This window comes from Sinohyriopsis cumingii, chromosome 11 (genome assembly GCF_028554795.1).
Source record: "Sinohyriopsis cumingii isolate HCF-2022 chromosome 11, ASM2855479v2, whole genome shotgun sequence".
NCBI classification, from domain to species: Eukaryota; Metazoa; Mollusca; class Bivalvia; order Unionida; family Unionidae; genus Sinohyriopsis; species Sinohyriopsis cumingii.
The window spans coordinates 27554145-27807700 of NC_142971.1; the positions used below are offsets into that span (position 1 = coordinate 27554145).

General features: G+C 38.1%; 2 protein-coding genes across 6 annotated transcripts; one reads left to right on the forward strand and one right to left on the reverse strand.

The window, feature by feature from the left end:
* Positions 1-4716: 4716 nt before the first annotated feature.
* Positions 4717-119129, reverse strand: LOC149787817 (uncharacterized). Its single transcript, XM_089975673.1, has 11 exons — positions 118912-119129; positions 112661-112773; positions 88186-88238; positions 79961-80024; positions 63892-63971; positions 55864-55920; positions 45386-45467; positions 30435-30559; positions 21437-21497; positions 17208-17309; positions 4717-5845 (listed from the first exon to the last, which is right to left on the reverse strand). Exons 1-11 carry the CDS (start codon positions 118938-118940, stop codon positions 5652-5654), a joined length of 960 nt encoding a protein of 319 aa, XP_089831799.1. The 5' UTR covers positions 118941-119129; the 3' UTR covers positions 4717-5651.
* Positions 119130-166071: 46942 nt separating this feature from the next.
* On the forward strand, positions 166072-189468 carry LOC149787818 (BTB/POZ domain-containing protein KCTD6-like). 5 transcript variants are annotated; one of them, XM_089974032.1, is made up of 3 exons: positions 166072-166414; positions 179703-179731; positions 182683-189468. In XM_089974032.1, exon 3 carries the CDS (start codon positions 182794-182796, stop codon positions 183493-183495), a length of 702 nt encoding a protein of 233 aa, XP_089830158.1. In that variant the 5' UTR covers positions 166072-166414; positions 179703-179731; positions 182683-182793; the 3' UTR covers positions 183496-189468. The 5 variants fall into 5 exon arrangements, with proteins under 5 accessions (XP_089830158.1, XP_089830157.1, XP_089830156.1 ...); XM_089974031.1 differs by lacking the exon at positions 179703-179731; XM_089974030.1 differs by lacking the exon at positions 179703-179731 and having other exon boundaries at positions 166072-166363.
* The last annotated feature ends 64088 nt before the right edge of the window (positions 189469-253556 follow it).

Genomic DNA, 253556 nt, shown 5'->3' on the forward strand with positions numbered 1-253556 from the left:
TGAACTTAGATGTATCATGCTACACACTATATGAAAATTAATGTGTAAGAAGGCCTTTTAGCCTATACAAAATAAAGTACTGCTATTAATACTTACGAAGTTGATGCTATATAATATCAATTCTAATAAAAACCTACCTGCAGAAAAAACCAATAGACTACCTATACAGGTAAAATCATCAAAGCAATGCTTATAATAACTATAAAGTGGACACTAGGACTAGATTATGTATTGAAAATATACCTGTATGTATCTAACCACAGCTGAAACTGTACAACAAATTATTTAGTCTTCTACAGCAGACATATTAACTGCTCATAAAATAAAGTTATAACAACATGAGAGGGTGTGATAAGTGTCCTTAGCAAATACATACAAGTTGCAATTTTATGGGAGAGCATGATAAAGTTTAAATATACAAAAGGCAAAAACTCTGTCATGGAAATTTTTTTTAAAAATAGTTGGAAATTTATGTTTGGAATATACTTTCCTTTGAAGAGAAAACTCCTCCAACTTGCTTCAACATCAAAATAACATCCAGAATATTTTAGGTTGTTTTGTGAGGCTTCTTGAGAGAGACTGCAACTCTGCATGATCAGAAGTATTAACTTAATTACTCACATGATTGGGCACCATTTACAGTATCAAGGAAAGATTACTGCAACCTTTTTCAGCAGGTAACCTTTAACTTAATCACTAAAATGGTTTAACTGTGAGGGCATGATATGTGAGGTAGCAATAGTTTTCCAAGGGTAACATGACTGGGTAACATATTTCAAGATGAAACAGGCCATTAACCTACATAATAGCTTGTTGTGCCATTGACCTTGAGGTAGTGGGTATGACTGTGAATATGTGAAAAGCTGTCTATCTATCTATCTATCTATCTATATATATATATATATATATATATATATATATATATATATATATATATATATATATATATATATATATATATAACACGGGATTACATTTTAGCTAAATATCTTCACTGATTCAAAATAGGTGTATATGGATACAAGTCATTGATTTATATTCTTTGTTGCTATAGACACAGACCTATGACTATAGGGTTGAACAGTACATCAGCACAATCCTGCCTCTATTGTGTCCAGCATAAGTTAGGCAGCAAAAATAGTACAGATCAAAAATTATCTGGAAGGCAAACCCCTCTATTCAAAAGTAATAACCAAATTTAAATAGAAAGGTGTTGCAAAACTCCCAAAATATGTGAAGATAAAGGCCAAAAGGTGAAAATTCTTAAAATGAAAAGTCAAAAGTTTCTTTAACCCTGACCTTGAAGCAGGAGCCATGGCTATGAAATGTGACACACTATCCAGACATGATATATAACTGGTTCAAGTTTCATTAAGACCTCTTCAGATACTCAAACATTGTACTCTGAAGAAGTTAACAAGTCACTGTCACATTTTCCCTTCCTGTGACCATCACCTTGAGGCAGGAGGTGTGGCTATGGTAAATATAGTAAAAATATTGTCGAGAAATTTATTGCTTGGGTAAATACTCAAGGTAAAAGCACCATAAAAATTCAATATGATTGGAAGCATCCAATTTTGGCACCATGAAAAAAACCTGCTTATATACTGCATATGGTCCTACTATTCCTTAGTCTATAACAAGAAACTGACATTAGTTACACTATATCCATATCCATACTTCTTTTATAAGTATTCAGGTATGTAAAACTCACTAAGTGTATAAAAATCATTTCAAAACATGGCAATATAAGCTATACTGAAAATATGCAGAACCACCTTCTATTTTGTTCATATATGACTCTTGCTGACACATCTAAAGTTCTCAAAATGTCTGGAAAATTCTTAGAGACTCTTTCTTATGTCAGAAGTTCAATAAAACAACCTTTCACATGGCTGAGTCTAGGAAGTCATCATTATTAACTTTTATATTTCTATAATAGCTTAAGAGTTTATTTTTGGTGAGTAAAATTGTTTAGTACTTGCCTGACTGGGTGAGTGAAAATGTTTAGTACTTGCCTGACTGGATGAGTTAAAATGTTTAGTACTTGTCTGACTGGATGAGCAAAAATGTTTAGTACTTGTCTGACTGGATGAGTGAAAATGTTTAATACTTGCCTGACTCAATAAGCAAAAATGCTTAGTACTTGCCTGACTGGATGAGTGAAAATGTTTAGTACTTGCCTGATTGGGCAAGTGAAAATGTCTATTACTTGCCTGACTCAATGAGCAAAAATATTTATTACTTGCCTGACTCAATCAGCAAAAATATTTATTACTTGCCTGACTCAATGAGCAAAAATGCTTAGTACTTGCCTGACTGGATGAATGGATTTGTAGAGATTTTTCAACCAGTGCATTACCTGTGTGCACCCTTTAATACAAGTACTGGTACTTCAAGCTTTAAGATCTACACAATCAGATGAATGCAGCTGGTTTCAAATGCTAACTTAGCATAATAAAAAAGCTACTTTTTTTAAAACTAAAAGATATACTTTATAAATACGTACCTACAAAAAAGTCTTCCAATTTAAAGAAAGTTTTACATTAATGTCTTAAAGGTGGAGTTTAATTACACCCAGTAAAATAAACTTTGTATCAGCTTAAGATTTTTCATCACAGGTACTGTAATTGGAGGTTTTATAAATCAGAGTTTGTCACTTTCAACATTGACTGAAAAAGAGCTGTATTCATCTAATTTTAAAATTTCAGGTGCAAACTAAACCTATTCACACAAATCTACCATTTTAAAGAACATAAATTAACAATGAAGACATTTTATAACTATTTTGCCCACAGTATCAATAAATTAGAAACGTGTTAAAAAATCATTGATAAATCCCCCACCAACCGGATCTAAACACAAAAAAGGTTCAGCATATGCAATTAGAAAAATTTTCTCAGATAGTGAGTCTAATTTTAAGAAGCAAAATTGGTTTTATTCATGATTCTAGAATGAGAGAATGACATTGTTACAGAATGCAAATCAAGAAGTTATAAAGTACATTACTCACCATCAGCTTACAGATACATATTTTGTGAAAAACAGCTGCTGTTTGGAGATTACCAAAATGGAAATTTGGACTCAATACGTAGTATGTACAAGTTTCAAAATAAACATGTAGTTTTACTGTGCACAAGTTTTAAAAGTTTATATTAATAGTAAGTACTTGTTGAAAATAATAACTACTAGAGTCCTGCAAATAGTCTCATCTGCATGTCATTCCATGATCTATCTCTAACATACCTAATTTTCACTACACTGAATTATAACCTTGATACTGTCATTGCTATATCTATCTATGTTTAGACATTTGTTACCACAAGTGAGACAACAAGAATCATATATTGCACAAGGACAACTTGATATTTGTGCTATATCTATCTATGTTTAGACATTTGTTACCACAAGTGAGACAACAAGAGTCATATATTGCACAAGGACAACTTGATATTTGTGCTATATCTATCTATGTTTAGACATTTGTTACCACAAGTGAGACAACAAGAGTCATATATTGCACAAGGACAACTTGATATTTGTGCTATATCTATCTATGTTTAGACATTTGTTACCACAAGTGAGACAACAAGAGTCATATATTGCACAAGGACAACTTGATATTTGTGCTATATCTATCTATGTTTAGACATTTGTTACCACAAGTGAGACAACAAGAGTCATATATTGCACAAGGACAACTTGATATTTGTGCTATATCTATGTTTAGACATTTGTTACCACAAGTGAGACAACAAGAGTCATATATTGCACAAGGACAACTTGATATTTGTGCTATATCTATCTATGTTTAGACATTTGTTACCACAAGTGAGACAACAAGAGTCATATATTGCACAAGGACAACTTGATATTTGTGCTATATCTATGTTTAGACATTTGTTACCACAAGTGAGACAACAAGAATCATATATTGCACAAGGACAACTTGATATTTTGCTATATCTATCTATGTTTAGACATTTGTTACCACAAGTGAGACAACAAGAGTCATATATTGCACAAGGACAACTTGATATTTGTGCTATATCTATGTTTAGACATTTCTTACCACAAGTGAGACAACAAGAGTCATATATTGCACAAGGACAACTTGATATTTGTGCTATATCTATCTATGTTTAGACATTTGTTACCACAAGTGAGACAACAAGAGTCATATATTGCACAAGGACAACTTGATATTTGTGCTATATCTATGTTTAGACATTTGTTACCACAAGTGAGACAACAAGAATCATATATTGCACAAGGACAACTTGATATTTGTGCTATATCTATCTATGTTTAGACATTTGTTACCACAAGTGAGACAACAAGAGTCATATATTGCACAAGGACAACTTGATATTTGTGCTATATCTATCTATGTTTAGACATTTCTTACCACAAGTGAGACAACAAGAGTCATATATTGCACAAGGACAACTTGATATTTGTGCTATACTTTACAAATAAATTAGTTCTGCCTATTAATAAACACCTACATGCATTTCAAATCACATCCTTAACATGTAGCTCTCTAACTCACTAGTTAGGGTCCATAAATGCTGAATTTTTTTTCTACTGAACTGGGTTATAGCAAGGATGATCAAAAATTCAAATCACAGTAAAACAATTATCTAGATCCAAGGGGGGGGGGGGGAGACATATATTTTGTCCAGATACTTGATTCTTCAGGTTACTGAATTTTGGTGAAAAGCAGAATTTTAAATGGAAATATGTGGAATAAAAGGGTCATACAACAATTGTACATTTGACTCTGAGTATCATGAACTATTTAAATATTATTTATTAATAGTCTGCACACGTTTGACATGTTTAAGCGAAGATAAAGTTGAAGCAATGCAAATATTATTTTGATACTTTAATTAATTACTAAAACTGATTCTAAGATTTTACATTTGTGCTTCACATATAAGAGCTAATCTGACAATACATGATGGAATGATAACACTGGTGTGACAGACAGCCACCTTATGTCTGACCTTCTGAACACAAGTATCAAAGGGCTCTGATAAAGGAAAACTCAGCTGGCATGGATTCTATTTATGCCTATGCTGGTAGATGATTATCTATTATCACCTGTTAAATTGCCACAACTACAGAATGCCTCATTCGACTGTCCAGGTTCTTTAATCTCCTTTGATTAGCCTGGGATCTCAGTACAAATTAAAAGTACAGCTGCACTCATTCAGAAACAAATGGATTAAGAATAAACTTTCTCTCTTTAAATTTCCCTCTCTTCCTCCCTCTCTCCTAATTACATTTATTTTGACTTTAAAAAGATTTAGGTGTACATATTACCACTATAATTATAATTGTATGAGACTATATTCAATTGTGTTTTTTCTGATTTATATTACTCTGTTCTCTGTAGGTGCAGTGAATGGCAAATTAGTTTCATTTATAGATACATGTGTATACTGTAATGTGAAGGACACAACAACAGTCCATATGAGTGAATAATCTGGATAATTGACATTTTACTTTATGTTCCCTTGACATATTTAACATACATACTGTGCATAGTACTAAATTCTTCAAAATAAATATTATTCCTTATAACATCTATCATCCCACTGACAGGCTTAACATTGTCAAGTACACTGTCTTTTGACCATGAACCTTCATCTTATACTGGCTCCTCCCACTGCACCAACCAGATCATCATCACTGTCTTCAGTTGGTCTCTGTTGCTGTTGTGATGGCGTCTGTTGCTGTGGTGATGAATTATGTCCCTCCTGGGAACTGTGAAAAATATGGCTGCTATCACTGGTTCTCATACCTGGGGAATAAGGGGGTGGAAGCTCACTAAAGCTCTCTGAAAGAAAAATGAAACCTCCTTTTTATAAAACCTGTCCTTTATTTACCTAGAAAAGACATATATAAAAAACTTTAACAATAAGGTTAACCTAGGGTATCGATGGACATAGCTCATGGATGCCAAAATGATCACTATGTCAAGCTTCCAACAAGGTTGGCTCCATAAAGAAGGCAGGCTTGACAAAAGGTCGCTTGTGAAGATCTACACTTAATAATAATAATAATGATAATAATAATCATAATAATCCAAACCTTTTCTCACCTGTGACAATGTTGCTGCAACCCTAAAATTATATGCCTGAATATCAAGTGTGAGTTTGACCTCTGATATTTTAACCAATCTATTCCTCTCCTAATCTGTGATAAATCTGATAACGATACATGTATGGAGAGATGAAGATATAGCTACTTCTTGCAGATTGTGTTACAACTCTATGGTCATGAACTAAGAAACAGAAAGAAATAAAACCAGCAAGTTTTGAAAAACTGAAAGAAGAGTTTAATTATCAACATTATAAATTAGAATGTGATATGAACATTCAGTATTATGAAGTGAATCCAGAACAATCAAGAGAAATTTCTATGAAAGATCTACTGAAGGAAAAAGTTCTGTATAAATTTCAAAACTGGAAATGTACTGGTTTGCTAAGAATCATGATGTTGTCAAGATGGAGGCTTCCAAAATGCCTTTAAATAATTCACAACAGTTCCAGAATAATATTATAGTCCAAATAATGAGCACTTTCTACTTCCACTGAACTGTCCAAACAAATGTTTTTCCTCTCAAATAATATTTAAGTACAACATAAAACACACCTGCAAACTTAAAACAGGAACACAAGAAATGAGGATGACTCCAAAATCGGAATGAATTTGATTGCTCAGTTCTCGCCTTATACACACCTATTACGACTATATTTCACAACATACCTTGACGTTACATATCATTACACTCCATTCATTCTGAAATATGCCTATTCATGTGATCTAGCCCAATCAATGGGAAGTTACTGAATTCTTCTAGCATCATCTAAGCACCATCAGCCAATGAGAAATTAAGCCAAAGTTGTCATTATGACTATTAATACATGTAGTTCTTGTCAACAAATACAAAAGCATCGTTTTTATAGAGCTTATGCAATTTTATGTTCTTGAAAGATTCACGTCACGTAGGCAAAATCGAACTAAAGATATTTCTGTATAATTTACAGCCATGAACAATTTATTTTTAAAAATTAGATAAATTTCAAAATCGTGTACTATTAGCCCTGTGACCTTGACCTCTAATGCCAGGAATCAAGATCCCCAATGAAACACTATGGACACTGGCGAGTCTGATTAAATTGCTAATTCCCATTACTAGACACATGATACAAATCATTTTCCCAAAAATATAAGAAACCAATTTTTTCATAGTAAAATATGTTTCCTAGATAACAAATGACTGCTCATAAAATATTAAAAATCATCAACTATTTTCAAATTCAAACCTCCCACGTACTTTGGCTTGTTTTAGCTTTATATCCAGTGTGAAATATGGGCTATGTTCAATACATATCAGGAAAGGGACAGAGTCTTAAAGAACCAGATGCAGTCTTAAAGAAGGTGCTGAGTAAGCAGACCTAGCAGGCAAAGATTGGACTGAAGACTGAGGGGTGAATGGACCATTCTCAGTCAATCAGTTTATTGCATCTGGATGAGTCTGCTAAAACACTGTGATTGCACTGGATGTAGCAGATTCTAATGCTGATTTGTTAATGACTACAAAACCAGAGAAACCAATTTTTTTCCAAGTAAAATATGTTTCTTCAATAATACTTACTCAATCATAATACTACTAACTTGGAAATCCAGCCCTCCCAGGCTAAAACATTTTAGCTAAGAAGCTAAAAGTTATTTGCCCACATACGTGACAGTTTGATAGAATGATCTAACATTGATTCAGGAATTGGCACATAATCCCATAAATACTTCAGTTACTAGGAGTAGGAGGCATGCTCTCCATATGGATGTAACTGCAGAGAGGAAGGGAGGGTGCATAAGAAACCAAACTGGAGCAGAATGATCCCCTTTTCTGTGCTTTAATCGAAATTGATTCTCAAGAACTGTGGATTTTAAGTTCTAATGGATCATCAGAACTGTTTCCCCAGAAGAAGCACCCATATTAAGTGGATACTGTGGCACAACAGGAGCAAGCAGTGTGCAATGTGGCACGATGGGTAGACTGAGCCGTAAGAGTGCCAGTGCACTGATGTCAGTACAGCTTACAGTATTCTGATCAACATAAGCAGGCTCAGCTTCATTATTGACCTCATGCAGTCAGATTTAGATGGCAAAGTCCGATAATGATGCAACAGAGCTTACAGTATCCTCCAGAACTTTGTCAAATTCTTTATGTTAGTAGCAGGTTATAGGCTATGTAATTTACAAAACTATTCCGTTTTGCACAGTGCAAGATGGAATCCGACTTGCTCACTGATGACAGCTTACTATAACCATGGCTGCTATGTGCCTGTAATGCTCTCCAAGTCAGCCAATCAACTTGACAGTGATAAAAGATGAATGTCAGTTTGTCTTTGTTGATTAGCATGTTAACAAATGCTGAAACTTTGGACCAAGATATTGATGGAGAATGAGGAGGAGAGTGGTAACAAGTGAAATACTTCCTTGACTGATGCTCAGAAGGAAGTCTTCTCTTGTCTGTGAGATCTGGTAAAGACAATGGAGCTTGTGAACATACTTTGTTGCATCTAGGTGAACATGGCAACACTGATGCTGCTCATGTAATCTGAGAGGACAGTCGGAGCATCCACCATACATGCAGAATGTCCTGATTTAAGAGTTGATCTCTGAGTATTCCCTTTGAGTGATAAAGGCATGAGAATGCAGTGATTCTATTTCCTGTGTGTACTGGGGCACAAAACTGGGTACAGGATGCATTGAGTGACCCGTGGCTTATCCATGAATGTGGAGTAGGTAAACTGCACAAAAACTTTCCATCTTTTGACTTAAAACTGTGGTAGTGATCTGTTGCGATCTGAGAAGCATGGCAAAGTTTGGTTTTGATGGAAGAGTGCCATTTAATCTTGCATGACATAGCACATTTTTTGTGCTGAGATGGGTTAGGGGATATTTGATCCACAAAACCAGTTCATGCCGTCGTGCAGGATATCTGCATATGCTTGCTTCAGTTTACTTGAAAAAGGTTTACAATGTATGATGACTGTGTTGGTGAGATAATTTAACTTCCAAACAGTTGCTAAGTAAAGGCTCCTTTTCAGTGTCAATGGCTTGAGAACTAAGTGAAGTGACACTCCCTGGATACTGAGGCATTAAGCTGGGCATTATCTGCAATGAATTCAGAGCTGCCAACCCTCCAGACTGGCAATTAATGAAAAGAGGGTTAAAAAATGAGTGAATTTTGGACACATTTAGCAAAAAAATATACCATGACACTTGCTCTATCCACTTTGATGGTCAGTATACATTATATGAAAATCACAAAATAAAAATAAACACACTATTACACTGATTACATGTACAAATTTATTTGCAGCGAAATATACTGATATACATAAACTTCATGCTATATGGTCATGATATGATGCTGTTGCAGACTTGAACGTCCTCAAATGGTCTATGGTAAATTTGTTCTTGAAACAGATCTGGCTTCTTGCCTGCTGATTAATCTGGGTGATTAAAATTGTTGCAAAATTTCAGCACTTAAGTTTGTCTTATTTTTCCTCACAGTAGGAAATACTCTTTCACTGTCACTGTTGCTTATGTCCTACTGAGAAAGGCAAGTCATGTTGAACAAGAAAACTCGCAAACAATGCTTCAGCAATGGTAGATTGGAGGACTTGAGTAGGTGGCTTCAAGTATTCCAGAGCTGAAATCAGCTGGGGGTGTTCTCAATTTTCCCAATATCAATATGTCTTTTGCTTGCACTGTGCTTTTTCACATCATTCTGCCACATACCCAATAATAATATTATTATATAGTACATGTATGACATGCAAACTGTAAGAAACGATACTAATATTATTATATCATATATATGTATAACAGGTAAATTGTAAGCAATAATACGAGCACCTGTGCACATTCCCAATTCTAAAATTCATAACTCACTACTGTGTGAAAAGCATAATGTACATCGAAGTTTGATGGTCAATGATTGGTGTACTCCAATCTATATTTCACTTTTTGTAGAACACATATCTTTGTCCTCAGAGGTGAAAACATTTTACCTGTAGTGAAGCTTAATTAAGTAATGATATTAATACATAAGATGAAACAGTGAACAGTTAATGGTTAGTGGTGTCAGCACATGCACAGAAAAATATGAACTCAAGCAAATTACAATATATGCTAATCTTTCAATTTCTAAAAAAGTCCTACACTCAAAAAATCTGTCTTCATTAAGTGTTTATTAAAAAAAATTGCAGTTGCTATATGCATGCACATATGCCATTAAAAAAAAATCAGTTGTACCCCAGTTTTCTACACAAGTATTTGTAAAACTTCTGTTTTATATATAGATTATATACTTTACAATGCTTGCCACATGGTAAGCTGTGACAATTATATATTGTTCTACTAACATCATGACTAGCAATACAGGGCCATTATTGGCTTCACTGACCTCTGCTGCTATTCTGACTAGCACTTAACAGGATAAAAGTTATTTTATTCCTAACGAAAGCATATGAGAATTGGAGAATTTTTGGGCATGCGGCATGAATAAGTGAATCGCTATTATGAAATTCATGCCAAAATTGTGAGTGTTGGCAGGTTTGTGAGTGTTTTGTGATACTATGTGGGTAAGACTGAGCCACAAGAATGCCTGTATTACACAGTTTTGGCAAACTGGACAAAGATTGTTTGTCTTTTGGCTGACAGTGAATGAGTCCAGTTATGGCAGAATATGGCCATCATAGTTGAGACTGGATACAGGATATTTGATCTACACAGCTGGTCCGTACCTCTTGTTCAATGGCTGGTGATAAAGCAATCAGGTGTTGAGCCCATGTGGTAAATGGCCTCCAAAAAGGTTTATCATGATCTGACAGCAACAGATGAGTAAAAGCTGTCTCTGATAGCTTAGACCACTCTGTAGTTCATAAACCATGTAGAGTGAGATGCTGATAAGAAACATAGTCATTCCACACTGTGATGTCAGTTTGCAAACTGATAATGTCTTCATCACTGAAGGTGTGATTCTGTGCCTTCCCCTTAAAAAGCCCCAGTACAAAAGCATATTGGCTTTCTGTCCACATTTTACAAGTCTGATATGTGTTCATTGATTGGCAACCAGAGCAAGCTACAAAAGTAGAGTGCTTGTCAGTCCCATGTTTCCAGTGCTTACACTTGGTCTTGCCTATGGTCTAAAACTGTAAGGCAAAATAGAGCAGACAATTTATTCTGGTGTAGCATGACACATAACCTGCTTTATGAATTCAGAGTGCATGTGCATAGCTACACACTCTGACAATTACCTGTAAAAGGGAGCATGTGGCTGCCAAGACAGGTACATTATTAGAGCATTACTATTAATACTTAAGAAATGGATGCTATACTAATAATTCTAATAAAAGTCACATATAGGAAAAGGCCAAATGATCGCCTATGCAAGTAAAATCACCAAAAAGTCCCTTATAGTAACTATGAAATGGACGCTTGCTATAATTAAATTATGAAAAGAAAACTGATCTGTATTTTTCACACTGTGCTGAAACTATACATCAATATAACTGAGCTTTGCATTTTACACACAAAACATCCACATAAAAATGAACCGAAGCGCTACTATTGCTACTTATGAAGTGAATGCTATATCAACTTTAAGGACAATGTTACCTGTAGGAAAGGCAAAATGACAGCCTATACAAGTAAAACCAGTAAAGTGTCACATATATAACTATGAAGTGAACACCAAGACTACATTATTATAGAAAAAGTATTTATATGTATCCAACAATAGTGGAAAGTATACATCAATATTATATGAGTATTTTACATTGAACACTAGACCTGCACATATTTAAATACAGCTATATCAAAATGAGGAGACACAATAACAAACCAAGCAGATATGTACCAAAGGCATCTAAGTGTGTGAGGACAGCAAACTGATGACAATGAAAAGGCTGAAACTTCATTAAAAAAGAAAGAAAAGAAAAGATGTACATGTATAGATGGAGTATACTTCCCTTCAAAGAGAATGCTCCTCCAACTTGCTCTAAGGTCAAAAACTTCCAAATTTTATGTGAATTGTAAGGTCTCTCTGCCTGAAGAGAGACTGCTACCAGGCATATGGGGGCGCTCACCAATTATGTACTTTTATCCTTAAAGTAGCTCACTTTTTATCATGGGGGGGGGGGGAGGCTGGACTTGTTAGAGACTCTGGCACTCATAAATACTGTTCTGTGGGGGGAAATACAAGAGAATTATTCAAAAAGACTGTTTTGATGCTTGCGACTTAAATGTTTCAGCCATACAATCAAAATTAAATCATACAATAATAATACCTATGTTCTCTTTATGGGAGCACTCGCCAGTTATTATGTACTTTTTAGAGAGTGACATATAAGGTGAAGTTGCTTGCATTTGAAACATGCACAGTGGAGAAAATGTTTGCATATCTCTATGCTACTTTCATGTAATGTGGCTGACATTTCTTCGGATATTGTACTTATGGAAACTGTACATTATCTAAGCACTGTGATAACTAAAATGACTGCTCCCTTGTGCTAAAAAAATCACCCTAAATTAGTCTAAAGTAAACTATCTTTAGCACCTGGGAAAATGAACTTTGTGTAACTAGACAATACCGGCTTCTGAAAGAGCAATGGATGAATTACCAAACAATATAAAATGTAAAAAAAAGTTATCGGCTCTTTTTTTCCACAATTTATCTCTGAAGTCCAGGAAGTAAAAACGCCCAAGTGGAGCTAGCAGTTTTTTGAAAGGTGCACATCTGATGCAAGGACAAACTGTATACACTATAACCCATATTACACCCATCAATCATACACCAAAATAAAGGGAACTAAAGGTTCTTGGAACAATACCTAAGATATACAAGGTCTTTTTTAAATAGCCAGTATAACCAGTGAAGAAACACGGGGAAAGTCTTTTTCTTTAAAATTCTAACCGTATGCAAAATACAAAACTGTAGAGTGCCACCTAAGTGAAAAATAGTAATTGAAGCATTCGTGGGGTGTGATGCCAATCCCTATATGAAGGGAAGGTGATACCACTCTACGGAACTGCCACCTAAGCTGGCAGATAACTTCAAGCTTTTTGGCTAAATACTTTTAGCCTGGTAGGGCTAGATTTGCAAGGTAGTAGTAGTTTTCTCCTAAGGTATTATGATCAGGTAACATATTTTAAGAAGAAAATACCAAACAATATTGCTGAGGTTCTGACACTTTGTTTACCTTTGCTTTTGGAGATAACTAATGAAAGTCAAGTACTTGTAAAGAATAAAAATATTCATTGCAGTTAGTGTCTCCTGCCATAATCAAACAACATTCACTTGGCTATCATCTGCAGGAGGCTGATGTGCATGCAGCACTCTTGATGAGACCCAACTCCACTCACATCTTTAAAGGAGGGTAGAAACTGGGCATCCATGCCAGTCATGTGGACATCAATATAAACTGTGACTTCCACTGGCTGATCAGAAGTGGGGATGCCTGGTATAAATCAAGACCAGTTATCCCATTTGCTTAGATTAGGATCTCATGTAATCATGAATCACTGTGTCCAGTGGGCAAAACTTTGAGAGAGATCCCATTGTTGCATTGTGAAGATCCAAAAATTACTGGAATGAAATCTGACTTTCAGCACCAATGTAAAAGGTTTTTCCCATTTGCTTAGATTAGGATCTCATGTAATCACGAATCACTTTGTCCAGTGAGCAAAATATTGACGGAAGGATCATCTTCAGAGATCCCATGAACAAATGGCTCAAAATGAAAATCTCCACTGTTGCACTGTGAAGATCAAAAAAATTCCTGTAATGAAATCTGACTTCCAGCACCAATATAAAAGGTTTCAGATGTATAGAATCTGTGTTGGGGTTTGGACCGAGACAAGGAAATCCCAGTCAAGGGGTTATATTATTTGTCTCCCCACAAGGCTTGCCCGAGTGGAGAGACATATAATGTAACCCCGGGACTGGGATTTCCTTTTCTTGGTCCTAACCCCAACGTAGATAATTTTTCTCACCAAATATTTTCCTTTAATGTAAAAAGAATTCTTCACTTGTGTTCTTGTCCAATGTTTACATGAGGCGCATGAATATAAATATGTTAATGAGGGCTGTGGTGTGACCGTTATGTCCAAAGTCACAGTTTATATATGTGAGCAAAGAAAAATAACAAAGTAAAATGTCACATAGTAATGAGGTATTATCACATTTAATATATGGATGTTATATGAAATTGACAATAAATAATTAATATTTATTGCAAGAAACTGTTTTATTTTCATTAGTTCCAATTTTGAAAAGTTATACTGTAAATAATAAAACGATATTGGCTACTCAGCTCTACTGTAGTTATACTTAGTACAAGCTATAACGAAGAGTAACAACTTGCTTTACTATTCATGGGTAATTAGAGATCTGTGTCACTATCATATATAAGTATTCTTTTCTTTGGAGGAGGTGAAACTGTTTGTGACATACTTGTGTTGTCCTTAATATTGATTGTAAAATTACCCCTGTGTATAATAGACCCTCCAAAAATGGACTCTAGCGGATAACCATGTCCTAAACTTCCAAGTTCACAGATTCTTTGAACATTTATTTTTGTCCTGGAAATATGGCAAGTGCTACAGTGAAATTTGCTTATGGATCAATGTGGTGATGGATAAATGATTCCTTCTGGCTGGTAAGAACATTTTTTGTCATTAAATATTGTAGGTATTTTTTTATTCAGCTGGGGCACAATGGAGATGCTTAAAAATTTAGAATAAAGCATGTTTTATATAACACTTTTCTGGCTAAGTTTTCCATAGTTGTTAAGAGAGTTGGGAGGCTATGAAGTGTATAGGTCTATTGTCTATGTGCATGGATCAGTACTGAAAATTTTATCCTATCTGTAGCAGTCATTTTTCAGGTCAGCGTCATTAAATGTAGCTAAACGTATATAATTTGTTTAGCATAAAGTATTTAAAACTAGTTAGGTAGCTTCAGCTACATTAATGATGCTGACCTGAAAATGTACTGAGCTAAGCCTGTATATATGATAAAATTGACCACGCTGCGTGGAACAAACTAGCATAATACCAAAAAGCTTGACATCGTATGTGTTTGTCTTTGTCTCTCTTGAAATGTTTTTGTATGGTGTGTTCTCAAAGATGGATTTAACTTAAGTTACTATGTTTTTGTTATATATTTGATGCTCTTGCTGTTTGATTTTAGTACAACTATGTCAGGCACAGCAGAAGACAAGGGTTTCTTTTTTTAAAAGTAGTTCTGAGAGCGTGGACACCTTGACTGAGACGACTGGTCTGAGATGACTAAACAGATAAGAAAAGTAAGGTTAGCAAAACAGCTAGATTTCTCTGTCGCATGGGTGGGAAATGATCTTCAAGGCGTGTTCATGTGGGAGACAAACTTGTTGTTTTTTGGTATTTAATGCCAATTTTCAACACAAGATGGGCTATACATGGCAGCCAGTGTAACTGGTGGAGGAAAAATCCAGGAAAACACCAGTAAGAACTACCGACTCATGGGAAGCCACGGCAGTGATCAGTAAATGCAAGCGCTTTAGACCATTTAGCCACCCAGGGAGCCAAATGCAAATTATAATAAAAGTCATTGTAAAGGCACCAAATATTGCTTTCTACCAGCTGTACTTTCTCTTCCATGAGTAAATCTAGTACTTTTCTCTGCTCATCTTTTTCTTTGCTTTTGAGGGAATTGGACTGAGACATTAGTTCTCTTCTGTTTCATCTTCCAGTTTGTCTGCTGCCTGGAAAGACAGCTGACATCCATGTTTCAACCTTCAGCATATCACTGCTTTGTATGAAACCTGTCACCGAAACTGTGCCCCCATTGTCTTTGTACAACTCTGAGAAAATGAAACGGGCATTTATGATGCAGATGACAGCAATGACAACAAATTAAAAGACATTGTTTGTGCTGACCCTATTAATGCTGACATCAAAATATCAGGCTCATATGTTGTCATTAGTTCCAACTTTTGGCAGCAATGCTCATTTCTGCAATACTGACATCTTTTTTGCACACTATGCAATGCACTTTGTATTTCAAGGTCACATCTTTTCTCAGCCACTTAATGAAGTCTTTGTCTTGCAGTCAACCATTGCTGAATGTGCAATTTCAAGGCATTTTGAGACAATTGCTTGTTTACAAGACTCTGTTGCTAATGAACCATCCTTGCTTAGCAGAAACATGTGGTGAAGTAAGAGTCCACAACATTAATTACATCACAAAAAAGGGTTGCTATGCACAATGTCTGAATACTTCTCGTGAATTCTGACAATGGCAGAATAAACTAGCAGATGATGAAAATTTCAAACTGCACTTCCAATCCTTGCACAATATTAAATAAATGACTCTAAAGCAAAGTTTTCCATCATAATTTATTTTAAACAAAATCTCTGAAATTGAAGGATTTTGATCTACCTATGTGAAAAATCAATGACTTTCACGACCTTGAAATGAGGTGATCATTTCTCAGTGACATTAAGTGATTTTTAATGACCATGTGAACTATGTATTCAAGGCAGGAAAGACTAAATTTTTCATCTTTTCAGGATTGCTGGATTTGAGGGAAGTGGAACTTCTTTCTCAGTGTTAATGTGATCAGGAAATTTATTCAAAGAAGATTTAAGTCACAGTTTTTTGCTTGGAGGATAACTTATGTGAAATCCACATGAGGGAATTAAAAATGTGTGTGATTTGCAACAAACAATCTCTAAACAATGGTTATAAATCTGACTTGAATACTGGGAAGAGTAATTGCCAACTTTGGAAAGACCCTCTGTGTCACACATTTTATCTACAGCAACTCCTGTCTATTTCATGTCCTCTCTCTCCTAAATAATGAAGAGACAAACTAAACACACATAACAACATAATATTATTTATAATAACATACATGTTAGGTTAATATGTTTTGGAACAGCCCACTAGCCACAAAACAAATCCAACAGCAAGTCAGTCCTTCCCTCCAATAAATTTCAGTGTGCCATTAACAATTGGAGTGCAACTATGACCTATGGGCAAAGTCTATAGTGATCCCTGTCTCAGTTAATGATCACATGATAAATAATGAAACTATTGCACTGTAGATTTAACTTGAAAAGGACATTTATCTTACCTCCATCTGAATACTTATAGGCTGTATTTGTGTCTGCAGATCTCCTGCACTTTCTCAGTTTTACTCTGACCTGTTGCACAATGTTTCTACATGCTGTTGCACCTAAAAGAAACAGCACACAAGTAAAACAATGACACATGTTTAGAAACAGCTTCTTTGATGGTCACCATTTCTATACTTTGATAGTTATATTTATTGTGACAAGGTTGTCACTTTGACTTATCCATGGAAGTTTTATTTTTCATAAAAAGGTGGACAGCTGTATAAAAAATATATAATCCAAATGTTAATTATTGTAAATGAGGGTGAACTCTCTTAAGTAAGACGTTCTGTATTGACTTTGGTGATGACAGAAATCAAAGATGTAATATTCCAGAAATACTAACAAAGCAACTGAAATTTTTTAAGTTGCAGTGCAAACCTTACCTGTTGCATAAAAACTGCATAACTAAGGCTTCACTTAATTTTACATTCTTGCTGGATCACATAAAGCTACCATGAGAAATTTAACTTTATTAAAACTAAAAACCAATACTCTGTCTTACATGAAGAAATTGTACTCTATTTTCAATAACTTGGTTCTGACTCTTATTTATCATTGCAACACTACAGAGTTGATATCTTTGCACCACCAGTTCATGAAACTCACTCTCACCTTTAGATTTGTTTTGATGGTGACATGGGAGCAACTTTTGTTTTTCAATGAGATAACACTTGTTTACAATTACTTCATTTCCAGAACTGAAAGGTTTCAAAAAAGCAAAATTAACTTTCTGATGATCATTTAGTATTTAAGAATCCTCAACAATCAGTTGCTCTAGGCATCAATTAGTCAACATGTTTAATGTTAAAAGCTGTGCATTTGTTCCTTTCAGTGTGAAATACATCTGATGATCCTCAATGAAGCAATTCAAACCAAAGAAGAACTACTCCATAACTGTTTCCTTCTGTTCACTGTTTAAATGCATAAAATTCAATTTCTGTCAGCAATTTTTGTTAATTGCACAAAGTTCTTCACTGAATGTTTGGGTGCATCAATTCAAAGTTGGGTGCGGGGGCCTCAAGTGGCCAAGTGGTCTAAATCGCTCTCCATTACGGATCACTGCCATCTCACCTCTGTCTGTGTGGGTTCGAGTCTCGGATTCAGCCAATGTGGGTATGTGAGAAATCTTGCCAGTAGCTTCTTGTGGGTCGGTGGTTCTTTCCGGGGTTTTCCAGGGTTCTTCCTCCACCATTAATACTGGTGCCATGTATAGGGGTTTTCACGGTTAGTATCTCCCCTTGAAAACACCAGAGGGCATATCGGTGCAACTCACTTCTGGAAAGTTCAATCAATTAAGATGGCAGATGTAGATCAATAAAATGTGACAGACCGCTCACATTATGCAAGCAGGATCGTTATCTCACTATCTTAAAAAGAAATTTAATCTTTTATTTTTTTTCTCACTAACTTGCGCTGCTCCCAGCTTTCAAATAAATATTATCTGCCCATTTCAGAACTTCATTATCTATCCATTACTACCTTATGCTCTAGTTTGTATTATTTGATTGTGCGAAAGTGTATCGTTGCATAAAAAGTTCTTGCAATTTATCTTGCTTGAAGAATAATGAAAATATGGTTTTTTTTGTACAGATTCAATCACTGCAGTTAATGAAGGTTGAACGACAACGAGAAAAAAATTCTAACTTCTTGAGGTATTTTTATTATTGATTTAGACTGTTGCTTTTCTATTAATGTTCATTATATTTTTCATGAAATGCACAAATGTCAACCACGCCTGAACAGACAGATGCAAGTACGAGTCTCCTTTTTGATTATTTTAAATTTATTTCCTTGGCTTTTCTATTAATGTTCATTATATTTGTCATGAAATAACTTGAGATTTTTCAAAATGCACAAATGTCAACCACGCTTGAACAGACAGGCGCATGTACAAGTCTCCTTGATGATTATTTTAATTTTATTTTCTTGAACGACTAGAAATTTTTAGAGTTATACAATTTGGAGAAATATCGATGTTAGACACACTATGCATGTATAGGACATCTGTGGCTCTCACCCATCTGTCTGTATGTCTGTCTTCTTTCATCTGGTGCATGGGTATGTATATCCTCGAATGAATGTGTGTTCACATACGTATATTATATAAACATACTTCTGGTTAAAAACAAGTATAACATGATACTAATTTAGAAAGAGTGACTGATAGATAAAGACAACAAATATGAATATTTGTGAGCATCCATTTATTATTGACTTGTAAACTATGTTCTTACAAGCAGTCTCTTTTTTAAATCATACTGTTTGCAATTTTACATCCGGTCACGTGGATTAATATCACTTTAAAAGGCGAACTAAAGTAATATGATGGAATCTGTGAAATAATTGGATCTTTAAAACTTACATATTTGATGAATTTTAAGAAGGCTGTTCTATATCAATTTGCTGGTGGCAATCAGAAATGTTGTCTAAAAACCCCAGCAAATTTGAGAGTTATTACGTGTCAGCACAAGCAAAGAAAAATCATGCTGAAAGTTACTGCATGCACCGTCCAATATTTGATGTTTCAAAAGTCAAAAAGAAAATGAAACAACAAAAAAATCGTCACTGGGCATGTTATTTAATCTGAATTTTGTACAATATTTACACCTAAATATGAATAAATATTCCATCTGAATTAATTATACTCATTTATTGTTATGATAGCAAATATAATTATTGCTTTGTGAAGTTCCTCTGAATACATTAAAATTCTGTGTTCCATTTTTAAAAAAAACTTTCTGCTATAAAATATTTAGCATTACAAATCAGCTGACGTATCGAATTCAAGTTATAATTTTCTTATCGAACTTGTGTTATAACTTTCTTAACATGTGTTATAAACGAACTATTAGCCTTGTGAAAATAACTGAGAAAGAAGGATATATCAACATATTAAAAATGCAAATTGTTGAGATTGTTTTCGTTAAAGTTATATAACCACAAATGTGCAATAAATGTTTGAAATCGGACAGCAGAGTGAAATATTCCTACAAATGTATCTGAAATTATGGATAATGAATTTATATTATCAGGTATGGACAGTGTATTTATTTTAATTATTTGATATCATTTAAGTATGGAAAGTAAATATTATTTAATTATCTGATATAATGTAAGTATGGACACTGAATCTAATTATCTGATTTAATGTCGATAATTATTCTCCTTGTATGAACAAAGGATGTTTGGCATATATAATTGATTCATTGGTTTAACCATAATGATCTGTAGTACAGCTAAGACCTTCCTTTGTTGACTATGTTTCGCTTAACAAGTGTAGAACAGTGAACTATCCAGAACTGAAAATTTTTTGTGGGCATGCGCATTGGAGCTAAGGAAGGTAATTTTAGGTGCTACGATCAGCAACTTTGTTGCAACCGTGAAACCCCCTATAGTCTATTGTGTGCTGAAAAATGGTACTAAACCCCATAATAACAACAACAACAATCAAAGTTGGGTGCACTGTGTAGACCAAGTGCACTTTTTGTTGCAAAGATTTTAGTTGTTGTTGTTGTTATTATAGGGTGCAACAAAAATTTTCAGCACAAGATAGGCTATACATGGTGGCCAGTATAAATGGTCAAGGAAGAACCCTATAAAATCCCCAGAAAGAACCACCAACATACGAGAAGTTACAGGCAAGCTTTCTCACATACCCACATTGGTCAACCCCGAGACTCGAACCCACAGACAGGGGTGAGATGGCTGTGATCCGTAATGGTGAGCGCTTTAAACCAATCAGCCACTCAGGGTCCCCCAAAGATCTTAGAATAAATAATACAAATATTGTGACCACATAACTTTAGCAAATTTTTAACAAATATTTATCACACAAAAGCTAATATGGATTATGTTTTCAAATATCAAAAACTCTGTTCCAATATGACACATTTACTAAATTCATTAAAATTTTGCCCTCAATTTACCACACTTACTAAATTCATTAAAATTTTGTCATGAATTGGCTACATTTACATTACAGTTTTGTACTAAATTTGTTAAAGTTCTGCTCTGAATTTGTGACATTTACTAAATCCATTAACATTAACTCGTACTAAGATACTAATATTTATAGTGAATTGATCTGCAATTTATATACAGATGCTGGCATAAGTCTCTAAAACTGAAATTTCTTAACAAATGCAATTCAAAAGAGTTTGTCCTCAAGACAGATGCACTTCATTACCTGAATACTTGACCTCTTCTAGTTCTTTACCGTGAACATCTGGTAACCGAAGAGCAATATCCTACAACAAAAAGAAAACAAGGGAAATAAAATTAAATCAAACATTGCTGCAAGCAAGTGTAACATATATTTTTTTAATTAATTTTTATTAAGTCATCTCATTTTAATAAATGCATTGTTTTCAGATATCTAAGTTGTATTATTAACTGTTCAAAAGCTTAAGAGACATACTAATGACTAATACTTTGGAATAATATACAGTAGTCACCCTCTTGAAAGGCCCCCTTGACCAGCGCCCATCCGCTTCTTACAGCCAGAATCCTTTGGCAGCGATGAGTTTGTATTCAAAAGTACCTCTCAAGAATGGCCACCCCTCTAATGCAACCAGCGGCCAGTATATTAATACAAAAATAGAAAATGTTCCCCTCATGAGCAGTTACTTTTGTTTTCCAATGTATCCAGAACCAATAATTAATTCATATCATGGCGTAAGGTAAATAATCAGATTATTTGTATCGTCAAACATGTCCCCCAACATCAAGTTTCCGTTACTGAAAGAAGTCTTGACTAAAGTACATGTAACACTAAGATTAATATTATATCACTGTCTATAAAAGACGACGTTTACAGGAAATGGGCTCAACAATGTTACGATAGAATTTTGGGCATCAAACATCTGTCGAGTTCTCTTTGATGTTTACAACTGGACGTAATTGTCAAAATCATAACAGGGTCAGCATAGGCTAAAAATAGATTTTGTGCATTAACACATACACACACATACACACACAGAAATTAACCTTGAACAAATCAGGGTACCAGACAAAGACAGAAAAATCATGTGACAACACATGTATTGCTTCCTTTATGAAGAAGGCATTTTGTCCAACAACAAAAGTTTCGTCTGCATAATTAAATCGCATACAGTTAGCAACATCCAAATAAATCATTACCAAACATTAAGATGTCATCACATAAACGGAGACAAATTATTTTAGAAGAAAGTCAGTTATTCTACTCAACAACATTGGGTGAGGTGGGGAGGGGGGGACTTGCCAAACAATTTTGTATTAAAAAGACTCTAATAAATGTTGTAACTGATAAGGAGATTATTCAGCAGCAGTGGGAAAATGGAGACTGGAAAGAGAATTAAGTATGTACTAAGATTTAAATGACGTTTTTGAATGGTTTTGCAATGTGCGTGACAACAATACCCGCTCACATATCACACTTATGCTAAGAATAAGAACTATTAATGTATATTCAGTTGAAATAAGTCTATTATTATAGCAAGAAGAACCTTTTAATAATTAATGTCACTTTTAAACAAAGATATTAAATGAAGATATTAAATGCTTTGAAGTATGCAGCTTTCTTACTACATACATTACCTATACTTCTCACAAAATACTTCTCACAAAAAATTTAGTCCCCCTCTGGAAAGGCCAACCGTCTTTTAAGTCCACTTTCTTGGTGCAGAAGGGGTGGCCATATAAGAAGGGGACCACTGTATAAAGGATAAATTTCAACATGCCAATAAAATGGAACAGAATAGAAACTTGGCAAATTTTGTCACCTCATCTATGATAAAACTGGAGTATAATAAACTTTTATACAGCTCACCTCTACTTGTGCTATTGAGCTGTAGTCACTGTAGACTTGATCATGCAGACAATACATTCAGACTAAAGTGATATCAGTTACTTTTCCAATTAAAATCTTTTATCCTTACATCAGAACTTTCAGTGAATAGTTTTTCCAGCAACACTTTGTAAAAATCAGAGATGAAGTTGGGTTACTTTTTTAAGTAGGCAAACAGCAGGACAAAAAAAGATATATTTTTATACAGAAAAATAGAAAGAAATTTATAGAAATTATTGAAAAAATAAAACATTTACTTGACCTACCTTCCTTAACTTGAACAAAAGCAAGGTCTTACTTACACATGTTCTCTTTTTAGTTCAGGCTACCTATCTCTTCTTAACACCCAACACCATATCACTGAGACCATATCTGAATTCACTTTGATATGGCCATTCTTAGCATGCAATCAATTTCAACATAAAAATTATCTGACAAAAACCAGTAGGGATAGTAAAGACTTTTTGGGGGGAAAACTGACAGAAGTCCCTCTCTTATAAGGCAACCTCTTCATCAGCAGGAAAGTGTCCTTATAAGAGGGATGGCCTTCCTAGAGGAGGATCACACAGATGTGAGAAATAACTACATATAAAGTATGAACTGCATAACTAATTTTTGAATAGTGAATATCTTCATATAAAAATAACAGGCATAATATGGAATCAGTATGGTAAAGCATATACCAATTTTATTTAAAATAAAAATGACCGTGTCAATAAAATCAGGGCACAGACATCTGGCTGTATCTATCATTGACCATTCCATATTTCCACAGCTGTATAAATTATAACTGACAACATTTTAATGACATCAAATTCTCAACAGTGATCAAAGATCATCCTACAGACAGTAGCTTTGCATGCCACGTTTCTTGTAAGCAGTGACCACAATGGAGTGGACATGTCTCAATATAATGCACATGGTTTACTGTTTATGTCCTCTGCACACATGCTCTAAACAGGTTCAACCAGAGATACAGACAGACAGGGCCTCAGAGGCACTGATTTATCTACATCATTATCTCTTTCAGGAGCAATTTGCTTACATTTTGACAGAAACACATGATCATCAGTTAATTATAAATAATTTTCAATTTTAAATAAATATAAAGCATGATACATAATGCCCAAATCAAAATTTTGACCATATTAACATAATGAAATTGCCTTGCAAAATGTGTTAATACTACATCATGCACAATAAGTCTATTTTTTGTCTTTGATACTACAATAATTGAACTTACAGATAAATTCATGTCTTTATTTATGTTGCTTTTTTTGCAATATACTGTTCTTCAAGATCATTTGCAAAAGTCAGTGTTATGAACTCCTTGCAGATGAGATAAACTTCGAACAAATTAATAACGAAATTACACGCACACACAAACACGTAAACTTGAGCATCAGATGAAACTGATGTGTTAAGTGTTTCTTTTTATGTTCATTTTCCTATCACATATTACTGACATAACAGAGAAAAATGAGATGAACCTGTTCTTTGTCCTATCGCATATTATATACATTATACAGATAAATGAGATGAACCTGTTCATTTTTCTATCACATATTATAGACATAATGCAGAAAAATGAGATGAACCTGTTCATTTTTATATCACATATTATAGACATAATGCAGAAAAATGAGATGAACCTGTTCATTTTTCTATCACATATTATAGACATAATGCAGAAAAATGAGATGAACCTGTTCATTTTTCTATCACATATTATAGACATAATGCAGAAAAATGAGATGAACCTGTTCATTTTCCTATCACATATTATATACATAATGCAGAAAATGAGATGAACATGTTCATTTTCCGATCACATTTAAATGACATAAGACAGAAAAATAAGATGAACCTGTTCATTTTCCTATCACATATTATAGACATAATGCAGAAAAATGAAACAAACCTGTTCATTTTCTTATCACATTTTAATGACATAAGACAGAAAAATAAGATGAACCTGTTAATTTTCCTATCACATATTATAGACATAATGCAGAAAAATGAGATGAACCTGTTCATTTTCCTATCACATATTATAGACATAATGCAGAAAATGAGATGAACCTGTTCATTTTCCTATCACATTTTAATGACATAAGACAGAAAAATAAGATGAACCTGTTAATTTTCCTATCACATATTATAGACATAATGCAGAAAATGAAATGAACCTGTTCATTTTCCTATCACATTTTAATGATATAAGACAGAAAAATGAGATGAACTCATTCATTGCCCTATCACATATTATATACATAATACAGATAAATGAGATGAACCTGTTCATTTTCCGATCATATATTACAGACATACAGTAAAACCTGACATTTTCATGTCCTGGGAAAGCAACTTTCAAATTTATGACCTTTTCCTGAACTCTTGACCCATGTAGGAACCCTGCAATGAACCACCCCCTCCATGGTGGAGTTGTTACTGGTGTGCCTGCTGAGGAGTGGTGGTGATTTGCTCAACTGCAGAGCATTATCACAGAGCAAAAGTGAAGGGTATTAAGTCACCCACTGTGAAGTGCAAATTTAAAAAAAAAAAACATGAGTTATACTGTACCTTCTTTGGTTTGACAGGTATAGTAGTAACATATATGCAGTCAAATATCAAATTTCACAATTGGAATATATACAGAACAAACAAATGAACTATAAACACAAACTTTCAACAATGTCTCTGAAGCATGAAATAAAGGTCACAGACTTTTTTTCTTCAAAGGGAATGTAAAACTTATCATGGCATCCAGTTGCCATGTTGCATGATTCTAGGCAGTACAGTATGCCTATATCATGCCAAGCTAAATGTAAAAATGAAGCCATGTGAGTGTGTATGTTCTCTTATTTAAATTTTAAGTATGTCCTCTATTTCTCAGTATGCATTTGACATTAGTTTTAAAGAATACTTTATTTTTAAGTTCAAAAATCGGTTTTATATGTTTATTATCAACACATTTTGTACATATTTCTGACCTACATGATTAAATATTTTAGCTAAATCTTCCATTACATAATATTTAAACTTTGTTTTCATTGAATTGTATATTTTCTTTAATCTATTTACCCATTTATTTATGACAACAGACAATTTAATCAAATGGTATTTCATAAGCACAGATATATCCACCATTACAGGTTCACTTATGGTTTCAAACTAGTTTTATAAAGAAAATAATGCAAACATGGCAGTTAAAATCTTCATTTAAAAAAAAAATTAAAATTTTTTCCTAGTAAAATATGTTTCTTCGAGAATATTTATCCAATCATAGTACCTTAGGAGATCTACTACATCACAAATCCAGCCCTCCCAGATAATACTTTTTAGTGAAAGGGATCTAAAAGTTGTCTGCTGACCTATGTGGCAGTCAAGCAGAATGATCTTCCCTTAGGTTTTTCCCTTTTGTAGTGCAACTTGAACTTCCAGATTATTTGGTATCATTGTAGAGCTACATCTGTCTACCTTTCTACCACCCACTTTAATGTATCATACATGACCTTGACACTACAGAGCTCGGCAGCAGGCTACTACCTCCTGCCACATAAACTCGTTGCCAGGGGTTAATGTGTTAAGAAGTAGAAAGAGGTGTAATATCCCTCGATGCAACGGCTCTATTCTATTAAGATACCACTTCAAAGTCTGTACTGGGCCTTGTATTACAAGTGGCCTTCAGCTGATTTGTCCAGATGAGAAAGAGCTTTCATGACAAAAATGGTTACCTGTGGAAGGTGGCTGGTTCTTGGCAATGAAAGAGGATGCTGTTATGAGTAAGACTGACCCAGCTTGTCGGAACTTCACGTAATTTAAGTCTGTTGATAGGGCATGTATTTCATTAATTTTGCCTGCAGTCACAAACACCACGAGGAAAAAGGTCTTGAATGAACGGTGCACCAGATATGCCCTTGAAATTGGTTCAAAAGGTGTCTTGTTCAGCCAGGTTAATACCCAAGATAGATTCCACTTAGGCATAAGGTTAATGTTTCGGCCTTGTATATTCAAAGTTGGCGAGTATGTTGGTTAAGTCTTTGTTATGCTTGATATCCCCTCTTCAATGATGATGAAAGGTGTCAGCAATTGTTGAGCATAACCTTTTATCATACTCTGTGCTAACTTTCTCTCTTTAAAGAGCCAGAGGAGGAAATGAACTATCTGTGGTATATATGTCTGGAGAGACAAGATATGTTAGTTTGCGTATGACCAAGGGAAAATTTGCCATTTGCCTTGTATGCTTCATAGCGATTCTCTCCACGAATGGTTGCAAGAATAGTTTAATTCTGAGGGCCTGTTCAATATGATACAAAACTTGCAGGATCAGTAGCTTTGAGCAGGAAGGTCCTGATGCAAGATTGATCAGGTAATGGATTCATGATTCTCCCATCTGAATAGTGCAATGAGGATGAGGCAACAGGTTGATTCTCTTGCTTTCTGTATGCCTTTGGAACCATGAAAAGTCTGGGATAAAACTCTGGAGAAATGTTGGAACGAACAATAGGACCCTATTGGTGCTTTATCCACTTTGGCTTGCAAGAACTGTGGGAATCACTAGGTGGAGCTTTGAAAGGACAGTTTTCAGAGGTTTGCATCCTATGTGTGCCCCTTGGATCCTTTTATTGATTTCCCATACTATCCCTGTACTGACACTGTGCTTGTGGGGGGAGGAAAACTGGTCTGCTTGGTGGATTGTTTGCAGTCTTGTTCAATCTGGTCATTTACAGGATGGTTAGGATAAAGGTTGTGCTTTTAGCTTGGCCTCATGGTGGTCCTTCAGGAATTGCAGGCAGAGAGCACCAAGACGTGTTCTTCCAATTGTAATCTGTAGCTGTGTATACAGTGCTGTTCAAAATGTATTCAGCAGCTCGGTTCATCTGTCTTTTAGAACATAATGTCAGTGAAGAGATAATCTTAAAATGTTCACTCAGAAAATAATAACATATAGTCTAATAAAGCAATGAAGCATACAGGTAAAATATAAACTTATGCACATAAACACCACTCAAGTGTAGCCTATAGAAACATACATGAGCAAGATGCGACTGAGAAACTGTGAATAAAAAGCTTGCCTTTACTTGTCCGACCAGAGCGGAAGAAATACAGAAATGTATAAAAGTGTCTACATTATACATAAAAACCATTACATAATTGTGAGCTGCAGCACTAGTATAGATACGTCAAAAGTAGGTGAGAAAATATCCATTATCAGGCAATTACCTGTTAGTAAAAAGGCCCTCAGACCACCTGTACAAGTAAAAACATTTAAGCTGGCACCCAAATGCTACAAATGCCTTGGAATAGAAACTCACCTGTATGTACCCATTTGTAATGGAGTTACACATATACCAAGAGTTTTTATATAAGCTAGAGGCTTGCACGTACAAAATAATTATAGCCTGAACTGAATGTGAAGTCACTTAGGCTCCCCATGCAAGTACCTAAATGTGTGATGACAACAAAGAGTTAGCAAATTGAAAAGGCAGAACTTTGATGGCACAGGAAGAGAAAAAGTTAGAAATATAGATGGAGTATACTTTCCTTAGTAGTAAAAATCTCCCCTCCAACTTGTAATGGTATATCTTCCCCACATAATCTGGCTTCTGCAAGGCCTCTCATGACAAGAGCATGCTTCTTGGCATGAGCAGAAGTAGTAACTTTGAGATTCTTAGAATTTGCTGCCAACTCTTATACCAAAGAGATCATTCTACTGACTGCCAAATAGGTCAGCAGACAACTTTTAGTTCCCTATAGCTAAAAGTAGTATCTGGGAGGACTGGATTTGCAAGGTAGTAGTAGTTCTCCTAAGGTATTATGATTGGGTAACATATTTAACAAAGAAAAAGCTCTTCACTGATTATACTTTAAACAAAATAAATTCCTATTTACATACTGATGTTTAAATTTTGAAACAGAAGTTGGCATATTTTCTCCATCAAATAGTACAGTTGGCCTAACATCAGGAAATCAAGCTTGAGAAAGGGTTAATAGTCAGTTAACTATTAAAACACACAGTTGTGAATGTGCAAGAGCTTGTTTCTCTGCGTAATTAATATCAACACGGCATAAATACAGTTTGCCTTGGGCAACAACACAACTGTTAGAACTTCCTGGATAGAGCAAGGGAGCATCTCAAGTAGGTAGAACACAAAACACGGGCCATAAGGACATTATACTGAAATGAAGTAGCACTCATCTAGCTGCACTCTCAACTTTCATGATCCAATATAGGATAATATGTCATGAGCTAAATACAAAATCTTGGCCTAAATCAGATAAATGTGAAATATAAGTCACAGTGAAGTTTTACAATATGGCTGTAGAACTAAGATAGAATATATATTTGTCTAAATTTAATGATTCTAGCATGAATAGTAAAACATCACAATGAACCAAAGTCAGTGAAATGTGAAATGTAGGTCAAACAAGCCTACTTTTTGAACTGTGGGTGTAGTACTCATTAAGATGCATCCTAGCAAGAACTTTTATAATTCCATGTCTGACAGTATATAGAATTTTAAAAATAATTTTGTCAAAAAAGCTAAATGAAAAAATTGCAAATAATCAAGTAAAATTTGAAATGTAGGAAACAATTACCTTCTTTTGTTGTAAGCGTGTGGTACTAAGAGAGAGGCATATAATCACCAAGTTTAATGATTCTGGCATGAACACCTAGTTTTATGAACTTTTGTTCAACAATATGTATACGGGTACCAAAAACCTATATGGGTTATGAGCTAACTGTAAAAAAACTGAACTTAAGCCAGTAAATGTGAATTGACCATGTCTTTTGTCCTGAGTGTTTGACTCTAATAAAGATGTATACCATCATCTTATTTGATGCTTTGCTATGAACTCAAAACAAAATTTAACCAAAATCACTGATGCATGAACAACCACTTTCCTCTATAGGTGAGCAAATACTGTCAAACCCATCTCAATGGTCACGTGTATTAAGCAATCACCTGTCTTAAACAGCCATTTTTCAGCATACTCTAAACCACTTAACTGTAGAATTAAACCACCTCTATTAACCAGACACCTGTCTTTTGAGACCATCGTTCTCACTTAACTGCTATACACAGGTTCAGTGTATGTCAACATATCAAATCAAATGTAAATTGGTAGAAATGTCAAATTTTCATGTTCTGAGGAAGAATATTGGTAAATCCTGTCATCACAGAGATTAAGGTCTATGTTGTTTGTAGGTGTTCTTGACTTATAAGCGAGTGTACACAGTATGTCTCACTATCTCCTAAAACAAATTCAAACAGAAATATGAGCAGTAATTTCTCTACGACTCTGACACCCCTCTAGCTGTTTGTATCGTGTTCATGACAAGGGTACCTACCCTTTGTGACTCAAACACAATACAGCTCTTCTTGCCCATGTCCATGTAAGCATCTGACAGCTTCAATAATCCTTCCTTCAACCGTATCAACTTCACTGCCTCATTCTCTCGTATCTTGTCAGCAACTGTAGAGATGTGAATTGGAAAAGAATTTTTAAATACTGGAAAAGAATTTTTAAATGTACTAGTTTCCTTGAACCGCAAAACTATGCAGTGGTAAAAACCTTTAAGAACAGACATAGAATGCATTTACCAAATGTTTCCATTTGGCTCCAAAATAAAAAAAAAAATAACCCCCAAAACAATCTTTAATACCATGACAGGTTCATTATGGAACTGTCATCAGAAGAAAAACCCATGGCAAATGGACATCATTGTTGAGTTTACATGCTACATTAAATTGTGTTTGCACTATATCAGGACTCAAAAAATTTGTCTGACTTGTATTCCATTCCACCACTTTTCTATCTCATATAGACAAAGGGCAATAACCCTTGTCCATTACCTCATCTTGCCACTGCCAGATGTTGCTAGTTTTTAGCCAAGTGATAACTAATGAGGATACTTGCATGGCAGGATGGTCGGGAGGGTTTTTAAGTAATGTGATTGGGTAAGTATTATCGAAAACATAATTTACTTAAAAATTTGCTTTCTCCTTCAAATATCTTCCCCAGTCACATTACGTTAGAATAGGTAATAGGAGGACAGAATGCTGAGCATTTGACTTCTACCTTGGGTATCTTCTACAGAATGATGGCTGGAATCATCACGCAAACAATAAACCATTCTCCTGAGTACATAAGCAATACAGCCTAGTCATCTGATATATGAACCCAACATATGGTTGAGTAGATAATTATTGAAAGCTTCTTTACCTACAAAATTTCACTCATGAATCCAAGTGACAAGTGAAGCTGTGTTGATTGTTCTAACTGGATCTTGCAGTCATCTGGGCAGCAGCCACCAGCCCTTCCAGATTCAAGGTTTTGCTTCTGCATGCCAACAGCTTCTATTATATATCGGACTGAACTTTACATTCAAACACAAGGCTCACAGTGAGGTCTTGAATCTCATGACTGTTACTCTTCATGAGGCACCTCTGATTTTGTGAGACCTCAGAGTACACCAAGCGTATAACTCATTTCATCCATGAGGCAAGTGTTTGAAGGGTGATATCCTGTTTACTGGCTTTCACAAGGAGAAGAGGCATTTGCATGTGCCATGACTTGTCCCTTTGCATTTCACGTTGTGCTTGAGTGTGCAAACAGGATCTTGCTTGGCTGCTGCTCTCGACCTGTCAATGGAAGAGAGCGAGTGAATGACTACTCTTTGGTTACCAAATGATGGCAACCTATTTTTAGCTACAAAGCCTGATTCTGTCAAGAGGACCACCAAACCATTCGATCAGAACTGAGGATGGTTCAGGTTGAAGGAAATGGCATGTTGTTGTTGTTGTTGTTGTAGGGTGTAACACCATTTTTCAGCACAAAATAAGCTATACATGGTGGCCAGTATAAATGGTGGAGGAAGAACCAGCGAAAACCCCAGAAAGAACCACTGACCCACAAGAAGCTACTGGCAAGCTTTCTTACATACCCACATTGGCCTGATCTGAGACTCAAACCATAACAGTGAGCACTTTAGACTAATCGTCCACTCAGGGCCTCCAAAAGGGCATGTAGCCTGCTTACTCTGCACACAGAAGCTTAAGCTATCAGGAAACATGTCATGTATGATAGCAGATTTAGTGAAGTATGGGCTAGAGGCTAAAATTTATTTGAATTCAGCCATGTTAAAACCGAGGACAAATTCCATTCTGTTAACAGTGAGAGATTTTGGTTAATTGAGATGAAAACTGGATAAAAGATCCAACAGATCTTTATCATGCCCACTATCACATCTACCATGATGATAGAATGTGTCCGATTATCATGGTGCTTGATTTTTGATAGTAATCTGGGCCAACTGTTTCTCCTTGAAGAACCAGAGAAAAAAGTCGGCCAGTTGAGGGATTGAGGCAATCAGAGGGACAATTTATTGGTATGGCACCAATTCCTGAAAACACAAATCTTTCCTTGTAAGCCTTCAGAGTGGAGGGCCTACTTGCTCTCAAATTTCTCCCCACAACTGAAGGTTTAAATTGTTTGTCTCTCAAGGCTGCCCTGGTAAAAGTCAAGTGTGTAGAAGAAGAATGGTCCGGGTAGAGATGGGACGCCCATGACTATGGCTGCTTGAGAAGATTCAGGTTAGCTGGAATCTTCCTGGGCATATTTATCACTAGATCAAGTAGATCCATGAAATGTGGCTATCAGAATCATCTTGCATTTCAGACCCCATAACTTCTGGATTAATTTTGGTATCAGGAAAGTGAGAAGGCAGACAAATGCCCACCAACTCTTCCCTACTGACTGATAGAGCCTCTATGGCCCACGCTTCTGGGTCTATGACTGGATAGATGAAAGTGGGTAACTTGTGATTCCACCTTGTCTCAAATAGGTTGATCATCTGATGCCCCCCAAAGTATGAGATCTCTGCAAAGAATGACTGCGGGAGAAACCATTCCATATGAATCACTTGATCTTCTCTGGATAAAGTTTCAGCCAAGACATTGAGTCTGCCATGAATTGTACCTGATTTTTATATTAATATGGAGATTGTCTCACGAAAGTAGAAACAACCAGATTAGAACACACAGGTCAGGTGATATGGTGCCCCCCCCCCCTTTGAGATAGATCACCACCATAGAGTTGCAGGACATAATGAGGACTGTTTTGCCTGAGAATAAATCTTTCCAGAAGTGAAAGGCATTGATGAAAGCCTTCATTTCCAGACGGTTGATGTCTAGAGGCCACTCCCCTGGCTCCCACATGCCACTGATGATAATGAAATCCAGCAACAGCTGGGCACTCCAACCATATGTACTGGCATGGATACATACTGATATTTCTGCTTGGGGCTTCTCCAGCAGGATCCCCATGGTCAGCTAACCTGGGTTGCACCACTGACACAGGGTGTGATCATGACTGCTTGTTTGAGGTGAGATGAAAAGGGGTGCCACTCCGCTACCAAGGTCATTTGTAAGGGGCATATAAAAATATGGCCAAGTGGGATCAAGTCTGCTGCCAAAATGAATAATCCAATGAGTTGCAAAAAAACTCTCTCACTGAGATCTAAGTCTTGTTGGAAACTGACTCAACGAGTTCAACAATTCTGATTATGCAAATGTGAGGAAGCTGCACTAGATTCAGGTTGGTGAAAAACTCCATACCCTGATGGACAGAGGTTGGACTTTGCCCATTTCACTAGAAAGTCTAGATGATCTAAGAGAGATCATTCCTGCCTTGAAGTAGGATAGAACGTGTTTTTGGAGGATGTCATCCAGGTATGATGCAATCATTGTAGATGACTTCAATCAGAACAGGGTGACGATGCAATCCATATCCTTGGTAAAAGCCAAAGGGATGATGTTGAGTCCATAGGGAAGGATTATGAACTGATAAACCATCTTGCAGCAAGCAAAACGGAGTAATTTCCAGACATGAGATGGATAGGGACATGAAAATATGCGTCTGTCAGATCAAGACTGATGACATACTCATCCCATCAGATGGAAAGATGGATTGATCTCACCATCTCCTTCTTGAAATTTGGCAATGCAATGAACTGGTTGAGGTGACTGAAGTTGGTGATAGGCCTCAACTTGCTGTTCACACTCTGAATAAGAAACAGCTTTGAATAAAACCCCAGAGCTTGTGGTATTTGCACAATCCCCAATGCTTGTTTCTCGATGAGGGAAAGGGAAGCGGGTAGAATAAATGAAACTTGAAGTCCCTCCAAAATAACCTGATGTGTTTCTAATAGATAATGGAATTTAGTATTTTAATACTAAACATGTTAAAAAAAACACTAATTATTGCTATCTTCATATAATGTGCATTGTTATACTCTCCTTAAGAGGGCCTCAAGGGAGAATAGTCCTTGACTAATAAGTCACCCTCTTCCTTGGCATCCATCCGTCTACGGGCGACGATGGCGTAGCTCCAAAGTAAGCTTTTGTCTATCCTTCTTTCTAGCTCTCCTTTCAGCTTGTTTTATTCTTCTCTCTTCCTCTGCATTTTGAACTCCCTGCCTGACAGCTAGGCGCCAGCTGGAACAGTTGTTTGCACAGCTCTCCCAGTCGTTGACATTGATGTTTGCCGTCTTCATATCCTTCTTGCAAACATCTTTGTAGCGCAGATGTGGTCGTCCAGTTGGTCGTGTACCTTCTGCTAACTCCGCATATAACAGGTCCTTGGGAATGCGACCTGGGTCCATTCTTTTGACATGGCCAAGCCAGCAAAGGCGCCTCTCGCTGAGAATGGAGAACATGCTGTTCATGTTGGCGCATTCTAGAACCTCTGTGTTGGTTACTTTGTCCTGCCACTGGATGTGCAGAATGTGCCGCAGACATCTCAGGTGGAAGCTGTTGAGTTTCCTCTCGTGTCTTGCATAGGTGGTCCATGTTTCGCTGCTGTAGAGAAGTGAGCTGAGTACGCAGGCTTGGTAGACACGCAGTTTGGTCTTCTCTGTGAGGTTGGGGTTGTTCCAGACTCTCTGGTTAAGTCTGGCCATCACTGCTGCTGCCTTGGCAATCCTGCCGTTCACCTCAGAATCAATGGAGAGTGAGCTGGAGATGTTAGACCCAAGGTATGTGAAGTTCTCGACAACTTCCAAGTTGTACCCATCAATGGTGACAGAGGGAAGGGAATCTGCATCCTGCGCCATGACATTCATTTTCTTCAAACTGATGGTCAGTCCAAATTCCTTACAAGCATGGGAGAGGCGGCATACCAGCTGCTGAAGTCCATCTTCCGTGTGTGATGTCAAGGCTGCATCATCGGCGAAGAGCAATTCACGGATGAGTACCTCTGTGACTTTAGTCTTAGCACGGAGACAGGCGATGTTGAACAGCTTGCTGTCAGCCCTGGCATGGATGTACACCCCCTCGCTGCAGTCCTTGAATGTGTACTGGAGAAGCATGGAGAAGATGGCAAAGAGCATTGGCGCAAGGACACAGCTTTGTTTGACTCCGCTGATGACTGGGAATGCTTCAGATGTTGCGCCACTGAAGCACACTGTGCTGTGCATGTTCTCGTGGAACGACATGATGACAGCAAGCAGACGTGAGGGGCAGCTGATCTTCTGCAGGAGTCTGAAGAGTCCACTGCGACTAACCAGGTCAAACACCTTCGTCAGGTCTATGAAGGCAATGTAGAGGGGCATCTGCTGCTCGCGACACTTCTCCTGCAGCTGACGTAGTGAGAAGATCATGTCTACAGTTGACCTGCCGGCTCGAAATCCACACTGGGACTCTGGGTAGACGCGGGAGGATAGGATTTGCAAGCGCGCCAAGGCAACACAGGCGAAAGCCTTTCCAATGATGCTGAGGAGGGAGATGCCCCGATAGTTGTTGCAGTTGCTACAGTCTCCTTTGTTTTTGTACAAAGTGACAATACTGGCGTCACGCATGTCCTGTGGGATGTATCCCTGTTCCCAGCAAAGGCAGAGGAGTGTGTGTAGGGGCTGGAACAGTGCTGGTTTTCCGCTTTTGAGGACTTCAGGCGGAATGCCGTCACTTCCAGGAGCCTTCCCACAGGCAAGGCAATCGATGGCTTTTCCGAGCTCTTCCAGGGTGGGCTGTGTGTCTAGCTCCTCCATGACAGGCAGGTCTGGAATGGCGTCCAGGGCAGTTCCAGTGACATTGTTTTGGGTTGCATATAGCTCGAGATAGTGCTCAACCCATCGCTGCAGTTGTTTCCCCTGGTCTGTGATGACTTCGCCAATCTTGGACTTGAGGGGGGCAGTCTTGTAGCTGGGGGGGGGGGCCTGTCACCGTTTTGATACCCTCATACATTCCTCTTGTATCCCCGGTGTCAGCAGCTGTCTGTATACTGTTGCAAAGGTTCAGCCAGTAGGTGTTGGCACAGCGGCGGGCAGTCTTCTGGGCGTTGTTCCTTGCAATCCTGAGGGCTTGTAGTGTTCTGGGGCTAGGTGCAGCCTTGTATGCCAGGAGGGCTTTCCTCTTTGCCTCAGTCACGGGCTCCATCTCCTCCCAGTTTGCCTCATACCAGTTGACATTCTTTCACTCCCTCTTCCCGTAAGTTGTGATGGCTGAATTGTACACAGAGTCATGGATATGGGACCATCAGGTGTCACTTTGGTGAGGGCTTCCTTCAGTTTGCTGATGAACTGCTGTGTTTTCTCTGGGTTGCTTGCACAGCAGGTGTTGATGCGTGGGTGACCCTTCATGGCGTGGTGCAGCTTCTTGGGTAATATTCGCACCTTGCTGGCCACGAGGGAATGGTCCGTGTCACAATCGGCACTGTGGTAGCTGTGGGTGAGGAGGACACTGGCCAGTTCTGCACGCCTGGTGATGACGAGGTCTAGCTGGTGCCAGTGGCGTGAACGTGGGTGTCTCCACGACACCTGGTGGATCTCCTTGCATTTGAAGAAAGTGTTGGTCACACACAGGCTGTGGGAGCAGCACATCTCCAGCAGTCGCTGACCATTCTCACTGATCTTGCCCCTTCCATAAAAGCCGAGACAGGTGGACCAGGCCTCATGGTCAGCTCCCACTCTAGCATTGAAGTCTCCTAGTAAGTAAAGGCTTTCATTGTTGGGGATACTGGATATTGCCTGATCCAGAGCCTCATAAAACTTGTCTTTCTCCTCGTAGGTGGAGCAGAGGGTTGGGGCGTACACGCTTAAGATATTGACCGGGCCTAAAGATGTTGACAGCCGGAGGGCAAGGATTCTCTCAGTACCTGATGATGGAGGTTCAGTGAAGGCGATTAGAGTGTTCTTCACGGCAAAGCCTACACCATGCTGCCTAGGTTCATCCGAGGGCTTCCCCTGCCAAAAGAACGTGTAATTGGCTTCCCTGATGGTGCCGCTGTCAACCAGTCGGGTCTCCTGGAGGCAGGCAATGTCAATGTTCAGTCAGGAGAGTTCTCTGTCAATGACAGCAGTCTTCCATGCATCGTCGATCTGCTGTAGGTCAGCGGTCAATCCAGGACACATGGTCCTGATGTTCCAGGTTGCAAAACGAAGAGTTGAAGTCTTATTTCTTCTTTTAGTCTTTCCTGGTGTGGAGTTTTGTGGCCCACTTGTCGAGATGGTTCTCTAAGCTCCACGCACCCAGTGAAGCAGGCAGGCCATGGCGGGCAGCACCTTACTGACTGGGGGCTGCCCAGCTTGTGGCGGGCGGTAGCTGTCCAGTGAGACCTGGTGATCTCTCCCACCATCAGAAGTAACCCCTGGCACCAAGCTCTATGCCAATCGAGGTTTGACTTAGAACCGGTAAACTGCTACTTCTCGTGTTGTGCCGACGCTGTTCAACGCTGGAGTGTCCTCTCCAGTGGAGCTATGAAGCCTTGGCAGGGTGGTATGAAGAATCAGCTGTTGTCCATGCAGCAGATCCCCCCTCTCCATGCAGCTGGTGTGCCCAAGGGAACAACGAATGCCGATACAGCTTGGCACCAACGGCGTCGCAGGAGTTGCCGGAATGACATTGAAGTCAATGTCAGACCGCCTTAGGGACTCCATCTCCGGATTTTCTGTCGGGGTTTACTCCCTTAGCCTTTCCCATGAGTGGGTATAGCCACAAGGCAGCAGAGTTTTGGAATCGGAGTTTTCCTTCTCCTAGATGAGCTACCATCCAAGGTTTACGAGTCCCATCTACCTGAAGCAACTGGTTTTAAGGCGCCAGTGGGCCGCCTTCACCGCTTCTCATGTTAGTAGAAAACATGGTCTGCCAGGCTTCAAATCTAAGCCACTCGCGAAGGCCAGGAGCTGGATTTTAGTTGACAGAGGTAGTCAGAGACGCAAGCCGTATGGGGCATTTTTTGGAAGATTGGGGCGCTTGTCTCCCACTCCCACCCCGGGCAATTTCAACTTTAGACCACAGTCACCCTCTATAAATAAAGCATTATTATTATTATTATTATTATTATTACTATATTATTATCACCCAAGGGAATAGGGAGATCCAGTGAGCCCAAAATTGCAGAAGTGGGCTGCCCAACAGTAAGCTGACTGCAGGTGATGGGAAGGGTGGGTCAATGTTTACAGTTAGGAGGCTTGAAGGTGAAGAAATTTGGTTCCTTACCCCCTCTATACAATTACTTCCTAGGTTGGATAGACTGTTGTCTCCTGGCATTGGGTTGGGATCAATATTGGTGCACAAATGAAAATATCTATTGTCCCAAGGCCACTTAACGTCCCTTTGCAATGGTGGGGGCTGAGTGTTTCCGAATGAGGACATAGTTACAATGTTCTGAACCAGCTTGGATGTGGCATGGAACATATTTTTGTCACTTTATAATACAATGGAGTGGACATGTGAACAGCTGCTAAATTCTTATCGAGGGCCAGAAAATCGGTACTGACTGTGGTACCACAAAGTCCATAAAGGTGACAAACTCACTCAAATTTGGCTGAAATTGTACATTTATTGTAGACAACCTGCAGCAAAATGATTATTCCATGCAATAAATCCTAAAGAAACATCGGATGGTCCAATATGAAGACAAGAATGGCTTGGATTGTTGGAGGTAAACTGTATGATGTTATCAGTACAGCAGCAAAGCTAAAATCTAGCGATACATGGTGGCAGCAAGGGAAGGTACTGGTCAAGAGTTATAGCCATTTGTCTATATGAGATAGAAAAAAATGTTTTTTTGCCTTTTAGTAGGGCTGGATTCGAGAGGTAGCAGACTAATATTCCTAACATAATATGATTGGGGAATGTATTAATGTATTTGATGAATAAAGCAAATTTTTAAGTATATTGTGTTTCTCCAAGAACACTTACCCTGTTACATTATGTAAGGAATATTATCCTGCTACCTCGCAAATCCAGCCCTAACATAAGACAAAAATGGTCTTTCCTGTCTATTTCCAAAATACAAAGGTCAATAACTCTTGCCCGATACCTCCCCTTGATATAGGCCGGTAGCGCTAGTTTTTAGCTGAGCAAGATACTAACAAGGATGCTTGCATAGCGGGGTTGTTGGGAGGGTTTTTAAGTAATGTGATTGGGTAAGTATTTTCGAAGAAACATAACTGACTTAAAAATTTGCTTTATCCTTTCATTACATTAGGAGAATAATAGGAGAAGGCGATGCTAAGCATCTGGCCTATACCTCGGGTAAGCTTCTAGGGAAGAATAGCTAGATTCCCCATGTGAATGATAACCCATTCTCCTAATTACATAAGCAACACAGCCTGCCAGGGTCACTTGACCTGTGACCCTTATCTGCGGTTAAGAAGAAGAATGAAATCTTCTTACCTATAAAATTTCAGAGCTACAGGCTGTGTTGATTTAGATTGGTCTGCTGTCTGTGATACTGCCACAAGACCTACCAGAACCAAGGTTTGTCTCTGTGACACTAAATCTCTAAGATGAAGGCTCAAAAAGGTTGACTCTGCATGCCAGCCAACAGCTTCTACTATATCTCAGATCAAAGCGTTGTGTTTGAACATGAAACTCACAGAGAGGGCTCAAAGCTTCTGAGCAGTAATCTTCATGAGGCGACTGACCTGGTGAGATGTTAGAGTATGCCAAACTTACAACCCACTTCAGCCACAAAGCAAGGAATTGAGGGGTGATATGTTGCATTCCGGCTCACACTGGAACCAGCATTTTAGCATGCCACAATTTGCTCTATGCATTTCAAGACTCCAGCTCACACTGGAACCAGCATTTGAGCATGCCACAATTTGCTCTATGCATTTCAAGACTCCAACTGTTCACACTGACATCAGTAATACCATTATTTCAGCTTGGGACTTCTCAAGCAGGATTCCCACGGTCAGCCAACCTGACCTAATCTTGGGTGTGATCATAACATTTTGATTGAGGGGACTTGTAAAGTGGTACCACTGAGCTCGCAATGTCTGTATAAAAACAATGGCCAAGCAGGAACAAGTCTGCTGCCACATTTAATAAACTGAGGAACTGCAAAAAATCTTTCTCACTGAAATCAAAAACTTGCTGAAAACGGACTAATCACATTTGATGATTCAGACTGCATGAACACAAGGTAGTCACACCAGATTCCATTTGATTAATAATTCCATATCCAGACACAAATTCTGGGATGGAAGGAAGTCTGACTTTTCCCAGTCCATAATAAAGACTAAATGATCTAAAAGAAAGAGATCGTTCCTAGCATTGAGGCACAATAGAACTTACCATATGTTTCTGGAGAATGTCGCCTAGGTATGCTGCCATCATTGTAGGTGACGTCGATCAAAACTGGGAGATGACATCATCTGTAATCTCAGTAAAGGCCCAAGGGCTCATGTTCAGGCGAAAAAGAGAACTTTGAACTGATAAACTGTGTTGCAGTAAGCAAAACTGAGAAAATTCTTTGCGACATGGGGCAGATAGGGATGTGAAATAAGCAACAGTCAGACTGAGACTGAAGCATTACTCGTCTGATCAAACGAAGAGGTGGACTGAACTTGCCACCTCTATCTTGAATTTTGGAGGCACAATGAATTGGTTGAGGCAACTAAAGTCAATGATGGGTCTCAACTTGCTGTTTGCCTTCGGAAAAAGAAATGATCTTGAATAAAACCCCAGGAACTGTGGTCTTTGCACAAGCTCCATTGCCTGGTTTCTTTATTTTTTTAACGAGTGACCATATCTCCTGTTGTATCATCTTTCTCCCGATCTGACAGTGCATCCATGAAGAGGGGGAGGAGAGGAAATGGGGTTGTTGATGAACGAAAAATAAAACCCCTTCGAATGAGCTGGATCACCTCCTTCCCCATTATGAGGGATAAGGGAGATCCTGTGAGCTAAAATATTGGTTCCTTAATGGCCTCTGTGTGATGGTTTCTTAGGGATCAATATTGTTGCACATGTGACTGAGAAGATCCCCTGTCCTGCAGCCACTCAATGTTCCTTCACACTGGCTGGGGCTGAATGGTTTCAAATGCTTGTGTGGGTTAATGGCAAGGAGGAGGGACAGTTCCTAAGCTGCCTACCTCTGGGCTTCCACTATTCCTCCTCCAAAGCAATGGTGACCTTAATAGGGTCATCCAGAACAGGAGGGTATGACATGGTTTGAGTGATGTGGATCGCAGACATGCAACATGTCGTATCAGGAGTAAATTGTCCGACCTGTCAGAGTATTGGCAATGGTATGGTAAGCAGCCCTGGTCAATGACCCTAGCAATCATGGCCATCGCTATTGCTGATGTCTCCATCAAATCTGAAAGGTGCCAAAGAGGCTAAATCCATGTTGGATGGACCAAAATAGAGGGCATCATGGTCGATCTCCCTTGCAGTGGTATCACAAAATTAAATGTAGAAAGGGCAGAATATTGAGCCTAATTAAAATACAGGCAATTGAAAAAAGTAGAATGCAATTTTCATTTTTTATCAATCAATTTAGCCTTGTGAATCATGGTAAAAAACCAAATATCCAGTCAGGGTTAAGATAAACTGACTAAAAAAGGATGAAAAAAATGAAATTAAGAAGCAAAGATATTTATTTTGAATACATCTGTCTGCATCAGCAGACTATGGCATTGATGGACTATAAACCCTAATACAGCATATTAAACCAGTAAGAAATCTGGCATAATAGTCAGTAAACTACTGATTCAAGAAAGAAGTTTATGGCTGTAAAAAATCCTATTTTGGAACAGATGTATCCAGAAGATCATATCTGTGAGCTCTGGAAAATTCTAAATAACAGCCACAAAGATCAGTTTCCCAACATCTTCAAGCTGACAAAAACTAGCTATGCATATACCCTTTCAGAAGGAAGCACAGAAAAATACCCATACACAGATAAGGAACAGAGTATGCTCAGAAATAATTAACAGATTAATACTTACACAACCAGAGGTGACATCTTTTAATGATTTTGATTTAAGTAGAGCTCTACAAAAGTGGAAAATCGAAGTGTTAGGTAAATATTGAAACTTTACTCTTTCCTCCTCCCCTCCATCTTTTCTACTCTCCCCTTTTTTCGGTGACAAAAGGTGAAGTCCCACTTAAGATAAAATCCTGGCAGCAGCTCTCCTCAACTGTACCCAGGTAAAATTTGGAATCTCTGTTTATGCAGAGATATTTAACCAGTGAATGAAAGTGCTGATGAAATAAATAAAATTAACATAGAATCAGCAAGGCGACAGATTTCAAACAGCTGAAGTTCATCACCTTCCGTAAAATATTTTTTAACAAAATATACAATAGGACTGGGTGTTGTCAATAGTTTTCCTTCTTCACTAATAAATACAAGTATCTGTGGCCACAACAGTCTTTTGCATATGAAGGAAGTACAATGTGATAGATTTTGTTGGTGTTCTTCCTAATTCCCATGCCTGGATTTGTTCTAGATGAGATTTTCTTCACAAGAGGAACTTGCTTTATTTCTTATGTTTTGAAGATTACATTGTAATGTCTCCCAAGTTTAAGTGAGACATGAAACTGATTATGAGATATGTTCAGCAGTTGGATATTTTGTGAGATTTAGATTCGGACATAGAAGTTTATGAGATTGAATTGTCCAAAGATGAGGATGCTGACAGCGATGATGACAGAGTTCTTGTGGATAAACACGGCACATAATTTTGTAAATACTGTATAATTAGGTTCTGAAAGACTTGAACAAATAGGGAAAAAAATACATCACTGTGTAGACAAATTCATTTAGAATAAATGGTGAAAATTTTCGTGGATTTTAATTGGATATAAGAAGAGAAATTAAGGTAAGAGTGAATGCATGTGCACGATGTTTTCAAAATTTTCCAAACAGGTAAAAGCTCTGGGGCACAAGCAGCTAGACAGAGCTTTGTGCTTCTGAGGCATAGCAGCAGAGATACATGTACTGATAACAGTGCTGGGGCTAAATGAGTTAATGATAACTCCATAATACAATAATGAAGTTTCAGAAATAATGTTTTGAAAATTATGGTAATACCATAAGAACTGAGTTGTAGTTTGATCTAAGTGACCTCATACCCAGTTTACAAAACTATGGTAATCGTGCTAATATTATGGAGTAAAAGGCATCAAAGTACTGGTATAATTACTGCTCAAATTCCCTCTTAAGCCAAGCCAGTTTCTGGGTTTTAATATTTAAGCAGCCTGTTTTGCTGTTGGAAAACAAAAGACAAATCTGCCAATTACAAACAAAGGAGACGCCTAAACATATAGCTTTCCACTGCATGAAAAATTATGATTTTGTTCAGCCAAAACACAAAAGTAAAATAGATTGATGATGATCTTAGTTGACCTATTCAGAATTTTAGCCTTTATTAATGCCATTCTTTCATGAACATGTAATAGCTATGCTGGTTATGTGCCTTGCACATTTGAACACGTGTAATTTTTTATAAAGATTACCTCAATTTGTAGCATTGTTTATAACGTTGAAAAAGAGTAACTCACGAGCATGTAGATTAACATAAATGAAACAGCTATTACCAACTAGCTCAAGTGTTATCTGGAAGAATGCGATTTGGTCAAAACAATGAATAAAGCAAAATCTGCATCTAAAATGTTTGAGGGGAAATAAACAAGGATTAAAGTGATGCAAAGCATGATTTGCACTGTATAAGTACTGTACATTATAGTACAGCCTGGTCTCCCAGGTAAACTCAAACTGACCAATGAATTATGACATCATTGTTTACCTTTATTTAATTTTGTTGGAAAAATCAGAAAATAAACACATGGAAAATAATAACAAAAGCAATCATAGTTGTTTATAACAGTTTAGTAAGTGTTGGGACACCGAGAATGTATTTTCTTTTTACATTCATATACATGTTAGGAGAAGGAAAAATTATATTTTGATGTCCAAAGATTCACAGCCATTATGGAAGTCAACAAAAAAAAATCTTAAAACCTGTCAATTTTTTTAGACCCTGGCCCATGGATATGCTGACTCCACCCCACCCACTTCTTCCAGACCTTTATTTTCCCTAAATTATTCAGCTTATACACAAATATATGCAGTAGCTAATATGGTAGCCCAGACTCCTCTGACCACATGGCTGGTTAAATTTGAACACAAAACTGGCTTGGATTATCAAAGGATAAACTGTATGAAGTGATCAGTACAGTAGTGAAGCTAAAGAGCGCTGACACCTGGTGTCAAGGGGAGGTAATGGACAAGAGTTATTGCCCTTTGTCTATGAAAATAGACAGCAAAAGACCATTTTTATCTTTTAATAGGGCTGGATTTGTGAGGTAGCAGGTTAATATTCCTAAATATAATGTGATCTGAGAAAATATTTGAAGGATAAACAAACTTTCTTAGCTGACATTCGCAACGTCCAAGTTGGCAATTTTAGAGCTGGTCCAAAAACTAATTTCTGGTGAATATGTCTGGTATATAAGAGCAATGGAAAAGGGGGCAGGGGCAACTGATATATAATTTACTAATCAATCCTCAACACACAAAAACCCTTGCTAGATCAACTTCACCTGAATGAACTGTCCAGTTTATTATTTGTATTCTTAAGATTTAGCAACAGAATGGTAGTATTTTGGACTCAATTGGACAGCATACATACGTTTCCAGCAGTTTAAACCTATTACATACCAATCTCCAATACACTTTTACCTGAGATGTTATCTCTGAAAACTTTTACACATTGTAACAGTTAATGTCATATATCCAATACTGAAATGGTGATCTAAATTAGTTCATTATCAGACTTTGTAATGGAAGCAAAAACATCTCCCCTCTGTCTTCGAATTCTACACTTCTGCCTACTTAACATGATCATTGCTGATTGACATTTGTATTTGGAGCATTTTCCAGAATTTTTCTTTATATCTACAGCATTTTCAAAACTAACAACAAAGGGTATCCCCATTTCTACTAAATAACCTGTGTCTGCATATACAGACTGTATCACTATATAAAATGCAATGTACCTACCTTCTAACTGTGCGATTTCTTTTGTTCTCTCAGCTTGGGAGAGTTTTGCTTCAAGAACTCTGATATCAGCTGGGTTTGATTTCTGTAAATACATATACACATGACATTTGATATGTGTAGACACTATGTTCAGCCATACCAACTATGCCATTCCCATCCCAGGGGATGGATCAAAATTTGCAAACCACTGTGCACATGTACAGACCACTGCTAATCATATCTCAAAGTTTAAATGATGAAAAGGAGGCATTACATAAAATAACTCATATTGGCAGATATATAATTTCCCTCTGCTTTAAACAATACAAAACAATGGAGATAATTAAAACATGTCATCATTTTCCTTTTGTATCTATGCATTAGGGTATAATGATACATCAGCACAACACTAACTATACGTTACCAACTAAAAGTAAAGTTCTAAATATATAAAGAACTGCACATACAAATGGAGTAACAACAGTAACTAAGAATTCACCTGGCCACACTGTCATAACATGTATTCAGTATTTCACATACTGAATAAATCTTACTCAAAATAAATCAATGCAGACTTCTGACCTGGCAGAAGATTCTGAAGTAAGACTTTTGGCCTATTCAAATGGCTAGTAGGTCTGATAGGTATTTATCTATCCCTGTTCCCTCATAAGCATTCAGGGTAGAGGGCCTTCTTGTTGTCAATATTCTTTCCACAATCAAAGGCCTAAATTATTTCCTTTGCAAGGCTGTCCTGACAAGAGCCATAAAAGAGACAACAGCTTAGACAGGGGTGCAACACTTGCAAGTGTGGTTGTTTTAAGAGGTTCAATTTTGCTGTAATATTCCAGGGTAGATCTACTGCTAGATCAAGTATATCATTTACCCAGTATATATTCCAAGCTAGATTTACTACTAGATCAAGCATATAATTTACCCAGTAGATATATCCAGGGTAGATTTACTGCTAGATCAAGTATATCATTTATCCAGTATATATCCACAGTAATTCTTCTGCTAGCATATCATTTACCCAGTATATAGCCAGGGTAGATTTACTACTAGATCAAGTATATCATTTACCCAGTATATATTCCAGGGTAAATTTACTACTAGATCAAGTATTTCATTTACCCAGTATATATTCCAGGGTAAATTTACTACTAGTTTGAGTATATCATTTACCCAGTATATATTCCAGGGTAAATTTACTACTAGATCAAGTATTTCATTTACCCAGTATATATTCCAGGGTAGATCTACTGCTAGATCAAGTATATCATTTACCCAGTATATATCCAGGGTAGATTTACTACTAGATCAAGTATATCATTTACCCAGTATATATCCACAGTAAATCTTCTGCTAGTATATCATTTACCCAGTATATATCCAGGGTAGATTTACTGCTAGATTAACTATATCATTTACCCAGTATATATCCAGGGTAGATTTACTACTAGATCAAGTATATCATTTACCCAGTATATATCCACGGTAGATCTTCTGCTAGTATATCATTTACCCAGTATATATCCACAGTAAATCTTCTGCTAGTATATCATTTACCCAGTATATATCCAGGGTAGATTTACTGCTAGATTAACTACTAGATCAAGTATATCATTTACCCCGTATATATCCATGGTAGATCTTCTGCTAATATATCATTTACCCAGTAGATATCCAGGGTAGATTTACTACTAGATCAAGTATACCATTTACCCAGTACATATATATTCCAGGGTAAATTTACTACTAGATCGAGTATATCATTTACCCAATATATATTCCAGGGTAGATCTACTGCTAGATCAAGTATATCATTTACTCAGTATATATCCAGGGTAGAGTTACTACTAGATCAAGTATATCATTTACCCAGTATATATCCATGGTAGATCTTCTGCTAGTATATCATTTACCCAGTATATATCTGGGTAGATTTACTATTAGATCAAGTATATCATTTACCCAGTATATATTCCAGGGTAGATCTACTACTAGATCAAGTATATCATTCAGCCAGTATATATCCAGGTTAGTTCTACTGCTAGTATATCATTTACCCAGGACTTGTCCTATTGGAAACGGGCTATCTGAATGACCTTGCAATTTTGACCACCCATTTCTGCATAATTTTCAGTACTAAGATATGGAGGTGGAAGGCAAGTACTCATGACACAGTCAGTGATCATACCCTATTCATATTATTGACATTTTGATTGAGTGGAATGGAAAAAAGATGCCAATAAGCATTTGTAATGGGTGCATATAAAGGCAGCCCTGTGGGATCAAATCCACTGCTTCACTAAATAACACAAGGAGTTGAATAAACTCTCACTGAAATTCACATCTTTTTAGAAACTACTGTACAAGTTCAACAATCATAGAAACATAGAAATGAGGAAGACCATTCTGTCTTTGAGGAGAATAGAACAGATATCAGATACACCTCTGCTGCTGTAGAGGAAGTGTACCAGAACAGGGTGACAAAGCATCCCATAATTTGGTAAAGACCTGGAAGCTGATATTTACACTGAAGAGAAGGACTCATAATTGGTAAACTTGCCAATACAAGCAAACCAAAGAAATGTTCATGAAGCTGAGTGAATAGGGACATGAAAGTAGGCATCCTTGAGACCCAGATGGTATATCTGTTTCTATCATGAACCTTCACAGAAAAATGAACTCACTGAGGCGACTCAAGTCTATCATCAACCTCAACTTACCATTAGCTGTTTTGGTATGGAAAAGCAGTGAATAGAACCCGGAGAGTTTGGTTTTCATAGTTTCCACTACCAGTTTGTCCCTGAGCACAGTATTTCCTGCTGAAGAATGTCATCTTTCTCTTGGTCTTAAAGCACATCTATTAGAAGGGGAGAGGAAGAAAGAGAAGGGAGTGAGATAAAAGTAATCTGAAGCCCCTCTGAAATGACTTGGATCACCAATTTATTTTGCAGCAATAGATTATCCAATGTGACTGGAATCACAGGAGTCTGTTCAGGATAGAGAAACTTCTTTCCTACCTCCCATTTGTAAGAGTGCCACCTAGACTGGTGTGGCTATCATCTGGTGACAGTAGTTTGAGACCTTAATGATACTTGGCACATTTAAGATCCCACTGCTTGGTTTGCATGTCTTCCATCCAATGTGACAGGGATGACTGACTGAAACAAGGATATGGTTGGAGTGGCAAGCTGGAGTGATAGTTCTTGAGCTGCCTACCTCCAAACTTCTTTAAATCTGCTCAAAAGGTAGCAATGGCAAGCCAAATGGGGTCCTCCTTATAGTCAGATCATGATGTTTTTTTTTTCAATTTCATTGAGTGCAAACATGCATAACAATATATCAAGTTAAGACTGGCAGAGGCAATCAACACATGCTATATCAATGACCTGAGCAATTTGGTCCCATGACTCCCTGATGTTTTAGTTGGGCGATTCCCCCACACCCCACATAGCCAAAAAATCACCAAAGAGGTCTGATCTAGCACTAAAGATGTGGCAACAACATTCTGAACCCACTTTTGATGTGGTGAGATTTTTTTATATTGTTTATGTAATACTGGGAGTGAAGTGTGATGGGTAGTGGAACATGTCTTGTACAAGTCTGTTAATGGACTGCTTCCATTTTGGGATAAACTATTCCCTGTGGCAATGACGATACAATGCCATTGTCTCTATATAATTCATTGCTAATACTCTGCAGGAAAGCAGTGAATAGAGGAAAGCTGTCTCCATTGGATTTCGTTGTACTGGTCTAGGCAGCTGGTTCACAGGGAGTATGGCTGGTATAGTTACTGGCCATGCAGAAGGCAGTCCAGTTGGTGCCGGTAACAGCCATACTGTAGGCAAGTTTAGATGGACAGATCTATCACTAAAACCCTGTCATAATTTGCTTGGGTAGTCTTATACCAGGCGAGACAGTCACTAAGATCTCCACAATTAGAATTGTATGTAGTCATAGGCATGTTAGGAGACAAATCTATCATTAGGATTTCTATAATTGTAGAGAGATGAAACCATGACTTGGCGAGACAGATGGATATATCACTAAGATTCCCAATATTGTAATTGTATATAGCAGCAGCATGTAAGGATGGAAAATCTATCACTAAGATCTCCTTAACTTTATACAGATATGAAGCCATAAACCTGGACAAATAAACAGATATATCACTAACATACCAATCTTTTCTAGTAAAATATTTCTTCAATAATACTTACGCAAACATATTATCTTAAATAACTACTACTACCTCACAAACCCAGCCCTCCCAGACTAAAACTTTTTAGCTAAAAATCTGAAAGTTATCTGCCCACTTAGGTGGCAGTTAAAGTGTTCTCCCCTTGATATCAGAACTGTTACCAAATCCAATGAAATTGTTAGTTACTACTACTGTAGCAGAAGTCATGCTCTCTTTATGGCTGTAACTGCACCGAGGCTGAAAGGTACTTGTGTATTATGACTGGGTACGTATTATCAAGGAAACCTTCTGCACCATGGATAAATATTCTACCAGATCCAGCTGAGCCTTTTAGGGCTGTTCCAGTAAAACATAAAACCCCGGGGGGAAGGCACTTTCAAATTCAACTAACCCACAACAGAAGCAATTTTAACAAATTATGATCCACCGTCAGATATGTTTTAATAAAAAAACACTGCCCCCTACAGAAGCATATTTTTCAAACATAATTTCTGGCTGTGGGTTGTTGTTGTTGCTGCAGGGTTTAATGCCATTTTTCAGCACACGATAGGCTATACATGGCGGCCAGTATTAATGGTGGAGGAAGAACCCGGGAAAACCACAGTAAGAACCACCGACCCTCAAGAAGCTACTGGCAAGCTTTCTCACATACCCACATTGGCCGAATCGGAGACTCGAACCCACTCAGACAGAGATGAGATGGCAGTGATCCGTAATGGAGAGCGCTTTAGACCACTCGGGGCTCCCTGGTTGTGGGTTAGTGGGCAGTAGAAGCAATTTTAATATTGGTTTGGGGACAGAAGCCATTTAAATGACATCTGGCTGGAGGTAATCTACTGAATTCTTATAGATCATATAATCTACTGCATATTTTTATTTGTATTCATTCATTATAATCAATCTTTTGTCCTTCTGTTTGTTTGTCTGTCAGCCCTGTATGTCTCTGATACTGTGAAATCACACATTTTCATAGTGGCTTATTATTTGTAGATGTCATTATTCAGTCCCTTAATACCTACTAATTTAACCTCCATGAATACAGATTTTATAATAGGGATTTCTATTCTAACATAGACATCATGAATTTGTATCCTTAATAAATTGTGTGTTTACTAAAGTGATCACTATGTTTTGCTATTTTTCTTTGTTCTCAGGAATGCTGCTTTTGATTAGAATAATAGTTAAATCTTGTATTGCTTTAAATGTGTAGTCAGATGCTATAATTCCTTGTTTTATTTTTTTCAGTAAATGTTCTGGTAAACTTATAATACATTATTTGTGAGAAGAAAAAAGAACATTAATGCCTGTGGAAGTGATGTTGCATTATTTCTGCCTACTTTTACACTGTATCATGTCTTGTAAGAACACATATTTCAGTTACCGATGTCTTATTTTTATGCTTGTTGCAAGACCAATATAAAGTTAAAAAAAAAAAAGATATATAGCAAGTCAAACATTTTTATATCATTATATAGATTTTTAAAAATGGATGAAAGTCAAGGAATCATTTTTCCCAGAGTACTCGTAAAATCAATGTCATTGCAGTCATTGCAGAAAGAACCACCGACCCTCGAGAAGCTACTGGCAAGCTTTCTCACATAACCACATTGGCCGAATCTGAGACTTGAACCCACGCAGACAGAGGTGAGATGGCAGTGATCCGTAACAGAGAGCACTTCAGACCACTCGGCCACTCAGGGCCCCTCTGTACTAGATAATAGTAAACCAATTTGTAATACAAATACCAAATGATGGCTTGGAACTAAGTGTCAAAAGGTCTGCAGAAAATATCACCATGATCAAAATATAAACAGGAAGAACCGAACACAAACAGGACAAATTTTATCCATCTTGCTTTCAGTTTACACAGATCAGTCAGTCTCTTATGTTTAATGTCATTTAATATTTTCACACAGAAAGCATGTAATTCATTTGGTAATATATCTGCATGATATGAAAGTTTGTCTCGTTGTTCTTTTGTTGCCATTGTGGTTCTGCCAACTAGAGATCTACTCACATAATTATATTGAATGGGGATTCTCTGACGTTCTCTATGAGCATTAACCTGTTAATTGTTTCTGAATTTAATATGATCCTCCTCATCTGTGTACGAATATTATTCTGTGCTGAGAACTCCTTTCATTGACTGCTGTCTGAAACACATATGCATAACTAGCTTGAACAAGTTACTATTCTTTATGGTTTTGCAATTTTCAACATCTCACAGGTATGGCCCCCTGGGTATTATCTCTTGGATATCTCTGTTCCAAAAAGATAAGTTTTCCAAAGGTCTCGCTAGGATTTTAAAACTAGGAGTCCAGGACTCCCATTTTGGTAAAAATAGGAGTCCCACCAGCAAAAGTTGCAGTCCCCTCCAAGAAAACTATGCAAATTATAGGAACTACTGGTTGCCATTGAGTTTCTACATTCTTTATAACACTGACATAGCTCTTGTTTGTCCATCACAATTAGTCTGAATTTTGTCAATCCAAGGAAGGTCTTATTCAAAGCACTAAGCTAGGCATCTCACACTTTCTTACATTTGGCTACTGTCCCTTCCAAACTATCAGTTCTAGCAACTTTAGCACTCTCCTGAATCTCGTTACAAACTTTGTCAGTTTGCCGTTGAACCCCAAAATACTAATTCAAGTCGAAGTCTCAACATGTCTTGATTCTGAGGTCATGTGCACTGCTTATTCCGCTACACTCGCAAATGAACACAATTATGAAAGTTCAAGTTGATGTACTGTTATAAATGACCACATGTACATCTCTGGGTCTTTCTGCCTCTGAATTCAAGCACAGTAAATATCAGTAGATTTTCCCACCCAGCTGCCAGTCAAAGCCATTGATCTTGCTGCTCAGCTATCCGTTGTTTTCACATGACATCATAAAACAAGTGTACTTCCATGTCCGCCATTCTGAGTCCTTAACCCCGCAAACGGGGCACCGAATAACATTGTTTCTCCTCCATAATTACAAAGGCACGTCTCATTTTGTGCGTAAGAATATAATAATACATCACATTCTGTTGTGCATGTCACCCACACGAGACCAAATGCGTGACTTTTCTACTTGTTTTCTTCAAATAAAACATTTACATTTCAACCATCTTTGTTATTCTTTCATAAACAAATAGCTCGATCAATAAACAAATGGATACACAAACAAGTAGAAACATGTAACGATTTTCAATTTTCATGGGCTGAAATCAATCATTTGGTTATTGTTCAAGTTAAAAGACTAATTGTTAATATATAATTTCATATTTCTAAAAGCATTTCAGGAATATTTCGTCTTGACATTCAACACAAAGTCATGTTCCGTTTTGCACGTGTTTCGTCTGAATACACTGATTATTGAACGGTTATCATTTTCATTCAATATCATCCTAAATCAATCATCTCCACCACAAATACAATATCTGACAATACTAATTAAATTGGTTTGTCAAATGTCTTTGGCAACAAACACCTGTCACCTGTCGTTACGAAAAGTATTTGTACACAAAAGTTCTGGCGCAGAACACGTTATGAAATTTTAATTCATAACTGATATTTTAACACAAAAATCATTGTCCGGAAATACTCTTTCAAGATGACAAGCTTAGGGATATGATACGAAACACTTTAAAAATGTCAATATTATCTGTTTGTAAAAAAAATAACTGCATTTCTATCTGATAGAAATATGCACAAATACGGTTCAACTTCACTATTCTGTCTTTCAATATAAGCAAAGTAACTTCCAGCTTTATTTTTATTTTCGCTCTATAGGGCACTTAATTTCAAGTATAATCTAGGTATCATTTTGATGAAGTAAATGTCCTTATTGACAATTAAATCAGATTATTATCTTGAATATACATGATGACTCATGTTGACAAAGGTTTGTTAGGGACTCAAAATGACAGAGCAAGGTGAGAGTGCGCTGGATTGTGGATATTTGCGTACTCAATCATGACTTCTGTGAAAACAACCCATTGCAGCATGTTCTTTTGATGTACTCTTATAATGATGACATGTACATGGGGGGCTTTCAGCCACTAAATTCTGTCATTGTAAATATCAGCACAACTAACTGATCAACACATTTTCCCACTAAGCTCGTGGCTGAAGCAGGACTGGTAAGTCTTTGAATTTTGCTGCCCACTGAATACATGCGTACGGAGGACTCTCGCCAAAGTGATTTTCTGCATCCCCAATAAAAACCTGACATCCAAATAAGCATGATTAAGCATTTCTGAGACCTCTGAGTTTTCACTAACATGAACTCTGCCAAAGATTCACTTCCCTGAATCAGTGCTTTGCTGCCTCTTATGCCAGATTTTTTGTTGTTCCATAATGCTATATTAGGGTTTTAAGTCCAACATTCCCATAGTCTGCTTGTTCAGACATGGGTATCTTGAATAAATATAACCATCCAACATGTACATCGGACTTGCACGCAACAACAATTTTGGGCTCAAAATCACACACTGGTATTTCCAGTGACATTTTCCCAATGCCCAACAGTTCAATATATATGAAATTCATTGTCATCATAGCTATCACCAGCAAGTATTTGCTGACTGAAATCGTCGCCTGAAGACAAGCCCTGTTGTGATTCAGCCATGTTGGTTTGCTGTGTGGCCCTTACTTGAACCATGCATTTGTAAAACTTCCATGATGAAAATAAGTTTAAAACTACCATAAAATGCTTGTTCCAGGGCCAATGAAGCAATCAAATTTAGTTTAACTGCCATTCATGTCGACCCCCCCACCGTGAAATACCAAACTGTGATCTTGACCCTGAAGATATCATCATCAATTTAACATGTGACACACCTTTTAGAGATGATGTATAAGTGTTCAAATCTTAAATGCTTTAAAGTTATCAGCTGAAGGGAAAGTGTGATAAAAAAAGTACAATAACTAAGCTATAACCTTGATCATGACTGGTATGAAACACATCTCGAGTGATGATGTAAAATTATACTTCTTGTTGTTGTTCTAGAATTTAACACCATTCTTCAGCACAAGATAGGCTCTAAATGGCAGCCAGTATAACTGATAGAGGAAGAAACCTGGAAAACCCCCAGAAGAATCACTGACCCACAAAAAGCTACTGGCAGGCTTTCTCACATACCCACTTTAGCCGAGCCTGAGTCTCGAACACACACAGGTGAAATGGCATTGATCCAGAACAGTGATCACTGCAGACCACTCGGTCACTTGGGGACCCTAAAATTATACTAAGTTTTATCCCATAATTTCAGATGGTTTACAAATTATAGAGTGGAAGGAAAAGTGTAAAGGAAATGTTAAGTATCGACCCTTGACTTTGATGATGGCAATATGTCAGTAATTGACACACCATCTAGTTATAATGTGTAAATAAGCTGTGATTCATTCCTTAATCTTAAATGGCTTTCAAGATATAAAGTGTAATTGAAAACAATAATTCTGATCCATGGCCTTGACTTGGAGCAGAGCATTTCCAATGTGGCATGCAGCCTTCTAACGATGACATATATCAAGTTTCATTACTTATAACAAATTACACTAAACTTAGAGGGGAAATGTGTGTGTGCATGTGTGTGATTTAGATTTTTAACATAGCTCTGACATTTTTGTGTCATATTGCTACAATGTCTGCAGTGTGGTGATTTATTATGACAGCTAGCACTAGGACATCATGATGCAGACATATAGCATCATGTCCCACCTAGTCACATTATCCTGACACCAGGCCCACCAGTTGTATTTGGTATGACTTGGCCAGGGTTCAAAAGCCTGTGACCTCCTGCATCCGAGGCGGACACTCTAACCACTTAGGCAACCAGAGTGGTAGAGGGGAAATGATGGATTGTCAGATGGAAATGCGGATACTGAGTTCCCAATAAACACTGGCCAGAGGGAGAGCACTCTGCTGTAGTCAGTTTGGTTGCACAAGGAGAAAAAGATTATATATATATATATATATATATATATATATATATATATATATATATATATATATATATATATATATATATATATATATATATATATATATATATATATATGTTTACCATCACACAGCATTGCCATGAGCCATTGGTAAAACATTTTTAACAACTACATCATCAACGAAAGCATTTTATTGCTCTGTGTAAGTGCTTGATTTTGGTGGCTCAATTCGAAATCAGGCACTTACATGATTAGATTCAGCTAAAGGTTTCATTAGGTTCCCAGCCAATTGTATGTGCTCAATTTTCATGTTATCACTCATCCCAGAGAAACACTGTTGACTTGTCATAACTATAAATTACCCTTGTAGATTTCCTTAGCTCTTTCCTTATTTTTACTTCTTTTTGTTCACAAACAGTCTGAAAAAAAAATCAGAAAACACTGTATAAGTGAATAGGGTCTTCAAATTAGGGGTTTTTTTTTCCACTGGATCACCATACTGTATTTACCGCATATGTTGGGACACGATAAAATAATTATTTTTTTTCCTGTCCCAGAACTTATGGTGAAACATTTTTTCACTTTGGTCATATGTCCCAAGACTTAAGAAACGAAATAAATTTGTATTGCATTTGTGCTCTCCCCCCACCCCTCCACTGCACGTTGCAATAAAATTGATAAATAAAACGCTTAATTGATAATAAAAAGAAAGAAACTAACCTTGTGTTGTTATCATTTATTCCTTTTTTCAACATCAGCATTAAAGAATAAAATATTTCCATGAAATCCATATAAGTAGCATAGGCTTCCATACTGTAGCGTGTATCAATTATGTCCGATACCACACACCATGTTGTTCATTGACATGAACACTGAGAAACAACTGTGTGTGGTTGTGCTCAAAGGTTTGAACATGTTATCCGACTGAAAACTGGAGCCAACAAAATCGCATACAAGAGGGAAATAGTCAACTGATATCTTGAAGATGCCATTCACACATGACACGGTGTTGGGTGCAAAATAATCCAGACTGAATTATATCCAGGTCTACTGTATGACAATATCTCGTCAAATAAAAATCATCATTTGAAAACACATTCACTTGAGTGCAAGTGACAATCTTTTCACCAGCTAGAGTTACATAATTATCCTTACTATACCAAGCACATAGAAGCCCAGGTGGTGAATAAACACGATTGGCAGCAAGCAGTTAACTCCTTCTTTGAACCTACCGACAGGACATCAAAGACAGAAGGTTATTTTTATTACAAAGCAGGCGATCTCAGAAGCCGACCTCGGTTACTTTATTTTGTAAAGGATATCAATACAAAGGTTATTTTATTGCAAAGCAAGCCGACATCGGAAGTTGACTATGGATTCTGTGAAGTGAGCCGATTTCTTTTAATTTTTTTTTTGAATATACAAAGACGGCCGAGATATGGAAACATACTTGGGTTCCTTTTCAACTGTATTCACGGAAATTTTGAAAATAAATTGAAACAATGGAACAAATTTTAAAGTGACACAATATAGTGCTTTGTACACAGATGTCGATGACCCAGCGTCACCCAGAATATTTGGAGAAAATAAAATCATGTGATGAATTCATTAAGGCCAGAAGAGAACTATACTGTATGCCAATATCTCGCAAATAAAAATCATTATTTGAAAACACATTCACTTGAGTGCAAGTGACAATCTTTTCACCAGCGCGGGTTACATAAGTATCATTAATATTTACCCGCAGACATCTGTGCACCTTTGTATTAATTATTACTAAAGATGCCAAGCACATATAAGCCCTGGTGGTAAATAAACACAACTGGCAGCCAGCAGTAAACTTCTTTGAACTTACCGACAGGACATCAAAGACAAAGGTTATTTTTATTACAAAGCAAGCCAATGTTGGAAGCTGACTTTGGACTCAGAAGCCAAATTTTTTTAAAGGATATCAATACAAAGGTTATTTTATTGCAAAGCAAGCTGACCTCAGATGCCGACTACTGGATTCTTTTAAGTGTGCCGATTTATTTTTTTAGCTTTGAATATACAAGGACGGCCGAGATATGGAAGCTAACTTATTAGCAAGACTGGTGCAGATTTGAAAAAAATCTTCCTTTTGTTCTTGCAGTTTCCACTTCAGGTGGTGTGTTGCCTCTAACAATTTTTCACGGAATGAGAAAGTTAAAAAAGTATTCATGTACCAAAATAATAGACCGTACGTGTGCAGGAGAAGGGTTGTGTTGATGAGATGCTGCTGCAGTGGATTAAAGAGTTTTATCTCAAGTACAGTTTTATATTTAAAAAATAAAATTTCAGTTGGAGTGAATCTTCCGACATGTAATTTTCGAATGATTTAAAAGGTGTCCCACAACTTACGACTAAAAAAAAACGATGTGTCCCAGAACATACAGTGCACAAAAAAATTACTTTTAAAATTAATTTATGGTGTTCCAATAAATACAGTGTCTCAACATATACGGTAAATACGGTAATATTTCAAATTTATTATTTATTATTCATTAACATTAACTAAAAACAATTACAACTAAGTTTTACAAAAATAGCTCAAAACTGAAAATACATATTGATTTTCTGTATCTGATTCATCATCAGATCTTGGTTCAAAAGGCCTTGCAGGATTGATAATTTTTACTGGACTGTAAATCTGACACATGGCACTATTGAAAGATACAATTCTATTGGGATTAAAGCTGAAAGCAAATTTTTAAGTAAAGTGTGTTTCTCCGAGAATACTTATCCAATCAAATTAGCGTTAGGGATATAAGCCTGCTACCTCCAGAATCCAGCCCTACTAAAAGACAAAAAAATTCCTTTTCCTGTCTAGCTTAAATAGACAAAGGGCAATAACTCTTGCCCATTACTTCCCCATGCTACCACTATACTAACAAGGATGCTTCATGGAGGGGTGGTTGAGAGGATATTTAAGTAATGTGATTGGGAAGGTATTCCTGGATAAACACAATTACTTAAAAATTTGCTTTCTCCTTCAAATACATTTCCCAATCACAATAACATTAGGTGCATAGGCAGAAGAAGGTAAATGAATGATGGCTGGATTCCCCATGCTAACAATAATTCAGTCTCCTAATTACATAAGCAACAAAGTCTAGGGTCACTTGATCTGTGACCAGTACATATAGTTAAGAAGATAATTATTGAAATCTTCTTGCCTACAAAATTTCACTGGCAAATCCAGTGAAGCTGATAGGTTCTGTTGTTTTAATTGGGTCTGGTGATCATCTGGGCTGCAGCCACCAGGCCTACCAGATTCAAGGTTTGCCTCTGTGAGATAAAAACTTGAAAAGATTCACTCTGCACGCCAGCCAACAGGTTCCATTATATCTCGGATTGCAATGTTGTGTACAAATGTGAGGCTAGAAGAGATTGCTCTAATCTCATGAGTGGTATCTTCATGAGGAAACTCTGAGCTTGTGAGACCTCTGAGTACACCAAGTGTATAACAAATTCAGCCATGAAGCAAGGGCTTGAGGGATGATATCATGTTTCCTGGCTTTCACCAGAAGAAAGAGGTGCTTGCAAGTGCCATAATTTGTCTCTGCACATTTCAAGTAGGATCTTGCATGGCTGATGCTCTCAATATGTCTGTGGAAGAGAACTTGTGAATGACAATTCTTTCATTGCTGACAGACAGTTATTATTGGCTACAAAGCCTGGTTGTGTCAAGAGAACCAACAAACCATCCAATCTGAAGACAGAATGGGCATGTAATTTGCTCACCATGAATGCTGAAGCTAAAGCTATCAGGAAACATATTTTGTATGATAGTACTTTTATTAGTGTATGGGATGAAGGCTCTAATTTATTTGAATTGAGCCATGTTAAAACCCTTGACAAATTCCATTTTGGAAACTGAGTGAAGGATTGTGGTAGATTGAGATCATAACTGGCTAAAAGATCCGATAGATCTTTACCATGCCTGATATCATGTCTACCATGATGCTGGAGTGTGTCTGATATCATGGAATGGTAGGATTTGATATTAATTGGGGACAACTGTTTCTCCTCAACAAAGCCAGAGAAAAAGGTTGGCGAGTTGGGGGACTGACACACTAAGAGGGATGATGTTATTGATATGGCATCAGTCCCTGAAAAGACAACACTTTCCCACTTTAAATTATTTATCTTGCAAGGGTGTCAAAAGAAGAGCCAAGTGGGAAGAAGATGGTCTGGGTATGGACGAAACACCTGTGACCATAGTTGCTTGAGAAGATTCAGGTTAGCCGGAATCTTCCTTGGCAGATATATCAATAGAATGAGTAGATTGGTTAGATTGGTTACCCAGGACTTGCCCCATCTAAGAGGGGCTATCAGATTCATCTTGCATTTCTGACCCTGTAACTTCTGGATTTTTTTGGTACCAAGACCATACAAGGTTAGGCAAATGACCACAACCCCTCCCAACTGACTGACAGAGCATCCACAACAAAAACTTCTGGGTCTGGAACTGGAAAGACAGTTTTATCAATGCAGTTTTGCATGGATTGTTGGGACATGTCAATAACTAAAAAGTAACAAAGAAAAGAGGACTTGTTACCTTTATTAACATTTATCAATATCTGAATCCTATCTGAATACTTTAATGTATATTCAATATGAAAATTTGTTCTTTATTTTAGCTCCAGCTGGATTCATTAAACTGCAATAACATGACAGCAAAATGTTTTACGATAATTCATGACATAGTTTACTAAACATCCCAAGCTACAGAAATATAAAATGTAGTATGTATATACTTTTTATATGAATAGAAACCTTTCTTCATAATTATCTTTTAAGTTTAACGTTTAAAATTAAAATTTAAAAAAAAAATCTTTTGTTAGAAACCTTTAATGAAATATGATTCATTATGCTTGCTAGAGAATGAACTTCAGAAAACAGTCTGACATCTGAAAGAGTAAAGAAAACTTAAAAGACAAAAATGCCGTAAGCTTTTAAAAATCAGCTTAAGCTTAACTATTACACAAAATCAATGAAATTTCCCTATACCATTCTTTGTGTAACCCATGCTTCCTCTGCATGACTGGTTACTTATTTTGTTTCTAATACAGCTTTTCTAATTATAATCTAACTTAATACTGGTCACCTGTCCAAAATGATCAAATTTCTGGGTCCAAAAAAGTTTTTGGTTTAGGAATGTATGACTAGAAATTTTACACTTTTCATAGAGTAATATTTCTTTAAAATTTTTGCTTCTAATAGGTCCATTCTCACAACTCCCTTGTCTAAGGATGCCATGATAATTTGTAAACCTGCTTATACCACAAGTGTAGAAGTGGATCCTAAGTTTTCTTTTAGAAAACATACAAATAAGCCTCTATCTGCTGAATACGAATAAAACTGCAATAAAAACTGGTAAATGAAACATTTATATTTCATTCATTTTTATTGTCAAAGTTTGTTAAATAAATATCATAAAATTCATAACTTTTAATAACAGTCACATATTTTGATTAATTCTTAATCCACCACGAATAACAATAAATGATAAAATATCAATGAAAGTATTGGTAATGCCTACTGGTGGCAATACCTTAAGAAATAAATGCAAATTAAGTCTTGTAGAGTGAAATTTGTGCTTGAATTGTATATTATTTTTTGGTTTTATTTTGATGATCATAAATGCGATGTGTTGTCTTCTATTCAAACGTGAAAGTGTCAATCTACAATCAAGCAATGTTCGCAAGTGTTTCTGTGAGAACCTAATGAAGTGCTGTGTTTTGATCTGTAACTTGCAGAAGTGTTTCCTGAGTTATATCAATCAATTATAAGTATATCTGCTTTTGTATTTTCAGGCTAATTATGTCTTTTGTATCAATCAAGGTAAAGGAGGTAAAGTAAATAAAAGTTAAAAGACATGCAAATTCTACTTGCACAGGAGCTAACAGTTCAATTATGTTTCAAGTCAACTCATTTACACTGACCAATCTAATCCTGTTTCAAATACTATTATGCTACTATATTCAAAGGACTATTGTAAATTTCCTGAGAAATTGGTAAATACTAATTTTCTCTTTTTAACCTATGTACTTTGAGTGAATCCAAGCTTGTCAGTCCTATTGTGCTCTTGCTTTGCATGTGTGACATGGAGGGAACAGTTACATTGTATTTCCATGATGTGCATCTGTGACATGAAGGGAACAGTTACTTTGTTCTTACATGATGTGCATGTGTGACATGGAGGGAACAGTTACATTGGTTTTCCATGATATGCATGTGTGACATGAAGGGAACAGTTACATTGTTTTTACATGATGTGCATGTGTGACATGGAGGGAACAGTTACTTTGTTCTTACAAGATGTGCATTTGTGACATGGAGGGAACAGTTACACTGTTTTTACATGATGTGCATGTGTGACATGGAGGGAACAGTTACTTTGTTCTTACATGATGTGCATGTGTGACATGGAGGGAACAGTTACTTTGTTCTTACATGATGTGCATTTGTGAACTGGAGGGAACAGTTACATTGTTCTTACATGATGATTTCCTTTAATTCATATTTGACGCCTTACTGCATTTTTGTTATTGATGTATACATATATCGGTCCTTCACTCAAGCTTTGCATTCATCCACCTACTCATTTATGCATTTGTGTTTGTCCATTTCTCTGGACATTCATCCAGCTTTTGCATTCATCCACCCGCTCATTCATGCATTTGTGTTTGTCCATTTATTCATCTGTCTGTGATACATCTGAAACACTTGATACATTGAAATTTATTAACTTTTAACCATTAGACTCAAGTGTCCTATATATTTTGATTTTGTCAATTACCACTGGTGTGCTGAACATAGATCAGAGTATGGTTATTTTAAACATTTTGTTGTGAAGGCTACATAATTTTCAGTGCATGTTTTAAGTAAAAGTTCAGACAGTAAAAAACAATTTGTCTACTACTATCAGATGAACTTGTGTGACCCCTGTCTTATATTTGTACCATGGAGACACTATAGTTTGGGTTACAACTTATTTAACAATGCACATTGATTAAACCATCTTTGAAAAATATTCTCAAATCAGAGAAGTACATACCTATATGTTCTAAAGTACACTCTGTCCATTTTGATCTTTTTCTAAATAATTGCTAAATGTATACATTTGTTTATTTTTTGTCCACCATATCATAGTTCTGTCTAAGTTATTTAGTCATTTTGTCATGTGTGTTAAGTACTTTTTATAGTATACAGATTGTCTGTGTTATACAGCAATGGTGAAATATTATTAAAAAAATGAAATACTCCTGCATATTAACCATGTATTACATACAAAAACATTACCATCATAGATAGATATTGTCAAATTTTTTGGGAACTGTTTTGCAATACTGTATATTGTTTACAGCAAATAAAAGATGCTGATAGAAAAAAAAATACTATTATGCCAGTAACAACATTACAGTATGTAACATCAATCAGTGGTTTGTCCTAAAATTTCTGACCTCTTTCTTAATTTTTTAGTGGTACCTCAGTAACTCATGCCCTCATTTATGCAGTAGTCTGTGTTTGGACTCTGTTGTGCATATGCTGTACCTATATTCTTTCCTTTCTTTTTTTCTACCTTTATTTACCACTATTTCTAATATTAAGATCATCTTTACAATAAGATATCATTTAAAATTAAATGTACACAACTTAGTTAAAACTATTTTTAAAAATAAAGTACTATATTCTATACATTTCTATGAAAAAAATCTTGCACTAGAAACTTTATTATTTTGTGAATTAGGAGACTGAATACAATGATAACAACTGCATGTGATACTTGACATGTATGATATGTATGTACACTCCAGCATGTAGAATAGGCTTGACACACTTTGTGGAAAGAGGTGCTTAATTGAGACAGGGGGCACCCGAGCGGCTGAGTGGTCCAAAGCGCTCATTGTTATGGATATCACTGCCATCTCACCTCTGTCTGCATGGGTTTGAGTCCAGGATTCTGCCAATGTGGGTATGTCAGAAAGCTTGCCAGTAGCTTCTCGTGGGTCGGTGGTTCTTCCCAGGTTCTTCCTCCATCATTAATACTGGCCGCCATGCATAGCCTATCATGTGCTGAAAAATAGCATTAAACCCCACAACAACAACAACAATTAAGACAGAAATTGCAATGGTATAGAGATCAGTATGCCAAACTTGCAACCAAAAGAGTGTGGTTTGAATCCTCCCATCATACCAGATTGGTGCATCCTTGGGCATAACATTTTACTCCTAACCTATCCATGTTGCTGTGTTATAAAACACCTAACCAAAACCAAATGTATGTAAACACTGAAGCCAAGCCCCCATAAAACCCAACTTTGGCACCATCATGAATCTGTGGACAACTTCAAAAAAATGTTTACCAGATTTTGCTTGGCTCGGTCAATATCTTTTTCTCCTTCGAGTATCATTTCATATGTGTGTTTGTATTCTTTCAGATGGCCTGAAAGAGAAGACAGAATTGAATTTAAAATTTATTTTGTTTTACTGTGGATCCAAATACTATCACATGGGCAAAACCACAAGGAATCAAATTATTAGTTATTAGTATTATTTTTTCCAGAGTAGAACAGCAATGGGGAATATATATGTCACCACGTGACTGCTGTCTTTCATCATATGACTTTTTAATGTGATCAGAGTGCATGAAGACTGGTAAAAAAAAAAAAGCCAAATTTTCATTACCACAAAACAATAATCAAGACTATTTCACTCAAAACATATATCCTAAAATATGCAGCAGTCTAAAACTGTCCCACAAACAGTATGTTTGCGCTAACTCAGTCGTTCTTAACATTTTTGAGTGGCAACTCAGATTAGGTTTGTTGTATTAGCCTTGCCAACCATCAAATGCTAAAAACTGCTTAGGTAGGAAATTTCAACTTATTATTAAGGTTGATCTTAATAACCCACTCAAAACAGCACTGGATTACCTGATCTAGCTACAGGTACGGATTCTGCAGTAGGGGGTAATGTTTAAAAAAATCATCATTATCAGCTTTTGTTTTTAAAATTCATTATTATTAATTATGAAAGAAGATCAATTCTAGATCAATGGTGAATAGAGGACTGTCTCTCCCATTGAATGTTAGGGATAAGAAAGTCTACTTTATTGTTACACAACGCAGGTGCAGTGTACTACCATTACATTGATGATCTTGACTACTGTTATCTGAATCCTGATATCTGTTTAAACATTATATAAAATTTACACAAAATTTTTCAATCAGAAGCATGGAATGTAGGTCATAGTGAATTATGTGTCACAATGAGTGTAGTACTCAACAAGACACATCTACATACCAAGTTACAGTACTCTATTTCAAATAATGCAGAATTGTTTTGGTGGCCTAGTGGTTAGAGCATCCACCTTGGAAACGGGAGGTCACGGGTTCGAACCCCAGGAAAGTCATATCAAAGACATAAAAATGGCACTAACAGCTGCATCACTAGGCGCTCGGCATTAAGAGGTTAATGTTAGGACTGGTCGGCCTGGTTTCAGGATGATGTGACTGGGTAGGACATCATGCTGTCTGCGGTATGATGCCCAAGTGCTAAACATCGTTATAAACTGCGACACTGCCAACATTATAGTGATATGACTGAATTCTTTTTAAAGCTACATTAAAAATCCCAATCACACACACAAACACTAATAATGCATGAGAAACTGACAAGTGCAAAAGTTAATTGAAGTCAATGAAGCATGAAAAGTAGGGGAGTGACCCAATTTAGAAGGGTGTTACTATACTCAACATGTTAGATCCACACACAAATCTGCATGTCTTTGTGGCCACTTATGGCAGAGATAATAACCAACCATATTTACTGTATATGTTGGGACACAGTGTTTGTTGAATACCATAAATTATTCTGAAAGGAATTTTTTTTTGCACTGTATATTCTGGGACACATCATTTTCTCAAGTCATAACTTGTGGGACACCCTTTGAATCATTCAAAAATTCAGAAAAATGCACTGAAATTTTATTTTTAACACATTAACCCCTGGAGCTTTTTGTCATTTTCACCTGAAAATCGAGTAGGAAATACATTTTGAAAGCTATTTCTGAACAGACTCGAAAACACCAAATCCCCGGTCATCTTTCAATAAATACTGCCCAGTTGTGTTAGAAACATCATTTTTCATGGCTATTTGACTCGCGCATAAGCAGAAGGGTAAAAGTTGGAGTTCATTTTTTGGGGGGGCTAAACGGAGCCATTATTTTTTTATGCAGACCAGTCTTTATTCCAAATGCCCATCTTATCCTATTTTTTGCACAGGCTCATCTGTCTGTTTGCAGTTTATACTAGTTTGCCTTAGATCTGAGACCAAAAAGCCTAAATTCAGGACACAAAATCAGATTCCAACCACGAGTGAATTTTGGGTAAAAAAAAGTCGGGTCCAAAAAATGAGTTTTTTTTAAAAAGCTGTATTTTGTAGTGCAACTAGATATTCCTGATTATTTGGTATCATTGTAGAGCTACATCTGTCTACCTTTCTATAATACCACTCACTTTAGTGTATCATGCATGACCATGACACTACAGAGCTCAGCAGTAGGCTACTACCTCCTGCCCCGTTAAGCCGTTGTTAGGGGTTATTGTGTTAAAAATATAAAACTGTATACTTGAGATAAAACTCTTTAATCCACAGCAGCAGCATCTCATCAACACAACCCTTCTCATGCACACATATGGTCCATTTTTCTTTTGGTGCATGAATATTTATTTTAGCTTTCTCATACTATGAAAAATTATCGTTAGAGGCAATGTATCACATAAAACAGAAACTGCAGGGACTAAAGCCAGTTTTTCTAATCTGCACCAGTCGTGCTGATTCTCACACTTTTCACCCCCATCTTATTGTCAGTCCATCCAGGAATGATATCAAAACTCATCCGATTATCTTTTGGCATCCACAAATTCATCAAATGATTTTATTTTCTCCAAATCTTCTGGGCAATGCTGGGTCATCGATGTCTGTGTATGAAGCACTATACTGATCACATTAAAATTTATTCCATTGTTTCAATTTGTTTTCAAAATTCCTGCAAATACTGGTGAAAAGGAACCAAAGTTAGCTGCCATATGTTGGCCGTCATTGTATATTCACAAAAATAAAATCAACAAAACAAAAATCAGCACACTTAAAAGAATCTGAGGTCGGCTTGCTTTGCAATGAAATAGCCTTTATATTGATATCCTTTAAAAAAAATAAAAACCGGCTTCAAAGTATCCAAAGTCAGATTCTGAGGTCAGCTTAATTTGTAATAAAAATAACCTTTGTCTTTGATGTCCTGTTGGTAAGTTCAAATAATGAGTTTACTGCTCGCTGCCAGTTGTGTTTATTCACCTCCGGGCTTCTATGTGCTTAGCATCTGTAGTTATAATTAATACAAACAGGCAATGATGTCTGCGGGTAAACAGTATCCACTGCAAAAACTTGCTTTAATGATAATTTTGTAACCCGTGCTAGTGAAAAGAGTGTCACTTGCACTCAAGTAAACGTATTTTCAAATAAAGATTTATATTTGCGAGATACTCTCATATAGCTCACCTTGATATAATTCAGTTTTGGTTATACTGCACATAACACTATCATGTGTGAATGGCGATTGTCTTCAAGATATCAATTGATTATCTCCATCATGTATGCAAAATCATCTGCTTCTCTTCTGGCCTTCATGAATTCATCAAATGATTTTATTTTCTCCAAATCTTCTGGGTAATGCGGGCTCATTGATGTCCGTGCACAAAGCACTATATTGCATTGCTATAAAATTTGTTCCATTGTTTCAATTTAGTTCCAAAATTCCCATGAATACCAGTGAAAAGAAACCAAAGTTAGCTTCCATATCTCGGTCATCTTTGTATATTTAAAAAACAAATTATTTTTAAATAAAACATCCACCCAAAAATAAGCACACTTCAAAGAATCCCAAGTGGGCTTCCAAGGTCAGCTTGCTCTACAATAAAATCATCGTTGTATTGATATCCTTTAAAAAAAAAAACTCACTTCAAAGCATCCAAAGCAGGCTTCCTTTGTAATAAAAATAACCTTTGTCTTTGATGTCCTGTCGGTAGGTTCAAATAATCAGTTTACTGCTTGCTGCCAGTTGTGTTTATTCACATAACACTGTATCATGTGTGAATGGCGATTGTCTTCAAGATATCAATTGATTATCTCCATCATGTATGCAAAATCATCTGCTTCTCTTCTGGCCTTCATGAATTCATCAAATGATTTTATTTTCTCCAAATCTTCTGGGTAATGCGGGCTCATTGATGTCCGTGCACAAAGCACTATATTGCATTGCTATAAAATTTGTTCCATTGTTTCAATTTAGTTCCAAATTTCCCATGAATACCAGTGAAAAGAAACCAAAGTTAGCTTCCATATCTCGGTCATCTTTGTATATTTAAAAAACAAATTATTTTTAAATAAAACATCCACCCAAAAATAAGCACACTTCAAAGAATCCCAAGTGGGCTTCCAAGGTCAGCTTGCTCTACAATAAAATCATCGTTGTATTGATATCCTTTAAAAAAAAAAACTCACTTCAAAGCATCCAAAGCAGGCTTCCTTTGTAATAAAAATAACCTTTGTCTTTGATGTCCTGTCGGTAGGTTCAAATAATCAGTTTACTGCTTGCTGCCAGTTGTGTTTATTCACTACCCGGGCTTCAATGTGCTTGGCATCTGTAGTTATAATTAATACAAACAGGCAATGATGTGTGTGGGTAAATAGTATACACAGCAACAACTTGCTTTATTGATACTTTTGTAACCCGTGCTAGTGAAAAAATTATCACTTGCAGTCAAGTAAATGTATCTTCAAATAATGATTTTATTTGTGAGATACTGTCATGTAGCTGATCTGGATATATTTAAATTTTGGTTATTTTGCACCTAACACCATGTCATGCATGAATGGTGGTTGTCTTCAAGATAGTGGTTGATTATTTCCCTCTTGTTTGCAAAATCATCTGCTTCTCTTCTGGCCTTCACAAATTCATCAAACTACTCGCTGCCAGTTGTGTTTATTCACCATCCAGGCTTGTACGTGCTTGGCATCTGTAGTTGTAATTAATACAAACAGGCAATGATGTCTGCAGGTAAACAGTATACACAGCAACAACTTGCTTTAATGATACTTTTGTAACCTGTGCTAACGAACAGATTGTCACTTGCACTCAAGTGAATGTATTTTCAAATAATGATTTTTATTTGAGATACTGTCCAATAGTTTATTCGGATATAATTCAATTCTGGTTATTTTGCACATAACAGTGTCATGTGTGAATGACGGTTGCCTTCAAGATATCTGCTGATTATTTCCCTCTCATCTACGATTTTGTTAGATTAAGTTTTCAGTCAGATAAAATATTCAAACCTTCCAGCACAACCAGACATGATTTGTTTCTCAACGGTCATTTTAATGAACAATGTCTTGTGTGTTATCGGACATAAGCGATACATGCTACAATATGGAAGCTTACATTATATACCGGTATATGGAGTTCGTGGATTTATTTTATTCTTTAATGCTCATGATGAATAAAAACGAATAAATGATGACAATACAAGGTTAGTTTCTTTCTTTTTATTATCAGATAAGCATTTTGTTTATCTATTTTTACTGGAACAGGGTGGGGGCACAAATATATTTCATTTCTTAAATCTTGGGACATATGACCTAGGTGAAAAAAATGTTTCACTATAAGTTATGGGACAAGGAAAAAATTGTTATTTTATCATGTCCCAATATATATGGTAAATAAGGTAAATGCAAAACTTAACCAGTCAGGGAAGCAAAACTTAACTATTCATGAATCATGAAATATAGGCCAGTGATCTACCTTTTTGTATGGCTACTACACATCTACATACAAACTGCATCATTCTGTGACCAAACAGCCTAAGAAACTATCTAACATAAACTCAAAGCTTTAACCAAATTCACTCAAGTACAAAACAAACACAAAGTAACCTAGTTTAGTGTGCTCCCCAAGATGTATCCTCATATCTAGCTTCATGTCACTACGGTAAACAATGCCTGAGAAACTGATCTAAATGAAAAACTGAAGGAAAGCAACTTTGTAAGTAAATTATGTTTCTCCGAGAATACTTACCCAATCACATTAAGTTAGGAATTATTAGCCTGCCACCTCGTGAATCCAGCCGTACTAAAAGACAAAAAAATTATTTTTCTATTTCAGTAGACAAAGGACAATAATAACTTTTGCCCATTACATCCCCTTGGCACCGCCAGGTGTCGCTAGTTTTTAACTGAGCAAGATACTAATGAGGACGCTTGCATGGTGGTTGGTTGGAAGGATTTTAAGTAATGTGTTTGGATAAGTATTCTCGGGAAAAAATAATTTACTTAAAAGTTTGCTTTCTCCTTCAAATACTTTCCCCAATCACATTACGTTAGAAGAATAATTAGTAGGAGGAGATGTTGAGCATCTGACCTCTATCTCAGGTATCCTTCTAGGGAAGAACAGCTGGATTTCCAACGAGAACTATAACTCGTTCTCCCAATTAAATAAACAACACAGCCTGGGGTCGTTTGACCTGTGACCCTATCATACAGTTAAGAAGATAAATATTAAAATCTTCTTACATACAAATATTTCACCAGCAAATCCAGAGAATCTAACAGGCTATGTTGATCAATCTAGCTGGATCTGGTGGCTGTCTGTGCTGCCCACCAGATTCAAGGTTTGCCTCTGTGACTGTAAATCTCTGTAATGATGGTTGAATCTGCATGCCAGTCAACATCTACTATTATATCTCAGATCAAAACATTGCATTCAAATATGAGACTCAAAGCTTCTGAGCAGTAATCTTCATGAGAGGACTCTGATCTGGTGAGATGCCAGAGTACAACAACCATACAACCCACTTCAGCCACGAAGCAAGGGTTTGAGAGGTGATATTCTGTATTCCAGCTCACAGTGGATGGAAGAGGCATTTGCATGTGCCATGACTAGTCTCTGTGTACTTCAAGTAGTGCTTGTGAGTGCAAACAGGATCATGTATAGCTGCTGTTCTTGTATTGTCTATGAAGACAGCAGGTGAGTGACGACTCTTTGGTTATAGACAGACCTATTGTGGGCTACAAAGTCTGGTTGTGTCAAGAGAACCACATAAACCTGATTTGAACTGATCAACATAAAGGGCATGTAACTCACTTACCCTGCATGTAGAAGCTAAAGCTATCAGGAAACATGTTGTTTTTGTTGTTGTTTTGGGGCTTAACGCCATTTTTCAGCACACGATAGGCTATACATGGCGGCCAGTATTAATGGTGGAGGAAGAACCCGGGAAAACCCCGGAAAGAACCACCGACCCACGAGAAGCTACTGGCAAGCTTTCTCACATACCCACATTGGCTGAATCCTAGACTCGAACCGCCGCAGACAGAGGTGAGATGGCAGTGATCCGTAACGGAGAGCGCTTTAGCATCAGGAAACATGACTTGTATGATAGTGACTTTAGCAAAGTGTGGGTTAGAGGCTCGAATTGAGCAATGTTAAAACCCAGGATTGGTTCTATTTAAAGACAATGAGAGATTTTGGTCAACTGAGACCAAAAAGGTCTAAAAGTCCAATAGATCTATAGCATGACCAAATTCATGTCTGCCACCGGAATGTGTCCAATATCATGGGACAGAAGCCTTTCATAGAGCTTAGGGCCAATTGTTTTTCCTCAATGAGCCAGAGAAAAAAGTTGGCCAGTTGAGAGATTGAGACACACAGAAGGACGATGTTGTTGGTATGGCACCAGTCCCTGTAAATATACCACTTCCCTCATAAGTCTTCGAAGTGGGGTCCTTCCTGCTCTTGAGATTCTCTCCACAATTGAAGGTTTGAATTGGTTTCACTTGAAGGCTGTCCTGATAAGAGCTGAGTGTGTGGAAGAAGAGGACAATCCGGGCAGGGAAGGACAACCCAAGACTGGTTGCTAGAGAAGATTCAGGTTGGCTGGAATCTTCCTGGACAGATTAATGTAGAATCGAATGAGTAGATCGGTGACCCAGGACTTGTCCCATCTAGAAGGAGCGATCAGAATTAATTGAATGAGTAGATCAGTGACTCAGGACTTGTCCCATCTGAAAGGAGCTATCAGAATCATCTTCCCATTCTGACCCTGTAATTTCAGTCTGATTACTGGTATCAGCACCATGGGAGGGGAGGCAGATGCCCACAAAACCTCCAAAATGATTGAAAGTGAATCCACAACCCAAGCTTTTGGGTCTGGAACTGGAGAGACATAGGTGGATAGCTTGTGACTCCACCTCATCACAAAGAGGTCAATCATCAGATGCCCCCAAAAGTGTGCAAATCTGAATGAAGACTGATTGATGGAGAGACCATTCTGTATGAAGAACTTGACCTCTTTTGGGTAGTGTCAGCCAAGATATCAGAACTTGAAAAGGGGCGTGATTGTGCTTGCAATGTCTGCATTAAAAAAAGATGGCCAAGCAGGATCAAGTCTACTGCCATACTGAATAAACTGGGGGACTTGAACAATGAAGGTAGTGCACAGAATCTGGTTGGTTAAAAAGTTCCATGTCCAGATGGTCAAAATTCTGGGATGTATGACTTTTCCCAGTTCACTATAAAGCATGGATGATCTAAAAGAGATGCGATTATTCCTGCCTTGGAGTAGGATAGAAGAAAGTGTTTCCGAAGGATGTCATCCAGACACACTGCCATCACTGTAGATGACATCAATCGGAACAAGGTGATGATGCCCTCCATAATCTCCATAAAAGCCCAAGGGCTGATGGTGAAGACAAAGGGAGAACCTTTGACCTGATAAAGTGTATTGTGAGAAGCAAAAAGGAGAAAATGTTCATGATACTGGGATGTGAAAATATGAATTGGTTAGATCAAGACTGAAGGTATACTTGTAATATCGAATGGAGAGGCAGATTGAACTTGCCATCTCTCTCCTGAATTGGTTGAGGCAATTCCAGTTGATGATAGGTCTCAACTTGCTCTTTGCTTTCCAAAAAAGAAACAGTTTTGAATAAAGCCCCAGGGACTATGGTTTTTGCATAAGCACCCCTGCTCTATTTTTTTTATGAGCTACTCTATGTCCTGTTGTAGAAAGGCAGCCTTCTTCCAAACTGATGGTACATCCATGAAGAGGGATGAAGAGGAGAGGGGAGGGAAATGTTTATGGAAGAAACCAGAAGCCCGTCCAAATGACCTGGATCACCTCACCCCACCCCATTCCAAGGGAACAGGGAGATCTGGTGAGCTCAAAATTCATTTCCATACTGCCTCTGTATGACTGCATCCCAGGGAGTGACATTGGTGCACATGTGACTGAAAAGATCACCTATCCTAAATCTGCATCACTTCAAAGCAGCTGGGGTAAAGTGGTTCCAAACACCCGTATGTGTTCAGCAAGGTAGAGGGGCAGTTCTTGAGCTGCCTGCCTCTGAACTTCTCTATTCTTCCTCCAAAGCAATGGTGACCTGAACAGAGTCATCCAAAAAGATATCCTGTGATGGGAATCTGGTAATGGCTTGATGGTTGGTAACAGTGCAGTGGTACAAAGTGGCAGATCTAACTGATCTGGTATGAACCCTATTGTATGAGTAAACTGGTAGAACCCATCAAAGTACTCACCACTGTATGGTCAGCAGCTCTGGTCAATGACCCTAGCAATCCTGGCCATTACCTCCCAAGAATGGCTATTGATGTGTGCCTCTGAGGTGTCTGAAAGGTGTCAATGAGGCAAATTCCAACAATGAAGAAGGTGCAACAACATCTCGAACCAGCTCTGATGGGCATGGAGCATATTCGTCTGCTTTATGAAACAGATGAGTGGACATATGTAGAGCTTCTATATTCTTGTGAAGTGCCAGGAGATCAGTACTGAAGGCATGGGTCACCTTAAGTCTGTCCAATTGGGGAAGAAACGAGAAGAATGGCACCTCTTCCTCCTCGTTAAGATCTACTGATTCTTTGAAGTAGCGGTAAGGGTGGAGGGCATTCTGAAGTAGCCAACACCCTATAAATGTCCTCAATGGCAGCTTGAAAGCTAAACTTCAGTCTGTTCCATAGTTGGATCTGAGTATTATGTGAAGTTTGGTGGACTGAAGGAGTTTTGACGCACTCAATGTGCAATACCGACGGTAAGGTTAGATAAATGGATCTGTCAGTAATATTCCCTGTAAATCATAATTGGCTGGAGTGATTCAAAAAGGATCCCATGTTGGAACAGCCGGATGGTGAGCAACCGTGCAATTTATTATGCATTGGATCTAATGGATCTGGTACAAACCGCATGTGTCCAAACTAGGCCTGGAGACCATGCTGAGACATGCAGTAAGATTTACTGCCACTGGTCTGCCTAAAATTGAAAAACACGCCCCCCCCCCCCAATGTGTCAGACATGCAAACAATGAACTTGCTGGTTGGGCTGTCTTAAGAACTCCCATATTGGACATTGGTAATGGCTGGACAGCTGGTAACAGTGCAGTGGTATAAGGAGGCAGATCCAACTGATCCAGTATGAACCCCATGGTCCAAGGTTCATACTTGGACATGTCGGGGACTTATGCCTAAAATTCAGGAATACTCACCAATGAGTTGGTATTGCCAACAACAAATGGTTGGATGTCTTCCTTGACTTATTCCATCTATCCTTCCCTTCAGTCCTAAATGGACAACTGCTCTGAATTTGCATTTCATGCATTTAGTAAACATTTCTCCAGAAAAGACACAAGAAGAGAAAACAGCATAGATTAGCAAATCAGCATGTGACTAAATAGCCAATAGGTAGCCCAGTCTCCTCTGACCACATATTACAGATGCTGCATATCACATTGTACACACCTCTCCCTCGATAACTTGCGCATAACAGGGGTCCAAAAACACTGACTGCACTACAAGTGAGGGTGAGAATTATTAAGGGACCTCCATAAAATGATGCTATCCTCGCTGGACATAGAGAAAACCACGAAAAGGGAGGGGAAAGCGAACTGATCTATTTAATCGCTGAATAATAATTTTAAAGTCGCGTTGGGAATATTTGTCAATAAAGCACTTTTTCTAACCAAGTAATTTGTTTTTATGTAAAAATTGCCATTATTTTCAAGACGCCCAACCAATGAGAGATCATTAACAATATTCCAACTGGTTTCAACAACCATCATGTGTATGCGAAAACATTGTGAATGACATCACTGCTTTATGTTGTTGAGTAGTCTAGTTCCCTGCTTTGCTCTCTATGATAGTGGAATGCAACACAAACAAACAGCTTGCTAATCAGGGAACCAGACTACTTATTGATTAAAATTCACAATCAAACAAGATTCTTTTTATTTTAAAAAAAAATTAAAAAAAAATGAACACTTAGTTTGTGAAACAGCCATCATCGTCGAAAGTCATATTTTTTTATTATTGCATTGATTTGATGCAATGATTTAGTTGCAAGTATCAGTGAAACTTCCCATCTGTGAGGAAATCTCTGAGTGCCAATTGAATAATTACAAATTAACAACAAACTCTGAAACTACCTTCTCATTAATAAAATGTATCTGTGAAACACAATTTTATGTCGTGAAGTATTCATTTCTCTTGGTTGTCTTGCTATCTTTGATCACAGTTGTGAATGTATATGCTAATTTAAGGTAGTTTAATTATATTAGGTTAACAAAAGAAATTTGTAACAATGTTCCATGGCCTGTCACTCAACTGGGGCTGCTAGTTCTTATGCAGGTTAGATTTGCATGCCTTTTAACTTTTCATTTATTCCACCCCCTTTATTTGATACAAGAGACTAATTAATGTGGTAATAAGTGGTCAGCGTTTAATTCGATGCAACAATACAACAAATACCAATTTATGCAAATTAGGTATCAAAACATTGTTGGCACTTAGGTTCCCACAGAAACACTCGCGATCATAGCTGTTATGGTAGATTGACATATTTCACGTTTGAATACGACAATGCATATTGTATTTATGATCATTACACTTAAACTGAGCTAAAAGATATAACTAAAACAAGCATTTCACTTGATAAAAAACTTATTTAATTGGTATTTATTTATTATAGTGCTGCCTCAAGCAGGTTTTAGTGCCATTTTCATGGACTGAAATTTCATTTCATACTGTTATTTATGGTATACCAAGAATGTAGTTTGGACAGAAGTTTCAACAAAATCCATGACTTCTTATTAAAAGTTGATAATATCATAATGTTGATTCAAGTTTCCAGGTCATATCAATCATATCAACTGTGTTCGATGATAAAACAGGTAATATATCAAGGTTTCATTTACCAATTTTGATCATGATTTTCTTTATGTTCAACAAACAGAGGTCAAATTATTGGTACTTTCAAGTAAAAAAAAAGGATCCATGACTGACCCCGCATTATTAGTGAGTTTACAAGTTATCGAGGGAGTGGTGTACTTGGTATAAACAAAACAAGTGTCATGGTAGACCTCCATGCTCTGAAGTTGCATATATAGCATTTAAATGACATTCTGCTGAAACAACACTAGAAGAGAAAGCAAAGCATAAATTAGTAATTCATCAAGTTACTAACTCATTTATATAAATATATTTCCCATTAATAATAAAAGAAATCGACAAAGTCTGTGTTGCTTCGAAACTAATAGACTATGCTTGAACTTATGCATTTCAAGTATTTAGTTGAATGTTCCACTGAAACTAAAAAAGAAGGGAAAAACAAAGCACAAATTAGCAATGCAGCATGTTAAAAACTCTCTAAAAGCAACTATATTACAAACCAGGCAAGCAAAAACAGTCAAAGTTGCACTAACATGTATCGACCTTGCAGAGGTCAAGAATAGTAAAGTGTGAGGTGGTCTTAAAAGGACAAGTTCTCTAAAGGAGACAAACTAACTCAAATTTGACAGAAATTGCACAAAACAAATGTATACAACCTGCAGCAGAATGATTAATCCACACAACAAATCCAAAAGGAACATTGGATGAGTCAATCAGAACACAAAATGATTTGGATTGTCAGAGGTAAACTGTACGATGTTATCCAGTACAGCAGCAAAGCTAATAACTTGCAACACCTGGCAGTGCCAAGGGAAGGTAATGGACAAGAGTTATTGCTATTTGTCAACTGAAATAGAAAAAGACAATTTTCGTCTTTTAATAGGGCTAGATTTGCGAGATAGCAGGCTAATATTCCTAACATAATGTGACTGAGAAACATATTCGAAGGAGAAATAAATGGGAGGAAGGGGGGGGGGGGGGTCAAATGGCTATTGAGATGTCACATGTGCTGTAAAGAATGTATATTTATTATCAAGATCTTTTAATTTTAAAAATCCAATTAAGTGATTTTTGGACACTAATAAATTTATAATACTGTAAAAAGAAAATGGAAGTGTTGTTTTATGTATTGTATAATCCACTGTCAACCAAAATGTGTGAACAAACAATTAACTCCATTACACATTGTCCAGCAACACGTGACTATTCAGTTGTTACAGCATTCACATGCTACTAGTATTTTTAACTGGCCTAGATTTTGGCTGCCTCAATGCCTGAGACAAAAATGTAAACTTCTTAACGAGGCTACCAAGGAAACGAGGCTACTCATTGGGAAATGAAAACATAGCACCAAGTTTTTTAAAAATTAATTAAGCATAAGTAAAATAGAGTAATCCATATAATGATGATTAACCTGCACAAAACGAAATTTGCACCACACAATAAATCTGTTCCAATCACTGATAACTATGGAAAATGCAACAATCAATCAGATTTCATTGCCTCAATCAGAAATATGTCTTGAATCAATGGCTGATGAGATTGCGGACTCCACAGGCATTGCTCAGGAAGAATTTTATAATTATGTAGATGTGGATGATGAAGCTACAGTGAAATGGCATAATGTATTTAAAAAAGTAAATTGTGGTAACTGTCACCAGTGCTGAGCATATGTATGAAAACTTAAATGCTTTTGAATTATTTTGTCTAATTTTGTGGGGCCACAGGTTACAGATCTTATGCCCAACATAACAGGGTTATAACTTTATAGGAGTCGAGGTAAGTGGGGAAAAATTAACAAACAAAGAAGGATTTTTTGGGACCAGATCAAAACACTTGAAATATATGGGTTCTTGAGATAAACAAAGTTGAGATAAGTAGGTTTGACTTATACAGTCAAACCCACTTATCTTGACCTCAGTTATCTCAAGAACCCATTTATGTTAAGCATTTTGGTCCAGTCCAGAAAAAAATCCTTCTTTGTTATGCTCATTTTGCCGCACTTATCCTGACCCCTGTTAAATCGATAACCTCGTTTTGTCGGGCATAAGTTTCGGTCTGAGTAACATGTGGACCCACTTAATTTGATGAAATGCAACCTGTAATGTCCATCTCAGAAAATTTTACAAGAAATGATCTGGCATTTCCAGTAGCCTATTACCAGTACCTCATACAGGCAAGGATGGAAAACGTCGCTTCAAGACCAAATTTTACCAGTACAAATACTAATCAACCAATCCCATCAATCCATGGTTTATCACTTGCATAGAGTGGAGAAATTTATCTTGTAAACAATACTTTAGAGTAAAGATTTTGAATTAATGCATTTCTGACTTTTACAGAAACTGCATTCAAAACAGACATTATCACATGTCAACAAAGTTCGTTCATGCAGCAGAGCAAATTTGATCTTATCTGTAACTCAGAAAATTATCAAATTAACATCATTAAATGTAGCTAAAAATACATCATTTGTATTACACAGTATATTTAAAACGAATTCAGTAATGAATTTGGTGACTCACAATATTCTATAAATAGAAACCTGCAAAAATCCAAACCACCCCCTTCAACCCCCATCTTCCCAGCACTTGGTTATTAATTTGTTTCGAACAAGAGTAAATAAAAGCACCAATGGTTTTGTAAAACAAAAATTCCTATGTGCACAGTATTTTTAAAAAATTAAGTTGTTGATCACTGTGCCATGCTTACATATCCTTCAACACAAACGGAATGAAGGGGAAAGTGACTGATTGGATTAACATCCATATAACATAAACAGGAGTGCTTTCACTTGTAATGTTTTTATCTTGAATATCAAAGTCTTGCAATCCATCAAAGAGATTAGCTGACTCTCCTTCTGGTGCTTTGTTTTGCTGATGGTCACTTATCAGAGTCGGGAGGGATAGGGGACTACAGCTGTATGAATGGAATCAGGTTGGCTTCTTACAGAATTTGATGTTGAGACAGTTAACTTTAAAGAGTTGAAAAACATTTTACAGTTTTTTTTGGTACATGAATACCAATATCCTCATCTTTTTCCGGTACAGATGCAAATTTTATCGGCATATACCAGTGTTACAAGAACCTCTGACGATCAACAAAAACTATTGATTTTCATGCACAATACTGGTCGGTAACATTTTGCTGATAGTCACAAGTCAACTCTAACACAAAAAAACTCTTTTTAAAACATATAGTCGTACATGTACATGTACTTACATTGACCTAGATTTTGGACTGCCTGAGAAAATCATTGTGTTGCTGAAGCTACCAAAATTATGAGGCTATTCACAGGGAAATAATAACAACATTAAACCACTGACATTGTTGCAGTAACTAAAGTGTTGTAAAAATGTGTGACTTGTTACTTAATCTCATTTAAAAGACCTCATCTTTTTTTTCTGCAACCAGGCATGATTGAATTATTATTTTTATTGTGCATTAGAAATGCCATTTGTTTTTAAAAACAAAACTCATTTCTTGGTGCTTCAGATGCATAATTATTGTTATGCAGCAGATTTATCAACTAAATCCTGATATCTCAGGACCTGGTTATGTTGAGGACTTTTTTACACCCCTGACGTAATCGAGATAACTAAGTTTGACTGTACATGTAGTATGAAATCAAAACACTATGAGAATGCTGAAAGAATGAAATCAAAACACTATGAGAATGCTGAAAGATCACAATCACACAATTTTGGCGTTCCAAACATAGCCATCAACATATACAGAGAATTCAATGTTTTTGTGGGGTGCAAATTTTCAAGGACTTTTTTGTTTCAAATCATTACTTGAAAAAAAAACATTTAACAATAATCCTTCTGTGGAAACAAAAGGACTACCTTAATGACCCAATTAACAATAATCCTTCTGTAGAAACAATAGGACTACTCACACAATTCACACACATAATTACAGACAAAAATCTAATTCTTCACACAAAAATTAAGAATAATGAATTCACAGATTTCATATTTCAATAATAGAAATCTGTGACATTCAACATTCATAAAAATTTCAACCATAACTTCACAAGGGCTTGAACCATGCAGACATTTTGAATTCACCAATAAATTATTCATAGAAATTTCAACTACAACTTCACAAGAGTTTGGCTCATGCAGACACTTTGAACTCACCAATAAATTCCTTCTGGACCTCTGTCCACAACAAATGTAGCTCCGAAATCTGACCCACCACATCCTGAAAAGAGAGCGATTTGAATGGTATACATCATATGCCAGCCCCATGTTCAATAGTACTGTATGTCCACATCAGTAAGACATAGTTGGCGCTGGAGATTATGGACCTCAATGACCTTCATTTTTTGGGTCAAGACATGATAAAAATAATAATAATAATAAGAAGAAGAAAGACTTTATTTACATAAGGTAACCCAATTACAGAACTAATCTACCTTCTAGCTGTTATGTACAATATCCAGACGATGTTATAAATTTTTCTTCACACTAAAGAATTAAGTGATTCTAAAATTTATACAATGAACACGTGTTCAGCATACTGTATTACATTACTCTCAAAATCTTCTAAAGTTTGTAAACTGAACTTGATTTGTCTTTTTTTCTGATCTGACATATGTTGAAGTTTGAAAAGATCCATCTGCTCTAACATTTTCTGTCATATAATATCCACAACTAATAATAATAATATTTTTTATAAAAACTTTATTTAGAGAAGGCAACTCAGTTACAGAACTAATCTACCTTGAGGCCTTCCAGGTGTTATATACAGTATATACAACATGATGTAAAAAAAAATCAGGCTGGACTCTAGATAATTAAGTGATTCTCAAAATCAAGTATCAAACCTGTGAACAAATAAACATATATAAAATATACAATATCATCCTGTACTGAAACATTAAACTGTGAAAATGATGCAAAAGTACAGAAAAGCAGGAGGTATTTATATTACTAGAACTGTTCAATTATCTTAAGATTTTATCCATTTGAGACATCAATTATGAAAAGATGAAATGCTAGGAGCCTGCCTTATATCACTGAAAATGTTGTTCCATACCAGTGGACCAGTATACTGAAAAGTTTGTTTTAAACAATTCCTTCTTTCGCCTTAGAATAATGTAATTCTTACTTGTAATAGACTTTAAATTTGGAGTACCATCAGCATCTCTTTGGTGAAAGATATTGCTTAAGAACACAGGAATGGTTTTTATGGACAGTTTATGCATAAATTTTGTATTTCTATGAAACATTTTTTTATGATTTGTTATTTTTATTATTATTCAGATGCACTCTACAGATATTATGAACTTCTGAGAGAGTGATAGGTATAAGGTGAAGATGTTTATATGTGAAACATGCACAATACAATTTTTGCCAGACTAGATAATGCCAGATACTGAAAGTGCAATAAATGAATTACCAAATATATAAAATATTTAAAAAAATGCAATTGGCTCTGGGTTTTTTTTTTTACAGTTTAGTCCAGGAATTGAACCTGATCAAGCAGATATAGCAATTTATTGAAAAGTGCACATCTGAAGTAAGGCCAAGTTGTATACTCTATTACCCATATTACACCTATCAATCATAAACCAAAATAAAGGGAATTAAAGCATCTTGGATCAATACCTAAGATATACAAGGTCTTTTTAAAATGCCAGTATAACCAGTGAAGAAAACCAGGGAAATTCTTTCTCTTTAAATATCTAACCCTATGCAAAATATGAAATTGTAGAGTGCCACCTCCATGCATCCTGGAAATTGTCTACATGAATCAAAGAATTAAATGGCAAACCCTCTTCTGGAGTCTTAAAAGTTTTGTTATGTTTGAATTATAGGTATTACCACAAATTACATTACAATAATCCAGACATGGCTGAATATAGCTTTTTTTAAAGATGACCCTATCTTGAAATGGAATATGTTTTGATTTTCCTCAGTAGCCAAAGATAAGAATTAAACTTTTTCAGAAACATGTTCCATTTTTTTCTCCAAGTCATCATGCCAATACCCTTTGACCTCAAAATCAACCTCTTGCTAAGTTAAGTGCAGGCCCTGTCAAGGCCTATGATTTGCCCTTTGACCCACAAATCAATATGCTTCTACCTTATTTTAACTGTAAGCCACCAATATTGTGCAGAAACCAATTTTTCCAAGTAAACTATGTTTCTTCAAAAATACTTCAAGCTAAAGGGAGCTACAAGTTGTCTGCTGACCTATTTGGCGGTTGGGCATAGTGATCTCCCTTTACAAATAAGTTTTGGTGGCACAGTGTAAGAATATCCCAGTTATTACTGAAGCCAAGGTACACTCCCTATGGGTGTAGCTGCAGGGATGCTGTATGTGTATTATAATTGGGTAATTATTTTCGAAGAAAAGTTTAACTAGGAAAAATTGGTTTCTTCTTCAAGTATGTTACCAAATCACAATACCTTAGGAGAATAGGTAAGAGGTGGAGGGAGTACATCTACTTACCCCAGAGATACTATCTGTGGTCACATAAGGTGAGAGACTCCATCGGGGGGGGGGGGGGGGGGGGGGCAGCTTCAAAAGGGAAAAAGCCCCCACCACCACCACAAATCCAGTCATGAAGCAGCAACTTATGCTGTCAACCAGTCTAGAAGGGAGAACTATTGAGCTGCTGATATAGGTCCCACCAGATCCAACTGTCCTCTCTGGGATGACAGATCTCAGATAAAAGCTAGACAATATTCATATTCATATGAAGATGTCGTTCTTGGGGGCAGCATGCACTGCTGGCATCCCGAAATGATGCTAGTGAGCGGACTCACAAGCCTTTCATACTTGCATTTGTAAAGACTGTAAACTTGAGCGGGTGGACGTGCAGATGCATACCCAACATGAGCCAAGTTAGGTTGCTCGCAATTCTGCCAATGGTGCCTCAATTGGTTGCAGATGTTGAGAAGATCGTCCAGTGGGCAGACAGGAGGACTCCACTTGTGAAGAAAAAAACAGTAGCAATGCAGTAGGTGACCTAGGACATGATGTCTGCTGCCATGTTGAGCAATCCCGTGCAGATGGAATTCCTCAAAAGTAAGGTGCTACCATGAGTCGTTTTAATGCCTGATCCTGAGGGAGACAAAATATGGTGCCTGTGTATTTAAGTCCATACCCTGGTGAACGAATCATTCAGATACTACTAGGTCATATTTTTCCTTGTTGATAAGAAGTCCAGCAAGGGCTATCATGAGTGGTTACAGCTAACTTGTTGATGTTGCTGCAGGATGTAGTATAGGTAACTTCATGTTGCCATCATAAAAATGGTCTGGACATGCACCATTACTCGATTCGTCAGACCAACGTTGAGCCTCAAATGGGATGCCCTGAAATGATATACAATATTTTAGACAAATCTCAGAAACATCCTGGGAGCCTTATGAATAGAGACATGAAGGTATGCACTGTCTGGTTTAGTGATGGCAAAGTCTCCTTCATTGATATCACTCAAAATATACTGTGGTGTTTCCAGTGGGAACCAAGGTACATGAATAAGAGGATTGAGGGTGCTTAGGCCAATGACCAGACATAGAGATTTGCAGTTGGGACAAAGAAAAAGATGTGGAACGAATGATAGAACTCTCTGTGCTATATCTGTATGGTATGAAATCATTGAAGCATTGATAGGACGGCTTTCAGAGATTCATGTCCTATGAATGGCCCTTGGGTCCATTTGTTGATTACCTGTACTATCCCTGTATCAACATGGTGGTTGTGGAAGGGAGGGAAACGTGTCTCTTTGATGGCGATTTGTGTACTTCATCCATCAGATGTTAAACAGAAGGTTGAGGATAAAGGCCATGATCATAGCTTGAGACTGACTCTAATGTATGTCCTGAGGTATTTGGAGTGGGAGAACATAAGCTATGTTCCATCAGATGGAAGATAACCCAAGAGAACAAAAGTTAAAACAACAAAGTCACGGTAACAATATTGCTCAGTAACTGCGCAATGTCATCAAAGGTCATCTGTTCCATATGGATGGAGTGTGGCTATGTCATCCCCAATGGAATGAGATCACTGTCAATGCTGGGGTTCCGAATGAAAAGCTGGTGGGAGTGCAAATGTTAGAACTGTTCACAAACTGATGACGAAGACAGGCCAGAAAGTATGTAACTCTCCTAGACTATGAAAATAACAAACGTCACAACCTTCCATTCATCATAAAATCAATAGATACTAGAGCACTGGTGCATGTTGTTGATGGAGTCAGAGGAGGAGGACAAAGCTCCGGGGGCGGAAATATGTCCAAAAATGGAGGTTCAGAAGGCAGGATCTTCCCATGTCCTCATGTAGGTTAGAACAGATGATGGTACTGGTAAAACAAGCAACTTCATCTTGGTTTTGTGGAGTGAGGCTACGGTCCCCAGTAAGTCATCAGACTTTCCTGGCAAAGAGGGACGAGGTCTGTTGCTCACTAAACTTGTAAAATGCCCTGAATTAGAAATTGTGACAGTCGCTGACTAAAGAGGCTCTTCTCTGGGCAGAGTCATAGCTGCCAACCCCCGAGTACAAAAAAACTGACTGCTTATGACAAAAATATTGATTTTCATTGTGACTTGGGTGTTGAAGCAGGTCAATGTCTGGCTCTTTGTGGCTAAATGGTAAGCTGAATTATCTTTCTTGTTCCTATAAAGATTCACACTGAGGAAAATGCATGTTGACGTCTTCAGTCTGAGCTGTATGTTGTTTGCACTTTGCCTATAGTTCTAATCTGTAAAACAAAATAGAGCAAAAGATAAAGCTATAGCCCTGCACCTGTCTTAGAATACAGTGCCTCTGCAGAGCTAAATCATTAAAAGGGTGACCCAGAAATTCATATGTCTAATACAGCAAGCAAGCATACAGGTAAAATCTAACGAAAATACCACCTGTTTATAAACCTGTATGCCTACATGTGATGTTTGAATACCTTGTGGGCACATATCTACCAGTATACCAAATGAAGCTTACCTGGAAAAAGTGACTGCAGATGATTTCAATTACAATGCCTACCTGTAGGTAAGGTCAAGGATGGCCTGTACGGGTAAAATCATTGAAGCATAGTGTTCCAAGGCTAAAAATACCATGGTAAAAGAACACACCTTTATATACATGAAAGGATGAAATTATATATATATATATATATATATATATATATATATATATATATATATATATAAGGAGTTCTTCAGAGCATAAAGACATGCACACATGTAAATAATGTAACCTGAACCTAACTTATGAAGTCGCATAGGCTACACATGTGAGTGACTAAGTGCTCAAAAATATGATTTAAAGTTTATGCATATAAACATGACTCAAGGGTCACTACAGAAACATGCATGCCCATGAGGTGACTGAATAAACCAGGTATAGAGCAATGACCTGTACTTGTCCAACCAGAACAGAAGAAATACAAATGTACCAGAGTGTCTACATTACATACAAAAAACCTTCATGTAAAAGGGAACTGAGGCACCATTAAAGAGATGAACACAGTAGGTGTGACAAAATCCATTATGAGGCAATACTTGTATGGAAGAAGTCCCAGAGACCACCTGTACAAGTAAATACATTAAAGTTGGCACCTGGACACTAAGAAAGCCATTGATAGAAACTTGCCAATATGCACCCCTTTGTAAAGGCATTATAAAATAAGTATAGCATGAACTGACTGTGAAGTTGCTTAGGCTGAAGTGCAAGAACCTAAATGTGTGATGACGACAAAGTGTCGTAACTTGTAAAGGCAAAACTTTGTTGTGATAGAAAGAGAAAAAGTTGGAAATGTAGATGGAGTAAACTGAAAAACTCCTCCAACTTGTCATGGTATATCATCCAAGTAGCTTCTGGCTTTTGCAAGATCTCTTGTGATAAGAGCATGCTTCTAGGCATGAGCAAAAGTAACAATTTGGATATTCTTACACTGCCACTGAATCTTATATGTAAGGAAAGATCACTCTGCCCGGCTGCCAAATAGGTCAGCAGACAACTTTTAGCTTCCTTTAGCTAAAAGTATTATCTGTGAGGGCTGGATTTGCAAGGTAGTAGTAGTTCTCCTATGTTATTATGATTCAGTAATGTATTCGAAGAAGAAACCCATTTTTCTTTGCTGACAGTGACATTTATACTAAATCAATGTTCTTCTCCAGGGGTAAATGGAATAAAACAAAAGTTATTTTTCTAAAATGAAAAAGGTAAGAGACAGACGGAAGTACTGACATTCAGATATGCTGACAGTATTATAACACTACATGCTCTGCTTTCTGGCTAATATTTAAAATGGAAATAAAATAATTAAAAAAGAACAAAATAAAAGAATTTTGAATGATTTTACTCACATTCCTTGAAGGACCTGCTAAAGTATTCATTTTACCTACAGACAGCAAGCTGCTAATAATGTGTATGTGATTCACATACATGCCAACCCCTGGTGAGGAAAAGTGTAATCCAAGTGGACAAAAAGAGTAATCTGAACAAAAAAGAGTAATCCACATGTAACATGATACAAATTCAATGAGCATATACAAAATGAATTATTTATCCCTCTGGAATTTTAACATCAATTACTGCTTCATGTTTTCGTATTAAACACTCTGAGCTTGAAAAAGCAACCGACTCTCATATTACATTTCAAAAAAGTTTGTACGAGCTGAGATTATGTTTTCCACACCAGTAAAGCACTAAGCACTGGGTTAGAGAGCCTGCATCTGAATTCAGTTTTATTTTTGTGAACAATACTGAACAATCTCTCACAGTCAGCATTAGAATGGTAAAGAACCAACATTCCTTTCATAACCTGACAAAGAAGAGGAAATTTATATCTTACAGTTACTGGGTCTTTAAGCTGGGAAATAAGATGAAAAAGTCAACTCTATCCATATGAAGTACATTGTCAGGTAGAAAGTGCTAACCTGATACTTCAGGAGTTCTTCTAATTTATCAGCAGCTTTTCCTGCAACATGGTGCATCAAATGACAGAGACAAGCTGATATGTACAATGATGGAGACATTTTTCAAAATATAGAATACAACTCCTTTACGAATTACAGTCATCACTGATGCAGTATCAGCTTAAAACCCCATACAATTATGCCAACTTAAGTTTATTCAAAGTATTATTAAGCAAATAAATAAAATGTTTTCTCCAGTGGAAGCTACTGTTAATTCTGGTAATGAAAGAAGAGCACTCTGACTTTGCCCTTTTTGTTGTCAAAGTCTCTTACCAGACTGGGTACAACTTTTTGTCATATCACTACTCTTGTCTGTTGCAATACTAAATGGCCCAATTTTCATGGCTTCTGCAATTTTAAGTGAAGTATCTTCTGCTGAACACCTAACAATATTAGACGATTTTGTTCTTGCACATGCATATTTTCTGCAATTTTGGAATCAGAAAACATCCGTCTGAACAAAGGACCAATGTAGCCTTCTACAGCTAGAGGCTGTCGTGTTTTACTAAGAACTTGGTAGATAACGCATCTGCATTTATAAAATTCGTGTCCACAATTTAGTTCTGCTGTATAAAAAGAAGTTACTTCAGTACTTTAGTTAATAAACGAGCTAATTCAAGGTTTCTGATTTTACCACCATGAACAATCCTAACACCTTTCCATGCAGCCTGCAAGGGGCATGAAAATCCCCAGAATGGAACGCTGAATCATGCAATTCATGTATTCATCTCTGAATCATTTTTGTTCTCTTTTCCTAATCCATCTGTGAAATTATTTGATAAATATTTTTGCTCTAACATGCATCGACTAAAATAAATCTGTCTTGACTTTTAGCGCCAAATACCTACAGACTGGTTCTGTTCTGAATTAGAACAAATAATCTGTGAGCAAAGATTAAAAGTTAGAAAACCGGTCTGTACTCTCCTAACTAAGCCATACAGCTGCTATAAATAGAAACCAAGGTCAAAAGTTGAAACCAGCATGTTTCTTGAAGTAGGGCAACTGCTATAAATAGAATATAATACTGTTAGGAAAGTTCACGCAAGTCATCAGACAAATGTACCCTTATGTCGTAGTTATACAGAAGCAGTCTTTTCTAGAATACAGTCTGCAGGACTAATGGGATGTTAATAAAAATGAGAAAACAAATTACTAATTTTTTGGGAGGGGGATATATTGAAAACGCGTAATCTAAGTACAGTTACGCGTAATGCGTAATTTGGTGAAAAAAGCATAATGATTACGCCAAAAGCTTAATGGTTGGCAATTATGGATTCAGCCCAAAGATTACATATGCGATTATTTCCTGGTCTAAGCCCTTTTTCTTCTTATCCTAATTTTTTTTTAATAACAAGAAATAAACATATAATGTCAATAATTGGCAAAATATTTCCTCCCATTACTAAAAGAATAAAAGTTCTGCTAACAAACCTGGATAGCTATATTTTCTTGTCCTGCTGCCCAGTTCAGTAAGTCCTCAGATGCTGCAATAAAATTTACTTGATGTATTATTTACAGCATGACTTCATTTACATAATGCTGATGCTGTAAAAAGCACTTTTCAGGATGGTTACTCCCCCTAGCCATCACAGTACTTATTTGATGCAGTGCTAAAATCTTTACCTGCTATTGAAATCAGCATTTTTAACTGATGTCAGGTATCAAATGAAGCTTATCTTCCCCTGAGTGCCATTCTGTCAAGAAATGATACTTGAATAACACGTTGTGACAGTTCAGGTTAGTGAATTTCAAATACAGGCCTACCACTTGTCAAAACTAATGATCACTACAACAGAAAAAGGTGATCAGAATTTCAATATCATTTTTAATTAAACAAACACTTTCTAAATGTATAAACTATTGCAGCACTTCTGCTGAGGAAGTCGCCGCTAACTGCTAATTTAATGTATTTTGTGGTCATATTGATAAATATAGCTGTTTCCAAAGAAAACTGCAGACAAATATGCAGAATCAAGCATAAACTCATAAGACTAAAAACATGTAGTATGAAAAGAAAAGAATAGTAGGAACAATACAAAGAGAACAGAAGTTCAATGGTCTAAAATTAAATGAGCATAAAATTAGTTTTCTGGTACATCTCTCCCTTGATAACTCACGCACATCAGGGTCCAAAAACACTGACCGCACCATAAGTGAGGCACGAGTTATCGAGTGAAGCAGCAGGGGGGGCGAATTGGACATTTTGTCCAATCGTTATTTTGCTTAATTATTACTTCTGCACTCAGCGGATCCGGTGTAGTCAGCGCTGGTAAAAAAAAAACAACGACGACGTCGTGGGGGTCGTCCAATCGTCATTTGGTTTAATTAATACTTTCTGCACTCAGCGATCCCAGTGTTGTCAGCGTCGGGTAAAAAGCGCGACGACCGCGTCGATGTCATTGCCCCCCCTGCTGCTAAGGGGCTATTTACAATGATCTTATAAACAGAGTGATTACTAACTCCTCCTCTTGTAGATCAATTAGGTTATTTGACTGATCAGTAAGTCTGAAATTAATTCTCGTTAAAAACCGATTATGGCATCGCATATAGACCGGATTAATCGGGCTCTCAACGATTAAGAATCCGGGAGGGGCTGTTGGTGAAAATGAATAAAGGATATACCCCTGTTGAGCTTGATTTGATTGCTTGGTATCTACCTGGTAACTCCCTTCGATAACATCACACACTAGATTGATTGCTATCACCGATGCGATATTTACGTTGTATGGAGCAATATGCCTACCACCATCTCCGTTATCGTGTTTGAGGATAATTAATGGACCGAGAAAATCATTAAGAGACTTTCTTAGTTCTGGCGCGTTGTATCCTGGAAACTTGAAATCGGGTAAATCGGCTTCTGTGATATTATACTCGGTTAGGAATTTTTGTTTATTATCATCGTTGTTAGCAGATGTTGTCTTAACGATTCGTTCATTGATATATTCCATGTCTGATATAAGTTGATTTAACACCTCAACGTGTTTTCGTGCTTTTGTTTTCCGTAGCTGTTCTAGTTGCAATTGGTAATTATGATTAATCTCGGCAAACGCACCAGTGATATCATTTAAACGAACTGTGACCTTGGCGGACGATTCAGGAGTTTGCTTATACGGAAAATACCATTGCATGGTATTCCTGTCTTGAAATATAAACCCGCTGGGTAATAACGTGTTTCTTATAATAGACAATTCATCTTGATAACTGGGATTAATTTCATGATACGATTGCGCATTCGTGTGCAAATTCGCGGGGATTCCATTAGGTGGATTCTCGGGCCAACCTAGTATGGTTCTTATTGAACTGTTATAAATATCAACCATATACCCCGGTGTGCTTATTTCAATCATCGACGATAACGTCGGTTCATGAACCGTAATATCAATTTTTGATTCTTTTCCTGTGATCGATTTTATCCTGCGTTGAAATTCTTTATTGATTTGTTCTACTTGGTATGACCCAGTTGGTATTGTAACCTCATTCCAGTCTGGGGTCCCATCGGGTTTATTTGTCCATGCAAAAACCAGCGAGTTATTAGGTTGTTGTCCGTTAAATGCTTCCGCTCGGATATTAGGCCAACTGTGATATACTCGCAATTTTGCCAGCGCTATTTCCTTCACTGGAACCGGAGAGGGGAAGTTTACACTGAATTCTGGCTTCGTTGATGTTATCGATATCATATTTGTTTGTACCGGAGTGGTGTTCTCCGCGATCCGTTGAAGCAATTGCAACCCTTCGGGGTTCAGCGACATTATTATTATTTGTCGTTTCTAGTGTTTAATATTAACAACCTGCTTGTTTTCTGGAGGATGTTTTAAGCCCATTGAAGTTGTTTCAGTCACGTGGTTTCCAGCTTCCAGTTGAAAATCCTCGATTTTTGACATCGCGGAGTCATACAACTGGACCATCGGTGAGAATTCAGCATCGGATATAAACGAATTATCTATCGCCAACGAGATCAACCCGGATAATTTCGAGTACGCGTCAGATACTATTTGATGTTTTACTGTATACTCGTTGAGTTTTTTCTGATAACACGATGATATCTTTCTAGTGATTGCGTTGCCGACTCCAGCAATTGTTGTCGCCGCGGAGATAGCGATTGGAACAGCGATCGGGGCTATCATGGTCACCGTGGATAAAATAACACCGGTACCGGATACTATACCTGACACCGAGTACACGACCGCGTCGATGGTGGTTATTTTTCGGCGGTATTTTTTTTATTTTTATACGGTATTGTTCGGAAAGCGTTTTCAAATTCGCGGAGAATTCTTTTACGGTATTGAATCGATATTGATGTGACGTCGGTGATACCTCTGATTCAATTACCTTGGTGGTCATTTTTATTTTAAAAGAGCTAGTGTTTTTAATTACTTAGATCCGTTACAAATTCCACATACCATGTAATGTTTGCCTCGGTTAAATGTCTATCGGCGGCATAAATTGTAAACTGTTCAGTTGCGCCCTTGTCTATAATTGTTGATATTATATTGTTAAACCCGGATGAACTCGACGATAATATATTAAAATGCATAATTGAAACCAGTGTCAATCGATAAATGCCCTTAACAGTTGCGATGATATTTATTATATTCTGTGTAGGAGTCCAAACGAATGATCCATGATGAATCGTGTATACTGTGTTGATGGTGTTTTCATGAGGGATTTTTATTTTTGTCACCTCCGGTTGTCTGTCTTTAATCGCTTCAATATCAGTTTTGATTGTTCCTATTTCCTGTGTATGCGCGTCTACACTCCTTTTGTTCGCTGCAACATTAACGCTGAATGCTTTTATGAGAACTTCATGCGCATTTACACTCTTTTTGATCGTTTCAACATCAGTTTTGATTGTTTCTATTTCCTATGTATGCGCGTTTATATTATTTTTGTTCGCTGCAACATTAGTTTTGACTGTTCCTATTTCCTGTATATGAACGTATAACCCCGCTTTGTTCGTTGCAACATCAGTTTTGATTGTTTCTATTTCCTGTCCATACGCAGTGATATCATTTATAGTTATTGTAATTTCTTCCGGTCTGGTATTTTTTTTACCAAAGAATTTATCAATGGTGTTATCAGCCCTGTTAAAAATTTTTCGTAACGTGTAAAATTGGCCCGACAGCGTTGTAAACTCCGAAATAGTATTTTTTATCCCTACAAGATTCGGTTCGGTTACCGTCGGGGTTCCAAAAAAACTAGCAGTAGTGAGTTGTATACCGGTGACAGACTTTTGTATCCCCTCGAACTGATTTGCTTGCGCGTTAAATTTATCATACAAATTTTTTAACGAATCCGACATGGTTATATAATTGTCGCCAAGTGTACTTATTTTTCCATTTATCGTCAAGATGGATTCACCTGATTTAAGTCGTCCGTCATCGGTATACAACGCGATGGTGTTCTCGGCGGCATCATTATTTCGTATTAAAACGTCATTCAGCGACACATTACTGGATTTCAGTTTACCCTGACGATCTTGAAATACAACTATTTCGCCCGGGTCAACACTGGTTAAATTTAACGTATCAGCGATTTCATCCTCGATTAGTTTTTTTATGTCATCGGTGGCGAGCGTTTCCGTGGGTTTTTTCAGCGCCGAAACCGGTCGTCCCCAGATATCAATCATTATTATTGTAAAAAAAAACAGTGTTTTTAATTAACCCGCCGGGCCTCTACGACCCCACTAGTGTATTCGTTTACAACCACATGAGGTGGTTTCCGCGATGACGAAATCGCCGCGAGTACGTTCAATACCTCACGGCCGCATATCGGTGGGTCACTTAATTGTTGTGTTGGCAGCGTGGAATAAAAAACCGGGGCTGAACACGCCCGGATATACCGCATGAACTCGTTTGGCGGGGCTAACCCGTATGAATCAAAATAGACGATCGCACGCGGATCAATTGCGTATGCAACCCAATGAGTTCCCGCTCCGGAGGATTTATCGAGGTTAATTATACCGGTTTCAATATTCCTTGGTTTTGTCGGTAATTGATCCCTCATAAAAACACCTCTGAAGTTTTTTATCGCTAACGCGTTTGCGGCATCTATTAAATCAAAATTAGACATTGGAGTCATTAAACGGTTCCAGGTAGTCTTAGACCCTTCCCCGAGTACCATGAATACGGGGTTCCCGGTAGTCTTAGACCCTTTCCGGCTACGGGTCGTTTTTTTTATAGCCTTTCCCGGTTGCCTTCTTCAATGCCATTCCCGCCGCGGTACCAACGGCTCCTAACGCCGCCGCCTTCGCCACTGCTGGGGCCGCCGCGGCAATCAACGCTGGAATCGCAGCTAACAACGGAAATATCCCACCGGTCTTTTCCATGTTTTTAATCGCTGCGGCCGAAAAATCTATTTGAACACCCTTTTTATTCTTCATCGCATCATTGAAATGTTTTATTTGACGCGCCGTCAACAATATCTTATGATTACCACCTGCCATCTGTGACGGCTTTAACGTTATTGTGGTTCCACATTGTTTAGCCGCCTTTGATCGTAATTTCTTGACTTGACCATCGGTCAACTCTACATCGACAACATTATACGACATTTTTATTGTAAACGCGTTTATGTTTTCAATTACATGTTTTCCACTGGTGCATCAACGATTCTCATTCGTCCACCAACGCCTTCCAACAGCATTGATTTATCGCCGAGAATGACAGCAACCGCTCTATAATCGGCAATAACGCCGCAAGTTACATTAGCTCGGAAGTGTATATCAACGACGGATTGTCTTGTTAAATCAAGATGTTCCAGCGAAAAGTAATAGATCGGATATAGTTCTTTGAAATCATGTTGTGATATTTGCAAACCAGTGTCAACGTTTTGATCACGACTCATATACGACAGCAACCGATGGTACACGCGTGCAATATGGTTTTGACCGTAATTAAGTTGTATATCCTCAGATGGTTCCTGCTGGCCGTTTATTCTCAGCGAGATGTCAGTAACGCCTAATCGATCAAATATCATATGGCTGGATAGTTGATTATCAACTCTCGTCATATCCTGCAACGCAACAAATATATGACGCGGAGCCGAAATGCCTTGTTGTGATGCCAGGTTCCATGTGAATATACCATTGATATTTGATTGCTTACTATCTGTTGTTGTTGTTAGCCAACTTAGTAATGATTTTCCTCCCTGCTCCATAAAGGATAGCAATCGTGCCTCTGTGGTAATGGATGGAGTCATTACTGGCATCCACAATAATATTTTAGTTAAAACGACTTTACCAGAGTCATTATTTGGATTCGCAAGATCCGCTGGAATTCTCCAAATTGCATTTCTATCATCACCTTTTCGCACAAGCACCACGGTATGCTTTGCTCCGTAGATAACTTTTCGCACGTTCCTACAAAATCCAAATATATGATGCAGTGGAATCGCGCATGAGAAAGATCTACGCGGCCCTGTTAACATTGATATGCGTGTTGCAGCTCCGATGTTAAAATTAGGATCGCTGTTTATAATCATATTCTCAACATCAGCGTTAGTGCTATCAGCATTATTTCTTGGTCGTCTTACCACAAATTGCGAGTTTCCAGCAGTGTTTCTAGTATCCTTTGCAAACATCATAGATGGACCCGCTGATCTTGTATAATCGTCGGAATATCTTGCCAGCCCGATTATTGTTGTAGCAACATCAACATCGCGTTCTATTGATTCAATTTCTCGCCCGTCAATGAGATATTTTGCGCTCTCAACTAGCGCCATTACGCCGTTATTGACTAAGCCAACTTTGGTATTATCTGGATACGGTGCTGGTACAGCAGGAGTATCGGCCTCTGTTACAAGTTCTCCTTCGATTTCAATAAACGCTTCACACGGTAAAAAATATTTACTGGTATCATGGACTTGAAGTTCAATTCGCGATCGTATGTCGGGTTGTACTGCATGATAGGAATAAAACTGATAATTACGGACAGAATCATCCTTCTGCACTGGTGCGTCCATATCAAACGCCGGGTCAGCTGTTCGTTTAAACATTTTATTTAATAATACGCTGATGCATCTAAATCATCGTCGTCGTTTTAAACCACTTCCCGCTATTATGTTTGCGATGTCATCTTGATTATTGTTTACCAACGACGCTAGTTTTTCTTCCACGGCGTTATTTATTACTTTACTGACATTTGCAGGCATCACTGTCGTTGATGGCATCACCGGTGGTTTTCGTGAAAATCCCTTGGATTTTACCAACGACATTAGTTTGTCCTTTGCTGCAGAAAACGCCCTTCCGGCAACATCTCCAATAGCACTAATACCCTTATCACGAATAACATCAATGGCCTTCATTCCTAATTGTTTGGCTAACGGCGCCACTTTTGGAGCCATTCTTGTAAATAACCCCGCAATGGTGCTACCGAGACCGTCTCCGTACCACGCGCGGTATACGGGCAATCATGAGTTTACCACGTAGACGCTGACTGGTTTATCATGGTTGTAGTGTATAATCATCTTTATTATAAAAAACACCAGTGTTTTCCAATTAATGGTTGGTCAATCGCTGTAATGACCGTGGTCCACTAACTCGTCTATGAGCGTTCGATATACATTAATGTCCATAATACCACCGGCAAATAACCACCTGCAAATATCAGCGGCCTCATTGATTATTTCCGGAGAGTTATTTCCGGCTCGTTTTCCTCCGATTAGTATTTCTAGCCGTGATATATCACTGAGAACACTACCAGGACAAGTAACGTCTTTACCAACAGAGTATCCTTTTCCGTGTTTTGGTCTTTCACTTTTTACTTTATTGTGGAATATTATATAATTATTATCACGCGGTGGTAATTCATTTTTATGTTTACTTGCCAAATACACTATTCTTGTCCAGTCCTTTAACGACCTTATATTTTTCTCGTAGCCGCTATTGATATGCTCATCTTGTGTGTCCTTAGCAAAATTTGTAACAGTAAAATCAACTAATTCTTCGTAGCCGAGATTTCTAATTTTATCTATTGTGCTCTTTTTAAGAACATTACGGGGTATATTCTCCCCTCTTTCTTTTTCTTCCGGTATTTCTTCCGGTATTTCTTCTTCTGGTTCTCTTGCGGTGGCGCCTAGTTCTTCTTCATCGGTCATTGTAACATAAGGTTCTTGTGGGTCCGTTATAGCGAGTGGTGGCGGCCTCCGTGTTGTAGCGAATGCTATTTTCGCAGGGAGTGTTTCCAGAGACTCTTTTGTTTGCTCGGTCTGAGCCGCTATCTTTTCAAGCGCACCGAGGACAGGCACAGTTGCCGCCGTAACATCTTTGGTCGCTTTAGTTACCGGAGCAAAGAGCTGTTCGCTTCCAAGAGCAAAATCAGTTTGTAGTTGTTGCCGCGTTTGAAGTTGTTTTCGAACCCTGTCTCGTAACGGTATGAACTTTTTAAGCGCTACTAGCCGCTCTCTGGCTAGCCGAGTAGTAAGTGATTCGCCTACCATTATTGCAATTGCTCCGTAATTTCTAATTTCCCGCCGAGTGTGGCGGGGATATATCCCAGGGGTTCCAGGGAGTTTTCGTCTATAATCCTTCTAATGTTTTTAATTTTATTAGAGATTTCTCGACGTCGTTCAAAAGCCTGTCCGAGTTTTTTTCGTACTGTCTCAACGGCAGTGAATAGTCCAATAAATGCATTTACGTCATTGCCATACAAGTTTTCATTGATCGTATATTGTAATCGCTTTATAAAAGAATACTCGCGTGGCAAGGTATATCGACCTTTCTTTGATTGCTCGTTAATAATTTCATAATCGGACAATATTTTTTGGTTATCAAGCTTATCAGATAATTCAATTCCTTGATTTTTTAATTTTAAAATCTCGGTTAATATATTATTGATGTCTTCGATATTCATATTCTTATAAAACATCTTATTTTTAAATTTAAAAAAAATGTTTTACAAAATGAACCCCGCGTATCAATCCCGAGGTGTGTTAACATTCGATGAAACCGTAGGATAATTCGTTTTCTTCCGGAAGAGACAATTTATTGTAGCGTTCGCACTGTCATGGTGACTTCGTCACGATGACCTTGTCACTCGCTGATTTCTGTTATATATGAAAATCGAATTCTGTGACCCGTCTTTTTTGAGATCGCTGTTTGATATACTCGCTCTGCAACAAATCGTATTGAGGCGATACAAATGTCAAAATATCTACTGGCTTCATTCATCGACTGAAATATTTTTTCTTCGTGCGTTGTTGTATCAAATGACTTTACGGGTTTTGCTTTCTTTGAGTATTTACTGGTTCCGCCTTTTTTGATATTCTGACTTTGCGAGATAGCTTGCAAGTTTATAAGAGAATTATCAGTCTTATTATTATTAATATGATCAATCACAAGCCCATTTTCGATTAATCCGTTGAATGCTTCAAATACAATCCTGTGAACATAATACTTCGTCTTTCCGGCACCAAACACCAAATACCCGTGATTATTTACGGTGCCAACTGGTTTCTTCAGTCTACAATTTCTAACAACGCCGTCGCGAGATGCCTCGTAATTAACGAGCACGGGATGCGGCTGAAATTCTTGGTTCATTTGTATAATAATACTACTTGTCTAATTCATTATTTGGTTTAATTATAAACCTTGCAATGTAGTCCTGAGGAGTTTTGATGACGAAGTCTGCGGTGGGGTCAATGACGGCATTTTTTATTCGCTTGTCGAAATAGCGTTTTAACTCTCTGTATCGCTTTCCGCCACAATTGATACACAACTGTGATTTTCCTCTTACACCAACGTGGCAAACCAAGCACGGGAGGGGGCCAAGAGAACCATTACGAACGCTTTGTAAATGATACCCGCAGAATTCACCTCTACATGATTTATTGCACGGGGTTGTCGACCCAATCATCAACCATTTGCAGTGATTCATTATACTATATTCTTTCATTTAAATACTTGTTTTAATTATATGGAAGAGTTTGAGAGATTAGCAGCAATTAAGCCCTGGAAAAATATTAAGTTCAATCTCGATAGAGTCCTCAAGGACGCACCAAAAGCATTAATAAACGATAGAACCCTGTTGAATAAAATACGCGATTGTATCAATGAATTCAAGCGTGATGGTGCATCTCATAGTTGGTCAACATTTCGAATTGATGGCGTTGTTGATGCTACCATGAACGACAACCGCGCAGCAACGATAATATCACAACTTGACGATAAAAGGTATTTCTTCAGAGTAAAATTCATTGTCCGGGTGGAATCGGGCAATTGGATCATACGTGATAAATTTGAACCGGTTCTCAGCGACAAGAAAACAGTCATTGTTAGCTGCGACTCCAAGCCAGGGCTGTTAACCGGAATTGACAGACCATACTATGAACGAGCGTATCCTGAAACAGCAGTTGTCTATGGAATATACCCGTTAAATAAGAAACCTGATATCGGAAAACTAGCGCCGATGAAACAGTCAACGGGGATAAATTGTGTAGCAGAACGAGTAATAGAGCATTTTACAAATGCGTGTCGAGGAAACAAATTGACTGATTTACGACGTAACAAAATAAACCAATGGGAGGAGACAGTGCGCGAGCGAGGAGCAACCATCAGCGACATAGCGAAATTAGAAACGTCGCTGAGATTTCCAATAACCATTACAACGATAACCGGTGAAGTATTATATGAATCAAAGTATAAATCAAAGGGAGCCCCAATCAAAATTATTGATCATAACGAACACACGTGGACGCCCGCGGTCACAATATTTCCACGGGATAGAACAGTAAAGTATATCCCGGGGGAATTCCTGGGAGAGGATAGTTTTCTCGCGGAGAGGAAACTATTTGATGCTATTGCTTGCTTGTGTAAAAATGACCCTGTATCAGTGTGGTTACTTCGCAGCGCTGAAAACGACATGGATACCTTTGATCAGTTTGTAAGACCAAACGGTGAATTATATCGCACTGAAGCGTTTCACAACAAGATGAAAAAAACCGCCATGGAATTTGAAGAGCATGATGAACAACTGCTAACAAATTGTTTTACGATTCCATCGGTTGCGGCTCATGTTGCAGCAAGGAAAAATGAGTGGAGACCAACGCGCAATTAATTTCTACCGGATGTACAATCCAGTTGTTTGGAATACTATCACGGTGGACTATGGAACACTGAATACAACCGCGACGCTATGATTTCCGTTGATATGGTTGCCTGTTATCCAGCGAGTTTTCTCGGGTATGGATCCGCCGCTGAGTATTTCAAACGATTTGGACACCCCAGACATGAAATGACTCGTGTTGCTATTAATGGACCACTGCCTGATTTTGATTTAACCGGATTCGCTCGCATAGTATCATTTGAATTCGCGGCAGGACTTCATCGCTGTTGTTATATTTGGATCGGTAGACACATGGCTGAAAAGAAGTGGCTGCCAATAGCGCTGCTACGGTATATGATTGATTGTAGCATGCTTGTATCGTTGACTGTCAGTGACGCGATTATATCATATCGGGCGCAGACTGAAGTCTGGTTACCAGAACCAGAGCGTCTAGATAGCATAATTGACGAGTCCAGAAAACACATTGATGCCGACGAGGAATATATCATCGAATGGTCCAAAAAGATATTCAACCAACGAAACCGCGAGGCAAAAGATCTCGGTAGAAGAATAATCGGTAAGTTCACACAAGGTGGAAAAAACTATGACTACAAACGATATTGCTCACGGCTGATTATAGATGACGCAGAATATGATTTCGTAATCAAGGACGCAGTGGCAAAAAATAGATACGTGAACTGCAAAACAGCTCTGCTGTCCAATGGAACAAAGTTGGGTACAGTTGTTACCTACAGCGATGGAGACAGCCCCGCGTATCCGCATTTGAGGGCGTCTATGCTGGGTTACGCCGCTATCAATTTATTCTCGATGATAAATAGATTTCCCGACACCGTGGTTAGAGTTGCGATTGATTCATTTTACATAGACGTAAAGTACAAGGGAAACTTAGCCGAGTTTACTAGTCCGGACGAGAGTTGGGGTATATGGAGAATTAAAAACGAAATACGACGCGATTATTCCCCGTCAGCAGATGTCACCGTTGAAAATAATTACTTACGCGGTGATAATTTATCAGAATGGTCTAATGCACCACCGTGTTCTGATCCAATTTGTAGATATAAAACAGTTTATTTAAGCGGCTGTGGCGGGTCAGGAAAGACGACTCGGGCAATTGAATTATTTCGAACGCGGGCAAGTATAATCGTGCTTACACCGACCCATAGACTAGCGCGAGAGATAAAACAACAAAATGTTGACGCCGTTACTTATCATAGCTTTTTTCGATACAGCGGCGGTGAGTGGACTCCTGATCGAATGGGTGAAAAATTTATTCCTGAGGTTATCATCTGGGATGAGATATGTACTGTTTCGTTAGATACTTTACAAATGTTTCTTGAGTGGTTGCTGCGCGCAAATACAGCGGTAATCATGTGTGGCGACCATGGCCAACCACCACCATTTGTCGGCGAGGGTCCACATGATTGGTTAAAGGGTTTTGTGGACTATTATGAAGAAACCGATACTGATTACCGAGCACTTGATGAACAACTGCGCGAGGTTAAAAAATTAATCAGATTACAGCCGGATAGAGTTCAATGTGAAATAATCCACGAGGTGATTCCGGAAACGCCGTTAAATGAATTCTGGGAAACATGGAGACCAAACGATTTGATTGTAGCGAGTAGAAAGATAGTCAGAGACACACTTCAGCGGAAGTTGTTTGCGTTGCATAAGGAAAAGTTTCCAACGCGTCCAGTGCCGTTGTGTTATAGACCCGCTGACACACGGCGGCAAAACACTGAAGTTGAAATCCCGGGCCCAACAGCGTCAGGGACAAAAAAACAAATTCTTGTGCTGAATGATATTGTGCTCGTTGATATCAGCGTCGTCGAGGACGCGCTACGTGCTGATAAATCCCTGTGGACGCTAGGATACGCAACAACAATACATTCCTCGCAGGGATTGACTATCACGGATACAATTGTTTGGATGGTTGATAATCGCATCGAATGGTCGAATCTAGTCTATCTCGCAGTGTCCCGAGTACGGAGGATAAATCAGCTTCGAAGAATTGTTATTGACGAAGCCGGCGACAACGATGACATTATTGATGCAAGCGTCATTGATAGAAAACTCTCGGGTTACCGCCAACAGGATAAAAAAAAACAGCGGCGTTTTGATATTGATGCCGAATTAATAATTGCGTTACGACAACAACAGAATAATCACTGCGCGAGTTGCAATTGTGTAATGCGCTGGCGTTATTCGGATAAAGACGCTCGCCAATTTACCGTGGATAGGATCGATAACAGTTTCGGTCATATCCGTGGTAATGTGAGGTTAACTTGTCTTGAGTGTAATAGACGCAACGGCGCTAGTTAAGACCACGCGGGGGCAATTGAGTATCGTCAGGTATCACTTGTAGTTGCTCGCAAGTAAATCCACGCTGAGGAGCAGTTGAATCCAGTCTATAGATCGGTGGTCTACCAGTTGATCGTGTTATCGTTGATATGTTATGTGTGGTAACACTCCAAATAGGATCAGTAGCTCTTTTTTTACCGCCTTCAAGCTCTCCTGGTTCATACAGATATCTGACAGTGACATCGCCGAGAATCGGCTTGGAAACGCTATCTATTTTTGATCTTCCGGGTATGTACTCGTATTTAATCGCGTCGCTGGGCTTCATGTTGATTGCTCGGGTAATCTCGTTATTTAACGCTGCAATTACGCCTGGTAACCTTTTAACCCATTCACGAGATCGTTTTTCTTGGATGAATTCCTTCGCGTATTGATACCCAAATAACCGTTCAGCAAGAGTCCGATTGAATCGTTCAACAATTGCCTGATCACGATGTAGCGCAGTATGACCTCGTCGTATCGCGACGCTATGATGTTTCAGCGTTGATAAAACAGCGCCGCGAAATTCATTGCCAGGAACAACTTGTAATAGATTTGGCCAGCGCAGAGGACCCCTTCGGTAAATCCGCTCAAACGCATCGGCTACTTCAGTTGCTGACTTTGTTTTTAACGGCTCCGCTTGTTTGTATCGACTCGCAACATCAACTACGGTTAGCGCGTATTTGTAACCGTTGTCATGCGGCAGAAATAATATATCAGCCTGATGAACTTCATTAGGTACGCTGACATCAAAGTGTGAGAAGTTTATTTGTTTAGGCGGTGGTAGATAAATTTGCCATATAGCCTGTTTGGATAACCAATTAGCCGCAACGGCCTTTGTTACCTTTGCAGCGCTTGCGAGTTTACCAATTGCGGCCTTTCCTTTCCAGTATCCTCTCGGAGAATAATAGATGGATTCCATGTTGTTATTATAAACGCTAGCGTTTTCAATTACCAGCGCGAGAAGCTCCGCTTCCAATCATTAATTTACCTTTCATAGCCGATTTTACCAACCATGAAGCCAATTTTTCTTTGAATGATTTATCAGGAATAGCATTTAACGCGTGAATTAATTTTACATCCGCGATATGACGCTGTTGCAAATCACCGCTACGATAAGCTATATCATGTATCCGACATGCTTCGTCGATAGCGTTTATTGGATACTCACTGGGTCGCGGCTGATTTTGATCATCGAGTCTGATATCTAATCGTGTTCCGGGGCCACAGTAGCTATATCCTGGGAGGTGCTTTTCTCCTGGATACTTTGCCCACGGTGTTCCGGGGAGTTTTGATAACTTGGCTGCAATATCACCTCCTCGCTTTTTTTTAAAGCATCCCCGGGTCTAGCAGAAATAAATCTAAATTTTTTTGTACCGCATTGTACACACTTACCAGTAAGCGCCGATCTGTTATTTCTCGTTGTAACGGTTGTCATATCATTTGTGCCAGTACGCACTCTACACTTCACACAATATAGATCCATAATTTATGTATAGAGATATGAATATAATTGATTTTTCGGCGACTAAAACGAGAGAACCAGTTAAGCATGTTGCAGCGTTACCAAACTCGATCCGGATGATTATCATCGGACCATCTGGATCCGGCAAGACGCAATTGTTACTTAATTTAATAATGAGATGGATGAAGTGGGATAAGTTGTATTTAATCGCCCCTAGCGTGGATGATCAACGATGCTACGAGGTGTTGAAAGATTTTAACGAGAATGCATCAGCGATCGCTGAAAAAAATGTTATTGAGTTTATTACAGATATCAATGATGCACCAGGTATTGATGATATTGATGGCGACGTTAACAATCTAGTCGTGTACGATGATGTTATGTTAGACAATCAAAAAAACCCAGCTAGGATATTTTCCAGAGGCAGGCATAAAAACACCGACGTGATATATGTCACTCAACGATACACTCAGATTCCAAAAGTAATCAGAGACAACTGTAATATTCTTGCTGTATTCAACGGCGTTGATACACACACGCTACGAAATATTTGGCAGACATGGTGCGGCGGTGACATGGACTTTAATGGTTTTCGAAACTTTTTTAGTCATGCTCAGTCGACCCCACATGGATTTGTAACGATAAATTTACATGATCCTCGGACACGATATCGTATCGGACTTGACCAAATATTCGGTTAAATTGTAAATAACTTCTTAGCAGCAGGAGGGGCGATGACATCGACGCGGTCGTCGCGCTTTTTTACCGGACGCTGACGACGCTGGGATCGCTGAGTGCAGAAAGTATTAATTAAACCAAATGACAATTGGACGACCCCCACGACGTCGTCGTCGTTTTTTTTTTACCAGCGCTGACTACACCGGATCCGCTGAGTGCAGAAGTAATAATTAAGCAAAATAACGATTGGACAAAATGTCCGATTCGCCCCCCCTGCTGCTAGTGACCTATAAAGAAAGCCAAAACCAATAAAGGTATCGACGTAAAGGCAAAAGGGGGATGGGTGGGTTGGCAGGTTATAGTGTTGAATACTCAATTTATAATCGTGCTGAGATTAATTGTGAATAAATATCTCTTTATAACAGTGTATTTTGTTTATTTTTTCCTCATAGAGCAATATTAATTTCAGGATAAATTACAGTATATTGATATATGTAAAAACATTATTCCACATGGTTTCCGTTTGCTTAATATGTGTACCACTTCACGTCACTAATTTGTGTGTTGAATTGGATACATTCTAGTTTTATTGTTTGATCCAAATTAGTTGGGTTTTTTAAATACAAAAGACTGACAATCTTTTTGAGAAACATTGTTGATCGAATGAACGATAGATTTGATTGTGGTAGAAGAATTGAATTTTTTTTTTAAAAATCACAAGGGTTAATCATTACCATGAGTTTAATGGGTCTACAAATTTAAAACAATGTAAATTTTAACATGATAATACTTGCCGTTTGTGACACACATGACAAATATAACTTCGCATTTTGAAAAAGTCAGTTAATTTTTTTGGTGTTACTCCTTGATTTCTCTGCCGCCAAGCAAAATCCCGCAGATTTCTCAACTGCATGATCTTTACATAGTCAACATTTTGTGTCTCCAGCCACCGTATAAAAATGTGAAATCATTTTCAATTGGTCAAATAAAATGAATTTTGATAACAGTAGTGACCACAAGAACTTATGCTCAGATTTGCAGGCCGTTGAATTTTTTCTTTGTACCTCCCTTGCTTGATCTGATACAAAAGACATATTCAAAGTGATAAATAACACAGGTGTCTTTAAATTGATTTTTTAATGCAACAAACACTTCCCCAAGTTGTTGATCAGAACAAAGCCGGCATGTAATTAGGTTCTTACAGAAATACTCTCAGGTTTCGATGTGACCATCAATTGACTCTTTTCAAGTTTTCATAGAACAGAATATGTTGCAATTATAATGTTTACACTGAAACAGAATTAAAAGATTAGAACATGACTTTCACATAGCAAGACATTTAACTGGTGTTTATTTCATTCTCTGTTGTCACCTGTTAGCATTTACCAGAAGTTTTCATTGATCACTATTTCAACTGACTGTTTATTTACAGTGTATTAACAACTATTTATCATTAAAAAAATTACATAATATATAATATCTTCTTTAGAACTTTGCAAATTTCACAATATGGATTCTATCTTTACGGGCATTAATCACCATTATCGATGATAGAATGAACGATGTATCAAGGTATAATTTACCAATTCTTATCGTAATTTTTCACGTTCATCATATTTTAAAGATATTTAAAATATATTTTCTTTGGAAACAATCGAGAGCCACGCTAGACACAGCATTATAAGCAGGATCGCAAGTTATCTGGGCACGAGTTATCGATGAAGTGGTGTATATCAAGTTAACAAACATAAAAGCCAAAATTATTAATGTCTCTTTTCTGCAATCTAATTAAACGGATCAAGATTAAGCTAAAGATGCTGAATAGTCATTCTACAGTAAAGCACATACAATGACTGGTTAGGATAGGGGTGGTTGTTTGTTTTTTTAAAGCACAGCAACACTCTGAAGGTTATGTCATGCTAAGGCAGAGTAAATTGCCTTGCCCAAGAACACACTACAGTATTCATTTGGGCTGATGTGATCAGATAATGGGCAATAAACCAGCACCAGAACTACTTTGACACGAATTATTGAACTGTTATAGAAAAAGATTAATAAAAACTATAGAAAATACATACATATTTAATTTCCATGCATATTTTTAATCTTTTTGCTCCTATCTTTTTTGGGATCATGTATGTTCATGCATAGTCCAATTTGTGCATGCTAACAATTCCTCCTTCATAGTCTAAAAAAAATCAAACTGTTGCATATGATTGGGTCAAGTTGTCCAATGGTCTTAATATTTGTGTCCAACCTTAGAAGCTGACAAGAGGGTGCCACCAGTGGACAGTGGGGCAAATGAACAATTGAGAAAGCAAGGGCACATGGCTGCTTTGCTGTTGAGTTCTAAGTCATGCTGCTTTTTCTGTGGCAAAGTTTTCAGATTAAAGTAATAAAAATGGGAAATCAATATTTAGGTACATTTTTCATTAAAATAGGGGCCTTAAAAACCAGATTGTTATGTATTATCTAACTCCTGGTACATGATTTTATCTAAAAAAATTAATCTGTATTCATGGCTGTAAATTGTAGTGATTATCTTTTGTTAGATTTTGCCTAAGTGGCTGTTTTAGGAATATTAAGATCATAAAATTAGGATCTATAGACAGATGCTTAATTATATCGTGACAATTACTAAAATTAATCTTAATAATGACTTGTTGATGACTTTCTCTTCATCTGGTAGGGTTTGGATGGTTTAGAAGAATTAAATAATTTCCCACTGGATAGGCTAAGTCACATGAATAGGTATTTTGAAATATTTATTGAGATCTGTCTAATTTTGTGAAATATAGTTATAAACGAAGGTGTACATAAGGAGAGAACCGAGTAATGAGATGCATTCCTACTTTGGAGTCATTTTTATCTCTTGTTTCCTGTTGTAACATCAAGTCTGTACACGTGTTTTATGTTGTAATTAGTTACAGTGTGACCCCACCATAACACGGTAGTTGGGAGCCATGGAACCCAACCACGTTATAAGCAACCAGGTCAGTTAGCTGAAGAAAATTATGCATGTACCCCAAAAAAATATGGGGAGGGGGTGTAGGTAATAAATGCAGGCAGTAAAATACGTGCTTCATAGGCACAGTTATGATCTTAAATCGATGCATATTAAATGGGAAATACACCTGTAGTAAAAACAGAAAAGACATATATAATACTAGTTTTACTTTATTTTAGAGAACCACAAATTGGTACATATACATGAATACTGTTTATATATAATAATAATAATGAGGACTTTGTATAGCACCTAATCTTTAGAAGCTCTAAGCGCTTTACATTAGACAACACCTATAAGATTAAAAAACATATAGTATTATTATTACAAAAACACCATGAAATTAGAAAAACATTAAAAAATAAAAAACATGCTGAGAATATTTAAGGTAGGAAACATTATTAGGTCTTTAAGTTTGTTCTTGCAGTCAAAATAAGTGGTTTTTGAGAGCCCTCTTGAATGTGATCACTGTGTCTTTGTGTCTAAGTTCAGTAAGCAATTCATTCCACGTTGCTGAGCCCTGGTATGCAAAAGAACGCTGTCCATATGACTTTGTTTTCATAGTGGGAATAATGAGTATACGATTGTCAGAAGAGGAGTGTAAGTATCTTGCTGGTGTGTACACATGGGTGAGATTGGATAGGTATATTGGACTACTGTCTGACAGTGAAACGTAGCACAGAGAACAAATTTTGTGTTTGATTCTGGATCGAATGGATAGCCAGTGTAGGGTACAGAGCAGCGGGGAGGTGTGCTCTGATCATGGTACTCTAAGTATGATCCGAGCAGCTGTGTCTTGAACTTTTTGAAGTTTCTGGAGCAGATATTGAGATGAACCAGACAGAATTGAGTTACAATAGTCCAGTCTTGAAAGTACTAATGAACACACAAGCATTTTAGCGGCATCAGCTGAAAGATATTTGCGAACTGAGCTGATACGTCTCAGCTCAAGATATGCAGCCTTGCATATGTTCATGACATGTTGGTGTAATGTGACAGTACTGTCCAGAGTAACACCTAGGTTTCATACTGATTGTGTGAATTTAATGTTGGTGCTGCTGATATTTGTTGTTTGAGGTAAAGGATGTGAATGAGAAAGTCTTTGTGTTCTGATCAGAATGGCTTCAGTTTTATCATCATTCAGCTGCAGCTTGTTACATGTCATCCATGATTTCACATCAGAAATGCACCTCTCTACACCTTGAATGGTAGCATCAACTTCAGTTGGGTGGCTAGATTTGTATATTTGGGTGTCATCAGCGTACAACTGGTGAGACACTGGATGATGATCTATGACACTTGAGAGCAACTGAATGTACAGAATGTCTAATGTATAGCATGAATAGTATCAACGCCGTGTACTCACCCGCGAACCTCATCATATACACTGAATCCATAATACAAGTGTTTCCATCGAAAATGTGCACACACAGAGCTTTAAAATATTCAATAATTTTGTCACAGGTCATATTGGTCTGAATAAAGTGGGAAAATTAAACACAATCACATAACGAATGACGAAGCACATTGACTCTTCAGTATGTCCCAAGTCGGCAAAAGCTAGTTTGATTTTTAAGCCGCCTTGGTAGCATTCGTAAGCATAAATGTTTCCCCTACAAAAAGAAAACTTTCACTACACAGTTAACATGTTCCAGTCACATTGGAAAATGTACAAATCCATCAGATTACATCATTTTCATTTAAGTCTGGTACTGACTTCCTTTGATGAAGGGTGCATGCATTATTGAAGTTGCCGCTAAAGGACAGCCTTCGATAACCAAACAAATGCCCATTTCTTATTGCGGTGGCAACATCAAAAAATTGTATTGCATGATTGAGACCGATTTTTTTCTCCATTTGCTGCGTACGTTTTCATAACAATCGGTGCTTCAAAGGTAACCTGTTTCCTTTGAAATTTCAGCAAACTATTTTATCTGGGTACATTTTTAAAAAGGAATTTGCCGTAGTTTGGACTAGTTACTGTCCCTCCATGCCTACTGAATAAACCAATAAAATGTAGTTTTATTTTTTATTATTATTTTTTTACATTTGTGGTAGCAGCATGATGCTCCCTTTCACGCATGCGCCTGAAAATTAACAAAGGGTCAACAGACGATAGAGGCGCAGGTGTTCTGGTTTGATGACAGGGATTATTACAGAAAATGTGAGTGTTCCGAAGGATTTAATTCTGAGTGAAAAGAAGTGGAACTTTACTTACCATCCACATACAAATTGTCAGTCTTTGTAAATATATTAATTACTAGCAAGCGGCCAAACATCCGATGAAAGATAAATTATGAGATAATACCTCGTCCGTTTGATCTCCGTTACCAGTAATGTCAACAACAAAAAAGCGGATATTCACAACATACAGTACGCATGCTAGATGTCATGATAAGCAGATTATAATATAGCAATGCACTGTTTAGATGGTTGGTCAATATGGACAAAGAAATTGTTTATGTAACAGTAGATAAATTTCAGTGCATTTTATATCCAGTGTGTGGCTTCCTTTCATGGGGCCTCTGAATTTCTGCACTCCAAACCAATGGTTGTATATAAAATTTTAAACAGCCAACAATGTCATCAATAAAAAAATTGCCACATGGTATATTTTGCTGCCAATAAGGAAAAAAAAAATCCAAATTTGCGACATTGGCAAAGACCTACGCGATCCCAGAATAAACATTTTTATGCGTTATTTTTCGTACTTTTAAGAAGAAAAAAACTACTTTTTCGTGTACGAGGAAATATATATAAAAAATTCCAGAAGCCATGCCACGATTGTCTTGTATTATTCATACGCGATCTTGTCTCCAAAATGATAAAGTTTTTACGGTTTTTTTTCGTACTTTTAAGAAAGAATTTTTGTGTACAAGAAAAATACATGTACAGTGGGACCCCGCTATAACGCGCTCCGTTATAACGCGAATTCGGATATGACGTAGTCGTGGCATGGTTCCCAAAATTTCAAGTACTTTTTTACAGGTATTTTTCTCAAAAACCAAAAAATTCTTATAAGTATGAAAAATAAAATACGTAAAGAGTTTTATTATCATTTTCGAGAAGAGACTGCATATAAATTCGAATATAAGACGACTGTGGCTGAAATATTATATACATGTATTATTTTCATACTCTTCTTAAAAGTGCGAAAAAGAACGTGTAGAAAATTTATTATCATTTTGGAGAGGAAATCAAACACAAATTCGAATATAAAATAATCGCTGTGTGGCTCCTAAAATTTTAAAATGTAACCAATTTCTTATAGTTTTGTGCCAAAATAAACATCAGAAATACGAACCAGTGGCTGGGCCTTTTGAGAACTTTGATCTTTGTTTACTGTTGAAAAATGACAGCTTGTAAGTGTTAATATTATTATTATTGATCCTTGAGCAATGAAGCCATCATGTCTACTTTGTGTTTGTCTTGAATGCATTCCATATACAATCGTTGCTCTAATAAGATCCGACATATGTTCTCTAAATTGCATACACAACTAAGCAACAGCTAATGCAGTGATTGATAAAAGATTCTTGCCAGAATTTATTAATCAATTAATTTAAGTACATTGCTCATCATCGAAGTCAACTGCCGGGCTAAACTTGTTCAAATTAGGGGGCAACAATTTATATAACATAAAAGAAACAAAAGCCGCCAACATGTGCGCATGTCTTGGCGGTATTGTTTTATGTAATCTTTTGACTAGTAAATAATGTCGTCCATTTCCTACAAATATACCCCATTGTTTAATGACAATTATTCTTGCTGTAGTCTTTCAAACCAATAGGAGTAAAAGTGTTAATTAGTAGACATTTAATGGGAAACAAAGCTTTTACTGTTAAAGAAAAGACTGAAGCATTGGACAGGATTAAGTCCGGTGTTAAATAATCATATGTAGCTAAAGATTTAAGTGTGAATGAATCAACAGTTTAAGGATGGAAGAAGGAAGAAGCAAAATTAAGAGAGATGGTTGTGGATATGCATGAAAGTGAGGTTATGATGAGGAAAAAAGCAAGACTAGCAGGAGACACCCAACTTGATGTGGCCCTGTATCAGTGGTTTGTCCAGACTAGAGCTGAAGGAGTGCCTTTATCAGGACCAATTGTTAAGGCACAAGCCAAAAAATTACACACCGAATTACATGGGCAAGATTCCAGTTTCAAAGCAAGCAATGGATGGCTAAATCGTTTTAAGAAGCGACATGGGATTAGTCACATGACAGTTTCTGGAGAAATTCGCTCTTCAGATTCTGAAGCTTCTATGAACTATTCAGATGAATTGAGGGAAATAATAGAGGAAGGTGGATATACCCCAGAGCAGATTTATAATTGTGATGAAACTGGATTGTGCTACAAAATGATGCCTGACACCACCCTAGCTGTGAAAAAAGATGAACATAAACATGAAGGGTTTAAGAAAATAAAAGAGCGATTAACGTTGTTTTGTGTCAATAAAACGGGACGACACAAACTTAAACCACTATGTATTGGAAAATTCAAATCTCCTAGATGCTTCCATCATTTGAATGTGAACACCCTACGATTTTCTTATGATGCCACAAAAAACGCATGGATGACAGTTGCTTTGTTTGGAAAATGGTTTCAAACTGAATTCGTACCAGCAGTTTGATCCCACCTCAGAAATCTGAAGATGGAACCGAAGGCACTGTTATTATTGGACATTTGCCCCACACACCCACCTGCAGAATGCCTGGTTAGTAAGGATGGGAAAATAAAAGCTAACTTCCTCCCAAAGAATACAACTTCCAGAATTCAGCCTCTGGACCAGGGCATGTTTTTAAAATGAATTATCGCAAAGAACTTGTGAAAAAGATTGTTTGCGATGAAACCTCAATCCAGGCAACACTAAAAAGTTTAAATTTGAAAGAAGTAATGTACCTCAGCGGCAAATCTTTGGATGCGATTACATCATGCTGCATTGAGAACTGCTGGGAGAAAGGACTTGGGGCAGCATTTACTATTACACAGGAAAACAGAGGCAACATCAGTGATGATGACAATAGTTTATTTGATAGATTTTCTGAGAATGATGTGTTCCAGGCTGTGAGGGCATTTGGGGAGCTGATGCAGTCACATGAAAGTGTTGATGAATGGCTCAATTTTGATAACAACTGCCCAGTTGCAGACCACGTTTCGGATGCGGAAATTATTAAAAATATTAAGTTCAATAACACCAGTTGTGATGCTGACGATGGTGATGCTTCTGATGATGACAGTGAGGACACCACACCTGAGGATAGTCCACCATCAGCAACAGAAACAGTCAAAGGTTTAGACTATGCTTTGAGATGGATAGAGACGCAAGATATCGACTACGTTCGAATTCTTCAGCTGAGAACTATAATTGACTTTGCCAAGAGCAAATGTGACATTAGCAGAAAGCAGCTGAAAATCACAGAGTTTTTCAAACAATAATAATGTAATATAATTGACAGATGTGAAATGTTGTGGTAAAAAATTTATACAGACACTGTTAATTAACCTTCGGACGTACCATTTCATCAGGCGTTACGTACACATGTTACATAATTTTATTAATTTGTTTCCACTGAATTCAGTCACATAATGATCTGTGACAAAATTATTGAACATTTTACATCTGTGTGTGGATATTTTCGATGGAAATACTTGTATTGTGGATTCAATGTACGTTATGAGATTTGCTGGTAAGTACACTGTGTTGATACTCTTTTCATGCTATAGATTAGACATGTATATAAAAACTAGACACGTGTATGTACCAATGCATGGTTCTCTGAATAAAGTAATATATTATATATGCAATTTCTGTTATCACAGCAAATGTTTTTCCCATTTAATATACACTGATCTAAAATGGTAATTGTGCCAATGAAGCATGCATTTTTGCACCCACTTTTATTACCCCCCCTTCTGCCCTCCTCCTTAAATTCACAATGTGTTGGTACTGAACATGGTTGCTAATAACACGGTTTGGTTCATAACACGGTCAGATTCTATGGCTCCCAACTACCGTGTTATAGCGGGGTCCCACTGTATATGAAATTTCAGGAGCCACACCATGACAGCGTTATACCCGAATTCGCATTATAATGGAGCGCGCTATAGCGGGGTCACACTGTATCATTTGGACCAATCAGTGGGAATTGAAAGTGCTCGTTTTTTTAATAAAATATTATTCTGGAATTATTGTCAATTCTTCAAATGAGTTATGGACAACACCGTTTTGATGTTTCGATTCTTGGCAGAACAGTTTATTTCCAGTCCTGAAAGTTATATGGAACTTTTCATTTTCTGGACTTTAATATAACTCTTTCAGCAGTATTTTGGATACATTTCATAATACTGTAAGTCTTACCAATTTTCTGTGCACTGCTTTGGGCTTTTGCTGCATTTTTCACTTCCTTAATATCGGATATCAAAATATTCAGGTTACCATGACCACCAGGTGACATTAGTCTTATGCTGCTCCTGAAACAGACAGTTCTTATTTTAGAATTTACTGATATTCTTCATATCCTGCTGTATCAAAACAAAACATTTTTTGAGTCTGTTTGCAATCAAAAAATTTGCCATACAGTACCTTGAAGTAACATGACAAGAAACACACCAAATTTCAGCTCCTCTGTAATGCATTTGTTACAGCCATATGCAATGTGGCCACTTTAAAGGGATTAAACTAGAGTGTCTGTAATATGACAATGACATCCCAGCCAAAGCAGTATACTGCATCTGGATTATTCAAACAAATGTTCATGACAGATTCCCAGACTATTCTAATTTGAATGCATTCACCATATTTGAGTGTGAATCTTTTCCTGCAAATAGTGACATGCCCTGTTTGGTTAAGATCATGTCAACACTGCTCAACGAACCAAAACTGCACAGTAACACCAACAGAGCCATGAAGTAATGAGTGGGGGATTCTTAAGTCATGGTGTGTAGCAATCATCAATGATAGTCATGAGCTGAGTTACTGGAACAGTTAGCTTCAATGAATGGCCTGTAAGTGAATATGGTTCACTTGATAAAAATTTCTCATGTATTGCCAGTGCTGTCGGGAATGTGTGCACACATTTTCACACCAGAATTTATAAAAACAGATTTTTCCTAGTAAAATATGTTTCTTTGATAACACTTACCCAATCATAGTGCCTTAGGAGAAACAAAACTAGTACCGTACAAATCCAACCTTCTCTGTATTGAACTTTTAAGCTAAGTTAAAAGTTGTCTCTCCATATAGGACAATAGGTGGCAGGTAGACTGATATCCCTCTGATACAGGGATTGGCACTAAATCCCATGATTAATTCAGTTAATACTGGAGCAGACTGCATGCTATCTATATGGACGTAACTACAGGAGGCTGTGAGGATGTATCTGTGTTGTGATTGGGCAAGTATTACTTAAGAACTACATACTTTAACAGGAAAAAATTGGTTTCTTCCTCAAATATGTTACCTGATCATAATACCTTACGAGAATACGTAATTGGTGGAGGGAATTACACCCTGTTCCCTCAAACAGGTCACCTCTGGTCCCATAAGGTATATGAAATAGTTTCTAGTTAATATCCCAGCTGGAGAATAGTCTCCATCTGTTGAGGAGTGGCTTCTGATATGGAAAACTTTTCCCTCCTGCAAATCCAGCAGAAGTTGCAAAGTTAGAAAGCTGCCAAATGACCTGGGAGGGTAACCGATTATGCCACACAGATAGGCCCAAACAGGTCAAGCCATTCCAATTTATGGAAAGAGCACTGACTGCTCAGGCCAGGGCTTTGATCTGGGCTTAGTGAGACAAATATTCTGCATTTGACATTGTCACAAATAGATTCAAACATTAGTCAGTTCCAGCAGGCAATAGGCAAGTGAAAACTGAACAATGAAGAGACCATTCTCTTTGTATTAGTTGATTCATCCTGGAAGGCGAGTCTACTAACACATTTAGTCAGCTTCAAATATGATGAACATGTAGGTGCATTTGCTGTTGAAGAAACCACCTCTGACACCCCAAAATACAAATGCAAAGATATGTGGATTTGGTTCCCCCTTGAGTTCTAATATAATTCACTCAATTGAGATCTCAGACAGAATCAGAATGACCATTACATTTATTTCCTCCCCCTGCAATGAGATGCTTTCTAAACAGTTTGTCAAATGCAGGAATATACTGCAGATGAGCCTTAGTATCCTCTGATTGGGGTTTTCTACCATTTGACAGACATGACAAGATCTACAGTATTTACAAACAACACTTTTAACTTTCGATAAATTAATAAAAAATTAAAGATCTTGCAATAAGTGTTACTGACCCCTAAAAGATCATCCAAGGGAGTTTTGTAGGCTAGACAAAGAATTTCCTGCCAATAACCTCAGAACTACAGTTTGATAGCTCAAAGACCACGCATCACCAGCAGGTACTTTATGCAGTCTCTATTTTCTCATAAGGACTCCATTTATCAAAAAATAACTGATTGGATCTTGTGTGGCTTCAGTTTCACCAATAACCCTCTGAAAACAAACAGGAAATCTAAGGAAAGTGTTCATATTTAAAAAAATGAGTGATTGTCTCTTGTCACCATGATGAGAACTGAGAGAATGAGTAGTAAAAAGAGGATCACTGTGATCAATACCTCTTGACTAATCAACACCAGGAACAAAAGCAACCTCATCAAACAATGACCAATAAATGTGCCAGCTAAAGGAATAGTTTCCTGATCAACATCATTCTCACGAGTTCTTTTGCCATAACCTTGGTAACTGCACATGCAGGATATAAATCTGGGAATTCAATCTCAACATTCTGATCCAAACCAGGCTTGTCAGTTACAAGTGTAATAACCACAACCTTACCTCCAGCTAGGTCTCTGCCTAGTAATAATGAATACCCTCAATGGATAAAGACGTCATTGTTCTTACTGTCATGGGTCCTGAGACTAAGTCTGATACAACAATGGAGTGGAGCATTAACAAAACTGCACTCTACTCCCTGAATAATACTTTCACTAGAATAAGACTTCCTAGACAAAACCAAAATATCTGATAACAATGACTCTGAAAAGATCCTGTGTACCTTAACATTTTAATAGGGACAGGCTTGGCAGAATCACCAATGAGTGATATAAAACCTTTTATACATGAATAGTTCAATATTCTCCAGACCAGACTCTGGTTCATTTGACCAAATCAATGTATTGCTTTCAATACAAAACCAGTTTGCAATAAAGCCCACTGCTCTCTAGGCCATTTCAAGCTATCAGCAATTTTCTCAAAATGAGGAAAGTATTTATCTGCTTCCTTTTCCAGACAGACCACTCCATTGGTTTAGAATGTCCACCTTGGATACTGGAATTCACAGATTCAAACCTCCAAGTCATACCAAAGACGATATAAAACAGTTGTCTCATTTGGCACTCAGCATTAAGAGATGAGTGTTAGGAATGGTTGGGCTGGTGCCAGGATAATCTGGCTGGGTGGGACATAATGCTACATGTCAGCAGCATGATGCCCCACTGTTGGACATCACAATAAACTGCCATACTGCAGACATTGTAGCAATATGACTAAAACTGTTAAAATATATTAAAAATCCAAAACAACACACAAACACACCCTTTCCAGAAAAGAGGGTCAGAGATCTTGGAAACCCTTAATTACGGGTATTTGGACGCCACTTTTTGATCTGGGATGCAGAAAATCACTGAGGCGGGAGTCCTCCGTACGCATGTAATAGGTGTGCGACAAAAATCAAAGACTTGCCAGTCACCTGCTTTGTGGGAAAATGTGTTGATCAATTAATTAGCTGTACTGATATTTACAATGACAGAATTCAGTGAAAGACCCCCTGATGTACATGTTGCCATTTTATAAGAGTACATAAAAAAAGAACATGATGCAATAGCTGGGTGCAAGTTCAAAGGCTTTGACTGGCGGTGGGTGGGAAAATGTACTGATATTTACAGTAATTGAATTCAGAGGCAGAAAGACCCAGAGATGTACATGTGGTCATTTATAAAAGTACATCAAATAAACAACTTTAGCTTTCATTGTTCTGTTCATCTCCGAATGTAGCGGAATAAGCAGTGCACGTGACCTCAGAATCAAGACATGTTGAGACTTAGAAAAAATGCCATTCGTAAGTGGGTGACAAGTCGCCTAACAATGTAAACTTCGCCTTCATCTGTCAGGAAAGCAAAAATGACTTCGCCCTATGATTATTTAAGAGGTACATTGACTGACCATACCATATTTTTTTTAAGTGCCCCTCGCCTTAGAATGGTTTTTGTAGTGAAATGTATTCATCAAGGCATCAGTAGATAGGCCTAGTTTTTATATCAACTGCTTTGACAAACTCTTGCCCATTCACAAGCATTGTGTTTTGATAGATGATTGACCATTAACCCTTTTCTGAGTAAGGTAGCAAATATCAATTTCTTGCATGATATCCTTTGATGATAAAACATACAAACTTGTGTTTTAAGATCAGAATCGGTGATCTGGATATATATTAACTGCCTCTCATACACTATTTCATCATAAAATTAGTTTGAAACTATAAGTGAACCAGTAGGCCTAACGGGAAATAATGGCGGACTTCGCTAAGTCTGGGATGTACCAGTTTATTACACTGTCTGTTTTCCTAAATCATTGGGCAAATATATTCAGAAAAATATAAACAAATCATTGAAACCAAAGCCTAGGTATTATTTTATTAAAGATTTAACTTTAAAATGCAAATTATGTAGGTCAGAAACGTATGGGACAGTGCTTGTTGTGGAATTCGCGAGATGTGCTTTAAGGTCTAACCTGTTTTCTGACTTGACATGTATTTGAAAAAATACAGGAAAAAACAGCAAATCAGATACTATTTATTTCCCTAAAATTACTACAAATGCGTATACAAATAAATAAACCAAAAATGTGTGATCCTGTCAATGGACTATTTGTAATGAAGCTATATTATAGCGAATTATTACATTATGGAAACCTCTCCATCTATAAACAGATGCACTCATGTTTGTGTTGATTCTGTAGGAAAGAAGGGACTGCAACTTTTGATGGTGGGACTCTCATTTTTACCAAAATGGGAGTCCTGGACTCTAGTTTTCAAATCCTAGCGAGATCTCTGAGGGTACTAACTTAATACTGCCAGTAGAATCAAAACATTAACATGACTCTCCCTTTCCTCTCTCTGCATTTGTATTTCTCTCCCTTCTTTCTTCTTCTGCCAACTGTATTTCTTTTTTTCTATGTCTTTATAGGCTCATGTTTTCCTCTATTTGATTTGCAATTCCACCATTACTTTCTGAAGCTGAAGCCTTGCTAATCAGAATCCATCTGGGGATTATTTTGTCTAATTCCTTTAATTTCCTACCAACACCAAAGACAGACTTAAATATCCAACCCAAAGCATTTATCATCCAAAATTTCCTTCCAAACCATATATTGAACCAAACAATTTTATTTCTTGCTTTGTTAAAGATGTTTTTACTTCCGAAATATCATTATGTATGTCTCGCAAGCTCAAGCAACTTATCCTTTTTCAGACTATAACCCATTATAAGTAGGATCTCAAAGCAAATTTCACTACATTAGATGATGTTGTGACTGCTTGTTGGTTTCCCTAAAGATTTCAAAACTGTCACATGTATTAAAGGGGTCATTATACCAGCAAGTTGTTCTCCACCTGATTGTTATTTCTTTTTTCTTACATTACTGGTGGCAGAGAGCAAGTTTGTATGGTATGATTTGTGCTGCAATTTCAGCATTGTTGATCATGCGGACTTATAATCAGACCACTCTTAACCTCTTAACCTTATAGCAAAGCCTTTAGCACTGGGAAATGACTAATGCATGGGATGGTTATAACATGTTGCTCATGCCTCGGGGTGATAATGCCGTCCACACATGCAGATGCAAATCTCAGATCAACTGCCACCGAATATGCAGATTTCTGTTCTGACAGAGAATAATACCACAAAAAGTGATCATTCTGAAGGATTTAATGCCGTGGCTCAAAAGAAGAGGGATTATATTTGCCATCATCATACATAAGTCAGTTTAACTAAACGTATTAATTACTAGTGAGCAGCCTGCTGATAATCCTCATGCTGAACAACACTCCAGCACAAATTGTGAATTACAAAGTTATTCTCCACCATTAGTAACGTCGGAACAAAAAAACAAAAAAGGTGGAGAAAAACTAGATAAATAAGTATATCTCCGCTTTTTTCTGACATACTGGTAGCGTAATATCAGAACAAGAAAAAAAACAGAGATCTAGAGAAAAAGTAGTTCGTCCAAGGGTGATTTATTTAGTGTTTTAAACCTACTTTCTTCACTCTGAATATAATATTTTCATGATTTCGACCCATGTCAATATCCAGCTTGCCTTGATTGTCTGTAGAATGAATAAATACCCCACTGGCTGCAATAAGACTAATTTTACTTAAATTGAAATTGCAATAATGTTTTAGTTTCTTATAAACGTAATATTTTGAATTAAAACTTTACAAGATCTACGTGAACTGCACTGATTCAATACTATTGACATTCTTTTTGTTACTCTTGGTTTTCTGTCGGTATTGACAGTTTAAATGCATGCATCTTACCGACGTATAGCTCTTGATGCCTTTTTCATGATGTATATAAGTTCCAATTATTACAAAGTTCTATTGCATCACACAAATAGAATATACTAAACGATTCAATTTCAAATATACTGAACTGCCGTACGAAAGTAGAGATTCCTTTCAAGTAAATACTATGTCGATTAATGTATATGCAAAGATTATTCACGGTAGATCAAACAGAGTATTCACACGCACTCTCTGAAACTGAACATAAAGGGCGGCAATTCCCCGCGACTGTCATAAAGACTAAATAATTAATAGTATTTATCACACCGTATTGCGGTGAGATACCGGAATATGAATCCGGTGTCATGACTGTTGATACGGTCATTTCGGACATACTATTAAATAATCCATGTACTATGTACTTTCATATTTTGGTGCTTCAAATGAAAAGGTATTAAAAAGTTTTAAAGCTAGAGCGTCTGCACCTATTTATTTATTTATTTGATTATTTATTTATTTGCAACCAGCTTCATAATGCATATCCTAATTCCATACGTGAACATGGTGATGATCAAATTAGTAATGCGTAATTCCCCATTGACAGTACATATAAAAGTATCGCTCATCAGTATCAACACAAATCTTGGGGGTTGATTTATCGGACTAGATTTGGACAATAGCTTATACGAATCAAGATAATTCTGCCCAAAGTGCGGGCTGATTCGGCCCGCATCATATAATAATAATAATAATAATAATAATGAGGACTTTGTATAGCGCCTAATCTTTAGAAGCTCTAAGCGCTTTACAATATTAGACAACACCTATAAGATACAAAAACATATAATAATATTACTACGAAAACAAACACCATGAAATTAGAAAAACATTTTAAAAAATTAAAAAAAAACATGCTGAGAATATTTAAGGTAGGAAACATTATTAGGTCTTTAAGTTTGTTCTTGCAGTCGAAATAAGTGGGTTTTGAGAGCCCTCTTGAATGTGATCACTGTGTCTTTGTGTCTAAGTTCAGTAAGCAATTCATTCCACGTCGCTGGGCCCTGGTATGCAAAAGAACGCTGTCCATATGACTTTGTTTTCATAGTGGGAATAATGAGTATAGGATTGTCAGTAGAGGAGCGTAAGTATCTTGCTGGTGTGTACACATGGGTGAGATCGGATAGGTATGTTGGACTAGAGTCCGTCAGTGAAACGTAGCACAGAGAACAAATTTTGTGTTTGATTTTGGATCGAATGGATAGCCAGTGTAGGGTACAGAGCAGTGGGGAGGTGTGCTCTGCTCATGGTACTCTAAGTATGATCCAAGCAGCTGTCTTTTGAACTTTTTGAAGTTTCTGGGGCAGATATTGAGACGAACCAGACAGAATTGAGTTACAGTAGTCCAGTCTTGAAAGTACTAATGAACACACAAGTGTTTTAGTGGCATCAACTGAAAGATATTTGAGGATTGAGCTTATGCGTCTCAACTCAAGATATGCAGCCTTGCATATGTTCATGACATGGTGCAATGTGAGAGTACTGTCCAGAGTAACACCTAGGTTTCGTGCTGATTGTGTGAATTTAATGTTGGTGCTGCTGATATTTGTTGTTTGAGGTAAAGGATGTGAATGAGAAAGTCTTTGTGTTGTGATCAGAATGGCTTCAGTTTTATCATCATTCAGCTGCAGCTTGTTACATATCATCCATGATTTCACATCAGAAATGCACCTCTCTACACCTTGGATGGTAGCATCAGCTTCAGTTGGGTGGCTAGATTTGTATATTTGGGTGTCATCAGTGTACAATTGGTGAGACACTAGTTTTCAACAAGTATTCATCCGGTTATACCAGTCTGGTTCGGTCTTCATTTTAATACACCAGATAAGTAGTTAAGGGGGATATTAGAGCGACAATGGGAATTAGCATTACAGACCCCCCCTGGGAACATATAGCGACAAGGGAAATTTAACATGGAGAAAAATCGTGGGAACATATAGCGACAAGGGAAATTAACATGGAGAAAAATCGTGGGACTGTTGAGCGTCAAGGGGATTTGAACATGGGAATAGGGGACTGTATAGCGTCAAAGGAATTTAAACAGGGTGGGACTGTATAGCGTCAAGGGAAATTGAACATGGGATTTTTTTCATATTTTTTTTTTTTTAAAATTTTTAAAAAAAGGGGTAGGCAATTGAAAAGTCATTCTCTTTTCGAGAAATATGGCTGGCCCTGAAAAGGGCCTTTGGGTTTATGTTAATGTATTCATTAACATAAAGGGCACCGCATTGGTCTTCTTCTTGTCCTTAGGCTGCGTCTTACTGTTGGTCCGTAAATCAGCACTCTTTTCAGGCATCCTTGTCTTTCAACGTAGATCCTACGTATCCACAGGCTGGTGTTTGTCCTGTGGACAACGGTCCACTTGGATCGGACATACATGAGCATGTCCGTCCTAAACATCATGGAAGACACAAGGGTGGATGACTTAACTGTGGTCCACATCTTGAAGCGACGAGAACAGGTGAATCAATGCAGTGAACTGCGCTTATTTATAGGTAGAGGAAGGATTGAAACGGATTGAGTTCATTCACCAATCCGAACACGCGTTACAAAATTCAGTCAGCTCGCATCCAATCCGAAGAGAGCAGTCTGTTACGTCACGTGGTCTATATAGATTCGCTAGCGCTTGTGTGCAGTCAATCTATGCGACAGTGATTCAACATGACGGAAACTCAGAAAACGATCCATTGGGGTGCACCAACAGGGGAGACCGCCCAAGGGAACCCGGACTTACTTTCAGAAGATGTGAATTGGGATTTTGTGGATTTTCTCTCCTCGCAAGAATTTGTTCCGGAACCTTCGTTACCTTCTTCACTACCGCAAGTGGAGAATTTTAGACAGAGACAGAAGGAGAATTGGAGAAATTTATACAACGACAAAAGGAAGCGGAACAAGCTTTTCTCCTACAGCAACAGCAGCAAGAAGAAGAGGTAAGAAAAAAACAACATCAAGAAGAAGTAGCAGCAAAGAAACAAGAGGGTGAAAATCAAACGGTCACGGTACTGTTGGACATTTTAGCGGAGTTAAGAAGTCTGAAACAAATGTATCAGACTTCTTTATCACGACCAAAGAGAATACGACCTTCCCGAGCTAAACACGTCGACCCTGTGACTAAGCCTACCGTACCACCCTTAGTGATTTCAACCCAATCATCATCATCAACATTACGCAGTCCAGAAGTAGGCCTTGGCCGTGGCAAAAGCTTAAGGCAGTTAAAGTTGATTGCTTAAACTCACCCCTACACCGAAATAAAAAGGCCCTTTTCAGGGCCACCCACATTTCTCGAGAAGAGATAGCCATTCAATTTTGCCAATAACTCAAAAAAATAACCCACCCATTTTACCCTTATAGTACGTGTCTTTTTGTATGAGTGCGTGAGTGTACGTTCTTATTTTAAAATCAAAACTCAAAGACACTTACCTTGTATCATTAATTTATTCTTTTATCATTGTTAAAATCCAATTCACAATTCACAACAGAACACTTTAATTAAAAGTTCATTGACTTCTTCTGTCTCCTTGTTTAGTCTCTCTGTTTTTTGAATTTTTTCACCGTCACCTTCTTTTCCTCTTCTTCCTTCTCACTTTCTTCCCTTCTTCTTTTCTTCTCCTGTTTCTTTGCCTCTTGTAAATAGAATTGTCTTCTTTCTTCCTCTTCTTCCTCTGAAGAATCCCTCTCTTCCTCTGAAGAATCTCTCTCTTCTTCTGAAGAATTCCTCTTTTCTTCTGATTCCTCTTGTTTCTTTTTTGGGCAATCTGGAGACCAATGTCCTTTTTCTTTACAATAATAACAGGTATCTTGACTTTTGTCTTTTTTAGCCCCTGTTTTTTTTCTTTTTTGACGGTCTGGACACTCTGAAGACCAATGCCCTTTCTTCTGACAGATATAGCAAGTATCTTGACTTTTATCTCGAAAGGAAGGAGAGTAGTCCGTCGGCTGGTCTGAAGAGAATTTTCTAATGACCCCTCGCAAAGCTCTGACGAAACGTTCGATTTGGTTAGTCTCTTCCATCGTTGTGCTCTGCTTGAGAGTGAAATGAATAGTGAAAGGACAAGACACACACCCTTTTTATATACGCTGGTCTGCCATGACTATAAATTAGTCTATGGTGTTTAAACTTGAGTCATTTGACGTTTTTCACTCAAGATGAAACGATCCTATTCATTTGAGAAGAAAGAAGAAGAAGAAGAAAGTAAGAGGCAGAAACGTGATCTATCGCCTCGTACCAGGGCTGAAATCTTGGCACAAATTCATGCCAGTGATTTTGAAGAGGACATGAGTGAACCAGAATTTGAAACCTCTAAACCAAGTTCACCACCCTTAGTCAACCCTGAAAAATACTATTCCATTCGAGAGACGGAAAAGCGCTCCTCTAGAAAATTTAGAACCACGGCTTACAAATACACGGTGAAGTTTAAAGATTTCAAGGCTGAAGTTCCGTTAGAGAAAGCAGAAGTGTTTATCACTGGGGTGTGGGATTCTCAGCTCACTGCACTCAAGCGACAATGTCAACCCAAAGAAGACGATCGCTTGAGACTTTCCATACAACACGACGGTTTGAAATCCCCTGTTTGGATCGAGTTTAGCACCCCTGCAGAATTGACCGCTTCCAAAGTCATGGACAAGATTCAACACGTGCAACAATCTAATGACCAGTTTGACATCACCGATGGAAAAGCCACACTGGACATGACCCATGTCTCTCCTCCTCAAGGGACCGGACGCAAAAAGATGTTATTGGTGAACGAGCTTCGCAGCATTAAGCGTAGCCTTGTCCAAATTCACAATCCTCATGACCAGATGTGTTTAGCCCGTGCCATCGTGGTGGGACGAACCTATGCCAACAAGAACGACACGGTACAATGGAAAAAGAACCTGGAAAACTATTCAACGATCCGATCGAGCCAAACAACGAAACGAAGCAGAGCTCCTGTTGCAGCAAGCTGGCCTGTCCAAAGACACACCCTGTGGCATTCCTGAGATGCAAAAATTGCATGATGCCCTAGCTCCACGATACACCTTGAAAGTGCACCCTCAAGAAGTGCGCGGGCCTCTGTTGTTTCGAGGGCAAGAGTTTAAGGACGGAAAATACATTCATGTTTATTATCACGATGACCATTTCGATACCATTACCAGTATCACCGGATTCCTGGGATACGGTTATTACTGTGAGAAATGTGACCATGGTTATAATAATCGAGAGCAACACAAGCATTGTGGATGGAAATGCTCAGGATGTTTGGCCTCTTCACCCTGTCTGAGCGAAGAACCAGTGCCTTGTTCAACTTGTCTGCGCACGTTTGTCATCCCTACCTGTTACCAACAACATCTGAAAACGCAAGGTTCACAGAAGAAATGCGCTTGTCAACTGCTGAGATTGTGCCCCACGTGTGAACAAGTCATACGTACCAATAATACCAAGGCACACGTATGTTCAGGAAAGAAAAAATGTCACATTTGTCACCACATTGTGGACTTGGAACACCAATGCTACGTCCAAAAATACCAACCCACACCAGAGAAAGAGGATGGTCACAAGAAGAAAGGCAATTTCATCTTTTTCGATTTCGAATGCATGCAAGAGACCGGCATTCACATCCCTAATTTCTGCGTGGCTCATCGAACGTGCGAGAAGTGCATTCAAGAACCTATCTTCAGTCATTGCCCTCACTGCAGCAAGATTCCTGGAGGGCGTGAAAAAATCTTTCGGGGACCGAACACGTTAGCCGATTTTGCCCAATGGGTTTTAGACCCCATCGACAAGACGTGGAGCCAAGAGGACATCGAACGTTACGGAGATTGTCATCGTCATGCCACGGTGATGGCTCACAATTTCTCCGGATACGATGGACAGTTTCTTTTGAGGTACTATACGGAACAAGGCACCGAACGTCCTAAAGTCACTTTGAACGGAGCCAAAATCATTTTCATGCAAGTGGGACAAGTGCAGTTTGAAGATTCGATGAGCTATTTGGCCATGCCTTTGAGTCGAATATCTAAAACGTTTGGAATGACAGAAATGGCTAAAGGGTACTTTCCACACTTTTTCAATACGGAAGCCAATCAACACGCCGTTCTACCCCATTTACCTGAGGCTCACTATTACGACCCCGACAACATGCGTACCGAACAACGAGAAGCTTTCTACGCTTGGTACCAGGCTCACGCCTCGGACCCTTTCGACTTTCAGGAAGAAATGCTAAAGTATTGTCGTTCCGACGTGGACATTTTAAGGCGTTGCTGTGGAAAATTTCGAGAACTGTTCATGGAACACGGAGGGGTCGATCCTTTGAAAGAAGCTTGCACCATTGCCAAAGCGTGTTCCTTAGTGTATCGACAACGATTCATGCCTGAAACCATCGTGGCTGTCATCAGCCCTCAAACGACCCACTTTGTCAAACGTCAATACTCGGTCAAAGCCCTACGCTGGTTACATTACTTGTGCGACAAGGAAGACAAGTGGATTCAGCATGCCCGCAACGGAGGGGGCGAAAAGACCATCGGAACGTATTCGGTCGATGGCTGGGACTTAGAAAACCCCAAGATCGTGTACGAGTTTAACGGTTGCTTATTTCACGGATGTCCCGTCTGTTACCCTGACGGTGTCACTAAAAATCAGTTTTTACAACGAACCATGGAAGACTTGTACGAGGACACTTGTCAGCGACGCCTAAAGTTAGAACAGCAAGGATGCCAAGTGGTGGAAATGTCGGAACACGAGTACAATCACCGTTTGAAAACCGATCCCGAGTTTAAACGCCTCGTGGAAAGTTACCAGTTCATGGACCCGCTGAACCCGAGGGATAGTTTGTACGGAGGAAGGACCAATGCCACCTGTTTGCTGTACCAAGCCGACGAAAAGAAAGGAGAAGAAATCAAATACTTGGACGTGTGTTCGCTGTATCCCTACGTGTGCAAATATTGTCGCTTTCCTGTAGGGCACCCGCAATTGTTCACGGAACACATCGACCTGAAAAACATTCGACAATACGAAGGCTTGATCAAGTGCAAAGTTTTGCCTCCCACGAACCTATACCATCCCGTCTTACCTCACCATTGTCAAGGCAAACTGATGTTTCCATTGTGCCGTACTTGTGCCGAAACGTGCAACCAAGACCAGCCTTGCCATCACACCCAGGAAGAACGTGCCTTGACGAGAACCTGGGTCAGCGTAGAATTGTTCAAAGCTCTAGACATGGGATACGAAATGTTAGAAGTGTACGAAATTTGTCACTTTCCCAAGACACAACAATACCACAAGGGTGACCCCACGCAGAAAGGCATTTTCGCTGACTACGTGGATGCCTTTTTGAAACTGAAACAAGAAGCCAGCGGCTATCCGTCCTGGTGTCACACTCCCGAAGACCAAATACAATTCAAAGAGAAATACTATGAACAAGAAGGCATCTCTTTAGACCACATCGAGAAAAACGAAGGCAGGTGATCGTTTGCCAAAGTGATGTTAAATTGCTTGTAGGGTAAAATGGCACAACGACCGTGTTTACCCAAGACGGAATATTTGACAGAACCTTCCCGCTACTTCCAGATGATTCACGACAAAACCAAATACATGAAACACGTGGACGTCGTTCGAGAGGATTTGATCTTGGTCAATTACGAAGAAGATCTGGACTTTGTACAAGACGACCCTTTTGGAAATGTCATCATTGCGGCTTACGTGACAGCCCATGCTCGCTTAAAATTGTACGAAGCTTTAGAACTGTTAGGGGAACGCGTCCTGTACTTTGACACGGACAGTTGCATCTACATCGATCGACCGGGTCAGCAACACCCTGACATCGAAGGAGACCGTTTAGGAGCCTGGACAGACGTGCATCCCGACGACAAGATTCTAAGTTTCGTCAGTGGCGGTCCCAAAAATTACGGCTACGAATACCGTGACAAACAAGGAGAAGTGCACACGACGTGCAAAGTGAAAGGACTGACTCTGAATCACCGTACCAGTCGAGTGGTCAACTTTGGGGTATTGAAAGAAGCCTTGCAATCGGGAGAGGATGGAAACTTTAAAGTGACCACTTACCAACCGAACAAGATTGTACGTTTACCCACTCACCACATCGTCAGTCGGCCCTTGGAAAAAGTCTATCAAATCGTGTACCAGAAGCGAGTGAGACTTCCCAATCACTTTACGTTGCCGTACGGTCACGTCGGTATTGGTCTGTATATAAAAAGGAACCCTAGGCAAGATCGATAGTTCATTGGGACTACCAAGACCGAGCGAACAAGATGAATACTTTGAAAGAGACATCGTTCCAGTTTGGGGATTGTAAAAAAGTTGTATCTTCCTCTAGTGTGACTAATACTGGATGGATAAGACCCAGGCATTGCGACGGAAAATGTCCGGAAGGAAACTGCGATTGTCCATGTGGTTACCATTGGAATTGCGTAACGGAGTTTGCAGACGAGTGCGATTGCGAGCCTTGCGATGGATACGATGCTGTACCTTGTGACCTGAGCGATGGCGTAAAGCATCATGGGAACTTTAGTGTCCCTGCCCCTATCATGGAAAGGGATGCTGTGCGTGTCAAACCTGTGGGATGCGAAAGTGATGCCGCTCGTCCTCTTGGACACTTTACTGGGCTTCGTTTTAAAGGGGAATGTTCACCTTCACGTCTACCCCCCTACGGATGTCATCCAGCCCTGAGCAAACTCCTACCCATGTCACTCAACCCTCATCGAAACGAACCTGTGAAAGACGAATATTCGTTCCCTGTGCGTTTGTCGGAATACTGCGACTTTGAAAATCGTCTTCAATCGTTCAAAGGAAAATGGCCTAAGTATCTGGGAGGACCGACCCCCGAAGAATTAGCCAGAGCCGGATTTTTCTACTTGGGCGAAGGAGATAAAGTCAAGTGCTTCAGTTGCGGTGTGTCACTTCACCACTGGGAACCGCAAGATTCGGCCTACGTTGAACATGCTCGATGGTCACCGAATTGTCATTACTTACCCTTAGTGGGACCGAGACATTGAAGTAACTTCTTACCATAATCTGTTCATGGATACTTTACAAGAGAACATTTGTGCTTTGCCTGTGGAGTTGAGAGAACGCATTTAACGAAAGCTGGTCAAAATACAAGTGAAACGTAAAGAACAATTGCATCCGTTACGTCACCGGTGTTTGAACCACTGGTACCTGAAGGCTATACAAGGACTGATTCAATTGAAAGTGTTCCATCGGACAGACATTGATGAACGATCCTCTAGTTTTAAAAAGGATTGGTTTGGTATGGACGATTCTACCTACATCATTGTAAACGTACTGCATCGAATTCCAGAGGAAGAGTTAACGAATTACCAACATCTTGAACACAATGTCAACTTGGTGAAAGAGGAAACTTCTGAACGAATTGTAATGTGTAGATTAGTGACTGAACGATTTAAATTCGACACTGAAGTAAAACCATGTTTGTGCAAACAGTACATTTCTTGTGTCAGACCAAAGAGGATTTAGTATGACCTATTCATGGATACTTTGCTAGAGAACATTCGTGCTTTGCCTGTGGAGTTGAGAGAACGCATTTACCGAGAACTGATCAAAATACAAGTGAAACGCAAACTCAAAGTGATTCATCCGTTTTTAAATTATGCTATGTTCCAAAGTACAAGAAGACTGATTATGAGTGGATATTACATTAGGCACAAAGTTAAACGAGGCTATTGGCCACCACCCAACGATTCCAAAAACAGTGTATAAACTTATGGATACTTTACAAGAGAACATTTTGGGCTTGCCTGAGGAGTTGGGAGAAAGGATTTACCGAGAGCTGTATTGCTTCCGAAACAAAGAGACTATAAAATTAGGCTGCCATGCCACGGCTTATGTCACAAGTGATTTGAACAGATTCCGTGGAAGGAACTCAATGACCATATTCAAACCGTGGATCATTTCCATCGATTATTACAAGAACTGTATCCATTCAATTTGGGACGACAAGTGGTGTGTGTCTTAGTGACTTGTTTTCTGGGATTTCGTTTACCAGCCGATTCTTTGTGGACTCTTTACGATCAGTACTTACCACCTCAATGGCCTTAAATGGTCACGAAAAACTCCTTTTGCTCAAAGCCTTGCGGTTTCATCTGGATACTTCTCGACCTCAACAGGAAAAAAAGATTCGTCAACTTTTAGCTACCCAAGACGTGTATGACGATGTGTGTGTAGCTTGTGACTTACACCCTCATTGGTCAGATGTTCGTGACTGGAAAAAGGTGGGTTTTGAGGCTTGGACCCAAGAAGTGGCCCAGTATGCACAAGAGTTGTTCAAGGAAAAAAGTTACTTTTCAACCTGTGTTAGTGACGGTGCCAGAAGAACTCGTCACCGAGAACAACCACTCGCTTCAGGACAGGACTGTCATGGACATGCCTGAAAGGTCATTCCGGGAGGACACTTGTGTGACAATACCTCATGTAGAGACTGTAAGAACATTACACACTGTCCCTAGGACATCTTGGCTACCCAAAACATGTTGTACAGACACTTGTTTATATTCCACTTTGATCGTTTTGATGTGTTTTTTATTCCTGTACATCACTATTTGGGTTTTATGTATTTTTGTCTTTCGTGTTCATATTTGAAAAAAAAAAACATTCAATAAACGTGTTCTGAAAAAAGTATATAAACTCTTGTCTTTTTTGTTTTCGTATCACAAGTGACATTTCTCACACAATGGCTACCTCTACTGTCTCTGCTCCCTCTTCCTCTACTGTCAAAGTCATCGACGAACACTTAGATCGTGCCAGTTGGGAGGCTTTGTATCTTCGTCATCCCTTTAACATGCTCATTGCTGGACCTAGCGGTTCAGGCAAAACCGAATTCGTCAAACGTTTGATCGAACATAAACATCATTTGATCGATCGGCCACCTCAACGGATCGTGTGGTGTTACAAAGAGTGGCAATCGGCGTACAACCTCTTGCGAGAAAGTCAAGGCGATTCCATCGTGTTTGTGGAAGGCATTCCTAAAGAAGACGACGGCATCGTCTCTGACTCCCGTCAAACCCATTTGGTCATTTTCGACGACATGTTAGGAGAAGACGAAGAAGAAATTAAACTGTGGTTCACACGCAAAGGGCATCACCGTAATGCCAGTGTCGTTTACATCACCCAAAATTTATTTCAACAAAGTAAAGCCCATCGCACCATCAGTCTCAATGCGCATTACGTGGTCTTGTTTAAAAGCCCTCGAGATAAATCGCAAGTGCAAGTCTTAGCCAAACAGTTAGGAACGCCTTGGCTGACTCAGGCGTACGACGATGCCACTCAAACGCCACACGCCTATTTACTCGTCGATTTGAAACCTACGACCCCCGAGGATTTGCGATTTCGTACCCACTTGTTTCACCACTGGGACCAAGACGGAGGGCCTGTCCTGTACACGTCTCCGTCCTCGACTTCATTTCACTCCCCATAAAAAAATCTATAAAAACCTCAGACCCTTTTTCGTCTGCCTCACACAGTGTGAACATGACGTCCCTTCAGTCGCATCTTCCCGTCAAATTGATTCGTGCCTTGTATGGCATCAGTCGAGAAAAAAATCCACAAACACGAGCCCGTGTCTTAGAAGCTAGTCTCAAAGAAGTCTTACGATGGTTCACGGTGACGGCACGTCAACTACTCCAAGGAATCATTCAGATTCCTCATCAAACCAAACGCTTTTTCGATCGAAACAAAGTCGCTTTGGTCCAACTGGCCGATCCCCGCATCGACACTCAAACCAAAAAACAAATCATTTTGAAACCTGGAGGGAGCGGTACTCTAGGAGGGGTCATCATTCGCTCACTCTTAAGATGGGATCCTAATGCCCCCAAAGTTATCCCCAAGACAAAAGTCCAACGAAGCCCCAAGAAGAAAAAGAAAAAGACCAGGTCTCCAAGGAGAACTTCTCCAGTGGCAGGACCCTCCTCTGACCAGACACCACCACCCCGGAAAAAGAAAAGAAGCCCCCAGAAAAAGAAACAGAAAAAAGTCCCCAGAAAAAGAAAAGTCCACAGAAGAAAACTAGTCGCAAGAGAGGCACTTCGGCCAGGACGCAACCTTACACTCGCAAACCACGACCTGCCACAGCGGTGACTGCGTCTCCGGCATCCTCACGTTTATCCACTTCTCCGTTGATGACACCCAGAACTGAAGAGTACTTGGAGACGTTGATCACACCAAGAACTTCTCCGTTGATGACCCCCAAAAGAACTTCCCCAGTGGCAGGACCCTCCAATTTAGTGGCAGTGGCTGCTGCTCACAAAGTACCTTCTCCCAAAATCAAAGTCCAAGAAAGATCGGGCATGTTACAAAGTTTACTGGATTTGTCCAAGCAAGAACTGGCTCGATTTAGTCCGTTACGTACCCCTGCACGACGTGTCATGCCTGTCCTCAAACTGATAAAACGTAAAGACAATCAGTGGCGACGCGTTCCAGTATAAAAAAGGCCTGTGACCAAGACGGGTATCAGTGTTTTTTCTGGTGCTCCTGAAGACTCAAAGATGTCACCCTCCAGAAAACCCCAAGGAAAGAAAAGGAAAGGAGTGCCACCACGTTTAGTCAAACATGGGGACATGTTATCTGTCCTGTCCAAAGCTTCTCCACCCCTACGAAAAAAACTCATTCAAACGGCTTCCAAAGAGGTCATCGATACCGTGTGCGAATGTTGTTTGAACGTTTTGAAAGGCACGATTCCTTTGTCCAAACACCAGAAACAATGCTTAGGCAAACATCGTCACGTTCTTCGCCAAATGGTTCAAAAGAAAATTCCCATTCGTCAAAAGAAGAAGATGTTAGTGCAGCGTGGAGGTATTTTACCTCTCTTGTTAGGCCCCATACTGAAAGGAGTCTTGGGAACCATGTTGGGAGGACTGGTGGGAGCAAGATAAAAAGGCCCTCGGAAGTCCCAATCTCAGAATCGACCCCTGACAACCCATGGAAGGACGAAAACTATCTTTAGTGCCTTACAAACGATGGATGGAATACCATCGGTGGCAAGAACAACGCACCCCGCATTTACCTCCCAATCCCAATTTGAGCGAGATGTCCCAGTTACAACACGAATTGCAGTCCTTGATGGATCGCCAAGATTTGTCCGAAACAGAAAAATCGCAAAAGTACGGTCAACTCTTGCAACGACTGCAACTCTTTCACCAGAAAGCTTTAGACGAAACAGCTCTACCCACTCTGAAAGATTTTAAGACCTTGATGAAAAGTCCAGCACCATCACCAGTACCAGTACCACCAGTACCAGTGATCAAGACAGAAAAAGGAAAAGAAGAAGAAGAAGAAGGGTTTCAAACTCCACCAGAAAAAGTACGCAAGTTAACAACACCACCTACCTCCAGAATTGGATGGATTAAAAAGATGATGGCCACCCCTTCTTCATCACAAGAGAAAAAGAAAGTGAAGACAGAAGTGAAACAAGAACCGATATCCCCCACTCAGACATCCTCCTCCTCTTCAACACCTATTGCCGGTCGCACACGCAAAGCATTGCAATCCAAGAAAATACCCCAAGAGATAAAGAGTAGCCTCCTCCAAGAGTGGGTGTCTTATTAACACACAAACACAAAAAATATAAAATGGAAAAAGTCTTAGCCAGTATTTACTACGATCCCTCCCATCATGCAGGTTACGCAGGAGTTCAAAAATTGTATCGTGCTGCCAAAACGCGACTGAAAAGTCTCCGTTTACCTCAAGTGCAACGATGGTTACAAGAACAAGCTACCTACACTTTACACAAACCCATTCGACGCAAGTTTGCCAGAAGTCGCACCCGAGTGGAAGGCATCGATCATCAATGGCAAGCCGATTTAGCCGATGTCTCTCATTTGGCCAGCTACAATCGTGGCTACAAATATTTGTTTTGTGTCATCGACGTCTTTTCCAAATTTGCCTGGGTCGTGCCCTTGACTTCCAAATCGAGAAGCGAGTTAGTGCGAGCCCTGCAACGAGTGTTGAAACAAAGCGGTCGTCACCCTCTTCGATGGCAAACGGACAAAAGCACCGAATTTCTGAACCAAGCTTTCCAAAAAGAATTAAAGAAACGTGACATTCATTTTTTTACCACCGAGAATCCCGAAACCAAAGCCAGCATCGTGGAACGTTTTCAACGCACTTTGAAAGAGCGCATGTGGAAATATTTTACGCATCACCACACTCTGAAGTACATCGACATCTTACCGCACCTGGTGCAAGCGTACAACCAATCTTACCATCGAAGCATCGGACGTGCCCCGCAAGACGTGACTCCCGAGAACGAAGTGTTGGTGTTTGAGCGCCTGTTTGGTACGTCCCCGACGAGGGCTGTCCCCAAGAAAAGTGGAGAGTTGGCCGTAGGAGATTGGGTGCGCATTGGCAAAACCAAACGCACTTTTGACAAGGTTACTTACCTAACTGGACGACCGAACTGTTTCGTGTCACTGGACGAGTGCATGGCCGTCATACTACCGTCTATAAATTGGAAGACATGAACGGAGAAGTGCTCAAAGGAACGTTTTATTTGCCCGAGTTACAACGTGTCACCAAAAAAGAAGACGACGTGTACGACATCGAAAGCATTCTCGAACGCAGAACCCGTAAAGTGGGCAAACGACGTGTCAAAGAAGTCAAAGTACGTTGGAAAGGATATCCACCCAGTTTTGATTCTTGGATCGACGCTTCGCAAGTCATCGACTATAAAAAGAAGCGACCATCATGCCCTTTCACGCAGCAGACGCAGCTACGTCGACCACTCCTCCTTCACCCAGTTCTTCTGTGCAAGATTTACAAAAACAACCCTTGTGGGTGTGGTGTGGAGAACGTGTGCCTAAAACGCAAATCGTCTTTTTCTGCCAAATCTTCGTGGTGTATTGTGTCATCGGGGCAGCCATTGCCAATCTGAGTTTGCAACAAGGAGACAAACAATTGTGGACCATTTTATTGAGCAGTTGCATCGGTTACCTGCTTCCCAATCCCTCCCTGAAATTCTCTTCCAACGGGAACCACGGGAACCTTGTGTCCAGTGCCAGTGTCAGTCACCACTCCAATAACAATCAGAACCCCATTTTGGGCGGAGACACGCCTCTGACGTCCACTAACCCCTAGGACAGCCACAGAACTCTGGAATTATGAGTCACCAAAACCAATTTTACTTAACTTTACCCAGTGACAGTTCCATGGAGGTGTTTCCCAACAACACGTTGTGCTGTTACACGGCCAAATTACCTCAGGCCATCCCCTTAGATCACGAAGCCCATTGGGAAGTGGCTTTAGTAGAAATGATTCACCGGACCCAAGTCCTCAATGTCCTTCCCAATCAAAATTTTTTTGATGTGGAAGTTCATGACGAGCAATTGCAACGCTACTTGGATGAGAACGTCAAATATGACAAGAAAACCCGTACACAAAAGTACACCACCTATCACTTGTCCATTCTCCCAGGCTATTATTTTAGTGGTCATCATTTGGTCAGCACCATAGCCTCCAGGTTTAATGGCGTGTTTGGGAAAGCTTTGGAGCATGTCAACAAAAGTGTCACCATGGAGTACTACAAAGTAGCTCGTCGCTTCTTGATGAAATTTGAGCGGAGCAAAATCATGTCCATTTTATTTTGTCCTGAATTGTTTGACATGTTGGGCGGAGACATGAACATGAGAATGACCATGATGAAGAAAAACGAATTACCCATCGTTTACGACAACGAGTCTTTTAGCAAGTTATTTCGTGCCCCGGTAGAACTGAATCAAGGACTGAATTTGATGTTTGTGTACTCCGATGTGCTGGAGTACAACGTGGTGGGACACACCTCCGTACCGTTACTGGGTGTCATTCCTTTCAAAGTAGATTCTGCCACGAACGCTGACGAGGAAGGTGGAAACACTTACCACGTCCACCGCCAATTTGTCCATCCTCACTATTTGCCTGTCAGCAAGTCGTATTTGGACACGGTCAACATTGCTATAAAAGGAGATTTGGGACAAAATATTCCATTCACCAAAGGAAAAGTCACGGTGAAACTCCATTTTCGAAAACGGTTCTCTCACGACTCGTAAGTAAGTCATGTATCCAGTGTACCGAGGGGTTGCTCGACAGCGAGGACACAGTTTAGGAGATATGTTAAAATCGGCCTTTCGTTCGGTGGCCCCGGTGTTGAAACCGATGGTGACACGCGGATTGCACGCCTTGAAAGATGCGGCACTGACGCAAGGCAAAGAATTTCTCCAAAATGTCATCATCGACAAACAAAACCCTAAAGAAGCCTTCATGATGGAAGGCAAAAATGTCTTGCTGCAAACGGGCAAAGACATTTTAAGCCGACGAGACACACCTATAAATGCCCTGCACGCTACCGAGTCAGGCATTCAGCAAGGACAAGGCAGAAAGAGACGACGAAGAAAACACCCTTTCACCAGACTTCAAGCGAGAAAGGCCAAGAAAAGAAGAACCGTTCGAGACTTAGACGTTTTCGATTATTGAGAAAAGAGACAAAAAAATGATGCACCGAGAATCTTGCGCTTGTTCCAAGACGGAACTGGACCTGTTTGCCATGCCCCCCACGATGATGACGATGCAAGAATCCCAGTGGGTGGAATTTCACCCCGTCTCCTCACTGACCGATTCCGCTCCCATCGAGTTTGAAATCAAAGGACAGCCCGAAGATTACATCGATCTGAATAGCAGTTACTTGTACCTGAAAGTCAAAGTTCTAGATAAGACTGGAGGTCCTATAGACGATGAAGCAGTAGCTCCCGTCAACAATTTCATGCATTCCTTGTTCAGTGGAGTGGACTTGTACTTGAATAACAAACTGGTCAGTAGCAGCATGGATACTTACCCTTATCGTGCCTACCTGGAAAATCTCTTGACGTACGGAATAGATGCCAAGAACACTCATCTCAATGCCTGTGTGGTATGGGAAGCTGACGAACCTACCAAGTTTGAAATATTGGAAACTGATGAAAAGAAAGACAACAATGATGGATTTGTAGAACGAAGAAAGAGAATCACGGGAGTCGACACAAGTTTAGAACTGATGGATCGTTTGCATTTGGACATGTGGTTGCAAGAAAAGTATTTGCTGAACGGGGTGGATGTCCGCCTGAGACTGAATCGTAGCAGTACCGCTTTCCATTTATTGGCTGATAGTGACGGTTACAAAACCAAAATCCAAGAAGCCAGACTCTACGTACGCCGTGTGGAAGTGTTACCTAAAGTGGGAAACGACATCAGTCAGACGTTGAGCAGAACGACCGCCAAGTATCCCATACGACGCATGGAAGTGAAAACCTTCACCATTCCCAAGGGACAGCGATCCATGATCGAAGATCATCTGTTCCAAGGACAGTTACCCAAACGTTTGATCGTTGGTATCGTCGAGAATACAGCCTTCAACGGAGCTGCCGAAAAAAATCCTTTCTACTTTCAACACTTTGGCGTGTCCAAAATCGAAGTCAGTCGCGATGGCAAAACCTTGTGTACCCGACCTTTTGAACCTGACTTTACCAAGAAGAATTACTTGAGATCGTACTTGTCCTTGTACGAAGCCACCGGACAGTTAGGAACCAATACCAGTCACGGTATTACGTACGAGGATTATGCAGGAGGCTACGCTTTGTGGGCTTTTGATTTGACTCCAGACCAAGGCAGCGACGAGGGACATTTCCACCCTATAAAATCCGGCCAGATTCGTGTGGAAATTCAGTTTAAAGACCGAGACCCTGATGAAACGGTGAACGTCATCCTGTATGCAGAATTCGATAATACCATAGAAATCAACAGTTTGAGAGAAGTCATCCTAGATTACTAGAAACCATGGAAGACTGTTGTCCCTCTTTACCTAGTGGAGAAACTTTGGACATGAAATGTGAGGAGACTGTGGAAGAAGAAGTGATCATGATGAAGTCGAGATGGCCAGAACAAGAAGCCCATTTAGTCTCCTGTTTTGCCAAACAATTGGTCGAAAAAATGACGGAATTGATCAAGAAAAATTGTTATGGATGTCAAAACGATCATCCCAGTCAAATTCAACACGATAAATGCCTAATGTTAAGTCAAGAAGAAAAATTGGACGAGTATCTGGACGAAGCTTGCAGTCTCATCTCGAACAAAGACGTGTTGCACCAGTGGTATAAAGACTTGCGTGAACATTCTTGTCCACCATTAACCACTCAAGAGATCCATCGTATCGAAGCTCTCCTGAATCAGAGTGAGGAAACAGAACGAATAACCGTTTATTCGTCAGACATTTTCAAGCAAAAAGTCAGGATCGAATTGACGATTTATTATTACCTGTGAAGAAGAAGAAGAAAAAAGCACACACAAAACATGGATACCTGGGAGCTTTATTACCTTTTGAACCACATTTTGTATACGGCTTCTTGGAATCCTGTCGTCTGTGCTAAAGATGAACTCCCTCATCGCAAACCTAAAGACCATCAAGCTTACGTGATCAACACGGACGAGAGTCATCTCCCAGGAACCCACTGGGTAGCCGTCTACTTTCCTCAAGAAGGATGTGTGGAATATTTCGATTCGTACGGATTGCCCCCTTTGGAAGACCATATCATCGACTTTATGAGAAGAAATGCTCAGACTACCCGATTCAATAATGTGAAATTACAAGGCACAGATTCCTTGGTGTGTGGACAGTACTGTGTGTATTTTCTGCATTATCGCAGCCTAGGCTATTCCTTAGAACATTTAGTGACTCATTTTGATCCTCGTTCTTCTGCTAGAAAAAATTGTGAAAGTAGATCGATGGTTTTGTGACCGTTATGCTTATCTTTTGTCTCAAGCTAGGAAACGTAGTGTCCATCAATGGCCTAATGATTTCCAACAGTGGAAATCACAATTTTATTCACAACGTTGTCAGCCCTGTTTAAAGTAGATTGTCAATTGAGAAAAAAAAATGTTTGTGATTTGAAAAGATTGTTTGATGTTATAGTGTTGGATTATTGTTAAAAATGTTAGAGTTGTTGTTTAGTGTTAAGTGATTTTTAAATAAAAAATGTTGTGTTTTGAAAAAAAAATGCCTTTGTCTTTTGTTTAGCTATAAGAATGTTGGATTGATGCTCTTTGATTCCTTACTATCCCTCTCATGACACTCACTGAACGTTGCGGCTCGAAAACCGTGTGGGGGATGTTTTCCTTCACGTCCGCGCTTTGACTTTAAGAACCGGGGTTGTTTCCAGTCTAACCATCCATTGTCGACTCATCCTCCTACGAAGATGTGCTCCAAACTAGCTAAGCTCAACGAAGCCTACGTGAATTTGCATAGGGTCAGACACAGTCTGATAACGAAGCCAGAAGAAATAGAGAATGTGAGAATGTTAAAAGTCACTGAAGACCTGATAGAAGAGCTCTTCAGAGAAGAAATGAACAGGGAAAAAGAAGAATGGACAGAGAAGTACAGACTTCAGAGACAGCAGCAACAGCAGCAACAGCAGCAACAACAACAACAGCAGCAGCAACCTGAAGCTGACAGAGGCTTTGTCGATTGTCGTATCGACACCAAAGAGTTCTTCTTCTCTTTCCGAAGAAGCAGACCCATCGCCAGAAAGTCTATCCTCAGAGGACATCGCATTCTTAGAAACTAAAAAAGAATGCCATAGCAAACAAAAAAAAAAACAGCCCTTTTCAGGGCTACCCAATACTCTAGAAAAGAAATAACGATCGATTTGCCAATGTGTGTAGGTAGAGTAGTGTGAAAATAAACACTAACTCTTTTTTAAAAAATGTGAGGGTATGTGTTTGTGTGTTTGTGTTTTTAAGTGGTTAAGTAAGTTGGTGTGGATAGTAGATTAAAATAATGTTTTTTGGTGTTTGAGGTGTATATTAGGGGTTAGATTGGATTGCTTTGAGTATGTGGATAGTCTATTGAAGTGGTTAATAAAAAATTTTAAAATAGTGATGGGTAGCATAAAAAAGTGAGTGAGTGTTTCTTTTAGGTCCGCGCGTTGTTGTTTTTGGTCATGATCTAGGTAAGATCAATTTTATGTTTTTAGGGGGATGTTTTCCATCACGTCCGCGCTTTCAGTATAAATTGAAACTCGCTCGGCAGTCTAGCTACCCTTGTTGATTGATCAACAGCACCAGAAGAATGAACACCAGAATTGTGAAACTGTTAGAACTCCAGATGCACCTGAAATATGCCAGGCGCATACTAAATGAACTGGCCGCGGAGGCCATTGTCGAAGAAGCAAGAATGAAAGAGGAGGAGGAGGAAAGAAGAAGAAAAGAAGAGGAGGAGAGAAGAAACAAAGAAGAAGAGGAGGAAAAGGAGAGAAGAAGAAATTTCAGAATCCCAGAAACCGAAAATTGGGATTCTGAAGCCACATATCCTACCTCTGCACTCCCAAGAAGAAAGGTGAAAGAAGACTGGGGAAGAAGATGCGTGTGTGGCGCCAGGCCAGGAAGGTGCAACCATTAGATAGGTGCATCTGGAGTTCAAAAAAACCAACAGCCCTTTTCAGGGCTACCCAATACTCTAGAAAAGAAATAACTATCAATTTGCCAATGTGTGTAGGTAGAGTAGTGTGAATATAAACACTAACTCTTTATTCATAGTGAGAGTGTATGTGTTTGTGTTTGTGTTTGTAAATGCTGAAGTAAGTTTGTGTGAATAGTAGATTATGGGTTTCTTTATTGTTTCTTAGCGTATGTGGAGAGTATAGTTTGGGTTATATTATATGAAATGAGAAAAAGTGGGGATGTTTTCCTTCACGTCCGCGCGTTGCTTGGTCATGATCTAGGTAAGATCAATTATAAACACAATCTGTACAGAAGAAATCAACTCAAAATATTGCAACTACATTAAGATTTACACTGATGGATCCAAAATTACAGAACCACCCAGAACAGCAGCAGCTTACGTAATCCCCGAACTTAACATTAAAGTAGGAAGAAGACTACCTAACCTCTGCTCTATATACACAGCTGAATTCTGGGCCATACTTGAAGCACTCAAATGGATCAAAGAGAACAAAATACCCCAAGCGGTAATAATAAGTGACTCGCTAAGCGTCATAAACTCAATACTTAATAACAACACCAAATCAAGAGAAAACTATCTTAGGCAAACCAATTTATTGTTAAAAATACTGAACAATAATAACTTACAAGTAGAATTTATGTGGATACCATCCCATATTAACATACCAGGTAACGATATGGCAGATATAACAGCTAAACAAAAACTAAACGAAACCACTCACATCAACCTAGATTATAGCATATGCGAACTCAATAGCATATCTAAAACCCTCATTGATAATAAATGGCAGGAATTATGGAACACAAGCACTCAAGGCAGGAAACTAAAAACCATCATTAAAGAAGTATGTAGAAATAGGAAACCACCCAAAACAAAAGGCAGTGAACAAAAATTCATAAATAGAATACTCACGGGCAAAACCAAGCTGGCTAACAGCTTCGGACAGTACATAGGACCACAACCACATAACCCTAACTGCTACCACTGCAGGGTCCCAGAAGACATAGAGCATATTTTTAACAACTGCCATGCACTTGAAAAAGAAAGGGCTAAGTTTAAAGTTAAACAGCATAAAATTGGATCCCCTACAACATACCCAGAATTCTTGATGAACACAAACCCCAATATTAATCTAACATTCAAAAATATCATAAGTTTTATACACGAATCCAATCTACTCAAAAAAATCTAAGAAAGTAAATCAAAGACCAGTTAAAAATATAACAAATCACTGTTTGGGAATTATGACGGCCGGCTCGGTCTCGTGGGTTCACAGACTGACACAGCCGTTCATAGCCCGAATAATAAAAACCAGTTAAGGACGAATATTACAAAATCACTGTTTGGGAATTATGACGGCCTGCTAGGTCTCGTAGGTTCACAAACTGACACAGCCGTTCATACCCCGAATAATAAAAACCAATTAAGGCCACAAAAAATTAAAATAGGAAAATAGGAATTAATTAAAACAGGACTCCATAATAACATACAAACAACCATAAAAACAAGTTTTCATTCCAAACCAATAAGATAGAGAATCAAAATAAATAAGGAATTGATGAATAAAAATAAAAAAAGAAAACAAAAAAAAAAAAAAAAAAAAAAAAAAAAAAAAAAAAAATACTCCTAACCGTCTCCTTGTCTCTTAAACAACATCTGGCTGAACTTTTAAATCAAGCTTCCACAGCTATTTCTACTAACATACTCAGCCAAATCCAGGCAATGTTGGCAGACGACACTGAAGAATTTGAAACTTCCACGCTGGCAGCGGCCCTGGAAGTATCATCATCCAGCGGCGATGAAGCTGATGAACCTGCACCACCTAAACAGAGTGGAAAAAAGGAAGGCTCTGTCTACCGGAATATGGGACTGGGAAAGGCAATTGATGATATCAAAAAAGCGGGCCACTTCGTCAATGCCACAAGACCGGGTGTCCTAATGTGACCTCATCGCTGCCGACCAATCGTGGCGGGAGTCACATACTGCTTGGTTTGACACCTGGGGCATTTCAATCCAACTAAGAAACACGAGTGTGTGGTGTGACTATTCCCACTCATGTCTATTAACCTTTCAGTCAGGTTGTTAAGGACTAGTTAGTCCTACACCTGAGTGGCTAAATTAAAAAGTACTCTTTGAGTACATAAAAGCCTGGGGAATGAGGCTCCTTTTCCTTCCCCCAGGAGTAATTAAAAATCACGCAGTGCGTGAATAAAAAAGTGGTACATGTTCAAAAGAACGAAAACCACTATAATCCAACTAACTAACTAACTAATTTTATGTTTTTAGGGGATGTTTTCCATCACGTCCGCGCTTTCAGTATAAAACTAACAGTGTTGGCCATTGGAGCCCATTCTACGGAATAAGCAAACAAGAAGATTCCAGCAGCTTCAGCTTTATACAATGATCTTATGGGAAGTTGGTATTGGATGGTGGATGGATTGAGTGTAGTAGAAAGGGTTGAACAGGAATGGAGGTATGCAGTGACAAAAGGCTTTGTCTCAAGACAAGTAACCAGCCTCCACTTATCCGTAAATATTGTAAAAGAAATGATAGAGGATGAGGAGAAGAGAATCAGAGGTTTAATTAACCCACCGTATGTGAAAGTGGGTAAGTTAAAAGAAGCGATAGTTCATGTGACGAGTGCAAGGTGCTTTCTAGAAGACATTGTAGAATGGACAGATTGGTGTTTCGCGAAGTGGGGGTTAGAAAAACTTAAGAAAGCGGAAGAAATAATGAGGAATGTGCTGACCGAAGAGGTCAAGAAGATCAAAGAAAAGTGGTCAAAGGAAAGAAAAGAAGAAGAAAATAGAAAAAAGGAAGAACTAGAAAAACTAAACACAAACTGGATGAAAATCCAAGAGAAGTTCAGGGCCATGGGTCACCCGGACTGGATGCCGGAAACAGAAAAGAAGAAGAAGGGGTTGATGGACAAAATAAGAGGATGGTGGAAGAAGTTAAGAAGTTAAAAGAAGAAAAACCCAAAGGCCCTTTTCAGGGCCAGCCATATTTCTCGAAAAGAGATAGCCTTTCAATTGCCTACCCCTTTTTTAAAATTTTTTTTTTTAAAAAAAAATATAAAAAAATCCCATGTTCAATTTCCCTTGACGCTATACAGTCCCACCCTGTTTAAATTCCTTTGACGCTATACAGTCCCCTATTCCCATGTTCAAATCCCCTTGACGCTCAACAGTCCCACGATTTTTCTCCATGTTAATTTCCCTTGTCGCTATATGTTCCCACGATTTTTCTCCATGTTAAATTTCCCTTGTCGCTATATGTTCCCGGGGGGGGGGGGGTCTGTAATGCTAATTCCCATTGTCGCTCTAATATCCCCCTTAACTACTCAGATACCAATGTCAATCTCAACGACTTCATCGCAAAAATTCTGCGTGGTTGGGCTCCAATAGTGTTCTCACGATATATATTAGGCACTAAGATATTAAGATCGTTAACGGTAACCTCTGCGATAATTTTGTACCAACAACAAAAATAAGTTTGGTTACCACAAGACAATAAAGATATTTGCAGAAAAATTATTGGCAAATTAACTCAATGTTTGTCACGTTGTTGTACAGGATTATTCATGGATCCAGCAGAAATAGATTTTGTTATCAAGGATACAGTGGCAAAAGGTGTATTGGTATCACGCAGAAATGCAACAACACGAGACGGAACAATTAGTGACACGATCATTAGCTACTGCGACGGCAATTCTACTCCGTTTACTCATTTGAGATGATCTATGCTGGCATACTCGTCAATAAACCTATTATCGATGATCAATATATTAACCAATGACGTTGTTAGAGTCGCCACTGATTTTTTTTATATTAGTCGTTGTAAAATAAAATGAATCTCGTTGAGCGATTTATTTATAAGGACACTGCGGATACTCATTTGGGTTCATGGCGAATAAAACGCGAACAAATACGCAATTATCCCGAGTCAGCCGAAGTTAAAATACCAGATATCTACCGCAGCAATGATGATTTATTACAGATTTCATCATCACCGTCAGTGTATGATCGAATCACGAGACATTGCATGGTCAATCTGAATGGTCCTGGTGTTTCTGGTAAAACAACGCGTGCGATAGAACTATTTAGAAATTCATGTACGATTGTATTGGCGCAAACTAATGGACTTGCCAGAGATGCAACATCTACGTGGCAGAGCATACACACATCATAGTTTCATTAGATGGCGTGGTGATTCATAAACATCAGAACGAATGAGTGAGAAATATATCCCGAGAATAATTATTTGGGGACGAAATATGCAAGGTGTCTAAGGATATTTTAAAAATATTTCTTGTTACATAACGATGAAAAACACGGCAATTATTATGTGTTGCGATCCAGGGCAACCTCCGCTATTTACTAGAGAATCTCCAAATGACTGGCTGCAAAATTACGTTGGCCACTACAAAGAAATGTTGTATGATCATCAATCACATGATGAAACATTACGACAGTTAAAATGGCTAATCAGACTACAACCAAATACAATTCAATGTGAAATCATGCGTATAGTACTTCCAGAGATACCGATGTCTGATTTTTGGGACTCATGGCGCCCTAATGATCTAATAGTTGTATCCAGGAAAATTGTACGAGATCACGTGCATCGTAAACTATTTGATCTTCACAAGCAAAAATTTGCAACTAAGCGAGTCCCGTTATGTTACCGCTCTGCAGATACACGCCGGCAAAATATACTCGTTGACATTCATGGAAGCGGCATGAAATAAAAACCCGTTCTTAATGATATCGTCAAGGTTCCAGTAAGCGTTGTCATTAAACCCATCGTGCTGGACTCTGGGATATGCGATAACAATTAATTTGTCTCAGGGATTAACAATATCAAATACCAATATCTAGATTGTCGATGATCGGATCAAAAGGTCAAATTAAGTTTATCTGTATGTGTCTAGAGTAACAAAAATATATAAGTTAAACATGGTTGTCTACGTGTTATAGTTGCTAACAGCAGTTACTTTGCAACCGTCACAAACAACAGCGTCACGAGAAGTTATCAACGCAGTGAAGAAAAATTACCTGGTTATGCGCGAGATGACATCAAAAAGAGCGCCATTTTGACCGGATGTAGAATTTGTCATCACACTGTAACAACAACAAAATAATCATTACGCTTGCTGTAACACAATAGTGTTGTAGCAATATTTTCCTAATGACGTACGACAATTTACCGATGACAGAATCGATAGTACACAAAGCCACACACGCGAAAATGTCTCTCTGACATGTCTTGAATGTAAGAGACGTAGAGGAGCTTCGTTCCTCAGAGCGTGTTACTCGTGTTAGCGTTTTTTGGTCGACGCGTATCCAATCTGGTGGTAACTGGGTGTTTTCAGGATTGTCATGTAATTGTTTACAGCAAATCAACGTTGATGAGGTGTTGAATCTAGTCTGTAGATTGGTGTCTGCACAGTGGGTCCTACCACGCTAAAAATTTTATGTGTTGTTATACTCCACACGGGATCATCTGCTCTTGCTGCACCTCTCTCAAGTTCACCAGGTTCATATAAAAAACTCACTGTTACTTTATTACCCAACACTGTTTGTGGTTGATCCATTTATCCACCAGTGATTTTCTTCGTGGTAAATGTCTTTTCGCAATTTCAACGACATGTTTTATGTTAATTTCACGAGTGACCTCGTTGTATCACGCGGCCACCACATGAAGTAGTCTCGCAACCCATTCACGAGATCTGTCCTAAACGCTCAGTGTTCCACTCAATACCTTTTGGGTACATTGATATCCAAACAGTTGATGTGCAAGTGTTTGATTAAATCGTTCAAGGATTGCCTCATCGCGATGTATTGCGGTGTGTCAACTCTGATTTTAACGTTATGTTGTTGCATCGGCGTCGTTACTGAACTGAGTAATTCTTTACCAGGATCAACGTGTAGCAACTGTGCCAATCGTAATGGTCATCGCGAATAAATTCATTCAAACGCTGCTACGACTTCAGTTGCTGTTTTAAAAGATAACGGTTCAGCCTCTTTGTATCTACTCGCAACATCTACGACAGTTTGTATGTACGCCGTTTATATACGTCATGTGGTAAAAACAACATATCTGCCTGATCAACATCGTTGGGCATGCTGACATCAAACCGTCCATGTTGAATCATTTTGGGAAGTGGAAGATAAATTTGCCATATGGCCTGTCATGACAACAAATCTGCGGCTACAGCTCGTGTGACACCTGCTGCATCGGTGATTTTTTAGTACTGATGTACCTCTCCAATATCATCTTGGACTATAATAAATCGACTCCATTATGTAATTGTTGGTATTTGATTGCCAGCTCGGGGAGCTAAGCTACCAACACTATTTTACCTTTCTTAGCAAAGCTTATCAACTAATGAGCGAGTGATTCTCGTATGTTTTTATTCATTATTGAATTCAGCGTGTGAATCAACTTGACATCCGCGATATGTCGTTGTTATAGATCTGGATTTTTGTACGCGACATTATGAACATGGCACGCTTGACCAAGCGAATTTACCGGAAATTCGGCCGGTTTTGGTTGATTGTTTTGGTCAAGTCCAATATCAAGGCGAGTTCCAGGACTACGATAATTATGTCCAGGAAGACGTTTTTCCCCAGGATACTTAGCCATGGTGTTCCTTGTGTTTTCAGAGTGCCTTCGCAATATCGCCGGCCTCTGTTGCAACAGGAATACTCACAAACTTATATTTTTGTGTTTCGCATTTTACACATTTACCTGTAAGTGCCGGCGTGTTATTTCTCAATGTGGTTCCTCTCGGAAATTGGGTTTGACTATTGGTTTCAGCAGATGAAATAGATTATCGATGAAAAAATTTCTAGCGCTGGTTGATAATCAAATCTCCAACTGTTGTCAAACCCAACAAAAGCAGTTTCAATTTTAACCGGGGGAATGATCGTAATCAATTTTTATTTCATGATATCACGCAATGTTAACATATTATTTTATTAGGTTTTACAAAATTACATCATCAAAATAAGTACAATTAGAGATTTGAAATGCTATTGTATAATATGACAGAAATTACGAGTGTGAACGAACAAGGGTATTATTACGTACATCCTAAATACAACGGGTATGGAGGAAACATGACAAAGTCAACGACAAATTTGATTTCAGTTTATTAACACACAACGATATTGATTCAATCATCGACGACGACGTCAACAACGTTTTCGATAAAAAGTCATACGGAAGATCGTCGACAGGCAGATATGACGTAAAGTACCATCTAGCTAAAACAAATTAGCGAAGTTTGATTTTACTTTTGCTGAACATTAGGTGTTGTGGCAAATGCTTAAGCCTTTCATGAACTTGAAGGTTCTCGGACGACAAAAAGTATAAAATTCGATTTGATTTTATATTTGTTAAGATCCTGAATCTGATTTATATTGCATCTGAAAGAAAATCATATTTGATATCGTTGTGCAACCCAATAAAATGTAAGTCTGTTCTTCAACGATATGAACAAATTTAAAGCGATGTTGCTTGTTAAAATCTTATAATCTGATACCTGATGTTGGACTCCAACTATTAAAATCATCGCTGTATCCGCGCCACTTAACTAGACTTCGTGTTCTTCTCTTGCTGATTACTCGTCCGATAATGAAAACATCTTGATCTGTCCTCACTAGCTCTTGTTCGTAAAAGCTACCAATTACTGGTTCTCCTAATAAATCTTTTAGTTTGCACGTAACTGGAATTGTTATTAGAATTTTATCAACAACAAATATTTCTTCTGTCCAGTTTCTGGTAAATCCTTTTTCGAATATTTTTTAACCAAAGAAATTCGAACTATCGCGTACATTAAACTTGTGTCGGCGGTACATATTTTCAGTAGCTAGTATTGAATTTTTAATTTGTCAAACTTCTTGTTAAAAAATTCTGGACCGTTTTATCAAAAAATGGAGTACTAAACACCTATTTGCTAAAAACATCAATCACGTTAAACAAATAGGTCTTGTTATCATTGTGCTGTCCTAGATTAGAAATATCTACTAGATCTATCGCCTAATGTCATCAACGGAATTTGCGATAACCTTACATCGTGGAAACATTTTTTTGGTTTGGTTTGTGAAGTTCATGAGCGAGCGTTAGAGTGCTAAACACTCCATAGTCATAAAGTCCACGAATTCCAGTCTTTCCAAGAACGAGCTTCTATTTAGTTCCAGTTAAACCTTGTACTAGTTTTCTATCAACGCGCTCTAGCACACCGGTAGGCTGTATGTTATGTAATTCATCTAACATGACCTTGTCAAATCCTGGCTCGTCATTCTCATTGTCGCGATAACATATATCATGTCGCATCGCTATTGCGTCAACTTGATTATAAGGTTCTTGTCCAGGTAATGGATTATAGTGCTCATCAAGTTGTTGATCTAGCGGATTATAAGGTCAAGTATATTTATGACCTGGCAAAGTCCAGCCGCCTTTCGGTTTCGGTAACTTGACAATATGTTTGTGTTTATCAATACCAACACCAATTACTTCACGTCGATTTCATTTTCTGCAATAAGTTATAATTGTATCTTGTTCTAAAGAAAGATCTATATCGCATTCACATTTACATGTCGCTATAATTCCTATACTTAATTGTTTACTATAACCAGTTTATCGGCGTCTGACAAATGCAGCGGAATTATATCTATATCCGCACCTTTCTGCTTTAAAAACATACTTTTTTCCTACACATATTGCACAAATACTTTTTAAAATAAGTCTGTTGTTCTTTTGTTGTTTCTTTTATTTCGTTTGTGCTTCCGTTTGACTTCTACACTTTAGGCAATACGTTGTCATTTTATATTTGATTGCTAGATAAAATGGCTTTATCGTTATTATTTAAATTGTAGGTGCGTTATCTAATTCATATTGAGAATATACTCCATGAAATCCTTTTACAGCTTTTAGTTTATGAAGCATTCAAAATTACTTAAACGTATGTAATTCAGCGCCTGGTTCCTGGTAACATCAATCCGCGACCGTTTGCTCCACGGCCAATACCTAGTAAATTCTGCAATAGACTTCATTCTATTCCTGCCAACAGTGGACCTATAAATCCGCCTTGCATTGCCCTCGTTTGTTTGGTTGTTGTTGTCTTAATTTGTTGTTGTCTTTTTCGCGCTTTCGTGTCTGGTTTCCGAGTAAGTATTTTTCATCTAGTATTGTCACACAAAATGTATATACCAGATGATTTGTTTGATACCGTCTCCGGATACCGCCTTCTTTTTTGCACCAGATTTTGCACCAGATGTTGCTGCTAGTCCTAGCGTACCAAGGATACCAAGGATCGGCAATACTTTTGGTAATATAGTTTTTGCCAAAGTGCTGGACCTAGAAAATCTGCCATGTTGTGCCATTACCGTTGTTTGAGTTGTGCTTATATTAAATACAAAAGGTTTTCCTTTTTCTATCTTATTGATTTATTGCTGCGTTAACATCAATTTCATTTGTGTACCAGCGATATCTTTGATGCTGAAATTTAGTTTAAGAGAAATTGCTCTATGTTTAGAATCCGCGATCGACAATTTCTTTAATTTGACCTTGAGTTAGATATATTTCTTTTGCATTGTACTTCAATATTTGTTTTGTTAAATAAAACTAAACCTTATCCATCATTCGTCTTTTGGTCGCATAAATTGTTAAGAATATATCGCTTGAATTAACTGCAAATACGTTAACACCGACGCATGGATTTGCTCTTAACGTCCATGTAACTTCAATATTAGCAGTGTTTTGATACATCAAATGAAACGATAGGGTAGAGTGTTCTAAACTCTTCAACTGATATTTGAGATCCGCTGTCTGCGTCTTGATATTTTTGCATAGCCTCCATCAGATTCGTGTAAGCTCGTGATACGTTTCTTTCTGATATGAGTAAACTGGGGCGAATCGCCGTCGTAGTAGCTGATGATAGTACCAATTGCAACTCCATTTGGTAGATTTGTCCTATCTCTGGACGCTTATACGCCTTTCGCAAGTTCTGCTTGGTCCGTAATTAACCTTGTGCAACGGCGCTTATTATCAGATGAGGCTCGATGAGAAAATTCGCCAATAATTTTTCGGCTCATATCTTTTGCAAATGATATATGGTCATTGTAGCCTATATGAAATTAGCGCCGTCAGCGATGTCAATATCTCCGCATCAAGCATAAATCTCGATAGCACTATTGGAGCCCAACCACGTTTATTTTTTGCACAGCAGTCTAGGAGACCTATCTCCGTATCTAATTTATTAAATGACGACCAAACCAAGCAACAATAACCGAATGAATGTTTACTGCAAACTCAAATGATTCAGTTTTTGGCAAATCCAGTTAGATCCAAACCAACCAAATCTCGAGAAATACGGCTCACATTCATCCGCTCCAAGAAAACTAGCGGGGTAACAAGCCACCATACCAACTGAAATTATATCAACGGAATTATATTTTGTGTTGCAAAGGCCACCGTGTCCCCAGTACAATGCATGAATCCGAAATATCTTCGAGAAGGTCTTTCATGGTTAGAGGCCATAAGTGAAAATACTGTCACGATCTATCTGGAACGTTGACCAAACATGAGCTGCAGCGTCCTGCTTTAATTTCTCCTTGGCCTTTTTGATATGCTTGTATAATTGTAAATCAAACAGTGGGCGTTTTTTCCTATCGTTTACTCTATCAAAATCAAACCAAGCCGCGACTGGTTTCTTCATATATAATTTTGCAAACTCTTATTTAAGGTCCCGGATTCGAACCCCGACAGAGACATGACTTATACAAATGGTACCTCGCTAGGCGCTCAGAATTAAGCAGTTAGTGTTAGGACTGGTTGGCCTGGTGTCAGGATAATGTCACGGGGTGGGAGATTATGCTACATGTCTGTGGCATGATACCCCAGTGCAAGACATCACTATCAACTGTCACACTGCAGACATCGTAGCGATATAACTGAAAAATTGTTAAAGCTACATTAAAAATCCAAATCACACACATACTCAGCAATTACAGCTGGCCGCGCTACATTAGCTCGAAAATGTATATCAGCGACCGATTGTCCAATTGTCTAAACAAATCCAAGTGTTCCAGTGAAAAATAATAGATCGGATACAATGATGTAAAATCTCGCTATCTGCAAACCAGAATCAACATTCTGATCACGAACCATAAATGTCATCAAACGATGATACGCACGTGCAACATAGTTTTTATTGAAATTCAGTAGCACATCTTCGGATGATTCTTGATGTCCGTTTATTCGTAGAGAAACTTCGCTCACTCCATGCGTGTCAAATACCATTGATTTTCGCGTCTGCGAACATACTAGAGCTTTACTCTGAAGCGCTATGAATATATGGCGTGGCTCTGAAAGTCCCGGCAGTGAAAATATATGCCATGTGAATAAACCACAAACAGTATTTTGAATGCTGTCTGCGGTTTTTGTCAACCACGAAAACGTTGATTTGCCGACGTGATCCATAAAAGAGAACAGACGTTGTTCTTCAAGGAGTGATGGCATCCTTGTTTGCATCCACAAGAGTGTTTTGTCAGTCTCACTTTACCAGCATCAACTGTATCTGGACGCCAAATTGCATGCATATTTGTCGTTGTCCTTTCGAACAAGTACAACTATATGTTTACCACCAAACACAACTTTTCTAATATTTCTGCACAATCCAATGATGCGTGATTGTGGAATTTCGTACATGAAAATTCTTCATCATCACTTAATAGTGATCGACTTACTGAGAATCTTAAGTTGAAAGCTTCAGTTCAGTTTCAGCGGCGTTCATTGTTACGTTGAGATTCTCGGGTTCATTAGGGGTATCCTTCGAGAACATCACTGATGGGCCAGCTGACCTTGAATAATCATCGGAATATCTTGTGAAGCAACGTCAACATTTTCGAGACATGATACAATATTCTTTTCATCAATGCTGTCTGTGGCACTGTTAAACAACGCCCTAACACCATTGTTAACAAAACCAGTTCGAGCTCTTGTTCCATATGCTGTATTATCTGCTTTTAGAAGTTGACCTTCGATCTCAATAAATTCCTCGGCGTACAAGAACTATATGATTGTATCCTAAACTTGTAGTTCGATTCTTCAACGTGCGTCGGACACACATGCATCATAAAAATAATACTGATAATTGCGAACAAATTCATCTTTGAGGACTGACGCGTCAATGTCAGATGCGGGATCAGGTACACCCTAAAATATTTTATTATATTATTTGTTGCTTAAAACGACATCGAGCAAGGCCACTTCACGCATTGGCTTGCGGTTATAATTTTTTTCTCTCGGCGGCTTGATGGTATATCAATGACGGAGCAGCAGAGAGGGTAAACAGACCACTTGCTATAAAGTACATTTATGCAAAATAAAACCTCATACGAAAAAAATGAAAAAGATATGGTCAATAACGTGAAACCGAAGCCTCTAACCTAAACCGAGAGTTTTTCTAATTGGTTTAGTTTATTTTGTTACTCCATCTTTGTCGTTCGTATTTTTTAACATTTGTATGCGACTTTGTTTACCTACTGTGACAGTCATTTGTGGTCGAACCCTCTCTGCTGCTGTATTGTGTGAATAATTAAATCCTTATTATATCAATCCCTCAACCAAAGATTGTATCAAGACCTATACGATATCGCGATTGAGAATCATGTAAATTTGTTGTTATAAACCCGTGTGGAGTAGATTGTGCTTTTGAAAAGAAGTTTTTGAACTTAATCATGTCCATATCCCTTGAACACCATGTCTGATGAATATTTCGCAGAGTATGTGTATCAACTCCATTTAACACAATCTCTGATCACTTTAGGTATTTGTGTAAATCGCTGAGTAACATAAATCACGTCTATGTTTTATGCCTGCAACAAGAAAATGTCCGAGCTAGATTTGATTGTTTGTCCAGCATTACATCATCGTATACTACGAGATTATTAATACATCCATCGAGGCCATCTACAGATGGGGCTTCATCAATATCGGTGACAAATCAATAATATCATTAGCATCTTCGTCCAACAATTTTGCATTTTCATTAAATTCCTTAAGCACCGCGTAGCATATCAGATCAGCAACTGACGGAACTACTAAATACAACTTATCCAATTTGAGCCATGTCCTTATCAGATTAAGTAATAATTGCGTTTTACATTACCCAGACGGACCTTGATACTTGCTCTGATTGAACTTGGTAGCGCTGGATGATGTTTTACTGGCTCTTGCTTTCGTGTTGCTGAGAAATCAATGACATCCATGTTGTACAAATATAATAAATAATATGGATTTATATTGTGTTCAATACAGAGCATCCACCCCCACAACTGGATTAAGAACAATAATAACAAAAATTAAAAATTGTGCACTTAAAGGTAAATGTGTGAAATGTGGTACAAATAAAACTTAATTTACTTTCGTCTCGTATGAAGACAGGTGGTGATATCGCTGCTTCATTAGAAAACTTATCTGGAGATCCATGGGCTAAATAACCAGGAGAAAAACACTTCCAGGATATACTTATTGTGGTCCTGGAGCCAGACTTGATATCCGACTTGACGAGCGAGATCAACCAAGACCTGGAGAGTATCCAATAAACTCGATTGATTAAGCATGTCCCGTTCATGATGTAGCTTACAAAAGTAAAGATTTACAACAAAGACATAGTGCAGATGTGAAGTTGATTCACTCGTTAAATTCCATTTTTAAAAAATCTTTCAGAGAATCATTAGCTAATTGGTTGGTAAGATCTGCGATGAAAAGTAAACTACTATTAGGAACCGGTAATTAATCACCCGATTATTGAAAAAATGGAATCTATTTATTATAGCCCAAGAGGATATTGGAGGGGTAGAGCAGCGGTTAGTAAACTTGCTGATGCATAAAACGTTACACGTTCTTTTGCTGACAATTGGTTAGCACGACAGGCAATATGGCAAATATTATCTACCACCGCCTTAACAAATTAAGTACGCACATTTTAATCACGTACAAACAACTACGCGTTGACTGTCGTTGACGTTGCAAATAGGTATAAAGAAGCAGAACCATTATAACTAAAACAGCAGCGAAGGATGTATCTGCTTTTGAACGAATTTTTCAACGACGACCCTTGCGATGGCAACAGTTACTACAAGTTGATCCTGGCAAGGAATTTCTTGATGCAGTATCTTCGCTCACGAAAAAAAATAATATCAAAATTAAACTAGGACATACGGCAATTCATCGCGATCATGCAACTGTTGAACGATTTAATAGAACACTTGCTGAGCGGTTATTCGGATATCAATATGCGAAGGAAATAACTCAGAAAGATATGAGTTCTCGCGAATGGGTTGCAAGATTGCCAAGTGTGACAAATGCGTTAAATAATGAAATTACTAGTGCAATTTCTATGAAACTAGTACCACAAAAAAAAAACAACACATACCAATACAATAACATGACTTTCCAAAACAACCAGTACGAGGTAATTTGACTGTAAGATATTTATATGAACCTGGTGAACTTGAAAGTGGTATAAAAAAGAGCTACTGATCCTATTTGGATTATTACGACACATAAACTTTCCAGCGTGGTAAGATCGCGGGTAGACCTGCAATCTACAGACTATATTCAACTGCTCCTCAAAGTGGAGTTGTACGAGAACAGTTACAAGCAATTCCTAAAGACACACAATTACCACCGCATTCACTTTTGTAAACTAGCACCTCGATGAATTTCGATTCAAGACAGGCCAGCATCACATTTTCGCATGTATGACCAAAATTACTATTAATTCCATCTACAGTAGATTGTCTTCGATTATTTTTTTAATACTGCTACAACGTTACTGTGTTACAGCTCGCACAATGATTATTTTGCTGTTGTTTCAGCGTCATGATAAATTCAACATTCAATCAAACTGCTGCTGACAATAGCGATGATATAGTAGCAAAACAAATTAATTATCAAGAGTGTGACAAAAAGAAAATAAACGTGGCTTTATCACATTTATTTTCTTTTTATCACACTGTTTATAACTAATTTTTTTTCCAACTATATCATCGCTATTGTCAGGAGCAGTTTAATTATTATTTTCTGTGAAGTCTATGATAACACGCCACAGCTGATATATTCTTCTGACTCGAGACACTGCCAGATAAACTAAATTTGACCATTCGATACGATTATCGACGATTCAAACATTTGTATCAGAGATGGTTAATCCTTGTTATGAATGAATCGTCATTGCGTATCCTAGCGTCCATGGAGTTTTGTCCATAGTTAACGCGCTCTCAACAACTCTTACAGGAACTAAATATCATTTAACACAAGATTTTGTTTCTCTGACGATCCTATTGTATCAACTTCAATATTTTATCGTCGCGTATCTGCTGGTCGATAACACAATGGTATGGATAGATTTGAAAACATTTCTTTCTGTAACAAAAATAATTGTTGTTGAAGTGTATCACGAACTATCTTTCTACATGCAACTATCAAATCATTTGGTCTCCATAAATTCCAAAACGTTTTTATAAGCAGTTTCTGAAAGTATTTCACGCATTATTTCACATTAAATGTTATTCGGTTGTAGTCTGATTAATTTCTTAAACTCTCTTAATTCTGCATCAAGTGCTCTATGATCATCAATTATTTCTTCATAATAATACGCAAGATTTTTCATCCATTTACGTGGAGACAATCCAACAAAACGTGGTGGTTGACCATGATAGCCACACATTATCACAGCAGTATTTTGTCAATAACCAGTCAAGAAATATTTTTAACGTTTCTAATGAAACGTTGTATATTTCATCCCAAACAATAATCATTGGAACACATTTCTCGCCCATTTGTTCATAAGTCCATTTATCTCCCTTCCATCGAAAGAATTTGTGATAAGTGCATGATTTAATATATCTTTCTTTCATTTCTCTTGCGATGCTGTGTGTAAGTGTTAATACAACTATATCGAAATTCCGAAATAATTCAATCACACGAGTTGTTTTACCAGAACTGCCACGCCCATTGAGATAAACAGTCTTACTTCTGGTCACAGGATCATATACGGATTGTGCAGATGACAATTATATATTTAAATCAAATTTGTTAATAAATATCCTTAATTTCAACGTCGGCGGATTCAGAATTGTTAAATATGTATTCTTGTTTTATTTTCCATTCACCCCATGATGCATAAGTGCCGATATTAGTTGTTCTAGCAATCCTGTATTTTTGTATTGATATAATATGAATCCGTAGCGACTCTGACAACAAACTCAGAAACGCTATTTATCATTGATAATAGATTTATTGAAACGTACGCGAGTATCGAAGATCTTAAATGAGTCAGCTGTGGTGACTCACCATCAATAATACTAACAATTGGACCTAGTTCAGTTCCGTCTGATAAATTAACATTTCTTCGACTTATAAATGTGAGTCTATTCGTTGTATCATCATCTATAAAAATCGGATTCAGCACCATCTATAATCAATCTTGTACAGTGTCGTTTATGATCATATGATCCTCCTTGGGTAAATTTACCGATTATTTTCTACCAAGATCTTTTGCGACTTTATTCTCAAAATCAGTCAAATGAGAATTTTCATCATCAGAATATTTCTTTTGTTGTGGTAACCAAACTTGTTTCTGCGAACAATATGATCTAATTGTTTCACTTACAATCAACGATATCAGTATTTTTACATCGAGCACATACCGTAATAATGCTATTGGTACCAACATTTTTTCTGAAAAATGTTTGCCAAGCCAGACATAACAAATCGGATGAAGATCTTCGGCAAACTTAAATTATTCCAGTCAGGTCAAAATCTGGTAATGATACATTTATCGATGCCCTAGTCATCTCGTGTGTTAGATGTCCAAATCACTCAACATACTTAGAACACTCTCCCATTCCAAGAAAACTTCCGGGATAACATGCAACCAGATCAACCGAGATAACATCCTTATAATCCCATCTTTCATTCCATAATCCACCGTGTCCGTATTCGACACAACTCGATATTATATCATTGAGAAAATCAAACCTCGTAGGCTTCCACAAATATTTATCTCGCAAAATGAGCTGCATCTGATGGAATCGTAAAACAATTACTGAGCAACTTTCCATGCATGCCATCGTCATGGGTGTATTTTGACGCATAATCTTTCATTTCTTCGTGGACAGATTCTGTCCGATAAATATCTCCATTAGGTCGTACAAACTGATTATAGCTTCCATCATCGGAAGTCCTGATATAGGATCGTTCTTATTTATTTCGTTAATAAAATCAAATGTATCTCCTTGGTAAAATTTAATAATTCCATATCGTGGAAATATTGTTACTGCATTAATCCACGCATGCGCATTATGATCAATAATTTCAATCGAAGTTCCTGTCGATTTATACTTCGATTCGTACAAAATTATCGTTATCGTTTTTACCATTATTGGAAATTTTAATTTCTTTCATAGTTCAGCTACGTCTCAGATAGACGCTCCGGTATCTTTAACTATTTCTGCCCTATCATTCATTATTTTACGTAAACCATTTCCACTAGTCGAAATTGTAAAATGTTCCGTTATTCGTTCGGCTACACAATATAGCCTTGATAATTTCATCGGTTTTAATCATGAACGCTGGGTTTAACATTTGTCAGATATAATGCACAAATAACCGTGGTTACAGGATATGCTGTTTTATAATACAATTTGTTAATACCAGTCAACATTCTTGGTTTGGAAGTTTTACTCAATACGGCGATTTTTTCATTATGAAGGACAGGGTCACGTTTGTCACTGATAATCCAAGTATCGTCTACTTCCTTAATAAACTTTACTCTGAAAAAATATATTTGATTGTCGAGATAGTTAATAATCGTTGGTCATTCAAGCAAAGACTAAATGCAAATGGCTTATGATAGGTTCTATAGCTCCCTATATTAAAGCTTGAGTAACCGAATTCTGAAATATACATATATATAATGTTGGAACGTAGCGCAGTGTTACGTACTGCATTCTCATACTCGAGGTCCGGCGTTTTAATGAACTTTGAAAATATTAGTGTTATTATTTCTGCAATTAAAGAATTAATATATGACGGTATAAAAATTCAACTTAATCCTGAAGAAATTCTTTGTGATTTTGAATTATTACAAACACGAAAATTCGAGGATAGATATACAGTACCAACAAAATATAGATTCATTACCTTCATCCAGCAGTCTATGTTCCAATCCTTGGCTACCGTTAACAAATTCGAATCTCTCTCACGCGCGATTGAAAACATTAGATCAGAATTAGCTCGCTAAAGCGAAACAAAAAAGATTCTTAACACGCGCGTGAGGCAGTTGAGATTGATTATATCAGATCGTGAAAAATAAAAAGCGCTGTCATTAGTGATCGTGAAAGTGAAAGTACTGTCAGTGACTGTAGTAACAACGGCACTAAGGGGGACTGTGAAAGTGAAAGTAGTGACACTGATGGAAATCAAAATTATGTCAAGTGGGGTCCCTGTCGTGGCTAGTGATTGTGAAAGTGACGGTTAATATTTATCTTTGTCAAGGGTTTCATATTTATTTTTTGTTCTGCCTGGTTATTATTGTTGTTGTTGTTGTTATTATTATTATTATTATGTAATTTTTTCTTATGTTTTTGATGAGATTTTCATTATTTTTAGTACTATTACCGGAAATCTGGAGGAGAATCAGTATTAAAAAAGTCTGTTATAATATATTGTATTTCCCTTGATTGAAAATCAATAACGAACGTCAAGATTTATGATCGTACATATAAATTTATATTCAGAATTTCTTATCTCAAATCTGGAAGGTGACCATTCTGATCAGTGAGTTCTTGTAAGATCAAATATTCAGGAGGTACTTGAGGTGTAAATGTATATAAAATATATCCTTGCTGGGCCTGACTGGATTCTTCAAGATTTACCTGATAGTTGCCATCAGTTTCATCACATACAAGATTAACTGCAATAATTGATGTGACATTTACAATTCCCGGTGAAATATGTCTGCCTCCAAAATACGGATCATTGTTATGTTTGAGAATATTTGCTGGCGGGTTTAGTTTTTTCCATGATTCAACAACTTTTGGAAAGTTTTCATTGATAATATCATTAACCCGTATTTTTGTTCTTCAGTTTCAAATTCTGACATTATAAATGATGCTAGATCTGCTTCAGCTATTTTATAATGATTCAGAAATATTTATTTATAAATAATTTTCTATTATCTTGTGGTATAATTATTGTATGATTTTTTAAATAATATAAGTATTTATTTGACTAATATATTCAAGGTCTGATGTAATTTGATTTAAATGTTGTATTGTTTCAATGGTTTTCTTTTTTAAATTACCATTAGAATACTCCAGTATAAAATTTTTTAACTAACTGTTCTAATGCTGCAGATATAACTGCATGTTTATCAGCCAGGGATTTTAGTACTTTTGTGAGCAACATACGTATTATTATCCCTTATGACTATAGAAGAAGGATAGAGATGCTGAAGAACAGGGTGTAATGGAGATTCTTATTCTCGATGTTGTGTTTCATTTATAAAACTTTGTTCATTTATAGAGAAATCATCTTGTTGAGGTTCTAGCGGTCCTTTATACTCTGGTGCTATTTCAGGCCATCCTAATACAGATTTGATTGATAACTGATGATTGATAAATATCTACAACATAATCTGGTGAATTTATTTCTATCGCAGCTGATAAAGTTGGTTCGCGAGCTGTTATAGCTATTTTAGTTTCTCTATAGCTTTAATTCTGCTCTTGAATTCGTCATTGATTTGTTCCATTTGAAAATTACCTGTAGGAATACTGACAACTTGCCAATCAGGAGTCCCATCTGGTTTATTCTTATTTGCAAGTACCAGTGAATTATTTGCTGGCAATCAGCCAAACGATTTTGATTTGATATTTGGCCAGGTGTAATAAATTCGTAATTGTGGTAGCGCCATTTCTTACGCTGTAATTGCAGTTGGAAAATTAACGCTAAATTCAGGATTAGTTGAGCTCTCTGATATCGTAATTTTTGACGGATTTGTATTAACGAAAATTAGCTGAAGTAACTCGTTCGGAGTTAACATCATCATTATTATTATTTTACAAATCCTGATTTTCTAAATCAGGCGTGGATGTTTTCACAGTCATTACTTTCTTGTTAATTTTAATAATCTCCATGAACTCAAAATCTGATATTTTTCCATCACTAAGGCTTGATGATATTAACGAAGATAATTTGGAGAATGCTAGCGTCGCTGTGTGTAATTTTTTATATACTCATGTAATTTAGCATTTGTGCATGTGCATATTTTTGGCAATAGTATTAAAAAGGCCAGCAATTGTTGTTGCAGCTGAAACACAAATATTTACAACTGCTGCTATTGTCATTGTTATTGATCATACTAATATGCCCGTTCCAGCAATAAGAGCAGACGCCGACTACACAATTATGTCAGGAACAACTACACGTCTGCATTTTTTAAAAAAATTTACTGTATATTCGTCAACGATATTTTTTTGGTTTTTTTGCCATTCACGTGCTTGATTGTACCTTAAACATTAAACGTTGATTGGAATGCTCATTATATTTTAAGTAGGTGGCAATTTAGTCCGATTAATCCCCCAAACTGTATTGAAACTGATGGATGATAGGTGGGTATGATGTGACCTGTTCATTAAAATGTGCCATTTTGCTGCATGAAAATCTTCCCGGAACAAGCCTACTTTAGTCATATTCCGGTAATTGATAACGGCCACATCAAGCGCTAAATTCAAAATGGCCACAGGGCAAATGGTAGTGCCATTCCAGGTGGCTTTACAAGTCGGCAAACAGATTACATGCACTGGAAATATAATGTACATGTCACCAAAAGAATTCTACTGCCGACGGTAGCCATGTAAATAACCCAACAACATTATTTTCAATGCTATCTGTTGTCATTGTCAACCTTGATAACAATGATTTTCCACCTGAATTCATTAAAGTAGTTAACATTTATTCTACAGCAACTGATGGAGACATTACTGGCATACACAAAGCAAGTTTTTTTAATATTACTTTACAATCATCATCAGCAGTAGCTTCTAGTCGCCAGATTGCATCATTATCTTAGCACTTTCTCACAAGTACAACTGTATGTTTCTCCCCAAAGATAACTTTTCTGACATTTCTACAAAATCTAAAGATATGTGATAGTATAAATGCGCATGAAAATCTTATATTTCCATCTTTTAACATTGATCGACGTGTAGCAAATCCTAAGTTACATTCTGGATTGGCTCTCTGTAATATCATTCGGTCTGGTTGTACAACAACCGACGTATCTCGTGTCACTTGTGCCTTAAGATGTGGTCTATCACCAGGACTGTTAAAATGATCTTTAACAAACATAATTGACGGACCAGCTGATTATGTATAATCATCGGAATAACTTGCTAGATTTAATATCGTTATGGCAACATTAACGTCTTTTTGAATTGTTTCAATATTTCTTCCGTCAATCATGTACTTAGCGCTGTCAAACAAGGCCATAATACCATTATTAACAAAACTAACTATGGCCCGAACTACATATGGTGTATTAGGGACGACATCTTTTACAATTTCTCCTTCTACTTCAATAAACGATTCATTGGGTAAAAAATATCTGCTTGTATATTGAACTTGTAGTTCTATTCGACCACGCTGATTTGGTACACGTGCGTCATAAGAATAATATTGATAATCGCGTATATATTCACCTATAAGAACTTGTGAGTCCATAGTGAATGCTGGATCGGATATACGTCTAAACATTTTTATTATAATTGTTATCGTCTAACACGAAGACCACTTCCTGAAATAAAACTTGTATTTACCGGCATAATCTAATTAGTCAACTTTGCAGGAAAGACTTCATTAACAGCCAACTGTATAAGTTTTGGATTTGCAACTTGATTTAATGTTTTACTGATATTTGCAGGCATAGTTTCAGTGCTGGGTAATTTTACTGGTTGTGGTTTTCTTCCTACTAATCGAGCTAATCTTTCTTTGATTGCTGAAAATGCTTTACCGGCAACATTGCCAACAGCACTGATACCTTTCTCGCGAATAGGGTCAATAGCTTTCATTCCAAATTGTTTTGCAATCGGTATTACTTTTGGAGCTATTCTCTTAAAAAAACCTTGAACAATACCACCGAGTCCATCTCGTTAGATCGCTTTTTACGTCGATAATCGTACATTTATTAATCTGACCATTACAGGTCTACGTTGAGCATTATGTACAATCATTTCATTAAATTCAAAGTTGATTAATTACAAGTTTCAATCGCTGTAATAATCATCAGCAATTCCATTAATGAGAGATCGATAAACATTAATATCCATAACATCGCCTGTAAATAATCTTCGGCAAATATCAGGTATTTCATTTATAATTTCTGGAGAATTATTTCCTTCACGTTTTCCTCCGATCAGAATTTTTAATCGCTCAACATCGGAAAGAATACTGTCAGGACAAGTTCCTTGAGTAATAAAGTCACTTCCAGTAGCACCAGAAGGTGTGCCAGATACTCTTTGTCTTAGATCCTTTTTAAATTCATTAAAATTCGTGTCGTCATCTTCAGCAAACTTATTAGTATATATGGAATATACACCTTTAACCCAATTATCTTTTTTCCCCAAGATCCAACATATTTAGGTTTTGCATATTTTTATGTTTGTTGTATCCTTGTGCGGCAATATCTACTGCGTCTATGTATTCTGATTTTGTGATATTGTCTAAACCACTAGCTGTAAATGTATTCCTAATATCAGTTAGTAGAAATTGTGATTTAGGAGATTGAAGTTTAAAAGATTGTGATTTAAAAGGTTGTAATTGAGGTTGTTTTCCTAAAAACTTTTTGTGTTTTTCAAATTTGTGGCTCAGGAATTTTTTGTTTTTGTGGCTCAGGTGGAGAAATTTGTGGACCAGGTTGAGATTGTTGTTCACGTGACTCCTCATAAAATTATTTGCAATATATTCTCTTTATTTTTGATCATCATTTCTAGCCTGTTTTTTTGTTGTTGTAATATATACGATATACCCATTAAAAAGATCATCAACATTTACGCCACAGCATACTCAGGTTTTAAAATTTAAGACTTTCGAAGAAAATTCTCCGCTACAAAACTAGGTACATCTTCCTCTTTAACATTTTCTTTAAGAGCTGTAATAAAACCTTCTCTAAATTTATTAATCAATTTAATATCTTCGTTTTTTACTTTGGTTTTGGTGCAAGATCTTTTTTTATTTCACAAATATCTTCAAATATTTCTTCTTCTTTGCCAGGAGGTTGAGTAGCAGCTATTTCACTTGAAGATATCTTAAAAGCTTTTTTGTTTGTTTAGTTCTTTTTGCTATCTTTTCCGTTTGCTCAGCAGTTTGTTTTAACGCGTGAAGAAGCCCTTCAGTAGCTTCTGCAACTCTTTCAGTAACCTTTGTAACAGGTTTAAAAGATTGTTCTTTATCTTCTGCATATTCAACTTGTGCTTCTTGTTGTTCTTGCAGTTTTAGTTTGAGAGTATCACGAACAGAAATATATCTTCTAATTGCTTCTAATCTTTTTCGAGCTAATCTACTAGTGTAAGATTCCATTACTGATATAATAATTATTTAATTACTCACACAATACAGCAGCAGAGAGGGTACAACCACAAATGACTGTCACAGTGGGTAAACAAAAACTCGCATATTTTGAAAGACACGAACGACAAAGATAGAGTAACAAAACAAACTAACCCAGTTAGAGAAACTCTCGGTTTTGGTTAGAGACTTCGGTTTGACGTTATTGACCATATATTTTTCATTTTTTTTGTATGAGGTTTTATTTTTCGTAAATGGACTTTAAAGAAAGTGGTCTGTTCACCCTCTATGCTGCTGACGGCTTGTAAGCTGATTATTTTAGTCGTTCATTTACGGCTTGATTTATTATTTTATTGACACTTTCTGGCATCGCTTCGGTGCTGGGCAATTTTACTGGTTGCGGCTGCGGTTATCGTCGTATTAATAGCTCGAGTCTGTCTCAGATAGCGGAGAGTGCTTTAATTACCAGTGTCATCACCAACAGCGTCAATAGTGCTATCACGGACAATATCGACGGCTTTCATTCCTAATTGTTTTGCAGTCGGGATCGCTTTAGGGGCTATATGAATAAACCTTGAACATCACCAATCAATCGTGAATTTATCACCCTGATCACCACAGGTCCACGTTCAGCAGTGTATAATCATGTTATTTTGTTATCGTCGATATAATTGATCAATTACTTTAGTAAACATCGGTAATTTCATCGATTAGTGCCCGATAAACACTGCTGTCCATGACGCCACTGGTAAATAATCGCTTGCAGATAGCAGCTGCTTCATTGATGATTTCGTGGGTGTAATTTATATGTACATGTGTGCGAAGCGTATAACTCTAAACTCTCAGCATCATGGTACTTCACGGAATTATTCGGCAGTCACAGAATAGGATGAACCACGTCACAATCATGTCTGAGGAAATCATCTTGCCCATAGTGTACGCAACATGGCGCTGCGTTCGTATGGAAAATCTATTAAGCATGAAAGGCGCAGAGAATGTAATTTTTAGGGCCACTCTGGTCACATTCAGGTTTTAAATTATAAACTAACGAATGAATTGACTAAGTTATGTGCACTTTTTTATCACATTAAAGATTTCCGTTATTGAAATCGGTGGGGGGTGGGTACAAACAAACGGGAGGTATAGTCAGACTATAGTCGTTGTCGGGCTAGTTTAGTTGTGCGAGATTCCATCGTTAGTGCAGAATCTCTTAATTATTATTATTATTCCGACAACGATTTATTTACACATTCCTGGTCAGCGGACATACTAAAATACACATCAAACTCAGTAAACGCAGCGACATACCAAAGCCTGCAATGTTTGTTTTTTGTTTTTTTTTTCTTCTCCCACCCCGAGACCGCATCTGGGCGTTACTGTTGTCGTGCTTCATTGAAATGGTTGGCCCTTGTGGATTTCATCTTGCCAACCAGGCTTATCTACAAGGCATGGATTGGCTTTTGGTTACAAAGAAATCAACATTTTTCAGAAGCCTTGACGATGAATCTGGGGGGGCCTCACAAGGGGGGTGGGTGTCAACCCCGAGAAGGTCTGGTCACCTTACAAGGCTCGGATTGGATTTTGGCAATTAAGAAATCAAAATTTTCGTTTTCCAAGGCCCAGACTGTAGGAGGCGGGGTAGGGACTTTTGGCGGGTTGGGTGAGGGTGGGCTGTCGTCACCCTAAAAAGATCGACTGACCCCGCCCCCCCCCCCCCCCCCGCCGCTATGCGTGTCAGAAGTCAATCACTGCATTGTGATCTTTTTAAGGCTGATAACTGCAAATTTGTATATAAATTATTACAGGAGCTTCATATATTTAACTTAATTTCACATTCTTTTCTTTCAACCTATATTGTTTTGCATTGGTATAATTGGGTCATGGGCCACTGCATTATATGTGGAATCATGTTACAATAAAATGTGTTATAACAATGGAGAACTATATCCATTATGTATGTACGTACACAAAGCTGGTAGATATACTGCAGCAGTTATGAACAGTTAATACATGTACATGCTAGTTCATGCAAATAAAGGCTGTTTTTTTTTTTTTTTTTTTTTTTTTTTTTTCACACAGATTTCCAACATTGAGAAGATAGCTGCAGTAATGCCACGTAGATTCAAGGTAGAATTCCTTAACTTTCTTGAGAATATATCTTAACTAAAGTTTATTGCTCAAATACTGTAGTACAGCTGTATATAATAGTCAAATGGTTTATTTTGAATATATACCTAACAAATGTGAAATACTTTTGTTGTTAATTGATGCTATAAATATGGATAGGTGCAATTGTAGTGGGTGGGTGGTAGATAGCCAAAGTCTGTAAATTATATTTAAACTTGCTATTGCCGTCCTATGACGTGAGTGATAAATATTCAAGATAAATTTTTTGAAAGAATTTTTTAAAAATCATATGGAATGAGCGAGTTTAAGAGAAGGTTTGCACATAAAAATACCCCCCCACCCATTAAAAAATATTTAAGAAAATTAATTTACCACAGTATCCTACATGCGATTATGTTGAGTATAGTGGAAATGGTTTATCCTATAGCTATGCTTAGGTGCCTAAATTATGGAGCAGTTGTTTGTCTTGCTTGGATACCTGGCTTATTGTCTTGTATGTGTAAAGGTTTGCTTATACTTCAAAATACTCACCGTGTTATGGACAAGCATGTGTATTTTCATGATTATAGAACAGTACTTTAAATATTGCTATTTCCGGGCCATTTTAGACGGTATAAAAGTATAGGCAATACTTTACGCTTGACAACAAGCCAGCAATCCATCACTCTTTAACGGAACTTTTTTTTAAAATCCTTTCAAAACGTAAGATTAATATCAAGTTCTGTCATGGACTAGCATCCCCATATTTTTTTTAATATTTTTTTCTAATACAGATTTTAATACAAAATTGTGTCAATTAAGCAATACGCAAAGTGTGGTTTGCACGCATTTTCTGTTGCGTACAAGAGCGTGTAATTTACATAAGTACTGATCGGGTTCACACTCTCGGTCGCGAACCTTACACTTCTGCTAGGCCTATATCATCGCTGGCTCAGGTATTCCGGCCAAGATGTAGTAATGTGTGAGGGTTAGTGGAAGATTTACCGGTTAACAGGTGTCTAATTTCCACTAATTTAACATTATCTTGGCGATGGCCCTATCGGATAAAGTGTTTGAGCTTTTGACGCTGTTATCAGAACATTGAGTTTGTAATTTGGATGGGTTCAGGTTGATTCGGACCAAATTACGGCTGATTGGGACCTAGCTACGATGTCGTAGCCTTAACTTGATTTGTTGTGGTTGTCCACGAGGTACGAGTAAGGGTACTAATATTAGTACTAATTGGGACCTAGTTCAACAATGTAAGACATCGATCCTGATATTTTATATTTTTGGGTCGACCCATTGTTAGACTACTGCGGACCACATTGCAGGCCGATTTTTACCATTTGATATGTAATTAAGTTTCGTTTTTTTATTTAAATGTGGCATTTATTTTTGCTTCAACACAGGAGTCGGACGTTTTATCTATAAAGTAAGATGAAATCTCTGACAACACGAAATCACCCTATCGGTACTATAAATTAACACAAGGAGTGCAAGCGTAACCCCAGCTTCCGCTCGATTAGAATCTTGTCACGCGTCTTTAAACGTTTTAGGATCGCCAAAAAGACTGAAAAGCTACACATATCCATTCAAAAAACAGTAACATACCAATGCATAACTCTCGGACGGCCATCGCATGAATCTAATCCGGCGAATTTACCTTTATTTTCACTGTAACGGTCACATAGTCTCTCTACATGAAGCCTAGTGCGATAAATCAACCCCACAAATCTATGTTGATACTGATGGATGATCCGAAAATCAATATCATCACGGGTGAAGGGTAGTCCTAAAATGTAAGACATAGCGCATGTTGTTTTTGTTTTAGTGCTACAAAACATAAATATCAGCATCAAGGTCTTACATGTAGGACTAAGGTGAAGGGCTGTTTTGTTGGCCTACAACAGTGCTGTCCAACCCACGCCGCATGCGGCCCATGGGCTGATTTTCAATGGCCCGCAAGAGCTCGTGCAGCTATATAGTCGTTGCTTTTCAGTTTTCTGCTGTGGCGCTCGGCTTCAAGATAAACGTTTTTCAGTGGCCCATGATGTCAAAAAGGTTGGACAGCACTGGCCTACAGGAATCCATCAGGCAGAAGTATCCAATTCTACCATGTGGTGAATAACACTGAAAGTAATTTCACAAAATAAAATATTTAAATTACCTTTTATTTCAGATTGTATCATATGATAATTTTATTAAAATTTCCTGAACAGAAATATCTAGTTAAAGTTAGAATAGTAGAAATGATAGTTGATGATGTCATCACACTTACAGTAGAACCTGTCTTGAACAACCACCCCTTCTGCCAAAAAACAATGGATCTCATAACAGGTCATTACACTATATAATCAATAAATCTGTGCATGGAAATCCTGGGTTCTCAGAACAGGTGGTCTCTCATAGCAGTGTTCTTTCATGACAGGTTTTACTGTATTAGGTCTTACTGGACAGTTTATGTGGTGAATTTTCATCCGACAATGACCTATTGCAGAAAAATGAGAGTAATTTTACACTGAAGATACAAATAAAAAGAAGCTAATGATTTTTGTAGAAAGCATACATGTGAGATTTTGACTGGTAATCAGGTTAATTCCTTATACAACTGGTGGCTTTTAAAATGAACCAACACTGCCACCAACCCCTCGTTTTTATATTCATTTTGACAACAAAGAGCTATTTTGAATAGTTTCCTGTGGCTTGGCAGCTAAAAGAATCAGTATGTGCCTTATGCATGAATAAAGTTCACTAGTACTATAACAAATTAGCATACTTTTCATCACCCCTCAACCATCTCGATTTTTAGATATTTACCTCTGTAGCAGACATACATAAATATGTATGCCAAGTTGGCTGTTCATTTGCAGCCCAAGTTACGCATTTGATCTCCAGTGCTAGTCTAACTGTGACTGGCAGTCACCAAACAAGCCAACCCATTTTCTAGCCTAACTCAAAGTAATTCTAAACCACATTACAGATTTAGCTTCTCTGTGAATTTATAAATGCTAGGCTTGTGATAATTAGGTTCATGCCTTCTACCTTAAAAATTAGGGCGGTGTCAAAATATGAAACTATCCACTGAGACCTTAAAGCCAAGATGGATGCTGGATTCGGTAGTATTAAAAGATAACACAGGCTCTGCTCTGTGATCAGTACAGGTATCTGAAATGATAAAAGACGTGTGATAAAAGTCAAATAGAGCAGAGTCTGGGGTTACATTTGCACTCCTTGTGTTAATTTATAGTACCGATAAGGTGATTTTGTGTTGTCAGAGATTTCATTGTATTTTATTGATAAAACATCAGACTCCTGTGGTTTCAGATATGATAATATTGGCTATCACATTATTTTCAAATATGCTCAGCTATTCAAAACTGCTATCAAGGAAACACCACCTGGAATTTACATCAGATTATGGCCCTGTTCTGTGATGTTAGACCAGGGGTGGGCAAACTATCGCCCGCAGGACGCATGCGGCCCGCCAAGGGCTTTCGTGCGGCCTGCCAAGGGTTTTCATGCGGCCTAGGAACAAGTCATCATTTGCACTGACTGTTTATGTTACTCTGTTTATCAAATAAATGTGCTTCTTTTGAAGTTTAAGTTTTCAAATATTGACAACATATTAGCAACTGAAAATTAATTTAGATGTTATTTAGAAAAACCTTTTATTTTTGCTATTTCAAATATTAATTATTTTACTTAATGAACTATGCGGCCTGCGACAAGGTGTAAATTTGTGAATGCTGCACTTGCACTGGAAAGCTTGCCCACCTCTGTGTTAGACTGTATCTTGAATTTTATAAAATGGTGGTGATGTCTCTTTAGAAAGATGAAATATAAATTTACCAAACTTCATTTAAAGCACCACATGCTTTTTATTTTGTTTAATTCATAATGTACAATTTAATTTTTTATGCAAATTACTCGCACTGAACAAAAAATACTTTAGTCCTTTTTTAATCATTAATATTTAATTGCAAACAGTAATAGTGAGAACATCTAACCATCATTTTACGAAGCCTGTTTGTTTAATTTAAATGCTTTTTGCTGTCATTTTCCAGTTTAATGGATTTAAAACAATTATAGGACATGAAATGTAATGCAGACTTTAAATAACTTTGTGATTTTTGTTACAAGCATTTGTTATTATATGTGCTAATATAATGTATAGAAAAAATTCTACTCATAATAAGCCTAAATGGATTTGACATGTACTTTAAATGAAACATTTACTTTCAGATAACATTTGCAACATTTTCAAGGGTTAGGATGAAAATAAAATGGTTTGATGGTTTTTGTGTTTACTCTTGAGATCCAACTTAAGTGATAACACTAAAGTACATTTTAATATTGTGTTACTGAGCCAACACTGATTTATTTATATTTGATAAATATAACATGAAACAAACATGAGTTGCATATGTATATATGATTGTTGTTGGCATCCGTTAGTCTTGAGAGACGATGGAAGTGCGCCTATGAGATATGTCCAAGTTGGTGGTTATGCAGCGTCTGCTGTGGCTATGTAGCCCAACACGAAAGTGGCAATCCTTGCTGCACTTGAAGGTTGCATCTGGTGTGGAATGGAGCTGCTTCTTCCTCTGTGATTGCTTTTCATCAGCTAGCAAGCATAGCTTGTCCTCACCAGCTTTCAGACCAGTGATCAGAGCATGTCACCAGCTGGACCTGTCTAGAGCGAGCTCTTCCCAGGTGTTGATATTGATGTCAAGGGCTTTCATGTCGCACTTGCAGACATCCTTGAAGTGGAGATGTGGCCATCCGATCAACCTTTTGTCAGATGCAAGTTTCGAATAAAGAATGTCTTTGGGGATCCATCCATCATCCATCCAATGTACATGACCCAGCCATTTGACGAGATGTTGGCGGAGGAATGTGACTTTGCTGGGTATCTTAGCACATTCACTCACCTCGTTGTTTGTTACTCGATCATTCCAGGTGATCCTGAGTATGCGTTGGAGGCATCACATGTGAAAGGCGCTCAGTCTTTTCTCTTGTGAGGTGTACAGAGTCCAGGTTTTACTGGTGTACAGGAGGGTGCTTAGCACGCAGGCATGGTACACGGAGGTCTTAGTGTTTAGGGTCAGTATGCAGTTGTTCCACACTCTCTGCGACAGCATGGAGAGAGTTGTTGATGCCTTTCCAATCCACTTGTTGAGCTCAGCATCGAGCAAGAGGTTGTTGGTGATGGTAGAGCCGAGGTATGTAAACTGACTGACCACCTCAAGTTTGTAGTTGTTGATGATGATGCTTGGGGGGACCGCATCCTGAACCATCACATTTATTTTCTTTAGGCTAATGGTCAGCCCATACTCTTCGCATGCTTTAGCAAAGCAATCCATCAGGCGCTGTAGCTCGGCTTCTGTGTGAGTGGATAGAGCAGCATCGTCTGCGAAGAGCATATCCCTGATGGTTGCTTCACGCACTTTGCTCTTTGCCTTCAGTTGTGCCAGGTTGAACAGTATGCCATTTGATCGTCTCTGCAGGTAGATCCCTTCTGTGGATGTCCCAAAGGCGTGCTTGAGCAGGACTGCTAAGAAGATGCCAAAGAGCATGGGGGCAAGGATGCAGCCCTATTTCACTCCACTGCTGATGTCAAAGGGGTTGGATGTTGAGCCATCATATTGCACTGTGCCATTCATGTCATCATGGAAGGATCGGATCATCCAATTTTCGCCAGGATTGTGAGTCCATCTCTGCTGACCAGATTGAATGCCTTGGTGAGGTCTATAAAGGCCAGGAAGAGGGTTCTTTGTTGTTCTTTGCATTTCTTCTGCAGTAGCTTGACTGAGAAGATCATGTTGATTGTGGACCTTTCTGCACGGAACCTGCACTGTGATTCTGGATACACTCTGTCAGCAAGCGTCTGCAGTCTGTTCAGGATGACACTTGCAAAACTTTACCCACTATGCTGAGAAGGGATATGCCCCTGCAGTTGTTGCAGTTGCTTCTGTTGCTCTTGTTCTTGTACAGGGTTATGATGTTGGCATCACTCATGTCCTGATGCACTGCACCCTCATCCCAGTACTGGCAGAGGCGGTCATGCAGGTGTGTGAGCAGCACGCTACAGCCACACTTGATGACTTCTGCTGGGATGCCATCCTTCCTTGAGGCTTTACCCAAGGACAGTTTCTCTAAGGCTCTCTGATGTGATCACATCTTTCTTTGGCACTGCCATTGGAAGGTTCTGAATCAAATGTCTTGGAAAGAGCATAGGTGAATTCCTCAGCCTTGTCTGGATATGATGTTTTGCTCACATCATTGTGTGGTTTACCCTCTTGCCTAGAGTGGTGGATCTTCTTCAGCTGAAGCTTCATTTTCCAGCACACCAGTGAGTAGTCGGTGTCGCAGTCAGCATTGTGGAATGTATGGGTAAGAAGCACACCCTTTATGCAGACCATCTAGTAATGATCAAGTCCAGCTGGTGCCAGTTTTTAGACCGGGGATGCCTCCAAGACACTTTATGCTGTGGCTTTGTCTGAAAGAATGAATTGGTGATGTTGAGGTCATGGTACGAGCACATCTCTAGATGGCGCTGCCCATTCTGATTCATCTTCCCAACGCCAAACTTGTCAAGACAGGAAGGCCAAGAGTCATAGTCAGCATCCACCCTAGTGTCGAAGTCGCCCAGCAAAATAAAGTTCTCTTCCTTGGGAATTTTGTAGATGAGCGAGTCTAACTCATTGTTGGTATCTATTTGTGGTGCTTAGTGTGAGAGCATAAACACTGATAGGTTGAGAGGCCTGGTTGTTGTGTGGAGGCAGAGGGATAGCAGTCTTCCATTTCCATGTTGGCAGGGTTGTGTCATCCCAGCAGAGTGTTCCTGACAGTGAATCCAACACCAAACTCTCTGGCTTCATCTGCGCTCTTTCCTTGCCAGAAGAACATATAGTTCTTTTCCCTGAGGGACCCGGAATCTGGTAGTCATGTCTCCTGTAGCAAGGTGATGTCGACCTGGAGTCTTGCAAGTTTGTCGTTGATGACTGAAGTCTTTCAAACATCACTGATTATCTGGAGATCATCTGAAAGCCCAGTCAGGATGGTCCGGACATACCAGGTACCTAGCTTGAGGATTGGAGGTTTCATTGTTGGTTTTCTTTTGTTATTTCTTGGTGCAATAGTTGCAGTCCGCTTGTCAGGTACTCACGTACCTTAAGCCTTACACACCCAGCAAGGCAAGCGAATTGTGGCGGGACAGCACCTTATTGGCTGGCGGTTGCCCAGTTTAAAGCGGATGGTAGCTGTCCAGTGAAACCTGTTGGTGTCTCCAACCGTCAGAAGCAACCCCTTATGTCTGGCTCTACGTCAGTCAAGCCAAGACTTATAACTGGTAAACTGCTGCTTCCCGTGTTGTGTCGATGCTGTAGAGTGAAGCTGGAGTGTCCTTTCCAAGGTGCAGGCTGGGCAGGGTGATATGGAGAATCAACTGTAGCCCATGCAGCTGATCCCCACCTCTTCACGCAGCTGATGGATCCAAGGGAAAGGACAAGCTGATATGTCATGGCACCAGCTGCATCGCAGGAGTTGCTGAGATGACACTGAAAGCAATGCCAAGTCGCCTTAAGGACTCTGTCTCTGGATTATTTGTTCGGGTTTACTTCCTTAGGCTATGCTGTGAGAGGGTATAGTCGCAGGGCAGTCAACCCTTGTGTGTGTGTTTGTGTGTATATATATATATATATATATATATATATATATATATATATATATATATATATATATGAAATAAACTAGTTGAAACATAATAAATTGAAAGGTTTAATTCCTGTAGAAACAACCATGTAAAGTTTTGTAAACACAATGGTTTTTGTCTTTTATTTGTTTGTCTTGTCTATGTTTTGTATTTTCCTTTGAAAAAACTCTACATCATCATTGGCAGCTCAGTCTCGAGAGACCATTGAATTATGCCCTTGGTGTGTCTTCTGTCTCGGGTGTTGGCAGTGTCTGCTGTGGCTGTGCAGGCCTATGCTCGAGTGACAGTCCCTATTGTTGTTGATGCAGACATACTGGGAAGTCTGAGTTACTGGGGTTGCTGCCACACTCTTCTTATTCTCACGTTTCTCTGCCGCCAACTGACCTCTCCTGGCATCAGCGATTGCTATGCCCTTGCTTAACATCAGTCTCCAGGTGCCTCGATCCTCGGTCAGCACTTCCCAGCTGTCAGGTGAAATGTTGCATGCCTTCATGTCCCTCTTGCACACATCCTTGAAACAGAGTGAGGGGCAGCCGACTCTTCTGGTGCCAGTGGCCAACTGTCCATATGATGTCCTTTGGCAGCCTCCAATCCTCCATGCTTCGGGCGTGTCCCAGCCATCAAAGGCGGCATTTGGTCAGCAGGGAGTACATGCTGGGGGTACTTGCACACTGCAGGATCTCGCTGTGTGGGACACTGTCTTGCCAGCTGATTTTTAGGGTGCGTTTCAGGCACCGTATATGGAAGGAGTTGAGCTGGCGCTTTTGCCTCGTGTAGGTGCTCCAGGTCTCACTTCCATATAGAAGGGTGCTGAGAACGCAGGCCTGCTATACTTGGATCTTGATGTGCTCTGTCAGCACATTGTTTTCCAACACCCTCTTCATTAGATGTGACATGATGGTGTTTGCCTTTCCAAGCTTTTTGTTCAGCTCCACATCAAGCGAGAGTGTGTTGCTGATGGTTGACCCCAGGTAAGTAAAGTTGTTGACTGCTTCCAGAGTGACAACTTCAATTTTGTTGGAAGAGGCAATGGTAGTATCTTGCACACTGATGTTTGTCTTTTCCAGGCTGATGGTGACCCCAGACTGCTTGCAGGCATCAGTGAAATGCTCTCCCAGTCTCTGGAGGGTATCTTTGGTGTGGGTCACAAGAGCCGCATCATCTGCAAAAAGCATGTCTCAGATGAGCACCGACCTCACTTTGGTCTTTGAGCGCATCTGTGCCTGGTTGAACAGCCTCCCATAGGACCTGGTGTGTAGTTATACAACATCATTGGACGAGTCGAAGGTGTAGGACAGGAGCAGAGAGAAGAAGATCCTGAAAAGGGTTGGCACCAGCGCACAGCCCTGCTTCATGCCGCTGTTGATTGGGAAGGAGGCTGAGGAGAATCCATCATACAGGACTGTTCCCTTCATATCGGCATGGAAAGAGATTATCATGCTGCAGAGTTTTGGGGGGCAACCGATCTTACTGAGAAGTTCAAAAAGGACCTTGCTCTCTGCTCTTTTCTTTGAGTTGTCATAGGGAGATCATGTCTGTAGTCAGCCTGCCTGTCTGAAGCCGCACTGGGAGTCCAGGTACACATGGTCCACCAGCAGTTGCAGCCTGTTGAGTACGATGCAGGCATACACTTTGCCAACGACGCTCAGGAGCAAGATCCCTCTAATTATTACAGTCACTGCGGTCACCCTTGTTTTTGTAAAGGGTCACAATTGTGGCATCGTGCATGTCTTGGGGGATGGCTCCTTCCTCCCAGCAGAGGCAAAGTAGCTCATGCAGCAGCTGAAGCAATGTTGGATTCCCACGTTTGATAGCTTCGGGCAGGATGCTGTCACTTGCTGGTGTTTTTATTGTTTGGGAGGGAGTTGAGGGAGTTTATGCTGCTAAGGGCTGCATCAGTGACTGACATGTATAGCTTTGAGTAGTGCTCCACCCATCTGGCCATCTTTTGCTCATGGTCAGTGATCTTCTCTCTAGTCAGAGATTTAAGTGGGGCAACCCCTATCACTGTAGGGCCTAGAGCCTTCTTAATGCCACTGTACATACCTTGGATGTGTGTGTGTGTGTGTGTATATATATATATATATATATATATATATATATATATATATATATATATATACTATTTTATATTGCTGAAAGAGTTCCTAACTGGCCTGATTTATGAAAAGTTTCATAATGTTTTTCGAAAATGTTTTAATTTAAAGAATAACTTTGTTTTTCTTAGTCCAAACGTTCAAAACTTCATTTGAATAAAAAAATATATAGGTGCATTATCTCATATCTGTGTCATTGTGATTTTGGTTAGAAATTTACTTGGAACTAAATTTAAGAGCTGAAAATCAACGTTACATTTCTTACTATGTTTGCAAAAACAGCAATAAGTACTAAAATAAATCGGGGCCCCGAGTGGCCGAGTGGTCCAAAGTGCTCTCCGTTACGGATCATTGCCATCTCACCGCTGTCTGCGGGGGGTCGAGTCTCGGATTCTGCTACTGTGGGTATGTGAGAAAGCTTGCCAGTAGCTTCTCGTGGGTCGGTGGTTCTTTCTTGGGTTTTCCCGTGTTCTTCCTCCACCATTAATACTGGCCGCCATGTATTGCCTATCGTGTGCTGAAAAATGGCGTTAAAACCTTACAACAACAACAACAACTAAAATAAATCGGGTGAGCTCATTGTTTTTCTTAAAATATTTCACATGGTCTGAATCAGCCTGGCATTTTGTTCAGAGCAGGCCATAATTTGTTCCAAATCATTGCATAATTTGGTAACAATCAGCCATGGAGTGAAGTAGTCAGCATTCACTTGATGAATCTGGGATGTAGAATTTGAAAATCTGCTCTACATAACGGAAAATTTAGGAGGAAAATTCTCTACAATTAAAAAAGGGGTAATTCCCATCTACAATTAAAAATGGAATGAATTCCCGTCTACAATTAAAAATAGGGTGAATTCTCCCCTACAATTAAAAAATGGGTTAATTCTCTGAATTACAAAGGAAATTAAGGAAGAAATAAAGGTACGGCTTGTTGTGCATTTTATTAAATTTTGGTATTGATTTTGAGAAATCTTTGATTTCCGCAGTTGCCACAATCAACTTCTACCAGAATCAACCATGAATTTACTGTACCACAGGCTGTCACAGTTAACGTTGTAAATACCACACTCTTCCACAGTCAACTGTAAAATATCACATATACAGTATATATACTGTTTTTTTTATTATAGGTATAATATTAAGAATGGACACATAAGTATATTCATAATACACCGTGATATTATTTCAATAAATTTAGTAATAAAAAAGACTGAGCAAGTCTCATAAGATATACTGAAGCTGAAGGTATCCAATCAGCTTACCACATTTTAAGCATTTTGTCTGGCATTGACAGTATGGGTACTTTAGAGTGGAATTTTAACTATTCACTAATGAAATTGATGGGTGAAAAATATCATGCACAAATTTTAGATAAAAGTCTTTATGAAAGTGTACAAATAAACCAAATTGCAAGTACCCCCATCACAAGTGCCACTAGAACACATTTACATCCTAATGTCAGCATCATGTATAATTTTTGTGCAGCTGAATACTTAAATTTACAAGAACAAGAGGTAAAACAACATAAACTCTGCCGCTTTGTAATTTGGGGCCTGGATGTAACACCTACAAAGTATACTGTTTATTAATGACATTTTATGTTTTGCTGAAGGCTTCTAAGGTTATGCATGTTTATATAATGGGTTCAAAATCAATCCAGATAATTATAGATAAATATCTATTCTGCTAACCATATCTAAACTGTTCAAAATACATGTTTCCAAATGTCTCCGTGGTTACCTGTTAAAGTACTATTTATTTCACCCATCCTAATCCGGATTGAGATGAAACCTGATGGGTTGCACTTACAACACTCATTAATGAATGGTTTCTTGCAATGGACAGTGGAAAATTATTTGCAACTGTATACCTTGACATTAAGAAGGCCTTTCACTTAGCTGACAGTAATATGCTTAATTTATACAACTTGAAATATACATTTATCACTCGTGGTTCAAATCACACCCATCTGACAGAAGCCAACAAGTTGGTAACATTAAATCAGAGATGATGTCCCTCAACAAAGGAGTTCCACAGGGATTTATTGTATTAGTCTTATTGTTTATAAATGACCTGCTTTTGTATGTACACCATTCAAAAACTGATGTATTTTTGCTTGGAACGAGGCAAAGATTATCAGTGAACAGAAGTCCAGATCGTAAGCTCCATATCTTCAGCAATTAAATTGAAAATGTTGACACTGATAAACTATTGGGAGTTCATATTGATAAGTATCTAGACTAGTATAAGCATTGCTTATGTTAAGTAAACTCAAGAGTGTATCTTTTACAGAGGACAAAATTTTACCTTCCACACATCTACTGGAAATTATTTTGTAGTGGATTTATCCTTCCTCTTTTGGACCACTGTTGCACAATTTGAGGGAATACAACTGATAGTAATATTGACACAATCAACAAACTTCAAAAAAGGCAGCAAGAATTATCTTAAATTTGTTGTTTTATACCCCATCTGGAATTCTATTCTCGAAATTGAAATGGCTGAAACTTTAACACAGATTAGCCTGACATCAATAACAAATGATTATTGTAATACACCATTTTCAGAAACAAATATTTTGAAAAATCATTTGCTCACAATGATGCTATTCTTTGGAATCAACTCCTCAAAACAATTAGATCCAAAACAAATCTAAATGTGTTCCAAACAAAGTCATATGACTATTATCAGTTTTCGTTGCAAATATTGACAAATATGCACTCTAATTTATTATGGTTTTTTTTTTTTTTTTTTTTGCATTTCATGTACATGTATATAATCTGATGATGACCTTGTGAAAAGGTCAAAAGTTTAGGAGTCATAAAACTTATTTTACTAAAGAAAGGTATCTTTTGTTAGTTTCATTTCATGTACACTTTGTGCTTTATACTTAATTACTTACTAATTTTTTTTTTAAATTTCATGTATTTGCATTAGTTTTGTTCATCATGAGGGCATAAGGGGAGAATAGTACATTATAAGTGACTGAGTTACCCATATTAAATAAAGTATTATTATTATTACCATATTATTATTATTATAAACAGTCCTGCTGCTCTGGCACTAGCCAGTCATGAACCACTAGGTGATTGCAGAGTGTGGATATCTTGTACTTAAGGTGATAAAGAGGCTTGTTGATTTGGGGGTCAAAAGGTCAAGGGTAATGGTCATTGTGACTTGGAAAAAATTGGGTTTTGCACATATACATTCTAGAAATAAGTTCCTCAACTAAACCTTTGGTGGTTCGCGCTTAGGACAGGAAAGAAACCTAGAGGTGTTGGGACTTAAAGGTCAAAGTTAGCAGCAGGTTGGGGAGAACTGACCCCAAAAAAAGTGGCGATGACTTTGGTGGGGAACCAACTCATTAAGGCCACAATTTGCAAAATTGGAGCTAACAAAATTATAAGTAGTGTTGACTCATTGAACTATCCAAAGGCCAATATGAGGCTTGTATGCAAGTCTGGTCATACAAGGCCCTGTTTTTATAATTGGCCCTTTGTTAAAAAAACTTTGATTGCTTGGGTTCACAGCCCCCAACTATAATACTGTTATGGTAATCCACAGACAGTATGCCTGATGATGGGTTTAAACTCGCGAAGATTCACAATTTTGGCATGAGAATCCAATGACATTAACACTAGACTACGGCGAGTTCTGTTATATCAGTTAAAACTTATTATATAAAGAAATACCTGCTGATAATAAATATTTTTAATGCTGATTGCAGATAATTTATAATTATTTGCATATCTGAGTGTTTTGCTGAAATGATATATAAGCTGTGTCGTTGACACAAAATAATATCTGAGCCACAGGTGGTCCATCATGTATAATTTATTAAGCACCAGCTGTGATGTGGGCTGTATGTTATAGAGAATGATGAACAGACATACAGATAAAAAATTAATTACAGATCAAAAACAGGATTTATTTGGTGTCTGAGTATTTTAAATCATTCCTGTTATGTATAATCGTAGCTAGTATTTGATATTTGATTGAGCTGGTGGGGAACACATTATTTTTAGAGCAGTTATTTTGGCATGGCTATGTCTAAAATGAGTTGGATTGAAATCTAGTGGTAATGTCATTGGAATCTTATGCCGAAATTGTGACTCTTCGTGAGTTCAAAACCCAGCATCTGGCATATTGTCAGTAGATTACCATAAGGGTATTATAGTTGGGGACAGTGCCCCAAGTGCTCAGAAATCAGCAGAAAATCATACCGATCACTGATAATTCATGCATACCTTCCATAACATTAACGTGGTGGTGTGATTTTGCACCCAGCTGGTTTGGCCTGGGGGTGGGTGTGCACAAAATTATCAGTGATGTATCTACCATAGAGCCATATATTTTTTGTGTGGCTAGGATTGGGCCATTGTCATGAAATGAAAAAATAACAAAACATCATAGAGGCCTCAGAATCAAGTAACTGGGCTAATAAGTTTTTTAACAAGGGCCTGGTTATGAAAACTGGGACTTGTATGACCAGACTTACATACAAGCCTCAGATTGGCCTTTGGATAGTTTAATGAGGTGGCACTCAACAGTTTCGTATTTTGCATAGGTTAGAATTTTAAAGAAAAAGAATTTCCCCGGCTTTCCTCACTAGTTATACTGGCTATTTAAAAAAAATATCTTAGGTATAATTTATGTTATATGATATTGATGATGACTGTTTTTCCACATACATTTCCATGGTGGTCTGTCTGAATCTTCCCCAACATGCTGAAAGTGTTCAGGATGTGCAGTCTCAGGATTCAGGTAAGCAAGAGTCTTCAGGGTCTGGTTATGAAATATAAACTTAGCTATCATCTTTACTGTAACTTCCCCATAGAAATTCATCACACTCTTGAATAAGCAGCTCAGCAGTGTTGGAGGAATGTCATCTGGGTCGCTGTCATTTGTGTCACGTTAGGCACATCATATCTCGTTTGTTGTGTGCTGCATACTTTTCAGGATCATTTTTTTCCACTAGAAATGTTCAAATGTGTGTGACAAATTGTGCAGTACACGAAGCTTTCTCCTTTTCATTATGTTTCATACATTTACATTCGTCTAACCAAGTACTGTTGAACTTGCAAACATTTATATTTTTCCAATGGCATATTTTACTTTGAATCTGTTTGCATACATTTCAATATGGTACCAACATTATTATATTTCCAAATAGTTCAAGAACTGTTATATACATGTAAGTTTTTTTATTTCCAGGAGTTTTTTTTGCAAATCAGTAGATCAAAAGATGGGGTCTAAAATCAAACTGTTGAGCAATCCGAGAGACTTGTTATGTATGCACAATGAAAATGGAGATAATCTTACATGAAATATGGCCACATGTTGTCCATGTTGTTAATGTTATTGCTACTTCTCCTGAATGGATGGTTGTATCCACTTAAAGATTTCTTATGATGTCTGTTTGGTCTTAAATGAAAATGATGCCAATCAGACATCCAATATGGCTATCATGGTAGCCATCTTGAAAATCTTATCACTTCTCATCCTGAATTGATGGTCATATTGACATGTAACTTTCAGTAAAAGACTGTTTTATGAAGTCTAGTTGGTCTTGAATGAAAATGGTGCCAGTCTGACATCCAGTATGGCGGCTACATCCTATATGGAAATGTAGCTGTTTGTACATTCTACGTGTAAATCTGATCACACTTCCTTATGAATGTATGGTCATCAACATTTATTTTCATGAAATGATTTCTTATGGTGTCTAGTTGTTCCAGTGTGAGGATGGTGCAGGTTTTTAATTCAATATGACTGCCAGATGATTTAAACACAGCAGATACTAAGAAGTAATGTTTTTATTTTGGATTCCTTGAAATTATTTTTGGGTGGAGCATTAGTCTCTTGAAGGTACACCTCTCCCTCGATAACTCGCGCACAATGGGGTCCACAAACATAGACCACACTATAAGCAAGGCACAAGTTACCGAGGGACCTCCAAAAATTGAAAAAAATTGCTTTGACATCGAGAAAACCATGGAGGGGGGGCAGCATTAGGGAACTGGGCTGTTTAATGACTGAATCCTCATTTTACAATCACATCGATAATAATATTTAATAATGCACTTTTTCTAATGAAGTTGTTCGTTAATCTGTTTAAATAACATTTTTTCTCTCAGAATAGCCAACATATGAAAGGTCGTTCCAACTGGGTTGAACAACCATCGCGTGTACGCGAAAAATCTGTGTATTACGTCACTGCCTTTTGTTTTCTTGATGAGTCTGGTTCCCGTAGTGGTATATAATAGTATCTTGCCAAATTGGTAGTCCACAATTTGGGAACTAGACTAACTGTTGATACACCACCAAACAAGATTCCTTTTTTCAAAAGCACACGACATTTATTTCGTGACACGTCTACTTTGAAACTCAAATTTTTATTTTTCAGTTAGTACAATGTTAATGTCATGATTTCATTGGAAAAGTAATAATGAAATTTCTTATCATCCATGAGGATATCTCTAAATGCCAGTTCAAGAATTCTCTGAAACTCGCTTTCTAACAATGGTCTGTATCTGTGAAATCAAGCTCTTTATTTTACGAAGTATTCTTTTCGCTTTGCTGCCTTGTTAGCTTTGATCACAGTTGTGCAAGAGTCGGTTAATTTAAGGTAGTTTCTGTTACATACACAATATCATTTATTACAGTGTTTGATTGATCAAATGAAGTGAGTTCACCCGACATACGACTGAAGCTGCTAGATTTTAAGTTAGTCCGATTTTTGAGCCTTTCAACTTTTCTTTTATTCCACCTCTTTTTTTAAATTCAAAAGACATAATTAACGTGATAATATAAAGGAGGCCAACTTTTAATTCAGTGCAACAATACAACAAATACTTCCGCAAGTCATTTATCAAAACATGGTCAGAGAAACGCTCGCGGACATAGCTGTTACGGTAGATTGACCCATTTTATCTTTAATTACAAAAGGACACATTGCACTTATGATGATTACACTTAAAAGGAACTAAAAGATGAAAATAGAACACAAATTTCAATTGATAAAAACATTATTTAATTTGTATTTATTTATTAATGTACTGCCTCCACTCGGCGTAAGTGACATTTTCATTGATCGAAATTTCCTTACATATCGTTAATTGCGGTGTACTAGAAATGTCGTTTGGAAAGAAAATGTAAAAAAGTGTATAAATAATTTTTAAATTTGATATTTCATAGTGTTTATTAAAATTTCCAGGTCCTATCTAACGTTTTCAATGATAAAATGAGTGATACATGAAAGTTTCCAGTACCAATTTTGATCACAATTTTCTTCAAGTTCAACAAATAGGGATACATTTTTGGGGTATTTTCGGGTTTAAAAAATGGGATCCACGTCTGACACCGCGTTATAAGCGGGTTTGCGAGTTAACAGTGCGCGAGTTATCGAGGGAGTGGTGTACTGTCATTTTCAGAAGTAGCGGGGGTGAATTCTCTTTCAAAATTTTCAGTTATAGATAGACATTAGTCCTTCATCAAATAATCTTGGATTGTCACATGTCTACTGCTCTGTCTATTTTACTGAATATGTCATCCAACTGAGTTATCATATAGATACATATTGAGTTTTGGTTTTTACATGAAAAGTTGAAATTCTCTTCTTAATTCTTTTTACCCCAAAAAGAGATAATGGAATTAGCTGCTGTGTATGTTAAAAATCAGTCAATATTAATGTGTTATTTTCTTTCTGTTTTCAGTTGATGTATAGAGCAAAAAAGAATTCCAGCAATTTCCAATGAAACAACACAAATTTTCTGTATTAAATCACTTACAGCATTTCCTAATGACAGTATAAAGACTGTTCTGACATGGGAACAACACCAAATGGGGAAATAATACACCTTTGTGTAGGAGGAGTGGAGTACAAAACTACCAGAGCAACACTTTGTAAATATCCAAACTCCATGTTGGGGGCCATGTTCAGCAGCACTTTGTCAACACATGTGGATCAAACTGGCTGCTATTTTATAGACAGAGATGGTGAAATATTTAAATATATTTTGAATTATTTACGCTCCTCAAGACTTTCTCTCCCAACAGGGTTTGCAAATCTGGATCAGTTATCCTTGGAAGCTGACTTTTACCAAATTTTGCCTTTAATCAAAGAACTTAAGGAACTGAAAGAGATGGAACAACATCTTAGGGTCAGTCCTAAACATTTCTTGGAAATAATAGAGATCAGGTTTGGTGATATTGCTGTGATGCCAACTGTAAACTCACAAATTAGGACAATCATTTCTGGGCGGAAGGATGTGATTCTGTTGTCTCTACCATCCCAACATATTCACCCGTCTGAGTCAGAGAGACTAAATCTAAATTCAGGAAATGACTTTTGTGAAATCTTGTTGTCTGGGAGTAATGTTCGGTTAAGAGCAGGAGAGCACTTGAAGAGTCATGGATGGGACCTTGTGGAATCACACATGTCAACTTGTCCAGTTGGAACAGATGCTAATGACATTGTCCACAGCTATAAGGATAGGTGGATGATCTCAGCTTGCCAAGTGCATTAGAACAAGTCTTTAACATAGTTTTTATACCCTCCCCTCTCCTACCCACACCAGCACCACCTCCACAAACTGCATGTTAAGTGGAGGCATTTTCATTTGCTTCCATAAGTCTGTTAATTTTCATAAGACTTAAGCTTGGTCAGTAAGGTATATACATTGAAACTTCTCTACACAGACAAATGAAATTTGTTTGGCATACGTAGATGGTCATATTAAATGTCTTTGCCATTCAAGCAGTTTTGGTGTTTTTTTGGGGGTGGGTCTCAAGGGTTATAAGGGTTATTTTCTCTATGTACTTTGAATTTTGTATGAAAACCTGACCTGAGCAAATAAAACTATGATCTTTATATGGAGATTTAGATGAGATCATAAGAATTGTGTGCCCTTTACATCAACTTTGAAAGTTTTAGTATTTTAAAATAAAAATTATAGCTTTGTTTATTGTCACTTGTTGGATCTGAACTTGTGCACATACTGTATGTGCTTTACCAGAATGAAAACAGATTTGTTTCTGTACATGATTTTCTACAGGATGTGTGATTACCTGAATCTGTGCTAATTTTAATTCATCTTTATAAATGAGCAACTGGGTGAAAATTATGTTAAAAAATGATGTTACATATCAAAACTTTTAATCTTCATTAGTAGTATTAAAGCTCAGTTAGACTTCTAGATCAACTGCCATAATCAAGTGCTTACAAAATGACTTCTAGATCAACTGGTATAATCAAGTGCTTACAAAATGACTTCTAGATCAACTGGTATAATCAAGTGCTTACAAAATGACTTCTAGATCAGCTGGTATAATCAAGTGCTTACAAAATGACTTCTAGATCAGCTGGTATAATCAAGTGCTTACAAAATGACTTCTAGATCAGCTGGTATAATCAAGTACTTACAAAATGACTTATAGATTGGCTGCCATAATCAAGTGCTTACAAAGAGACTTCTAGATCAACTGCCATAATAATGACTGCTCTGGTGGCCTAGTGGTTAGATCTTCTACCTGGGATGCAGTAGGTTGTGGATTCAAACCCCAGTCAAGTCATACCAAAGACTTATAAAAATGGTACTAACAGATGTCTCGTTAGGTGCTCAGCATTAAGAGATTAGTGTTAGGACTGGTCGGCCTGGTGTCAGGATAATGTGAATGGGTGGGACATCATGCTACATGTCTGCAATATGATGCCCAAGTGCTAGACATCACTATAAACTGCCACATTGCAGATATCATAGTGATATAACTGAATTTTTTAAAAAGCTGCGTTAAAAATCCAGATCACACACACACATGCACACAAACTGCCATAATCAAGTGCTTACAAAGTGACTTCTAGATGAACTGCCATATTCAAGTGCTTACAGAATGACACTGTTCGAGTCTCAGATTCAGCTTATATGGGTATGTGAGAAAGCTTGCCAGTAGCTTCTCATGGGTCGGTGGTTCTTTCCGGGGTTTTCCTGGGTTCTTCCTCCACCATTAATACTGGCCGCCATGTATAGCCTATCGCGTGCTGAAAAATGGCGTTAAACCCTACATCAACAACAACAACAGAATGACACCTAGATCAACTGCCATAATCAAGTGCCTGCTTAGTGACTTCTTTATAAACTGTCATAAAGTACTTATTAAGAGACTTCTTGCAATTGAGCAATCAGACTTTCTCATTGATCGTCTAGTTATTGAAAGCACTTTATAAATTGATGAACACCAATGTATACCTGGATAGACAGTGTTTGTAAGTGGCATATTTCAACATTAGTTGTTGTTGTTGTAGGGCTTAATGCCATTTTTCAGCACTAGATAGGCTATACATGGCGGCCAGTATTAATGGTGGAGGAAGAACCCGGAAAAACCCCGGAAAGAACCACCGACCCACGAGAAGCTACTGGCAAGCTTTCTCACATAACCACATTAGCCGAATCCGAGACTCGAACCGACGCAGACAGAGGTGAGATGGCAGTGATCCGTAACGGTCAGCGCTTTAGACCACTCGGCCACTCGGATTTCAACATTAGTAGCTTTTGTCTAATTAATGAGTAGTAAGATCAATCTTTGGATTTTTGTGTGGAAGCCCAATATACTGATCATTTGGTCTGTGCACTCTAAACTTCCCCATTGTTAGAGTGCTTTACTTTCCTTTTATTTAAATGCTGTTTTTTCCCATTCCATGTCCAATTTGAAATTTAGCTTGAATATTCCCATATCATAAGCTAAATACAAACTTTCATTGTCTAAGCTTTAGGGTGGACTTGGCATGTAGGCCATGGCAGCCAGCTTAATGTTTTTAAATGAAATACAGCAGTTGGTTTTTTAATCTTGTAATTTAATTGGAACCTTTTTCACTGTTGAAAAAGATTTGTATCATTTGCATTTTTATATCTCCTTAATTTGGAATGAAGTATCCACACTTCATTTCCTATATATCACTATAGGTCATATGTTTCCACACAACACTTATTTATATTGTAAAAAAGCATTGCTGTGAGGCATATCCTGTCTCTGCTTTCATCTGTTCATTAGAAAATAGAGGATATAAAGTTCTGCTTATGGATTTGACATTTTGGATGTGACTAAAATTTATTTGTTTGGTGCTGTATTTAAGTCCTTATAGAAATGCATCATTAGGTACCTTGGGTTATATGAATGTTGAAATAATTTTCACTTCTCCATAATTTTCTGATATTTATAAGTCATTCTGTAGTCCTGTAAATTATTTATTCATTATTTTGTTTTTTTATGTGATATTATTCTGAACAGAATATTAAACTGGAAATGGTGATTTATACTGCTTAATATAGGCATTTTAAAACTCGGATAATATGGAGTGTCAGGGTATTCTGGTAATATTTAATGAAATGTTTAATCTTTTTCCATGTATCAAAGGATTTATGAAATCTCTTGTGAAAGGGTAGAAGAAATTGCCATTAATTGTGCAGTTTAAAAAAATAATTCTTAACCAGGAATATTGTGCAATGTACAGAATAACTCAGACCAGTTATTTTTGTCTGATTCCGTATATACTTGCTTATAAGTTGAGTCAAACTGCAAACAGCTAAGATCCTGATCTTCCATAGCATAATGTGATGGCAGATCAGGGTCTGTGTTGTTTATTGTACTAATTACATCATACAAACTGCACATACCCAGATCTGCCAGCATATTATGTGATGGCAGATCAGGGTCTATGTTATTTGTTGTTCTGATTACTCATAACAAACTACACTTACCCAGATCTGCCAGCATATTATGAGATGGCAGATCTGGGTCTGTGCAGTTTGCAGTTGGTCTCATCTTAAAAGCAAGTATATATGGTACTGTTCAATGTATGAAATAAGTCAAAGGAATTATTTTTTCTTGTATATATACTGGTTTTGATGGAAGAGCTTATAGGATGCTTAGTTGTCTATCACCTGTTCATCATCGGTCAGACAGTAACACAGGTTGTGTTTTTTTATGGTCTTCATCTTAAACTACTTGGAAGACTGCAGTGAAACTTTATACATTCTAAATTTAAATGGTACACCTGAAACATCAAAATATGGCTGCCAAAGTGGCAATGATATTACTACCTCATGTAATATACTGCTCCAGTGGCCTAGTGGTTAGAGCATCCACCTCAGAAGCGGGAGGTCGTGGGTTCAAACCCCGGCTGAGTCATACCAAAATATTACAAAAATGGTACTAATATCTACCTCGCTTAGCGCTCAGCATTAAGATGTTAGTGTTAGGTCTGGTCGGCCTGGTGTCATGATAATGTGACTGGGTGGGGACATCATGCTACATGTCTGTGGCATGATGTCCCAGTGCTAGACATCACTATAAACTGCCACATTGCAGACATCATATCAATATGACTTAATTTTTTTTTAAAGCTATGTTAAAAATCCTAATCACACACACACACACACACACACCCCTCATGTAATGAATAGTTGTCTTAGCTGAAAATTCTGTTAATCTGACATTCAGTATGGCTCTCATGGCAGCTATCATGAAAATCATTTTATTGCTGCTGCTCCTGAATGGAATGTCATGTTGACATGCAGTTTTCACCAATATCATTTTTATGGTGTTGTCCTAAATGGACATGATGTTGACCTTGCATTAAATATCGCCATATTGACAGTCTTGTTATTGCTACATATACTTCTTCTGAATGGATGGTCAAATTAATATTTTTTTGGTTTGGTCTTTTATGGCACAGCAGCATGAGTAGGTTATTTAGTGCTGAGGCAGTTGGAAGTAAAGTGCCTTGCCCAATGACACACCATGATAGCTGACCAAGGCTGGTCCATTGGTAGGATTCACACCCCCACCCTTTTGACATCGAGTCCATCATGCTAACCACTAAGCTATTGCAGCTCCGTATCAACATGGAGTTGACACCAAAAGACATCCTAAGATATCTAGTTGGACCTTAAATTGTACAAGTCTTCAGTCCAATATGGAGCCATGACATTCATCTTGAAAATCTTGTTATTGCTCAAGAATATTTGAGACAGTTTTAACACCCAGCACTTCAAAGGAATATATAGTCTTATCTTAGATTTCTGGAAATTCTTTTCAGCCAGTGGAACATAAGTCTTTCACTATATTCTTGTTAAGGAGTTGAAGTTCTTATATTTTTCTTTTGAAATGGAAAAGCACTTTTTACTCCAGAGTATATTATGAAGCACAACAGAAAGTTGATAAATATTCTAAATTAATCTTAGAGAAAACAACGTAGTTATGCTTTGTATAATTCTCAAATACGACTATCTTTTCTACTAGAGTGACCTTTATATGCAATACCATTCCCAGTATCTAACTTGTCAGAGAAACCAGGTATGTATACATATGGTGTTGACTCAGTCAGGACTGTCTTAAGGGGTGGATGATACAGGGGCCAAGCCCAGTAGATGACATTTTGCAGATTTTGCAGTAATTTTTTTCAGGTGGAGCTGGCAAGGGCAACACTTACCCAACATGCCATTTCATCCATTACAAATTGTGATGGCCCTAGACCCAGTATAACATGTCTTAATAAAAATGATGATTAAATGAACACCACATTGTTATTATTTCAGTTGGCTAGACTGTTAATCCCTTAAAAAGTAACATTAAAACCCCCAATTTTATTTCTATGGCACAAATGAAAGTCCCAATCAGATCCAAACATTTTTTGGAGTCAGCACTGTCCCTATGGGGTCAAAGAAAAAACCTTGTTTAAACCACAGTTCATACCAAACATTCACACAGTACCTGGGTTTTACATACAAGACAAAATGCTAATTTTGTTCATTGCTATTGGCCCATAGTTTTGCTGGTACTGGGTATATGTATGTGTATTGTCCCATTGGTCCCCGGATTGGTGTGAGGATATTGTCCTAATGGTTGTATGGCTATTGTCCTAATACTATAGTCCCAAAATAGGTTTATGGCTATTGTTCTAATGGTCCCTGGATATATGTATGGCTATTGTCATAATGATCCCAATATTAATTAGTATAATACTATCTGAATTTATACATAGTGTGTTGTAGTTTCTTTCTTAAATTTTGTGTTTATTTCTTAGCTTATGAATTTCTATAAGGTGCTTGTAAATTTTCAACCTGAACTAACCATTGTAAAACCTGCATTTGTACCTTGTGAGAATATCCATCATTTCTATGTATAGAAGACATATAATGTTATTCATTTTTCTATGGAAATTTTCACAGAGCATTTTGTAGGCAGATGGTTTGAGTGGGCATTTTATGTCTTTCATTTCACTGTGTGGAGATTATAGCAGAACACTCCTTAATATTTTAAGCCCTTTTATAAATATGTAATTAAGCTAAATGCAAAGATGTTATTTTTTGCATCAGTTTGAATTATTTTAGAGAAGATTTCATGTACATGTATTAAAGTTGTTTTTTGTCATCTAGGTTTGCCCAAGGAATTTTGCTTTTGTTCTAATATTGGTATAATAAATCATGATACACAGAATTTCAGATTGAGTTTGGTTTTATTTTGTTAATTGCAGATACCATTGTTTTGATTGGATATTAATTTATTATGATACTGTAGCTCCAGTCTTTTTTTAAAAAGTAAAGTATGATGGTAAAAAATAGCAAATTTAAACATTAGCAATTCAGTTCACACTGAAGATAACACGGAATATTGGAAATTATACTTAGCAGTCCTATTTATTTGCACACTAGCCTCAATATATTTAACCTTATATTACATGTATGCACACCCTAACTGAATGAACATTTGCTTTCAATTGATAAAATAAGTTGGACTAAAATAATATTTTTTTAACAATTTATAATTTGGTTTTTTTTGTCTCTATATACAAACAGAGCAATGTTAGACTTATGAATGCTATGCAGTTAAGCACCTAAAATATTCCTTTTCTACTTGAAAGTATTTTTAAAAGCACAAGTACTTGTGATCTGACATAATCAGGGATGGTTCTACCATATTAATTAATGCTACATGCCCAGTCGTATTGCACACAAAGCCTAAGATTCATATTACACACATTGCCTATGATTCATATTACACACATTGCCTATGATTCATATTACACACATGGCCTAAGATTTATATTACACACATGGCCTGAAATTCATATTACACACATGGTCTAAGATTCATATTATACACATGGCCTGAGATTCATATTACATACAAGACCTAAGACTCCTACATAAGGCCTAAGATTTATATTACACATATGGCCTAAGGCTCATATTGAACACATGGCCTATCATTCATGTACTTTTGTTTTTCATCTGCATTCTTTTTATTTTCCTTTTTAATGGGATAGTTCAAAATTGCCTGCCCCATTTATTCTTTGTTCAGCATAAAGATGTTTGATCTATGAATAAATGCAAGAGATCCTGATAAAAATAACCTTAAATAGTATATAGTATTGGTATTCTCCATTTTTTCATTAAATAAGTTACCCACTCATAATACCTTAGGAGAAGTACTACTACTTCGCAAATCCAGCCCTACCAGATTAAAACTTTGAGCTAAAAAGAGCTACAAGTTATCTGCTTCCTAGGTAGCAGTCAGGCAGGGTAATCTCCCTTGATATAGGGATAGAAGGCAAATTCCATGAATATATTGGTTACTGCTTCTGTTTGTGCCGAGAAGCATGCTCTCATCATGAGAGACCAGAATCAACTCAAATAAAGGTCAGTGGAGTTCTCTCTTCACAGGGAAACTATAATCCATCTATATATTTCCAACTTGTCTCTCTATATCGACCATGTTCTACCTTTACAATTTCGGCTGCATTTTGTCATCTTTACACATTTTATTGTACTTAGGTACTTGCATGGGTAGCCTATGAGACTTCACAAATAACTTTGGGCAGTATTTTTGTTATGTTAATGTGCAAGTCCCTGAGACTTACAGAAGACTCTTTAATATATGTATACTTCCACAACAACTGGCTACCCACAGGTGAGTTTTCTTTGCTAATAAATATAGTGTTTGGATGCCATGCTTCATTGCCTTTACCGGTACTGGTCATCCTTGAAGCCCCTCACAGGTAGTATGGTGAATTGTTTTGGTTCAATTCGTCAGCTGTTGTTCAGGTAACGATATAAGGCATAGCTCTGCACAACTTATTCATTAAAAAGAGACAGTTGCAGAGCTTAATCAGGTTTATACGTTCTGCTCTATTTACAAATTAAACCATGGGCAAAGCACAGAAATGCGAAACTAAGGACGAAGACGCTGTAAACCTACATGTTGTCCTCAGTGGGGAATTATTTTGGCAGATATGGGAGATAAATCAACAAAGACTCTACATGTACAAAACACTGGACATGTACACAGAGACAGCCCTTGCACCCATGTCACCACAGGATTTGTTATTGCTGGCAATCCCTTTAGGCCTTGCCTTCTCAGGATTCCGTTAGCTTATGGTCATAAACAACAGGTGAACATACAAAACAAAATTTCCTTTTACTCCACCTGTATACAGACCAGTCACATGGATCAAACATCCCATGACCTGTCCCAATTTATGACTTGGACGATGTCCTCCCTACCAACGTAGCCTATTTCTATTTCAACCGGCCTAGGTGGCCTACTACAGGGGATCTTCAGAGACAAAGACCTGAACTCAACAAGTTCCTCAAATCAATCTGTCTTCCAATCTGTCGAACCTAGTACATACATTATATTATGAAGACCAGTGTAACCCACATAAGGCCTCACTGCACTCTCCATTTACTATGCTAAGCTTAATACCGTAGGCTTCGACAGAAGCCACGCCTGATTTTGTAAAGAGAAGGGAATAATTCATCAGTTTCTGCTCCAGGGCACTCCACGCGTTTTATCATCAGCAGACCTTAACACTCTTCGTCAGCTTAGTCTCGGCAACTCAGGAGACGTCAGCCTCACCTACTGCTTGTTCTCAGGATCCTTCACATCCTGATCTCACTATGTTGCGGGAAGATTCATCCTCCAGAGCCTCCATTGAATAAGTTTTCTGCCTTTTACCTCCGGAGTTCATTCCTCCTCCTCCTCCTCCAACATAATCAGCCACCTCTCTTAGTGCTTCAGGATTTGTTGATCTTATGACGAAATAGGAAGAATCCGTCTTCAAATTTTTTCCACAGAATCACAGACATTTTGATTGGTTTACATCAGCATCAACCGTTTCTTTTTCTCACAAAACACCTATCAACTTTTCGTCAGCGACTCTACTATTTTCATACAACAGCTTTTGATTCGGAAACCCAACAGTTGACTGGGCCGTCGCAGCTTTAGGGATTACTAAACTATACTCTATTCATATGGATCAAGCATCTTTCAAACAATCAACAATTGGTCCGCAATGTGGTAGCCGGGGATCTAAGTTGGACTTGGTGTCGATGGCTATCTTCCAACAGAGCTCATCGCTTGCTCTGGATTCCACAGTACATGTATGGGAGTCGGTCTCCAGAATGACCCGGGTCTTCAATAGAGCTGCTCAACATACTGTAGCCAATGCCATTACAGCAGCTGAAACGTTACAGTTGATGGAACGAGATGCAGTGCTCTCCGTCTCCAACTTCTTTAAGGATCAGCATAAGGCCAAGCTATGATCAAGACTGTTATCCTCGAATCTACCTTTTAACGGCCAGATCGACGAAATACACAAACAAGCCACAGAGGAGACGGATTTTCCCGCCCCTCAACCGCAACACCGATACAGGTACGTTTCGGGAAACCAACGAAAGGATCAAAGCGGACAGAAGACAAAGAAGTAGCGATCGCTTACGCCAAAGTTACTCTTCACTACCGCCTCCATCTCTCAAAAAATTACATGATCTCCACACCGTCCTTCACACAGATCCTGATTGAAAGAAGGCTTCATTTCTTGCTGCCGAATAGGACAAGATTTGCTTTAATGATCATTGGACTCGACAAGTAGTTTCAGAGGGACTATGCATCACTTTTAAAACACCTTCTTTTCTGTTCAGAGTCCCTTCAGTTTCAACATTTCATCTGACCCATTCAAAGCTACTACATTGCAGCAAGAAATAAACGACCTTCTGCAGAAAGGGCGGTAGGAATCTTTCGAAATATAAATTCCCTGAGATTTTATTCCAGACTTTTCTTGGTCCCAAAGGCAGACGGCACTCTGCGTCCTGTCATCGACCTGAGCGCCCTCAATCAATTCATTCACGCTTTTTTCTTCTCTCGACATAAACACCACTGCCTTTTTGAATGCCGCTCAAGAGGGAGACTTCGCAATCAGCATGGACTTGAAGACGCTTATCTTAACTTCTGTGTTCTCAAGGCTTCTAGGAAATTGAAATTTCTGCGTTTCGCCAACACCGCCATCGTTTCTCAATTCCGAGCGTTTCCATCTTGACCCGGCATTAGCCCCTTGGGCTTCACTTGTCTGATGAATCGTGTTGTGGCTCTTCGACGAGAAGACGTTAGTATCAGACACAATCAAATGTTACCGCTCCACGATAGCTTTCGTCATCATTGAAGAGAGGATATCATACAAACCAAAGAATTATCCTACCGTTTCAAAATTTTGATTATACACGGCCAGAAAACGTTGTCTCTATGCCCAAAGTGGAACCTATTATGGGTAACAACATTGTTAACCAAACATATTTGAAGCGAATCTTTGCCTCACCTTTAATACAAGACATGCTTCCTTATCACGTTAACGGCGGCAGGCAGAATGAGCGAAATGGATGTCCTATCAGGGGAACCGAATTACATGCAGTTCCGACAAGACGGGCCAGTTTCATAGTTTCATATATGACGGTTCTCTCTTTCATCGCCAAGAATAGGTTTCCTTCCATGGGTAACCAGACATTTGCACTGAAATCGTGGTCTACTCTGGACACTTCCACGCAAGGCCTCCTACAGGATCAAGTATGTGCCTTGAGGTGGTATTTAAAACGACCGAGCCGTGGCGTTGAGGGAGATCACGCCTATTTTTACCTCTCTAACAGGGATATGACAATAAAACCTCACAGACCAGTTCATCCTGTGCTAAGGGGGTTAATATCGAAGAAATATATTTTACTAGGAAAATTTAGTTTCTATATTTAATTTTGAAATACCTTTGGTGTATGACTATCATGTCACCTGGTGTTGTCCAGTCATGATGTACATTAATCATCTTTATGGGCTCAACACCATGCAGTGATATTTTCAGTAACCTCATTGACCTCGAAACCTTTAAAATCATTTTTATCATCACTTGCATCAGCAAGAATTTCCGGAATGCAATGATCATTTGAAGATGAATTGTGTTGGGAGTAAGTCAATTCGAGTTTTCAGGGTAGAACGTTTTAGCCTCGTAATTATCAAACTTTGCTAAATGCATGATAAAATATTTTTTTTTAATGCTGGTTCCAAGGCACAGAGTACCAGTCAAATGTAGTTGCACGACCATTCAAGTTAAGCTGAAGCGCCTCGATGTGTAAACAGTTGCATATCTAAAATTGGCAAGCAGTGTGACACCTCTGTGATCAATGCAACTTGTGTTACCTTGAGCTTTTTGGGGTTAAAAACAGTGTAAAATGTAATATCACAGCTGAGCCCCCATAAACTGACACATGTTCAGTGAAAATGCTCTTAAATGCCATATTTAATTTAGCGCTTTTTTCCTTCTCAGTACAATTGTATTTTAAGTTCGTCAGCATGACAATACTTTGATTACATTGTTCAGAATTTTAAACAATCATATAAGAAATTTTCCCTTTTGCATCATTATCATTAAGATATAAAGAACATCAGCTGTGACTAATTTATTCAATGGACTTCATATTTCATGGGCTATGAGTTATATCACTTTTTTGTACTCATCGGTGTTCCAACTGAAGCCCATCGAATCCAGCCTTGTCATTAAAGTTTTTGGAATTATAATTCATGCTTACAAATTCATCAGTGATACAATTTTATGTCTGTATTAATTGATATTTTGTCTCACAGTACAAGGTTCCTTATAATTAAATTTCCAACTCGTATGATACATTTTTGTTGGGGTGTTTTTTGGTGGGGGTCCTTCACTTTCATGCTGTGAGTGAATCACAACATAGTAATTAGAGAGAGAGAGAGAGGGAGAGAGAGAGAGCTTACTTTGATGGTTAGGCTGGAAGGTCATTCATATTTTTCTTTGTTCAAGAGAATCTAAAGAGGTGAACTGACGTGTATTCCCGAGTCTCAAAATATTGCCAGTTAGTGCTTATCCTTGTTGCCGTATTATTATTACGTGTATTTTATGTATTTAAGTCATGCAATTTTACTGCAATCCCATAACAAATTACATCACTAAAAATTACCTGTATATAGTTTATTTAAATAAAATCGACATGTTCATTTTTTCTTCTTTCGATTGTGTTGAAGATATGGCTATGTCGAGTTCTTCAATTTTTCTTACATTTTGTAGATACTGGAAGTCATATACATTCTTATACAGCTTACTTAATTCAGAGAAATATCAAAGTCAACTTATCATCCATTCTAATAGATGCATTGTCCATCTTGAAATTGTGTAAATTTGTTGCTGCTTATGTTTCTTTATTACTAGCTTGTTCTTGTAGAGACTTAAATGTCGGACACATTTCTTTGCCATCTCAAGTTACGGCAGCGTGTTTTCTAAATAGATTGTTAAAGGGCTAGTGAAATATTTCATTCCTTAACACTTTACTGGTATCCTGTTCTGATAACATGAAAACATGATCATTGGCTAATTGATAACGTAAGTACACCATGCGGTAACTTTGATAACTCCCAGATTCGCTTGACAATGAATACAATTTGGAAGTCGGGGGCCCCGAGTGGCCGAGCTGTCTAAAGCGCTCTCCGTTACGGATCACTGCCATCTCACCTGTCTGCGTGGGTTCGAGTCTCGGATTCGGCTAATGTGGGTATGTGAGAAAGCTTGCCAGTAGCTTCTCGTGGGTAGGTGGTTCTTTCCGGGGTTTTCCCGGGTTCTTCCTCCACCATTAATACTGGCCGCCATGTATATCCTATCGTGTGCTGAAAAATGGCGTTAAACCCTACAGCAGCAGCAACAACAACAACAACAATTTGGAAGTGACTCTAATCCATTATGGTGTTGCCGTTTTGGCGAATTCATTATGCGATACACTACCTCTAATCTCAACTGAGTTCGGCATATTGGGGACTTCTTACATGGATGTACGATTTGGGCTCTCGTATGGTGTTATATTTGTCCCACGAAGTCATTTTAAGGCCAAAATTACCAGGCTGAAAGAAATAAGAAACGCAAACAAATAACTTCAACAAAATTGTAAAGTAGAATAACTGCCTTAACACCAGCCCAGAAAATAAATAAATGAAAAAAAAAATAGCTTAAATAACGTGTGCAAAAGACAACTAAATTCAAGCGGAGATGCTAATAAATTAAAATTAAATGCAAGAACTAGGAAGAAAAGATTAACTGCAGCTTTATTGTAAGATCTTTTCCGTTCTCTGGCAACCCACTGCTAAGACATGGGTACCAGTAACTGGTAATCCACAGAAAGGTAGTGTCACCTTGAATTGTTAAAACTCTAAAGCTTTAAACTAAGTAATAGAAAAGAGCACGCGCCAGAAAGTTTTGTAAAATTAAACAAATAATATATTTCTCTAGAATATCAAGTGAAAATTTAGAAAGAACTTTATTCCCAAATAGTCCTAAATGTTTTATCACAATCTAAAGGTATAGAAGTATTCAGAATAAATTCCAGTCTTGTCCGAACTTTTGCTCATCATGGTTGGTTTTTATAGCACTTTGGACGCAATTCTCTTCTTGAGTTGCTCGAGGTTATCATAATGATGATCAACCTTCTTACCGATCAATAGCTTTTCTTTTTTCCTTTCAATTTCCACATGTGTCTGTCCAGTTTATGTTCTACAGTTCCTAAACCTTTGTCGATATACCTCATAGTTAGCACTTTCTTGTACCGACAATGAAACAGCAACAGAAGGGGTGAACCCACCTCAATAAATCCAAGCAAAGAAGTCTATACGGTTTACCTTAAAGGAGGAAGGTTCCATTTTGAAAAATGAAGCTTTCAAAAAGGAAGGCTCCATCAGAATAAATAAGAACAGAAACAAAAAGAACAAGAACAGCGAAAACAAGAACGAAAACAGCAGAAACAGAAAAAGAAAGAACCGAAAAAACAAGAACGACAACAGCAAGGACTTCCTATCAACTTCCTCCACCTCTGCAACAAACGGAAGAAGAATATTATCTAGAAGAAGAAGAACCCCTATTATTCAGATGATCGTTCTGGTGCTACTGGAAGTGGTTTTCTTACTCGAGAAAGTGGTCTTGTTACTCCATGCCCTAACAATATTCTTTCTGATGTAGAACGACTAGAAATTCTCATAGGAGGGAAACGAGCCAGTAATAATTCTCCAGAAATAATCAATGAGGCACCTGATATTTATAGACGATTATTTCAAGGCGGTATCATGGATAATAATGTGTATCGATCTTTCATTGAAGAAATCGCGAATGGTGTTACCGTCAGTGGCTACTACAGTGATTAGATAAATGAATAATAATAAATAAGATAATCATACACAGCACTCAACGTAGACCTGTGCTGGTCAGAGTAGTAAACTCACGATTACCTGGTTACAAAGCGTTTTACGGAGATGGACTCGGTAATGTTATCCAGGGATTATTTGCAACGATGGCTCTCAAAGCAGCACCAATCGCAAAACAATTATCAATGAAAGCTATTGATATTATTCGAGGAAACGGTCCTGGTGCAATCGGTAACGTTCTGTTAAAGCGTTCTCGGCAATCAAAGACAGCACGATTAATACGACGAAAACCACTACCAGTGAAATTATCTAGCACCGAAGTTATGACCGCGGATGTCAATAAAATAATAAATCAGGCCGCAAATAAAAAAAAAAACTAGCAGCCTTGGTAAATCAAGGAGAAATTTAAGTCATTATTGTCATGGTCAACAATGTCCACAGATAGCATTCTGAGTAATGTTACCGGGTTATTTACATGGCAAATAACGACTCAGCAGGGTGTTTCTGCACCAAGACATATATTCATTACACTGCAAAATGTTAATCGATTAAATAATCAGGAAAATAGTCACGTGATATTTGACAACCTTGGAGTCAGTGAAGTTTCTTTACGAATAAATGGACACCAAAAATCATCTGAGGATATATTCTTAAATTTTGAACAAGATCGTGTTGCGCGCGCGTATCATCGATTGTTGTCATACATGGGACGTGATCAAAATGTAGACACTAGGTTGCAGTTATCTCAGCTGGATTTTACAACACTGTATCCAATCTATTACTTTTCAATGGAATATTTACATTTATTTAGGCAAGCTGTCGTTGATATACACTTCAGAACTAATATGAATCTATGTGGTGTTAATTACAGAGCAATCGCGGTCACACTCAGCGACAAAGCAGTGTTGCTTGAAGGAGCTGGAGGTCGAATGAGAATCGTTGACGCACCAGTAGAAAAATATGTAATCGCGCGGTGATTTAAAAATACGAGTATTATCATAAATGTCGTCATATCATCATGTTAGTGTCAGTCTGACTCCTGGTCAGATTAAAAGAACTACAATCCGCATCAGTAAAAAAAAATCTGGAACCACAATAACGATTAAAAAGACAGTCAGAAGACAGGTGATCAAAATAAGTTTTCGTTGAAAGAACGTCGGCTTAAACATCGTAATAAAGACAAACAATCCAAAACTGGAATACGATTTGAACTTTCCGCTGGAGCCATCAAAGATATTACTAAGACCGGCGGTATATTTCCACTTCTCGCGTCGATACCAGCATTGATAGCTGCTGCAGCTCCAGCCGTTACAAAAGCAGCTGCGTTAGGTGCTGTTGGAACAGATGCCGCAATGACATTTAAAAAAGCAACAAGGCCTGAGACTTCCAGGAACTCCCTATCGATACGGAAAGGGTCAGAGACTTCCAGGAACACTTCGTTGAAAAACGATAGTTTTTCACATGTCATATTTTGATTTACTTAATGCTGCTAAGCAACTAAATATCAAAACTTTTAGAGGTGTTTTTATGCGCGATCAGTTACCGCAACGACCAAACAGCACCGAGACGGGTATTATTAATCTTGATAATAGTACCGGTACAGGAACTCAGTGGGTAGCATATGCGACTGATCCACGTGGAATTGTTTATTTCGATTCGTATGGGTTAGCCCCCTATCAACTATGTCACACCTCGCAAAATGCCAACTTGTTATTCAACATTACGAACACAAACACTAGCCGATTCAACAATATGCGGCCGTGAAGCAATTGCTGTACTAAATGCTGTATCAAAATCAGCGTTGCCAGCTCACAAAGTCGTGCACAATTATAAAAGTGGACGTTATAACGAATAATGGTAGATATTTACGGAAGATCCCGCGGTTTTACTACTAAGAGTACAAAAAATTTCGGCGAAATAGATTTGTCAAATTACGCAACAAAATATGAACTGACTGATATTATGAACGTCTCTGGAGTTGACCGAGACGAAGTTGTTGTTTTTCAGGATAAATAAGGCGTTTTAAAATCGAGTAATGTCAAGTGGAATGACATAGCTCGTAGAGTTCTTGGTGCTACCAAGATAATATTCCAGTGTTTACCAGCAACGGTAAGATCAGAGACTCAAGTATATCAATCGCGGTTATCAGAAATGAAATTGCAAGAAGCGTTGCTAATCGTTTGAAGAATACCGGCGACACAATGACAGGTGAACTCAGCATGAACTAAAATAGTCGTGTTAAGAGATCCAACATCCGACGAAGATGCCGTAATAAAAAAAATACGTGGACAACGTAGATGGTATATTATCCACGTTGCGGGTCGAGTATGACGTTCACGTAAGTGCGTTTACAAATCTCCGTAGAAACTTTCGAAAAGTTAATGAAATCGCAGATGATTTCTTTGTCACCCCGTTGACTGCCGACGTGAAACTCTGATATCAAGACGAATATTGAAACGATTACAAAAACACTAGGTGTCATAAGTGGAATTCCTGATATCGTTAAAAAAAATTGATCTGATTAAAATTCCCAACAAACAGATCATCAACATAGTACACACGATATCATCAGGATTCTCAACATGGTCACAGTAAAATAATACTATCAAACATAACGCGGAAGTCACTGGCTTGTATAGACTATATGTGTTCATCGCTGCAAAATTTAGTACATACACTACGTATCCCTGGCGTCATTCAACCGATAAGTTTTCCGGGGTTGTGTTTATTGTGTTAAATAGCGGGGACGAAGAAACATTTATACTAGAATCAGCTGATAAGAAATTAACGGCATCTTGCTGGTGTTGTCTGGAATTTGTTGCTGAAACGCCTCAATTGGTTACGTTACAAAGTATAATGATGACTTTGACAGAGTCAAGTGTTCAAAAATTTAGATATGATCAAATACGTGAATGGCAAACAGCGCTAAAAACCATCGTGGACGCGTATGCAACGAAAGTAAACAAATATCGAAGACGTGCGGTTCTCATTGATGTTGTTGTATAATCGGCATCCGCGCTCACTGCTGGTACCGGCGTAGTATTATCAGCGTTAACACCAGTAACAGCAGCAGTAGCAGTGACAATATGTGTTTCATCATCGGCAACAATCGCTGGGTTTTTTAATATTATCGCGAAAAAGATATCCACGTGTACGAGCACAAAATTGCACGATTACTCTGTAACATTACACACGGCAACACACGCGTATTCCAAATTATCGTTGTTGATATCATCAAGCCGTAACGATGAAACGATATCAGATTCTAAATTTGACACAATGCTTAAGAGATACAAAGGAAGTCGATGATTTAGAAAATGGAAATTTGAATAATGAGAGAACTACTGCAGCAGATAGTCGCAAATACAAGTCCGCTGAAAACCACCATGATATCATTAAGCTCAACACGTCGTGAATTGAACATTGTTTTTCCAACCGCGATTCCGTTAAAAGAAATAGCTCTTGTGCAGTTGCGAGTATATCACAGTTGGCCCAATATCCGGTCAAGATCAATTGGCGGTCTACAATCGAATATTTCGTTAGTGTTTGCAAAAAAAAATAAACCTGACGGAACATCCGTTTGGCAGTTATTGGAATACCCACGGGGAGTTATTAAATCTAATAAATCAATGATGAATTCCAGCATAGAATAAAATCGGTAAAAGGACGAGAATCCAAATTAGCCATAACGGTTCATGAACCAACACTACCAGCCGCGATAGAGATAAATTCACCGGATTACACCGTTGATATATATCAGTCATCGATTAGATCTGTGCTAGGATGGCCTGATGTTGCTCCACCGGTGACTGCTACACTAATACCTGAACCAACACGGGGTGATTTTGCTTACTAAAGAAAAGAAATATATGAAGGAACCAAAATCTCGAAGAGAATATCCGTGGAGAGGAACAACCTATTATCACTCTACTTCCAGTGGTGAATTAACCTTTGAACCTTTTCATCGAATAATAGGTGATTTATTCACCCATGGTGATAAATTAAATCCGTTTGTCCGTGAGCAATTTATCTAATCATTTTCCGAACCTGATAACTCCGAGTTTAGACTATCATTAAATCAGTTACAAAATGTATTATCCAGCGCTACACAACACTACAACGAAGACATAAAACAAGAAATCATTGCAGCAATACAACATATAAACCAGGTTATATCAAATTTTGAACATATGAATAATACTGTTATTTGGAATATAAATCGCCTCGGCAGTGAATTTGTTGATTACCATGGAAAACCCCGCACAACAACCCTTAAACAATTGTTTCTAAAACACTATGCGATCAAAGAAGAACAATTACAAGATCTTATATTTTCAGGATTTGAAACTATCCAACTAAGAAAATCCGTCAACGATATCATTGATTTGTTTTTTCCTAAACTACTTTAAGCATGGAGAAAAATAACGCCACCACCAAGTATTCTTCGTTAAAAACAATAATCAACACAGTGAAGGCCGTCATATTTCGCCGGGAATTGTAAATATAACCTCTAAGATCGTGGTAAATTTTGTATGTGACGTAATTGATGGAAGTTATCAGACAAACACTAATATATCAAGTCGAGTTAACATTACGGTAATAGTTGTTGCACCGAATCCTTCGCTTTTTCCAACCATTAGATTATGTGACTTTAGGAATACCTAACCCCGAGAGAGTATCTCGGAAGAGGAACTCTTGAGAGTTACACTATGGAGAGAAACTACGGAAGGGAGAATTAACCACAAAAAATATTTATTTACAAGCCAATACTATTGCGAAATCTATCTCCTTGACTCTGTCAAGGACAACGATAACTCTATCAACCGCGTTACATATCCGCTGCAGAGTTATCTCCATTGATAGAGTCAAGGACGTTGTCTGTGTCTAACACTATTGGAACATAATAGAATAAAATTCACTGTTCATACTTCTGCGAGAACGCTGATTTTTTATTTATCTGCAACATTGTGCACCGAACACGGGAAATACCGAAATACTTGCCAGCCGCGTTCATTGACTGAAATATTATTTCTTTACCAGTTTCTGTATTTACAGATTTAACTACCTTGGAATTTGTTTATACCTTCCAGTACCACCGAACTTGCAATTCTCGCTCTGTGTGATAGATCGAAGGTTATACAAAGAGTTATTTTTGCCATCTGAGTCAGTATGGTCAATCACAAGACCATCCTCAATTTCCCCCAAAAAACATTCGTATATAAATTTATGAGAGAGATCATTTTTCTTCCCTTTGGCTGATGAACATTAGATAACCATGATTATTAACAAAACCAACTGGTTTTCTTAGTCGACATTGTCTGATTACACCATCACGAAATTCGTCATAATTCTTGATGATAGGATATCTGCCAAATTTTTTTTCCTCCATTTTATATATAATATTATTTGTCTAAATTATAATTTGTCTTTACAAATCTAGCTATATAATCTTAAGGGTTTCTTATAACCTTATCGGTAGATTTTTATCAAGGGAAGAGTCCTTATCAACGTCAGGGTTGTTTTTTTTAAATCATAATATCGTTTTAGTTCTCTATATTTTTGTACCACCACATTGGACACACAACTGCGTTTTCTCTCTAACTCCAACACCGTAAGCACGGTTTTGGACCAAGACTCCCTCTTCTTACGCTTTGCAAATGTTGTCCGCAGAATTCTTTTACACAAGATTTATTACAAGGAGTTGAAGACCTTATAATCTACCACTTGCATTGGTTCTTTATGCAAGTCATTGTATATATAATATCTTAATTTAAATCCTTATTTAAAATATAATATGGAAGAGTTTGAGAGATTATCTACAATCGAGCCCTCGAAAACGAAGTTTCATGAGACCAGATTCGATCTTGACAGAAGAACTCCTGACCTGTAGAGGCGAGCTGTGGCTGATTCGACAAATAATCTGATTAATAATATTCGAGATTCTAAAAAAGAATTTTGCGACGATGGTGCATCTCACGTATGGTCAACATTCAAAATTATACGCGATGAGAATGGTGTCGACGAAGTCGTCGATGCTACAATGAACGATGAGCGGGCGAAAACGATTATTAATTATCTCAACGATCAAAAATATTTTTTCAGAATAAAATTTGTTGTATTATCAGAAACAGAGAAGCCCAGTGCTGGGTGGATTATCCGTGACAAACGTGATCCCGTCCTTGCTAATGGGAAAACCGCTGTGCTAAGTAAAAATTCCAAGCCAGGAATATTGACTGGTATTACGAACGAGCGTATCCTATAGCAACGGTTATTCATGGAATTTATTCGCTAAATGATAAACCCAACGTCGATGATCTTGCGCCAATGAGATTGTCAAGACTAAATTGTGTAGCCAAACGAGTTATCGAACATTTTACAAACACGATAGGTGGAAATGGGTTAACGGATCAGCGTCGTAAAAAAAACCAAAACGAGTGGGCTGAATTAGTCAAGGATAACGGAGCTACAATAAATGATATCGCTAAGTTCGAAAAAAAACCCCACTAAAATTCCCAATAAAAGTAGCAACGATAATAGGAGAGATTTTACACGATTCGAAACATTATAAAAAGGGGGGACCTCCAATAAACATCGTTGATCATAATGCGCACGCGTGGACTAGGGCAGTGACAATATTTCCACGAGATCGAACCGTAAGATTTTACTATCAACACTCTGGAGGAAGCATGTTTGATTTTATTCACGAAATAAGCAAAAACGATCCTGTATCAGTATGACTGTTTCAGAGTTCCAATGATGAAAAATATGATCAATTTGTACGACCTAACGGCGAAATATATCGTAAAGAATCTCTCCACGAAGAAATGAAAAATCGTACGCAGAAATGTTCAACAGAGAATACTGAACAATTGTTGAATAATTATTTTACAGTTCCATCTGTTGCAGCTCACTTTGGAAGAGAAAACAATTCGTGCAAGTCAACGCGATTTGAATTTCTTGACAATGTGAAATTAAGTTGTTGCGAGTATGGTCATGGCGGATTGTGGAAGAAATGAAAAATCTTGCGCAGAAATTTTCAACAGAGAATACTGAACAATTGATGAATAATTATTTTACAGTTCCATCTGTTGCAGCTCACTTTGCAAGAGAGAAAAATTCTTGGAAGCCAACACGATTTGAATTTCTTGACGATGTCAAATTAAGTTGCTGCGAGTATGGTCATGGCGGATTGTGGAATACCGAGTATGACCGCAACGATGTTATCTTGGTTGATATGGTCGCGTATTATCTGGGAAGTTTTCTTGGTATGGGAGAGTGTTCTGGATATTTTAAAAGATTTGGACACCTCACACACGAGATGACTAGAGTATCAATAAAATGACCCCTACCTGATTTTGATCTAACTGGATTCGCCCGTATCGAGTCATTATAATTTGCTAAAGGTCTTCATCCAATCTCTAATGTTTGGTTTGGTAGGCACTTTTCAGAAACATTTGGGCACCAATAGAGCTGTTACGATATATGTTTGATTGTAAAATACTAATAACGTTGATTGTAAACGAGGCAATTATAACCTATCTTCCTCAGAAAGAAGTTTGGTTACCACCACAAAATTATTCTGATTACGAAAATAAAATCGCAAGAGATCTTGGTAGAAGAATAATTGGTAAATTTACTCAAGGCGGAGCATATGATCATAAATGACATTATGCACGATCGATCATAGACGATGTTGAATATGATTTTATAATTGCTGATGCAACGAAGAGAAATATATTTGTAACTCGAGAAACCGCTTGCTTGTATAACGGAACACGATTAAATACAATTGTTGGTTATATTGATGGCGAGTCACCTCAGTTTACTGATTTAAGATCTTTTATGCTTGCTTATGTTTCTATAAATTTATTACGATGATAGACAGATTCCGTACCAATGCAGAGTTGCAACGGATACGTTTTATATTGAAATAAAATATTCAGAATTTCTGACTCAATTTACCGCTTATGACGCATCGTGTGGTGAATGGAGAATAAAACAATAAATATTATACAATTATTCTGAATCATCAGATGTTGCGGTTAAACGTATTTATTATAAAAATAATCAGATATCAGAAATATCATTTGCAGCGTCTGTACATGAGCCAGTATCCCGACACAAGACTACTGATCTAAACGGTAGTTCTGGTAAAACAACTCGAGTGATCGAATTATTTCGACAGAATTCAGATGATATCGTTGTTTTAACACCTACACACAGACTCGCAAGAGAAACGAAACAACGAGAAGTGCGATCATATACTTATCATAGTTTGTTCCGATGGAAGGGGCATGGTCTCCTGACCGAATGGGTGTGAAATATATTCCAAGGATCATCATTTGGGAAGAAGTATGCACAGTATCTAAAGATACATTAAAAATGTTTCTCGATTGACTGTTATTGAAAAATACAGCTGTGATAATGTGCGGCGATCATGGTCAACCACCGCTGTTTGTTGGGTTATCTCCGCAGGAATGGCTAAAGAATTTTGTAGATTATTATGAAAAAGTAACTGATGATCCTAGATCTCTTGATCCAGAATTAAGGGAATTTAAGAAATTAATCAGACTACAGCCGAATAAAATTCAGTGTGAAATATTGCGTAAAATAATTTCAGAAACTTCTGTGAACGATTTTCTGCAAGTGTGGAGACCAAATGATTTGATAGTGGCAAGTAGAAATAGAGTTCATGATACACTTCAACAGAGGTTATTTCAGCTGTATAAAGAAAAAAAGTCAGATCTACGTGTACATTTGTGTTATAGACCAGTTGATACACGACGACAGAATATCGAAGTTGAAATTTCCGGTTCTACAGAAAAACAGAATCTCGTATTAAATGACGTTGTTTTGGTTCTGTCAATGTTGCTGAGGATGCGTTGAGCACGGATAAGACTCCATGGACACTGGGATACGCAATGACAATTCATTCTACTCAAAGGTTAACCATCTTTGATACAGTTGTTTGGATCGTCGATGATCGTATCGAATAGTCAAACTTAGTTTATCTAGCAGTCTCGAGTCAGAAAAATATCTCAGCTGCGGATAATTGCCATAGACGCTACATAAACCATTGATGATGTTACTGACAGCGATATAGTAAGAAAACAATTAGCTGTTTATAAACAGTGTGACAAAAAATAAACGCGACTTTGATCTACATGTTGAATTTATCATGAATTTGAGACAATAGCAGAATACTCATTGTGCGAGCTGTAATACAGTAATGTTGTGGCAGTACTCGAGTAATAATTCAAGACAATTTGCCGTAGATAGATAAGATAGTAGTCTTGGTCATACACGCGAAATTTGATGCTGACCTGTTTTGAGTGTAATCGGCGTAGAGGTGCTAGTTTACAAAAGTGATCGCGGTGGTAACTGTGTGTCTTCAGGAATTACTTGTAATTGTTCACCTGTAATTCCACGTTGAGGAGCAGTTTTATCTAATCTGTACATTGCGGATCTACCCGTGGATCTTACCACGCTGGAAATTGTATGCGTTGTAATACTACAGATAGGATCAGTCGCTCTTTTTTTACCACCTTCAAGCTCACCGGGTTCATATAAATATCTTACAGTCACATTACCTAATACTGGTTGTTTTGAAAAATCATGTCGTTCTACGGGTATATTTTTTTTTGTGTAATTGCATTAATAGGTTTCATAGAAGTTGCACGAATAATTTCATCATTTAATGCAGCTATGACAGTAATCTTGCAACCCATTCGTTCGCGAGATCTCGTATCTTGACTTATTTCATTCACATACTGATACCCAAATAACCGCTCAGCAAGCGTTCGATTAAATCGTTCAACAATTGCCTGTTCACGATGAATTGCAGTATGTTCTCGTCGTATTTTGACGTTATGTTGCTTCATCAACAATGATACTGCGCCCAGAAATTCTTTGCCAGGATCAACTTGTAATAGTTGTGGTCATCGTAGGGGTTCTCGTTGATAAATTCGCTCAAAAGCAACTACAACTTCAGTTGCTGTTTAAGTTGATAGTGGTTTTTCTTCTTTATATCTGCTTGCAACATCAGCGACAGTTAACGCGTATTTGCATGTTAATTGACGTCTACCACTTTTGATAGTTTCATGTGGTAAAAATATAATATCAGTAAGATGAACCTCATTTGGCACGCTAACATCAAAATGTACATGTTGAATTTTTTTAGGTGGTGGTTGATAAATTTGCCATATTGCCAGTCGTGCTAACCATTTTTCAGCAGCAACACGTGTAACATTTGCTGCTTCAGCGAGTTTACCAATGTCCTCTTGGCCTAAAATAATTCGACTCCATTATAATAATGAACGGGTGATTAATTACCAGTTCGTAATGCTAGTTTACCCTTCATCGAATATCTCACCAACCAATTAGCTAATGATTCTTTGAAAGTTTTATTTTATATGGAATTTAACGCATGAATTAATTTTATATCTGCAATATGTCGCTGCTGAAGATCCTTACTTATATAAGCTACATCATGAGCGTGACATGCTTTATCAATAGCGTTTACTGGATACTCACCAGATTTTGGTTGATCTTGGTTATCAAGTCGGATATCAAGTCGGGTACCAGGACCACAGTATTTATATCCTGGAAGGTGTTTTTCTCCTGGGTACTTAGCCCACAGTTGTCCTGGTAACTTTGTTAACTGCGCGGCAATGTCGTTTATTTTTGGTCGTTGTAGTTGCTAGTCCACTTGTTGGGGTACGCGCCCTGCATTTCACACAATAAAAATACATCCTTTATTTATCTTTTGCATAACATGTATGTAATTGATTTTTCGGCAACAAAATCGCGGGAACCGGTTAAACATCATCCAGAGCTACCAAATTCTGTTCGAATGATTATAATTGGACGGTCCGGGTCTAGTAAAACACAACTGTTACTTAATTTGATAATAAGGTTGATCAAATGTGATAAATTGTATTTAGTTGCCCCGTCACTTTATGACCAGCGGTGTTATGAGGTACTTAAAGACTTTAATGAAAGTGCAGCGACGACAAGCGACGAAGTTTTTTAAGTTTATTACTGATTTTAATGAAGCACCGTCCGTAGATGATCTTGATGTGTTTATTAATAATTTAGTTGTATACGACGATGTAATGCTAGACAAACAATTAAATCCAGTTGGGATATTCTCGCACGGAAGACATAAAAACACAGATGTGATCTATGTTATTTAACGATATACACAAATACCACAAGTGATCAGAGATAACTGTAATATTTTAGTTTTATTTAATGGTGTTGATACACACAAGTTACGAAAATATTCATCATACTTGGTGTAGAGGTGATATGACATAATCAAGTTTAGAAATTTATTGAGTCAGGCTCAGTTAACCCCGCATGGATTTATAACAATAAATTTACATGACCCTAGAACAAGATATCGTGTAGGCCTTGATATAATTTTTGGATATCAGCAGAGAGGGTGCGACCTCTCCTCCATTAAGGTAGGCCGTATAGACATTTTGTCCAACACTGAGGTGGCCCTTCCAACGGAGCCTTCCTTCTTGAAAGTTTTATTTTTCAAAATGGATCCTTCCTCCTTTAAGGTAAGCCGTATAGACTTCTTTGCTTGGACTTACTGAGGTGGGTTCACCCCTTCTGCTGCTGAAGGGTAGACTTAACGAGCTTTAATATGTACACATTGTAATAACAGCCCACTGCTGTCTTGGTCATTTCAAATTTTCAGAAATTTTGTCACAATGAGGAAAATATTGATCAATTTTATTTTCTTTGAAAGCGCGTACGAATCTTATTACTGGTACCATAAAAAAAACTGAACTTCCGTTTAAAGGGCACGGGTTCTTTCCGCTAGCCAGTTCTAATTTTTCTTGTCTAAACTGCATATCCATCTCTTTTCTTCTTTGCATTTGCATCTCTCTCTCTCTCTCTCTCTCTCTCTCTCACACACACACACACACACACACACACTGCAACTGCAGTTGCATTTTTCTGTTTCCTCCTTCTGCAATTGCATTTGTCTTTCTTATTTTCTCTTTTTGATACTGAAGCTTTCTTAAATATGTTTCCATCTGGTGTTCTAAATTCAGTTATGTTACTTTCATTTAAGAGGCAGATAGAGACTTACTAATCAAACCCAAAGCACCTGTATCCAAAATGTTCTTTTTCACCAAATATTGGACCAAAATATTTTTTATTTCGTGCTTTGTTAGAGAAGTCTTCCCTTCAGAAAAGTCATATTTTTTAACAAACTGTAGAATTTCGTCCTTTTTTTAAGGACTCTAAGCCTTCCCGGTTAGGATTTAAAATAGAGTTCTCCACTTTACATGACATTACGAAAGTTTGTTAGTTTCACTATAGATTTCTCAAATATATGAAAATTCCTGGGACTAAGGGAATCCGAAACAAAGTGAATTTAAATTTAAAATCCAAATTTTTTTTAAAATATTGTAAAGAAATTCGTATCAAGGACAAGCCCCCAGTTTTATGTTACCACTCTATGGCCTTAAACTAAGTGAAAGAATAGAGTGAAAACAAATAAGTTTTGTAACATTCAACAAATAATTTATTTCCCTAGAATACAATGTGAAAATTTCAAAAGAACATACAGTATTGCGAATTAAATTCCGAATAATCCCCACTACTGTCATCTTAATGGAAATGTCAGTCAAACTGTAAATATAATTTGTTTTTCTAGAAAATTCTAAGATCATAATCAAGGCTGTTTCCAGAACTCAAATATAGTATTAAAATAATATATTTATGCTTCGTGACATTAGGCATATAGGCCCAGCTCCTACCCTCATTTATAGATAAAGGTCAATCACAATGAGAAAACATTTTCAACATCATAATTTAGTAGCATGGAAGGTGGACGTTAACAAATGCTTGTATTTATTGTAAAGTCCTGTGTGTGAATAAAGACAGAAAAATGAATCAAGATGAGGAAAAGCAATATTACAATATATAGCTTTTCAAAATTGATTACACCGATTTAAATAAAATTATGGACATCGAACATTGATTGAATTTAATGAAATGCAAAAAGGTAAAAAAATAAATCAATCTTAGGGAAAAAAGAAAAAGAAACCCCACCAACTTCTTAACCGTCACTTTACAAATTAAATCCAGAAATACCTCATAGTATTGAATTTAACACGTCTTCATAAATGTTTTTTTTTCTTCAGGTAATCATTTCACAAAATTCAGATACAATATATGTTCAAGAAAAATTAAAAAAATATTATATCCACGTAAAGTTAGGTTTCGTCTATCAGTGGAAAGTTTTCAGAAAGTAGGCAGATTTACATTTTAAGCTGTGCACAAATGTTCCTTGAATACTGCAAAGAGTTCCAGATGAGAAGATCATTATATATAGATAATTGTCTTTACGATTTGCCTAGCCTTCAAATGGTTGAAAACGTGTGATAAACATGATGTATTCTGTAGAAAATATAACTTTTCTCAACGTCAGAGAACTGTCCAATTTACATTTTCAAATGATTAATGTTGGCAATTTTAAAGTGGTGTGTATGATCAGGTGGGCAGAAGATATGATGCTGGGAAAGAGGCGCATGACGGAAACGTTACATGCATGAAAACAGAGTTGATAGATACAAATAAATAATAAGAAGGTTACGGTTATTAACCCCCCCCCCCACAACACCAAAAAAAAAACACAACGAAAATACAAAAAAACTCCCCACCAAAACCACCAAAAAAAAGAAAATGCAAAAAACCCACAAAAACAAACCAAAACCAAAATCAGCATGATAATATTCTCTGTTGTGACAACTAATGATATCGTATGGTGTGGGTCTTAAAAGGTATTAGCAGAGAAAACTCTAAAACACCATCGATTCTCTACCATTACTCCTTTTGTTGCTCCACTCTTTTATATTAGTATTCCACTCTTGAATATAATCTTTGTATATAAACCCATCCTGTTAACGTATAATTCCTAGGATAGTAAGGTTTATTATGGTGATTTTAAACTTGTATATGCCACTCTTCACACCGTACTTGTTCAAAGTACTATCCTCACTTAGACCATTAGATATACTCGCTTGTTCAAACCCCGACCGAGTCATACCAAAGACTAATAAAAATGGTACAAGCAGCTGCCTCGCTTTGCGCTCGGCATTAAGAGCTTAGTGCTATGGCTGGTCGGCTTGGTATCAAACAGCAGAAGGGGGTATACCGACCTCAAAAATGGCGTCAACTTTTTTGAGGTTGCCACCCCCACACCCAAAATAAACCCCGTTTTCGTAATCTGACATTTAAAAAATATTATTTTCAGCCAAGCAACGTTAACTCATTAAATATCTAAATGCCAGTCACAGGCCTGTAATATTGCTGATTCTACCTGTGGTAATGCTGATTTGTTAACCTGAGCAAAAGGAAATGAATGCGACCAGGTTGATAGATGTTGAATATCTGTTGAATAACGTTCTTGGGTAATTGTTTTTATAGTTTTTTTTAGGTTTCTGTTTTCTTCAGTTATGTGGGAACACCACCCACCACCCCCGACGAAGTGCGAAATTCATTAATTTAATCAAGCAAGTGAACCCCGGGTGCTATAAAATGAATACGCATTTTGGGGCTTGGAAGAGGCCTATACAAGTGCACTGGGGTTAAGTTTTATAATTTTAAAATTACCCATTCAACGACATTTAATCTCTTTTCAATGCATCGCAGGTATCCTTACCCAAACGCACACACACACGCACACCCACACACTTTAATTTTGTTTTTGTAAACGTTGAAAGTATGTCAGTCACGTACTCCTGGGATCGAACGTGAGGTAAGTTCTCACAGGTCGATCGAAAGATTTTCCGTACTTCTCTTAACCACTCAGCCACTGTCTCTATTAAGAACATACGGCTAAAATAATTTACATGAACTATACCAGCGGTGCTGTAATATCAGTACATTCGCACAGACAGATCAAAAATTAGTTTACACGCATTTGACAGAATTTGTTAATCATCTGAGCATTTTAAATAATTTGAGTTCTATTATCATAACAGGTACTAATTTTCCCGAGCGTGGGAATCCCAGTGTGCTTTTATTAGCGATCAGTTTGTCGCAGGTATTATTAGCCGGCTTGACACATGATACGGTGATGTCAAATTTGTGATTCGAATTGGAATTCTGGCAATTCGCTGTAGCTGAAAATACGTTACTGCATGTAGTAAAATATTATATGTTCGCTGACTTAGTGGTCTGTAATTAAATCGTTGTGGTAATAATAATAATGAGTGATTCTGCGCTAACTATGGAATCTCGTACAGCTTAATTAGGTAGGAAGAAACTTAATGTATTTAAGAAATATATTCCAGTGCATGATTCTGTCAGACATCAGCTGCAACAACGACAGGAAGCTCATGTGGAATTTAGGAAGGATACAGAGCAGTTATTAAAACCAATTGTCGAACCAACCCAAAAAACTATAACAGCACCTGCCTGAAAAACATTTTAAAATTTTTTTGCGACATTACCTGCAGATATTTGTGGCCGACTTCAAACCCCCACCACCACCACTAGTTCATTCGCCACCGAAGTTCAACTACCACCACCACCACCAAGAGTTAGAAACCAGCATAACAGATTAGTTTATTGCCGAATGTATTGTCGTTATCAGGGATCCATACCAATTATTTTTAATTACTGCATTTGATATGGTGGTAGAGATGAATATGTAAAATGCAGTTTAAAATCCGCCGATTGGGTCAACGATGTGTATCACGCCGCTACTAATATTTCGCAAGTCAGAAATCTTTAAGGAAGCAGTAGATGAATATGCTGAAAGAGCAGAATTGGAAAGGAATGAAAACAAGAAATGAAGCGTCAACTTGAAAAAGCGAAAGAAGACGTCGATCGACGTCGTAAAAAACAACCTTCGCCGGTCATTCAAGATAAACTTTCTCCCACAAAAATATCCTCATTAGTGATAAATTCAATAACATCAAGTTAATCAACAATCAGCCGGAATGATAGCTCCACCCGCAGCTGATTTTGCGACACTGTGGAATGCCAATTCAGAATTCAACCTGGGATTTCAGCACGACGATCTCAGGTTAACGCTGATGGTGGATATTCATGTGCTACCTCTGTCACATATCTTCAGATTCTGAATGCATGTTAGAAAAGTTATCTTTGGAGCAAAACATACCGATGCACTGGTACGAAGGGCTAGAGACAACGATGAAATCTGGCATGGTGGAATTGGTGGGGGTGGAGCAGTTAAAATAACATTTACAAACTAGTATTATGGATGCAAACGATGACTCTATCAGTGACAAAAGAAACGCGGTTGTTATCGTTCATGGATAGTTGTGGTAAATCAATGCCACCTTGGCTGACAATGACCATACATATCCAGGCACGGCAGGAACATTTTCATGGCAGATCGCATCACAGCAAGGAATTTCAGCATCACGATATATATTCGTTGCATGTCAGCGTGTCACCAGGCATAAGGATCAGACAGTGAACCAAAGATGGTGCTCGATTTTGACCAAACCAACATTCCACAGGCGTATGATAGTTTGATGAGATTTTGGGTCGTGATCAGAATATGGAGTCTGGTTTGCAGATATCGCAGCGGGATTTTTCAATTTTGTAATCGATCTATTATTTCTCGTTGGGACATCTCGATTTGTTCAGACAATCTGTCGTTGACGTACACGTGAGAGCTAATGTTGGCCCTGCGCCGGTTGATGATTACAGAGCAGTCACTGTCATACTGTAAGACAAAACAATGCTGCTTGAAGGTGTTGGCGGACGAATGAGAGTCATTGATGCGCCCATTGAAGACATATAAATGTTTTCCAAACATGTGTTTTCGAAACATAAAATTAGATCATTCATGATGTTATAATGTCATATCATCACGTCAACGCTACTCTGACCTCCGGTCAGATTAAAAACCTGCAATCGGCATCAACGAAGAACTCTGGGAAAAATATATCTGAAATCACCGGTGTTGCAAGGCCCAAATAAATTATCGCTGACTGAAAGTCAACTCAAACACTACAATGATGATAAGAAATAAAAAATTGGCATGCCAATGCGATCATCGACACAGCAATGACTGGTGGCATATTTCCGCTTCTAGGCGGAGATACCAGCGCTGATTTCGGCTGAAGTTCCATCGGTTGAAAATGAAACTGAACTTGGTGCCGTAGGAACAGCTGCAAGCATGGCACTGCAAAAGGCAACGCGACATGGATTAAAGACCTTAAAAACAAGGGAAGGGGTCTACGATTACCAGGAATGTGGTACGGTAAATGGTCTGAGACTGCCGGGAACGCTTCGTTAAAGCTCCCGATGTCCAAGTTTGATCTGCTTTATGCTGATTGGCAATTAAACATAAAAAACTTCAGAGCTGTTTTCATGCGTGATCAGTTACGGGAAAAACCAAACAGTGTTGAAACTGGTATCACTAATCTCGATTGCTGTTCTGATCCTGGTGCTCATTAGGTTGCATTTGCCGTTGATCCACGTGATGTTGTTTGTTTCGATTCGTACGGATTGGCGCCACGAGAGAGAATTTTTAAAATATGTCAGCGGAATACAAAGCACTCCAGTCTGGTATTCAACATTACCAACACAGAAATTAAGTGCTCCACCAATATGTAGTCCAGAGGTACTCGCTCTACTTAACGCCGTGTCAAGGTCATCAGCGTCACCTCATTAAGTCGCTTATGAATATTCCGCCCGTCGTTTTAAACAGGTTAATGGTTCATAATGCAGATATTTACGGAAGATCTGCTAAACGCAAGGACAAGAGTGACGTTTATCTGTCAGCGTTTGCAACACGAGATGAACTTGTTGACCTTATGCGTCTCGCCAGGGTTGATCGGGATGAGTTTGTTGTTTTTCAGGATCAGCTTGGGCGGCAAAATTATATTGGTTTTCCAACTCCGATAAAAGCGCCTCTTGGTCGGTCACTTGAGATCGCACTAGCACAATTACGACTTTATTATAGTTGGCCAACTATCAGAGAAAAATCATATGGTGGATTAGACGCTAACAATTCATTTGTATTCTCACATGAAACTTAGTTGGAATGGGGCCAGCCAGTCTCAGTCAGGGAAGTCGTTGTTATTTCATCAGGATCATATCAGCTCGAACAGATCAATGATGAACTTCAGCGCAGAATCCAGTTTATAACAGGAAAAGAATCAGAGATCGCTGTCAATGTACATGAGCCAACACTGAGCGCCGGCATTGAAATATCGACACTAGAGTACGCCATTGAGATAATATACAAGTCGTCGATCAGAACTGTGTTGGGATGGCTGCTAGAAGTGCCAGCTTATGCCGGACTACCATAACCAACACGATATTATTATTTATCAGATCAACGAATATTTATTATAACACCGTGGTATTTAATACCCTGGATAAATCTTGGTGATAGAGACGATAAGTTAGATTTTAGTCTTTTCTGGCTGATCCAGATGATTTAAGGAGATATATGATAAATTAGCACAGGAACATGAAAATGCACAGCTCAGTCTGAGAAAGCTCTTTTTAGCAGTATGTTTTTGAATATCCGCATGATAATCTTAAACAAATAATCATTGAAACAATACATCTGAACCAGGTGAAATCTAACGCGGAATAATTTAAAAAATATGTCGTTTACTCTGATGATAGAACCTATATTGCAAATTGAGGTTTCTTGATCATTCTAGGATCACCGATGACCAATTGCGTACGTTCAAACCACCGGGATTGGATATCAATAAAATGTAGCGGGATGTCGATGACATAAGTGACGCATATTTTCCAAACGTTTGTGCGGTATTGGGCAAAATAAGAGGCATTCTAGATAAAACAACGATCCAACAAGTGTTTGTCATCATGTATCGCCGGCATTGTCAATATCACACCGACGATTTTTGTAAATCTGGCCTGTGATGCAGTCGACGGTAGCTACACCAATTCTGGGCAAGCATCCCAAGGGCAGGCGCAGCAGGAATGTGTTCTTTACAGCTTTTCTCTAGATGTCCCGCCGGGATTTTATTTGATTGTGTCTGTACCCGTTAATCCTGTTGATTTAAGGTATCATAATCCGTTGCTGTCACGAATACGATTCCGCCACACCGAAAAAGACGGTAATTTATTGGACACTCGTGGTGAAGAATTGTTTGTTAATTTGTATGTGCGTGATAGATCCTGAACATCCCACTATGACAACAACAATAAATGTCACATTCAACCACTATAACAAAAAAGCGGATTTCAACACAAGTTTGTTTTAGCTGTCTAGCACGCACACTTGCAGCCGCTTAAATTTCATGTTGTAGAGACAGCTCTGATCGTGTTTTCTCAATGGTGCTTGCCCGTGAAACAAATTTAGCCATCTTCAGTTGTTCGTGTAAATCCGCCAATTCTATTTCGCGTTGGATTAATTTGATAAATCTATACTCTACCGCTAGTGTATATCTACCATCTTCTGGTCGCTGCTGTATCATCTCAAAATCATCTTTGATTTTTGTCAACATCAAGTTGAACAGCGAGACCATCTTGCTGTAACTGCTCATTCTCTGAGATAATCTCACTAATATTGTCCTCGTTCATTATAAAACAATTCGTTTTTTAATATAAGACCACTTCGACAGTGTGTTGCTGGATCGTGTAAACTAATCGTGATGAGTCCGTGTGGTTTTTTTAAGCATGTGCAAAGAAGTTTTTCAATTTATTTATGTCCATGTCACTGGGATACCAAGTCGGATGAATATTTCGCAGCGTACGTGTGTCAACTTTGGGTATCTGAGTGTACCGCTGTGTCACGTAAATAACATCTGTTTTTATGTATGTCTCTTGTAAATATTCTGGCCGGAGTTGCTTGTTTTTCAATTATGACATCATCGTAAACCACTAGAATATTGATATCCCCATTAAAATCATCGACGGATGCAGCATCATCGATGTCGGTGATACATTCAATAACATCATGTTCAGCCGCTGCCTCTTCACTAAATTCCTTAAGAATATTATAGCATCGTTGGTCATCTACGGATTGCGCTACTAAGTAAGGTTGGTCCCTTTTGAGGAACCTCATTATCAGGTTGAGCAACAAATTCGGCTTTACCCGACCCAGACGGACCGATTATGATAGCTCGAATGGAATTTGGGTATACTGGATGATTCTTGACCGGTGCATGCTAGCGTGTCGCTGGAAAGTCGATCACGTTCATATTGTATAAATATAATATTATTTATAGCCATGAGTTTATATTGTGTTCAATGCAAAACGGTCACAAATACAACCAGGTTAAGCACAACCACGTTGAAAAATAACGTGCGTGCACTCACAGGTAAGCGTGTGAGATGCGGCGTAAAAGAAAAATATAGGTTTGTGACGTCGGATCGCTCTGCGATCAGCAATGCGAACATTGCCGGCGGTGATATGGCTGAGACACTCCTTAAATTGCCATGAACACCATGGGCTAAGTACCCAGGAGAAGAAAAAAAACATCTTGGATATAATTATTGTCGTCCTGGAACCCGACTTGATATTAGACTTTATGGAAAAATTAATCAAAACTAGGCGAATTTCCGGTAAATGTACTCGATCAAGCGTGCCATACTCATGACGTCGCCTACAAAAATAGAGATCTGCAACAGCGACATATCGCAAATTTCAAGTTGATTCACACGTCGAACTCGATAAAGAATCAAAGCTATGAGAATCACTCGCCAACTGGTTGATAAGATGAGCGATCAGTAGTAAACTAGCGGTGGGCGCAGGGCAATTAATTGTCCGACAATTACATAATGAAGTCTATTTATTATAGTCCAAGAGGATATTGGAGAGGCACAGCAGCGATTAGCAAATTCGCCGATACAGCAGGTGTCACATGTGCTGCTGTTGCAGATTTGTTGTCACAACATGCCATATGGTAAATTTATCTACCACGTCCCAAAACGATTCAGCATGGACGGGTTGATGGCAGTACGCCCAACGAAGTTCATCAGACAGATATCGTAGACGTTGCAATTAGATAGAAGCAAGCTGAACCGCTATCGACTTAAACTGCATTGAACGAATTTATCAACATGGTGGCCTGTGATGGCCACAGTTGCTGCAGGTTGATCCTGGCAAAGTATTTCTCGGTGCAGTAACGACGCTGATGCAACAACATAACGTTAAAATCAGACGTGGACACACCGCGTAACATCGTGATCAGGCACTCGTTAAAAGATTTAATCAAACACTTGCACAGCGACTGTTTGGGCATCAATACGCGCAGAAACAACTGAGCAAGGACAGATCTCATGAATGGGTTGCGAGACTACTTCACGTGGTGGTCACGTTAAATAACGAAGTCACTCGTGAAATGAACATGAACCCCATCGAGGTAATTACGATAAAACACATAACACGGTTAAAGTTACTGAATTTCTAAAATAATGTATTGCCAGAAGTTTACTATGGAAGCTGAATTAGTACTGAGAAACATGTAAGTTGAAATTCTTTCTGATCAATACTGATAATATTCATGGTAAGGCTTGAAAATAATTCTGGTACGATTAGTAAGTAGGATTACTGTATATTGTATTATATATTGTAGCACAGGAGAGTGTATGGAAACTTCTACACATATCAAAGAGGTAAAATGCATGCATGATCTGAAAGCATCATAGGATCTTATATGGTTCAATGTGTCATGAGATCGGTTTGTGTTCACAGAAGTGCTACATTATAACTTCGTATGTTGGTTGCGTAAAATATGTTCTTACTATAAAAAGGAGACTACGCTGAACCTTGACTTGTGTTTGGTTTTTATTCAGATGTGCTTTATTCATATCAAGGACTTACGTTTGTGGCTGTTTCCAACGCAACTGAAGGTAAAATAAAATAGGATGACACTGAGATCGCTGGAACTATATTGCTAGAAAACATATAAATCGTCCTTTCTTTAGACTAAAATTGAACACACTGATTCCTATTTTAGGTTAAGTATCAGTAATGTCTGAGAAGTTAGTAAATAGTGTTAATGTTGTGTACAGCAGAGTGTGTGTGTGTGTGTGTGTGATTAGGATTATTAACGTATCTTTTAACAATTGTTCAGTCATGTTAGCAGTGGGGCATCATGCCGCAGACACGTAGCATTATGACCCACCTAGTCACATCATCCTGACACCAGGCCGACCAGTCCTAACACTGACCTCTTAACGCTGAGCACCAAGCGAGGTAGCTGTTAGTACCATTTTTGTAAGTCTTTGGTATGACTGAGCCGTGGTTCGAACACACGACCTCCCGCTTCTGAGGCGGACGTTCTAACCACTAGGCCAACGTGTACAGCACTGAAAGACCATTTTTTATGCGTTGTGCATGTTGCCATTGCAAACACAAACCGACTTTGAGATGTCACTGGCAGTCGTTAAAGGCGGCACACATTCATTTTAAAATACAATACTTTTCGAGCGATTTATTTCCATAAAAATTTTAACTATCTTCATTTTTTGGTATGGCGGTTTATATAAAAGTAGTCTCATGCTAACGATATGCAATAAATTAAATGCAAAAAGAACTTTCTGTTTAAGAACAGATTCAAGGAAGCAAATTAAGAAACGTTTAGTGTCATCATCATCATCATCATCTTGTTATTTTTATCTTATAATATTGTAAGGTGTCTGGTTTAGATTAAATCCATATAACCTGTTTACAGGTTTATTTCTAGTTTACACCAGCATATACACAGCTCTACCCTAGCGTTGCATTACAGAGTGTATTTCCGTATTTGTCGGTTGAAGTAATATCCTACTAAGTGTTAGAACTGAGAATGATTCTCATTAAAAGTAAACTTTCGCAGTCCATAATTCAGCTTAGGGAAAATATGCCTGATACATGGCTGCAGATAAGTGTTTGCTTACTCCCTAGAGTTTCTAACTTCATCTAAGCATGGCCTGTTATAAAAGGTGGCTAATTTGTCAAAGCACTGGTCTAGTGAAACACAACTTACCTATATCACAAAAACATCACACTCCTAACTATATAGTTTCATCACAATATTTTATAGTACAGTCTTCTTCTTCTTCTTATTATTATCATTATTATTATTATTATTATTATTATTATTATTATTATTATTATTATTTTATTATTATTATCATTATCATTATTATTATTATTATTATTATTATTGCACAAGCAAGGTGCCTTCTACTATTGATTGCAATTATATCAAAGAAAAAGTATCAAAATCAAAACATTTTGCGCAATTAAAATTCACCAAAGTGAAAGAGTAATATTAGAGTCTGACGCTCTACGTGGCAAAAATAATTTCCACAAATGACAGATAAGACCACTCCTTCCTTTAAACGTTTGATTCAAATTAGCTGCTGTTGTGCACGTGTTGGAAATGAGATTGGTACTATTTTCATTTAGGATAAAGTACACATCATTAGAAGTGTTTTGGTGAAAACCACATGTCATAATGATTATCCATTTACAGGGAGTAGTGACAACAAGATTTGTTTAAGATAGTCGTCATGGCAGTCATATTAAATGTAGGAGTGGACGATTTCCATTTAGGTCCCACTAGGTATTATAAAAAGTATACTTGTAAAAAACCCTTGCATATATAACCATCCATTTTGAAGAAGTAGAGATAACAATATTTGTAAGATATGACTTTACATGATGGAATAGTAATAAAAAGATTCTCAATATGGTTGCCTTGGCGGTCATATGGGACGCAAGATCAGAACCATTTTAATTTAGGACCAGCTAGGTATCGTATGAAATCATTTAGTGAAAACACCATGTTGATTTTAACGATCTATGTAGGACTGATAGGAGTAACAAAATGTGTGACTGCGGCAGCCATATTGGTGGTACTAATTGTCGTTTAAGACCAGCTAGACCTCATAAGAAGCCTTTTAGTGAAAACGCAATGTTGATATGACCATCCCTTCCGGACAAGTAGCAGTGAAAATTTCATTTTTATGTTACCATCAACGAATGAGAAGTAAGAAATAAGAAGACTTTCAACATGGATGTCAGATTGGAATCATTTTCATTTTGGAGCAAGTGAACATTATAAGAAGTTTTCTTTTAGTGAAAACCACGTGTCACAAACCATCCATTCAGGAGGAGTAGAGATAACAATGTTTTCAAGATGGCTAGATAGGGCTGTATGCAGCAACATTTTCATTTCGGGAGCAGCAGAGGGGCTGTACAGACCGAAACTTTTTGCACAATAAACCCCTCCAGGAAACTATTCCTCGATAGAGGGCTTATTTCGACGAAATAAACCCTTCTATTCAGAATACAGGACAAAAAAAAATGTCCCCCGAAAACTCGAAGAGTTTCCAGGGACAAACTCGTTGAGTTTGCACTGACAACTTGGGTTACTTCAATAAATCTGAAACAGTTTCCGTGGCGGGGTCGTTATTGAAAAATCCATGGGTCGGGTCCATCCCCTCTGCTGCTCTGGGAAATGAGTTTCCAAGGAAAAAACATTTTTATGTTAGCGGAATTAAATCATTGACAAATAAATAATGGCAAATATTGGAGAAGCACATACGACTAGATTAGCTCGAGAACGTCTCGAAGCAATTCAGAAATTTCTTCCTGTCCGTGATAGTGTCAGACAAAAATTACAACTAAGACAGCAAGCACGGGAAGGCTTTGCAGAGACTACGGAGGAATTATTTAAACCCGTGACCAAAGCTACTGAAAAATCCGCAGCTGTTACCAAAGAGGCTTTAATAGAGCAAAGGAAAATTTTACAGGATATTTCAGCTGGACTTAAACCCCCGCCTCCACCCGATGAAGTTGTTGTGTCAGTACCTGCTGGTAAGCGAGTAACAGGGAGAATTACTGACCCCGCCAAAAGATTTACGCCGGATTATATTGAACTTCTTAAAAATGTACCAGAAGAGAAATTACCTGAGACAATACTGTTAGGATTGATTAGAAGAGATGTGTCTTTAAACCCAGAACACGGTTCTATGACAGATGATAATTTTATCAAATATTCGTATCGTATACGTGAAAATAAAAAACAAATCAGCAGGGACGATACAAAATACGATAGACTTGTAGATGCTATACGTAAACTTGAAATTCCACCATCGCAACCTCAAGAAGAAAAATCACCGTTGCAACACACAGAACGACAACAATATCCTTCACGGCGAAGAGCAATAGATCCTGACCTAACTCCGTTAAGTGAATACGAGGCTGCATCTGAAGGAAGTCCGCGGGGCCAAAAATTCAAACAAACTAGGTCGCCGATAATTAGCTTAACAACATCTTCTGAAAGTTTGCCTCAAGACATTTTATCCCCAAGAATTGTACCATCAACAGGGGAGGGTTTAGGATCCGGTTTTATTGCCTGCCCTAATAATATCATCGATGATGTATCACGGTTGGAAGTTCTCATCGGAGGAAGACGTGCCGGAAACAATTCTCCGGAAATTATAAATGAAGCCGCAGATATCTGTCAGAGACTATTTCAGCGTGGCATCATGGATATCAGCATCTACCGGGGGCTCATTGATGAACTCGCAGACGGTTACCACAGCGACTAATAATTAAATTTGCTAGCAAATTCAGTTAGATAAACAATAATTAAATAAAATGATACTACACGATTCTTTTCGCAGACCAAGAAGTGTCAGAGTAGTAAACTCACGATTACCAGTATACGAGGTTGTTTACGGAGATGGAGTCGGTGATGTTGTTAGGGATTTAGTCACAAGAATCGCTCCGAAAGCTGGACCGTTAGCAAAACAATTCGCGATGAAAGCCGCTGATGTTGTCAAGGATAAAGCCATTGGCACTGTTGGTAGTCTTGCCGGGAAAGCATTTCAATCAATCAAGGATCGACTAGCACAGCTGATACGAAAAAAAAACCCAGTCGAGAGGTTGGTGCCAGTAAAACTACCATCCACTGAAGCTATGCCGGCAAATGTTAGTAGCGTAGTAAATAAGGCCGTAAATCAGAAATTAGCTGAGATCGCAACAGCAGGAATTACCTCCAAAGCGTTGCAAGATAGTGTAACTGCTAATTTGATAGCTGGTAGTGGTTTCCGGTGACGATAACATTTTAATTAGATCATCACAAATAATAATAATGTTTGCACGAAAATCCAATGACGCGTTTGATATGTCCAAACCAGTACTTAAAGATGATTCTGTACGTGATTTTCAATATTATTCTTATGAAGCAGGTGATCCTAACCAACGCGGAAGAATTGAACTACAGGTCCAGGATACAAGTAGATACTTCTTGCCCGCTGAGGCCTTCATCGAAGTTGAAGGTAGGCTTTTAAAGAATGATAACACTAACTACGGAATCGGCGACCGAGTTGGATTTGTTAACAACGGCATCATGGCGTTATTTAAATCCGCTATTTACATGATAGATGGAAAAGAAATTGAAACAATTCATGATAACGTCGACGTTGCCACAACAATTCTCGGGTTGGCGAGATACTCGGATGATTACACCAGATCAGCCGGACCATCAATGATGTTTGCAAAGGATATAACCGACAGCCCCGAGAACAGGAATGTAACAATGAATAATGCCGGTGACGCAGTTGCATCGATGAACGAAAATTTTAATTTGGGTTTTGCAACACGTAGATCGATGTTAAGTGGAGATGAAGAGTTCTCAGGTGTGATTCCATTGTCTCACATCTTTGGATTCTGCAGAGATGTCCACAAGGTCATATTCGGTGCCAAACACACAGTTGTACTTGTGCGAAAACCTGATGATAATGACGCTATCTGGCGAGATGCTGCTGTTGCCCCTGGTCAGGTAATACTAACTAAACTGTGGTTGTGGATGCCAGTGTTGTCTCCGTCAATCACCGAAGAACAACGACTGTTGTCTTTCATGGACACGGGCGGTAAATCACTGCTATCCTGGAAAACAACAACCACAGACGTTATTCAGGGTGATAATGGTGGGTTGTTTACATGGCATATATCATCGCAACAAGGAGTATCAGCACCACGACATATTTTCATTGCATTTCAATACCGTGCTAGAACAGATAGCCAGGAAAGAAATCCAATGGTATTTGATACACTTGGAGTTTCTGAAGTTTCGTTGAGAATAAATGGGCATCAGGAGCCATCTGAGGATATATTAATAGATTTTGAACATCATCGTGTCGCACGCGCGTATCATCGTCTGATGTCATTTATGGGGCGCGACCTTAATGTAGACACTGGCCTGCAAATATCACAGCGAGACTTTATGAGTTTATATCCGATTTATTACTTTTCGCTGGAACATCTTGATCTGGTTAAACAATCTGTTGTCGACCTACATTTCCGAGCTCGTGTAGGTGTTCCTGCTGGTGGTTACAGAGCGATTGCTGTCATACTCTCCGATAAAGCAATGCTGCTTGAAGGTGTTGGCGGACGAATGAGGGTCATCGACGCTCCAATCGAGAATATGTAACGCAATTAAAATCAAACTTAGGATATAATGTCATACAGTCATGTTAATGTCACCTTGACTTCCGGTCAAACGAAGAAATTGCAATCAAAGAACGCAAGCACGTGCGGGACATCAATAACACTAAAACGAGATCAGATTACTGGTGGTCCAAACAAATTGTCGTTGACTAATACTCAGCTTAAACATTTTAATAAGGCACTAACAGCAAAAACCGGTGTCCGACTTGATTTCTCTGCTGCAGCTATCAAGGACATGACTAAAACCGGTGGAATATTTCCTCTTCTCGCAGCAATACCGGCGTTGATTGCCGCGGCAGCACCAGCCGTAGCAAAAGCCGCAGCACTCGGTGCAGTTGGAACTGCAGCTGGAATGGCACTAAAAAAGGCAACGGGAAAAGGATACAAGAAAAAAAAGGGACGCGGTCTAAGACTACCAGGAACTCCACCATCATGGTATCCAAAAAAATTCTAACGCCGTTGAGCAATTTTGATTTACTCGATGCTGTTAAAAAATTGCGTGTAAAACATTTCAGAGGCGTATTTATGCGAGATCAATTACCGCAACGACCGAATAATCCAGAAACTGGCATTATCAATCTCGACAACAAAGATGGTCCGGGAACTCACTGGGTTGCTTACGCGATCGATCCACGTGGAATTATCTATTTTGATTCGTACGGTTTAGCACCGCCAGTTGAGTTTCTCAAGTATGTCAGCAGATTTTCTAATGTTCCAGTGTGGCAGTCGACGTTACCAACACAAACATTAATTGATCCGCCCATTTGTGGGAGGGAGGTTTTAAATGTTCTTGATGCAATCTCAAGAAATCCAGCAACTCCTCCTCATAAAGTAGTGTATGAATATACCGCATCGAGAAATGCTAGCATTTGAAAAACAGCAATAAGAATAATGGTGGATATTTACGGAAGACCTTTCACACGAGGAGGTAAACCAAGCACAGATGCTGATCTCTCAAAATATGCGACCAAAGATGAAGTCGATAATCTTTTGAATATAGCTGGAGTTGACCCAGATGAAGTTGCTATTTTCCAAGACAGGCAAGGAAAACTAAGAACGAGCAACATTAAGTGGAATGATATAATTCGCAGAGTTCTTGGAGCTACCAAGGATAACTTCGTTGCATTTAGTGATGGCGGCCGGATCAAGGACTCGAATATATCAATCGCAAGCATCAAAGACAGTATTGATAAAGGTGTTGATAAATGTGTGAAAAAAGCCGGTGACACGATGACAGGCGAACTCAGCATGAGCGGCAACAAAATAACCGCGTTAGCGAATCCCGAATCCGACCAGGATGCGTCAAACAAACAATACGTGGACATCGTCAACGGTAAACTAAATACGCTGCGTGCAGAGCATGATGTTCACGTGGGCGCGTTTACAAGATTTCGAAGAAACTTCGTAAAAACTGATGAGGTCGTGGATAAGTTCTTTGGGACTCCTCCAGTCGTCGATGTAAAACTCGCTGATGTAAAGACCGACATTAACACGATCAAACAAACACAGCAGGATATCGTATCGGGTATTCCTGATATCGTTAACAAAACCAGTTTGATTAAAGTTCCCACTGGAGTTACTCCGGGGCATATCACCAACATCGTATTCACGGTATCATCGGGATTCGCAACATGGTCACGACAAAATAACACTATCAAATATACAGCAACAGCCACCGGTGTTTACAGGTTGTCTGTGTTTTCAGCCGCTAAATTTGAAATCTTCACAACATATCCTTGGAGACATTCCACCGATAAGTATTCCGGGGTTTGCACTGTAATACTAAACAGCGGAACCGAGGAAACATTTATGCTTGAAGCCGAGGACGATAGTTTAACAGCAACATCTTACTGGTTTTGTTTGGAATTCGTCGCTGCAACGCCTCAATTGGTTACCGCGTAATTGAATAATGTCAACGACGCCAGATGCTCAACAATATCGATACAATCAAGTCCGTGAGTGGCAATCTGAGTTAAAAACTGTCATCGAAGTAACTAGTCAAAAAGTAAAAAAATACAAGCGCCGCATAACAGTGCTGGATATTATGGTTTATTCAGTATCTGCCGTTGTTGCATCTGCCGGAGCAATACTATCAGCGGTCACTCCGGTAACTGCAGCAGTCGCCGCCACGATCTGTGTTTCCGCGGCCACAACAACAGCTGGAGTTTTCGGCATCATAGCAAAAAAAATATCATCATGTGCTAACACAAAATTACACGATTACACGACAAAATTAAATACAGCCACGACCGCATATCAGAAATTATCATCGCTGATATCATCATCGTTAGACGTGCAAAGTAGCGACGCTACGATATCAGATTCTGAATTCAAACTAATGTCAGATGCGTACAATGACTATTTGAAAACTAAACAAATAAATAATGTCAATAGAACTGCTTCAACAAATAGTCACAAACACAACACCGGTAAGGACCACAATGATCTCAGTGTCCTCGACGACACCAGAATTCGGTATTAATTTTCGAACTCCAATTCCAGTGAGTGAAATCGCGTTAGCAAAGCTCAGTGTGTATCACAGCTGGCCCAATGTTAGGTCGGCATCATTTGGTGGTCTGCAGCCAAATAATTCATTCGTGTTCGGGAAAAGCAAAGCCGACTCCGGCGAACAGGGTGAACTTGACTGGAATACAATTACACTTCCCACTGGGAGTTATCAGATCGAAGAAATCAATAATGAGATACAACGCCAAATAAAACGAATCACCGGCAAGGAAGCCAAAATATCTATAACAGCTCATGAACCAACGCTGTCTGCGGTCATTGAAATCTCAACGCCAGGATACGCCGTGGATATTTATAACAGCTCAATCCGAACATTATTAGGATGGCCAAAGGCCCCCGAGGTTAAACCTCGTCCACCAAAACCTGAAAAATCGGATTTTATGACCTATAAAGAAGCACTACACGACCTCGAGTACAATTATTATTTACTCCTTGCAGATCAATTACTAGCAAGAAAAAGTACTTTAATGCCCGATACTTGGAGTATAGAAGCTCCACGTGTTAAGGGGGGGCAGGAGCTCCGTGTTTACCGTCTAGATGATATAGAATCTGAATTATTTATTCCGATCAATCTAGTACATAAACAACAGCTACAACTCCTGCGAGTATATTTCCAAGATTATATTTCTGATTTAACAAGTCCGCGTGATAATATTATCACAACCATAGAAAAACTAAACAAACTCGCATCGGCCATGGAAACTATAAATCTAAGAATAATTCAGGCTTTACTGGATCTTAAAGACTATATCGATGATAATTATAGACAGATAGCCAGAGCAGATTTTGCAATTAAATATGGTATTCAAGTGAATGATATTTCAGATTTTAAATTTCCTGGATATAACGTGCCCGAGCTGAGAAAATCAGTCTCTGATCTCATCGATCAATCTTTCGAAGATATTCTTGCCGCGTACGAACGAATAAAACCACAACCTGTTATTCTCAAGCACGACAACAGTACAGCATCCGATGGCAGACACATCTCACCCGGGATCGTAAATATCACAGATGTTATTGCGGTCAATCTTGTATGTGACGTCATCGATGGCAGTTACAGCGCATCAGATACTACGACGGCACAACAGGGGTTTATCCTGTATACGTTCACACCAAGAGACCCCCCTGGTTTTCTGATTGTGCAAGAACCAATCAATCCGGTCTATCTACGGTGTCATAACCCGTGGTTGTCAACGATAAATTTCAAACTCACCGACCAGAGGGGGAATTTGTTGGACCTGCGTGACGAGACTGTTAGTATAAACTTACTGGTGAAGTCCTAAGTCAAGGGATCCATAATATTTATAATAGTTTTTTTTTCTGCACTGATCCATTTTCGTCATTTTATCGTGCAAATACCCTATCAAAACCAGCATAAGTTATCGTTGAAAGTGCTAGCACGCATTTAAAAAAAAACGGTTGTGTATAATGTATCAACCCGAGTACATTCATGCACGAGTTCATATTCATGATAAGCAAATTCTTTACGAGGCAATAAAAACCGCATTTCAAATACAGACATTCCCAGAACAGTATTTCCCCGTTAAAATAGTTATTGACGTGTATGGTGACGAAGACTTCTTGTTAACTCCGTCACAATTAACAGAGCTACAGCAAAATCATATGATCATAGTTTGGTGTCAACGAGAACAGATTATGAACTATTCTCATTCCTGTATTGATGTTGAAACGCTTAAGCAAATCCTGAAAATCTGAAAGCGCCCTTCACTTGAGAAACTCTTTGAGTTTCCAAGGGCAAAAAAAATAATACACTTTTTTTTTTACCCGTGGAAATGTGCTTTACACTCCAAGCGGGGGGGGGGGGGGCGCTAGCGTTCTCAGGTTCTACTTTCACTTTGTGCTGTGAGTCACACGCTATGCGGTTTATACTTCCTTGTCGGCCTCGTAGTCAGAAACACTAGTATTTTTGTCAGAAATGCAAGGCATTTCCGTGTCTAGATTCTTTATATAACCTTTTAACCGTCTCAGCCTGGTGCTAATTAATTTTCGAGTCTCATACTCTTGTGACAATCCAAGACGAATCTTCTCAACTGCACGGCACAGTGGAATAAATTCAGATACCTGATTTTCAGTTATCCCGGCAAGTGATCTGTAAATGCGATCTTGCAAACCCTTAATGAACCTATATCTGGCAGGGAGATTGTTCTTCCCCAAGCGTGATAGCTCATTCAAGGATTCAAAATCTGACATAATTGTTTCAGTGTCTAGTAAAATATTAAAACCTCGCTGTTGTAATTCTTTAATTTCAACAAGTATGGTATTTATATTTTCGTGATTCATATTATTATATATTTTTATATTTTTAATAGAAAAACTTTGCATGAGAAACGCTAGCTTTCCAAAACAAAACGAGACAGTCGGAAACATTTATCCCCTGCAAGGGCCTAGATCGTCAAATAACGTTCTAGAACCCCACGAGGACTGCTTCCGACATGACAATACAACATGTAACACGAAACACTTTATCCCCTGCAAGAGCCTCTAGATCGTCAAATAACGTTCTATAGGCTCAAGAAGACGTGTTTAGTGAATTGACAAGGACAAACATATAACACGTAACTTATCCTAAGGACGGACCCCTCTGACTGCCAAGTGACTCAGAGGCACATTTATTTACAAGACGAGACAGCCCTGGCTTCTAGGATCGAGTTCTCTAGCAGGCCCGGCAAACATTTATTTGACAACACAAACAACCTTTACCTCTGATTCGAGTATCACAGCAAGCAAAGGTACAATGAACATGTAATCTTATCCTAAGAGACGGTACAGAACAGACAACCTTTACCTCTGATTCGAGTATCACAGCAAGCAAAGGTACAATGAACATGTAATCTTATCCTAAGAGACGGTACAGAACAGACAACCTTTAACCTCTGATTCGAGTATGACAGCAAGTAAAGGCACAATGAACATGTAATCTTATCCTAACTTATCCTAAGACCTTATCCTATGACGACACAAACATACACAGGTGGGTCATTTTCTACGGTCAGCAGCAGAGCAAAACCATCCATTGAATCGACCATTGGATGGTGCACAAAAGACACCCGCCATTGGCGGATTAAATTTATGGTTTTGCTTGCGCGTGCTGACTTTCGATCGACCCAAAGGTCTTAGGGAGCGATTTCGTATATAACCCAACTGTTACTTGCGAGTTGGAAATTCGCTCTAGCAGTGGGCGGGACTTGTTTAAAATATTTTAATTGTATGTTTTCTTAAGCGCGGTCATATAACAAGCACAGAAGAGCAAAACAGTCGGATATATTCAGTAAAACGAGGATATTGTTTGTAAAAAAATATATATTCTACGGTAAATAAATGATTACATGTTATGAACTCGATAAAATATTTTATCAAGGTGGCTTTCTTAGGGGGGGCAAATCCTCTGACCCAACGACAACTCTGCAAAGCGTTACACACTCTCGGAGGAGTTATCGTCGTTTGTGTCAACGATAAGAGTTATATAACAGAATGAAATCTTCTGTTTGAGCTTCTTTGAAAATGCTGTTTTGTAGATCCCATCTGCGACATGCTGTACAGAAGGTGGACAAATACCGAAATACCTACCGGCGGCGTTTATTGACTGGAATACAATTTCTTCACCTGTAATTGCGTTTATAGATTTAATAGCTCTTCTTGCAACTGTTTTACAACGCCCTGTGTTACCCAGTAGGCAGTTCTTGCTCTGAGTGACCACGCGAAGATTGTTTATAGAGTTATCAAGTATGTTACCGTTAATGTGATCAATGACAAAACCCTTAGGGATCACTCCAAAGAAACATTCGTAAATAAAACGATGACATAAATACCTCTTTCCGCACGTGGCAGTAAATCTTGAATAACCACCATTATCAACTCCACCAACGGGTCGTCTTCGCGTGCAGTGTCGTACTATGCCATCTCGGTTTGCCTCATAATTTGGAATAGTTGGATGTCGGACGAATTCTTGATTCATTATACTATAAGCAAATCATTTGTCTAATTCATAATTTGTCTGAAAACTTATTTATGTAATCACGCTCCGAGAGAGCGTTATCACAGTCTGGATTTTTTTTATCATAATACCGTTTTAGTTCTCGATAGCGTTTTCCCCCACACGCTGAACATAATTGCGTTTTTCCTCGTACTCCAATGCCGCATCTGATACACGGTATCGGTCCTAGACTCCCACCGCGGACCTGTTGAGCATGTTGTCCACAGTATTCGCCTCTGCAGGGTTTGCTACACGGCGCTGATGAATTTAGTTTGATCCACTTGCATGAGAAACTCTTTGAGTTTCTGTTCATTATATATAATATTTTTGTCTATTTAAATACTTGTCTTAATTATAATATGGAGGAATTTGAAAGACTATCCAGAATAAAACCCGTATCAGGTTCTCGATTCGATCTTGACCGGTTAACCGCTGATCCACGACGAAGAGAGTTAGCAACGGTAATTGGTGTTATCAAGAACGCCAAAGAAGAGTTTCGTCGTGATGGTGCCGGACATGTGTTCTCTACGTATAAAATTATCCCCGACGCGAGCATTATCATTGATGCTACCATGAACGATACAATCGCGCGTAACATAATTGGGTATCTCGACGATAGAAGATATTTCATACAGATAAAATTTATTGTTAGAGTCGACGACGGAAAGTGGATTATCAGAGACAAACTAGACCCTGTTCTTGATGCCAAGGGGGTTCGTGGAAAAACCGTTCTGTTAAGTAAAGACTCAAAACCGGGAGTACTTGTTGGGATTGATATACCATATTATGCCAGAACGTATCCTGTGACCGCAGTCATTTATGGAATTTATCCGATGAAGAAACCAAGCGTTGATAAACTCAAACCGATGAAGGTGTCGCCGTTGACAGAGTCAAGGATGAATTGTGTAGCTGAGCGAGTAATGGAACATTTTAAAAATGCAATGCGAGGAAACGGCCTAACACCGCTAAGACAAACTAAAATAACAGCGTGGGCGACACGAGTAGCGGATAAAGGAGCGTCAATAAATGATGTTGCTGAGCTAGAGCGATTACTAAAATTTCCTATAACGGTTTCATCGTTAACCGGTGAGGTATTGTATGAGTGTAAATACAATTCCCGTGGAACACCAATAACTATTATCGATCATAACAGTCACGCCTGGACTGACTCGGTTAGGATATTCCCGCGAGACCGTGTTGTGAAGTATTATCCGGAATTGCCGAGCAAGGGAACCGCTAACGGTTCCACGGGTATGTTTGATTTTATTTATCAGATAAGTAAAACCGATCCGGTGTCTGTGTGGTTATTCAGAAGTAGTGAAGATGGAGAATATGATCAGTTTGTGAGACCCGACGGGGAAATATATAGAACAACGGCGTTACAGCAGGAAATGAAAAAACTCGCAGAAAAATATCATGCGGGCAACACTGATACATTACTGACACACTGTTTTACTGTCCCGGGTGTTGCCGCACATGTAGCCCGGGAACGAAATTCATGGAGACCAACTCCGAAAAGTTTTCTTGCGGATATCCAACAGAGCTGTGTTGAATACAGACACGGCGGTTTGTGGAATACTCGATATGATCACCGCGGTATGATATCCGTCGACATGACGGCGTGTTATCCAGGAAGTTTCCTTGGGCGTGGAGAATGCAGCGAATATTTTAAACGGTTTGGCCACGTTACAAACTCGATGACAAGAGTTGCTGTAAACGGACCATTGCCTGATTTTGACTTGACCGGATTTGCTTGTGTGTCGTCGTTTAAATTCGCTAAGGATTTACATCCTGTGTGTTATGTTTGGTTTGGCAGACATTTCGTTGAGAAGCGATGGGCACCGATAGTGTTATTGCGATACATGCTTGACAGTCGAATACTGTTGTCGCTGACGGTCAGCGAAGCGATTATATGTTATTGTCGTCAAACCGAAGTTTGGTTGCCAACTCCAACGCCGGTTACGTTAGAAGAAGTCATCGAAGATTGGTCACGAGAACATCCAGAAACTTCTATCGACGCTATCATCAAGAAAGCTCCTGAAGTACTTAAAAACAAACTCAGAAATGACGAAAGCACAGCAAAAGATCTAGGACGAAGAATAATAGGGAAATTCACTCAAGGTGGAGCGTATGATCATAAACAACATCACAGTCGATTAATCATGGACAAGACTGAATTGGATCTTATTGTCGCTGATGCAGCCACGAACAACATGTTCTGTAACCGCGAAGATGTGTTTCTGTCAAACGGGGAAAAACTAGGGACTGTTTTTAGTTATATCGACGGAGAATCATCTCAGTACACACATTTGAGATCTTCGATGCTAGCTTATGTATCCATAAATTTGTTGTCGATGATTAATAGATTCCCTGTTGTCGCAGTGAGAGTTGCAACGGATTCATTTTATATTAATAAAAAATACTCAGCGCTGTTGGATAATGTTATATCGGATGATCCATCGTGGGGCTCGTGGAGAATAAAGAATGAAATGTTACAAGGATATTGTGAATCAGCTGACGTTGAAATCGTGGATGAGTATCGCAGCGCAGAAATGTCTTCGACGGTTTCGTCGTCTCCGCCGGTGCACGATCCTGTTACAAGACACAAAACAGTTTATCTAAACGGCCCTGGTGGTTCTGGTAAGACAACTCGGGCGATTGAATTATTTCGCGGTTCTGACTTGGTCGTGCTGACTCCCACACACAGACTTGCCAGGGAGATGAGACAACGGGATGTTAACGCTTGCACGTATCACAGTTTTTTCAAATACAGCGGCGGCACGTGGACACCTGAACGAATGGGTAAGAAATATATTCCCGAGAAAATAATCTGGGATGAGATAGACACTGTGCCGTTAGATATATTAAAACAGTTTCTGGATTGGTTGCTAAAGAAAAATACCGCAGTGGTGATGTGCGGCGATCATGGTCAACCACCGCCATTTACAGGTGAATCTCCACACGAGTGGCTGAAAACTTTTGTAGATTATTATGAGGAAATAACTAACGATCACAGAGCACTCGATGAAACGCTGAAAGAGTTTAAGACACTGATCAGGCTACAAACCAATAAAGTCCAGTGTGAGATAATGCGTGAAATAATTCCAGAGACTTCGCTGAGCGACTTTTGGGAAACGTGGAAACCAGGTGATTTAATTGTGGCAAGTAGAAAGATAGTCAGGGACACACTTCAGCAGCGGTTATTTCAGTTACATCAGAAGAAATTTCCCATGTTGCCAGTGCCGTTGTGTTATAGACCAGCTGATACGCGATTGCAGAATATTGATGTTGATATTCCAGGACGCCTGACTGCGTCAGGGACGGAAAAACAAAATTTAGTATTAAATGATATTGTTATCGTTGATGTTGATGCTGTCGAACAGGCACTGAAAATGAGCAAATCCCCGTGGACGCTAGGATACGCTATGACCATCCACAGTTCGCAAGGACTAACTATTTCAGATACAACAGTTTGGATTGTTGATGATCGCATCGAGTGGTCAAATTTAGTTTATTTAGCCGTGTCAAGAGTAAGAAGGATAGGTCAGTTACAAAGAATTGTATTAGATGATGTTATCAACGACAGCATCAACAGATCAATCGCTGATGATACAATAAGAAAGAAATTAGCCGGTTACAAACAGAGCGACAAAAAAAATGGTAGAGAGTTTGATCCCAAACAAAGTTTGGATGTTGAATTTGTAATACAATTACAACAACAGCAGAATAATCACTGTGCGAGTTGTAATTGTTTATTGCTGTGGCAGTATTCGAAAAACGACCCAAGGCAATTCACCGTAGATAGAATAGATAGCAGTCGCGGTCATACACGTGAAAATGTGATGTTGACCTGTCTTGAGTGTAACCGACGCAGAGGTGTTGCTGCAGTTATTTAAATGATTGAATCACTTCAGTGCGGATCACTTTAGTGATCGGGGTGGTAATTGTGTATCCTCGGGAATCACCTGAAGTTGCTCGCGTTTAAATCCGCGTTGAGGAGCAGTCGAATCTAATCTGTAGATTGCGTTTCTCCCAGTTGATCTGGTTATGCTGGATATCTTATGTGTAGTAACACTCCATGTGGGATCGGTTGCTCTTTTTTTTCCTCCTTCTAGTTCGCCTGGTTCGTATAAATACCTAACGGTGACATTACCCAGCAGTGGGGACGCTAGCGTCCCTGGCTGCGTTGAAACATTTTGTTGCTGTTGTCCGCGTTCACTGACGCGGGGTATATATTTTTTTGTGATTGCATTTACAGGTCTCATGTTTGTTGTTCTGGTAATTTCATTATTCAGTGCGGCTATCACGTTTGGCAGTCTTGCAACCCATTCACGAGATCTCGTATCGTAAATGAATTCCCTCGCGTACTGGTATCCGAATAATCTCTCAGCGAGTGTTCTATTAAATCGCTCAACAATTGCCTGATCCCGATGAATTTCAGTATGTCCTCGTCGTATGGTAACGTTATGCTGCTTTGTCAGTGATGACACCGCGCCCTGAAATTCCTTGCCAGGATCAACTTGTAATAATCGTGGCCAGTTTAGAGGTCCTCGTTGATAAATTCGTTTAAACGCAGAGGCGACTTCGGACGCTGTTTTAGTCGCTAACGGTTCTGCTTCTTTGTATCTACTGGCAACATCAACTACTGTTAGCGCGTATTTGTATATTTTTCTACGGACAGTATCATGAGGCAGGAATAGTATGTCAGCCTGATGAACTTCATTGGGCACACTAACATCAAAATGTGCAAAGTTGATTTGTCGAGGTGGTGGTAAGTAGATTTGCCATATTGCTTGTTTTGATAGCCAATTTTTGGCAACCTCGCGTGTTACTGATGCCGCGTTGGCGAGTTTATTAATTGCTGAGTTACCTCTCCAGTATCCGATTGGGGAATAATAAATCGCTTGCATTTTTATTTAATTATCCAGCGCCTAATACTAATTTAGATTTCATCGCTGATCTTACTAACCAATTAGCGAGTGACTCCTTAAATGATTTATTTTTTATGGCGCTTAGTGCATGAATTAATTTCACATCCGCGATATGCCTGTCTTGTAGATCTTTACTTCGATAAGCAACATCATGTATGTGACACGCTGCGTCGATAGCGTTTATCGGATACTCTCCCGGTTTTGGTTTAGATTGTTCATCAAGTCTGATATCTAGTCGGGTCCCTGGACCGCAGTAATTGTATCCTGGGAGATGTTTTTCTCCGGGATACTTTGCCCAGGGAGTTCCGGGGAGCTTTCCAAGTTTGGCTGCAATGTCACCTCCGCTAAATTCTCGCTTTTTTTTTGAAATCTAAATTTTTTTGTGCCACATCGCGTACACTTACCAGAAAGTGCTTGTCTGTTATTTTTTGTTGTAATGGTTGTTAGATCATTCGTAGGGGTTCGTGCCTTACACTTCACACAATATAGATCCATAATTATTATTCTTTATATACAAATGGAAATTACAGATTTTTCTGCGACAAAAAAGAAAGAGCCAGTTAAGCATAATTCAGTGCTACCAAACTCTATCCGCGCGATTATAATTGGGCCATCCGGTTCAGGTAAAACACAGCTGTTGCTGAACTTGATAATGAAGTGGATGAAATGGGATAAACTGTATTTGATAGCTCCATCTGTAGATGATCAACGATGCTATAACGTTATAAAAGATTTTAATGAGAGTGCAAGCGCGCTGAGTAAAGACGGTGAGGATGTTGTTGAATTTATCACTGATATCGAAGAAGCCCCCAGCGTCGAGGATCTTGATGAATCAATTAACAACCTAGTAGTGTATGATGATGTTATGTTGGACAAGCAAAAAAATCCCGCAAGAATATTTTCCCGGGGACGTCACAAAAACACTGATGTGATTTATGTTACTCAGCGTTATACACAAATTCCTAAAGTAATCAGGGATAATTGTAATCTTCTTGCGATATTCAATGGAGTTGATACACATACACTGAGAAATATTCATCAAACCTGGTGTGGTGGCGATATGGATTTAAATAAATTTAAAAATTTCTTCAGTCATGCTCAAAGAAAACCTCACGGATTTGTGACAATAAATTTACACGATCCCAGAACAAGATACCGTATTGGACTTGATACACTATTTGCAACATAAAAATGTTTTTCCTTGGAAACTCATTTCGTAGAGCAGCAGAGGGGGGGGGGGGGACCGACCGACCGTGTCAATGACGACCCGCGGGGGAATAGTTTCAGATTTATTGAAGTAAACCAAGAACGTCAGCGCGCGGATGTTATTGCATTTCCCGGGTCGTCGAAGAGTCTCTCCGAGAGAAATTATTCGACGTTCAGGGATATTTTTTTTTTATTCTATGGTCTACATGGAAAGGTTTATCGTCGAAATAAGTAAACCGAAACTGTTTTTGTCTATTCAGTACTATTTTAGTTTCGGTCTGTTCACCCCCTCTGCTGCTTCGGGAGAAGTAGACCATGAGATAAATGTGTATGTAACGTTCCATGCAAATACTCCAATTAGTTTAGGAGCACATGTTAAAACCTTGTGCGACCATTTATTCAGGAGGAGTAGCGGTATACAGATTTTCAAGATGGATGCCGTGTCGGTCATACTGGACGTCAGATTTACACTATTTTATTATGCGACCAACATAAGAAGTCATTTTTTGTGAAAACCCTGTGATGATATCATCAACCATGTAGAAGAAATAACAAAAACAAGATTTTTAAGAGAGCCGCGACTACAGCCATATTGGACATAAGATTGACCATATTTTCATTTTGAAAACAGCAGCAGCAAAAACAGCCACAACAACCGCAGCTGCAGGTGCTTGCAGAGTGCAACCATGAGAATTATTTGGCGCAAGAATGCGAACTAGAAGAAGGTGAAGTTGTTGAAACAAAATTTGACAAAGACACAATTGACAAAAAGAACTTTAGCAAATCATCAAAAGGCCGTTATCGTGTTGAATACCACCTAGCAAAAATTAAAAAGTTTAATTTTACTGCTGACGAACATCAGCAATGTTTATTACCAGCTAAAGTATTTTGTGAACATTGCAATCCCAGGGCGACAAAAGATATACAATTTGATTTTATCTTCGCGACGATGATTTGGGCTAATAAAAGTGCTATAAGGTTAAAAGTCCTTAATCTCTCTGTGTAGGTCTGTCAAATGTAAGTCAGCTTTAATAAAATACGAGGAAATCTACAGTGATTTGATAAAACATTTGTAATTGAATTTGTTGGGACTTAACTGATAAATGAAACACTGTACCCTCATCATTTTACTAAACGTTTCTTACCCTCTGTTTTTATTATTTTTTTCAGTAACAAACACATTTTTTTATCTTTCCCAAAGTTCCTGTTCGTAGAAACATCCGGTGACATCTTCTCCATATAAATTAGTTAGTTTGTAAGTAACTAGTATCGTTCTTAACACTTTACCAACAAAAAAACATTTCCTCTGATGAATTGGGTGTAAAACATTTTTCAAATATTTGTTTTGTCAGTGAAATCCAAACTTTATCATTGTCTAAACTTGTGTCTACGGTACATATTCTCATTTGCTAAATCGGATTATTAATAGCCTCAGTAGGTGTCATCCTTATTGTTCTATGCTTTGTATTATTGTACTCTGAAACTATCTTTGGCAGAATATCAGCATAAATGTTAGTATTGTTTGTTGTAAGATGTTTGTAGATCTTTTACTTGAATGTGCGAATCGCTCGACAACAACACTTCATTTCCTGTTGTGCTATTATTTTGTTCTATAAACGTTTCAAATTGTTTATTGAAAAACTCAGTTCCATGATCGGTCCATATTTTATTAGTTTTTTTCTTCTTCTGATGCGGCATTACTATCATTTGACCTATTTCAACATCAGCATCAAAGGCGGCATCAACATTAGCAAGTGTCATCAACTTGCCACAGACCTCAAGAAAAGCTTTTTGAGACAGCAAATAAATGTCTTCATTCCTGGTCCTAATAGTTCTTTGTCATGAGGTATTTTGATTTTTCAAATTATTGTCCAATTTTTTAAAGTACTCATATTCTTTTGCTAAATCATCAGTATGAGTTGTTTTGCTAAGGTCAAGATAAATTTCAGTTGACATTGTTGTTTTTTGTTACACAATGTTGTTGTTGCTACCATTACACGTTCTGTCTCTGGTGATGGTTCAATATTACTGATCGCCTGTTTTATTTCAGCATTGGAAGGTGCTATTTTTGGCAAGCTACTGTTCCTGCTGCTGCTCCAGTGGCGAATGCTTTTGAAGCGTTTGCTGCTATTGGGGCTATTTTTGTGATATGCCTGGTTCATGTTCAATTCTTTTTGAAAAAAAATATACATTAAAACCTATTTTTCATCGATAAATGTGTCTTTGTTTCATTATTAATCGTTGTCAGACTAATTTTGGCACCCCTCAGTGACCTCAGGTGCAAGTAATATGTTACTTGCTCTTTGTTCAGGTCTATTTTGTCGTCAAGATTGATCGGTGAATGACATAATGTTGCTTGATATTTGATTTTCAACATTAATTGGGTAATAAATCATTTGTCATGATTGACTCTGAAATAAAGATGCTGGTGGAACATTAGGACTTAAACTACGGAGTGCAGAGTACAATGCCACTACAACTGCACAGTTTATCAGAATCGTGCTCACATCAATGGTATTAACAGCGGCCTCAGCTTCGTTTGATATTAGTTCAGCAACAGATCTGTACATTTTTTTATTAATCCTAATAGAGATCCTATGCCAGTGTCCTTTCTAAAATCAATAAGAAAATAATGTTTAGTGTTATATTTGATCGAAATGTGTTATAGTTTGGCTCTCGAGACAGAAATTATCAGTGCTGAAACCGTTTGCTGCTATTAATTATTTTATCTTTTTGTTTAGATCGGTGACATTTTTATTGATATCCAAACTCAGGAAGAACACGTAATATCATCATTGACGCCTTGTATCATATTTGAAATAGAGTTCCATGCTGTCGCTCATATCAAAGCTACTTTGTACTGTAGTTCTGGATCAATTACGATTGGTGGTGTGTACATCCCAGAATATCAGCACTCGAGGAACTAGTGCCTTGTGATGTAGATTGTGATAAATTCAGTAGTGGTGTTATGGTTTGCATTATTAACATTAGTTACACTAAGTCATTTTGGAGTTCTGTGTATTCTGCTGCTGTTAAACTCCTGCTTCATCTCAGCAAATCAAGTATCTGAATTATTTCATTGTCAAACTCGTCTCAAGTGTTTCCTGCTTCCTTTTATGAAATAAGAAACATTAGTCTATCAACAGTTTCGGCTTGCATTGGTATTTCCTGTCGTATTGTATCCATTTCCTCATCAAATAATTGTTTTATTGTTTTATGTTTGTTTCCCCCACCGTTCATTATGGCAGCAAAGCGAGTATTAGGTTTAGAAACAAATTATCCACAACAAACAGTGTAACAACACGGACACTAAGTTTATCGCAGCTTGAGACGGTAGCTAATCAGAAAGTAAGCAACTCAGGAGACACAATTACAGGCGATATCAGTATGGCAGAAAAACGAACAATAAACTTGGAAACAACACACTCACTTCAAACAAGTAATCTTTCACGGTTCGCAAGTTTATTTCAAGTTGATGCTGTAAATAATTTGAAATTAAACAAAAGCGGTGGAACAGTGACAGGAACGATAGTGTTAACAAACGGTGGCAAGATAACAGACCTTCCAGCAAGTTTTCCTCTAACAGCAGATAGTGATGAGGTGATTTACTCACTGTTGATATGAAGTTAACAGAGTACGTTCCACGTGCTGATACTACTATGTTGGGATCAATAACATGGGTGCTAAAATTATCACGGCGCTTGTGGATTTCTTATCACAGGACTAAACAAAAGAAATATTACAGCAAATGATATTACGTATACTGTTTCTGTTAAATTTTGTTAATGATTATTCTGTCACGAAATCCGGTGACACAATGGCGTGTGCATTCAATATGAATAATAATCGTGTTACTGACTTGCCAGCACTTGTTGATATTGGTGATAAAGTATCATGTTCTGGTTTAACTAATGCACTGACATATCTTGTATAAAAGCAGCCTGGTGATACAATGTCAGGAACAATGGACGTGAACATTAATAAAATGACATAATTTGCTGCTCTAAAAACGGGTAATCATTTAAGAAACAAAGTGTTACTGATGAACAGTAATAAACCTAGTACAAACAACGTTGGTTTTATACCAACGCTTCCTGATAATACAAATAATAGAACAGGTTTTCAAGCTAGCGCATCTTCGTCATACCCTGGATATGATCAAAGGCTGGTTTTTGTATTGCATGCTGCTGCAATAAGTTTTGGAAACGAGTGGACAACTAATGGTGTTTCATCAGATATTTGGTTAAAAATAAAAGGTCCAGCTGCTGTGGCAATTTTGGAATTTCAGTTACGAGGTGGAATTAGTCGAGCAGAAAGATTATACAATTATTGATTAGATACATGGGATGAAACTATTATTTTACAACGATGTACAATACTGTTGGTGTTTATCTAGAATATAATATATACGGTCTTACGCTTGGTCCGGTTGTAACAACACAAAATACATATGGTACGCAATGTTTTATTCTAATGCAGAACCATCTAATCCTCATCTATCATATTTTTAAATTCTCACTCTCGACAACCTAGTTTAAGTTGCTGTGATTTAATATAATAATGATTAATAATAAAAAATGTTGTTGATGTTTGCAGAGATTTCTAATATGCTGTTTTTAATGAAGATTTTTCGATTAACTGGCACACACATCACCAAAGCACAAATAGGAGCATCAGTTAAAATTACTCGTTTAAAATATTAAAATAAATGAAAATCTAAACGAAAATGAGAGAAATTATATTGCAGTAAAAGGAATGCGTTCAGAGCAGTTGCGTGAAATGCTGGAACGATATGATGTACTTGATAAGTTTTGTTTGGAACGTGCTAAAACAGACTATTTCGCTGGTTCTTACACGGAAGAAGAGATTTCAGTAACATTAGACGCCTAAAAAAAGGCACTAAGAACAACACAGATGCAGCAACAACAGAAGGAAAAGATAATTCTTACAAAGCTTAATAAACAAAAAATAAGTCTTGGAAAGTTGATCCGTACTTTAAAGATGAAGTGCTGAAAAGAGCTTTAAGAAGCACCGTAAGTAAAAACAGCAGGAAACTAGACATCGACAATATAAAAAATATCACAAAATAATCGCAAAAGAATTAAATTTACCTGTTAATGACATATTAACGGAAACGAACAATTTGAACGATTTTGTTGCAGCGTACACAATATTGCGGCATTATATTGTTTCCTGATTATCATTACGACACGAGCATGGGTGTATATGGTAGTTTAAAGGACTTTAAGTGGTCACATATGGTAATGTTAGAAACAATTTCTACATAGTTCACACATCTGATACTGATTAACATTCTGACCTATAGGAGATGGGGTCTGTATTTGTCATCATTATAAAAGCAAAAGTTCATACTGTTAATGAACCCTGATTTTGTCTCTGTTCTTAAGTTTTGATAGATTATCGCCCTGGTGTAAAACTACTAATCTGTTTTGTTTAAGGGGTAGTCGGCTTGAACCATAGTTTTGTGAACATTATAATAACTCTGGAGTCTACTTTTTTGTTGGATGTTATTGTTTGCAACTTTTGTACCGGTAATAATTTTTGGTGGCAGCGGTGGGATTGCAAAGTTGCTGGAATAGTTGACAGTAGTAGTACACGTACCAAAGTTATGTCTAAGTAGCGTAGCAGAAAATTGCTATCGGATATACTCTGTAGCTTTGGGTTTGGGGTTCATGTTAAGTCAAGAATTAGCATATTAAGGATTAAAATGGCGACTCAAGGTAGCGCTATTGATGAGGAGGTAGGAGCGATTGTTGAAGAGCACATCATTACAAGGGATAGAACAAGAAGGACAATAAAGACAAGTTGTTGAAGAGCACATCATTACAAGGGATAGAACAAGAAGGACAATAAAGACAAGTTTGATACAAATTACAGATATTGAACGAGACTTTAGTGGCGGAGATAGAGGAAGAATATTCAGTAGAAAACTAAAGAAAACACAGAGCAAATTAAAATCGTTCAAGGACACCAACAAACAAATTGAACGCGACCGGTTGCAATTAGAAAGAGAATGTGATATTGAAAGACATTACTTAGACCTTGAAAGGGAAAAGTTGCGAATGCAGATCTTAATCTTAAAGAGTTGGAGTTAGACGTAAAAAGAGTGAGATATCAGAAAGACGTAGATCAAAAGAATTCAAAGTTAAAGCTTCAAACTTAAAATCATCAAGAGAAAGAAGACATACTAGCATTTCTTGTTGAGTTTGAGCCGTGGCTGATCATGCAAAATGGGGTGAATAAATGAAAACCCTGCAACTAAGAACTCCACCAACAGGAGAGGCAAGGGAGGTAGCACAACAAACAAGCAAGAGCTATCCCAGTTAACAATTTAATTCAAAGTTACCCTAAGGTTGTGGCAACGTTGTCAAAAAACGTTGTGGCAACGTGATTCGGTGAACTTGCTGGAATGTTGCTACAATGTTGTTGCTTAACGTCAAAAAGTAACATTCCTTCAACATTCTGACAACAATCGAAACCTTTAATGAACAGTGAAGAAAGAAAACTTCTTGTGCTTCTGAAGCCCATAAACCCCAATGATATCAAGAAAGTAAAAAAGAGGCTGCTATTGTTATAATATCAGATAACAGGTCTGCACCATTTTCATATGGGACGAACTAAACATCACCAGTTATTTGACTATAGAATTAGATTTACTAGATTTAATATGACAGGGCGAATAAGTACACAACTCACGCAGACATTGTACAAGTTTGCGCACTTGAAAGGCAGTTATGCGTGATTTAATTTAAAGTAACGTATATAAATATGCACTCTGCACAGCGTATAATTTTTTAACTATTAAGATAAACTGAATAAGAATCTGAAAAGATTAAGTAGTAAGGATACTTAATTAAAAGGAGATAAGTGGGTATGAACAAAGGAAACAGCTCTACATAATTAATTTTGTGTGATTTTCCAGATTTTGATAAGAATAAAAATCAGAATTTGTATCCACCTCGGGGAAGTCAGTCTGTTTCTTATTTTGCTCAGGCTCCTGCTAAAGGAAAAAGAAACATTAACGCTTGAAAAAACATGTCATCTCAGCACTGCTGACATACGTAGAAATCAAGTGTAATGAAACTTCTTCGTTGTACATATGTTTCCCTTAATATTAAGCAAGGTTAAATGTTAACCTTTATACACACTTGTCCACTCATGCAAGTGGATAGTGAAATCAGTTTTAACAAAGGTAGATTTTATTTGTCTAGATAGTTCAATTCAATAAAATTTCAAGTAGAAGCAAATGACGATGGATGTAAATCATAGTTGTCTGTACTAAAATATCGGTAGTCCCTGGCACAAGGATACGGATCAGTTTGGTTTGCAATTTAGAAATGCTTCCACTTTTGCAAATACAATACTCCAAAAGACAAAAATCGAATCCAATATTTATGAAATAAGAGCATAAATCCTGAAAATCTGAAGGTACAAATTAAATAACATTACTTGCAAATTTGGCAATTTGTAAACGTGACGCGTATGGAGCACTATTTAGCACGATTCCTTAACAGTCGCTATCCAGATATGTGTTAGCTGATGAGTACTTCTTGAAGGCTCTCCCGCCAGTGAAGAGCCCATGGATAAGACGAAGTAAGGGCAGTGGATCTGTTGTCGACGCTGCTGAGGACTACGTTTAACCCATCAATGACAGTAAGTTCGACCTTAAGCACAGCCGTCAACAACCAAATAACAAGGATCGAGTCGACCTGAACCTAATTCAACTGGTTTGACAGAAAGATCCTATGGAGACAAAAAGTGCTGTAAGAAGTGTCATGTTTTTCGTGATTGTTCCAGCAGAAATAAACCAAAATCAAGCAACCTACTGTGTCCAGAATACCATCGGTGAACGGCTAATACATTTACCGGGAACAGTGAACAACAAGGAAGTATTATTCGTTAAAGATACAGGTTCAGACATGACCTTGATAATGGTCGATAAGTCATTTAACCTTGAAGGGCAGTGCATGACACTCTACACCGCCATTGGATAGCCTCTTGAGGCTAAATTAGCTATAGTAGGATTCAGCGCGCCATACTACAAGGCTCATATCCAGGTTGGACTGGTACCAGACTTGGCTGAATCCGAGATTCGAACCTACGCATACAGAGGTGAGATGGAAATGATCCGTAACGGAGAGCGCTTTAGACCACTCGGCCACTCGGGGCCCCACGATTTCTGTAAATCTAGTCTGTCACGCAGTCGACTTTACTTGTACCGCATCTAGGCTAGCATCCCACGTGCAGGCCGAGCAGGGATATGTTATATACAGCTTTTCTGCAGAGGTCCCATCGGGTCATTTGATTGTATTATACCCACTAATCCTGTTTATTAACGGTGTTATAATCTGTCGTCTAACCGACCAAGATGGTAATTTATTGGACACTCGTGGGGTAAAATTAACCATTAGTTTGTATGTGGTAATAGGCGGTGACGGCCCACCGTGAAATAGTCTGCCATGAAACGCCCCACCAAGACATCCCCACCCCAGAAATAGCGCATTTCACCACCAATAACGTTGCTATTCCAATGATTCCTTGGTGGATTCTGGAATCCTAGTGGATACCAACACGTTTTTTTTTTTAGCGCTTGGAGCCTCAGTAGTTTGATACTGCCGAGACAGCTCTGATCGTATTTTCTCAATGGCGCTTGCCAGTGGAACAAATATAGCTATCTTGTGTTCATAATATAAAACAATGACAATTCCATTTCGTGTTTGACTAATTTGATAACGCGATATTCTACCGCAGGTGTAGATCTGCCCTTTTACCGTCGCTGTTGTATCATTTCCAAGTCATCGTTGATTTTTTTCAACATCAAGTTGAACAGAAATACCATACTGTTGTAATTGTTCAGTCTTAGAGATGATAAATATTTTCTTGGTTCATTATACAGTAAGCGTATTTCTTTAGTAAAAGATTTTATCTGGACCAATTCGAGAACATCTTGCTGGATCATGTAAACTTTTTGTGATGAATTCATAAGGGTTTATTTGTAAAATAATAAAATAAAATAGAGACAAACAGTCATATATATAATTATATTGTTATAAAAGATATACAATATATCAATTTAAATTATACAATTTTATATAGTGCATTAGCATTAAGTCCATTAGGATACAGAGTATCTAACTTATGAATCCAATAAGTTTCTTTTATGAGTCTATTCATGTCATCATAAAAGAAACTTTTTGGATTCATAAGTTAGATACTCTGTATCCTAATGAACTTGATGCTAATGCACTATATAAAATTGTATAATTTAAACTGATATATTGTATATCCTTTATAATAATATAATTATATTTATGACTGTTTGTCTCTATTTTATTTTATTAGTTTACTAATTCAAGTTTCATTAGAGACTCGTGTATCTTTTAGATCCTGTCATATATAATTGTTATGATCATGCATATAATTTATGACGTTACGTAATGACGTAATTGTTGTTTTAAAATAAAAGACGTCATCCATTACTTTCAAAACATTTTGTGCCTGAAGAAGCATAAATTAAATGCGAAACTAGTTGCACAGAATTATTGGCGTTTGTGTTGTTTTTCATCACAATTCTGAGGGTTTATTTGAGCATGTGCGAATAAGTTTTTTTTTAAATATATTAATGTCCATGTCGCAAATTTTATCTGCCACATCATAACGCCGTTAAAAATGACCCAAAAATTACATTTATCTCTAATCACTTTGGGAATCTGGAATCTGTTTGTACTTCTGTCTAAAGTAAATCACATTTGTGTTTTATGCCTGCCTCATGAAAATATTCTGGCTGGAGTTGTTTGTTTGTCAATCATAACCTCAACATAAACCACTACATTGTTGATATCCCCGTTAAGATCCTTGACGGACGGCGCATCATCTATGTCAGTGATAAATTCAATAACGTTCTGTCGCCAATGCTGTTTTCCAAACCTGCTACCAATTCACTGAATTCCTTAAGAACATTATATCATGGTTGGTCATCAACAGATGGCGCTACTAAATAAAGTTTGAACCATTCCAGCCACCTCGTTTTCAGGTTGAGCAACAATTGGGTTTTCCCCAGGCCAGATGGATCAATTATAATGGATCAAATATAATTTGGTAATAATGGATGGTGCTTGATCGGTGCCTGCTCGCGTGTTGCTGAAAAGTCAATCACGTTCATATTGTGCAAATATAGTATTATTTATTCATGAGTTTATGTTCAATGCAAGACTGTTACAGATACAACTGGGTTAAGCACAACCATGTTGAAAAATAATGCGCAGCCATTTATAGGTAAGTGTGTGAGATGCGGCATAAAAAATATATATGTTTGTGAGAGACGATACAGTCATTGATGGTGATATCTCTGCGACACTCAGAACATTACCAGGAATGCCATGGGCTAAGTACCCAGGGCATAAACATCTTCCGGGATATAAATATTTTAGTCCTAGAACCCAACTTGTTCTTGGATATCAATAAAAAACCAGGTGGATTTCCGATAAATGTGCTTGATCAAGAGTGCCATACTCATGACATCGCATATAAAAGTAAAGATCTGCAACAACGACATATTGCGAACCTCAGGTTGATTCACACGTTGAAGTCGATAAAAAAAAAGAAACAAAATATGCGAGAATCACACGCGAACTGGTTGATAAGACCAGCCATGATTGGTAGTAGTGAAGTGGGACGATAGTTGGACAATGGGAAAATACATTACAGACACCCACCCCACCCCCCGGGACACGATATAGGGACAAATTTATAAGGAAAATGGGAAAATACATTACAGACCCCCCCCCCCCCGGGGACGATATAGGGACAATGGGGAATTTAACATGGGAAATTTTAACATTGGTGGGACTATATAGGGACAAAAATATTGGACCTGTATAGGGACAAGGGAAAGATAGCGTCTGACGTCACGGTAGGGGAGATTGGTAACAATGTGGCAACTAGGGGAGGTGACGTCACAGGACTGAGCAAAGAGCGGGCTGTACAGAGAGAACAGAGACAAGAGACAAACACTTATACAACATTTAAAAAATAATTTTTTGTGGGGGAGGCAAGGAAGTCAATTCTTTTCGAGGCCTATGAGGGGCCCTGAAAAGTGCTTTGGGGTTCTTCTTCTATTTCTTCCACTTCTTCATCAATCTCATCACTTTCCCAATTATTCCTTTCTTCTTCTCCTTTTCCAACTCTGGAATCCAGTCTGGATGACCCAGTGCCCTAAACTTCTCTTGTATCTTCATCCAATTAGTATTCAGTCTTTCAGACTCCTCTTTCTTCTTCATATTCTCTTCTTCCTTTCTTTCTTTGCTCCATTTTTCTTTTGTCTTCTTCACTTCTACCTCCATTACCTTTCTGATGAGTTCTTCTGTTTTTATCAGCTGGTTGAGACCACACTTTACGTACCACCAGTTGGTCCAGTAAAAGCTGTCTTCTAGGAAGCACTGGACTTCGATGACATGATCCAGTGCCTCCTTTAAACTTCACACTCTCACATAGGGTGGGTCAATGAATCTTCTTATTTTTTCCACTTCCTCCTCCATTATTCCCTCTACCAGGACTTTTGCTAGTCCAAGACTATTCACACTGTTTAGGCTACCTCTAAATCTCCCTTCCTTATTTAATCTTTCCACCACGTATGTCCCATCCAATATCCAAAAATAACTATCTCTCAAATCGTTGAATAAAGTTGTCACTGCTGACATTTTCTTTGCTTATTTCGTAGAATGGCGCGAATTACGAACGCTTTGAGCTTTTATATGTAAAGCACGGACGTGAAGGAAAACATCCCCTACTTCTCTTTTCACATATTATCTAATATCCACTGCCCACTTTGATCAAACATGACCAATCAGGAGCTAGACACCGTTCAGAACCCTTCAGAAACAAACCTCGTTTCTGCACGAAATGCCAACACTGGGGACACTTCGCCCTCAGATGTAGATTTGACCATAGATGCCACCGATGTGGTGGTAAACATCAGGGCAAGTGCCACGCACATAAACAAAAATGCCCAAATTGCAGGGAAGAACACCACCCAAGATCACCAGAATGCAGATATATCATCAAAGAAAAACCATTGAGATCATGGACACAAAACACCTGCCCTACCGAGACGCAAAAACAATTGCAAATAAAACAAATCAACCACCCAAACAACCTAATGTAACTTTATCCCAACAAAAAAGAAAAAACAAACGACCAAATTAACCAACTGAAACCCACTAACCTTATTAAAATAAACACCTCAGTTAAGAAATCGATAGCCATACAAACAGAAGTCACACAAAGAAATATCATAAACCCTAAACCACCCGAGGGGGAAGAAAAATCAAAGCATACAACTCAAGTAAATACCCAATTATTAAATAACCCTTTAGAAGGGAACAACAGCTACATGACACATGCACTAAATGACGTCATTAGGTCACTCAAGGACAGTCTAACCCACTTAGAACAACTTTCTCTGAAAAGTTTAACAACAGCCATGGATAATACAACTAAAGACAAACTAACCATCTGGCAATGGAATAGTAGAGGATTATTTAAAAACCTCCCCGAATTACAAAAAAAATCAACCAGGCAACCAATAAACCAGATATAATATGTATCCAGGAAACACACCTTACCAACAAACAAAAAAAAAATAACCTAAAATAATAGGATACTCACCTGGAATTTTTAAACACGACCCAAAGGACAAAACGGAGGAGGTCTAGCAATCTTTACTATCGACATAATAATATATGTCGAAACATTGCCAACTCCAATTACCACAAACAATATAAGCAGCATTGAACATCAAACAATAATGGTAAACACAGGTAACACCGATATCCAAATTATTAATCTATATGACCCAGGGGGCAATAATCCTACAATTATCCGAAACATCTACCATCAAATTACCAAATCCAAAACCAACAACTTAATCATCTGTGGGGACTTTAATGCCCATAATGAACTATGGGGAGAGAATAAGAATTATATAAGGGGGAAAAACATCGAAGAGTGGATAAGCAATCACAATCTAGTCATCCTCAACGACGGATCCAAAACTAGACTAAATCCTGAGAATGGGTCCCTCTCGGCCATAGATCTTACCATAAGCACACCTAAATTAGGGCAAATCACTGACTGGGGTGTAGATATAGAAGATTCACTAGGAAGCGATCACTTCCCGATCATTATCACTATTCAAACTAATACCCAACACATACCCATTAAAACCCCACCCAGATGGAAGTATAGCCAAGCTAACTGGAATCAATTCCAAATACTGCTAGAGCAAATAGATATTGACAACCTAGAACATCCAAATATTGACAACCATCATGACAATATAATAACTACCATTTTAAAAGCAGCTAATCAGAGTATCCCAAAAGTAACAAACAACAACCAACAAAAGCCAAAGGTACCATGGTGGGATGAGCTATGCACAACAGCGCATAATTCCAAAATGAAAGCTCTAAATAAGTTCCAAAAAACTAAAACCACATTGGACTACCTTAACTATAAAGAAAAAGAAAAGTTACTAAAGAATACAATCAAAACAGCAAAATAATAACACATGGCAAGCCTTCTGCTCTAAACTCAACCTAAATACTAATTCAAAGCACGTCTGGGACAAAATTAAAGCAATTAGAGGGAAAACAACATATACAACCCCCAAACTTAAAGGCTCTAATAGCAATAAAGACAAGGCAAACATACTAGCAAAACATTTCTCAGACATGAGTAGCAATATCAACTATTCCAAAAATTTCCAAGACCATAGGCAAGAGATAGAGCTAACACATACTCATATTTTCCAAGACCTAGGAAATCCCAATTCGGACTTAAACTGTGAGGTTACTCTGAGTGAATGGAACAAGGCACTTGCTTCCAAAAAAAGGAACATCCCCAGGCAAGGCTCAAATAGGTTATATAATATACAAAAAATTACCCAATAATATTACCTAAGCAATCCTCAAACTACTAAATAGAATCTGGGACACAGGACAACTACCGCAAAGTTGGAAGCAAGCCATAGTAATACCCATCCCCAAACCAGGCAAAGACCCCAATGATAAAAACTTATACAGACCAAGTTCCCTCTCAATGTATGTAAACTTATGGAAACCATAATATCAAACAGACTGAAACACCACCTCCAAAGCTACTCCTTACTATCTGAAAACCAATGTGGCTTTCGAAACAAACGCTCCACCATTGACCAATTATTCCGACTGGAAGCGGATATAAAAATAGTATTCAACTCAACAAGGAAAACAGATAGAAACCTTATAGCAGTTTTTCTCCACTTTGAAAAAGCCTTTGACATGATCTGGGCCAAAGGTCTGATTGCTAAGCTTAACCGATTCGGAATAACGGGGCGACTTTTTAACTGGATAAATATCTTCCTAACAGGTCGCAAAATTATCGCAAGAATAGGAAACACCCTCTCAGACGAATTTGCCTTAGAAAACGGACCCCCTCAAAGAAGTGTCCTCAGCCCAATACTCTTCAACTTAATGATAAACGACCTAGACCATAACCTGGCCTCCAACAAAGTCCATCTATCTCAATTTGCCGACGATAGCGGCATCTAGAGAGCCGGAAACCCCGCTAGTAAACCAGTTATAAAAGAATTACAACGTAACCTAGACAACATAGGAAAATGGGATGATATTGGGGGTTCATAATCTCGCCTGAAAAAACAGTAGCAATAATATTCTCCCCAAAACGGATCTATAAACTAGTATACCCCAACTTATATATTCAGGGAACATTAATTAAATATGTTAGAGTGGCCAAATTCCTAGGCATGTATTTTGATAATAAACCTAACTTGGAAACAACACATAGAATACATAATTAAAAACTGTAATAATGATCTAAATGTATTACGAAACCTAAAAGGAACATCTTGGGGAACAAACCATGACACTCTACTCAAGATATATAAGTCATTAATTAGATCAAAACTAGACTATGGCCGCCAAGTCTATAACTCTACTAAACTAAGGCCGCCAAGTCTATAACTCTACTAAACTAACATGGTTTAAAAAGCTAGACGCAATACAACGTAAAGCACTACTTGTGTGCACCGGAGCACTCCCGTCAACTTCCCTTGACGTGCCCCAGATCCTAACAGGGGAATTACCATTATACCTGAGAAGGCAAGAAATGACACTCAGGTACACCATTAGGCTAAATAACCACCCCAACACTCATCCTACCAAAATCGCAATTAATAAATGTAACATCACATTTAAAAACAAACTAGTACCAAATATCCCAGGCGGAAAACTCGCCCTGGAGCTCAGGGAGAAATTACCTATCTTTAAGCAACAAGAAGAATACGTAAAACCACCCAACCTAACCACCTGGATGCAAACTACCACGAGGGTTAACACCAAGGCCACTGAATACGGGGACAAACATGAACAAGAAAACAAACTTAAAACAATAATAGCAAATGACATCCGACAGTCATATGAAGGATTCACTAAAGTCTATACAGACGGATCCAAAACAGCTGAACCACCAAGAACGGCGGCTGCAATAGTTATCCCAGAATACAAAATTCAAATGGGATCCCCATTTCCAGATTATTGCTCAATCTTCACCACTGAATTTTGGGCAATCATTGATGCGCTCAAATGGATAAAAGATAATAACATACCAAATAGGATCATATTAAGCGATTCTCTTAGTGTAATCACATCAATAAAAAGTCGCCACACTAGGACCAGAGAGTATTTCCTTGACAGGGCCTTCTCTATGCTCAAAGAACTCTCCACAAGAAATCAGATAGTTGACTTCATGTGGATACCATCGCATATATGAATCCCTGGAAACGAACAAGCCGACAAAATCGCAAAAAAAACCAAATTAGGAGACCCCAACCCTATCCCATTAAAATATAGCACAACCGAAGCACAGAGCTTCGCT

Coding starts and splice junctions, on each gene's coding strand:
- LOC149787818 (XM_089974032.1), top strand. CDS start 182,794: ATGGGAACAACACCAAATGGGGAAATAATACACCTTTGTGTAGGAGGA.
- LOC149787817 (XM_089975673.1), bottom strand. CDS start 118,940: ATGAAAAAGGCATCAAGAGCTATACGTCG. Junction 55,921..63,891: donor ACCGAGCCAAGCAAAATCTG/GTAAACATTTTT, acceptor TTTTTTTTTCAG/ACTGTTTGTGAACAAAAAGA. Junction 21,498..30,434: donor TTGTGTTTGAGTCACAAAGG/GTAGGTACCCTT, acceptor TTTTTGTTGTAG/GATATTGCTCTTCGGTTACC.